Source organism: Capra hircus, chromosome 10, assembly GCF_001704415.2.
Source record: "Capra hircus breed San Clemente chromosome 10, ASM170441v1, whole genome shotgun sequence".
Classification (NCBI taxonomy): domain Eukaryota; kingdom Metazoa; phylum Chordata; class Mammalia; order Artiodactyla; family Bovidae; genus Capra; species Capra hircus.
In genome coordinates, this window is record NC_030817.1 from 48,381,246 (window position 1) to 48,617,092 (window position 235,847).

The 235,847-nt window shown below is 39.2% G+C and overlaps 1 protein-coding gene across 1 annotated transcript; it reads right to left on the reverse strand.

The window, feature by feature from the left end:
- Positions 26,315-167,700, reverse strand: PRTG (protogenin). Its single transcript, XM_018054242.1, is given in 21 exon segments — positions 26,315-26,972; positions 27,453-27,557; positions 29,642-29,804; positions 31,072-31,192; positions 32,257-32,439; positions 39,249-39,419; positions 44,455-44,487; positions 44,490-44,581; positions 45,234-45,420; positions 46,080-46,175; positions 81,321-81,509; positions 83,582-83,887; positions 87,918-88,082; positions 90,242-90,489; positions 91,281-91,440; positions 92,024-92,182; positions 92,440-92,577; positions 94,064-94,203; positions 95,440-95,584; positions 164,852-165,154; positions 167,432-167,700. Coding segments are annotated over 21 exon segments (3,603 nt in total). The 5' UTR covers positions 167,526-167,700; the 3' UTR covers positions 26,315-26,567.

Below are 235,847 nucleotides of genomic sequence, written 5' to 3' on the forward strand. Positions count from 1 at the left end.
CTCCAGAAAGAATGAAGAGATGGAGCCAAAGTAAAAACACCACCCAGTTGTGGATGTGACTATTGATGAAAGTAAGTCTGATGCTATAAAGAGCAATATTGCATAGGAACCTGGAATGTTAGGTCCATGAATCAAGGCAAATTGGAAGTGGTCAAACAGGCAATGACAAGAGTGAACATCGAATTTTAGGAATCAGTGAACTAAAATGGACTGGAATGGGTGAATTTAACTCAGATGACCCTTATATATACTACTGTGGGCAAGATTCCCTTAGAAGAAATGGAGTAGCCCTCATAGTCAACAAAAGAGTCTGAAATGCAGTACTTGGATGCAACTCAAAAACGACAGAATGATCTCTGTTCATTTCCAAGGCACACCATTCAATATCACAGTAATCCAAGTCTATAACCTGATCAGTAATGCTTAAGAAGCTGAAGATGAATGGTTCTATGAAAACCTGCAAGACCTTCTGGAACTAACACCCAAAAAAGATATCCTTTTCATTATAGGGGACTGGAATGCAAAAGTAGGAAATCAAGAAATACCTGGAGTAACGGAAAGTTTGGCCTTGGATTACAGAATGAAGCAGGGCAAAGGCTAATAAGAGTTTTGCCAAGACAATGCACTGGTCATAGCAAACACCCTCTTCCAACAACACAAGAGAAGACTCTACACATGGACATCACCAGATGGTCAATACCGAAATCATATTGATTATATTTTTGCAGCCAAAGATGGAGAAGCTCTATACAGTCAGTAAAAATAAAATGGGAGGTGACTGTGGCTCAGATCATGAACTCCTTACTGCCAAATTGAGACTGAAATTGAAGGAAGTAGGGAAAACCACTAGACCATTCAGGTATGACCTAAATAAAATCCTTAATGATTATACAGTGGAAGTGAGAAATAGATTCAAGGGATTAGATCCAATAGAGTGCCTGAAGAACTATGGATGGAGGTTTGTGACATTGTACAGGAGGCAGTGATCATGACCATCCCCAAGAAAAAGAAATGCCAAAAGGCAAAATGGTTGTCTGAGGAGGCCTTACAAATACGTATGAAAAGAACAGAAGCAAAAGGCAAAGGAGAAAAAGAAAGATATACCCATTTGAATGCAGAGTTCCAAAGAATAGCAAAGATAAGAAAGGCCTTCCTCAGTGATCAGTGCAAAGAAATAGAGGAAAACAATGGAATGGGAAAGAATAGAGATCTCTTCACAAAAATTATAGATATCAAGGGAACATTCCATGCAAAGATGGGCTCAATAAAGGACAGAAATTGTATGGGCCAAACAGAAGCAGAAGATATTAAGAAGAGGTAGCAAGAATACACAGAAGAACTGTACAAAAAAGATCTTCATGACCCAAATAATCAGGATGGTGTGATCACTCATCTGGAGCCAGACATCCTGAAATGTGAAGTAGAGTGGCCCTTAGGAAGCATCACTATGAACAAAGCTAGTGGAGGTGATGGAATTCCAGTTGAGCTATTTCAAATCCTAAAAGATGATGCTGTGAAAGTGCTGCACTCAATATGCCAGCAAATTTGGAAAATGCAGCAGTGGCCACAGGACTGGAAAAGGTCAGTTTTCATTCTAATCCCAAAGAAAGGCAATGCCAAAGAATGCTCAAACTACCGCACAATTGCACTCATCTCATATACTAACAAACTGATGCTCAAGATTCTCCAAGCCAGGCTTCAACAATACGTGAACATGAACTTCCAGATGTTCAAGCTGGATTTAGAAAAGGCAGAAGAACCAGAGATCAAATTGCCAACATCCGTTGGATCATCAAAAAAGCAAGAGAGTTCCAGAAAAACATCTACTTCTGCTTTGTTGACTATGTCAAAGCCTTTGACTGTGTGGATCACCACAATCTGTGGAAAATTCTGAAAGAGATGGGAATACCAGACCACCTAACCTGCCTCCTGAGAAATCTGTATGTAGGTCAAGAAGCAACAGTTAGAACTGAACATGGAACAACAGGCTGGTTCCAAATTGGGAAAGGAATATGTCAAGGCTGTACATTGTCACTCTCCTTATTTAACTTATACGTAGAGTACATCATCAGAGAAGGCAATGGCACCCCACTCCAGTACTCTTGCCTGGAAAATCCCATGGACGGAGGAGCCTGGTAGGCTGCAGTCTATGGGGTCGCTAAGAGTGGGACACGACTGAGCGACTTCACTTTCGCTTTTCACTTTCATGCATTGGAGAAGGAAATGGCAACCCACTCCAGTGTTCTTGCCTGGAGAATCCCAGAGACAGTGGGCCCCCATCTATGGGGTCACACAGAGTCGGACACGACTGAAGTGACTTAGCAGCAGCAGCAGCAGAGTACATCATGTGAAATACCAGGCTGGATGAAGCACAAGCTGGAAACAAGATTGCCAGGAGAAATATCAATAACCTCAGATGTGCAGATGACACTACCCTTATGGCAGAAAGCAAAGAACTAGAGAGCCTCTTGATGAAAGTGAGAGAGTGAAAAAGTTGGCTTAAAGCTCAACATTCAGAAAACTAAGATCACGGCATCCGGTCCCATCACTTCATGGCAAGTAGATGGGGAAACAGTGGAAACGGTGTCAGACTTTATTTTTGGGGGTCTCCAAAATCACTGCAGATGGTGACTGCAGCCATGAAATTAAAAGATGCTTGCTCCTTGGAAGAAACACTATGACCAACCTAGATAGCTTATTAAAAGCAGAGACATTACCAACAAAGATTCGTGTAGTCAAAGCTATAGTTTTTCCAGTAGTCATGTATGGATGTGAGAGTTGGACTATAAAGAAAGCTGACTGCCAGAGAACTGATGTTTTTGAACTGTGGTGTTGGAGAAGACTCTTGAGAGTCCCTTGGACAGAATGGAGATCCAACCAGTCTATCCTAAAGGAAATCAATCCTGAGTATTCATTGGAAGGATGATGCTGAAGCTGAAACTCCAATACTTTGGCCACCTGATGCGTAGAACTGACTGATTTGAAAAGACCCTGATGCTGGGAAAAAATGAAGGTGGAAGAAGGGGACAACAGAGGATGAGATAGTTATGTGGCATCACTGACTCAATGGACATGAGTTTGAGTAGGCTCCAGGAATTGGTAATGGACAGGGAAGCCTGGCATGCTGCAGTCCATGGGTCACAAAGAGTCAGACACAACTGAGCCACTGAACTGAACTGATAGAGAGATGCAGGTAAAGCTAGGCCTGTCCCTTTATTTAAAACAGTACCTCCTCAGTCATGCCTAAACCACAGTAGAATGCACAGCTTAGGCTAGAGCATGGATCAGTAAACTTTTTCTCTGGAAGCCCAGATAATAAATATGAGTTTTATAGGCCATGCATTCTCTGTCACAGTTACTCAATTCTGTCTTTATATAAGGAAAGCAACCATAGACAATATATAAGTAAGTGGGTATGGCCATGTTCCAGTAAGACTTCATATATAAAAACAGTGTGCTGAATTTGGCCCATAGGCTGTAATCTGCTGACCCTAGACTATAAACTGGATCATGTAAAGGACTTTGGAGATCAGAGGACAGGTATAGGCTGCAGATACAAATAAGGAAGACATTACCTAAGACTGGATAAACTCAGCCAATACCAATGAGAAATGAGAGCAAAAAAAAAAAAAAAAAAATCCAGGGAAATGCTGACATTTTAAAGGATGGACTGAAATAGAGGAGCCTGTAAAGGAAAATGAGAAGAAATGAAAAATTAAAAACAAAAACAAAAACAAAAATAGGAGTGTAAGGGCACTCAAGAAAAGGGAGAAATGATCAAGATTTTCACATGCTACAGAAAGAAATACTCATTTCTGTCATATCATCCTTGGCCTGGAATCTACTCAACCTCCTTGTTTTCTTATATTTTGAAGTATTTTTATAGTGTTGCTATTAAATTTTTACATTTCAAAATTTTACCTGTTTATAAGTAACATAGTGAATATAGTAGGGTTGTTAAACATAAAGATGCTAATTGAGAGCAGGAGGAGAAGCGGGCAACAGAGGATGAGATGGTTGAATGGCATCACCTACTTAATGACACGAGTTTCAGCAAACTCTGGGAGACAGTAAAGGACGGGAAGCCTGGTGTGCTGCAGTCCACAGGGTCAGAGAGTCAGAATGACAGCAACTGAACAACAACAACAAAAATAAGTTGGTTTAGATTAACATGTAAACTTTTTTTTCAGAAAAAAGGGAATATTTTATAAACTCTATTTTTAAACTTGTAAAATCATAGAATTTTTCACATAAAATAGAAATTAAAAAGCCCAATTCTAGATATTTGGTAAATTTGCAATATTGGTTTAAATGCTTTCAGAAGACAATTGAAATCATGGTCAGTTTTGCAGCCTCTGTATATTGGTCACCTATATCCAGGATCCCTTTGTTGACAAATACAGATGAGTTATTAACGCTCAGTGTTTAGGGAATCAAAACAGCACACTTTGGGGGACTGTTTGTTTGAATCAGGATTCAATCAAAACATAAAAATCATGTAGTAATTTGAACAATAATTGAAGAATTACTGACTATAGCAGAAGGTTGCAGTGGGGAGGGATTGGATAGTAAAGAGTAAAGAGAATGCTAAAAGATAGTAATGTTAGTTGCTCAGTCGTGTCTGACTCTTTGTGACCCCATGGACTGTGGCCCGCCAGGATCCTCTGTCCATGGGATTCTCCAGGCAAGAATACTGGAGTGCATTACCATTCCCTTCTCCAGAGGATCTTTCCGACCCGGGGATCGAACCCGGGTCTCTTTCATTGCAGGCGATTCTTTACCATCTGAGCTACAGAGAAGATCCAAAAATAGGAGAAATGCAAATATAATTTGGGAGGAGCTACAACCCTTCAAACTGAGTTAGAGCTCTCTCTCTCCAGGCTAAGATCCTGACCTGACTGGAGAATGTGCAGCCAGCAGTGTAAGGGGAGTGCCAGAGAAAGTGTTGCTCCCTGGGTGCTGCCTGGATTGCAGGATCCAGGCACTGGATAAGTTGCGAGCATGGCAGGAGCTGCACACTGGAAAAGCCATGCTTGCTGCACGGAGCTTACCAAGAGGAGAAACTGGAGCAGGAAGAAAAGCCCCTTCCTCCTGTAATGTCTCTCTAACCCCCTCTGCTGAGAAAGTATAACATCATGCTGCTTGACAAAGGGAAAACAAAGGGTTCGTCTTCCTTTTTGGAGAAAAGGCAAAGAAGGGTAAATTGGGATGGAGAGGCAATAAATTGTTTAAAAACTCTTTTGGCCATGCCACAGGGCATGTGGGATCTCAGCTCCATGACCTGGTGCCCCCTGCATTGGCAGTGTAGAGTTTTAACCATGTACCCCCAGAGAAGTCCCTAACACATTGATTACTTATTTCTTACTTTTGGCTGTGCTGGGCTTTCACTGCTATGCACTGGCGTTCTCTAGTTGTGGTCAGTGGGCGCTACTCTTCAGTGCATTATGTGAGCTTCTCACTGCTGTGTCTTCTCTTGCTGCAGAGCGTGGGCTCTTGGTGCCCGGGCTTCAGTAGTTGCAGGGTGTAGGCTCAGTACTTGTGGCTGTCAGGGTCTGTTGTTCTGCAGAGTGTGGAATCTTTCTGGACCAGGGACTGAACCCATGTCCCCTGCGTTGGCAGGCAAATTCTTATCCACTGTACCACCAGGGAAGTCCCCCATAATAAACTATTTTTGACACAACAACACTGTGTACTTGAGGCTAGCAAAGCTCCCCAGCTCATAGCAACATCACCTTTGGTTGTGGAATATGCTGTCATAAGATGATGGCTTCCAATTTTTTGCCCTCTTGTCCTAAATGTATATTTATTTTCTAGGGTATGAAATATGGGGGAAAGTTACACTGCAAAATACCCTTGAATTCATTCTTTTCAACCTCTTATATCCCATCCATCACCAGATTCTAAAAGTTTTACTTTTTACCTTCTAAATATTTCTCCAATGTGTCCATTCATCTCTTTCTCCCTACTGCCACCACCCAAGTTTAGCCATGATCATTTAGCTTTTTCCTAGACTACTAGAATAATCACTCAGTAGTTTTGTCCATATCAGCCTCAACTCCAATCTATTTCCTACTCTGTAGCTAGAGTGTTCTTTACTTTTTTAATTTTTATCTTGAAATAATTATAGCTTTAACAGGAAGTTGCAAAGAAATGTACAGGGAAGTCCTGTGCATTCTTCCCTCGGTCTCCCCCAATGTTAACATCATGTACAACTATGTTTTTGTTGTTCAGTCACTAAGTTGTGTCCGATTCTTGCGACCCTATGGATTCTCTAGGCAAGAATACTGGAGTGGGTTGCCACTTCCTTCTCCAGGGGATCTTTCCAGCCCATGGATTGAACCTGCATCTCCTGCATTGGCAGGAGGATTCTAGAAGCACCAGGGAAGCCCCATGTACAGTTATAGTACACTCAGTTCATTCGTGTCCAACTCTTTGCAACCCCATGGACTGCAGCACACCAGGCCTCCCTGTCCATCACCAACTCCTGGAGTTTACTCAAACTCATGTCCATTGAGTTGGTGATCCCATCTAACTATCTCATCCTCTATCGTCCCCTTCTCCTCCCACCTTCAACTTTTCCAAGCATCAGGGTCTTTTCAAATCAGTCAGTTCTATATATCAGGTGGCCAAAGTATTGGAGTTTCAGCTTCAGCATCAGTCCTTCCAATGAATATTCAGGACTGATTTCCTTTAGGACGGACTGGTTGGATCTCCTAGCTCTCCAAGGGACCCTCAAGAGTCTTCTCCAATACCACAGTTCAAAAGCATCAATTCTTCAGCACTCAGCTTTCTTTATAGTCCAACTCTCACATCCATACATGACTACTGGAAAAACCAAAGCTTTGACTACATGGACATTTGTTTGCAAAGTAATGTCTCTGCTTTTTAATATGCTGTCTAGGTTTGTCATCACTTTTTTTCCCCAAGAAGCAAGCATCTTTTAATTTCATGGCTGCAGTCACCATCTTCAGGGATTTTGGAGCCCAAAGTAATAAAGTCTCTTGCTGTTTCCATTGTTTCCCCATCTACTTGCCATGAAGTGATGGGACCGGATGCCGTGATCTTAGTTTTCTGAATGTTGAGCTTTAAGCCAACTTTATCACTCTCCTCTTTCACTTTCATCAAGAGGCTCTTTCGTTCTTTGCTTTCTGCCATAACTGTGGTGTCATCTGCATATCTGAGGTTACTGATATTTCTCCCGGCAATCTTGATTCCAGCTTGTGCTTCCTCCAGCCCAACGTTTCTCATGATGTACTCTGCATATAAGCTAAATAAGCAGGGTGACAAAATACAGCCTTGATGTACTCCTTTCCCAATTTGGAACCAGTCTGTTGTTCCATGTCCAGTTCTAACTGTTGCTTCTTGTACAATATAGTACAATATTGAAAAACAAAAATTTAAATTTTAAAGAAATTTATATTGGTACAATCCATAGAACTTATTCAGATTTTACCAATTATACACACATGAGTGTATGTGTGTGTGTGTATGTCTATACAATTTTATCACATGTATAACCACTACCACAACCAAAATACTTATACAATCAGCACAAGATTCCCTTGTAACGATTCTCTAGTGTTCTCTTCACAGCTACACCCATCCACTCTCCTAACCCATTAGTGGCAGCCACTAACCTATTTTGCATTTTTATAGTTATCTTATTTCATTAAGGTTACACAAATGAAATCATGCAGTATTTATCCCTTTGAGATTTTGTTCATGTAATATAATTTTCTTGAACTTAATCCAAGTTATAATGTGTGTCAATATTTTACTCCTTTTTAACTGTTTAGTAGTACTCCTATTCCATGGTATGGATGTACCACAGTTTGTTCAACTATTTACACATTGAAGTACTACATAGGTAGTTTCTTTTTTTCTTTTTTTTTTTTCTTTTTTGCTATTATGAGCACCCATGAAAAAGTTCCTGTATAAAATTAAGTCTTCATTTAATGCAGTTGCTGGGTTATATGGTAAGTTCATTTTTAGTTTGAAGTAACCACCAACCTGTTTTCCAAAATGTACAGAGCTCTTTTTAAATACAATCTCATCTTTTCATCACTTTACATAAAACTTCTCAGTGGCTTCCCACTGTTATTACAATTAAGGCTAGATTTTTTTTTTTCTGAACAGAAACTATAAGGCTTATACAATAATTTCCACTGATTTCTCCAGCTTCATCCTGTACCACTGCCCTTGCTCTTACTGTTCACTGACCTTTTAAAAGTTTCCTGCAACATTCTCCTGCCTCAGGGGCTTTAAAAATGCTGTTTTCTATTTCAGGAATGCTCTTCTCCCTACTCCTAATCTAATTAACTCAAACTCTTTTATTCTCCAGTATTTCTCTCCTCAGGGACGCCTCCCTGTAGTCTACCTCAGATTCTGTTTTTTCATGTACTTTCCTTCTTCACTTCTCTGAAACTACATATTAATTTTTGTGACTATCTGATTACATTTTGTCTTTATTGTCAGACTTCGAAATTCATGAGAAAAGGGTTGTGTTGATTTTTATTTATTATTATCTGGCACATATGTGCTAAACAAACATTTTTTGGAATGAATGAATGAATTATATACTTGCTGAGAATTCAGTGTCAAAGTCTTAACCTTCCATAATTTTATCTATTGGTTATTTAAGTTATACTAACTACTCTAAGCTTCCCTGGTGGCTCCATGGTAAAGAATCTGCCTACCAATGCAGGAGACATGGGTTTGATCCCTGGGTTGGAAAGATTCCCTGGAGAAAGAAATGGCAACTCACTCCAGTATTCTTGCCTGGGAAACTCCATGGACAGAGGAGCTTGGCGGGTTATAGTTTATGGAGTCACAAAAGAGTTCAGTTCAGTTCACTTCAGTCGCTCAGTCGTGTCCGCCTCTTTGCAACCCCATGAATCAAAGCACACCAGGCCTCCCTGTCCATCACCAATGCCCAGAGTTCACTCAGACTCATGTCCATCGAGTCAGTGATGCCATCCAGCCATCTCATCCTCTGTCGTCCCCTTCTCCTCCTGCCCCCAATCTCTCCCAGCATCAGAGTCTTTTCCCATGAGTCAACTCTTTGCATGAGGTGGCCAAAGTACTGGAGTTTCAGCTTCAGCATCATTCCTTCCAAAGAAATCCCAGGGCTGATCTCCTTTAGAACGGACTGGTTGGATCTCCTTGCAGCCCAAGGGACTCTCAAGAGTCTTCTCCAACACCACAGTTCAAAAGCATCAATTCTTCAGCGCTCAGCTTTCTTCACAGTTCAACTCTCACATCCATACATGACCGCCGGAAAAACCATAGCCTTGACTAGACGGACCTTAGTCGGCAAAGTAATGTCTCTGCTTTTGAATATGCTATCTAGGTTGGTCATAACTTTCCTTCCAAGGAGCAAGCGTCTTTTAATTTCATGGCTGCAATCACCATCTGCAGTGATTTTGGAGCCCCCCCAAATAAAGTCTGACACTGTTTCCACTGTTTCCCCATCCATTTCCCAAAAGAGTTAGACAGCATCTTCTCTGGCAGTCTAGTGGTCAAGACTCTGCTCTTCCACTGCAGAGGACACATGTTCGATTCCTGCTTATTGAATTAAGATCCCACATGCTGCACTTGGCAGCCAAAAGAAACAAAGAATAGAAGAGTCAGACAGGACTTAATGACCAAACAACAAACTACTCTAAAGCTGGGGAAAAAGATACATTAACTACTCATGTTTAAAGTGGTCAACTAAGTAATAGATTCCTTTTAGCCAAATTTCTGCTTCCCTGATGGCTCAGTTTGTAAAGAATCCCCCTGCAATGCAAGAGACCCTGGTTCAGTTCCTGGGTTGGGAAGATCCCCTGGAGAAGGGAAAGGCTACCCATTTCAGTATTCTAGCCTGGAGAATTCCATGGACTATATAGTCCATGGGGTCACAGAGAGTCAGACACAACTGAGTGACTTTCAGACATAGACAAATTTCAGTCATATATAGTTTAGACAAATACATTATGAAATGTATTATTTCAGACCAAGCATTTTCTCAGGATTCCTCCTGGATGATTGTTACTGAAAAATAACAAAGAAAACGATTGATTGGGCATATGTAATCCTTTTAACATATTCAGGAGTTTAGCAATACAAGAAAGGGACAAGTGTCTATGTAACTGTTCATCTTGATCATTGTCATATGAACTTGACATACCCTTTGTAATAACCACAGACTTGAATTTAAGATAATCAAGGAAGGTCCTCAGAATCTTTCCTGGGACAGTGTGGTTAAAGCATTCATGGTTAAATGGGGTGCCTCCAGTGGGACACCTGTGTCTGTGTCTGATCCTTTATTCTAAAGACATAGTGAGTCATGTACTTCTTATGTGACAGCTGATAAAGCAATATGGCAAAGTAATATGGGAGTTTTGCCTTGTTTTGCTCTGTTTCTTACAGCAAAATGGGAAAAGAGGCAAATTTTTTTCAGGATATAAATACTGCCAACATAGGCAGACTGCAACACTGTGGGTGCTCGAGAAATTTTTTAAGAGCATGTGGGAATGAGAAAGATATGTGCATATTTGTGAATGAAACACAGCACAGCAGGACTACCTAAGGAACATGACAAATCTGGGTGTTAAAACAACAAACTGTAAATATGGAACAATTGTCATTTAATGAAATCTCTTTTAAAAAAAGACAGAAAATGTGCCAATTTTAAGCCTTTTTAGTTTGTATGTGTGTTGGCAGGGAAAGATTGGGAAAGGGGAGGTAAGACAATGACAAGTTGGCACAGAAACATTTCTTTGAGTTCCCCCAGGTTTTTGTACATTGAGATTTTTTTATGAAGATATAATTTATGTCATAAAATTCACCATTGAATATGTACCATTTAGCATATAGTATAATTCACTTTTTAGTGTCTGTTATTATATTCATAGAGTTGTGCCAACCATCACCACTATCTAAATCTGAATATTTTCATCACCCCAAATAGAAACTCTGTGCTGATCAGCAGTCACCCCTATTGTATTCACTGGTGATTCTTAACCTGAATCAGTTATTACTATCATAGTTGCAAAATGGTCATTTCTAACGCTGCCACTCCTCTACATTTCTTAGTCGACATTCTAGTATAAGAAAGAGCTTTCTCCTTTTTTTCCCCTCTCCCTCCTATCTTTCCTTCCTGTCAGAATTAACTTATTTTATTCAAGGTATTATAATAGTAATTCATTATTCATTGTAATATTCAATTTGTTCTAGATTTGGCTAGTTGGAGCCCTTTGGGTGATTCCTGTAATCTTTTAAACATATCCTAATTTCTTGAACAATTACTTTCCTCCTGACACAAGATGTTCCAGGATTAAATACTGTCTCTGCCCCAGCCCTAGATTTAGCAATTTTCCTCAAGGAGCCCTGGTTCCTTTCAGTGGGAAATTGTATTTAAAAAACAGAGTGCTTGATGCACTCATTGCCAATAAGTGTCATTGTTATAGACCCTGGAAAAATGCAGTTTCATATGGTGCAACTACATACAGCAAATCATGAATTCATATCAATACATATGAATACCTCCAATTCCAAACCAATTTCACATGGTTCTGTCTTTACCCCTTCCCTCCTAGTATCTTTCTTCTCTTGAATTGAGAACCCTGGCTCCCAGAGTTCCCATATTTATTATAGCTTTTGTTACAAAATAAGCAAAATGTAAAAGTACAGGTTTTTAATGTTCAAATGTATATTAACCATGCATACAGATGATAAGCATATGCACTCATGTATACATGCACAGTTTGAGAGTATATGGTCATTTGTTTGAATTTTAGTCAGGCTCTTTTTTCCCCAAAATGTCAACCTCACCACTTGTTGCTCCACTATTATTTTGATGTCACTTCACCATGCTTTTGGATTGTAAAATTGCCCTGGTTTTAAAGAATTATCTATTAAAAATGTATATTACCTAGCTCTAACCACTGTATAGTGAACACCTTATAAATAAATTAGTAGATAGCTGTTATAAGACTGAACTGGAAGGAACTTGAAATGAAGAACGGTGAGAAAGACAGCAATAAGAATTGGATGAAGTCAGGGAGGGTCTAATAGAGCAAAGGCTGTTTTACTAATTATTAAAGAGGAGAATGAAAAAGTTGGCTTAAAGCTCAACATTCAGAAAACAAAGATCATGGCATCTGGTCCCATCACTTCATGGGAAATAGATGGGGAAACAGTGGAAACAGTGTCAGACTTTATTTTGGGGGGCTCCAAAATCACTGCAGATGGTGATTGCAGCCATGAAATTAAAAGACGCTTACTCCTTGGAAGGAAAGTTATGACCAACCTAGATAGCATATTCAAAAGCAGAGACATTACTTTGCCAACAAAGGTGCGTCTAGTCAAAGCTATGGTTTTTCCAGTGGTCATGTATGGATGTGAGTTGGACTGTGAAGAAAGCTGAGCACCGAAGAATTGATGCTTTTGAACTGTGGTGTTGGAGAAGACTCTTGAGAGTCCCTTGGGCTGCAAGGAGATCCAACCAGTCCATTCTGAAGATCAGCCCTGGGATTTCTTTGGAAGGAATGATGCTGAAGCTGAAACTCCAGTACTTTGGCCACCTCATGCGAAGAGTTGACTCATTGGAAAAGACCCTGATGCTGGGAGGGATTGGGGGCAGAAGGAGAAGGGGACGACAGAGGATGAGATGGCTGGATGGCATCACTAACTCGATGGATGTGAGTTTGAGTGAACTCTGGGCATTGGTGATGGACAGGGAGGCCTGGCGTGCTGCGATTCATGGGGTCGCAGAGTCGGACATGAGCGACTGAACTGAACTGAATTTTCTTTATACTGATCTGAATATATGTATAAACACATGTAAAAGAAATCAGTACTGGTTAAGTACCAAGACACCTGGATCCAGGCTGCCTGACTTCAAATCCTGTTTCTACATTTATTAGTTGTGTAATCCTGGGAGTTCCTTGATCTTTCTGTGCCTCACTGCTCTCATCTACAATAGGGACAATTATACCATCTACTCAAGGGGCTGTTTTGAGGATTAAATGAGTCACTGTACATCAAGTGCTTAGAATAGTAGCAAGTGTATATAGGATTCTGCTGGGCTTTTTACAATCAGGTCTTTAATGTTTTGTTCATTTATCAGTTTTGTTCATTTAGATTGTACAGGTGTCCAAAATTATCTTTTTCATGTGGAAATTTCTTTGAGAAAACTTCTTAGGATTTTTATTTGAATTGCCTTAAGTATATAGATTTATTTGGGGGTTTTGAAATTTTAAAAATAATGAATGTTCCTATCCATTAACTTGGGCTCTCTCCTTCTGTAAATAGTTCTTCAAATATGTGCTTTAACAGAGGCTTATAATTTTCTCTGTAAAAGGCTTACATGTTTGTTACAATATTTTTAATCCTTAATTATTGTTGATATGGTAAATTATACCTTTAAAAATTACACATTGTAGGGGTTTGTTGCGGATAAATTAGAACTTTATTGTACTTTGTATTTTGATCCTATACCCAAGAATCTTGCTTAAATCTTCTGTTTGGACCAATGGTTTGTCTATAGACTTCTCTTGGATTTCCTATGTAGACAGTCGTCATATGCTTGTAATGATAGTTTCTTCATTTACAATTCTACCTGCTGACCTAGTTCATGTGGGCTGGTATTGTTTTCAAGGTTCATCGATGCTGTAACATATATCAGAACTTAATGTCTTTTTTTGGGTGAATAATATTTCATTTTCTGGACACACTATTTTGTTTACCTATTCATCCGCTGATGGACATTAGGGTTGTCTCTAACTTTAGTTATTGTGAATAAACCTGTGGTTAACACTGGTGTACAAATATCTGTTTCAGTCTTTGTTTTCAGTCAGAAAGAGTCGGACATGACTGAGCGTCTTCACTTCACTTCACCTAGAATAGGTGGCCCACATGGTAATTCTTTTTTTTTTTCATATGGTAATTCTACATTTAGCTTTTTGAGGAATCCAAACGGTTTTCCACATTGGCTTCACCATTTTGTGTTCCTACTAGCCATGACTGAGCGACTTCACTTTCACTTTTCACTTTCATCCATTGGAGAAGAAAATGGCAACCCTCTCAAGTATTCTTGCCTGGAGAATCGCGGGGATGGGGGAGCCTCATGGGCTGCTGTCTATGGGATCACACAGTCAGACACAATTGAAGCGACTTAGCAGCAGCAGCAGCAGCAGCAGCAGCAGCAGATGTGTGAGGGCTCATTTTAGCCATTGTAGTAGATATGAAGCGGCATCTCATGGTAGTCTGATTTGCATTTCTCCTGTGACTCAGGATGTTGAACATCTTTTCATATTCTTGTTAGCCATTTGCCTACTTCTTTGGAGTAATGCTGAGTTGTTTGTATATTTTGGAAATTAAGTCCTTATTGGCCAAATCATTCGCAAATATTTTCTCCCAGTCCACAGCTTGTCTGTTTTGTTTGTTTACGGTTTCCTTTGCTGTGCAAATACTTCTAAGTTTAACTAGGTTCCATTTGTTTATTTTTGCTTTTATTTCTATTGCCTTGGGAGACTGGGGTCATTATGTTTTAAGTGGCAACAACATACAGGAAGATTTTTTCATCCAACCCTTAAAGTAGGAGTAGTTTGTTTACAACAGATATAATTGTATTTTTCCTACCATATTATTCTGTTCTTTTTCTCAGGGTTATCTTTGCTTTTTTTCCCATCTACTTCATTGTCTTCTCTTAAATTGATTGTGTCTTTATTTCCTTTTCTACCTAAATTAGTAGACTCAGAAATAACTTCTCTATTATTTTAGCACTTAATCTTAAATTTTTAAGTTATTTTTTTTAAAGAATGCTAAAATACTTTGGCTCTGCTCAGTTTTCTTCTAGCCTTATGGCTCACTCTTTCTAGTATTTTAGTTTAACCTTGTTTTCATATAAAATTCATTAGTAGTATTTTGGTTTTATATAGTCAATGTTAATTTAGGATTACCCACCTTTTTCTCTTTGCTCATCATGAATTTTTTAAAAAGTTTTATTGAGATGTAACTTGTATACCAGGGACTTCCCTGGTGGTCCAGCAGTTAAGGCTCTGTTTCCACTGCAGGGGGCACAGGTTCGATCCCTGGTCAGGGAACTAAGATCCCACATACCATGTGGTATGGGCAAAAAAAGAAAAAAGGTAGCTCATATACCATACAATATACCCATTTAAATTATACAACTCAAGTTTTTTTTAGCATATTCACAGAATTGTTCAACCATCATCACAATCAATTTCAGAACATTTTCATCTCTCCTAAAGAAACCTCATACCCATCACTGAACATTCCCCATTCACTACAAGCTTCCAGTCCTTTGCAGCCACTAGTCTACTTTCTGTCTCTATAGATACATGTTGCTCTTTTAGACTGCCTTCATTCACTTAGTATTTTAAAAAACTCATGCTTGCTATAGCACTTATCAGTACTTAATTCCTTTATATTGCTGAATAAAGTCCACTGAGTTAATATACCACATTCCATTTATCCAGTCATGAGTTGGTAGATATTTCGGTTTTTTCCACCTTGGGGCTATTATAAATACTGCTGCTGTGATTATGCCTGTATAAGTTTTTGTATGAACATGTTTTACTTCTTTTGGGTATATATCTAAGGAGTGAAATGCTGGGTCATATGGTAACACTATGTTACTTTCTGATGAACTGCTAAACTAAATAGTTCAGAGGCTATACCTTTTACATTCCCACCAGCAATCTGAAAGGGTCCTAATTTCTCCACATTCTTGTCAACACTTGTTATGATCTTATTTTACTCACCCTAGTAGATATCGGCTCATTATATTTTTGATTGGTATCTCCTGCTTATTGTTGCTTCTTCTCATATAGTGTGGAGTTCTGTAATTCCACACTGTAGTTATTTTTTGTGTGTGATGTCTTGAAGACATTATCCCATCATCTTCTTGCTTCTTTTATTGAGAAATCTTCTTAGTGAAATCTATTAATCATTTTTTCCCTCTAACGTCCTTTAAATTCTTATCTTTGTCTTTGATGTTCTTCAGTTCACCAAATTCACATCTTGATGTGGGAGAAAAAATGGCAATCCACTCCAGTATTCCTGCCTGGAAAATCCCATGGACAGAGCGTGAAAGGCTACAGTCCATGGGGCTGCAAAGAGTCGGACACAAGTTAGCGACTAAACTGCAGCAGCAGAGACTCCTTTGCCCAGAAAAATTTTTTGTATTGTTTGTTTTGTCCAGAGTTCTAAGTTAGAATTGGGGAAAACAGAACAATGACTGTTGGAGTCGTCAGACTGGAGAGACTTTGCAGATATTCAGACTATCTCCTTTTGATACAAAATCATCATGTAAACAATGCATTTCGTACATTCAACATTGTTATAGTCTGTGTGCTTTCACTATTGCAAGAGTCCTTAAAATTGAATGTGAGATAATCATTTTCTTCTTTTACTCTCATTAGAGCCTCTGATAAAATGCTGAATACAACTGAAGACTTTCTTAATATGGAAAAAAAAAGACATCTTGCAGTATTTTTTATTTTTAGACTGAGGATTATGCTTCCTGAATCCCAAGAATTTCATAAATTTTGTCATATTCTTTTTGAAAATTGCTTAGCCTTCATTCTTTCACTTTAGAATGACTGTCAGATGTATGTTGAATCTTCTATTTCTATTTATCTACTGTGCTGCATCCTGGACAATTTCCTCACATCTTCCAGTTTTAGAATATTCAATGTAGTTGATATGCTGTTAAGTGGATTTTCAAAAATTCAACAACTTTTTCATAATTTCTAGGAAATCTATTCATTTATCTTTTTAATGTACTTGTTCCCTTGTGGCTGAGCTGGTAAAGAATCCACCTACAACATGGGATACCTGGGTTCGATCCCTGGGTTGGGAAGATCCCCGGAGAAGGGAACAGCTACCCACTCCAGTGTGGCCTGGAGAATTCCATGGACTGTATAGGCCACGGGGTTGCAAAGAGTCAGAAACAACTAAGTGACTTTCACTTTTCTTATTTTTTTATATAGTTTCTCATTCTCTTATGTTTTCTTTCTTTCATGTCCTCCACAGTCAGCACAATGTCATTTCAAGAAGCTACTGTTTTATTTTTCAGTTCCCCTTTCATTACCCAAATTGGGAAATTTTTAAAAAAATAATTCAGCTACCTTACAAAGTTTGTTTGGGTTATATTTTACCTGTCATTTCTAGATTTTTTTAAGTGGAAAGGCTTTCAATATTTCTCAATCATTTTTTATAATATTCAAAAACAAAAATTTTAACTGAATTAGAAATGTGTCTATCTGGATGAGTCATAGCTTTTAGGCTATTTATTTCTAAGGTAAGCAGTCATCTACTGGAATGGGAAAATTGCTCTTTCCTTGTTGCTATTCAATAAATGCCAGATGAAAACAATTCTAAGATGCCTTGCTGTTGTTCAGTTGCTAAGTCATGTCCGACTCTTTATGACCCTATGGACTGCAGCATGCCAGGTTCCCTGTCCTTCACTATCTCCAGAAGTTTGTTCAAATTCATGTCCAGTGAGTCAGTGATACTATCCAACTATCTCATCCTCTGATGCCCCCTTATCCTCCTATCCTCAATCTTTCCCAGCATCAGGGTCTTTTCCAGTCAGCTCTTCGTATCAGGTGGCCAAAGTATTGGAGCTTCAGCATCAGTCCTTCAAATGAATATTTAGGGTTGATTTCCTTTAGGATTGACTGGCTGGATCGCCCTGCAGTCCAAGGGACTCTCAAGAGTTCTCCAAGGCCACAGTTCAAAAGCATCAATTTTTTGGCTCTCAGCTTTCTTCATAGTCCAGTTCTCACATCCACACCTGACTACTGGAAAAACCATAGCTTTGACTATATGGATCTTTGTCAACAAAGTAATGTCTTTGCTTTTTAACATTCTGTGGGTTTGTTATAGCTTTTCTTCCAAGGAACAAGCGTCTTTTAATGTCATGGCTGCAGTCACCATCTGTAGTGATTTTGAAGCCCAAGAAAATAAACAGCTGTCACTGTTTCCCTCTTTCCCCATCTACTTGCCATGAAGTGATGGGATCAGATGCCATGATCTTCAGTTTTTTAATGCTGAGTTTTACGCCAGCTTTTTCCCCTCTCTTCTTTCACCCTCATTACGAGGCTCTTTAGTTTCTCTTTGCTTTCTGCCATTAGAGTGGTATCATCTGCATATCTGAGGTTACTGATATTTCTCCCAGCTCTATTCCTACTGCTTGGAGTAGACTCTATAATCATCCCATCACAGGATATGAAAGCCATCATTTTATAAACTCAAAGTTTTCATTCTCTATCACCCAAAAGAAAAGTGAAAAGTAAAAGAAAACATCTTTTTTCTTTTATTAACTAAGAAAAATTTTTATTTAAACTGTGCAATCAATCAGTATTTTAGACAGCAGTTTCATAAACATTTTGGCATTTAAACTTTTATTCATTTTTGGCATGACCTGTAGGATAGTATATAAACTATCCTGAGGATGGGAAAAGTAGTAGGCAATATTTACTATGATGCTAGAAAAAGAAAACAAACCCACATTATTAAGCAAAATATGTTTTAAAAAAAGACATTAAAAAGGTACATTCAAAATCAAGGCAAACATTTGCTTTCTTCATGCAATGGAGTTCACAGAGCTGATCCCCTGAGTCAAGTATAAAATTAAAATAACTCAGCTCTAGAGTCCATTAGCTAGTCTGCAAATGCTGCCCTTACAAGAAAATGGTATACAGAGTGAAAGGACCCAGAACACCCATGATATGAAACAATATACAGCTGGCTCCCACACTTTCATTTAATTCACATCTTTGAAGAAAATAGAAAAAAAATCACACATACACAGACATAAAATATTGTCCAACAACAGCAACAGACAGACAAACTTAATATATGTCTTCTAGTCTACTGATAGGCTAAGGCAATGTGTGTGAATTAAGGCTTTGCAAATTTCTTTAACAGGCTCATGTTAAATCATTGGTAATCATTTTCATTTGCAAACAGAATAAAGAATGTGGTAAAAGGGAGAAAAATGTTTCAGATAAAAATTTTTAAGTATTTTTTGCTGCTATTTTTAAAGATAGTTCTTCAGAAAAACAAACTTCTGTAACATAAATTTTAAAGATAAAATCTGTAAATTAAAACTATGTCTATGTCTACTTACGAGATACAAATGAGTAAATCAAGAAAGGTGTTCAGAATCTCATGGATTATACAAAGAGTGATATTTGCTGGTTCAACAAAGTTAGGGAAAATATTTCCTTTCTCTAAAAAAAGATAATCATGTAATTCTTGTCAATAAGCCTTAAAGGTTGACCTGAATAAACTAGAATTAGATGCCAGTATGTCTTACCCTAAAATTTATTCCAAACAGTTTAAAGAAATTTGGAAATGCCCCATAATCTTGAAAAAGTAGATCTGTTAGAGAAGAATCCTAAAAATGCACTCTGTCCTTACCCATCTACCTCTCTAGGGATATTTGACTCTCTCCCTAAATCTTCAAAAGCCAAGATATCAAAAAATAAAAGATTTAAATTAGGGTAAGATGATTTCATGTTTAGTACTTTCAAAAGCACTGTAAATCCCCTTGTTCAGCATATAGATTTACCTACATTAAAGATGAGTGTTTAAATCCCTGTCTACATCTTTTATCCCCCACTTTCTTCTGGTAGTTTTTTTTTGGTGAGTATATAGAAAACCAAAGCATTTTTCATTTTAGCACAGGCAAATGTAATTGGAAAGGCTGCCAGGTAAAGAAAGAAAAAGCTATTAAGATATGTTTCACAGCTGAATAGAAATGACTTTAGAATTCTAATTATTTATACTTTTAAGTTTTCAAAGTACCACTGCTTCATTCTGCACAACAAAGTATGGAATAAAAGGAACAAAAAATGAGTTAAGGATTTTTTTCCTACCAATTTTCAAAATGGTCAAGGACTAGAATTTAGGTGTGCCAAAGACTAACGTTATGCTTGTTCTACTACATGATTCTCCTTCAACTTTTCTCCCTCCTATATTAATTAGGTTGAATTCAAATAACACCTATGCTCTTCAGATCTAGCAAAACAGGGATGACTGGTTACAGGCCTGGCTCTTTCCAGTTAATAAATTTCTAGTTAGATTTGGGGACAACAGGAAAATTACAAAAAATAAAAATTAAATTCTGAACACCTATTCTAATAAAGAAGTGCTTGAATAGTTAAGGGCTCCAAAAAACCATATCTCCCTTATTTAATGCAACTGTAGGCACAAGCATCAGCTTTCACACTCAGTTCTGACTAAGAGAAATGGAAGGTTTCAAGGAGAAAAGAAGGGTGGTTAGGAGATGACAAAGAGTGAGTTACAGCCCGTCTAAACTCCTCCTGTGAATAAATGGATGTAAGACAGACTTCTCTCTGTTGGTTGGCTATGACTATGCGGATAGGTTGTGTTGACAGAGAGGAAGGTACCATGAGCCTAGGTAATTAAATATCATGTCTTAGCTGAGATGATGTATCACAGTAGAAATACTGTAAATGACGCAGTTGGACCAACTTGGGTTTGTGTCTTGGCTAAGCACCATACTAGCTGTGATCTTTGGCAATTTAGACATTTTAAACCTACTTCCTGATCTCTAAAATGAGGATAGTATTTTACTCTGTAGAATGTACCAATATGCATAGCTGAAGCATGTTTATGGCACATCACATATGCTCAGTAAATGGCACATCCCTTTCTAAGGAACAGAATCACAAGTGGCTGAAAAATGACCAGCACTCTTAACCTTACTCATAATATCATCAAGGGCTCTACCTCCTAAAGGAGAAAGCTTTATCTTGTTCGTTGAAGAAATGCTAAAACTTAGGGGAGAATTATAAACTATCCTTTATATCTGAAAGAAGGCTTGATTGACATGATCTAGGAATCAGAACAAACTACAGCAGTGGAATCTAAAGCTTTCTAGGAAAAGGAACAATTGACATCAAAGAAGAATTACAAGAAAGATAAAATTTCCCAGGAGTTCTACATGCTGATAAGGTTAAGTGGAGGCTCTAGCTAAGGCTCATGGAAAATCAAGAAGCTATATCAAATTGAAAACCAAACAGTGGCTTGTGAAGCTGAAGAAATAAGCCTGACTTACAAGTCAGAAGGCGTGCATGTTGCAAAATGCTTTTAAAAGGAAATGAAGAACTTGAGCATAATTCTGTTCATCTACTCTGAATTCCTATGTTTCAGGTGTTTTCCTCCACTCTACCATAACAATCACTTAAGAGAAAAGGACAAAGCTCAACTATAATAAGAACAGGTTTCAAAAATTTCTGATAAAATTCCATAAAGTTAGAGCCAAATATTAGGAAACTTTGCTGTTAAACAGATGGAACTGAGATGTTAATTCACAAACTAAGTATTAAAAAGTTTAAAGTTGATTTGTCTTTGCAAGTGATTTAGAGAGAAAGCTTAATGTGTACATTTGATAGGCGATAAGCCAAGGTTTTCATATCTTTGAAATTTTGAAGATTCCCAAGGGACACATGACTTCACACTTCCAATCTCTGTAATGCAATAGACATTTTATGGGGATCAGAGTTCTACAGAAATAATGTACCTGTTGTAAGCAAAATAATGGCCACCCACAAAAGTCCACACTTAAATCCCAGGACGCTGAGTATGTTACCATACAGGGCAAAAAAGGACACTAAGGATGTGATTAAGTTAAGAATTTTCAGATGGAGAGAGTACCCTGGTTTGTCCAAATGGGCCCCATCTTATCAAGTGAGTCCTTAACATTCGAGAGCCTTTCCTGGTTAGGGTCAGAAAAAGAGATATGTTAATGGAAGTGGGTCAAGAGAGCTGCTATGTAGCTGACTTTGAAGACAGAGGGTGGGATCTACAACTTCTAAAAGCCAGAAAAGACAAGGAAATGAACTTTGTTTTATCCCATTAAGACCTGTGTCAGACTTCTGACCTACAGAACTGTAACATAATAAATCTGTGTTGCTTTAAGGCCTTCTTTGTGGTAATTTATGATAGCGGTAGCAAGAAAATAATACAGTATCTGTCTGGTAAAAATGCAAGACTGTCATGTTAATCTTAAACACCTTCAAAAGCTTACCAGGGGAAATCGCCTGAGAAGATTAAAGCCTGCAAACATACACATTGCATTAGCCTGCAATCTTACGTCCTGAGCATAAATCAGCTTCACACAATTCTATGTATGTGTCCTTCTAAACATCAATAAAATTCACAATTAGACAACTGATTGTGTATGGTGATCTCCAGAACCCTCTATTCTGTGCTCCCAGAAATTATGACCATTAAACCAAAGCAGTTTTATCAGAGACCCACGTGGCAAACTGTCAGAAACAAAATCTACAAAATACATGTTTAGTCTTACATCATGACTCTTTCAATATTCTTGAGCTATTTTTTACATTCACTATTAAAATTTTACATGCAGTGAAATATAAATGTATATGTGAATCATGACAGCCACTGCTGAGGTGGAACCACATCTGGATATTCTAGCATTAAAAAATAAAAAACCTTTCAAATCCATCTTTTTTGTGAGACTCAATTGTCTCCAAAGGTGTCTTTGTGGACCTGAACAATGACCCTGAGTCATCAACATGAGCAAGCACGATGTCCTTAACAAAGCCAAGACAAACCAATGCAAATCACTGTCATTGTTCCCAAGGTTGGCACCACTCTTGTTTGAAGCTAAGGCAAATAAAAAGCACTTCCCCGAGGATCTAATTTCCCTGATGTGCCAAAGCTAATTTTTTAAAGCCACTTAGTGGATAAAGTTGTGTCCTTACTTTTAAGCTAATCAAAATATAAAACTCTGTATTTCATGAACAAAATATTTGTTTTACCCATGGTTCCACTGAAGTTTGAAATAGCAAGCTCCCTTGCTGCAATTAAAATATGTCAATTTACGAACAACTTCAAAGAGCACATCTATCAAAGAACAGCCACTTGAAAATTGATATGATTCATTTCCTTGTTACATCCCATTGCTCCCCAGACATGAGAACATCCTTGTTATTAAGTGACTGCCTCAAGCCTTCAGTAAACCAGATAATGCTTTAAGCAGGAGGAAGGCTGCAAAGGCTGATTCAGGGTTTGCCACAATGCCCCGCAATGGAAGAGCTTGCTGATAATTCTGTTGACATCCCACACTCAGGGTGCTTAGGAAAGTATCACACCATTTGGCAAAAACATCCTGTGGTTGAATCAGCAGATTCAATGGAAAGTCCCTTTGTATGCTGTTTGTATACAGACTGAGTTCTGGAGAGACAAGTTTGGTTGACATAGAAACAAGAAACAACAGTTTAATGTACAACTAAATCTGCCTATATGAGGAGGAAACCTTAAATTTATCTTTGGTTTTTTAAAAACTTGCTGATAAAAAGCACAGGAATTAAAATACTGATAAATACCAATATAACTGTATTGCTTTTAATTATGTAAACTTAGCCCTTTGATACCCTTTGCTACTAAAGCTAGAGTCTCTATCAGCCTCTAAATAAATTTATTTCAAATCTGCTCATCTTTACTTACTTACAGGCTAATCTATATACTTAAATGGTCTTTGGTATGAAAATACTGATGAGCAGTATCTTGTAATATTTGGCATAAAAATGACATGCACGTATTAGTACTTATAGCAAATAAGTCTTTGGAAAAGAAAATAGTTACTATTTGCATATTAGCCCCTTCAGAGTGAAACACCATGAAGTAACACCACTGTGAAAGATGAATGAGAACCTTCACATTTTAGTTACAATTTCATACTTAAGACTTCAAAGAAGTTAGCTTTGGCCAAGTAAAAAGAAGTCTTTGGTGTATACTAAATATCTTATTCATGATACTAAAATATTTGTCTTTGGTGAAAAGATTTTTTTTCCTCTCCAACAAGTAGTTTCAACAATTTCAAAATACTATAATACTGTATAGCTGAAGATTTACTTGCTGAAGAGAAAAAATTACACTTGAAATTCTTTGGAACTATCTGCTGGTGAAGAACTTTTAAATGCTCTGGTAACAATAAGGTAGTTATTACTAGTCTAATTAACTATAACAATCAATATATCCCCTATTATTCTGGGTTAGTAACTACTTGTATAAGCTTCATACCTATAGATGTTTCTAGTTAATTCAATTTGGAGGGAAATCATAGTTGAATTTTCACTCTCTACTGAAACTTCTTTGGTAATAAGATTATTATGAAAAAATCTTATACAAGAACAAAATGAAAAGGTGAAAGAGTAAAAAACATACTGGTAAATAATTAGCAAATAGTTACAGCCTAAAGATCTACAATAACTATGGGCCTATTCATCAAAAACAAAACAAAATACTTTCCTTAAGGACTTCAAATTATCAATTTTAGGCTTTTAAAATGATTCAAATGAATAGCTTCCTAGACAGGATGGATGATGTTTCAACTTTATAGATTTTGTTTGCCTTTTAACGGAAGTTTTAAAAAAATAAAATGAACTCATTGTACTTCTTCCTTTTAGATACTGATAAAAGTTGGCCCCACATACTTTCTACTTACAAGCCCACAAAGATATACCCTGTCAATTTGCCCATGCTTCCATGAGGCAGCTCAAAAGTAACAAAATGTTCCCTGAGTACAGGAAAAAAAAATAACACTAGAACAACTTTAAAAGGAGGTAGTATAAACAGGAGCTATAAAGGCAGGAGCAGCATTTTTCCTTGCCTCAGATTGTTCACCTAAAGCTCTGCTTTTTTGTTTCACCATGAAGCCCATACTTAGATAACTAAATGGAGAACTGTGAATTTAGTTCAGAACTGCATTAACTGGCACTTAATGGTGGTCTGCTTCTGAGCACATCCAATTTGGCACAAAACTACAGGTTGAAAACAACCAAAAAATGTTGTTACCATCAGATACTGGAAAAGAAGATGACAGAGATGGGACTATTATCCAATAATATTTTTTTGTCTTTAGAACACCATTTAACGTGACCTCATCCCCAGTCTATAAACAAAGGTTTCAAGGGGGATAAAGATTCCTTTTAAAAAGAGGCTCAAAAGTCATTTCCAGATAATTTGAAGAAATATTTTTTAAAGGATAAGGGGATCCCCTCTCTATACCATGGGTTTAATTCTTTATCATCTCCCACTGCTGGGCACCTAATAGGTAACTGTCTTAAAATTCAGAGAAGGACTATTCTGTGTGGCTAAGTAAACAGTTTACTGATTTCAAACCAGCAAGAGGATTAACTCACTACTGGCGTTAGCATTCCTCACTCACAGCATCGACACTGAAGGGAGATTAAACCGAGTACCAAATTCTCTTAAGAATTCAAGAATTTTCAACAAACAAGTTAGTAGAGCTTAGAATACTTATCCCTAAACAAACCTGTATGAAAACAAACCCAAATGCTTTGATAAAACACTGTACATTAAAACAGGTATTGATGAAATCCAAGAAGCTCTTAAGGCAACTTTTGGTACTCTTATCCTGAGCAACTTCATGAATATTAAAAAAGTATAAGGCAAAGAAATTCATAATATATAATGGAAGGCACTGTTGCCGTGATAACCTCAAGCTCATTTTACTGTCTACTGTTGCATTTATCCTCATTATTAATATTGAATGAAACTTTTTTTTTCCTACCCCTTTTGGGCTTCCCTGGTGGCTCAGATGGTAAAGAATCCGCCTGCAATGCAGGAGACCTGGGTCACCAAGCTGGGATTTATACAAAAGAAAACTGCACACTCTAACTTATTTTCTTTAAAAATCTGTTTTCTACAAGGCGTTTTGCAACTAATTCTGGAAAGGTTGAGGCTGCTTTGCAAACTAAGACAGTGCAGACTTTGGCCAACCATCAGACAAAGGAACAGGCTGAAAAGGCACGGCTTCCAGGCAGGCCAGGGTGCGGGACACAGCAGATAAAGCGCTCGGACTCTGCCCACAACACAGAAGCCCTTGATGCAAGAGGGTTCCCTGTATGCTACTGAACAGTCCCATTCTCAGAAGAGATAGACTTTTTTGTGCTGGTCATTCAGTAAAGTCAACAGCCCACTCTTCTCTTCTCAGTGGTTTCAGTCCTCACAGCTAGAGGTGTTAAATGATCCAAACCATGAAGAGGTCATAGTTTGTTGTTATTGTTGTTTTAACTCAGAGCTTCAAATAAACATTCTTACTCACCTACCTATATGACTCCTTGGATCACACACATGACACATACAGCAACTGAAAACAAAACGCTACTAGGAAGTATCATCATTTATGCAGCTGAGATCAACTATCACAACGAATGAGGTAACAAAGTTGTCTTCTGAGTTTGCCCTCTGGCAAACTGAGGTAGGTAGTCAGCAAAGGGGCTTTCAAAAGTCTTCCCTTTGCTCCAGTGATATATTTTATAATCCAGTCAAACACCTTGACTGTCTTTTCACATTGCTGACAATGAAACATTCAAAATACGTGAGCTTAAAGATTAAAAAAAAAACATTCAAAAAAGGTGAGATACCCAATAAGATACCAAGATACCAAGAGTTTCACAAAAGGCTTTGGCTCTCTGTTCATTGTCCTTCGAACAGACTTAAAGGTGAGAATACCTGGATGTGGCTGTCTAGATTGGAAAATCCTTTTTCTCAAAGCAAAGCCTGGCAGGGGCTGGCTGAGAAACTGAAGAGGAAGTTTGCTCAGCACCCGACCGCACTGCAGTCTCTTCACACTTTCTCACCAAGGGGTCCCCACCCAAATCGCTGCCGGTGAAGGAACTGGGGGTTAGGGGTGTGGTACTTATAACTGAGGACAGGTGTATTTCATCATTGGATTCATGGGAGAACCTTCCAGAATCCCCAGTTTCGTGGCTGCCTTCACTGTTGGCTGAATGCTCAGTATCAGCTGCAACACCAAAGGGTCTTGGGAAGCTGGCTGTCTGACCTGGGGAGCTGGGGGAGTCTTCATCGCTGATTAGTATGGTAGTGCCTGGCTGGTAAAGGCAGACCGCTTGAGTAAATCTTCTTTGAGGCTAGGTAAAAATACATAAAACACCATCAGTGATAACAGAGTGCTCTGAAAAATAATAAATCTGGTTTTACGTATTTCATATATTCTGAGATAGCAAATCAATGGGGTATATGGGTGAAAAGTTTATCATCACGAAGGAACTGCCAATGGTTCTCCAAGCAGTGGGAACACATCAGAATTCCTGAGGCAAGTGAAGTGTCAGAAGGCTTCTTCAGTGGTTTTGATGCAGGCTCCTGCCTCAACCCTTTCTCCATTATCCCCCAGCCCCCCCTGAAAACCACAGCTCTGATTACAATTCCAACTGTCATGTCAATCATCAATCCCCAGGTCTTTCCATACAGTCATGCCCCAAATTAATAAAATCATATCCAGAAAGAATACCAAAGTTAAAAAAAAACACTCATTTACATTTTTCTCTTTTTAAAATTATCATCTCACACACCATGAGTATTGAAAGAGTTTTCCCATTTAGGGGAGTTACCTGCTCAGCTTTTATCTTCTTAGAATCTTGGAAAAAGAGCCATTTTTTCTTAGGGGTGTTTTTAACTATAGGACCATAGCTATTAATTATCAGGTCAGTTCCTCCCTGTAGATATTAAAAGAGGAAAATTTCAGTGTATTACAAGTACACAAAATTTTAAAATGTTAAAAGAAAAATATGATCACAGACACTATTATTTCTTCTTCTACACAGTGGCACACAACAACTATGGGGTATTTGTTAGTGATAAAAAAGATATAATAAGTTTATTCCTAAGAGGCAATGCTGAAGTATTTGGATTGAAGTGTAATAATCCCAAAATTTACTTTCAAATGACAGGCCGAACAAAAATATATAGCAAGAGATACAGAACTATGAAAAGATACTGACAATTATTTGTGCATTTATTATTTTTCAAATTTTCCACATGACTGAAAACTTTAAAAAGGATTTAGGCAGATAAACATAGACTCACAGGGCTTCCCTAGTGGTCCAGTGGCTAAGAATCTGCGTGCCAGTGCAGGGGACGCAGGTTTGATCCCTGGTCCGGGAAGATCCCACATGCTGCAGAACAACTACTGAGCCTGGGCTCTAGAGCCTGCGAGCCACAACTCCTGAAGCCTGTGAGCCTTGAGCCTATCCCCTGCAACAAGAAAAGCTACCACAATGCAAAGCCCACACACCACAACCAGAGCAGCCCCTGCTTGCTACAACTAGAGGAAGCCCACACGCAGCAATGCAGACCCAGAGCAGTCAAAAGCAATCAATGTTTTAAATGCTATAAAATTTTTAAAAAAAATGAACCTGCATACCCTCAACAAAATGACGATAGACAGGGGATCAACTCTTGGGCTAATAATCCAAGGGAAGTCAGAGACCTGGCCTCTCAATTGCCCTCTGCTTCACTCAGGTCCCCAGCTGTGCTCTGCCTCCTTCACTTTAGAGTCTCTCTCTTTCCCATGTCTTCTTCCCCTTTTCACTTCTCCTCAATCCCTTCTCATGTCTAGTTACAAGTTAATAATAACACAACAATAATGTATTTTAGTAGTTTTGTGCTTATTTAAAAGTTTTAGGTTCTGATTTTCTAGATTAGTTTGAAATAAGTTAAATGGCTTATGTATCAGAATATAAAAGCTAAATTAAGTTATAACAAAACAGAAAACAGGAATAGCAAAAATCAATTCACTATTATTTACCCATTGCATGTATCATATATAGCACCATGATAGCTAGATACATGTAAACTGCATTTGTTAAATTTAATTGTATAAAATTAAATATTGAAACTTCCCAAAATTCTGTTATATTTTTGATATTCTAGATTTGGGGGAAGGGTTGGATAAGAAGAATGTGTAACAGGATTTGGCAAACTTTTTCCATCAAAGGGCAGAACACATACGGCCTCTGCTTCATTTTTCTCTTTCTCCTTTTTTGTCATCCCCAAACTATCCTTTAAAAATGTAGAAATTATACTTAGCTCAGGATGGCCATACAAAAACAGGCCACAAGCTGGCTTGAGCTGGGTTACAGTCTGCAGATACTTTATTTATAACATGCTGGTTATGAGAACTATTTAATAATGTACAATATCTAATGCTGCAATGTGACTAAAAATAATTTTCACTTGGTGTTCATAATGCTTATCACTGTACCACTACTACCAGCAGTGGAAAGGACATGAAATGACATCCTCCAATGAATTTCTTTACTGTATCCAACTTCCTAAGGCCATGAAGGGAAGGATCTTGAAACACCTATTCAGATACTTCATATTTTTTAAAATGTAATTTACATCTGGAATATTCTGATGCTCCATTTAGTTCTAAAATCAAATAAACTAAATTCCATCCAGTATATCCAGAACAATCCAGATTATAGTAAATATGGACTGATAACCTTGGTGCCCTTATTTACAATATCTCAGCTCGATATGATCCAAACTAAATGAATTTAGGCTACTTGCTCATTTTTTATTTATCTTTTTCATCTTTTATTCTTTTATCTACCCTATCTTCTTCTCCCCAAATTTTATGCAAGGAAGAATCTGAGTGAAATGGTTTCACATTTCATTATGTGGACTATGGCCATCATACATTTAATATATAATTTTGGGGTAAGATTTTACACATAAAGAGAAGATGAGTGGTGGGAAAGATTATGCAGCACAACAGCCCATCAGCTCAGAGTACCTTGGCATCAATGAAGCTATTTGGCATGATCATTGGCATCAAGGACTCTTCATTTTCTATGGCTCCTTCCAGGTTCTTCCCTTCATTTCCACTGGCTCGGGAGGCACTGATACGAGGTAACTGCTGAGTTCCATTCTGGCCTGTCTTGGAGACAGTTGATTTCCTGAAATATTGAATGAAAAGGAAATCTTCTAAGGCAACAAGAAGAGAAAGGCAAATGTACCAAACTTGGTGAAATCTGGGACATTCACAACTTTGCAAACAATGGACTTCCTTAATGCCTGTTTATCAAATATCCTTAGAAATGACTAGATTTTAACTCCAACTCACTGATGCAAACTTTTATGATGGAAGACAGCTTCTTATTGTTTTTTGGCCCCAATGTCTGTTTATATAAAATTACTTTTTACAAATACTTAGTAAAAACCTTAATATTTATTTACAAAGTACTATTAATTATTGTTGCTTATTTATAATTTATGTAGAAATTATAATTTTTAAAATCTACATGTTCTCCTTCAGGTCTGCAGATTTTCACACTAACAGAACAATTAATGATGACAAATTTATAGCAGCACTTCTGCAAGATCTGGGCATCACTAAAATAATGTACAGAAAAATTTCATTAAAAAGTTCTTGGGAAACAAGAAAACTGAATGGTAAAATGAAACACACTTGTGCGTACTGTGTTTCTATGCATAAGTACCAAAAACATATAGAATAAACTCTGAAAAACCTCTAACAATAGAGAGTCTAGTGATGGAGATTACCTAAAAACGATGTGTATCTGACTTCAGTTTTTTAATTTAATAGAGAACTTTAAGAAAATAAATGAAGGCAAAAGTCAAAATATAAAAGTTTAGAAACAGACAAATTCCCTGAATGCTGAGAATTTAGCTGAAGTCAAAATCACAGATAAAACTGCCCGACAAAGAGTTTATAGAGAACTAATCCCCAGCTATTACATTTCTTTTAATCCATGTCTGGAGAATCCTAACCATGTGTCCTGTGGTGGTGAGGGTAGAGCTCTCAAGTGACTCAGACATTTCAGGCTACTTAAATATGAAAATAGTCCAGGCAGTAAGGAATTCTCCAATCAGGAGATACATCAGATTAAGCATGTCATTAAAAAAAAAGCCAAAAAAAAAAAAAAGCCAAAGGATATACTTTGTGTTTCTCAAAATACCAAGAAAATGAGGACACTAGGTCTTCACTTAAGAATATTTTGTTGGCACAGCAGTTTTTTTCAAATGGTGAGAGAATAATCTTCCAGAGTAAGCACATCTCTCTAGCTGCAAGAACTCAAGTAATAAAACATTCATTTTTAAGTGGGAAAATCCCAGTTCCTCTAAAAGGCACTTGATTTTGTTTCTGTGGTTACTGTAATTTAAATGTTAATCAGCTCAACAGCTCTAGCAATGGAAACACACCTGGCTTTACTTCGGTATATCAAGATGAGACCACAGATGAGGATGCAGGTCAAGGCTATGCCAACACCTACAGCAATGCCAGTCATTGATTTCTGGTCCAGATGGTAATAGCCTGAATAAACTAGAAGGGGAAGTACATGTATCAAAATCAATCAAAAAATAAATGACCCCATATATCATAATTCTTAGATATCAGCTTTTCAATACTTTGTCTTCCTCTCATAGGAAAACTTTTGACAGTATCCGTGTCTAAGCAAAAAAGATGTATTACTCTTTTATCAGGGAACTTAAAATTGGCTTATCTTCTCATATTGAAGATTCTAAATATGAGTTCTAGATATTATATCAAATATGAACATCAGTTCAAAATTTATAATGCTAAAAGGCACAAGACAAAGATGTTCATTGATGGGCCAAAGATACCTTTCATGTCATATTACCTTAAAAGGAGATGTGCATATTGAAGATAAGTTTTCCTTATGTATTTTCATACAGTGCTTCTTAAACTTTAATGTGCATAACAGTCACTAAAGGATATGTTAAAGGCAGATTCTGATTCACGAGGTCTAGGTAAAGCCCATATGCAATTCTGCATGTCTGACAAGTTCCTGGGAGATAGTCACGCTGCTGGTCCCTGGACACTTTGACTAGCAAGGTATCTGAGAAGCACATATGAGCTTTGCCCTCGACTTTCCCTGATGATATAGCAGCTACTATGGCTACCTCCTTCCTGAGCTTAAATCTGACTGCCTTGCCTTTCTCTGTCTCTCTCTCTCTTCCCCTGTGTTCCCCTTAAGACATACACAGCACTGAATGGCTACCCTCCGAAGAACTAAGTGCCCTTAATCCTGCCCAGTTCAGCTGGCATTTCCTCCATTAAAGCTGTCCCTGCCACACCCCGCATCCCCACACAGGCACACCTCCCCAGGGAGGAAGAAAAGGGAGCATCTAGTCCTGCGTCCCAGAACTAGGAGATTCCGAGCTAAGTGTGTCTCCACGTGGGAGTGCAGACAGAGCCATGCGGCTTCCCGTCATGTGAGCCTCATAAGCAACAATTCAAGGGGCTGAGCGTGGGCTCAGGGGTGCGGCCAAGGTAGGAGCAGAAATAAAGCACAGGGGAGCTAGAGAAAAGCACAGGTGTTTTCTTTTCCTTAGGAAAATCAGTGATTACAGCAGCATACAGACCTTTGGCATCAGCAGAATCTAAACGCTTGGGCCTCTGATTTGACTCAGGAGTTTCCTTTGGAAGAACTGCCAGCTCCACAGAATTTGAAAAGGGTCCTTCTCCTACCTCATTGGATGCAGATATTTTGACAATATATATATTTCCTGCCACCAGGTTTTCCAGCAGAGCCATGGTTATTGCTCCTATAAATACATCAATTACAAATTAAATAAACTTTATCTTTTATTCACTCTTTGACACATTCATGATCCTTTATTTTTAAAGTATTCTTCTGATTATAAAAGCATCACATTTATTGTGGAACACCTGTAAAATAAAAACACATATAAATAAAATAACAATCTCCCACTGTTACCATTTTGGTGTATTTGTGTGTGTGTGTATGTATGTACCATACATGTGTAAGTACATATCCACTACACATATTTTTATATCCTAGAGTTTTCATTTAACACTGTGCCCATATATAATCCTTCTCTGTAATTTTAAGAGTAGCATATATTTTTGTTTGTAATTTTAAAAGCAGCACGTTTTTTTACTAAAAAATATAAATAAACACATATATGTATAATGTTTTACTCTCTACACAGGTATGGATACAAATAGCATTGAAAACATTTTAAAATGGAATATTTCAAACATGGGTAAAGAGAAAATGACACAAAAAAACTCAGATTCCACAATTATAGTTAGATTTTTTAAATCCAATGTGAGGGACTTCCTTGGTGGTCCAGTGGTTAAGAATCTGCCTTGCAATGGAGGGGATGTGGGTTCCATCTCTGTTGGGGAACTAAGATCCCCACATGCCACAGAGCAACTGAGCCACCACAACTACTGAAGCCTGTCCGCTCTGGAGACTGAGTTTCACAGCTAGAAGAGTCCAAGCAGTGCAGTGGAAGATGCTGCGTGATGCCACAAAGATCCCGCGTGCCGCAACTGACGCTCGGCAGTGGAAGATGCTGCGTGATGCCACAAAGATCCCGCGTGCTGCAACTAATGCGCGGCACAGCCAAAAATATAAACGTCCACTTAAAAAAAATCCAATGTGAGGCTTTTTGGTTTTTTCTTTTTTGGCCACACCTGTGGCTTGCTGGATCTTAATTCCATGACTACTGATTGATCCTGGGCCACGGCAGTGAAAGCACTGAGACCTAACCACTGGACTGCCAGGGAAATGGATGAGAGCTGTCTTTTTGTTACCTTTATGAAATGTTTAAACCACTTACAGCAACTGTGATAGATGATTTTGATCTTATTTCTTAAATTAGAAACACAATTATTTCTGAAAGTATGAATAAGCTTTTCATCTTCCTCATTATTTTCTCAGATTTCTTGAATATAAACAGGTCAGAAAATGCCAAAGCTATGTAGGAACCTCAGAGGGTTGAAGCTCTAGATTAACTAGATTAACCCCAGATTAACTATCAAAATTACCAGCAGCAACATGGCTAGCATCTACTTTTCTCCAGAAGTAGTTATCATTTGAATTTATATATAATTTGGTATTGAAGCGTACCTTCTCTGATGGCATGACTGCCACAGATTCCTATCTGGGCACTCCTGTTTCTTGAGGGGTCTTTCTGCTCTTGTCCTGCCATGGCATTTAAGTATTTTCTTACAAAGGGGCTCTCACCTTAGGAACTAGCCCTAATGTTAAGAAAGCAGATATAAGAGAAATTCAGCCAGGAAGCTATTCCTGCACTGCATTGGTGGGTGGATATTCACAGGGAAACCTAGCTTCCTTATGGTGCTTTCTTCTCATTTTTTGTGACGCAGGGCACCCTTAAAATAGTTTCAAAGAGCTTACAACTGCTGGTAGTCCTCACTCACCACCAGCTCAGAGCTGGCTCCTCCAGTGCACTTGCTACAGTAGTATATTTCATTATGCAAGTGAAGTGCGGGTGATCTTAGAGCTGAGGTCATGATTCAGAGGCTGCCTCTGCAGGTCACATGGAGGGAGGCAGCTGTACAAAGTGGAAATTCGAGGAGCTAAAGGTGGTTTGTTTTCCTGTGCTCTGGTTTCAACTTGGCCTGGAGAGAGTGTGAGCTACTTGAGCACACAACTGTTGAATAAACAAACCAAGCTCTATTTAGAATCAGGAAGAGTCTTTCCACTGTTATGTATTCTTAGCCAGATGAATTAAAAAGCAACAATGTTTGGGACATGTTACAATTAGCTAGAAGGAAGAAAATTTCAATTTCTTCACAGATAGACATATAAATAAATTGCTTCCAATTTATCATATCATACATTTAATTTTAGAGAGCGCTTGGCAAAACCAATCACTACCTAAAATTAAAATTCACTTAAACATTGCAAGCGGATGAGCTGTGTGTGTATGTGTGTGTATGTATGTGTGTATGTGTGTACACATGTTCCCCTTTCTTCCACAAAAAGTCTTCATTATGAGCACAGTCAAGCCCAAGTACTTAAGTAATCTGATTGTCCCTGTATTCTTTCAGCAAGCAGTCTCAATTCTAGGTGGCATGATTATTTCAATCTCTAGCCTTTTATATGCATCTGAATCTTTAACTCGACTAGGAGCTTCACAAACCAGACAGTGTAACGGGCTCAGCGTTGGATCAATGTTGATCAAATCCTGGCATGTTACCAACTAAGTAATTTGCAACTTGGGACATGTCACTGAAGTATACTTTCCTCATGGGGGCAATAATTCCCACCTCATATAATTACTATAAGGATTAAATAAACTACCATGGACAAGCATGTGACACAAGTGTATCTGATCAATGAAAGTAAGTCTTTTTCCTCACCTCTGATATTCCCTCTTTCCTTTCTGGAGAACAGAAAATTTTTTCACATTTGCACAACTGAAGGTGGCTAGCATGATGCTTTGTACACGATAATTTTCAGTAAATACCAATTGAACTTATATTAGAATATGAGCCATTTGTTAAAGCAAAGGGTGAGATTTTGTGGATGAAGAAAAGCCTCAGAATGCAATCTCATACCTTTCTCACTTCTGTCAACACTAAGTGATTTTTTTCAATTCCAGAGTCTTAACATCATCTCCATACTGATGACTTCTAAGTTATATCCCTAGTCCATACCTCTTCTATGCACTTAACCCTCCCTGCTTACCCAACCTCTCTTACATCTAACAGGCATCTCTAATGTACTATGCTCAAAACTAAACTTGTGATTTCCTCCATCAATTTTGTTTCTCTTTGTTTTACTTACACACCACATCAACCTGTGGCAAACTGAGGAGACCATTCTTTTAAATTACGTTCTAATAGCTTCTTACAATCTTCCTTTTTATTATCACTGTGACCTTGCCTGATGATGCAGGAGACATAAAAGACGTGGGTTCAATCCCTTGGTTGGGAAGATCCCCTGGAGGCAGACATGGCAACCTACTTCAGTATTCTTGCCTGGAGAATCCCATGGAGAGAGGAGCCTGGCAGGCTACAGTCCATAGGGTTGCAAAGAGTCAGACACAACTGAAGCAACTTAGCACGCAAACCCTCACTAACTCTTACATGGACACCTGAGTATTAAATGGTCTCCCAATTTCTACGCTTACCTCTCTAGAGTCAGTTTTTCAGGTGGGCTGTTTGTTAGGATGCTGACAAAGGAATCCTTTCAAAATGTCAACGATATCAATGTCTTCCATCCCTCTTAGAAAAAGTCTACGGTCCAAAAAGTCTGCCTACAAGATCTTCTCTTGGCTACCTCCCGATCTCATTTCCCACTTCCTATGCTTCCCTTCATTCTAGCCTCCCTGGCCTCCTTGTTGTTCCTCTAAAATGTCAAGCACACTTCTATCTCAGGGTCTCTGCACTTCCCCCAGATATCCATATGGCTGTGCTCAGATGCCATTTCTTTCAAAAGAACTTACTCACCAACTCCACTGCTTTGTTCTTTCCGCTTCATAGCACTTATGACACTACCTGAACATATCTGTTTGTTGTCTGACATGCATGCTCCAATAAGAAAGGGACATTGTTCTGTTCATTGTGGTACTGCCAATGCCTAGAAGAGACCCTGACACATAGCAATCCCTCAATATTTAACAATTCAATAGGTTCTTAATATAAGTAGTCCAATTTATTCAGTAAATATTAAGTTAGATGAACTCCTTTATTGAAGGAAAGGAATTCTTCTTAATAGGAAATAGTGCATAACGTTTCTCAAACTTATTTAGTTATGGAACTTTTTTTTGGAAGCACGGTATCTTTATCATCTTGGGAAACTAATCTATGAAGAAACTGCTGTAGTAGATAGTAGAGAATTATTTCTCACAGTGCCTTGTAGATTTTAAAATAATTGAGTACTTTGTGCTAATCTACCGCATATCAGGAAGGTACAGGCTATCATTTTTGACCCACTTTAAATTACACACAAGCATACTTTCACACTGCATTTTTCTAAACCATTTTACCATGTCCCATTTTAGCCACAAATATATCGTCACCAGGAACATTTTTTAAATGTTTGACTAATGAAAAAAACTTGTTCTATTTGGTAATAAATATGTGAATTACACATAAATGTATAAAAACATAATATGTATAAGATAATTAATAGGCATATATGAAAGAGATACTGATATTCTTCCCTTTCCCCCCCTGTATTTTTCTACACTATTACCTTTTCCCAAAGTTGCCATAATTAGGTACTACAGACTACTTTACTTTCTTTTTCTGTAAATGCCATGTTATATTGTTTGCTTTTTGTTTAGAAGTGGGCAACTCAAACTCTTTGTGTTTTTCTCTTTGGAAAAAAAAACTCAATTACATTTTACTTATATTGTTTTTTTGTTCACTACAAATTACTACCATTAGCTATGAAAAAGGTTCCCTACATTTAACAAAAAAGGTTTTCACTGATAACGTTTCTTAAAATTGCAGAAGCAGCATCATGGCAAAAATGGATTCTCTCTTCTCCATGCACTATTATATACTTAGAAGAAGTAAAAACTCCAATTACAATCCATCGATGGTTACTGGGCCATCAGTGAGGCAAAAATACTGCTTTCTGAGCCTTGCCTGAAACTGACAAATGAATGCAATAAAAAGTACCAAAACGAAATACTGTTTCTTTTCAGGAAGGTACATACAAAAAGGTAAAGGAAGTATGTGCTCATGAGATTAAAATTCTTCTATTAGTACTTAAACACTCATTACATCAAGTTAGTCACTTGGACAAATGTTGGGTCAAGAGATCATTTTGGAATTAATGTATGAAAACTGAATTATGTATTTTAAGAATATGGTAGCCAGCTATAGGATGAAGAGTCCTGCACAAATTATGCCTCTATCTCTCCATACCTGTGGGCAGGCTCTACCCACACTAAGATAAGTATGGGCTTGCCTGCCAGTGGGATGTTAGCAAATGTGAATCAGGCAGAGGTCTGATTCTTTGTACGTGGAGCGTCCTACCCCCTCGCTCCCTGATTTTGGAAATCTCTTCATGTTTTTTATGCTACCTGCACTCTGTTGAAACTCTGAGATGGCTAGAACCTCATGAGTGACCTCAGGAGAGACCAACACAAGAACTGCCCAGCTGATCCCAGGCTAAACTGCTGACTCCCAGAGTGTGAGAAAATCAAATGGCTGAATTTTAGAGTGGTGTGCTATTTAGCAATAGATAATGGATAAAATACAAAACTGTATTGCTAGCAGGTACTTATTACTTTTCAGGCTGTTCAATAACTAGGAAATCACTACTTATTGGGGCACGTGCTTAGTGAAAAATATGAATATGCAACTACTAGCTACAGTTACCATTTATATGTTTTATAGTTACAAAAAGTGTTATATATTAATTAATCCACATAAGTGATCTTAAAGCATATTCTCTTAATCGGGTAAATGTTCCCCTTAAAAGGTAAAACGTATGTGGAAGTACTTGGCACTGTAAAGTGTTAGATGGCCAACAAATTTCCTTCTCAAAATCCTTCTTAAGCTTTTAATTGCTTGGAAACCTGTTCTTTTCCTAGCATGCATATCTGAATTAAGAAAATATCAAAATCAACTATGAGTGAGTGAAAGTCGCGCAGTTGTGTCCAACTCTTTGCAACTCCATGGATACTCAGTCCATGGGATTCTCCAGGCCAGGATACTGGAGTGGGTAGCTGTTCCCTTCTCCAAGGGATCTTCCCAAGTCTCCCACATTACAAGCAGATTCTTTACCAGCTGAGCTGTATTTTAATTTTTAAAAATTTAAGTATCAAAATAATGAAACGATAATATTTATGTGATGATCCATCCAAAAACTTGTGGGACTTGTCCAAATGAAAAATCTAAAAAGGACATACTATAACAGCATGAAATAAGAATACTGAGTTCTAGAATTCATTTTTTTCTCAGGCAAAATACAGTTGGTATTAAAAAATTTAAATTCAATGTTCCTAAGCCTTAATTGACTTTTCCCTGTACTTAAGTAGACACTGATATTCATATGGGTCAATTTATTTGCATATGGACCATTTTAATAGTTGTACGAAGGTCTTCTCCATTAAACAAGGTCTTCTACCATTGTTTGTTACTCTAATGCAAGACACACAACCACAGGAAATACAGTAGTTATCTGTAACAATTCCTTCTTTCTTACCTTCTCTCTCCCTCTTTAGCTACCAAGCCCTGTTAATCTTACCTCCTCAGTGTCTTTCAACCTCTCTCTCTTTTCCATCTCAACCCTCACCACCTAGTCAAGGCTTCTCTCTTTCCTGGACCACAACAGTCATTTTCTAGTCTGCTTGCATTACTCTTACCCCTACTTCTCCTCTACCAAACCTCTTCTATTAACAATACTCAGAGTGAGCTTCCTGAAGCATGAATTATGCTCATGCTTAAAGTATGTCGATGGCTTCCCAATGTCCCTGTAATAAAACCAAAATCCTTAGTCATTTGTTACTTCATAAATATAAATTCAAAATGAACTCGAGATCCCTCTTTCCCTTTGTTTCCTTATCATTAATAGTCTTACTTCTCGTGCCCTTTGGTAAATTCTGGTCATACTTACCTTCTCGATGGAGGACCTGCCACTCCCCTGCAATCCAGGCCTTCCTGGATGCGTACAATATAGTATAGCGCGTCACAACTGTCTCTGGCCCATCAGGAGGTCTCCATGAAACCAGAGCAGTGTCGTCCTCTATCAACGTCACTTTCACTCCAACTGGTGGGCCTGCTGGTGCTGTGTGCACATGCAGAAAATATTGTATTATTAGGAGAGAATGGTCACTAAGTTATTCAAATACCTGGACAGGTACAGATGAGAGTTAGAAACACTAGCAGCTGCTATAGCAACTGCTATAAATGGTCTACCAGCTTGCACAGACCGTTAGTGATATACCAAAATATGTTTCTCTTCTTTACCACAAGCCTAATCTTATTTTTATTATGTTTAAATCATTAAAAAGAATATAAAGGAGATGGTAGATTCCTAGATAAAGAACTGCTGAGTCAAAAGTTGTCAGCATTTTTAGGGCTCTTCATACTATTTTGCCACACTGACAACTAGAAAGGTTTACAGTTCCACCACTGTACCACATAACTCATCCTTTTAGGTACTGAATCTAAACTACACCTACTACTAAAATGCATATAATGTATACTTAACCTGATCTAGGAAGCCACTCAAGAAAATACTTTTGAGATTGAAATATTCAGTTATTCTCCAAACGCTGTGAATCAGTGAGTTTATAGAACAGATTTTAGACTAACACCTTATATCTAAAAAAGGTAGGGAAGTCTTGGGATTTCAGCTGATCCCATGTTCACTATGAGCTAAAGGTGTGAAGAGCTGGATTTGAACACCATGTCATATGTGGAATATTGTCAAAACCATAGCAAAACAGCCCAATGCTCACCTAAATAAATATCCATTGTTTTCTCTAAACATCATTAAAAAAAGAGCTGCAATGGTTCTTAGAAATCATCTACACATTCGCCCTCATTCTAGAGAAAAGGAAAAGCATGGAGAGATATACCGTGTTCTTCAATTGGAAGAATCAATATTGTGAAAATGATAATAGTACCAAAAGCAATCTACAGAGTCAATATAATCCAAATTAAATTACCAATGGCATTTCTCAAAGAATTAGAACAAAAATTTTTACAATTTGTATGGAAACAGAAGATTCCAAATAGCCAAAGCAATCTTGAGAAAGAATAACAGAACTGGAGGAATCAGGCTCCCTGACTTCAGACTATGCCACAAAGCTACAATAATCAAGACAGTATGGTACTGGCACAAAGACAGAAATACAGATCAGTGGAACAAGATAGAAAACCTGGAAATAAATCAATTAATTTATGACAAAGGAGGCAAGACTGCAAATTCTTAGAAAGATAGTCTCTTCAATGAATGGTGCTGGGAAAACTGGACAGCTACATGTAAAAAATGAATTAGATAATTCTTTAACACCATACACAAACATACGCTCAAAATTAATTAAAGACAGAAATGTGAGACCAGACGCTGTAAAACTCTTAGAGGAAAACATCGGCAGAACAGTCTCTGACATAAATCACAGCAGTATGTTTTTCATTCTGTCTCCCAGAATAATGGAAATAAATACAAAAATAAACAAATGGGACCTACTTAAACTCAAAAGTTTTTGCATAGCAAAGGAAACAATAAATAAACCAAAACACAGCCCACAGACTGGGAGAAAATATTTGCAAATAATGTGACTGACAAGGGATTAGTTTCCAAAGTTTATAAACATCTCATGATGCTTAACATCATCAAAACAAACAAACCAATTAATGAATAGGCAAAAGACTTAAATAAACATCTCTCCAAAGAAGACATACAGGTGGCCAAGAGGCACATGAAAAGGTGTTCAACAGTGCTAATTATTACAGAAATGCAAATCGAAACTACAATGAGATATCATCTCACACCAGTCAGAATGGCTATTATCAAAAAATCCACAGACAATAAATGCTGGAGAGGATATGGAGAGAAGGGAACATTCCTACACTGTTGTTGGGAATGTAAATTGGTACAGCCACTATGTAGAACAGTATGGAGGTTCCTTAAAAAACTAGAAACAGAGCTAGCATATGACCATGCAATCCCACTACTGGGCATATGCCCAGAGGAAAACATGATCTGAAAGGATACATGCACCCCAATGTTCACTGAAGGACTGTTCACAATAGTCACGACATGGAAGCAGCCTAAATGTGCACTGACAGAGGAATGGATAAAGAAGATGTGGTGCGTGGAATATTACTCAGCCATTAAAAAGAATGAAATATTGCCATCTGCAGCAACATGGATGGACCTCGAGATTGTCACACAGAGTGAAGTCAGTCAGACAGAGAAAGGGAAATGTAGTATGATACCCCTTACATGTGGAATCTAAAAAGAAATTATACAAATGAACTTACTTACAGAACAGAAAGAGATTCTCAGGGTTAGAGAATGAACTTGTGGTTGCTGCGGGGGAAGGATGGGAAAATTAGGGAGTTGGCTTATTTACACTGCTATAGTTAAAATGGATAACCAACAAGGACCTACTATATAGCACATGGAACTCTGTTCAATGTTATGCGGCAGCCTAGATGGGAGGGGAGTTTGGAGGGGAATGGATATATATATATGTGTGGTTGAACCCCTTTGCTCTTTACCTGGAACTATCACAACATTGTTTGCTAATCAGCTATACCCCAATACAAACTAAAAAGTTAAAATTTTTGAAAAAGAGTATGGTACTAGCACAAAAACAGAAATACAGATCAATGGTACAGGATAGACAGTCGAGAGATAAACCCATGCACCTATGGTTACCTAGTCTATGACAAAGGAGGCAAGTATGTAAAAGAAAAGAGAAAAGGCAGTCTCTTCAATAAGTGGTGCTGGGAAAACTGAACAGGTACTACATGTAAAAGAATGAAATTAGAACACTCCCTAACACCATACACAAAAATTCAAAATGGACTAAAGACCTAAATATATGGCCAGACACTATAAAACTCTTAAGAGAAATCATAGACAGGGACTTCCCTGGTGGTTCAGTGTTTAAGACTCTATGTTCCCAACACAGGGGGCCTGGGTTCAATCCCCAGTGGAGTAAACTGGATTCCGCATGCCACAACTAAGACCCCAGCACAGCCAAATAAACAAATAAAAATGATATTAAGAAAACATGGGCAGAACACTGACATAAATCACAGCAAGGTCTCTTTTGACCCACTTCTTAGAGTAACAAAAATAAATAAATGGGACCTGATTAAACTTAAAAGCTTTTCCACAACAAAGGAAATCAAAAGATGAAAAGACAACTGAGAATGAGAGAAAATACTTGCTAATGTAGGAACTGATAAGAGATTAATCTCCAAAATATATAAACAGCTTATGCAACTCAATATCAAAACAGACAACCCAATCAAAAAATGAGCAAAGACCTAAACAGACATTTCTCCAAAGAAGATATACAGATGGCCAGCAAATACATGAAAAGATGCTCCACATTACTGGTTATTAGAGAAATGCAAGTCAGAACTGCAATGAGGTATCACTTTACACCAGTCAGAAGGGCCATGATCAAAAACCTACAAGCAATAAATGCTGGAGAGGGTTTGGAGAAAAGGGAACCCTCTTACACTGTTGGTGGTAAATGTGAATGATACAGCCACTATGGAGAACAGTATGGAGGTTCCTTAAAAAAACTAAAAACAGAACTACTATATAACCCAGTAATCTCACCTTTGGGCTTATACTCAGAGAAAATCATAATTCAAAAAATACATGCACCCCAATGTTCACTGTAACACTACTTACATAGCCAGGACATGGAAGCAGTCTAAATGTCCACTGACAGAAGAATGGTACATATATACAATGTGGTTCATATAAACAATGGAATATTACTCAGAGATAGAGAGGAATGAAATTGTGCCATTTGCAGAGAGGTGGATGGACCTAAAGACTGCCATACAGTGTGAAGTAAATCAGAAAAACAAATATCATATAACATTGCTTATATGTGAAATCTAGAAAAAGAATACAGATAAACTTGTTGGCAAAGCAGAAATAAAGACAAAGATGTAGAGAACGACTGTACAGATACCAAGCAGCAAGAGCGGGTAGGATGAACCGGGAGACTGGGACTGACATACATACACCAACTATGTATAAAATAGATAACTAATAAGATTCTACTGTGTAGCACAGGGAACTCTACTCAATGCTCTGTGGCGACCTAAATGGGAAGAAAATCCAAAGAAGAGGGGATATATGTATATGTAGAGCCAGTTTATTTTGCTGTTTAATAGGAACTAACACAACATTGTAAAGCAACCATATCCCAATAAAAGTTACTTTTTTTAAAAAAAGAAATGCTGGGACTTCCTTGGTGGTCCAGTGGTTAAGAATCCACTTTGCAATGCAGGAGATGTGGGTCAGATTCCTGGTCAGGGAACTAAGATCCCACATGCAGCAGAGCAACTAAGCCCATATGCCACAACTAGACAGCCTGCGAGTTCTGCAGCCCACACCACAGCTAGAGAGCCCATGCACTGGCACGAAAGAGCCTGCATGCTGCAACTAAGACTCAATGCAGCCAAATAAATAAACACTAACTTAAAAAAAATTTTTTTTTTTTTTCAGAAAAAGGAAATGCAGGTCTAGAGACATGAAATATTTTAGCAAGTGCTATAGATAAGTTACAGAATTGGTGCTCAATCAGGTATCATGTATACTGTACTACACACAGCATCAAGCTACTACTCACATTAGGTTCTAATGTGGCCTCCTAATATCATTCAATTGAAGAAGCAAATGGCAACCCACTTCAATATTCTTGCCTGGGAAATCCCATGGACAGAGGAGCCTGGCAGGCTACAGTCCATGGGTTCGCAAGAGTTGGACATGACTTAGCAACTAAACAACATCATTAAATACATTATTTACTTACTTCCATTTTAAATTGCCTGGGTGCAGCCTTATACAGTATACTTCTTCTTAGAAAATGTAGCACCCCCCTAAAATGACCCTAAGTTTAAATTCACTTGCTTGTGCAACACATTGAGAGGAAAAATGTTTTTACTATAATAAAGGAAAAAAGTTAAGAAGCAACACAAATATAGGTGCCAACCAGGGTAGACTCTTCTTCAAAGTGAGACACACACACACACACACACACACACACACCACCCACCCACCCACCCACCCACCAAATATGTAGGTAAAACCCACAAGGAGTTGCTTTCTTTACCTTCCGGAAGTGTAGAGTGGTAGACAACGGGCTCCAGGGACTGGAAAGTTGATCCACATGCAGTCGAACAGCAAATTCATATTTGGTGTTTGGTTCTAGACCTTGAACCAACATGTGAGTTTCTGATCTATAATAAGTAGTAATAAAATTGTTAGTACGTTGTTTCTAAAAGATTGTATTTCCAATCAATATAGGTTATTATTATTATTTATTACCTCTTCATTTTCTTTAAAACAAATTAGGAATCTAATTTGACTATTAAAATGTTATATTTGATATTATAGAAATAAGCCTAAAAGCGGCCTCTCCAAGAGGAAACTAGGAAATTAAAGAGTATAAATATGTCCCAAATCAAAGGGATTTCCTCTGAAATACTGGAAGTCAAATCATCCCTTTAAAGCATTTTATGGCCTTCTAACTACAACCTAGCAAACACAATAACTAGGTTTATTTTTTGATGTAATCTGAAAATTGTCTTGTTTCTTTCCTTAAAAATGCTAAGTTTAGCTGACTGAAGGTCATTAATATTGATAGTTTCTTGTCTCATTTTGCTGTGTGAGTCTAGGGAAACAAAAAAAATCATTTTTGAAAATTCAATTTCGAAAAATGTGGTTCTCAGCATTGAATATGTAAAGATTAAATCTCCCACCACTGTATACATAAAATAGGTCCTGGGACAAATGCTTACAGCTGAAGCTCATGCTGGCCCAAGATGGTAAAGAAGGAATTGTGAGTGGGGAGGAGAGCAAAGAAAACAACCATTAATAGAAGTTACATACGTTTGAAGGTACAGAACCAAAGAAGCATTCTGCAGGCCAACGGGGTTACAGCGGATGGTGTAGTTAATCATCTGTGCAGTGGTGAATGCAGGCCTCCTCCAGTGCAGAAAGATGGAAGATGAGGTGTTAGCCTTCGCATAGAGATGGTGGGGGGGTGGTGGAGGAGGAACCATGCGATCACGAACAGCTATTGAAAAAGACAATGTTACTTTGCCACATGGTGTAATATTTAATACAGAAAGTTGTAAAATGGTAAAATCTTAACACCCCACCCTTTAGGTCTTTATTCCATCAAAGGTTCACAGTGGTCTAGAGATATATCGTTTAAACCTGAGCGACTCTTCCATGAGTTAGATAAGGAATCAAATATTATCAATACTTAAAAAGCAAAACAGAAGCACAGAGGAGTCAAGCTACCAGCCAAAAATATTCAGAAAGCCAGCACTAGACTTAAAAACTAGGCTGACATCCTCTTTAGTAGCAATAAAACCAAACAGCTTTCAGTAGCAATAAAACTGAACAGCAACTGGAAAGAAACAATTAGTCTCAAGGTTAAAGGAGATAAAAGAAAATATATGTAGGTATTCAGGGTTATTTTCCCAGTTTAATTTCTAATGATCTCTTGCATGCAAAACTAAAACAGGTTCTTATGACTAAACAAGTCTCAAATAGTTACTGAGTATGTACTTGGTTCAAAATACTATGTTGAATATCCTGGAAGATAGAAAAGTAATAAAACCATCAAGGTATCCAAGTAGTAAAGAGACTTAAATTTAAAGAAAGAAGACGAGAAAAGAAGAGTATGAGTCTTACATAGTGAAACAAGCTACTGTAGCTCTTACTTACACACGCATCCCGGTGTACTAACTGTCTGATCCGCCTGGTAGCCATCTTCTATGTTGTTGTAAGCCAGCAGTCTCACATGATACTTCCTTCTTGGGTCTATGAAGAAACCAACAGGTAATAATTAGATCCAGCTTTCTAGATGGGAACAAGGGTTCTAGATTTTCTAGATTTTGGTTTTAAAATCTTGTGAGTGAGTTAAAGCTCTAAGTAAAATGAAAATTTTCTCTCTCCTTGTCCTACACAATGACTCAGCAATTCACCTTTGCTATTGTGACTAGACAATCACAATAATACCAATTAATAAAATTTTACTTTATTTAACCTTACTTCAAACGAAAACATTACCACCACTGTTTTCTCCCTTCCTCAACTGACCAGACATAGATTGTTGATTTTAAAAGCCTTGGGCTGACTGATGGATTCCTTACAAGTGGGGTAGTTAACTTAAAAGCATGGAAATCAAACTGAGATTGTTTTCCCCGTAAGAATTACAGCTGTCATTCTTTAGTACCTTTGAAAATGTTTATATCCATGTGTTAACTTTATTTCATCCTATGCCCTTTCCTCACACTCACATTTCAGTTGAGAGCTATATTTACCAAGAAAGATGAGTTGGAGCTCCCTCTACTGGAGATTATTAACTATACAGAAACTAAAAGTCTACTCCATACAATATTAAAGCAAAAATTTTTTTCAGGTTTTTGAGGAATTAAGTGGTTACAAATTTTAAAAAATATACTTTAGGATATATTTATGAAGCTTAATGATATAAATACATTTAAATGTTAGTGTTCATGATAACACCTATAGAATAATACTTGCTTAAGGCAAAAATAAATATTCAGAAACAATGTAATTCTTTCTTCTCCCATCTTCATTGAGGTATAGTTGTTTAATATACAAATAAAACTTGTATATTATATATATTTAAAGTATATAACCTTTATGTTTGATATGGGTATACATTGTGAAATGATCACTATAATCAAGTGAATTAACAGAGACCCATTACTTCTCTATTTAACCATGTGTGTGTATGTATATATGTGGTAAAAACAATTAAGATTTATACTCTCAGTAAATTTCAAGTATACAATACATCACTGAGAACTATAATCACCATGCTGTACATCAGACCTCCAGAACTTACTCATCCTCCATAACTGAAACTCTAGCCATCTCCCCATTTCCCCAGCTGTGGTAACCACTGTTCCACTTTCTGCTTCTGCAAGTTTAAGTATTTTAGATTCCATATATAAATGAGATCATGTCGTATTTGTCTTTCTGGCTAATTTCATTTAGCATAATGTCCTCTATTTCATCCAAGTCATGAAAATGGTAAGATCTCTTTCTTTATAAAAGCTGAATAACATTCCATTGTGTGTGTGTGTTTGTGTGTGCATGTGTGTATGCCCCATTTTATTTTTCTATTTACCTGCTAACAGGCATTCAGGTTGTTTTCACAGCTTGTCTACTGTGACTAATGCTGCAAAGAACATGAGGATGTAGATAACTCTTTGAGGTACTGATTTCATTTCCTTTTGATATACACCCAGAAGAGGGACTGCTGGGTCACATGGGAAGTCTATTTCTAATGTATTTCTACATTATAATTCTCTAAATAATAATAATACCTATAAATAAATCCACAGGGATTTCACAAAGGAAAACAATCATCCTTAGTAGATATATCAAATGCGAAAAAAACCTTAGAATAATATAATAAAAATAATTCTATACTGAATTCAAACATTTAAAATCCAAAAACAAGATGTGAAGTTTACTAAATTTTCCAATGTAATTTAAGACTCTGTATAAATATTTTTGAAATGGATGCATTGTAATATTTAATATTAAATGCATTAAAAGGATATCCTAAAATATAAAGTTTTTATTTCTGTTCTGACAAAATTGCACAAGAAAAATTTATACAACTTAGAACATTTCTGTACTTTCTAGATAGAAAGGTAAGAAGACTAACAACATTTCACCATCCTATAGAAAATATCTTTTAAACAAAACACTGTAAGACACATGTTATTCCCATTTTATAAACCATCATACAAAAGTGTTAAGTAGCATGTCCAATGTCACACAAAGCTGAACCAAGAACTTGTAGATATTTTTATGACAAAAATACAGGGCATTTAAATGTACATAAATACAAGTGCCTTTGTCACAGTAAGTATGTCTTCAGATAATGCATTTTAAAACAGAAATTTTCAAATTTTATAAGATAATTATCAGAAAACATAAACACATTTGAGTTTCATCACTGAAATGATCTCTAATATTCAGCACTGAAATTCTAAGATTCAAAAGGCTTCTGTTCAGATCAGTGGCTACTTATTTTGAATCTGTTTTCTTCTTTCTTTCTTCCTATTGTTGTATTCATTAGTCAACTGAATCCAGAGCTCCGCATTACAAATTCTCCCTGCGAATGGGTACAAACGCAACTCAATCGACTCTCTGCAGAAGTTCTTCAAACATATTGCTTTATCCTCTCTATTCAATCAGAAGAGTACCTTTAGGACAGCCTCCTGAGTGTGATGTGTTATGCCAGGAATTACGAGACAGAAAAGGAAGGATGAATCAGCATTTGACGAATGCAGCTCATGTTCTCCCGGAACCAGACACAGATACAGCTAACTCTCCTAGAAGGCTGATTTTTGTGGAGGGTTATGAGTAGAGGTAGAGAGATTAAGCTTTTTCCACTGTGCAAACAGTCGACCAACACTTCATAAACACCTCTCCAGAATGGTTACTTATTTTTAGCCCTAAAATTGATTCTTCATTTTCCTCTTTTAAAAAAGTGAGCTGCTTACCCCAAGTTTTAAACCCAGAATTAACCTTTTTTGTTGTTGCTGATCAGACAGAAGCAGCTTAAATTTCCTACCAAGATGAGAGAACACAGTTGGTTCCTCAACATGCCCCACACCTGGCTGTTACCCACTCAGCACAGACACCAGCAAGCCCTACACCGGGAGAGGCAGCTCTTCTGAGGCCCCCTGGAAACCATCCACGTGGCCAGAGCAACCATCTCCACCGCTGGGCTCCTTCCCCTTCAAGTCCATGTGAGGTCAGGTAAAGGTAAACCACAGACAGGCAAATAAGTATTCAATACACTGAGTAAACGAAATTCCTTTCTATCCACATAAAAGAGATAAAACATGAACCAGGATAATTTTGGAAATTATTTTAGTAGAAAAAAAATTTTTTTAGATATACTGTGTGTGTTAGTCATTCAGTTGTGCCCAACTCTCTGCAATCCCATGGACTGTAGCTCATCAGACTCCTCTGTCCATGGAATTCTCCAGGCAAGAATACCAGAGTCAGTTGCCATTCCCTTTTCCAGGGGAAATTCCCAACCCAGGGACTGAACCCAGGTTTCCCTGCATTGCTGGCTGATTCTTTACTGTCTGAGCCACTAGGACATACTAGGTAGGAAAAACAATGTAAAGGAAAGGGAAAATTCATTCACATTTGTTCACATGTGATCTATTCTTCATGCTCTATGAAGAATCTTACTTTAAAAAATACAAAGTTCCAGGCTGGGGACCAAGCTGAGCTGTGGACCACTTGCATTTGCCATGTATTCCTCTCTCTTAGGCTGTAAAAATATGACTCCAATTTTAAAATCTAGTCACTGTATTATTTTGGTTTGTGAATTCAGAGACCCCAGGAAAAACCTGGCTCATTCTTGTTTGTCAATTTGCTAGAAATTTCATTTCATCTACTTTTGTAAATTTAAGAGGGGACCCAAGGACCAGAAGACCTCAAATAACATTACAGATAAGCACTGTTGGTGTTTAGCCATTAAGTCATGTCCGACTCTTTGCAACTCCATGGACTATAGCCCACCAGGCTCCTCTGTTCATGGATTTCCCAGGCAAGAATACTGGAGTGGGTTGCCATTTCCTTCTCCAAGGGATCTTCCCAACCCAGGGATCGAATCCACGTCTCCTGCTTGGCAGGCAAATTCTTTATCATTAAACACCAGGGAAGCCCATAAGATGACCATAAACAGGCAACAAGTTACCAGCTAAGAAAGAAAACAGAGAACAGTTGCACAATTAACAAAATTAAAGATACGGAATAAAAAAATAAAGTTTAGGACCAACATGTTAAGTACAGTTAAGTGCACACATAATGAACCTCAGCAAAGCAGCACAAGTCGTAAAACTCTGCAGTTCCGCAAAGACCCTGTGATGATACAAAAGAGACAAAGCAGAGACTCAGGATCAATGTAAAATGCCCCAGGGAGCGAGTTTCCAGGGCCTGTTAGAGGCTTCTTGAGTCAAGCACTGCCACGTATGTGGTGCTTGGTTACACAAGACGCAGCAGACTTAAACTCTGTGGTTTCAGGGCAAACCAGCAGAGTCAGGAAGAGCAGCCACAAAGAACAGCACAGGCCTCCTCAAAACCCAGTGAGGAGAGAGCTGGTCCCAGTTCCTTCAAAACTCAATACCAGGGGCATAGAAATCACTCCTCAACAGGGCTAATTTCTTAATTGATCCCAGTGGTGATAGGTAGCATATGGATTTATGTTAAACTTGTCTAAAGCTTTAGCAATATATAAAGATTGAAGGGTCAGGAAAGGAAGCCCAAATTAATTTAACACATATCTGACTAAACATTTTGATATGTAACTCTGGAGTGTCAGTTTAAGTTAATGCACTCAAGATTTCCGCCAGATTAAACTGTCTTTATTAGGGAGTCAACCTGTGGCCAAAATTGAAGCTCTCCTTCCTAAAACACGACTACGGTTCTACCTTTTATTTTGTCTCCACTGGCCAAGGACCCACCTCTCTTTCTTCCCTTTGTTTCATTCTCACTATCAGTTCTTCTACATGAGTTTCACATAAGGGACAATCAGAACCAGGAGTCTAGCTGGCCAAGAAAGAGTTCACAGGTATCAAATATACATTTATCAAGTGTCTACTAAAAGTCAGGCACTTTACAGAAGACTCAAGGATTAGAAAACTCTTAATTTCAACCTGCCAACAGGAATAGACTATGAAATGAATATGTGTACTGTTTACCAAATGTGTAACCTTGAATAAGTTTCTTAGTTTTCTAAGCTTTAATTTCATTTGGAAAATAGGGATATAATGATTTATAGAAATTTTGACAGTATTAAATGAAATCATGCCTATTAAGGGCTTTGTACAGTTCCTATAATTAGTAAACACAACATTACTGCTGTTATTATGTGAGTAAAGTTGCCTGGGATAACAGAAAAGGCACTACCAAACGCAGGGTGCACTTAAATTTGGGAATCATCTTGCTGAAGCCAAATGAATATGAAGGCTATTCATTCATACAAGCAAGGTTCAGAATCCAGAATACCAGCACATCAACAATTAGCAGACAATGAAGCTGAGCTCTAACTACCTTCTGTCCTCATTAACATTCCCAGGTTCGCAGAGCTGGCAAAAGCTCTCAACTGTGTATCAGAGTTGTACACATATTGAAGGAGCTGTGTTTTGTGTTTATGGCCACTAAGAATGCTTGCTGTTCTGGCAACCACGTCACATGGTGTACAGTCCTCTTAGTGTCAAATCCACCTTCACCTATGTCTTCCATATTAATTGAATACATTATCATCTGCTAACAAACAAACAACCTGACGAAGATAAATGCTTAGGAAAGCAACTTAATAGATTTCTTCCCTAATGGAAGAACAGTAGATTGTTTCATATAAATGAAGTATGGGAAAATCTGAGGACTAGCATTAGATACATCAAGCAGATGGATACAACAAATTGATTTATTGTTAATTATATCCAGTTTTAACAGTTAGGTGTTTATTACCTTTCAGTGACAACAACTTGGAGCAAAAGAAAAAACAAAGATCAGTACAATGAGACTCCTAGTAATGCCCAGGTCTTTTAAAGATGCACAAAGATTAAAACAGAACCTGCTTTAATTCTATGATTTAACAACCATGCATTAATAATTGTATCTTGACACAAAATCTTAAGTAACCTACCTAAAGTGTTGGTATAATATTAGCCATTTTTCACTGCAACAGGTTTTCAAAGACCAGAAAACAACAACAAAACACCCTTGCCTTCTTCCAGGGTTTTACTTAAATAACTTGCATTTCTCTTCTCTATCACTAGATGGCATCTGTGTGCCTGTAAGGAGAAGGATGACTCATCTAGCTATTAAGGTGGGAGGTATTCTGATACCCACTGAGACATGAAAGAGCAACTCAAGTGCCGGAAATGCGCAACTGCTTTGACTGTGCATGCTAAGTTGCTCAATCATGTCCGACTCTGCGACCCCATGACTGTACCCTGCCAGGCTCCTGTGTCCATGCGATTATCCCAGCAAGAATACTGGAGTGGGTTGCCATTTCCTCCTCCAGAGTGACTGCTTTAGTTTCACCATATTATAAAGACTTGATGAAATGCAAAGCTGTAGAAAGGGGAAAGGGCTGCCCTGGATCAGTTTTTGTCATACTCAGAAGTATTTCACGTGAACGTTAAAAACCTGTGAATGAGATGCTGCTTTTGTCACTTGTCCTCTACAGGACAAACAGAAGACAACTTATCTAATGGCTCAGCACTGCTAGGAAGCCAAGAGATGGCTTAGCAAAAGGGTTAAGGGCTGAGATGTCAGACCCAGACAGCCTGGATTCCAATTTACCTTGGTCATTACTGTGTAACTTGGAAAGTTTATTTTCTCTCTTTACCTTTGCTAAAGTAATCTATACAATGGATGTGATGATGATAAAACATCTTTCTCTTGAGGTGGTGGGAGGAGGACAGAAACTGATTCACTTGAAGTAGTGACAGTGTATAATAACATCAACAATAATAATAAACTACAAATAAAAATGATATACAGATAAAAATACCGATAGTAATAAACTAATTAGAAACAACAGCACTGACTATTCACTGAAGCTGAAGCTCCAACACTTTGGCCTGAAGCAAAGAGCTGACTCACTGTAAAAGACCCTGATGTTGGAAAAGACTGAGGGCAGGAGGAGAAGGGTGGAACAGAAAGATGAGATGGTTGGATGGCATCACCAACTCAATGGACATGAAGCTGAGCCAACTCCAGGAGATAGTGAAGGACAGGGAGTCCTGTCATGCTCCAGTCCATGGGGTTGCAAAGAGTCGGACACAACTTAGTGACTGAATGACAACAACGAGAAGCATCTTATGACCCCTAATCCCTCCTCCCTCTCATGTAGAAGGGCAGAATGGTATAATGGTGAAAAGACAGACCCTGGGAGCAGGTATGACTACTTGGGTTCCAATTGAGTTTCCTCTTCTATAAAATGAGGATTAAACGAGTTTATATACACAAAATGCTTTTGAAAATGTCTGGCACCGAGTAGGTGCTTTTTAGTTCTAATAAAATAACTGCAGAGGAGGGGGCTGGTTTGAGAATCGGGGGATTTGGATTTTAATCTTGGATTTAGTAGCTGTGTGGCTGCAAAGGTAGTCTCCTGGAATTCAGTTTCCTTGTCTTTAAGATTAGGAAACTGAAATATTTCAGTTGCTCTCAAATTTGTTTAGGTAATAGTGTACTAGGGGAGCTAAGACAAAGATACAAATAAGCACCATGCAAGATAGGAGTAACTGCTGCAAAGAGATTTGTTGGAAGTCTAAAGGAATTAAAAAAGAGGGGAAGCTTACTAGCAGTTTGGGGCATGGAGAGGACACCACAGAAGTGCAACTGAGCAGAATCTGACCTTTTAGTAGGCATGGGGAAAAAAGAGATGGAGGAAATAGAAATAGTATAAACAAAGGTTTGGGGACAGGAACACAAGGATCAGGGATGAGCAATGAAGAAGTACTCAGTATAGGGTGCATGAGTGAGTGTTACAAAGAAAAGTTGGGCTGGGGGTGAGATCTCAGAGGGCTTTGAGAGCCAGGCTAGGCATTGCAGATTTTATTACATAAACTTGGGAAATAGCTGACTAAATGGGACTGTTGAGAAAAAGGATGAATGAGAAGGAGTAAGAAAGTTCCCGAGTTTCCAGCCTGGGTTGACCGACAGAAATAGAAGAGGATATGCTTGGTGGAGCCAGTGACATGCCAAATCCGAGATGCCAGAGAAGCACTGGAGTGGAGCTGACCAGCAGGTGACTGGAAGTGTGGACTGGAGCCAGCAGTTAGGATGAAGGAGCACATTCAGCAGTCATTCACACAGAAGAAGGGGTGTTACAGGACAGAAAAGGCAGCAAGGACTAGAGACTGAGGGCAGGAAGGGACGTGGACCTGAAGACTCATGAGGAGAACCAGGAAAGTAAAATACCATGGAAACCAAGAGAAGGTTGGCTGACAATATCCAAAGCTGCAGAGACAGCATCAAGGGTAAGAATGACATTTGGTTATCTAGGTCCTTTAACAAAATAAATTCATCAGAAAGGGGTGAGGTTAGAGGTAGCAGGAAACATGGAGTTAAGGAGCAAGGAAGTGGTGGGACATCTGAGGCAGAGTTATGAAGGGAATGAAAATGCATTTTATTATGATGTGTAACAAAATGTTAATAGTGGTATCTGGCTCTATATGGCAAAATTTTAATTACTTTGCTTCCTGTAACCGTTCTACAATAAATATGAACTGCTGTAATAATAATATTAAAGAATTGTTGGGAAAATGTATTACCTTTTATATGCCAACAAACTACTATATGTTTATTTGCATTTATCTTAAATAATCCTTACAACAACCCTATAAAATAAGAATTATTATTTTTATTTTATAAATATACTTCTTTATAAGTAAACTGACTTCCCTCAAAAAATTAACCCAGAAGGATGTGATGGGTGGGAGGTGAAGGGGGGTGGTTCAGGATGGGGAACACATGTACAGGCATGGCAGATTCATGTCAATGTATGGCAAAACCAATACAATATTGTAAAGTAAAATAAATAAATAAAACTGGAAAAGATTAACCATTTTTTCTATATAAAATACCCTCCAATCTGTTTCAAACCTCTTTGATTCTTTAGTATGCTAAAAATAAGCTGGGCTTACTGTAAGTTCACTTAGCATATCTTCTACAACATAGAGCAGTTGGGCTTTTTAAAACTTGCTTTTATTGTCCTTCAGCTTCAATACTGTGCTTATGGAATATGTGATAAAATCAGGGGTCCATGGTTTTATAATCACAGATGTTTAAGAAATCAGACAGCAAAATGTGAGAACAAGTTTATTTATTTATTTTTCCTTTCTTATAAATTTTATTTTTTATTTTTTTTTTTTGTTGTTGCTGCTGGTTTTTTATTTATTTATTTATTTTTTTAAAATTTTAAAATCTTTAATTCTTACATGCATTCCCAAACATGAACCCCCCTCCCACCTCCCTCCCCACAACATCTCTCTGGGTCATCCCCTTGCACCTGCCCCAAGCAAGCTGCACCCTACGTCAGACATGGACTGGCGATTCAGAGAACAAGTTTAAAATTAAGAGAACACATTCTAAAGAATGTCATCCTCTCTACTGAGTGGCTTTATGACTTCAATCCTTTTTCTGGCTTGATTCCGGGTTTAGGTTATCTCTAAAGTAGGCTCTGAATGGGGGTGATATTAATATACATTCAAAGTAATCAAATACAAAATTAGAAAATAAAAAAACAAATAATCATACATTTAACCAGTAAGGAATAAAGTTTACTTTGAAGAGGAAACATTTAAAGAGTTTCAGTTCTTCTGGATTTTGATCACTATTCCACCAATGGGGCTTCCCAGACGGTGCCAGTGATAAAGAACCTGCCTGCCAATGCAGGGGACATAAGAGACACAGGTTCAAAGGTAAAAACTAGAAGGCTCGCTCTGTAGGAAGCTCTTACACCAACACTTTCCCCCAAATGCTATAAAGACCAAGTGCTCTCTGACTGGTGATAAAGACAGATGGTAAAACTAATGGACACCATTTATGGATTCTTTGCGATGATACTGACATTTCTAGAAGTTTGGCTTCCTGGACAATGCATACCAGAAGACAATTATTTACACAGTATTTAGCTGTGGACAAATAATAAGAGATAACATCAGGGTCATGAAAACCAAACCTCTGTTTCTTCTGGCTGGGGCTTGCTGGTGAGGCTCCAGAAGCCTTGACAAGAGCCAGGCCCATGTGGACAGATCAGAGGTAGATAAAATTAAGAGAAAACCTGAGATCAGGACCATGAGAAAATTCATACTCCACAGCAGTGAGTCCATCTCTGACACTTCTAACATTCAAACTTCATGAAGACAACGAGTTTTATTACCCATCCTTCAATGGAAACTTCTCAGGTGGTGGGAAAAATAATCCTCCTAGGGCCAGAGGAAGGTAAAGCAATCTCGTCTCCTCTGGACAGCCCACTGCCACTTGTTCAATTTACAGACAGCTTAATAAAACGTCTTAAGAGGACAAAAAGCGTTACCTTAAAAACCACTATGTATTACTTTAAAATACTTACTTAAACCGCTGCTAAAGAAAGCTTTGCTTATACTAACAACAGTGTCACAAGATATCCTCAAAAGATTAAAAACAATCAAATAAATTACAATATACATGCAAAGGTAATCTGAAAGTAGCAATCTGAAAATCAGCTGCTAGAAGGTCAATATATGAACACCTTATAAGTAGGAAATGCTCAGAATAAGTGAGAAAGGTGACATTTTCAGGGATGAAACTAGCGTCTGGCCAAATGTCCATTTTTAATTTAATCTTTTGTGCTACAAGGTTTTGTGTGAGCCTTTTCAGGCCCATTATTCCCCTGTGGTTCGACTGGAGAGCTCCTTGGTCTGGATAGCCAGGGTGACTGCACTGCCCCCAAGCCTGTCCTTCTAACACAATACCCCCATATAATTATTCAGAGAAGAGGCCAGCAGTACGGACCACTGTGACACCTGGGTCATGGCCTCTGACACAGAATCTGGGGCCAGACCAAGTCTGGTTCAACAGCAGAGGAGCAGAAAAAATGCCAAGGGGGATGGGTGGGAACGGAAAGCAGAGTGAAATAACTCTAAAATGCCATGTTTAAGCAAAGTAACAAAAACACAAATCACATCTGAATGATGTGATTTGCCTTCAAGTTATCTAAACGGTGAAAGACTAGTGTTTCTCTTCTCTCTAAGCCACGTTGCAAATTAGGAGAGCAAGTCTCTTCTAAGAGGGGTTTCTTTGTCTTGTATCATCAGATTTATGTTAAGCATGGAAAAAGCTAGTTCACGAAGGCTGAAATAATGCCTTACATAAATGTGCTAAAAAAAAAAAAAGAAACTAAAAAAAAAACCTAAAAAAATAAAAACTAAAAAAAAAAAAATAAACGTGCTAGTGTTCTGATAAAAGCTAAGGATTTTTAGCTAAAACAATGCAAATTTTAAACCTATATTAAAAGTTCATTCTTTTGTTAAATTGAATTTCTGTAACGGATTGTTAATCACAAATATAATTCATTTCATTTGAATTTAAATTTAAAGAAAGGTGGTTTTTTTTGGTATGATCACCATGCCAAAAATGTTATAAATCTGTCTGTGATAATACAGAATATTTATTTGAGTGTAAAATGGAATAGAATGGCAGATGGAGTGGGCAATCCCCCACTCTCCCAACTTTCCTTAAGTGTTCTGCAGAATAGCTCTCTACGGAAGCTGATGGTTGAGTGTTTGTCTAAACCTGAAATGACTCAGTTCCTTTTGTTCTGTACCTCCCCCCCTCCAAGGGCCTGAAGACAAATAACTCCTCTCACTCCCAGTAAAAACATCCCCTCTCCTACTGCGTTTAGGATAATTTGGAAGAAAGTTCTTTGTATGTGACGTGTGAGAATTAGTTTCCTACCAAAGTAAGTACATCCTATTGTTCACCTCTATTTTAAAAACCTTCCCCAAAAGACTGGGATTGTTTGGCAAAATCCAGAAGTAAAAGGCTTTCCAATTATATTGTGATACTGATATTTCTTTCTTAATTATGTGATTTCATTTTTATATATCTATTAGACTTTCAAGACTTTAAAAATCTATTTTTCATTTTTGATAAATGTATTACTTGGGGCTTTCTGGATAAGAAATATTTGGGGTTGAAGATTTCTACTTCAATATTGCCATGAATGAATCTGATTTACATTCAAACACTGAGAAAACAAATCTGAAAATGATACTGGAGACTCCATCAAACACAGTTTTTGATCTTTTATCTTCTTTTTGTATGGCATTCCTTTCTCTTTGGGAATTTCTGTGGAAGAAAATCACCTCAACTGTCTCATTTTGACTGCCACTGAACCTCTCTTACCGAACCATCAATTCATGGAATTATGCCCATGGTTGATAATTCCTATAGTCTGGGAGGAGAAAAAGAAAGGCTCCAAAAGAGCAGGGGCTTACCTGCTCTGTCAGTCTCAAAATTGATAACATCCTTATAGGAGGAGTGTTAATAAGGCTGGCCAACATATATGTTCCTGAATAATTTAAAATGAATAAATGAATGAATAAAACAGAGCAATTGCCAATGACAAGAATTTCAAACACCAGAAAAGTGTCAGAATTGGGACGGGGGCATTTTGAGAGGCTATAAAATTTTCAAAGGAAGTTTACTTAAAGTTGTTACAGAAAATGAAGTAAACTGCTTTATGTTGATATTTCTATCATGAGCAATCCTTACCCTTAAAAACATCCAAAGTACTTGACTTATGCTACTATACTTGGCTTAGCATTTGTTTAAGTAGCTGCTCTGTCTGCCAACACACAGACACTGTCTGTCTGACATACATCATTGCCTTACAAACAATATTTTTATAGACTGACAGAGAGCGCCTATTCATGACAACCACATTTCCCCTGAAGCCATGATATAAATTTCCTTCCAGGACTAACATTTCTGCCTTTCACTGTCATGGGCTCACCATGCCATTTTGACCTTTTTGTGAGGCAACATGAAAATACAATCTATCATCTCCTGAACCACGGTGACTTGGTTGGAGGTGCACAGTTTCATGGCAAAAACATCTGTGGCTTGATAACCATTCCTCCAAATCTCAGCCCTCGGCAGTTAAAAGCATGCTTACAGGATGGGAGAGAAGCAGGTAGACAGCTTGAAACCAGTCTAAAATTTCTTCTCAAGTATGAAATGCAAGCTGGTGAAATATAAGCTTCATCAGTGATAGTGATAAAACATTATTGTATTATTTATTTATACCTCCTTTAGAACTCACAAAAAGCACTGTTACAGCAATTTATTTCATCTTTGCTGAATTTATCACTTTGAAATTGATTTTGATGTTAACAGATAAGAGAATTCTGAGAGTTCTTTGATACAAGCAGGTGCAGCTCATTACCATGTGACTTGGCTATAAGTGGTCCACCCAAATTTTATATAAATTAATCTTAAGTCTTTCAGGTAGTGAAAGACACTGAAAATGTTTGAGAGTGCTTGGCAGTTATTCAATAAATCTTTAAATAGTTTTCAACACATATGATAGAGAATCAGAAACAATTTGAGCATATGGAATTAAACTAAAAATATTTTCTGGTAAATAAAATATTCAACAGAAGACCTAAGGTTTCTTACATTCAACCTGAACTATATTATTATAGGGAATTCCTTGGCGGTCCAGTGGTAGGATGCAGCGCTTTCACTGCTGTGGCTTGGGTTCAATTCCCAAGCCATGTGGTGGACACCCCCCCCCACAGACACACAAGAGATACGTTATTATAAATATCATGTTATAAATATTCCATGGATAGAAGAAACATTTAGTTGTTTAAAGAAATAATTTGTTTTTAGTTCCTCAAATAAGCTTTAACTGTAGGGGCTACTCTGCAGGATGAGAAAGAATCTGATTTTCTGAACTTTATTTCTCAGTAGGTAAAATTACATTACAATGTATACCACTTGACATAACTTTTAAATATCCTACATATCACTAGAAAACTGTTTTATATAATCAGTTATTTCATAAGTGCTTTTGTTTTAACCATGTGTATACTCATTGTATAGCCACTCTCAATTTGAAGGAACTGATCAACCACACGGCACAGGGCGTTTTTGTAAAGAACCTGCCTGCAATGCAGGAGACACGGGTTCAATCTCTGGGTCGGGAAGAGCCCCTGGAAGAGGGCATGGCAACCTACTCCAGTATTCTTGCTTAGAGAATCCCATGGACAGAGGAGGCTGGCGGGCTATAGTCCATAGGGTCACAAAGAGCCGGACACAAGCGAAGCAACTGAACACACACAGTGCTTTCTTAACCTTTTAAATTATTTTTTTAAACATTTTGATGTATTCTCCTTATTATTCTCTTATTTGTATGTGCTTATGTACAAGTATACATATACACACAGTTTTTCTTTTGTAATCAGTATACTTTACACCTAAATACTTGAACGTGATTCCCCTGAGAACAAGGACATCCTCTCCTATATAACCACAATACCATTATTACATCCAGTAGATGTAACAAAAACACGATTTTATCTGATATATAGTTTGTTTTTAAATTTCCTACTGATAATACCCTTTACATCCCTCATCCGCAATTCCTAAACCCAACTGAGGATCACTGATTCTTCATCTAGAACTGTTCCCTGTCCTTTTTCTATCTTTCGTGACAATGACATTCTTTGAAGAATCCTGTCCAGATGTTTTACAGACTATCTCACACCTGGATTTATCTATAATAATTGTTTCCTCATTGTCAGATTCAGACTAAACATTTTTGGAAAGACTATTATACAGGTCAGACTATGACTTTAACATAGGGTTTTGGTTTTATTAAGGGAAATACATCTTAAAATCCACATTTTTTGTAACTGCAAGTTTGTTAGATTTCATAGTTTCACACAGGGCTTTCATAGTTGCAAATTTCATAGGGCTTCCCTCGTGGCTCAGCTGGTAAAGAATCTGCCTGCAATGCAGGAGATCTGGGTTCAGTCCCTGGGTTGGGGAAGATACCCTGGAGAAGCGAACAGCTACCCACAGCAGTATTCTGGCCTGGAGAATTCCACAGACCGTAGAGTCCATGGGGTCGCAAAGAGTAGGACACAACTAAGCGACTTTCACACACTCACATAGTTTCAAAAGCTTTCCTAACTCCAGAACAGTGTAATTTTCTTAGTGGGCAATTTTATCTCTATTATCTATTTATCTACATTTATCCATATGAATGTTTGTACCGAACTCTAGCCTGACAAGACAATGCAAAATACCAATACGGTTTTAGGTTCTTAAAAGATTTCTAGAAATATCTGAGATTCTGCGTATAAGTAATGCAAATACAGATTCTTTCCTTAACTCTCAACGACTCACAATGGAATGCCAATTTGTAATACACACAGCTTGAGAACAGGGTAAACTAAGAATCCCAGCCATAAAGTGTGCAATTCAGTCAACATGGGAAAGAGAATTAATATGATTGAAACAATCACTGTAATTTCTCAGAGTGGATATGTCCATAGAAAAATGGGCCTTTTAAAAACAGTGTTCCAAAATAGTTTCTATTGTTTTGTAGGGTCAGAATTAAGGCCCATCTGCCATGATTTTTCTTCTGAGACAAAAGGCCATTTTTATGAAAAGAGTGGGAGTGTATTCAAGAAAGGGAAACCATACTAAAAATCATCAAATTGGTCATCCAGATGAAGTACTGTTTTTCCTCATTATGATAAAACATGTCTATTACAGAAAATTTATATAACTCAGACAAGCCAAAAGAAGAAATAAAAATAAAATATTCTTAAAACTAGCACCTAGAGATAAGCACTGTGAACACTAATGTGCCATGTTTTTCCTTCCATTTCCTATCCATATGCACCCATATTCAGTATATTTTGTACTTTATAATCTTTTTCAGTTAATATACTATGGATAACTATTCATATTATTAAACATTATCCTAAAACATTCTTTCTAGTGTCTACATTTATTCAAACTGTATGGATGTACCATAGCTTATTTTATTAAACCTCTATAGTGCTTCCCAGGTGGCTCAGCGGTATAGAATCTGCCTGCCAAGCAGGAGACACCAATTTGGTCCCTGAATTGGGAAGATTCCCTGGAGGAGGAAATGGCAACCTACTCCAGGATTCTTGCCAGGGAAATTCCAGGGACAGAGGAGCCAGGAGAGTTACAGTCTATGGGGTCGCAAAGAGTCACAACTTAGCAACTACACAACAACAAAAAACTGACTATTTCAGTTTTCTCTAGATTTTCACAGTTATAAATGACCCCCATATACTACAGTGAGCATATCTGTGGTTAAATGTTTGTGCATGTTTAGAATACCTTTTTATGGCAGGTTCTGTTAATGGAGTTGTTGGGTAAAAGAGTGTGTATATATTATTCTACCCGCATTTGGAGTTGCCTAATTATCCCTAGAAAAGCTGTGTATCAATTTATACTCCCACTATTAAAGTGGTTCTTTAATCCCAAACCCTCACTAACTCTGGCCTTATATCACCTATTTCTTTTTAATTTTGTTGAATTTTGTGTTTCTATATTGAGTTACTTCAAATCTTCCTTGGAAATTAGGAGGTACATAAATTTTCAATAATGTCAAGCTAGATATATTTACATATTCTACCAGGAAAGATGTATCAACTGTGATAAACAGGCAAAATGTGATGCCTACTGTCTGCACAGATTTCCTAAGTTATTGTTAACGTCTGGCATGCTGAGAAAGCTAAGATGCCATTTTCACCTTCAGCTGAAGCATCCACTCTAGTTTCTATAATAAGGTAAGTGTCAATAGAGTTATGCTATCTTGGCCAACTTAAGAAGCCTCTGCTTATACAGGGCAGCCTACATTCTGAGATGTTGTGCAAAATCTTTCAAGAGTTCAAACACCTCAAAATGGAAAAGTACAATATCAATAAACTCTGTCAGGATTATGATATCACAGCAGCTTATCCAAATCAAATGATAAAATCAAGTTGTTTAAATAGGAAAATATACCAGTATTTAGCCTGTTTTGATTCTTAGTCTATGACTATGGTTTATGCCATGCCTCCTTTAAATCTTTCATTATCCCATCAGGGTCTTTCACCTAGTTAACTTCTGTTACCCTTCAGATCTTAATTCATTATCAATTTCTCAGGGAAATTTAACCAGATCCTTACTAGCAAACTATATAGTGTTCCCTATAACTTACAACTCTGTATACTTTTCTACCACAGCACCTACAAAAGCTTACAATTATTAATATAATTTATATGGTGATTTGATTATAATGTCTATTTTCTCTTTTCGCTGTAAAGCCTCATAATTTGGGTAGTTACTTAGAAATAACCAATTCTCTATTTTAGAATAGTGGTCTCCACATTTTTTTCATTTTACCCATTAATAATTTTTTCTAGCAAGCATACTTATAACATATACACTCTTTATAATATATACATATGCAACTGTCCTATTACGTACATTATGAAACACAAAAATACTTTTAAAGCATTAAGATATAAAAATATTTTCCTACAGCAATGCCTGTCTTATAGCTCCCCTCTAACTCACGGTGTGTGTAACTGGTACAAAGCTTAACATTTCATTTGCACTAAGTTTTTTTAAGAACAAGCTTAAAACAAAAACAAAACAAAACCCTCAAGTATAATTACTGCTATGCAGCAAATGTTTTTTTCTATCCACTCTGAAGTTTCTTTCATGTGCTAATGTGGTATTTTAAAAACCTTCTCTCCTTTAACTTACTTAGATTTTTAAAGACCTCACACATCTAAAGACTCTTTACATTGACCAGAAACTTCCAGAGTGGTTTGAAGGTTGACAATTAATGGATAGCACTGATTTAATTTCCTACAATAAGAGTTTTCCCTTCTGTAAGGAAAACTGTTTGCAATTCACATAAAGCATTTTACCATGCTTTACAGATTTTTAAAAATAAGAAGGAAAGGCTTACTGAAGTTTTTCCTTCATTCATAAAATTACCACTGGGAATGTTCTGCACTATAAAACAGTCAAGAGCTGATCAATAACTATGAGTGTCTTCCTAATACCAAGGAAACATGGCTTTCATTTGTTACCATTCTAATGAGGTTTTATTAGCACACGTAGAAAGGAAGTAGAAAAGGTAACAGAAGATAAATTTAACAACCTTCGAAATATAAATACAAAGGGTTATAGAGATTACTAGAATATTTTAGGAGAGAGATACATAAAGATTCAATGTAAAGGAGTTAGTTAAATAATTATTAAATAGATGTGAACATCATTAGATAGTAAAAGTTTCTTCAAAGATCTTAAATTTGTGTCATTCGGACTGAAGTTAAAAATTCTTTTTCTGTGGTGAGGGACAGATTGGGAATTTGGGATTAGCAGACACAAACTATTATATACAGGATGGATAAACAACAAGGTCCTAACTGTATAGCACAGGGAACTATATTCAGTACCCTGTGATAAACCATAGTGAAAAAGAATATTTTAAAAAAGAATGTGTGTGTGTATATATACATACACACATATATATAAAACTGAATCACTTCGCCATTCAGCAGAAATTAACACAACACTGTAAATCAACTATACTTGAACAAATTAAAATTTTAAGAATACTTTTTTGGGAGACAAACCATGGAACTAATTTTGTTCTCATACACTTTTCATATTTGATATCTGAAATAAAACTTGACCATTTAACATACAGAGAAGGAAACTGACAATTCCCATTCTCATCTGTATTTCAATGGCACATTTTTTTTTAAGCTTTCTGTTGTTTTGCTTTCCCTAAAGAAGAGATATTGCCCTAAAGAAATTTCAGGTGGAAATTTACTTTGAGGAAGGCAGCAGGAAGGGATATTTGCTGAGAATGAAGGAAACAGAGAAGGACATTTTGCTTCCTGCATCCCCAACTCTTTAACTACTGTAACATCAGACCTCATACTTAAGTGACATAAGACTCAAACTGGAAACACATCACAATTGGTATTTCACTTCATAAACTGGTTAAAAAAAACACAGAGCTACTTGAAATAATGGAACTTCCTTACCCTGCTTATTTTCTCCATCTCCACAGGGGCCTTACTTTATTTAGGATTCTTTTCAGTCAGGCATGAGAAGTGAGGCTCCACAAGTACTGTAAATCTTTACCCAGTGCCAAAGGTCAAAGGGTTATCTGTGCTATGCAGTTTTAGGGTAGATGATTTTCTTTATTCTTTTCTTTCTCTCCCCATTTTTTTTAAGAAAACAAAACATAGGCATATGAAACACAGCAAGCTAATTTAGGTACTAAAAAAGTTCTTCTACTGATGAACCTCTTTCTCAAGTAAACTATTAAATATCAACTTTTCAGGCATTTTACAAAGAGAAACCAGATGCAACTGAGTGCCCCCTTCCCACCACTATTGTCTGCTAGAAAACTTACCACACAGCTGCTAAAGCAGTAAAACAACTTCAAACCTACAAAAGTGATGACTATTTAGGCAAATGCACCAAGTTTGTTCTTGGGAAAAAAACAACTTTGCTTTATCTTTAAAAAAAAAAAAGGAGTAAGGTTTTTGTTCACAAATTACACCTCATTTAATAACAAGACAGATGTTTTTCACAGAGCTTTTCATGTTTTAGAGTATTTCGAAAGGTAATGACTATTCAAGACTTAGCATATAAAAGTCCAGGAAAAACCATCAAAATTCTTTTCCCAATTATTTTTTTTGGTTTTGATATGGAAAGTTGAACCTTAATTTTTAAACAAGGAGAAGAATATTTAAGAAAATATAGGCATTTATTGCTGCCTTCCTTTTCTCTCACCAAAATGATTTTTTCTAAAGTGGGAAATAAAATTGAGTGTAACATCCCATAAGGTGCCACTGATACAATTTTGAGACAACACAATATACAGCACAAGAATAAAAGGCATTTATTCTTTCATGGGGCACTGTGATTTTAACACTCTCTACAGTCCTCTGAATTTAAGAGGCAGAAATACAAATTATAACAGTATTGCTATTGCATTCAACTGAGTTACCAAAAAATTACAAAATATGGCTTTCAAACACTGAAGAGTGCAAAATATCCTCTGTGATCTGCTACAATTCAAAATACACTTTGGAATTTGCTAGCTATATTTCTCCCATAATATAGTAGCAATGATTTGCCTGATCCCTTTTGCTTCCTTCTTAATCAGAATTCCTCTGTCTTTTGCAGCAAGTAAAAAACTGATAAATGTTTAGAATTATACCAAATTAAGAATATAAATATGATCTCATCTGAAATTTCAATGAGACTTGTTGAACGTGCCCCACTTTCCAGAAAATGACCTTTCAGGAAAGATATTTCCTGAAAATGTCTTTCATTTTACAATTATGCTGACAAATGGTTTCTTCCGCTCAAATCTTTGTAGCTCAGACAAAAAGATGTTGGGTCCCTTGGAGCAGGACAGCATCAGTGTGTAGGCTTAACTCCAAAATGTACAGCAGTGATTCACTATCTCAGATCTTCTGAAATCAAAACCATATATATTGAGCTCCTAGAGACATCTCCACCAGAATACCAAACTTTCCAACCCAATACAATCAAAATTGAACTAAATAATCTCCCACTTTTCTAAACCTGGTCTTACTCCTGAAGCTCTACTCCAGTGAAGTATCATCCATTCAGAACTCTTGAGAATCAGTCCAACTTCCTCTTCACCTAATCAGATTTATAAGCAGCTAACAGCTACTAAGCACTTACTATGTACAAGAGCACTGTGTTGAGGGTTCAGCACGTTCCAGCACAGTTAATCCTCAATATCCTGGACACTGTGCAAATTGAGGTTTATGGAGGTACAGTAACTTAACCAAGATCACACCAAGTGTGAGGACAGCTAGAATTCAAACCCTGGCCATCTGATCTCAAGACTCTCATTCTTCTATTTTAAATTTGAAAACTGACCTTTTGGTGGTGTATGGTTCTATCCAACACATGCACAGGTTTATGCAACCACCACCACAATCAGAAAACAGAATTTCGTAGTATCAAGAAATGGCCAGTGCTATCTCTTTGTAGTAAATCCTGCTCCCAACCCCTAATTTATGGCAATCACTGATCTGTTCTCCATCCCTATAGTTGTGACTTCTCAAGAATGTCACATAATTGGAATAATACAGAGCATATTTTGAGAATGGATTATTTCACTCAGCATGATGCCAGTAATATCCATCAACAAACTATTGCAAGTAGCCATATAGTTCATTGCTTTCCACTGCTGAGGAGTAACTCAATTATATGGCTATATCACAGTTTATTTACTCACCCAGTGAAGGACAACTGCTGTTTCCAGTTTGTAGAAACAGTAAATTGAACTATACATTTTGGGTATAGGTTCTTGTGTGAACATCCATTTTCATTTTTCCAAGGTAAACATGTAGGATGGGACTGCTGAGTCACATGCCACAGGCATATTTAACTTCATAAGACAGCACTGAACTGTTTTCCAGAGTGGTTGTACCATTTTGCATTCCTGCAGTAATGCCTAAGAGTTCCAGGTGTTCTGTATTCACGTCAGCATTTGTTATTGGCAGTTTTGACATTTACAAATTTTTCAGTCATTCTAGTATGTATGCAGTGGTATCCTACTACGGTTAAAAGGTTTTACTTTGCATTTCTGTAATGGCTAATGATGTTGCACATCTTTTCATAGACCCTTTAGACATCACAGCTATACGTGAAGGTCTCCCATCAGGCCCACATGTAATGAGTCAAGTTCTAAGCCCCCAAAATTTCACACCTGCCTTCTCTCCAATGAACTGTTTTAGTTTATCTTATTATTTTAGATTATTTCAACAACCATTTCATTGATTTCCTGTCTTTGGTAGCCCTCTCCTGGGCCCATGCTCACTGATTCTCTAAATCTATCCTTTACAAGTATCATTACCAGTTATCTGTCTAAACAAGGCATGTCATTTTCTCACTTCAAAATTTGATGGCTCTTCATTATTTACTATACAATACTCTTTACTATACAATATAAGATAAAGACTAAATAACTTTTTATGGCATGCAGGGTCCTTAAAACACCAGCCCTAGTTAATTCTATGGTTTTAGTCTAGTCTCCACAGCTCCCACCCATACAACCCACGATTTAGCCGTAACAAACCAATGAAGCTACCTCTTTTAATCTTTTTGTACACTTTGAGCTCCTATGATTGGAATGATTTTCCTCCATTTTTCAACTGGGCAAGTTTTCGTCATATAGTAAAATTAGTCATTTATCCTTCATGCTTACAGAATACTCTGATCACATCTCACTTTTATCAGCACATTTTCCTATGAATGCTGATAGGGCCTCCAAGCTGAAGTTAAACACTTTGGAGGCAGACATGCCATCTTACATTCAGGTCCCTTATGTCCAATCCAGGGCCTGGTGAGTATGTGCATTAGATTAATATATCCTAATTTTTTAATTTTAAAAGTAATGGGGAATAACAGAGAACATACACAGAAACTTCTGAGAAAAATGTCTATTGTATTAACCTTAACATCAGAAATTTTGCATTTCTAACTGGCACTATCTTCTAGGCAATGTCTTCATGAGGAGTTATAAGAACTCACACAAGTCAAAACTGAATGTTGTGGGGATGGTTTCAATTTTGCAACTGATTTGCTGCTAATTAATTTACACTAATTTAATGGTAACTTCGGCTCATTATCAGTAATTTCTAAATGGAGTTCAACTGATTTGCAAAGCCAAAGAGCTTCTGTGTTATAAGCCTCCTAGTAGGGCCCAAGAGACCAGCCCCAAGAAAGCATAGGAGCCTCTTTATCTGAGACCTATTAAGTTCCATAAAACACTGTACTCACTGTACTCACACAGTGCTAAAATGAATGCTTTACATACAGTATTGCAACTCTCAGGGACCATAATAAAGCTCAATAATAGCAGCTGAGTGAGTTAAAAAATATTCTCCATTTGAGTGACTACTAAATGCTCCTGGCTTCATGCTGTGGATTCAAAGGACAGTTTGTGTTATGGGTTTATGGAATCCATGGTTGCATGTCCTTTATTTCTCTGATCATTTAAAAACACAAAATTTAATTAACTTGGCACTGTAACAGTTACTGACCAAATCAAGACTAACTAGGCTTTCTCAGGGGACAGAATATGTCATTAGATTTATGACAAGATGCCTCCTGAGAGTTTCCTCAATCAAAATGAAGGATAAATTAGGATACTTTAACACAGTTATAGAACTGACTTAAAGACAGGCATGAGCCAAAGGTTCAAATACCTTACCCCTTATATGTTAAAATAGTTTTTCAGATATGGGATCAATATTACCTAATATTTTGTAAATGATTTTTGAAAAGGGTCTGCACAGTAAAAATTTCCAAATTTGCTGATCTGGTGAATATTAGATTTTTACAATTGTTGCTTCTTGTTGTTACAGTTGTTGCTTGTTGTTTAGTCACTAAGTAGTGTCTGACTCTTTTATGATCCCATGGACTATAGCTCTCCAGGCTCCTCTGTTCATGGGATTTCCCAGCCAAGAATATTGGAGTAGGTTGTCATTTCTTTCTCCAGGGGATCTTCCTGACCCAGAGATCAAACCCGAGTCTCCTGCATTAGCAGGCGGATTCTTTACCACTGAACCTTGTGTTAAGTGATTTAAAGCAACAGAATAAGCTGTTTTCTAAAGGAATTTTAATTTACTGTTTGTGTACATGAAAATTGCCATGTATAGTAGGGTCTAGAGCAAACTTGGGAGTACAGATGTTTATAACATTTCTGAACCAGAAAGTGAAAAGAAAGTTCACAAAATTTCCTCTTTAAGGGAAGAAGTAAGGTCTGGGCTGATTTGTGTCTCATTTCTCTATATTATATTCTACACACTGCAACAGAAAGGTATTTCTAAACATGCATCTAATCAGGCCACTTGCTTATTTGAAATCGTTTCATGGCTTCACATTGCCCTAAGGATAAAGCCGGAATCCCCTCCCATGGCTCACCAGATGCTCTCCTCTCCCATTTCACTCTGGTCATAGTAACACTTTAGTTTCTCCCGAATACAGTCTCCCTCACCTCCTGGCCATCCCACAGAAACTCCAGCATTCCTTGAGTACTTCCTGGGTTCTGCTATCCCCTCTTTGCAGAGGTAACTTTACCCAGAAGCTATGAAGCTGGAGTTTCAGAACCCTTTGTTTGCATGGGACTTCCTTGGTGGCTCAGATGGTAAAGCGTCTATCTACAACGTGGGAGACCTGGGTTTGATCCCTGGGTCGGGAAGATTCCCTGGAGAAGGAAATGGCAACCCACTCTAGTACTCTTGCCTAGAAAATCCCATGGATGGAGAAGCCTGGTGTCCATGGGGTTGCAAGAGGTCTATTAAAGACCCTGTATCTATAGTATATTTTTATATTGCTTTAACCTATTTTATATTACTTTATCAGAGCCCCACAACCTGTATCTGCCCCAGCACCTTTGCCTAGCTGAGATCTTCCTTTAGATCTCAACACAAATGTTCTCTTATTGAAAGCCATCCCCATTTTAGCCCTCAAGTAAGTCAGAGGTTCCTGCCAAATGCCATAGCAGCAATCTGACCTCCACTATCAAGGAGTTCATCACACCTTATTTTAATTGCTTATGTAATTATTATTCTTCCTCTTAAGTTCCCCAAATACATGATCTGTCTACACTAAATATGGTTGTGTTCTAATGTAGGGACCACCACATGGTGAACTTGGTAAATATTTGAGAATCAGAAAATGAATCTGTGAAGGAGTACTCAGTGGCAAACAAAATATAGGAATATAGGGCTTAAACTACAAGATTATACCTGAGAGCCTGTGACTCTTCTACTCCTTGGATGTTTGGGAAGAAATGTACTGACTGAATGATGATAACCATGAAGGTCACATTTTCCTTATTATATAAAGGAAATCAACCCTGAATATTCATTGGGAGGACTGATGCTGAAGCTAAAGCTCCAATACTTTGGCCACTTGATGCAAAGAGCTGACTCACTGGAAAAGACCCTGATGCTGGGAAAAACCGAGGGAAGGAGAAGAAGGGGCAACGGCAGATGAGATGGTTAGATGACATTATTGACTCAATGGACATGAGTTTGAGCAAACTCCAGGAGATAGTGAAGGACAGGGAAGCCTGGAGAGCTGCAGTTCATAAGCTGCAGCTGGAGAGCTGCTGTTGCGACCCACAAACAGTCGGACATAACTCAGCAACTGAACAACATCAACAAGCTGAGAAGTATGGGGAAATGTGACTGGAAACAAGATAAACAATAAAAAGCACAATAAACATGGACTAAACAGAGGTTCAGCAGTAACAAAATTAAAAACTATCATTGGCCTGACAATTATAGGCATCTAGAAGGCACAAAAATAAATTTATGAAAGATTTCCAACAAGAATAACAAACTAGAACTAAGTGTTATTAAGTTATAAAAAATTAACATGGCTATTTAGGAAAAATCCTACTGTACTAGGTCATCTAGACCAGTGTTTCCACTTTCATGTACATACTAGTCGCCTAGTAATTGTGTTAAAATGGAGACTCTGATTCAGTAGATCTGGGGAAGGGATGGGGGAACTTGAAATTCAACATTTAAATAAAATTTCAGATTATGCTGCTGATCCTGGGACCACATTTTGAAGAGCAAAGACTATCAAGTCTACACCTGGAATTGCCAAACCATAGCAATATGGCCTACTGCCTCTGGATAACCTGCCAGCTAAAAAATGGTTTTCACATTTTTGAGTGGTCAGAAAAAAATTTTAAACAATATTTTATGATACATCAAAAATTACATGAAACTCAAATTTCAGTCTCCAGGGACTTCCTTGGTGGTCCAGTGGCTAAGATGCCATGCTCCCAATGCAGGGGGCCCGGGTTTGATCCTTAGTTGGGGAATTAGATTCCACGTGTCCCAACTAAGAGTTCGCATGCCACAACTAAGAGTTCAAATGCAGCAACTGAAAAGTCTGTATGCTGCAGCGAAGACCAAAGATCCCAGGTGCCACAGCTAAGACCCACTATAGCCAAATAAATAGATTTTTAAATTTCAGTTTCCATAAATAGACCTTTATTGGACCATAACCAACACCCATACATTTATGAATTTTCTATGCTGCTTTGTGCTGTAGTGCCAGAGTCAGGCATTTGTGGAAGAGACCATATGGCCCACTGTATTCATCGGCATAGGCTGCCATGACAAAATGCCATGGACTGGATAACAACAGAAATTACATTCTCAAGGTTCTGGACACTGGGAAGTCCAAGATCAAGGTGTGCCAGGAGTCTATTTCTGATAAGAACTCTCTTCCTGGCTTGTAGACTACTACTTTCTCACTGTCACATGGTGGAATGAGTGCTCTGGTATTTCTTCCTCTTCTTGTAAGGGCACCAGCCCTATTAGATTAGGGCCCCACACCATATGAATTTGGGGGAACATAAAACATTCAGCTCATAACACCCACAAAGCCTAAAATATTCACTATCTGGCTTATTACAGAGAAAATCTGCCTAGTCCTGGTCTAGACCTTTGCTTCTCAAAATGGGAAATACAAAAATTTCAGGCTTCACCCAGACATAGTAAATTTTAACAAGGCTCCGGGTAAATTCATACACATATTAAAGCTCAAGAAGTAGTGGTTTCCATATCTAATGATCATGGAAAGTAACATGGGAAAAAAATTTTTTTAATCCAGATTTTCAGACTCCATCCTGGGAGAAGAACCTTTTTTTTTTAATTTATTATTATTTTTTTTAATTTATTTATTTTAATTGGAGGCTAATTACTTTACAATATTGTATTGGTTTTGCCACACATCAACATGAATCCTCCATGGGTATACACATGTTCCCCATCCTGAACCCCCCTCCCACCTCCCTCCCCATAACATCCCTCTGGGTCATCCCAGTGCACCAGCCCCAAGCATCCTGTATCCTGCATCAAACCTAGACTAGAGATTCGTTTCTTATGTGATATTACACGTTTCAATGCCATTCTCCCAAATCATCCCACCCTCTCCCTCTTCCAGAGTCTAAAAGACTGTTCTATACATCTGTGTCTCTTTCACTGTTCTGCATACAGGGTTATCATTACCATCTTTCTAAATTCCATATATATGCATTAGCATACTGTATTGGTGTTTTTCTTTCTGGCTTACTTCACTCTGTATAATAGGCTCCAGTTTTATCCACCTCATTAGAACTGATTCAATTGTATTCTTTTTAATGGCTGAGTAATACTCCATTGTGTATATGTACCACAGCTTTCTTATCCATTCATCTGCTGATGGACATCTAGGTTGCTTCCATGTCCTGGCTATTATAAACAGTGCTGTGATGAACACTGGAGTACACGTGTCTCTTTCAATTCTGGTTTCCTCAGTGTATATGCCCAGCAGTGGGAGTGCTGGGTCATAAGGCAGTTCTATTTCCAGTTTTTTAAGGAATCTCCACACTGCTCTCCATAGTGGCTGTACTAGTTTGCATTCCCACCAACACTGTAAGAGGGTTCCCTTTTCTCTACACCCTCTCCAGCATTTATTGCTTGCAGACTTTTGGATCACAGCCATTCTGACTGGCATAAGATGCCAGTGGTTTTGATTTGCATTTCTCTGATGATGAGTGATGTTGAGCATCTTTTCATGTGTTTGTTAGCCATCTGTATGTCTTCTTTGGAGAAATACAGGTCAATGGAACAAAATAGAAAGCCCAGAGATAAACCCACGCACCTATGGACACCTTATCTTTGACAAAGGAGGCAAGAATATACAATGAAGAAAAGACAATCTCTTTAACAAGTGGTACTAGGAAAACTGGTCAACCACTTGTAAAAGAATGATACTGGAACACTTTCTAACACCATACGCAAAAATAAACTCAAAATGGATTAAAGATCTAAACGTAAGACCAGAAACTATAAAACTCTTAGAGGAGAACATAGGCAAACACTCTCCAACATAAATCACAGCAGGATTCTCTATGACCCACCTCCCAGAATATTGGAAATAAAAGCAAAAATAAACAAATGGGACCTAATTAAAATTAAAAGCTTCCGCACAACAAAAGAAACTATAAGCAAGGTGAAAAGACAGCCTTCAGAATGGGAGAACATGACAGCAAATGAAGCAACTGACAAACAACTAATCTCAAAAATATACAAGCAACTCCTGCAGCTCAATTCCAGGAAAAAAATGACCCAATCAAAGAGTGGGCCAAAAACTAAACAGACATTTCTCCAAAGAAGACATACAGAGAAGAACCATTTTAAAAACAGTTACGACAGCTAACATTTGTTGAGGACTTACAATGCAATTTACAATGCAATGTTAACTCTTATGTGTATTATGTTATTTAATCTTCCTAACATTCTAAAATAACTATCATTATTATCTCTATTGAGGCAAACAACCAGGATCTGTTAATAAACTGTGGAAACTGTAAGTTAACTTGAGGCAGTAGACATGAAAGTTAGTCAGCTGACGCTTTTCCCCTGTCAGTGGCACGTGCTTCTGTAACAGTGTATTGTACATGATGTACCACTGGAAAGCCTGATTCCATTTGGGGTCACAAAAATACTCCCAGAAGAGTTAAGACTTAATAGCTGGGCAAGATTTTTTCCAAACAGAGAATATAGGTCTCTAATTTTGTCCAGAGAGTATCAAAAATATTTTAAAATGGAAGATTAAATTTCATCCAAGAAAAAGAATTTAAGAAAAGATAAACAGATGATTAACTGTAACTTTTGTTTAGTTTTTACAGTTTCATTAACCTACAAACATTCTGTCTTTAATTAGAGGTAGTTGCAAATTGTCAAACAAAAATCTTTTTTATTGTCTTATTGAAACAGTATTCTTTTAGTAATGGGATGTTTTAGACATGGAAGCTCCATTTCTTTTGAGTAACAGGTTTTTTTTAAGTATTTTTTTTTAAATTTAAGTATTAAGGTTCTAAAATGTGATCTGAATATCAATCATACGTGGCATTGTTGGACAGTACAGAGAAAGAAATTTTTAAGATTTTCACTCTCAGTAAATTAGGAAAGAATATTTCACTATTCCCTAAAGTCTCTAACTGTCAACATGCTTTGTCTTGATAACAGATTAAACACAAAATTTAAAAATGACAACTTAAGAGATACTTAACAATGAAGGAAGCTAAATGCAATAATTTTTAAATGTTCTCTTTAATTTGTACTCATAATCAATTTTATGGCCTACATAGTAGGTGGTTTCCAAAGATCATTCCTTTAAGAAGTCTACTGACTTCAGTTAAGTGAACTTATTTTGTAATTATTTGAAAAGAAAGAATAAAAGAATGTAACCAGATACTGTTCAGAGCAACTTTTTCTACTAAGAGTGAAAACTATCTGTGGTAAAGCAAAGGAGGAAATGAAGAGAGACAAAAAATGTGAGGCTATGTTCTCAAAGATCTTGCCTGTGGTAAATGATAGCAATATGTTAATGGAATGTTTACACCAACCCTATAATGGTCTGTTAACAAATAAAAGCAAAATGATCTCATAGGAAAGAGTGCTGCATTACGAAGTCAAAGCTAATCTGGACAGAACAGTTAATGATATTTATGTTGTTGGTACATTACTTCAGCAGTTAAAGACTCCTGACATCAGGAATGGTATTTGGGCTGGTAGTCAGCATCAAAGCACCATGTTACCTGAAATGAATTTATACACTAAAAGTCAGTACAGAATTATACAACTGAAATTATTCACCATTAGGAAGATTTTGTTATACAATGCCATGTCTTTTTTACTCCATCTTAAGTGATGCAGTCAGAAGCATGCAGACCAACAACATCATACAGATTTTCACCTGCAGTATACTTTCAAAGATTTTCTGAGTGTTATCTAAGCCTTCCTTGGCTGAGAGGGGTGAGGGAATACAGTCTCTGAAAAGACTTAGGCTTGCTTTAAAAATGTGACTTCCATATTTCATAAACTGAATGATTCTAATTCTCCTGAAAACAAAATCTCTGTTATAGTAAGGTTCACAATGAACTGTCTCTGATCATCATGCCACAAAATCTTGTTCTGCCTTGACCAAAGGAAGATTACAACTTCCTCTGGTTACATCAATTTGGCTCACTAGTGCTAGTTCTCTGTTTTCTTTCATGAGATATGCAGCCACACAACCAAACTCAGTTCTATCAATACTATAGGGAAAGATAACACCCAGAAATCTCACTTAATTTTATCATGCTTCTACATAAACTAGCTAATGGACTTTAAAATTACATTTACGTTGCTGTATGGTAGAAACCATCACAACACTGTACAGCAAATTTCCTCCAATTAAAAAAACTATATCATTAACCAAGGACTGTTTCTTCAGAAGCCTACTCCTAGAGTTGGGAGTTCTAACTTTCAGTTCAGTTCAGTCGCTCAGTTGTGTCCGACTCTTTGTGACCCCATGAATTGCAGCATGCCAAGCCTCGCTGTCCATCACCAACTCCCAGAGTTCACTCAAATTCACGTCCATCGAGTCGGTGATGCCATCCAGCCGTCTCATCTTCTGTCGTCCCCTTCTCCTCCTGCCCCCAATCCCTCCCAACATCAGAGTCTTTTCCAATGAGTCAACTCTTCGCATGTAGTGGCCAAAGTATTGGGAGTTTTAGCTTTAGCATCAGTCCTTCCAAAGAACACCCAGGACTGGTTGGATCTCCTTGCAGTCCAAGGGACTCTCAAGAGTCTTCTCCAACACCACAGTTCAAAAGCATCAATTCTTCGGCACTCAGCTTTCTTCACAGTCCAACTCTCACATCCATACATGACCACTGGAAAAACCATAGCCTTGACTAGACAGACCTTTGTTAGCAAAGTAATGTCTCTGCTTTTCAATATGCTATCTAGGTTGGTCATAACTTTCCTTCCAGTAAGCATCTTTTAATTTCATGGCTGTGATCACCATCTGCAGTGATTTTGGAGCCCAAAAAAATAAAGTCTGACACTGTTTCCACTGTTTCCCCATCTATTTCCCATGAAGTGATTCCCCATTGAAACATGTATAATATCATATAAGAAACAAATCGCCAGTCTAGGTTCGATGCAGGATACAGGATGCTTGGGGCTGGTGCACTGGGATGACCCAGAGGGATGGTATGAGGAGAGACGTGGGAGGGGGGTTCAGGATTGGGAACACGTGTACACCCATGGCGGATTCATGTTGATGTATGGCAAAAAAAATTCCAACAGCAAGTAGGAAAAAAAAAAAAAAGTTCTAACTTTAGATTTCTCAAAAAGAGATCTCTAAGTTTTGAAGGTGTGATTTTAAATATTTTAGATCTTTACAATTGGTGCTAAATAGCCTACTCACTAATCATGCTTGCTGTGAAATATTTAATAGCACAAATTCTTTGACAAAATAGAAGCTAAAGATGATCTAGTATCAGTGTCCTAAATGCTAAACTAAAATAGCACTATATTAGTAATCCTCCCCTTTTCACTTTCTTCTACACAGACAAAACAATTAAGGACAGTTTCTGACAATCAGCTTATGAAAACAGTCCTCTTGTGATTAGAAACTCTAACTTCAGAATTTGAAGCCAATTTCTGAAATAAACAGACAATAAAAGAGGAACAAATTATTCCAATCAGCCTATTATCAGGGAGCACAACTGTGCTATTAACTTTGCTTCAGTTTACTGTATGATGAATGAAACAAACACTTTAAAATCCTATTTAAAACTGAACTAAATACTGAAAGTGCCAAGGGGGTAAAAAACCTAAGTGAAAATAATCACTACAAAGATACAATATCTTGAAAAAACCACAAACCACAATTTAGAACAAATCACATAAACCTTAAATCACAAGCCCAGTGCTTTTTATCCAACTCCCACAAAGTAAACCACTTCCAATAAAATCAAACTGTGTATCTTAAAACCATTAAACCAGAACAAACTAGCAACATTAAAATACTTCCACTGCTCTGACAATATTTATATTACACTAACAAATACACAAGAATCTTTTTAGTCACTTTAAAAAACAAAACATTCTACATTTCAGGGAATGGAGCTTTGAGGGTTTAGAGTAAAATGTTCTCAAATAATTTTCAGTATTCAGTACAATTAAATTTAGTTAATCAGATTTGGGAGAAAATTTGGGAAAAAATCAGACAAGTAAGTCAACTGAATCTTGGTTTAATCCTTCTTGTTTTAAGCAGTGGTCACATTCATTACATTTCTTTAATCTATTGCTATAATGCCTTCCATAAAAAAGAATTTTAAATGACTGTTACAGGAACTGAAATACATGAACTCCTTCACCTATTTCTTTTTTTTTCAGAAACAAAGAACTATATATATTACTAAGGAGAATATGTCCCAGTAACATACTTTAATGAAAACTTAATTATCAGAAATTGAACAAAAAGGGCATCAGAAAGGGGATTAGTATGAAAATGAAATTTTGAGACCTCAGTTTGCTATTCAAACTGACATTGAATCAGCAAACAAAAGCATTTAAATTTCATTTCCAAGCCCACTTAGTAAATCTAGTTTCAGTTAGAGTATCTTTAATGTGCAGAAGCTCAGTAAAAGCAAGTTATTTGCCATGTAAGACACAGATAGTGTTCCCTTAACCTACTGCCCTTTAGACATATCACTCTCTGTTAAACAGGCAGCTACTGCCAGATGCTCTCGCTAAAAATGATCACAGATGGTCAGCTGTCCAGTTAACAGAAGATACTGCCCACCCCCAACAGCCAAAAGTAAGAAGGAAAGAAGTGAGAGCTGTTAACAGTTGGTTGCTTAGTGGGGTAAACCCATTCGCTTGCTATAAGCTGGGCTAGGCCCCACGGTGACTTTTAAGAAAAGGAAAATGGGATCCCAGGACTCTAAAAATTAGAAGGCATCTTAAAGGTGATTTAGTTAACAGCTGTACGATGTGTCAGTCTGTACAACTGCATCCCTGCCAGTCAACCATTCCAGCTCTGTCCCTGAAACTCCAGGGGTATGGAACACGCCTCTAACAAGTAAGCCCTAAAGCCATGACACAGTCCTCCGCCACCCTGCACTGCAATTACTCTAGCCACTCAGTCTAACTCCAGTCGGGAAACATGGGGCTATTTTAATAGATGGGGTATATAGACCATAATAGAATCATTTCCTATTTTTATACACTATAAAATGATTTTAAACTGAGTTACCCCAAATGGCATATTCAAAGGATCATACCATAAAAACACTCAGGCAGTAAACATATGCAATTTATTTTTAAAACACAGGAAGAAATAAAGGTTTATAGAATAAAAGCTATTATGTAGAGATTATAAAAGATTTTAATAAAAATCAATGGATCTTCTATATATATATAAATGTATGCTATCTGCAGAAAAAAATTTAATTTTAAAGAACTGTTTTTAATTGGCAAAGTTTTAATAAAATGTTTCCCTAAACTTTTCACAAGCAGAGCATTACTTTTTTTTTCCAATAAATTACTCATCTGTTTAGAATAAGCTACTAATATGTTCAAGAAGATTGCTCTAAGAATCTCCTGTTTTGTATCTTCAGTGTATTTATATTTCTAAACTATCAGTGAAGAAATTGGAGATATTAAGCTTGATGTATGATTTTTCATCAACAATTGTCTCAAAGCCTGTTTCTTACTTGATACTGACTAAAATTTTCCAGATGAAATGACATGCCTCTGGAAAGGGAAGGCACCCTGAGAAAGCATGGCTAGAGATAAATGCTGCTAAGTGCTTGACAGTAGGTTGGGCTAATGTCATCTGAGCATCAATGGCTTAAGGAAGGTCACCCTGGAACATACGTAACTTCTCATCCTTTATAAAGCTGCATGACGGGGATCAACTGTGAAACTTACTTAACCTAATACAGATTCAATTAAAATCCAAAACAACAAGATTACAAGCAAAATGCCATCTGGAAAACTACTGCCAAGAACTGGAGGGTGGGGTTCTGTGTCCTTGGGTCTGAAAAGAGATTTGCACCACTGCTTCTTACTCACAGGGACTCTGGTCTAATGCTGCGAGGCCAGGGAAATGAAGCCTTCCTGGATGGGACCACTGTGCCTCTTTCCTGCCTGCACACCAAAGGGTGGTCTGTGACGGGGAAAGCCAGAGTGCTTGTAAATGTCTAGTATGTGCAGAAGGGGCTGTAACAATCCAGTAGGAATTCAGCTGATGATCATAAACTTGCTGCTTTGTGCTTAAGGGTAAAAATCTACTCATGAGCAACAAACAGCTAAGTGTGCAGTCTATACCTTGAGTATCTGTTTATACTCATGCATTTATTGTAGTTGTAAGTGTCTTTATTACACATTCTACTAAACATGTTTACATAACAAAACCCTTTCACTGTGCAAAGATAGGATGAATAGCGAATAAAACAGGGTCTTTCAGAACTCTGATGAACTCAAACAAAATTAAGTGCTTTTTTCTTGAGTGTTTCTGTGTTAGAACTACATACAATAAATATTTACAGTTACATGGTTCATATGTAACAGCGTTATTTTGTACGTAATTTACATATTTTTTACACATGCAAAATAATATACCTATACAGAACTCTCAGGCAATTTCTTCTTTTTTTAATTTGGTTATTTATTTGTTACTACAATTTTTAATCTTACAGTCCATTTACAATTATTACAGAATATTGGCTATATTCCCCATGTGGTACCATAATCCTAGAGCCTGTCTTACACCCAATAATTTTTATACCCCTCTCTCCCCCACCTCATAGTGCCTCTCCCCTCCGCACTGGTAACCATTAATTTGCTCTTTATGTCTCTCAGGCAATTTCTAAATTACTCTGATCATCTGGTATAACAATATTGTTATTTTCACATTTCTATTCTACATCTACCATACAGTCACAAGAATAGATCGGTATCTCACTCCGCCAGAAGTGAACTTCAGAAAGAAAGTCAGATGTCCAATGGTGGGAAGAAGATAGAAAGATACATTGGCTCAGATGGTAAAGAATTTGCCTGCAATGCGGAAGACCCAGGTTTGATCCCTGGGTTGAGAGGATCCCCTGGAGGAGGAAATGGCAACCCACTCCAGTATTCTTGCCTGGAGAACCCCATGGACAGAGGAGCCTGATGGGCTGCAGTCCATGGGGTTGCAAAAAGTCAGACGTGACTGAGTGACTGTGCACTTGTGACACCGTGCCCAGCCACTCAGTGGCGAGTCGAGGACCACTGAATGACTCATGCAGCAGAATACATGCAGTGAGGTAGTAAAATCACTTCTTTTCCTTTTATCACTAAGGCAGTGATTCTGCCTTATATCCAATAACTTTTTCTCCCAAATGGTCAGAGAGGAAGGAAAAAAGGAAAAGCACTGTACAGGTTCACTCACCTAAACCACTGAGAGTGTAGAGAAGGCCACTGGTATCTAAGAAAATGGGTCCGTGCTCCTGCTGCCCCTCCTCTTTGTAGTACAGCTTGTAGCCTTGAATGGTTGCTGTATCCTCAGCAACTTGCTGCCACTTCACAGAAATGGTGGTACAGTTCAGAGGTTCCAAATGTAACTCTGGAGATTTAGGGGCTAGAAAAATTCACCAAATGTGTATGTGTAAGAAAATTCCCAATTCACATGAAAACACAGGAGAGTGGAGAGCTCTCCGTTCTAAATCAACAACTGCATAAAAGTTCAATTCCAATAATTACACTTGCCTTTCATATTAAAAATTATACAATGATATTAAATTTTGAGACAGAATTAAAAGTATAAGAAGAAGTGAAGAGGAAGTGAAGTCGCTCAGTCGTGTCCGACTCTTTGCGACCCCATGGACTGTAGCCTATCAGGCTCCTCCGTCCATGGGATTTTCCAGGCAAGAGTGCTGGAGTGGATTGCCATTTCCTTCTCCAAAAGTATAAGATACTATGAAAAAAAACTAAGGTATTGGGTTGGTCAAAAAGTTTGGGTTTTTCCATAACAGTGTATGAAAACCCAAATGAACTTTTTGGCCAATCCAATATATAAATAAGAACAAAATTATATTTGTGGATTTTAAGTTTTTTCAAAGAAGCAATATGTATATCATTATTTTATAAAATTTATTTTTTATTTGAAGGATAATTACTTTACAGAATTTTGTTGTTTTTGCCAAATATCAAAATGAATCAGTCATATGTATTTCCTAATTTTGACCATCTAATTATGATTAATCAATTAACAAAAAGCCCAGTCACATTACACTCCACATTAGTAAAAGAGGAGGAGGGTCTGAGACTTCCTAGTATTATGATCTTTCTATTAAATTGATGATTTGTTTAAAAATATATGGTAGTGATACTGATTCAGTTCAGTTCAGTCACTCAGTCATGTCTGACTTTTTGAGAACCCATGAACCACAGCATGCCAGGCCTCCCTGTCCATCACCAACTCCCGGAGTCCACCCAAACCCATGTCCATTGAGTTGGTGATACCATCCAGCCATCTCATCCTCTGTCATCCCCTTCTCCTCCTGCCCTCAACCCCTCCCAGCATTAGAGTCTTTCCAATGAGTCAACTCTTCACATGAGGCGGCCAAAGTACTGGAGTTTCAGCTTTAGCATCAGTCTTTCCAATGAACACCCAAGACTGATCTCCTTTAGAATGGACTGGTTGGATCTCCTTGCAGTCCAAGGGACTCTCAAGAGTCTTCTCCAACACCACAGTTCAAAAGCATCAATTCTTCGACGCTCAGCTTTCTTCACAGTCCAACTCTCACATCCATACATGACCACTGGAAAAACCATAGCCTTGACTAGATGGACCTTTGTTGACAAAGTGATGTCTCTGCTTTTTAATATGCTGTCTAGGTTGATCACAACTTTCCTTCCAAGGAGTATCTTTTAATTTCATGGCTGCAATCACCACCTGCAGTGATTTTGGAGCCCAGAAAAACTGAGCATTCTATTTCTTTGCATTGAGTGTGGTGGCTGTGCCAGCACAGGAGTTAATTAGGTCTCTATTAATAAATAATTTGGTAATTCAATTTGATTTAGACCCACATATCTTTTTTAAATTTATTTATTTTTTAATTGAAGGTAATTGCTTTACAGAATTTTGCTGCTTTCTGTCAAATCTCAACATGAATCAGACATAGGTATACATATATTCCCCCTCTCTTACCTCCCTCCCATCTCACTCCCCATCCCACCCCTCTAGGCTGATACAGAGCTCCTGTTTCGAGTTACCTGAGACATATAGCAAACTGCTGGTGGCTATCTATTTTACATATGGTAATGTAAGTTTCCATGTTACTCTCTCCATACATCTCACCTCTCCTCCCCTTTCCGCACATCCATAAGTCTGTTTTCTATGTTTGTTTCTCTACTGCCGCCCTGCAAATAAATTCTTCGGTACCATCTTTCTGGATTCCATATATATGTGTTTATACGATATTTATCTATCTCTTCCTGACTTACTTCACTCTGTATAATATGGACCCATGTATCTTTGAAGGATGTGCAAATTAAACATAGTAACAAAAAGTTTAAATTGTTTTCAATTAAACCCATGGTCTATGGAATACTTTAATTTTTAAGACAAAATTTAAAAATATAAGCCTAAGTTAGATAAGACAAAAAAGAAAGATACTGTGTTATTCTTCCTTAATAGTCCACATTTACCTTTCACACTTGTAGCTTTGGGTGTCCTGTGTGAGGTCCACACTGAAGACTCTCCCAGCCCCACTCTGGTGGCAGCAGTAATCCTCACCAGGTAGACACTATCAGGTTTCAGGCCTTCCAAAAGGTGCTCATGACTGGTCCCTGGGAGCTCCAGAACTTGGATGGAGTTGTCAGTGCTTAGGCGGAAGGAGAGGCGGTAGAGGACCACCTGGCCCCGCCGGTACTTGGCTGGGATGGGCAGCCAGGAGACGAGGATATCAGTGGGACTTCGACTTGTCAAACTAATTTCAGGAGGTCTCAGGGGAACTAGTCATAAAAGAAGGCAGATTTCTTATCAATATTTAGAATCAAAACACTAGTATTTACTGAAGTATCTTAGCAGCAGCATATCACATATATAATAACGGAGAGGTACTTTCAACCCTGGCTGAGGCTTCCAGTCAAGCAGAGTACAAACCAGAAAAAGGAAGGAAAAAATGCTGAAGGGAGGATCCAGTGTAGAGAACCAAAGAAAGCAAGATTTTCACCAATGTTGCTGTGATTGTTTTGATATTGTCTGGGATGAATATGAGCTTACTTAATACTCATTAAAAACATGAGAATATTTCTCAATAGCTTCACCAAGATGCCTTAAAACATAGAAAAGAGAATTACACAAGAATGGAGAAGCTAAGGACAGCAGGGTTAAAACCTGACAAATAATTTGAAGTGTTTAACAGTTGTATCTTAAAAATTAGTATGACTTTTTTTTATCCCCAACTATAATATATCTCCATGCTGCTTAACATGAACACAATGATTTTCCTGTACATAATCTGAATATAACTCGCACTCCAGGAAAATGGGTCAAGAATACTGGAAAGCAGTCTAATATTAAAAGTTAAGAAGAGTTCTGGACTTAGCCTCTGTGTAACTGAGTCCTTGTTATATCAGTTTCTACCGTGTATGATCTTGGCCAAATTAATTTCTCTGTGTCCAGTTTTCTTCATATACAAAATGGGGATGAAAACAATATTTTCTTCTACAGGCTTTCCTACCTCAAGTGATGGAAACTATCTGTCCAACTGAAAAAGATGAAAACGCCGGTGTCATCCTGGACTCCTCCACACACTCCCCACATTCAATCCTGTGGCTCGAGGACTCACACGGCCACCCCTTGGTCCCTGCACCATCACCCTCAGCCTGTATTGTCACAATAGCCTCCTAACAGATCTCCCTGCCTCTGTGCTCATCTCTACCATTTAGTCTCAACACATTTGCTATTAAATTCCAGGTCAGATCTTATCATTATTCTCCTCAAAAGAGCTCCCATTTCACTCACAGGAAAAGCTAAAGTCCTCATTGAAGCTTCATACAAAACCCCATCCATTGATACTTGTATGGTTGGCTCCTCATTCTATGCCTCATCTCCTACTACTTTCTGCTTGTTCCCTCCATTGTAGCCATGCTTGTGCTTCAGGCCCTTAGCAATTTCTGTTTCCTCTCCCAGAATGCACGTCTTCCAGTCATTTGCTTAGCCAGTCCCCTCATTTTCATTTCCTTTGTGTGTGTGTTAGTCGCTCAGTCATTTCCGACTTTTTGCGACCCCGTGAACTGTAGCCCATCAGGCTCCTCTGTTCTTGGACTTCTCCAGGCAAGGATACTGGAGTGGGTAGCCATTCCCTTCTTCAGGGGACCAAACCCAGCTCTCCTGCATTGCAGGTAGATTCTTTACCATTTGAGCCACCAGGGAAGCCCCTTCATTTCCTTTAGGTCTTCAAATGTAACCCATGACAAGAGGTATCTCTGTCTGAAGCCTTACTCCCCTTCCCTGCTTTCTTCCTTCTTCTCAACTCTTATCACTATCTCATCTAGTGCGTATCACTGGGTGCTCATCTTATTTATTGTTCCTCTCCCTCTTCTCCCACAGTAGAAAGTAAGCTCTACACGTTATGGGCCAATTTTTCATCTCTTTCATTCACTACTAAACACTGGATAATACATAGCAGGTACTCAATAAATATTTGTTGAATTAATGACATAATAGGTAGAAAAGGGAAAACTAAGCATTTCTGAGTCCTTCACATGAACACATGAATTCTCACAAAAACCCAGTGAAGAGAGTGTGTGTCATTATTATTTCTACTTTATAGCTAAGGAAACTGAGGTAGAGAGGTGAAATCACTTACCCAAGGTCACACAGCTTGGAAGTAAGGAGGTAGACCTAGAACCTGCATTCTCACGCCTACACTACTACTCTTATGTAACAATGATTCTTCTATCATAGGGCTAGGTCGGGATTAAACGAGCCACTGGAAGAAAGGTTTTTAGAACAGGCAGTGGTAAACATTTCACAAATATTAGCTGTGTCTGCTGTGTACCCTAGGAGACCCACACAGAGTAGAATGGCAACCCACTCCAGTATCTTGCCTGAAGCCTGACAAGCGCAGGCTGAGGAAATGGGGGCAGGATACTGATGTGGAAACTGAAAAAGCAGTGTCAGAAGTCTGTATGTTATCTAGAAAACAAAATGAAATTTAATTAAACAAAAAAGTTGCAAAATAAGGAAAGTTTAGAGGAGAAAACTTTGAGATCATAACTAACCCGGAACTGGCAAGTTTAACCAGTGGCTTGCTATTCTTTAGACACATTTTCTTCTATGGGGCAATACCTCATAAACCCAAAGCAACAACAACAGCAAACACCAGCCTGTGCTTCACTTTAGTTATTCATGTCAGAGGTTGTTAAACATAATGAGATAACTAGAGAGGTCATGGTTCACCCTAAAACGGAATAAACTCAAATGTGGAATTCAGCATCCAGATCAGTGATAATTTTTTCTTTTAGTAAAAGTCTGAATTTATAAATAAACAGTTACACAAGTGGCATTATAGAAATGTAAGAGATGTAGGACTAAATGGATGAAGAAAAAGATTTGAGAATCATTTATATTAAAATGCTTTGAAAACTACAGGAGGACCATTTCTTGAGGATGGATGAGAAAACATTTGTAAAGGGGGAACAGTATAATTAAGTATATTTTAAATAATCCCCCTTTCACACTGTAGAGTACAAAAATGGGTTGTAGAGAGGACCTGGAGAGCGAGATGAAGAGTCAGAGGAGGAGAATCAGTTCTATTAGGACTATTTTAACACACAGAATTTCCCACCATTATAAGAATATATGGGCTTCCCCTGTGGTTCAGATGGTAAAGAATCACCCTGTAATTCAGGAGACCTGGGTTCGATCCCTGAGTCGGGAAGATCCTCTGGAGAAGGAAATGGCAACCCACTCCAGTATTCTTGCCTGGAGAATTTCAGGGACAGAGGAGCCTGGCGGGCTACATACAGTCCATAGGGTCACAAAGAGTTGGACACGACTGAATGATTAACATTTTCACTTTCATAAGAGTACATGGAGGCCCGCTCTCAAACTCACAGCAATTCAACTTCCAACTGGAGATAACAAACTGAACAAGTAATACTTTCCTCCTTAAGCAGAATAAACACAAATTTTTCTAAAAATAAGCTATCTGATTTTATAAGAATTTTTTAATTGATAGTACTAAATTTTATAAACTTTCAGTTTCAGAAATTCAATTCCTCTGGCCTCCAGTCTTTACAGACACTCAATGTAATTGTCATTACATTTATTCCTTCCTAGAGAATCTCACATTTTGTTTCACTCAGTGAAGAAAATAAAAAACTCTGCAATGCATTTACAATTTAAACAGGAACTTGAAGAAATATGACAATTTTGTTATTAAAATTTCCATTATGTGTCTGAATTTGTTCAAATAAATATTTATAGCTCATGAAATTTAAAATTATTACTAAATCAGATGACCAATTAAAAATATGAATTATAAACAAAACTGCTCTTTATCCTTATCATATCCTATTACTGTCAAAAATTGACAGTAAGATCTAAAACGGTAAATTAGCCTGCTAGTTATCACATCTGTTTTTGTTTTTTTTTTTTTAACCAAAACCAGGATGCTGCTGCTGCTGCTAAGTCACTTCAGTCGTGTCCGACTCTGTGCGACCCCAGAGACGGCAGCCCACCAGGCTCCCCCGTGCCTGGGATTCTCCAGGCAAGAACACTGGAGTGGGTTGCCATTTCCTTCTCCAGTGTATGAAAGTGAAAAGTGAAAGTGAAGTCACTCAGTCGTGTCCGACTCTTAGCGACCCCATGGACTGCAGCCTACCACGGGATTTTCCAGGCAAGAGTACTGGAGTGGGGTGCCACTGCCTTCTCCAAAACCAGGATATTTTCTCTTAAAACACATATTGCTTTAAAGTTATAATAAACATATTAATGTTCATGTTTAGATATCTTAGAATCACATTTTCTTACCATCCTCTAAAGTGTTCTGTATCACATGGTCGGACATCTGACTGGCCCCCATTGGCATATATGCCACAATGTAGAAAGTATAATTGCTGGCAGGTTCCAAGTCATCAATAATATAATGCGTGGTGTCGTTTCCAATGACTACTTGATACTCTTCATTATTTAAACCTAGATTAAATAATTGGTGTTTAAAAATTATGAGTATTCAAAATTAAATTAACAAGATCATTACCATTTAACAAGACTATGAAACACTGATCCTTGGATCTCTCTGTTATTTTTGTGACTCTTTGAAAAATGTGAATAGGAAGGTTTTTATTTTCTAAAAGTAACCATGTTTTGCTACAAGTTTTTAGCTTGAATTTTTCCTGAAGAAATCAAACTGAAAACAATTAATCGTCTCTAAAGTTCATTTAACGTCTAGTCAAAACCCATAGCAGAGACAATGTACAGCAGTAACACAACAGAGTTTAATACTACAGAACACTGTAGTTCATAACAGTGTAAATCTTACTTGCTTAAACTCACGGTTTCTTTTTTCTTTTAAACATAAATGGAGAGACAGTAGGGAACGTAATGGCTCGACTCTTTATAAAAATAAACCAAACCAAAAGTTGTCCTGCAAAAGGTCTCATTTTGCCCCTTGAGATTCTATTAAATTTGACTGACACAAGTTGTTCTTTTATTTATACTAAAAGCAAAAGAACTGGGAGGCGCACAATGTGCTTCAAAACATTTTGTTCCACTATGAGGTACACCCCCCCACGCCCAAAGAGGAAAAATACTCTCAGCAATTCTTAATAAAATATGCATGGCAAGATACAGAAGAGGATTTGTCTTTGTGGGATTTAATTCCTACAGAGCAAACCTGTAAAGTGGAACAAGAGCGCTGGCAGCTACTGTGCTTTGTGAACAATTCACAGTAAATGCACGTCAACTTAATCAAAACTCTCTAAGGATGGAGCCCCTTCTCTCCACACTGGATTTATAAACAAAACAGAAGGCAAATTCCACTATTAAGTTTTCCCACATTTCTGAATTAACTTGATAGCATTTTAATTAGACAAGATTACAGGCATTTCACAACAGACTAGCTAATGGTTCGTTAATTAGGAACTGCATAGTACGATTTCTGACCTACCAAACAAGGTCCTTGAGTTCAAATTAAAAAGCCTTGTGCTGCCTATGAATAGACCACTGAGCTGCATGTGGAGGCTCTAATGAAACAGCCATAATAGCGAACAAGAGTGGTCTCCACCAAAGCCAGCATTCCTTTTACCTTCTTAAATCACTAAAAAGGGTATTAACATACTCCAACATGCTTAGTTATCAGATTTTCATTCTTCTTGCTACCATGACCTCTTATTTAAATTCAAAATACTACTTCAAAATACAAAAAACAAACAACAACAAACCACCTGTTTCTACAGACAATTTTATTAGAGCACTATTCTTTGAAATTTGTTTGGAATGTCTATTGCATAAAAAGCAGACTGTTTGTGTAAACAACTAAAATCTGTAAACCTCTCCTATGGTTTCCATGAGAAATCAATAGTGAAATCTCTAGGATTTATAACTAGTTTTTCCATTTCCTCTACATTTTTTGCTAAAAGGAAATATAAGGATAAAAAATATCCCAGATATGGAACTGAATAAAAATTTTAAGACAGATTTGATTTCTACTTTTATATAATAAATGAGATATCAGTGAAGAGTGTCCTGCTCAATTTTTAAAGAGTTCTATGAGATTTCAGAAAACATTCAAAATATACAAAATCATATTATGGGGAACTTGAAAATGTTTACTTTCCCCCTTGAAAATAACATGCTATAGTGACTAGAGTTCACCTTATTAAGTAGTTACACCATTGTTCCTATGTGATTGCGTACTTAAATTGGTATACTAAGTCTTAAGGAATTGATACCTTGGCTGAAATGAAATTCGTAAAGTACACCACTCTAACTTTTGAGCAGGCAAAGATGGTACTTATTTCTAAACAGAAAAATCTTAAACTATACTTAAACACATAAAGAATCCACTCCAATATTCTTGCCTGGAGAATCCCATGAACAGAGGAGCCTGGCAGGCTATACAGTCCAGAGGGTTGCAAAGAGTCAAACAGGACTAAAGGGACTGAGCAGGCATGCATACACATAAAGTATACAACAATACAAAATTTGGCAAAAAACTGATACACAGATCATATAGTAATTATTTTTATTAAAAGAGGTAAATGCCACAGAACTTCAAAAAACATCATTTATATTGAAAACAAAGCCGTGACAGTAAGTACCACTTAAAAATAAACACTTCTCAAATTGCTTACCTTCTGCTTTCATGTAGTGTACAGAATAAGCGATGACTTTGTCTGAATTGTAAAGTGGCCTCTCCCAAGCTAAAAGGATGGCTGAACTCGACATGGTTTCAGCATGTACATTATAAGGAGCACTGGGTCTGTCTTCTGACATTACTACAGTCAGTCTGGCTCTAGATAAAATTGATCCTTGGCTGTTCTCAGCCATGCACTGATAAATAGCATCATCTTCAGGAATAATCTGGTTAATTACTAATTTACTGAAGGAAGAAAAAAATTATTTCAGTGAAACGTCTAAGGATGACATAAAGTTATGCTAAGTGCACTCAAAAATTTAAATAACAAGTTACTAAGAACAACCTGTGTAACCAGCCCTACTAAGGAAAAACCTATATGAATTGTTCAAAATTACTCTTATTTTTTGAGTCTATATAAATAAGTATGTGTGATATCCAAATCCTTTTGGCTTGAGGTGACAGCTTGATCTCTTTTTTTAAATTTGGCTTTTATTAAGGAAGTATATTAAGTATATTAACATTAATCATTAATAGCATCTAATTTCTATAATGTTGCAATGTTACATAAAATTCAGGTCAATAAAAATGTTCAGAAGTTTTGTTCAACATATGAGAATGGTACAAGAAGATTCCTATTTACACTAATAAAAATGAATTCTTAGAATCATTAAGTTTGAACTGTGGAGGAATGCTTAGAGACTTAATTATTTCCTTCTCAATTCTTCACTTTATGAAGCAAGGAACTGAGACTCCAAAGGGTTTACATGCTGCTAAAAACTTAGCTGGTGGCTTACCAGGACCAGAAGCCAGGTCTGGAGAACCATTCCAACTTTTATTATAATCCACCATGATCCACATATAAAATACAAAAGGATTCTGGCATGCTGATATTATAGCTTTAAGTTAGTTTCTTATTGTTACTTCAGTTTAAAATACCAATTTAGGTGTTTGATGTTATAATTATAACCATTTCACATTAGAATTACTAAATCATTATGTTTTATCTAAAATAGTAGCAAAGTGACTTAGCCCACCTGTTGTACATTTTAATTCTACCATTTGAATGTATCTTCCTCCCATTTTTCAACCATGACATTTTGGGTGAGGGTATTCCTTCTGCCTGACATACAAATCGAGCAGTACCAGCTCGAGGCCTCGTTAAACTTTCTGGCCATTCGACAAATGAAGGAGGAGCTATTAAAAAAAAAAAAGAAAATATTTTTGTGGTACAAACACTAATCAGACAGTCAAGGAAGAGAACAGCAAATGATACAAGTCCCATCCCTGAAAATATCTGACATTCTAAGCTTCCTGCTTGCACTCTACATCTATTAAAATCTCTCTCTCTGGATGCCTTTCCTCTGCATTGCTCAGTTAGATGTCCACTTCCCACAGGCTTTCCCCATTGACACCAAACATACAAACACACTAAAAATATGTGTGCCATGATCCTAATGTGCACAGACAATAGATTAAAATTGTAGACTGGTCAATGTGTATATGAATTTGTAGGTGGCTGAGGAGATAAAAGGGAAGCTTAACTAAGAAGGACCATGATGTTATAAAAGCAAACATGATGAACACTTCAGAGTGATTCAAGTCATATTTTAACACAAGGCTTTGATTTCCTCCTAAAATTCATTACTGGATTATAATATTTCAATCAACTTTCACACAAATGCTACAGAATTAAAGAAAAGTCGAAGTAAGCTATAAGGTAAAACAGCAAATGTTAAAATGTAAGATTCTCCTAATTGCAGAAAGAAAGGAAACATACCCAATACAGTTAAAGTTGCCATAGCAACTGTAAAGTTGCGTGTGCCTGGGGTAGTGGCCCGGCAAACATACACTCCAGCATGTTGCAGTCTGATGTCAGATATCATGAGGTTACCATTTCCAAGTACCCGAGTATTAAAGACATCAATGGACTTGTGATCTATTTCAAAGAGAATACTTGAGTTAAAACAATGTAATATATGATCTAAAATTTGACAGAAGATCACTATCCAAACAATCATTATCAAAAAAGGTCTAAAATTTTCTATACTAAAACCTTTCATCTACACCCTGTAACGCCAGAAAGTTAAAAGCCATGTAACTGCCAAACATGTGTATTGTATATAAACATGTTATCAATTTCACTAGTATGAACAAAGTTGAAGGAAAAGACTCTTTCTTCCTCAGAAGACTTACCAAGACGGCTCCAAGAAATGATTGGTTTGGGATTTCCCGTGGCCACACATTCTAAAACAACAGTCTGATGAAGGGATGTTGTTACGTTTTGTGGACCTGCTACAATGGTTGGTGTGTGGAAGGACTTAGACTCCTTACCTTTAAGAAGGAAAAGGCAGGAGATGCGAAAATATTATAAGTAAGATATAATAAATGAACTAAAATATCTATTCTGAAGTCACCTTTTTCCTTTTCTAAAACAACTAAATTAAGATATAACTCACCCATCTGAAGTACAATTCAACTGCGTTTAGTACTTTTGGAGTTGTACAATTATTACCATAACCAATTATAAAGCATTTTCATTACCCCAAAAACAAATTCCATTCTATCAGCAGTCACTCTCAAAGCTCTCCACAGGCTGACAATCACTGATCTACTTTCCGTCTCTGGGTTTGCCTATTCCAGATATTTAATAAAAAAGGAATCACATCTTATATGGTCTTTCGGAACTGGCTTCTTTTCATTTAAACATTAAGGTTCATTTAAGCTGTACCATGTACCACTACTTCATTTCTTTTTATTGAATGATAATAATAGATTAAATAATTAATCAAATGGATAAGATACATCTTATTTATTCATTCATTGGTTGATGGACACTTAGGTTGTTTCCATATTAACCACTTTTAATTGAGGTTCAAACACTGATTTAATACTTTCACTAATCTTGTTAGGAATTAATGTGACAGTGGGGAGAAAGAAGAAGTGAGAGAGTGCTTTTGTCTTTATGCTTCATACCAAGAAGCTAATAGATACCACCTAAAATTAAAATATGGCATTAAAATTTTAATTTAAGTTTTGATGTTTTTTAAAAAAATTTTAATCTTAAAGGATCTTTTAGGAAGTAATATCTCTTGTGAAGAGTAAACATTCATGTGAAGTTCAACAGTGTCTTTAGGACAGGTTTTTTTCCCACAACATTCAAGTAAATTTAATTATTTAAAATAAAAAACTAGCATCTGTGTATAATTCCATTTTAATGAAACACATTTCTTCATATTCATCTCTCTAGCTAGTTTCCCTTCTAACTATATTCATGTACGGCAAAATACATGAAATTATACACACTTAGTGTTACAATGATTACCTCTGGATATGGACTAGGGACATTTTAAAACATATCTTTGTACTTTTCACATTGTTTAATGTAAAAAAGTATTTTACTTTCATAGACATTACTCTTTATAATAGAGCATGCAACATTTCTACAAATGATAATTTTTCCTATAACAACAGACAGAAAAACCCAAACTGGAAACAAATATATTTTTATTGACAATGGAAAATTCTGGTAGAACTAGATGATTATTATTCTTTTTTGAGCCTTTCTGCATTTTATATTCTAAAAACAAAAGTATTTATAAAACAAAAATTCAGTCTTTCTTAAAGATGTTGATATTAACATATAAAACAAGTTAGAGGAAGAAGGTTGCTTAAATATATAAAAATTATCATTTTCCAACTAGATTACAATAAATTTAAATGAAATTAAAGTACTACTTTAGAGCATTCTATTATAACCAGAGAAGGAAAATTAATACCTGGGCCAATTAAAACTTGAAAATAAACTTCTATGTGGTACCTGGAATCACTGTGAGAGAGGCCTCCATACTTTTACGTCTGTGGGCTATAGTAGCAGCAACACAACGGTAATTTCCAGCATCCCTTTGGTCAACATCATATATCTGCAGTACTCCTGTTGGCAGGGCAGTTATCCTGTCACTAGAAGAAACATGATTAAACTCTTTGTAGTAGATTTTATATTCTATTTTAACATTTATCCTATGGTAAAAATTAATATACTCAATCTTTTAAAAATGCCAGATGCAATACTTTTAAGACTAAAATATCAGCTTGATTCCGTTGTTTTCATTTGGGCTATAACTCTGTAAAACGCAAGTAATTATGTTGTATTTGACTTGTGAAATCTATTGGTGTAATTTTACACAGAATCTCACTTGACATGATAACTTACATTTAGAGCTTAGTATGATTAGTACTTTTAGTACTTAGTACATTTAGAACTTACAATCTAGAGCTTAGTATGATTTTTTTTTCCAAATTCCCGACTTTTTGCCTGTTAGTATCTAGTTATTTGTCAAGATTTATCTAAATGCAAAGTTTTTTTAAAGCTCTTCCTTGAATAAGTTTGTCCCTCTTAGTGCTCTTTACCATTTCAGCAAGCAATTTGAGCCTGCTAAGAAATATTGCTATTCATTAGGACAGGAACCAAACTTTTGAAGTTGCTGCCAAGTTCCTGACCCCTAAACTCTAACCACCTCAGAGCACTAGGTATACGCATGCATGCATGCACGTGACTTTGTGTGTGTGTGGGGGTGTGTGTGTGGGGGGGGGTGGTGTGTAGTGTAGAGGGGGCTGCTAAGCAAGTGGGCAACCATTACTGTATATATGGGAAACCCTTAAACCTTTAAAATAGCATTGCTATTCTCAGTCGTCAAAGTGTAATTTAGTTTCCTAAATTCTTGGGCTGCAATCCAGATGCCCAGGGGGTCCCATGGTTGGAAAAGATGTTTGAGGAAAAGAACAAAGCACTAAGAGAATCTGAATTCTGATCTGAACCAAGATGCCAGGAACTATGTCCCATATACCAGAGACTGATAATCTAATTCTTTGCCTAAGTTTGAGATGTCTTAAAGCATCTGCCTACAATGCAGGAGACCTGGGTTCGATCCCTGGGTTGGGAAGATCCCCTGGAGAAGGAAATGGCAACCCACTCCAGAACTCTTGCCTGGAGAATCCCAAGGACGGAGGAGCCTGGTAGGCTACAGTCCATGGGGTTGCAAAGAGTCAGACACGACTGAGAGACTTCACTTTAAGAAATTAGTTATGGCTATCATAAACAAAAATGAGTTTCACCATGATCTTTCTCTATATACGGTTTTATGATGAAATCTTTGGTCCTTCTGTATCATCTTCAAAGACAAAAGCTGCATTTACCTGTCCATAGTTACAGATAGAGTTGTCCGATTTAATTCCCATGTTATGGCCGCAGGAGGGTTTGATGAAATCTTGCATGCAAATCTAGCAACTCCACCTTCTTGGACCTCAATAGAAATTGGCTGAACTTCAAATGCAGAAATAGCTATAAGATAAAGTTTTTCACATTCAGAATAAGTATATGCACTATTATATAATGCTTGGAAATAAAATTATGCTAGATATTACTTATCAAACTTGAACTTCTGCTCAGACATAAGGCCATCTGAACATAACAAGCACACAGAGAAATAAAAAGATAACTTGAGAAAAACCACGGGGCAGTTACCCTGCTAAAGGAGTTTAGTCTTTCCCAAAATGAAATTCTCAAGAATCTTAGATTTCAGAAAAAAACGAATGTAACTGAAACAAAAAACAGCAATTATTAATGGTAGATAATGATATGTTAAGCTGTGCAGTGCAAATCTCAAATACTAGTGTATTTCAGAGGACAGGGAAATCAGCAAAGACAGACTAGTCAGGTAAAAACCTTTCACAAGGATTTTTTAAAATTAATTATTATTATTGTTATTATTATTTTGGCTGTATTGGGTCTTGGTTGCTTTTGTGCAGGCTTTTCTCTAGTTGTGGCGAGTGGGGACTACTCTTTGCTGCGGTGTGTAGGCTTCTCATTGCGATGGCTTCTCTAGTTGCAGAGCACAGGCTCTAGGGTGCGTGGGCTTCAGTACTTAATTGCAGCAAATGGGCTCAGTAGTTGCAGCTTTGGGCTCTAGAGCACAGGCTCAACAGCTGCAATGCATGGGCTTAGCTGATCTGTGGCATGTGGGATATTCCCTGACCAGGGATCAAACTTGTGTCTCCAACATGGCAGAAGGATTATTATCCACTGTTCCATCAAAGAAGTCCCATCAAGGGCTGGTTTTAAACTGAGTTTTGAAGAACCCACTGGGTTTCGATGGAAGGAGAAAAACAAGACATTACAGATGAAAGGAGTAACATGAAGGCAAGAACAGAAGTAAGAAATGTACAGCCTGTGTTCACAGGATTGTGAGGCAACAGCCAGGATTAACTATTGTAGAATAAATCAGATGAAAGGTTCATGGCAGAGTGGAAGGAGAGTAGAGATAAAACAGATTTGTACCATGGTACAAAATAAGGCATCACTGAAAAGCTTCAAGCAAAGGAGTATCATGGTAACAGTAGTGTGTGGGAAAATTAATCAGGTACTATTAGGATGGATTGAAGAAAAAGAGCCTTAAGTCAAAAGACCAACAGGCTGTTTAAATAAAAATGACAGAACCGGGTGGCGGCAGTGAGAACAGAGATATTCTGCAGATACTGTAATGAAAACAGACTTGGTTTTTATTGGACACAAATATGTCATTCCATGTTTGGAATAAAATGAGGTTGGTATTGATGGAGGAGAATGAGAGTGGAAAAAGTGAAGACAAATGATGTGTCTGAAAAATAAACACACACAGATTCAAGAGACTATTTTCAGACTTAAGTCTTGAAATGCTGATATTTTCTAGAGATAATTCTTCTTTACTCTTGTAGACAAGCCTCCAAGTTTTACATTTTGATGGAGCCCAGACTCCAGGTAATAGTGTAGCTTGCCTTTCCTCTGCTAAGTCTTCCAGGATATAAAGAAAGGGCCACAATAATAGTCTCACTCTCCATCCTCAAACCCCAGTTCAAAAAATAAATATGCATATATACAATTTTCAACAAAATGAGAAATTATGAAAAAATATAGAAGTAATAAGGGCTGGATGACTTATGCCTCATTGCACTGGGAAGTGTAAGAGGTTACAGAAGACTAACAAATTCTGCCTTGGACGTGACTTCATTAATCTGTAAATGGATCATGGGCCTTTAGAGGTACAGAACAAAGTCAGTAAGCAATAATGAAAATACTCTTAGGAATATCTCCTTCCAAAAAGGATGGAGTGGGAGTAAATTAATATTTTGTGTATGTAACAAAAAATTCTTACTACTTCAAAACAGCAGTTTCAAACTGCTGTTGTCAGTAGACTCAGAAGGTTAAAAGCATTTTTATGATAATCATCCTTTGCCTTTTTTACCTTCATTTCTCTTGAGTATACAGTGCTTCCAGAAGCTACATGATGGGTGATATAAAGCAACAAACCTAATTCACTGTGAGAATCCAACTGTCTTCTACTAAGCTAATTTAAAAGATTTGGACAAATGTAAAACAGTGTCACTCATCTTACTAAAATTTTTTGGAAAACAATTATTTTTCATTAAATGTGCTATCTTAATATGTAATTCATCAGTGTTTTCAAAATTAATATTTTTTAAATTTCTCAGTTTTAATTTCTAATAATAAAGTATTATTAAATATAACCTACCTAAACAAAAGCTCTTTGGAGTCCTCAAGATTTAAGCATATAAAGAGTGAGACTAAAATGTTTAAGGATCACTATTCAAGAACATTAGACTCTCTCTGTGATTCAGGTCCTTATCACCAACTGCCTGGAAGTCTTGAAGGAGTGTCTTTAGGTGAGATCTGTCTTGATATCAGAGTTACCTTCGAGAGTGATGGTCATAAAAAACAAATCTGATTTGTGTTACTGATGAATTATTTAGTCCCTATAAAACTCTATCACTTTGCATTCAACCACTTGAAATTATGTCTCACAGACACTGAACTATTTATGATTCTCTGAATATACTGTATTTCACATTTCTGAACAATATATAAGCTTTCCTTCTCTTTCAAATATTACAGATCCCTTTGTCTACATGATGAAATCCTATTATCATTTAAAGCCTAGTCCTCTTGTCTGACCCTTTGGGAAGCTGTTCCTGACTTTTTTCTTCTATAAAACTCCTATAGAATAAAGACCTTTATTGCTACTTTTATCCCACAGTATTATTGTCACATATTCACAAGACTGTCTCCCATTCCACATTCTGAGCTCAATAAGGACAAGTAGTGGGTCATAACTTTGCAGGATCCCTTAAGTCAATGAATGGTACAGACTTGGCACTAAAACAATACCTGTTGGATTAAACTGAACATTTTAAAATGTTCTCTAATTCTACCCCAAGACAGATGGGTCATGGTGGAGAGTTCTGACAAAATGTGGTCCACTGGAGAAGGGAAGGCAAATCACTTCAATATTGTTGCCTTGAGAACCCTACGAACAGCATAAAAAGGACAAAAGATATGACACTGAAAGATGAACTCCCCCACTGAGCAAGTGCCCAAGAGGCTACTGGAGAAGAGTGGAGAAATAACTTCAGAAAGAACGAAGAGATGGAGCCAAAGCAAAAACAACGCCCAGTTGCGGATGGGATGGGTGATGGAAGTAAAGTCCGATGCCGTAAAGAACAGTATTGCGTAGGAACCTGGAATGTTTGGTCCATGAATCAAGGTAAATTGGAAGTGGTCAAACAAGAGGTGGCAAGAGTGAACATCGACATTCTAGGAAATCAGTGAACTAAAATGGACTGGAATGGGTGAATGTAACTCAGATGACCATTATATGTACTACTGTGGGCAAGAATCCCTTAGAAAAAATGGAGTAGCCATCATAGTCAACAAAGAGTCTGAAATGCAATACTCGGGTGCAATCTCAAAAATGACATAATGGTCTCGGTTTATTTCCAAGGCAAACCATTCAATATCACAGTAATCCAAGTCTATACCAAAACACTAAGGCCGAAGAAGCTGAAGTTAAATGGTTCTATGATGACCTAGAAAATCTTCTAGAACTGACACCAAAAAAAATGTCCCTTCCATCATAGGGGACTGGAATGCAAAAGTAGGAAGTCAAGAGATACCTGGAGTAACAGGTAAGTTTGGCCTTAAGAGTACAAAATAAAGTAGGCCAAAGGCTAACAGTTTTACCAAGAGAACACACTGGTCATAGCAAACACTCTCTTCCAACAACACAAGAGATGACTCTACACATGGCCAATAGTGATATCAGATTGATTATACTCTTTGCAGCTGAAGATGGAGAAGCTCTATACCATCAGCAAAAACAAGACTGGGAGCTGACTATGGCTCAGATCATGAACTCCTTATTGCAAAATTTTGATTAAATTGAAGAAAGTAGGAAAAATCACCAGACCATCCAAGCATGACCTAATCAAATCCCTTATGATTATACAGCGGAAGTGACAAACAGATTCAAGGGATTAGATCTGATGGAGAGAGTGCTGAAGAACTATAGACAGAGGTTTGTAACATTGTACAGCAGGCAGTGATCAAGATTATCCCCAAGAAAAACAAAGGCAAAATGGTTGTGTGAGGAAGCCTTACAAGTAGCTGAGAGAGAGGCTAAAGGCAAAGGAGAAAAGGAAAAATATACCCATCTGAAGGCAGAGTTCCAAAAATCAGCAAGAAGAGATAAAGCCTTCATCAGTGATCACTGCAAAAAAAAAAAACAGAATGGGAAAGACTAAAGATCTCTTCAAGAAACTATAGATGCCAAGGGAACATTCCATGCAAAGATGTGCACAATAAACGACAGAAACAGTATGGACCTAACAGAAGCAGAAGATATTAACAAAAGGTGGGAAGAATACACGGTAGAATTATACAAAAAAGATCTTAAGACCCAGATAACCACAATGGTATGAATACTCATCTAGAGCCACATATCCTAGAATGTGAAGACAAGTAGGCCTTACGAAGCATCACTACAAACAAAGCTAGTGAACGTGATGGAATTCCAGTTGAGATATTTCAAATCCTAAAAGATGATGCTATGAAAGTGCTGCATTCAATATGCCAGCAAATCTGGAAAACTCAGCAGTGGCCACAGGCCTGGAAAAGGGCAGTTTTCATTCCAATACCAGAGAATAGTAATGCCAAAGAATGCTCAAACTAAAGCACAATTGCACTCATCTCACATGCTAGCAAAGTAATGCTCAAAATTATCCAAGCCAGGCTTCAACAGTACATTAACCAAGAACTTCCAGATGTTCAAGCTGGATTAAGAAAAGGCAGAAGAACCAGAGATCAAATTGCCAACATCCGCTGGATCACCAAAAAAGCAAAACAGTTCCAGGAAAAACATCTACTTCTGCTTTATTGACTATGCCAAAGCCTTTGACTGTGTGGATCACAACAAAGGTTGGAAAGTTCTTTAAGAGATGGGAATACCAGACGATCTTACTTGACTCCTGAGAAATTTGTATGCAGGTCAAGAAGCACCAGTTAGAACCAGACATGGAACAAGATTGGTTTCAAATAGGAAAAGGAGTACCTCAAGGCTGCATACTGTCACCCTGCTTATTTAACTTATATGCAGAGTACATCATGAGAAACACTGGGCTGGATGAAGCATAAGCTGGAATCAAGATTGCTGGGAGAAATATCAATAACCCCAGATATGCAGATGACACCACCCTTATGGCAGAAAGTAAAGAGCCTTTGATAAAAGTAAAAGAGGAGAGTGAAAAAGTTGGCTTAAAGCTCAACATTCAAAAAACTTAGATCATGGCATCTGGTCCCATCATTTCACGGCAAATGATGGGTAAACAATGGAAATAGTAGGTGACTTTATTTTCTTTGGATCCAGAATCACTGCAGATGGTGACTGCAGCCATGAAATTAAAAGACGCTTGATCCTTGGAAGAAAAGCTATGACCAACCTAGACAGCATATTAAATAGCAAAGATATTACTTTACCAACAAAGGTCCATCTAGTCAAACCTATGGTTTTCTCAGTAGTCATGTATGGATGTGAGAGTTGGACTATAAAGAAAGCTGACTGCCAAACAATTGACACTTTTGAACTGTGGTGTCGGAGAAGACTCTTAAGAGTCCCTTGGACTGCAAGGAGATCCAACCAGTCTATCCTAAAGGAAATCAGTACTGAATAGTCATTGGAAGGACTGATGCTAAAGCTGAAACTCCAGTACTTTGGCAACCTCATGCAAAGAGCTGACTCACTGGAAAAGACTCCGATGCTGGGAGGGATTGGGGGCAGGAGGAGAAGGAGACAACAGAGGATGAGATGGCTGGATGGCATCACCGACTCGATGGACATGAGTTTGAGTGAACTCCAGGAGTTGGTGATGGACAGGGAGGCCTGGCGTGCTGTGATTCATGGGGTCACAAAGAGTTGTACACGACTGAGTGACTGAACTGAACTCAACTGAACTCTGCTTATTATTTTGTGTGCTCTAATTCTAAACAATCGCTGATACTTTAGTGGTATCATTTTTTGGGGACAAAAATTTATACTTCCTCTATTAAAGGATGTTTATAAAAATTAAATAAGTCAATATAGTAGGGCTATCTATAAAACTTTTTATCAGTGTTGTGATTACTAAGAATAAAAATAGTCACTCTGTTGCTCTGAGTAATTTCCCTCCAGCCACTTAGGCAACTGAGTGTTTTTTATCTGAATCCCATCTAACGAATCAAACAATATGGGCCTCCAAACCACCTTTTCTTTTTGAACAATTCCCTTTCTTTCCCAGATATATGTCTATGAAATCCCTAAGCTTTTTTTACTATAAAAACCAAAGTAACTTTGACTTTAGGTCAAATGGGCTAGAATTTTGGAGTTTCAGAAGTGTGAGAACTAAAAGTTAAATGGATGTATCCTGTAACACAGCAAGGGTATTTGTTTATTTTTGGCAGTGTATGTGGGGGGGGGGACAGGTTTACTGAGCTATAATTCAAACTGCATGTGATTTATACCCATTTAAACTGTAAAATTCAATTTAAATTCACCTATTTAAAGTATACAATTCAATGGGTTTTAGTGTATTCACAAAGTCCATGACCATCCCCCAAATCAATTTTAGAATATTTTCCTCACTTCAAAATTTTATATCCTTCAGTTATAAATCCCTAATCTTCCCATCCCCTAGCCCTAGGCAATCTTTAAGGTAGTTTTTTTTCCCCTCCTACCCCCAGCTTTATTGAGATACAACTGATGAACAGCATTGCATAAGTTTAAGGTATACAACATTGTGTAAGCTGGAGGTCTGATACACTGGAAATGACTACCATAATAAGGTTAGTTAATACATCCATCAAGTAACAGCATTTCTTGATCTCACTTTGGTTTGCAACAAGTTATGAAACAAGTACTGAAAAAAGGCTTTATTTTTTAATCCTCAAAAACATCTTTATACTTAACATGTCTAACTTCTTGGTCTCTTTTGAACCAACTTGCTGGCAAAATAGATTTTGCCTAGAGAAAACCAAGCCAGATATTCCCTGGGACTTTCATCAGTACCTCTCAGATTGAACAGAAAGAGGCAAATGTGACTCAATCATAAAAAAAAGTTCCCCCTTTCTCTCTGCAACTCCTCCATCTGGGCACCATACAATCAGAGATATGGTTTTCCCAGTAGTCATGTACAGATCCAAGAGTTGGACCATGAAGAAGGCTGAGTGCCAAAGAATTGATGCTTTTGAACTCAAAAGCAAACCAGTCCATCTAAAGGTAATCAACCCTGAATATTCATTGGAAGGACCTGCTGAAGCTGAATGAAGCTCCAATACTTGGCCACCTATTCGAAGAGCTGACTCATTAGAAAAGACCTTGATGCCAGGAAAGATTGAAGGCAGGAGGAGAAGGGGATGACAGAGGATGACATGGTTGGATGGCATCACCGACTCAACAGACATGAGCTTGAGCAAGCCCCAGGAGATGGTGAACAGGGAAGCCTGGCATGCTGCAGTCCATGGGGTCTCAAAGAGTAGGACACCACTGAGCGACTGAACATCATCATCACCTGCATGACAATCCCATCCTCTGCCCTCTCCTCTGGGAATCTGATATATTTGTGGTTTTTATTTTTCTCTCCTGTATATTTAAACTCTTCTCCCAACTTTTCCCTTCAGCTTGTAAAAGTGATTAAGTCCCTTCCAAACTGAAAACACAAAGAGAACAAAACTCCAGGCCTCTCTTACACCATGAATCCCTCAAGCAGCTACCCACTCTCTCTCTTCCCCATGGCATCAAATTCTCTAAAAATTAATCAGTTCTAGCTGTCTCCCCTTCTCCTTCTCTGATTCGAGGCCTCACATATTCAATCTGCCTTCTTCCCCTATATTTTCTTGAAACAGCATCTATGACACTATGCACTCCTATTTCTCTGACTCTTCCTCCTGCCCTTCTCCCTTCTAAGAGTCTCTGTTCTCTTCTCTCTCCATATTCTTCTCACCTCTCGATCAAAGTGCAAGTTCAGTTCAGTTCAGTCGCTCAGCAGTGTCTGACTCTTTGCTACCCCATAAATCACAGCACACCAGGCCTCCCTGTCCATCACCATCTCCCGGAGTTCACTCAGACTCACGTCCATTGAGTCCGTGATGCCATCCAGCCATCTCATCCTCTGTCGTCCCCTTCTCCTCCTGCCCTCAATCCCTCCTACCATCAGAGTCTTTTCCAACGAGTCAAATCTTCGCATGAGGTGTCCAAAGTACTGGAGCTTCAGCTTTAGCATCATTCCTTCCAAAGAAATCCCAGGGCTGATCTCCTTCAGAATGGACTGGTTGGATCTCCTTGCAGTCCAAGGGACTCTCAAGAGTCTTCTCCAACACCACAGTTCAGAAGCAGCAATTCTTCGGTGCTCAGCCTTCTTCACAGTCCAACTCTCACATCCATACATGACCACTGGAAAAACCATAGCCTTGACTAGACGGACACTGGTCGGCAAAGTAATGTCTCTGCTTTTGAATATGCTATCTAGGTTGGTCATAACTTTTCTTCCAAGGAGTAAGCGTCTTTTAATTTCATGGCTGCAATCACCATCTGCAGTGATTTTGGAGCCCCCAAAAATAAAGTCTGACACTGTTTCCAGTGTTTCCCCATCTATTTCCCATGAAGTGATGGGACCAGATGCCATGATCTTCGTTTTCTGAATGTTGAGCTTTAAGCCAACTTTTTCACTCTCCTCTTTTACTTTCATCAAGAGGCTTTTTAGCTCCTTTTCACTTTCTGCCATAAGGGTGGTATCTGCATATCTGAGGTTATTGATATTTCTCCTGGCAATCTTGATTCCAGCTTGTGTTTCTTCCAGTCCAGCGTTTCTCATGATGTACTCTGCATAGAAGTTAAATAAGCAGAGTGACAATATACAGCCTTGACGTACTCCTTTTCCTATTTGGAACCAGTCTGTTGTTCCATGTCCAGTTCTTACTCTTGCTTCCCGACCTGCATACAGATTTCTCAAGAGGCAGGTCAGTGGTCTGGTATTCCCATCTCTTTTAGAATTTTCCAGAGTTTATTGTGATCCACACAGTCAAAGGCTTTGGCATAGTCAATAAAGCAGAAATAGATGTTTTTCTGGAACTCTCTTGCTTTTTCCATGATCCAGCGGATGTTGGCAATTTGATCTCTGGTTCCTCTGCCTTTTCTAAAACCAGCTTGAACATCTGGGAGTTCATGGTTCACGTATTGCTAAAGCCTGGCTTGGAGAATTTTGAGCATTACTTTACTAGCGTGTGAGAGGAGTGCAATCGTGCAGTAGTTTGAGCATTCTTTGGCATTGCCTTTCTTTGGAATTGGAATGAAAACTGACCTTTTCCAGTCCTGTGGCCACTGCTGAGTTTTCCAAATTTGCTGGCATATTGAATGCAGCACTTTCACAGCATCATCTTTCAGGATTTGAAACAGCTCAACTGGAATTCCATCACTTCCACTAGGTTTGTTCGTAGTGATGCTTTCTAAGGCCTACTTGACTTCACATTCCAAGACGTCTGGCTCTAGATTAGTGATCACATCACCATGATTATCTGGGTCATGAAGATCTTTTTTGGACAGTTCTTCTGTGTATTCTTGCCACCTCTTCTTAATACCTTCTGCTTCTGGTAGGTCCAGACCATTTCTGTCCTTTATCGAGCCCATCTTTGCATGAAATGTTCCCTTGGTATCTCTAATTTTCTTGAAGAGATCTCTAGTCTTTCCCATTCTGTTGTTTTCCTCTATTTCTTTGCATTGATCGCTGAAGAAGGCTTTCTTATCTCTTCTTGCTATTCTTTGGAACTCTGCATTCAGATGCTTATATCTTTGCTTTTCTCCTTTGCTTTTCGCCTCTCATCTTTTCACAGCTATTTGTAAGGCCTCCCCAGACAGCCATTTTGCTTTTTTTGCATTTCTTTTCCGTGAGGATGGTCTTGATCCCTGTCTCCTGTACCATGTCACGAACCTCAGTCCATAGTTCATCAGGCACTGTATCTATCATATCTAGACCCTTAAATCTATTTCTCACTTCCACTGTATAATCATAAGGCATTTGATTTAGGTCATACCTGAATGGTCTAGCGGTTTTCCCTACTTTCTTCAATTTAAGTCTGAATTTGGCAATAAGGAGTTCATGATCTGAGCCACAGTCAGCTCCCGGTCTTGTTTTTGTTGCAGAGGAGAGTGAAAAAGTTGGCTTAAAGCTCAACATTCAGAAAACGAAGATCATGGCATCTGGTCCCATCACTTCATGGGAAATAGATGGGGAAACAGTAGAAACAGTATCAGACTTTATTTTTGGGGGCTCCAAAATCACTGCAGATGGTGACTGCAGCCATGAAATTAAAAGACGCTTACTCCTTGGAAGAAAAGTTATGACCAACCTAGATAGCATATTCAAAAGCAGAGACATTACTTTGCCAACAAAGGTTTGTCTAGTCAAGGCTATGGTTTTTCCAGTGGTCATGTATGGATGTGAGAGTTGGACTATGAAGAAAGCAGAGCGTTGAAGAATTGATGCTTTTGAACTGTGGTGTTAGAGAAGACTCGAGAGTCCCTTGGACTGCAAGGAGATCCAACCAGTCCATCCTAAAGGATATTGGTCCGAGGTGTTCATTGGAAAGACTGATGCTAAAGCTGAAATTCCAATACTTTGGCCACCTCATGCAAAGAGTTGACTCACTGGAAAAGACCCCGGGAGGGATTGGGGCAGGAGGAGAAGGGGACGACAGAGGATGAGATGGCTGGATGGCATCACTGACTTGATGGACCTGAGTTTGAGTCAACTCCAGGAGTTGGTGATGGACAGGGAGGTCTGGCATCCTGAAATTCATGGGGTCGCAAAGACTCAGTCATGACTGAGTGACTGAGTTCCATCTTTTCTAAATTCATTCATTTATTCATTAATCAACAGTTGTTTATTCTGTGCCTAACATGTTCAACATGTTAAGGATCCAATGATGAACAAAACTAAGGCTCTCCCCTCAGGGATCTTTGTCTAGCAATGGAGAAAGATTTAACTAAAATTACTACGCAGTTCACTTCAGTTCAGTCTCTCATTCACATCTGACTCTTTGTAACCCCATGGACTGCAGCATGCCAGGCTTCCCTGTCCATCACCAACTCCTGGAGCTTGCTCAAACTCCTGTCCATCAAGTCGGTGATGGCATCCAACCATCTCATTCTCTGTCATCCCCTTCTCCTGGCTTCAATTCTTTCTCAGTATGAGGGTCTTTTCTAATTAGTCAGTTCTTTGCATCAGATGGCCAATGTATTGGAGTTTCAACTTCCAATGAATATTCAGGACTGATTTCCTTTAGGATGGACTGGTTAGATCCCCTTTCAGTCCAAGGGACTCTCAAGAGTCTTCTCCAACACCACAGTTCAAAAGCATCAATTCTTCTGCACTTAGCCTTCTTTATGGTCCAACTCTCACATCCATATATGACTACTGGAACAACCATAGCTTTGACTAGATGGACTTTTGTCTATATACTATTCAAGTACATAGCAATTTCATACTGTGATAAATATTATGAAGGAAAATTATGGAATATTATGAAAGCATAGGACAGAATATATCTTGCTATGAATACACTGGTTTTGCTTCCAGAATGATAACTTAAAGCCAAACAAAGGATGCTAGTTATTATACAATAAAATAAATTTTAAAGCCCTAATAAAGGTAAAGATATTCTAAGATTTAATTTTTTCTTTTTTCCTACTAAGCCAGAGTATGTAGTTTTTACATAAAGGTATATATAGAGAAATAGAAATAATTTTCTCATTTTTAATGTGAATAGACAAATTATTTAAAGAGGATAAAATCCCCTACTTCAATGATGAAATACTAAGGGCTAGATTACAAGAGGATCTCTATAAATTATGTACTTTGTACTTTTATTTTTTCTTACAAAATTATATAATTTTTAAAAAGTAATTATATTTAAAAATAAACTTTGTATTTGTGACTCCAACAGTAAAGAAACTGCCTGCACTGCGAGAGAGCTGAGTTCAACCCCTGGGTCAGGAAGATCCCCTGGATGAGGGAATAGCAACCCACTCCAGTATTCTTGCCTGGAGAACTCCATGGACAGAGGAGCCGGGTGGGCTACAGTCCATGGAGTCACAAAGAGTCAGACATGACTAAGTTTTATGGTGAATGGATTGAAAGAGGAATTTGCATAAATTTTCTACCACTGCTCCACTGACTGATAAAATCGTTCATCCTGGAACTTCCATTGAAGCCCCGTGGTTAAAACTCTGAGCTTCTCCTGCAGGGGGGTAAACTTTCAATTCCTGGTCAGGAAACCTAAGATTCTGCATGACATGCAGTGCAGCCAAAGAAAAGATCCCTCATTCTTAATTTTTATCTGCCTTTTTAGTACTTTAAGCTGATCATTCTTTGGGTAGCTATCATCTATACGGATGTTTGATTCCCTCCCTAGTCAGTGCCTTCCTTCAATGTGAAAAACAATAAGAAAAAGAACATCTGAATAAAAATTACTTTTCAATAAAAAGATAAATTACATGAAAATTTGAATCAAAACTTAGAAACTTCAGAAAAGCATGCACAAATATCATACATCATGATAGTCAAACTTTCTCAGCAAATATTTTTTTATTTTAACTTAACTGTGGTATTAAACTGAGTAAATGAATAGATCCTTTAAAATGAATGTTAGAATCCCACCCTCCCAACACACACGTTTGAAAAACTGTTTAGGCATCATCAAAACATCGTGCACTTATTTATATGGCAAAATATCTTGTGTTATGCAAATCTCGCTTTCTCCTTAAAGTAGACTTCATTTCTGCCAGTTGGGTATGATTTTACAAGTCTACAGCCTCCTTGTGAAACCTGACCTCTTTCTTCTCTCCATAGTCAGTGCTAACATAAACCAAGAGCCCCACAAGAAGTCATTAAAGCAGTGCTGTTAAGAGGCCAGAGCTCTATAAAACAGGCAAGAAACAAGGTCTCAAGAAACATGCACCATCCTCAAAAACAACCTTGCAAACACAATAAATGTAAGTGCCTATTTTATTTGTGATTTCCTCTTCTTCACCTGTCTACTTAAGCATTTGCTTCTATGATTTATAGTCAGAGAAAAAGGATCAGAAATGCTAAGAGGAAAAAACATGCTAAGAGGAAAATGTTCTTCAAAGTTTTATTTGAAGAACAGAAAGCAACGTATTCATGTTTCCACCATGGAAATGTATGACTATAATATTAAACTAACATGCTATTCATGCTTCTTGAGTTGCAATGAATGAAATAACTTAATACATGTTACAAAGAATGGAAGTTGCAATGAATGAAATACTTAACACATTTTGATTTTAAAACCAACTAAAAATTGTGAATTATTGTTGTCATTCAGTCATGTCCAACTCTTTGAGACCCCATGGACTGGAGCCACCAGGCTCTTCTATCAGATTTCCCAGGCAAGAATATTGGAGTAGGTTGCCATTTTCTTCTCTAGGGGCTCTTCCTGACCCAGGGATCGAATCCTTGTCTTCCGCACTGCAAGCGAATTCTTTATTGCTGAACCACCAGGGAAGCCCAAAAGTTATGAATACACAATCTGAAATGACAACCCATAAGTTCAGGAACTATTCCCTAATGTAAGAAAATATAATTTTCTTGTGTAAATTACATTTAAAATATTCTTTCACTAAAAAGGAAATACTTCAGTTGGTGAGAACCTGAACACAGGATTTAGACTGGTGGTTCTGACACTGCACAGCAGCCAGAGGATCTGGAGTCTCAACTGGTCAAGGAATGTACCAGTTGCCAGTGCCCCACCTCTCCTTGGGGAGTCCTAAGTACCAAGGTATGGTGGCCAGCAGTTATGTTCCAATACTTCTTGCTGTTTCCATGGTTCTAAGTTACCAAACAGTAACTTTGGAGAATTCCTTTTTTTTATTGAAGGATAATTGCTTTACAGAATTTTGTTGTTTTCTATCAAACCTCAACATGAATCAGCCATAGGTATACACATATCCCCTCCCTTTTGAACCTCCCTCTCATTTCCCTCCCCATCACACCCCTCTAGATTGATACAGAGCTCCTTTTTTGAGTTACCTGACCCATAGAGCAAATTCCCATTGGCTATCTATTTTACATATGGTAGTGTAAATTTCCACGTTACTCTTTTCATACATCTTACCCTCTCCTCCCCTTTCCCCATGTCCATAAGTCTATTCTCTAAGTCTGTTTCTCCACGGCTGCCCTATAAATAAATTCTTCAGTACCATTTTTCTATATTCCATAATATGTGTTAGAATACGATATTAATCTTTCTCTTTCTCACACACTTCACTCTGTATAATAGGTTCTAGGTTCATCCACCTCATCAGAACTGACATAAATGTGCTCCTTTTTATGGCTGAGTAATATTCCATTACTTTGGCTACAAAGGTCCGTCTAATCAAGGCTATGGTTTTTCCAGTGGTCATGTATGGATGTGAGAGTTGGACTATAAAGAAAGCTGAGTGCCGAAGAATTGATGCTTTTGAACTGTGCTGTTGGAGAAGACTCTTGAGAGTCCCTTGGACTCCAAGGAGATCCAACCAGTCCATCCTAAAAGAGATCAGTCCTGGGTGTTCATTGGAAGGACTGATGTTGAAGCTGAAGCTCCAATACTTTGGCCACCTGATGCAAAGAGCTGACTCATTTGAAAAGACCCTGATGTTAGGAGGAATTGAGGGCAGGATGAGAAGGGGACGACAAAGGATGAGATGGTTAGATGGCATCACCAACTCAATGGACATGGGTTTGGGTGAACTCCTGGAGTTGGTGATGGACAGGGAGGCCTGGCGTGCTGCGGTTCATGGGGTCGCAAAGAGTCAGACATGACTGAGTGACTGAACTGAACTGAACTGAATATTCCATTGTGTATATGTATCACAACTTCTTTATACATTCATCTGTCAATGGACATCTAGGCTGCTTCCTTGTTCTAGCTATTGTAAATGTTGCAATGAACAATGGGATACATGTGTTTCTTTCAACACTGGTTTCCTCAGGGTATATGCCTAGAAGTGGGATTGCTGGGTCATATGGTGGTTTTTTTCTTAGTTTTTTAAGGAATCTCCATACCACCTTCCATAGTGGCTTTATCAGTTTATATTCCCACCAACAGTGCAAGAGCATTCCCTCTTCTTCATACTCTCTCCAGCATTTACTGTTTGTAGACTTTTTGATGAGGGCCATTCTGACCGGTGTGGGGGAATATCTCATTGTAGTTTTGATTTGCATTTCTCTAATAATAAGTGATGTTGAGCATCTTTTTATGTGTTTGTTAGCCATCTGTACGTCTTTAGAGAAATGTCTGTTTAGGTCCTTTTCCCACTTTTTGATTGGGTTGTTTGTTTTTCTAGCATTGAGTTGTATGAGCTGCTTATATATTTTGGAAATTAATCCTTTGTCAGTTGTTTCATCTGCTATTATTTTCTCCCATACTGAGGGTTGTCTTCTCATATTGCTTACAGTTTCCTTTGCTGTGCAAAAGCTTTTAAGTTTAAAGAGGTCCCACTCCTTTACTTTTGTTTTTATTTCCATTACTCTAGGAGGTGGATCATAGAGGATCTTGATTTATGTCATCGAGTGTTCTGCCTATGTTTTCCTCTAAGAGTTTTATAGTTTCTGGTCGTACATTTAGGTCTTTAATCCATTTTGAGTTTATCTTTGTGTATGGTGTTAGGAAGTGTTCCAATTTCATTCTTTTAAATGCAGTTGTCCTGTTTTCCCAGCACCATTTACCGAAGAGGCTGTCTTTGCCCCATTGTATATTCTTGCTTCCTTTGTCAGAAATAAGGTATCCATAGGTGCAAGGGTTATTTCTTTCTATCTTGTTATCCATAGGTGCATGGGTTATTTCTTTCTATCTTGTTCCATTGGTCTGTATTTCTGTTTTTGTGCCAGTACCACACTGTCTTGATGACTGTAGCTTTGTAGTATAATCTGAAGTCAGGAAGGTTGATTCCTCCAGCTCCATTCTTCTTTCTCAAGACTGCTTTGGCTATTCAGGGTCTTTTGTGTTTCCATATGAATTGTGAAATTTTTTGTTCTGGTTCTGTGAAAAATGCCATTGGTAATTTGATAGAGGTCACACTGAATCTGTAGATTGCACTTGGTAGTATAGTCATTTTCACAATATTGATTCTTCCTACCCAGGAACATGGAATATCTCTCCATCTGTTTGTGTCATCTTTGATTTCTTTCATCAGTGTCATAATTTTCTGTGTACAGTTCTTTTGTCTCCTAAGGTTATTCCTAGATATTTAATTCTTTTTGTTGCAATGGTGAATGGGACTGACTCCTTAATTTCTCTTTCTGATTTTTCATTGTTAGTGTATAGAAATGTAAGTGATTTCTGTGTATTGATTTTGTATCCTGAAACCTTGCTAAACTCACTGATTAGCTCTAGTAATTTTCTGATACTATCTTTAGGGTTTTCTATGTACAGTATCATGTCATCTGCAAACAGTGAGAGCTTTACCTCTTCTTTTCCGGTCTGGATTCCTTCCATTTCTTTTTCTTCTCTGATTGCTGTAGCTAGGACTTCCAGAACTATGTTGAATAGTAGTGGTGAAAGTGGACACCCTTGTCTTCTTCCTGATTATAGGGGGACTGCTTTCAGTTTTTCACTATTGAGAATAATGTTTGCTGTAGGCTTATCACATATGGCCTTTATTATACTGAGGTAGGTTCCTTCTATGCCCATTTTTTAAAGAGTTTTAATCATAAATGGGTGCTGAATTTTGTCAAAGGCTTTTTCTGCATCTATTTAGATTATCATACGGTTTTTATCTTGCAATTTGTTAATGTGATGTACCACACTGATTGGTTTGTGTATATTGAAGAATCTTTGCATTCCTGGAATAAATCCAACTTGATCATGGTGTGTGAGCTTTTTGATGTGTTGCTGAATTCTGTTTGCTAAAATTTTGTTGAGGACTTTTGCATCTGTGTTTATCAATGATATTGGCCTGTAGTTTTCTTTTTTGTGTTGTCTTTGTCTGGCTTTGGTATCAGGGTGATGATGGCCTTACAGAATGAGTTTGTAAGTGTTCCTTCCTCTACAATTTTTTGAAAGAGTTTTAGAAGAATAGGCATTAGCTCTTCACTAAATGTTTGATAGAATTCTGTGAAGCCATCTGGTCCTGGGCTTTTGTTTTTTTGGGAGATTTTTTATCACAGCTTCAGTTTCAGTGCTTGTAATTGGGTTGTTCATAATTTCTATTTCTTCCTGGTAAAGTCTTGGAAGATTGAACTTTTCTAAGAACCTGTCCATTTCATCCAGGTTATCTATTTTATTGCCATATAGTTGTTCATAATAATCCTTTGTATTTCTTGTCTATTGTAACCTCTCCTTTTTCATTTCTAATTTTGTTTATTTGATTCTTTTTTTTTGATGAGTCTGGCTAAAGGTTTGTCAATTTTGTTTATCTTCTCAAAGAACGAGCTTTTAGTTTCATTAATTTTACTATTGTTTCTTTCATTTCTTTTTCATTTATTTCTGCTCAGATCTTTATGTTTCTTTCCTTCTACTAATTTTGATGTTTTTTTGTTGTTCCTTTTCCAATTGTTTTAGATGTAAATTCAGGTTGTCTATTCGATGTTTTTCTTGTTTTTTTGAGATGGGATTGTATTGCTATACACTTCCCACTTAGGATTGCTTTTGCTGCATCCCATAGGTTTTGAATTGTCGTATTTTCATTGTCATTTGTTTCTAGAAATTTTCTGATTTCCCTTTTGATCTCTCCAGTAACCTGTTGGTTGTTTAGAAACGTGTTGTTTAATGTCCATGTGTTTGTGTTTCTTACAGTTTTTTTCTTGTAATTGATATCTAGTCTCATAGTGTTGTGGTCAGAGAAGATGCTTAACATGATTTCAATTTTCTTAAATTTACTGAGGCTTGATTTGTGACCCAAGATGTGGTCTATCCTGGAGAATGTTCCATGTGCACTTGAGAAGAAGGTGTATTCTTATGCATTTGGATAGAATGTCCTGATGATCCCAATGAGATCCACCTCATCTAATGTATCATTTAAGACTTTGTTTCCTTATTAATTTTCTGTTTTAATCTGTTCATTGGTGTGAGTGGGGTGTTAAAGTCTCCTACTATTATTGTGCTACTGTCAATTTCTCCTTTTATTCTGTTGGTGTTTGTCTTAGGTATTGAGGTGCTCCTATGTTGGGTGCATAAATATTTACAATTGTTATGTCTTCCTCTTGGATTGATCCCTTGATCATTATGTAGTGTCCTTCCTTATCTCTTGTAAACTTCTTTACTTTAAGGTCTGTTTTGTCTGATATGAGGACTGCTACTCCAGCTTTCTTTTCTTTCCATTTGTGTGGAATATATTTTTCCATCTCTCACTTTAGTCTACATGTGTCTTGAGGTCTGAAGTGGGTTTCTTGTAGACAGCATATATATGGGTCTTGCTTTTGTATCCATTCAGCCAGTCTATGTCTTTTGGTTGAGCATTAAATCCACTTACATTTAAAGTAATTATTGATACATATTTTCCTATTGCCATTTTCTTAATTGTTTGGCGTTGATTTTGTAGATCTTTTTTCTTCTTTTGTATTTCTGGACTATATAAGTCTGTTCAACATTTGTTGTAAAGCTGGTTTGGTGGTACTGAATTCTCTTAACTGTTGCTTGTCTGAAAAGCTTTTTATTTCTCCATCAATTCTGAACGAAATCCTTGCCAGGTACAGTAATCTTCTTTGTAAATTCTTCCCTTTCAGTACTTTAAATATATCCTCCCATTCCTTTCTGGCCTGCAGAGTTTCTGCTGAAAGATCAGCTGTTAACCGTATGGGGCTTCCCTTGTATGTTACTTGTTGCTTCTCCCTTGCTGCCTTTAATATTCTTTTCGTGTTTAGTCGTTGTTAGTTTGATTAGTATGTGTCTTTCCATGTTTCTCCTCAGGTTTATCCTGTATGGGATTCTTTGTGCCTCTTGGATTTGACTATTTTCTTTTCCATGTTGGGGAAATCTCAACTCTAATCTCTTCAAAAATTTTCTCATACCCTTTCTCTTCTTCTTCTGGGACCCCTATAATTTGAACATTGGTACATCTGATATGATCCCAGAGGTCTCTGAGACTATCCTCAGTTCTTTTCATTCTTTTTACTTTATTCTGCTCTTCAGAAGTTATTTCCACCATTTGATCCTCTAGCTCACTGATTTGTTCTTCTGCTTCAGATATTCTGTTGAGATTCCTTCTAGAGTATTTTTAATTTCAGTAATTCTGCTGTTTGTCTCTGTATGTTTATCCTTTAATTCTTCTAGGTCTTTGTTAATTGATTCTTGCATTGTCTCCACTTTGCTTCCAAGGTTTTTGATCATCCTTACTATCATAATTCTGAATTCTTTTTCAGGTAGTTTGCCTATTTTTTCTTCATTTATTTGGACTTCTGTGTTTCTAGTTTGTTCCTTCATTTGTGTAGTATTTCTCTCAGTTCAGTTCAGTCGCTCAGTCGTGTCCGACTCTTTGCGACCCCATGAATTGCAGCACGCCAGGCCTCTCTGTTCATCACCATCTCCCAGAGTTCACTCAGACTCACGTCCATCGAGTCCGTGATGCCATCCAGCCATCTCATCCTCTGTCGTCCCCTTCTCCTCCTGCCCCCAATCCCTCCCACCATCAGAGTCTTTTCCAATGAGTCAAATCTTCGCATGAGGTGGCCAAAGTACTGGAGCTTCAGCTTTAGCATCATTCCTTCCAAAGAACACCCAGGGCTGATCTCCTTCAGAATGGACTGGTTGGATCTCCTTGCAGTCCAAGGGACTCTCAAGAGTCTTCTCCAACACCACAGTTCAAAAGCAGCAATTCTTCGGTGCTCAGCCTTCTTCACAGTCCAACTCTCACATCCATACATGACCACAGGAAAAACCACAGTCTTGACTAGACGGACCTTAGTCGACAGAGTAATGTCTCTGCTTTTGAATATGCTATCTAGGTTGGTCATAACTTTTCTTCCAAGGAGTAAGCGTCTTTTAATTTCATGGCTGCAGTCACCATCTGCAGTGATTCTGGAGCCCCAAAAAATAAAGTCTGACACTGTTTCCCTATCTATTTCCCATGAAGTGATGGGACCAGATGCCATGATCTTCGTTTTCTGAATGTTGAGCTTCAGGCCAACTTTTTCGCTCTCCTCTTTCACTTTCATCAAGAGGCTTTTTAGCTCCTTTTCACTTTCTGCCATAAGGGTGGTGTCATCTGCGTATCTGAGGTTATTGATATTTCTCCCAGCAATCTTGATTCCAGCTTGTGCTTCTTCCAGCCCAGCGTTACTCATGATGTACTCTGCATATAAGTCAAATAAGCAGGGTGACAATATACAGCCTTGACATACTCCTTTTGATATTTGGAACCAGTCTGTTGTTCCATGTCCAGTTCTAACTGTTGCTTCCTGACCTGCATACAGATTTCTCAAGAGGCAGGTCAGGTGGTCTGGTATTCCCATCTCTTCAAGAATTTTCCACAGTTTATTGTGACCCATACAGTCAAATGCTTTAGGAATCAGCGAACTAAAATGGACTGGAATGGGTGAATTTAACTCAGATGACCATTTTATCTACTACTGCGGGCAGGAATCCCTCAGAAGAAATGGGAGTAGCCATCATGGTCAACAAAAGAGTCCAAAATGTAGTACTTGGATGCAATCTCAAAAATGACAGAAACATCTCTGTTCGTCTCCAAGGCAAACCATTCAATATCACAGTTATCCAAGTATTTCTCTACCTTTTCATTATTATTTTTTTTTAACTTATTGTGTTTGAGGTCTCCTTTTCCCAGGCTTCAACGTTGAATTCTTTCTTCCTTTTGGTTTCTGCCCTCCTAAGATTGGTTCAGTGCTTTGTGTAAGCTTCTTACAGGGTGAGATTTGTGCTGAGTTTTTGTTTTTCCTCTGATGGACAAGGCTGAGTGTGGTGGTAATCCTGTCTGCTGACGACTGGGTTTGTGTTTTTGTTTTGTTTGCTGTTTAGATGAGGTGTCCTGCACAGGGTGCTACTGGTGTTTGGGTGGTGCTGGGTCTTGTATTCCAGTGGTTTCCTTTGTATGAGTTCTCACTATTTGATACCCCTGAGGGTTAGTTCTCTAGTAGTCTAGTGTCTTGGAGTCAGTGCTCCCACTCCAAAGGCTCAGGGCTTGATCTCTTCAGTATGTAAGACCAGCAATTACTACAGTAAATATCTCAACTCCATGGACAATTTCCTAGTGTGGTGAAAAGATGGAAGCAATTCAATAGTTCAGCAGTCCATCCAGTACAGTGACAATCATTCAGATCAACCAGGGCCCCATTGCTACCGCAAGGGCAAGAAAGTTCGGGGGAGACCCACATGCCTCTGACTCTGTGCAGGAAATGGCTGTGGCTGTATCCAGAGTGGGATGGAGGGACAGCTCTTACCTGCAAAACCCCAGACAGTTCCCAAGACCTCAAGGAACCCCAGCTCTTGGCAGCGCTCTCTTTATACCTGCACGGGTCGGCCCAACTCTGAAGAATTTTATAACTAGATCATCAAGGAAACAGGGAGATTCCTATCTCAGACTCTCAAATGTCCACAATTCCAGAGTCAGTTACAGAATTTTATGTATATAAAGTTTAGCTTAAAGTTTATTTCTATGATGCTGGTCATTCAAATCATGCATTTGCCTACTCCAGGATTTACTAATCAAAACACAGTTGTAACTTCTACTTCAACAGGTTCAATTCACTTCAAGTCTTCAAACCTTGAAGACTGACCTGCAACTGAATAGGAAGTAAGCAAGAGACCCTGATCCAGCATTTCATCAAACCAGGGTAACTCATGCTTTAGCTACTGAGGTAAAAAAATCAACCAAGGTACAAGTTTCAAAGAGAAGCTGAAAATTTATAATAGCCTTAGGACTAGACAAGTAGCTATTTAAACTTTTTAAAAAGTTATTTTACAGAAAAATATTCATCTGCTTAATAAAAACAATGTTAACACAATCACAACATCTTGGGCATTGACTTCTTTTTGAAAATCTACACTGAGTATGCAACAGCTATTTTGTAAGGGGCTTATTACCCAACTTCTAGTGAATTTAGTATCCTGCTTGAATATGTGGCAACTCTAAAATCCAGTTGCTAAGCTGTATACCTTTGCTTTTCAAAGGAAATACCTGGATCAAAATGTGTCCACAGACGTATAAACAAAATGAAAGCTAGAAACTTTGTAATGAAGTTAGGAACCAGGACCTTTCAGAAATAGATCCTATATGCAAATTTCCCACAAACTACATTATTTTTCAGTCTATTCTTACTATATCCACATAGAAAGACACCTTTAAGAACATCTGAGAATTTGCTTCTTTGATATTTTATCAACCCTATCCTGCCAAATACCAGACTTGGCAGTCCCTAAACTCAATTTCTTTGGCTGGAAAGAGTGACACAAAGCTTTTCATGTTGCTACTCAGGTATTCAACAATTCTCTTCTTAACTCATACTAATAACTGGTTTCAGGAATTCTCTACCTTTCCTATTTATTCAAACGTCCAGCCACCTTTAACCAAAACTATAAATGACTTGAAGTTTAGAGACATCTTACTTGTCTGTAGATTGCTAGAATGGTGGCCTGTGTACAACAGGCACTCAGTAATGGTTAAAGAAACCATTAAATAAACTCAGTGAACCATTCATCACCATTCACTCCTTATTTACAACAAAAAACTCTGCCTCTTATGTCCTTGAGAAGATTATCATAATTTTGGCTACATCACTCCCTACTGCATAACCCTGAGCAGGGATTGAGCCTGGCCCTACAGCAGTGAAAGCACCCGAGTCCTAACCACTGGACCACCAAGAAATTCCCTACTTATTCTTCATAAGCATATTTTGTTATATAAAACAGGATTTTTAAAAAGAGTATTTATGAATTCATAAGATAATGAATCTAAAGTGCTTAGCACAGTGCTTGTAACATTAAAAAGCATCTTGATCTACACCTTACATAAAAATGGGTCATAGAACTAAATGTAAAACACAAAACAGTAAAACTTTTAGAAGAAAACACAGACAAATCTTTCTGATCTGTGTTAGGCAAAGAGTTCTTAGATATGACATAAAAACACAATCCATAAAGGAAAAAATTGATAAATTAGACTTCCATCAAAACAAAAAAGATTCTGCTCTTGAAAAAATAAACTTAAGGAAAAGGCAAGCCATCAACTGGAAGAAAACTTGCAAATCACATATCTGACGGTGGATTTGTATCCATAATACATAAAAAATCTCAGAATTTAATAGTTAGAAAACCAACAAAAAATTTGGCAAAAGATTTGAACATATACTTTACCAAACAAGATTCAAGGATGGAAACTAAACACATATAAAGATGATCAACTTCATTAGTTACAATCATCAGTTCAGTTCAGTCGCTCAGTCATGTCCGACTCTTTGCGACCCCATGAATTGCAGCATACCAGGCCTCCCTGTCCATCACCAACTCCCGGAGTTCACCCAAACTCATGTCCATCGAGTCGGTGATGCCATCCAGCCATCTCATCCTCTATCGTCCCCTTTTCCTCCTGCCCCCAATCCCTCCCAGCATCAGGGTCTCTTCCAATGAGTCAACTTGTCGCATGAGGTGGCCAAAGTAATGAAGTTTCAGCTTTAGCATCATTCCTTCCAAAGAACACCCAGGACCGATCTCCTTTAGGATGGACTGGTTGGATCTCCTTGCAGTCCAAGGGACTCTCAAGAGTTTTCTCTAATGCCACAGTTCAAAAGCATCAATTCTCCGGCGCTCAGCTTTCTTCACAGTCCAACTCTCATATCCATACATGACCACAGGAAAAACCATAACCTTGACTAGACGGACCTTTGTTGGCAAAGTAATGTCTCTGCTTTTGAATATACTATCTAGGTTGGTCATAACTTTCCTTCCAAGGAGTAAGTGTCTTTTGATTTCATGGCTGAAATCACCATTTGCAGTGATTTTGGAGCCCCCCAAAATAAAGTCTGACACTGTTTCCACTGTTTCCCCATCTATTTCCCATGAAGTTATGGGACCAGATGCCATGATCTTTGTTTTCTGAATGTTGAGCTTTAAGCCAACTTTTTCACTCTCCTCTTGCACTTTCACCAAGAGGCTTTTTAGCTCCTCTTCACTTTCTGTCATAAGGGTGGTGTCATCTGCATATCTGAGGTTATTGATATTTCTCCCAGCAATCTTGATTCCAGCTTGTGCTTCTTCCAGCCCAGCGTTTCTCATGATGTACTCTGCATATAAGTCAAATAAGCAGAGTGACAATATACAGCCTTGACATACTCCTTTTGGAACCAGTGTGAGCTATCACTACACACCTATCAGTGTGGCTCAAATTTTACTGACAATACCAAGTGCTGAGGAGGTGGGGTACGTGGAACTTCATAATTTGCTGGTGGGAATGCAAACTGGTACAGTCACTTTAGAAAATAACAGTTTCTTATAAAGTTAAATACATACTGACTGCACTGTCACCTTAAATGAACACCAGAAATAGATGTGGAAATTGGATGCTATAAGAGAAATGGTCTGGCTTGGTAGGAACTTAAGGAAGAGATTAGGAAGAAGGAAAAAATCACACACCTCAGCAAATAAACCAAGTCCACATGCTCGGTCTCAACAGAAATGAAAACTTCTGTTTAGGCAAAAACTTGTACAATTTATCAAAGCTGTATTTATAATTGCCCAAATGTCAACAACTAAAATGTCCTTCAGCTTTAACTGGTAAATGGATAAATGACAGTAAATTTATACTATGGAACAGTACTCAGCAATAGAAAGGAAAGAAATGCTGAAACACTCAATATAGACAAATTTCAGCATACCATGCTACGTGGAAGAAGCAAGACCTAAAAGGCTATGTAATGTATAATCTCATTTATATGATGTATTGGAGAATGCAAAATATAGTAGCTACTAGGAGTCAGGAGGAGGGAAGGCAGCATGAGAGAAGGTTTGGGTGATTATTCTGTATCCTGATTATAGTGAAGGTTACATAACTCTGCATATGTTAAAACTCATAGAACTGTGGACCCAAATCACTAAGTTTCACTGTATGTAAATTTAAAAATAAGTTTCAAAAGGCTTTTGTTAATTTCCAAATCACTCTTAACAAAGAACTATAAATCAAGTTGACAGCACACATAAATAATTTATCTGTGGTCTGCTGACTCCTGCAAACCATCTTCATTTCTTCTGTGAGGATACATCTGATCTTCCCAAATATAACTACACAACTCTTACATACTCCCAGGAGTTTGGAGTATACTGTTTGTCTCACTGGTTGTTTTTTTTTTTTAATTGGAGGATAGTTGCTTTACAATATTGTATTGGTTTCTGCCATATAGCAACATGAATCAGCCATAGGTATACATATGGCCCCTCCCTCCTGAACCTACCTTCTACCCCATCCCACTGTTCTCTAAGCTCTACTTTCTGCTTCTACCCAAAGGAGAAAACCTGTCTTTTCATCTTTATATTCCTGGCATTAATACCACAGATATAAAAGGCCCTTGATGATAGCTAATAAACACATGAATAAAATACGTCCTAGGGTGCATATACATTCAGTTCAGTCACTGCCTCTGGAGTACACACAGTATAGTATGCACACAATAATAATCTGCAGGAGTATAAGGCGATGAATCTAAGTTTACATCTTCTTTAGAATACTACACATGAGACATACAGATGTAACTATAAATGAATATATGTTCGTGAGGAACAGGAGGAGTAGGGAACCTATAGTCCTATCCCTTCACGTAGTGAAGCAGTGCAAAATCAGTAACACCTCAGCAGAGAGGCTAGAAGAGTGGGGAGTCACTGAGGCAACACACACAGAGGCAAACATCTGAACAACCAGTCTTTCCTGAGTAGCCCAGCTCAGTTCCCTTCCTCTTGATGCCAGGAGCACACTGCAGGGCTGCAACTTCTGAACAGACCTTTTACACAGGCTGCTGACCCAGCATATCCTGCAGACACTGGTCAGCTCTAGGACCCCTGGCATTCTGAACCCAACTTAAGGGGTTTCATAATATTCACCTGTCTCAGGTTCCATCAGGCCAGCCTTGAAATTATTTAGAATTTGGTCCTAAAACCAAACAGTTTGATCCAAGGTATCTCATATGAGAAACAGATTTTCTAGATTGGCTACTGGGTTTTTAGAATTCTTGTATAAAACAGATAACTAATGAGACCATACAACGTTATAGCATAGGGAATTCTACTTAATTCACTGTGGTGACCTGAATGGGAAAGAAGTCCAAAAGGGAGGGGATGGCTGATTCATTTTGCTGCACAGTAGAAACACAACACTGTAAAACAACTATACCCTAATAAAAATTAATTTTAAAAAGACTGCTATATATCTGAGACCTGCACATCACATTCAGGATTAAACTGCCCCACTGCATGCTAAAATAAAGGTGCACTGTTTTACACATGCATCTGTACCACATTTGCACTTACACTCTCCTAACGTAGAGGTGAAAAGAGTGATCTGAAGGGAGATTTTCAATGCCCAAGTTACTAATGCTTTCAACATCCTCACCTATAGATAACATACAGTTAGTTCTCTTCAGCTGCACCTTGACTTATGTTCTGCTGCATTGATGCTGTTCCCTTCTACAGAAATCAGCAGCAAGTAGAGAATAGCAGGTAATTAGAGTGCTTTCTGAGGGCCAAATCATAAAGGGCACCAGAAGCAGATATGGAAATGTGATGCTATACGAGAAACGGTCTGTCTTGGCAGGAATTTAAGGAAGAGATTAGGAAGAAGGAAAAATCACACACCTCAGCAAATAAACAGGAGCAAACATGCTCAGCTGTTCAGTCATGTCTGACTCTTTGCTACCCCATGGAATGAGGGTCCCCACCAGGCTCCTGTGTCCATGGGATTTCCCAGGCAAGATACTGGAGTGGGTTGCCATTCCCTTCTCCAGGGATCGAACTCACATCTCCTGTGTCACGTGCACTAGCAGGCAGATTCTTTACCACTGTGCCACCCAGGAAGACCTTTACTGCCAACAGGAAAAATCCAAGGAAAGAAAAACAGCTTTCTATAATTGTTAAAACATCATAAAATTAATACCAACATTCCTGTCTTCCATTCTAAACCTGATAAAATGAAAATAAACCACTGTTCACTTTGCCTTTCATCTTTCCCAACTGTTACTTAATCTTGAGTTAAAAATTGTGTTTTAAATAATCAGTCTCCATATGGTACTCTCATAATCTAGACAGAATCCTGTTAGTTTGGGAGTAAAATCTGATCTCACTTTGAAAGACATCCCCAACTGGGATTTTCCTCTTCTCAAATTATCTCTCCTTGCAGCAACAGTGTGTGGTCACAGAAGTGTATGAGACATGCTAATGCATTTATCAAGTGATTATTCTTGGCCCCTCTGCTGGCAAAAACAAGCAGGAAATGGCACAGAAAAAACATGCATAGTAAGCCACATTAACCAGCTTCAAAGCTGTTCAACTTGTGTGGTTCCTATGAATTCAGGGGGAAGAGAAAAGTGCTGTTGCTTTGTCTTCTCCAAGACCACTTCCCCTTCAGCGTTTGCCAAGTGATTGCCTTATATTGCCTAATCCAAGAGATGCCTTTCTTACGCCTTGTTGTCATTCCATAAAGAATTAGTTCTGCTTAATAGCTCAACTGTGCAGGAAGAACATTCCATGCAATTTTACACTGCAGCAGTCAGAGAAACAGAAGGATCAAGAAAGCATTAAGAGAGTGAGGTTCTGTAACAAAATTCTTGTCATTTAGCAACTTCATCCATATACAAATTTAGAATGAGAAAAATCACGAAATCCACTAAAATTAAAGCAGAAATATTCCTACTAGGATTACCTTTGCTTTTCCAAATAAATATTTAAAGGACATTCAAAACAATTCAAGAACTGCAGTATATTATTTGTTGATAAACTTTACTATATTATTTTCTACTATTGTTTTATATGTTGCTTTCTCAGATTATAAAAAACTTGGTTTTCCTTTCTTTTTCCCATAATAACCTGACACTCAGTGGATATTTAATAAATGTCTATTAATACAACTCATTAAAGTTTGCATAATCATAATTTATTAATTAAATGGTCTATGTATGAAACAATTCATAAACTGGACATCAATCACTATGAAATGTCTGGGTATTTTATTCATCTTCTAATAACTGTTAAAGACAAGGCTATATAGCTGATAACAGGAAAAATATAGATATACACACACATCAAGTGACCTTGTTAAAGTGAATTCATATAGTGGACTCTGAGTTCTAAGCTACCTGTCTATAATACAACAGAGTTTTTTAACCATACCAAAAGAAGAGCTCCCTTCTTTTCTTTTGGCTTGACCACTCAGTACTAAAAAGGAGAGAATTAAACTACTACACATTTTATATATATCAACTTATTTAATATTCATGAAACCTTAACAGATAAATACTACTACTTCTACTTATAGGCCAAAATTCTAAGAAGTTAAGCCACTTGCTCAGTTCAGTTCAGTTCAGTCGCTCAGTCATGTCCAACTCTTTGCGACCCCATGAACCACAGCACGCCAGGCCTCCCTGTCCATCACCAACTCCTGGAGTTCATTGAGTTGGTGATACCATCCAACCATCTCATCCTTTGTCATCCCATTCTCCTCCTGCCCTCAATCTTTCCCACCATCAGGGTCTTTTTAAATGAATCAGCTCTTCGCATTGAGTGGCCAAAATATTGGAGTTTCAGCTTCAACATCAGTCCTTCCAATGAACACCCAGGGCTGATCTCCTTTAGGACGGACTGGGTGGATCTCCTTGCAGTCCAAGGGACTTTCAAGAGTCTTCTCCAACATCACAATTCAAAAGCATCAATTCTTCTGCGCTCAGCTTTCTTTACAGACCAACTCTTACATCCATACATGACTACTAGAAAAACCATAGCCATGACTAGACAGACCTTTGTTGACAAAGTAATGTCTTTACTTTTTAATATGCGTCTAGGTTGGTCATAACTTTCCTTCCAAGAAGTAAGTGTCTTTTAATTTCATGGCTGCAATCACCATCTGCAGTGATTTTGGAGCCCAGAAAAATAAAGTCTGACACTGTTTCCATGGTTTCCCCATCTATTTCCCATGAAGTAATGGGACCAGATGCCATGATCTTAGTTTTCGGGATGTTGAGCTTTAAACCAACTTTTTCACTCTCCACTTTCACTTTCATCAAGAGGTTCTTTAGTTCTTCTTCACTTTCTGCCATAAGGGTGGTGTCATCTGCATATCTGAGGTTATTGATATTTCTCCCAGCACTTGCTCAGGGTCATAGAATTAGTAAACAGCAGAGACATGAGTCAAAATGGTGCTTTTTATTTTTTTAATTATACCAACCTGCAGCCCTAAAGACATAAGGAGTCCACCCAAGAAGTCCATCATGGCACTTCAGAGAAGGAACACAAACCTGGCCTTGTGAATCTATTCTGACAGGAAACAGACATTCATGTCCAGAGGACAAGAAGTTTCCCTTTCCCCAATTTTCTCTCCTTTAAACCTTCCTAGAAGTAACAGCAAAAACATACTTCCCCAACCTTCCAGTTGATTGAATCACTCTCAAAATCATCAGTGAGAACTTTTAGGATCTTCTGTCAGCAGTTCTTTCTCCCTCTTCTTATTTTTTAGCAACGTCAATTTAATTGTGCAATTCATTATCTTAATTCCACATTATTCTCCAATACAGACTTGTCTATTACAAGTGAATCACTTGCCATTCTTTAAAGAACACTCAGAATCAGGCTCTGTGACAACCTACAAGGGTGGTATGGGTGGGAGGTGGGAGGAAGACTCAGGGAGCAGACATATGTAAACCTATGGTTGATCCACTGTGATGTATGGCAGAAACCAACACAATATTGTAAAGCAATTATTCTTCGTTTAAAAATAAATAATTTTTTTTAAATGAAAGAAGGAGAAAAAAAAAAAAGAACACTCAGAACCTAAGAACATTAAACTGATAAAGTCCTCCATAAAAGTACAACCCACAGGATGCTTTCACATCCCCAGCCATCAAATCAAGCTTGAGAATCAAGGAAGGCTTCTCAGAAGAGGTGACATGTATAGTTGTGTGTGTGTGTGTGTGTGTGTTAGTCACTCAGTCGTGCCCAACTCTTTGTGACCCCATGGACTGCAGTCCACCAGGTTCCTCTGTCCATGAGATTTTCCAGGCAAGGATACTAGAGTGGGTTGCCATTTCCTTCTCCAGGAGATCTTCCCAACCCAGGGATCGAAGCCGGGTCTCCTGCACTGCAGGCAGAGTCTTTACCGACTGAGCAGCAGAGATTATCAAGAGTAGCCCTGGCAAAGGGCAGAGAATGGGCAGAGGCACAGAGCAGCAAGAGAGTGTAATGCATTCACAGAACTGAAATTCCACACAACAGGAATGTAAGGCATGTAGGAGAGTCAGAGGGCGAGGTAGGGTGGAGACAGAGTAGTAGAGGGTGCAGCTGCCAAGTGGGCAGGGACGGGATAATGAAAAGCCTTGCCTATTAGTGCTCTAATGCTTTGCTACTCTAAGTGTGGTCCCTGGAAAAGCCTTAGAACTTATTTGAAACACAGAATATCAAGCCGAACCTCAGACTTATCAAATGCCAATCAGAATTTTTTAAAGATACTCAGGTGACTTATATGTGCTTTAAAATTTTGAGAAGCAAGGCTCTAAGCATTTGGGTTGCATCTTGAGAAGCTACTGAAATGTCTTTTTTTTTTTCAACATTGTCAACCACTTTCTTCATATATTGGTCTGTTTTTTCAGTTGCTAAATCATGTCTGACTCTTTTGAGACCCCACAGACTGTAGCCCACCAGGCTCCTCTGTCCACAGAATTTTCCAAGCAAGAATACTGCAGTGAGTTGCCATTTCCTTCTTCAGGGGATCTTCCCAACCCAGGTATCAAACCTGTGTCTCCTGAGTCTCCTGTATTGGCAGGCAGATTCTTTATCACTGAGCCATCACAGACGCCCACCACTGAAACATTTTAAGTAAAAGACATATATGATCATATTTGAAAGCAATATGGGGAATTTACTATTAGTAACCAAAAGTACAAATGTGTTTTTTTTTTATGGTGTAATTGCTTTGGATTCTGATGTTTGAGAATGATTGTTTCATAAAAATGCTTCCCACATTTCTACTCTCTTTTTCTATGTTTGTCAGGACCTGGGGAGTAAGGGAGATATGTGAGAGGTTGGCAAAAGAGTCCAAACTCTCAACTATACAACAAGGTCTGAAGGTCTAATTGAGAACATGGAAGCTGCAGTTAATAACACTAAATCGTATAACTGAAATTTGCTTAGGGGGGTAGAACTTAATGTTTTCACACTGCACAAACATGTGAGGTGATGGATTTGCTAAATAGCTAGATGAAGGGAATTCTTTCATAATGTATATCAAGTCACTGTGACATACACTTTAGATATCTAGATATCTTACAATTTATGTCAATTATACCCCCGAGCTGACATTTTTTATGAAGCGCTTTCTTACCTATACAAAGGCTCCCAGTGATAAGACATTTAATATTATCTCAAACACCAAGAATGCACTTTCTGTAAGATAAAAGCACTATATCCATATATTAACTATATACAACCAATGATTTAAATCAAATTTATGCAACCATGCTTCCTAAACAATTTCTTTAACTCAAAATCTTATCTGGCCTGTTAACAGCTTTTGAATTACCTGGGTAGGGCAGCTTGAGGCTGGATCTGCTCTTCACAAACCAGTTTTTAAATGAAGAAGGCATACACTCTTATAGAATTGTTTTTTCTAAATTATATGCAACCTTAAGTTAAGAAGGATAAGAGCACAGAATTCTGAACCACAGTCAAAAAGAAATCTCCTATAATGTGTTCAAAGAGCCATATCAAAACAATCCATAGTTTATAGAAATGGGGTCAAAGAAACTTACAGCTCATATCTCATCTGCTGTCAAGTGTCACATTCATTAAAGCAAAGGAAAGTTAACTGATAAAAAAAAATCTGCTTTTAAATGCCTGTTATTGGCAGTTGAGAGAGCTAGACAACCTGATTTTTTTTTTTGATGGCTTACAGTGAATGTCATAGAAAAGATTTTGTACTTAAAGAAACATGACCCTGCTGAAGAAGAAAATAAAACAGATTTTCTTAATAACAGTAGCAAAAATGTACTGAAAGTTACATTTGACTATGTAATGCATCTTTCATAGTGACACAAAAATTAAGATGCTACCCACATTCAGTCCTCACAGTCCTCTGGTGTGGACAGATGCCCCAACAGAATCGTGACTCTGATATAAACATATAACTACATTCAGATGTTGTCGTTCAGTTGCTAAGTTGTGTCCAACTCTTTGAGACCCCAGAGACTGAAGCATGCCAGGCTCCTCTCTCCTTCACTATTTCCTGGAGTTTGTTCAAACTCATGTCCATTAAGTCAGTGATGCTATCTAACCATCTCATCTTCTGCTGCTCCCTTCTCCTTTTGCCTTCAATCTTTCCTAGCATCAAGGTCTTTTTCAATGAGTCAGCTCTTTGCATCAGGTGGCCAAAGTACTGGAGCTTCAGCATCGGTATACTAATGAAATACCGATCAGGGTTGATTTCCTTTAGGATTGACTGATTTGATCTCCTTGCAGTCCAAGGGAGTCTCAAGGGTCTTCTCAAGAACCACAGTTCAAAAGCATCAATTCTTCAGTGCCTCCTTTATGGTCCGATTCTCACATCCATACATGACTACTGGAAAAACTACATTTAGAGCCAGTCATAAAGCTGGATTCCCCAACTTGGTGTGGAGTGCTATTCATAGCCTAATGCAAACTTTCCATATGGCTTAATAGAAACTCTGGGTTTCTTTCAAAAAAATGACCATCAGTGACATCAGGTAATTTGAATGATTTGGGGGCAAATACCAGTGCTCAGAAGTCACTAAAGCAGCAGTTTTCAACTCCTTTTCCATGACAGGCAAGCCCTTTATAAGTTTCCTTTCCCACAAACACAAATTTGTTGATAGGAGTCTGTGTGTATATCTATGGAAAGGTGGAGTACGATGGCAAAGAAAACTGAGGCAAAAGAATTAGTGAGAAAGAAAGGAAAGGAAGGAGGAAAATGGAAAAAATACAGGAGAAAATACTCCATGACAAGTAAAAAGGCAAGAAGGAACAGATCAGAAATGAATGGTGCAAATAAAGGGAAACAAAAAAAAATTTCGTAAGGGATAATGATGGCTCTACCAATCCCTGCTAAGCAATTATGACAATAGCTTCTAGAACATTTTAATTTGGTGATAGAGTACTGGAGTTAACTACACTAGTAAATACATTTAGCCAGAATTATTTTCAAAGTGACCACTGCTAGGGCTATGAAATTGATTTTTTTTTAAAATTTCTAGTTATCTTAGAAAAAGAGTAGTTAACAAAACTGTAGAACTTTTTTGTGCTCTAAGAGACCTCAAAGATGATTTAATTAAATTTCTTTATGGCTGTAGTTATGGATGTAAGGACACAATAATGATTCAACAGTGTTAAGGAGGCCGGTAACAAAAATAAAATGTTTGCTAAGCGAGAAAAAAAGCTGAAGAACAATTAGTGCTCATACTATGGGATTACAACCATTGGCAGTTTCTTTAAAAAAATGAACAAATACATAAAATACAACCCAGCCATTTCATCTGCAGGTATCTAACCAGGAGAAATGAACTTATCCACAGAAAGACTTGTACATGAATGTACAAGGATATCTACCACAGGTATGTTTAAATACTTTAAGTTTGTCCTTAAAACATTCTTCTATTTTTAACAGATGCAAAGATCTTCTCTATCTATAAGCTAAAACGTTACACCTCTTTCAATGCATTCATTCAATTCCTGATCAATTTAAACACAGAGATAATCTAAGCTAATAAGAATTGTCAATCAAAAATACAGTAAGCCCTCAAATTTTATCTATGACACAATGGGAGAAGAAAAAGTGAAACTTATACCTGCCCTCAGTAGACTTGCCTCCTCCCCTCTAAAAGCAGATATACTTTTATCAAATATGCACAAATAAAAAACAATACAAAAAGAGTGAGGTTAAGGGAAAAAAAAAGTAATTTTAGAGCCACTAATTGAATAGCTGAGTGACTTTGTAAATTATTTAATGTTTCTATGTCTTACTTTTTTAAGATTTCTTTTTAATGTGGATCATTTTTAAAGTCTTTACTGACCTTGTTACAATAGTGCTTCTGCTTCATGTTGTGGGGTTTTTGGCTGAGGGGCATGTGGAATCTCAGCTCCCCAACCAGGGATCGATCCCACAACCCCTGCACTGCAAAGTGAAGTCTTAACCACTGAATCACCTGGGAAGTCCCCATGTCTTAGTTTCTTAATCTATAAAAGGGTAAGAAATTTATTTCATCGGGTCATGGTGAGGATTAAATGAAATATTCTAATAAAGGATTTAATTCTGTCCTCTCCCTCCCACTGCTCCATAATACTGATTTGTTACAACTTCTGTCTTCCAGCTCTTCCTCATCCCTCAGGACCATTAGCTTACAAATATATTCTTGTCTTTCCTATCCTATGGGGATGGTCTCTTGGGCTTCTGTCTCAAGCCCTTTGCCTTTTTCTCACTTCTTCCTTCTACCACTACATCTCCTACTTACTTCTCAACCCCACCATGACCATCAGTGATGAACCAAATGGTTTCTCCTCAATGCTCAGCTTAGCCAAACTCTGCAGTATCTACAAAAGTGGAATACACTTAGTTTCAGACTTTCTCCTTTTGACTCCCACATCATTATTTTCTTTCCTGCTTCCTAACCTACTTTGATGACTCTTCTTTTACTCACTCCTTAAACATTAAGGCTGACTGTCTGCAGCCCTCTTCCTGTTATTTTTGTATACTACACTTTCCTTAGCAACCCCATCAACTTACAGCACCTAATGTGTTAATGACTGTCAAATCTATGTATTTCTAGACTTCAACTTTTCTCTTAGAAAATCTTCAGTTCTACCAACAATACGGCTAAATGTCTAAACAAGAAGTCCCAAAGACACCTAAAGCTTGGTACGATGGACTAAATTCACTCTCTTTCTCATTCATTCATGTTCTTTCCTCTTCTTTCCCCTTTCTACCTCTACCACCTCGTAACTCTTTCTTTCTGCCTACCAATCCCTTCTTTCTTTCCACCTACCAACCCCTTCTTTTTTTTCCAATGTGACTTAATGATGTCACCATCTAAAATCAAAGCCATAAATCTTCAAGTTATCTTCAAGGGTAGAGATCAACAAATCTTCCTTTCCACATTTTCTCTTATATCTTTTCCATCTGTAGTATACTGATGCTTCACTCTTCCAAATCCATGTTCTTTCCATTGTAAAGAAAGCTCCATTCTCACCTCTAGAATCTGGGCTGCCCCTGAGAATTGCTTTTGGCCAGCAGAATGGAATGGAAATAACAGCCTGCTAATTCCATGCCAGCACCCCACTTTTGGAACTTGCCACAATAACGTGAATAAATTCAGGACAACCTGGTGGGTGATGAAAACCATGTGGTCCAATCTCTCCCATCATTCCAACCAACAGGCAGCCGCATCGGCTGACATAATCCTAGACCAATCAGCACCTCTCCTCCCAGCAGACCTGCCTGCTGACTGTAAACACATGTGCAAGCCCAGGTAAGATCAGCCAAACGTGGCTCAAGTCAGCAGAGCCGCCCACCTGATCCATAGACTTGTAAGCGATAGTATTTACAGTTTTAAGCCACCATGTTTAGGAATATTTGTTATGTGTGATAGCTAACTGATAAACTGTCTTTTTTGTTCTCATGGTTATGTATGCAACCATCTCTGAATTGGCTATTGGAAATGTGCCATAATCGGTTTCCTTGCTTTGTCTCTTTTACCCTGTAATCATTTATGTATATTTACAGGTGTGCATATATTATAAAAATAATTTTAGTATTTGTATGTATGTCTATAAAGTGAGTGAAGTCATTCAGTCGTGTCCGACTCTTTGCGACCCCATGGACTGCAGCCTACCAGGCTTCTCTGTCCATGGGATTTCCATGTGAGAGTACTGGAGTGGGTTGCCATTTCCTTCTCCAGATTTTCCCAACCCAGGTATTGAACCTGTGTCTCCCATATTATAGGCAGATGCTTTACTGTCTAAGCCACCAGGGAAGTCCTGTGTATATATGTGTATCTATGTCCTGTGTATCTATGTATATGTGTATATATGTATGTGTATGTCTGTGTATCTAGACACAAAAACATTTACTAATGAATGCAGATATAAGTTGTAAGTAAAAAATAGATGACAGCTCTCAGATAAATGTTACACAGAGGGAACTTCACAGAAGAGATAGATAACTAATGAAATGTTTAAGACAACAGTAAATGATTCTGGGTGTAAGACTTGAATTGGGTCAAATTAAAATGGAGCAATGAAGGCATTCTCAGGCCTTGGAATAACCTCCTCGATCACACAGCTCATCATAGCCTTTTAAAGCAAGTGAATAACCTCACATGGAACCTTTTCCCCTATATTAATAAGTCTTTGACATAAGAATGTGAACACTAGAGGGTTAATGAATCAATCACTGGCAACCCACACCATGGTCAAGATGGTAAAATGAAATGTGCGGTCAGAGTTCACTGACCACTGGTCAAAGACAGACAAAGAGTCCTGTCTTAAATAATAGCTTTAGTCTTCAGAGATAGGGGGTTGTCTTCTGTACCTGCAAAGATTTTCCAGAATGTAGCTTTGTGTCTGTATGTTTTAACCAAATCCACAAATCTCAGGTGGATTTGCTTTCTTTGGATACTATAATAGATAACTGAAAAACAGCTGATCCAACCCATAATTGCTGATCACTTTGATCATTAAGACAACCAAAATAATGGTTTATGGTCTGGTCATTATAATTGTGCTCTCAAACTGAATTAAATATATGGCAGTACAATTGATAACTCAAAGGCCATACTGAAACAACTTAAGACAATTTGGTGCCAAGCAGTTATGGCTTTAATTTTGGAACATACACCAGGGTAGATGTTATTTTGGATTATTAATATCCTTTTATATCATAAATTTATACACAAATTCAAGTTACTTTCAAGACTTAGAAGAAAGATAGTAAAAAGACAATAAAGATAAAACTTTAAATAAGCTGTCAAATAACTTAAGCAAACAAAGTATTTACAGCAATATAAGATAATCTAATTTCAGAAAGGCATTAATAGGATACTATCTCTGACAAAACAGGAAAATGTTTAAAACCACTCATCTAAAGAATGTTTATTCAAAAAAAAAAAAAGAATGTTTATTCAAAATATTTCATACAGATATAAGAGGGAGTAATGTAAGTGCTTATAACAAGCACTGATGTACACTCCACCAAGTTTTATCAAATATTAACTTTATCAGATTTGTTCCAAAAGTTTCTTAAACAAAATAGAATATTACTGATTTGGTTGAAGTTCTTTGTATACCTTTCTCTGACCTGATCATTTTCCTTCCCTCTCTAGAAGTAACTACTAACCTGAATTTAGCTTCTATTAGTCCCATGAGTATTTTTACTAAATATCTATGTATTTATAAACAAAAAGTATACATGGTTCTACATACTTTCAATCTATACACAAAGTTGTCATGTTCTATGCTGTAATTAATTTCTATGCTCAACTTTTTCCGGTCATTTATCCATACTGAGATGTATAATAACTAATCAATCATTTTAATGGATTATTTCACTATACAGAGTATGCCACGATTTATTAACCATTGTATTATCGATGGACATGTAAGCTGTTTCCAACTTTTTATTATTACAAAGGATGCTTCAAGAAGCATTCTTATATAAGTTGTCATATATATGGGCAAGAGTTCTCCTATGACATTTACCTGGAAATGAAATTAGTGATTCAAAGGGCATAAACATTTTCAAATTTTCTAGATATTCCCAAATTACTCTCTAAAATAGTTCTACCAATTTAGATTACCATCGGCGTTCTTTGCCATCAGTTGGAAATACCACTTTTTTAAATTAATCTATTAGATGTAAAACAGTATCATTTAAAAACTTTTTTTCATTTCTCTGATTTCGAGTGAAGCACAGTTTTATACATTTATCAGCTATCTGTGAACTGTCTCCTGTTCATATTTTTTTCCACCATGACATGTCTTTTTCTATTGATTTTCAGGAGTTATTTATATATTTTGGTTATGAATCCTTTGTCATTTAGATTCACTACACATTTCTTATTTTCGGTGTGGCTTGTCATTTTATTCCTGGTTTATATTAATTGTCAAAATTCATAAGTTTAAAATTTTTCTTTATAGTTTAGGGGTTTTGTCAATTATTTTTAAATCCTTCTATATCCAGAACTAAGGCCAAGTCTACAACTTCAGACCACACAATGCTCTACATTTCTCTTCTGTTTTGGTCTCTGTATATCTTTCTTGTTTTTGAGCCAGGATGTCTTTCAGTTTTCTGTTCTTATATTTAAACTACCATTTCTATGTATATGAAGCAGAGATAATATGCCAAAGCATGCGCTCACTGCTCCATGACCACTAAAAGTGACACTTCTTTTATTTTTAACTAGAGAAGAAAGCTTTAAGTAAGGTTAAGTTTCTAAATAAAGGCTATTTCCCCTGCTTATGAACCATATCAGCTTTGAAATATTGTTTCAGGTATCATGATCTAGTCCAGATTGTGACTATTTAAATCTCCTAACCACTTAAAAAATAAACCTACATAAAATAGCTTTAAGAAATGATATACATTTTTTCCCTACCTAAAACATGTTTTTATGAATCAAAATTAAGCAGACATTTCTTAAAGGAATACATAACTATCTTTTGATGTTGCTAAAAGTTTAAATTTGGAAATAATCTTTAAAAATCTCTGTGCTTAGGGAATTTCCTGGTGGTCCAGGTTAGTAACTGGTGCTTTCACTGCAGTGACCTGATTTCAATCCTTGCTGGTGAAACTAACATCCTGCAAGGCATAGAACACACAGCCAAAAAACAAACAAAAACTACTCTGTGTTTAGCAAATTCAAATGGCAACTTCACAATGGAGACAACTGAGGAAAGTCCATTTAGAGAGTTCCTTAACCTTTTAGGAGTAGAACTTTATAATAACAGATAAACATTATAATGATAATACTGAATATAACTAACTTTTAATCTAACATTTCTATTTATTCAAATGGTAAAATATTTTTCAAATTATCTAACACCAAAACACTTGATGACATCAGCTATCTTTATATATTTATGTGTCTATTGTTTAACTGAAGCTACAATGACAGATTATGAGCTAAAACAAAACACTTTCATCCTAAAACCTCAATGCCAAAGCTTTCACATTTGTTTCCGGTCTAGTGAATCAGTTTCTACTACATCCGTGGCAAAACCGTAGGAAAATAAATCTGAAGTTTCAGGCTAATCAGGATATTTTCCATTTGCCTTCAGGAATAAGAACACTTTCTTTAGATAATCCCAAATATATTTTTAACCTGACTGATTTACTGATCCTATGCACAAATCTATTAGACTATTAGGAATTTTACCTCTTACCCATAAAAGCAAGATCATGAAGTTGGGAGCTGACCTCGGGCCTTGAGAGTATTCAAAGCATTTATAAAAGTGACCTAAGGGCAACTCCAAGCCCTGAAGGATGCTTTTAGTGTTTACAAAAGCAGCAGGAAGTTCCTAATCCCTTTTTCTTTAAAAAGGGGGATAAATGTCTTTGATTTGGAATCACAGCATCCTGGGTCCTTTGGAATTATCCAAAAAATTCTTTTGAGTATTGGGAATTCAAGCTGGAAATCTGCAGGGAAAAAACCATTTTTAACATCAAAAAGTGCTCATCTTTAAGTCAAAAAGGCAGTGAAAGAAACTCAAAAAGCTATGTAACTACTGTTGGCTTGGTCTATCAATTAACACACCAAGAGAGAAGAAAACTCAGGGAGAAGTTTTTGATATAACATTTAGATAAACATTTCTATCTAAACTAGCACAAGTTGATGAAGAGGCAGGCATAGGTAAATTATTCAGCAAGTGCACAGATATTAAAATGCTCAACATTTGTTCACATTAACTTGTTTTTCAGATACATCCAAAAGCTATTTACTATCATACAGTCAGAATACAGCACTCTGCTTAAAAGTAAAAATTATTTGCCACCAATGTATAAGTCAATTTGAATTATTTAGCTGATTCTCCAAATAAATTTTTATATCAATCACAACAGCCCTATTTGTTGTTAACAAAGACTGATCTTTTATTCAGAATAAATAATCAATGGGCTGAAGAATGGCAGGTCCTTTGCCAAATACATATGCTCTGCCTACTCTCTAATCCTTATGACAAACTAGTAGTCAGTTAACCCTTAGTTGCATGGGAGGCAAGGATTCATTGGAGAAGTTTGGGAATTTAACAGCATTTCAATAGGGTGTATTTTTATCTTCAGAATATGAAAATCATCTTAAAGTCAAGGGATGAGAAGATCTACTCTTGAAGAAAACAGTATAATTAAGTTTTAAATTTCTTTCTAAATGACCAGACCACTAGGAGGAAGAAAATAGTTTCTTTCACCTCTCTTTTTTTTTTTTTTGTATCTATATAGATGAAAAATACAATGAAGAACTCTTAGGATTATGATTGCCAAGTTTATCACAGCAGTAAGTAATTTTATAGATATATATATAAGAAAAATATAGATTACATAAAACATACTATGTGTAATAGAGTATCTATGTATACACAGACACCACACGGGCACACACAGGTATATCTCATTTTATTGTGATTTCCTTTATTGTGTTCTGCAGATGTTATTTACAAGTAGAAAGTTTGTAGCCATTCTATATCAAGCAAGTCTCTTGGTGCCATTTTTCTAACATTTGCTCACTTTGTTTCTCTGTTGTCACATTTTGGTAATTCCCACAACATTTCAAACTTTTCATTATTCTGATATTTGTTCTTGTGATCTGTTATCAGGGTTCTTTGACTTTACTATCGCAAAAAGATTATGACTTGCTGAAGGTGCAACTGACGGTTAGCATTTTTTAGTAATAAAGTGTTTAATGAAGATACAGACATTTTTTAGACATTATATTATTGCACACTTAACAGACTATGGTACGGTGTAAGCTGAACTTTGCACCAGGAAACCAGAAAATTAATGCGATTCAATTCATTGTGATAGTCACTACACTGCAGTGGTCTGGAAACAAACTTGTAATACTCCCATGGTATGCCTGTATATCTTTATAAACTTGCTAATCCCTAAAACTCAAGCTGCCATTATGAAGCTGAAAGAGCTTTTTTATTCTCCAATAGGATCCATGTCTAGTAACATCCTCATGTGCACAGTGATGTGCCAGTTATGTAAAAACTGTGGTTTTAGCTACATGATACCAAAACAACTTGATGCAAAGTGGAAAAAACAGTCATTGATGCAAGAGCTTTGGTTACATGACACAATTAAGTGATGGAAACATCCAAATGCCTCTTTTTTTGAGTATGCTGTGCAGCTTGTGGAATTTTAGTTCCCCAACCACGTATTGGACCTGGACCCCCAGCAGTGAAAGCACTTAATCCTAATCACCAGGCTGCCAGGGAATTCCCAAACCCCTAACTCTATACTGGTCCATTCTGATGTCATGGAGACCTGGTTTCTATAGGGAAGTAGAAAATGTATAAATTTAACACAGACTCAATAGTCTAACATTTCATACTGAACGCTCTGCTAAAAATCAAAGTATTTCCCATAAGCCATGTGGCTCAGCTGGTAAAGAATCCACCTGTAATATAGGATACCCAGGTTCAATCCCTGGGTTGGGAAGATCCCCTGGAGAAGGAAATGGCAACTCACTCCACTATACCTGCTTGGGAAATCCCACAAGCAGAGGAGTCTGGCGAGCTACAGTCCATGGGGTCACACAGAGTCGGACGTGAATTAGCAACCAAACCACCACCACTCATAAAATAGAGGACACAATGAGGCATGTTACAACAAACCATTTCCTACTGCAAACTATCAAAATCTGGGTAACGCACAATATTATCCTGTAGTGGAATTCTACTAGTAGTCAATGATTTTAAGAAGCCTCACAGCAGGGTAAAGGCTCTCTCCTGCTGATTTATGAGATGTCTCTTTCAAGCATGCCTCTCAAGTAATTCTATGCAAGAGAGAAAAAAGCAAAAGGCCACAGTGAAGGTTTCTGGGAGTTGCCATCTGAAAGCTTTTATTCTCCCAAAGAAAGAAAATTACGACCTTTGACATAGAGCTGTGGTGCCAAAGAAACTGCTCATAAATGTATGTCAGTAATGAAGCAGAAATCAATAATTCCATTTAATCTAGTGAATATTATGCAGTGGGACAATATGCTTGAAGAGCCAAATGTCCTTCTCTTATTAATACCTATGCTGCTGTTTCATTAGGACGAAAGTTTTGTTTGCCTGTTTTGCAGTTTTAAAAATCACTGTAATTCTCACTGTATATGGAAAGTGTCCAGCATTTTAAAGTTAACATGAAATCTCTTCTTTAAAAAAAAAAAAATGCTCTGTAAAAATTTCAAGTTTTTAATGCAATATTTTCAGTTGGCCTTCTCAAATATGGCTATGTCATGTTTATAATAATAGGTCTAAGACTCAAATTACTTTATATAAAGTATACATACACATGTAACTGGTTTTTATAAATACATACACTTTCAAACCAGTATCTCAGTTGGGTTCCTTACTAAAGCAGAATAACTCAATTACTTAGAAAAGCCATAGTACAAGGTACACAGCAGTATAGGAGTTGTGGGATTAATTGCTTTCCTTAACTGGTTTTCTAAAATATTTTAAAGATTTACAAGTTATTGAGAAATGGCTACATCTGTTATACCACATGAACGTTATCTGTAAAGCTGATATTAGACGATAAAGAACAGGGAAGTTTGTTTATAAATCAAGCTTTTCCTTTCCAAGTCCAAGGCTTGGCATGCTAAAATTTTAGAAGTGAATATTTTGAGGGAACATCAATTTAATGGACGGCACAAAGAACTTTAATAAACAAATGATGAATGGCTATTAATAGTTTCATATACTCACTAACGGAGAAGGCAATGGCACCCCACTCCAGTACTCTTGCCTGGAAAATCCCATGGGTGGAGGAGCCTGGTAGGCTGCGGTCCATGGGGTCGCTAAGAGTCAGACACGACTGAGCAACTTCACTTTCACTTTTCACTGTCACCCGTTGGAGAAGGAAATGGCAACCCACTCCAGCGTCTTGCCTGGGGAATCCCAGGGATGGGGGAGCCTGGTGGGCTGCCGTCTATGGGGTCGCACAGAGTCAGACACAACTGAAGTGACTTAGCATACTCACTAATCATTGCTTTTATTTTTTATTCATTTTAAAAATGTTGGCTGTGTTGGGTCTTCGTTGCAGTGCACAGGCTTTCTCTAGTTGCTGTGAGTGGTCACTTCTAATTAGAGAGCAACTAGTGGCACAGTAGGCACAGCACAGGGGCTTCTCTAGTTGTGGTGCATGGGCTTGGTTGCTCTGCTGCAGTGGGATCTTAGTTCCCCGATCAGGGATCAAACCCATGCTCCCTGCACTGGAAGTCCTGCTGGACCATCAGGGGAGTCCCTGATCATTATTTTTAAAGAGCATGTCCCCCAAAACAGAACTATATAAGTGTAACAGTTATTTCAGGTAAAATACAATAGCAATTTTACCATTTACACTACTTAAGCAAAAGGTAAAGGAGGAAAGGAAAGATATACCCACGTGAATGCAGAGTTCCAAAGAACAGCAAGGACAGATAAGAAAACCTTCTTACATGATCAATGCACAGAAATAGAGGAAAATAATAGAATGGGAACAACTATCTCTTCAAGAAAATGTGCATTTTACACAAAGATGGGCACAATAAAGGACAGAAATGGTATGGACCTAACAGAAGTAAAAGATACTAAGAAGAGGTGGCAAGAATATACAGAAGAACTGTACAAAAAAGGTCTTCATGACCTGGATAATTACAATGGTGTGATCACTCACCTACAGCCAGACATCCTGGAGTGTGAAGTGGGCCTTAGGAAGCATTACTACGAACAATGCCAGTGGAGGTAATGGAATTTCAGCTGATCTATTTCAAATCCTAAAAGATGAGGCTGTTTAAGTGCCACACTCAATATGTCAGCAAATTTGGAAAACTCAGCAGTGGTCACAAGACTGGAAAAGATCAGTTTTCATTCCAACTCCAGAGAAGGGCAGGGCCAAAGAATGCTCAAACTACCACATAACTGCACTCATTTCACATGCTAGCAAGGTAACGTTCAAAATCCTTCAAGCTAGACTCACTAGTACTTGAACCGAGAACTTCCAGATGTACAAGCTGGGTTTAGAAAAGGCAGAGGAAGAAGAGATCAAATGGCCAACACCCACTGGATCAGAGAAAAAGCAAGGGAATTCCAGAGAAACATCTACTTCTGCTTCATTGACTATGCTAAAACCTCTGACTGTGTGGATCACAACAAACTGTGGCAAATTCTTCAAGAGATGGGAATACCAGATCACCTTACCTGCTTCCTGGGAAACCTGTAATCAGGTCAAGAAGCAACAGTGGAACAACAGACTTACTGGTTGTAAATTGAGAAAGGAATACGTCAAGGCTATATATTGTCACCCTGCTTATTTAACTTTTACACAGAGTACATCATGTAAAATGCCAGGCTGGATGAAATGCAAACTGGAATCAAGATTGCTGGGAGAAATATCAATAACCTCAGACACAAGGATGACACCACTAATGGCAGAAAACAAGGCAGAAATAAAGAGCCTCCTGATGAAGGTGAAAGAGGAGAGTGAAAAAGCTGGCTGAAAAATCAACATTCAGAAAACTAAGATCATGGCATCTGGTCCCATCACTTCATGGCAAGCAGATGAGGAAAAAATGGAAACAGTGACAGCCCTTATCTTCTCAGGCTCCAAAGTCACTGCAGACGGTGACTGCAGCCATGAAATTAAAAGACACTTGCTTCTTGGAGGAAAAGCTATGATGAACCTAGACAGCATATTAAAAAGCAGAGACATCATTTTGCTGACAAAGGTCTGTAGAGTCAAAGCTATGGTTTTTCCAGTAGTCCTGTACGGATGTGAAAGTTGGACCATAAAGAAGGCTGAGCACCAAAGAATTAATGCTTTCAAACTGTGGTGCTGGAGAAGACTCTTGAGAGTTCCACAGACAGCAAGGAGACGGAACCAGTCAATCCTAAAGGAAATCAATTTGGCACCTGATGCAAAGAGCCAACTCACTGGAAGAGATCCTGATGGTTGGAAAGATTGAGGGTAGGAGGAGAAGGGGGTGACAGAGGATGAGATGGTTGGATGGCATCATCAACTCAATGGACATGAGTTTGAGCAAACTCTGGGAGATAGAGAAGGACAGGGAACTTTGGCGTGCTGCAGTTCATGGGGTCACAAAGAGACAGGACTGGGTGACTAAACAACAAATACTATTTAAATAACGCAACTTTCTGGTACCAACCATGACATTGATACAAGTTTCAGTAAAATAAAAAATGGTATTACTTTACTAAATCATAACATGAGTATTATTTATAATTTGAAAATCATGTTGGACAATATTAAAACAATGAGAAATTATCCCAACTTAAGGTTTAGGGAAAATTCTGTGTTCCTAAAAACTCTGCTCATTTTCACTCTCCCAAAATGGCTCAAAGACTTTAATGACCTAGTAATAGTCTGCAGCAAAGGGTATTTTTCAAGTCTTGTCTTATTGAAACTCTTTATTGCATCTAATCTCGTTTCATAAACTCTTTGAAACTTCACCCTTGGCTTCTGTGCTTGTACATCCTCCTGGTTTTCCACCTACATTCCTGACAACTGCTTCTGTCTCTGGCGGTTGCCCATGCTTCTTGCACTGCACACCCATCCTGCTCAAAAGTACCCACAACTTGGGCTCCACCTAAGTTCTGGTGATGCTCAACTCAGCATCTTTAGGCCATGTCTCTCCTGACTCCGATCACTCTCTTGGACCACACAGGTATCTCACAGACACCAAAAATGAACGTATTCCAAGCCAAACTCATACTCTTGCTCCATGTGTTAGCTCCTCCTCCTGTGATCTATCTCAGTTGGTGACACGACCATTCACCAAGTCACCCAAAATAGAAATATCAACATCACTCTGAACTTTTTCCTCTCTTCTCCCTTATTCCCCACATCTAACAAGCACCGCTGACTTTTAATCCTAACAATAACCTAAACTCTGTCTTCCCTTTATCCCTTTACTGGTGCTCTAGTCCAGGCCCTTAGGAGCTCTCACTGTGCTACTGTCACAGCCTCCGTCCCTGTTCACCTGACGCTGTTCTCACAGACTCCAGGGTAATCAGTGTAACACACAAACTGGCCAGTCCAGTCCCCTGCATTCACAGGTTAAGTTCCTTAAAATGGCATGTGGTATATAAGAGGTCTTTTTTTTTTTTTTTTTGAGTGGATCCTGTCCACATCTCCAATTCTATTTCTGAGCATCATTTCCTTGAAATCTGTCCTCTAGCAACACCAAACAGCTTATTATTGCACACATAATATGCTATTACTTACTGTTGCACCTTATTGGACTAATCCTCTTCCTCATCTAACTAAACTCTAGTTTTCCTTTAAAATTTAAGCTTGGGCATCACTTCCACAAGTTATTTCTCCCTAAGTACCTTCCACCCTTCCACCTCACACTTGGAGATGCACACGTAAGTATTCAGAGGCAAAATTTTATGATGCCTGCAACTTATATTTTTACAGAGAGTGAGGATGAAGCAACTGTGGCAAAATTTTAATAAACAGCTAAGAATCTAAGTGAAAGGTATTCAGGTATTCATTATACTACCCTGCCACTTTTCTACAGGTTTAAACTTTTTCAATATAAACTTAGAAAAAATATTACATATGCAATTCTATCAAAAATACACTCTACTACTGCACAATCATAGTATTCTAAAAATTATTTATTTATTAACTCCTTTCCCCCACTAACCTATCACTGAGGTCAGGGGTTGTTCTTGTAATTAAATTGTGGCATTCTTAGGCCCTAACAACAGAGCAGGCTTTCAGTGAATATTTGTTGAAGCAAAGAATGACAATGTCAAGTCAGAAATAAGTCTAAACACAGAATTCTCGAGAAGCCAGTAAGTGATTTAGTGTCTACAATATGCCAAGCATTTTCTTGAATGTTCTGGCAGTGGAAAGGAATATAAGTCAAGGTCACTGAAAGATCCCATTACCTAGGACTGGACTGAAATAATAAGGAAAGACAAATACAATTGGAAGAGGTGTTGAGAAATAAAACGAAGATAGCTAGGATTATACAGAGATGTGAAGTTAAAAGAAGTTAGAAACTAAGTCCTCAAAGATCAGGTGTATAGTTTCTGAGGTAAGAAAAGATTCTTCAAGGCTCCATATCCTTTTCATTTCCTGCAGAACAGTAGGCTGAGTAAATATAGATGTTCTCTCCTCTTAAAAACACACTGAAATGTTGTACAAAACATATTCAAAACAACATCACCACCACTAACAAAATTTTAAGGGCAAGGACAGAATAGTAAACTTTGGCCTGATGCAATGACAGTCGGCTATAGGCATTACAGGCTTCTAGGAAGAAGTGGTTTTGTTCCATCACAGCATTACTAAGAACTGAGGCTGAAATCTCTAAAACAGTGGAAGAGTCAGTAGAAATACTCAACCACCAGTAAGTTCAGCAACAAGGAGACTTTATCCTAGATGAGAAGAAATTATTTCCATGACAAGCATAAATGCCTGGACTTTACCACACACTTGTGTAGATTACAAAATTATATAAATAATGTAGAGCAGCCAAAAAGTAATCCCCAATTGGTCCATGACCAGTGAAACTGCAGAGCACCAAACAAAAGCAAACACTTCCATAATATCAGACATATTAAGCCCTAGTGAAGATGAGCTCATAATAAAAGATTACAAGTCACGTAAGGAAACAATCTGCCCTGAGGAAAATCACCAGACAGAAAACAAGGAATTTGGCACCTCAAGCAGTCTGATTAACAGTAAAGTTGAAGAATACTGCAAGATAAGGATTTTAAATGTTTAAAGACATGAAAGAAAAGGTAAAAATAAAACACATAAAGAAAAAAACATAATGATTTGCAAAACCAAAGATGGGTAAACAGAACCTAAAGGACACATGGGATACCACTAAGCCAATCAGCATATTCATTGTGGGAGTTCTAGAAGTAAAAGAGAGAGAGAATGGGGCACAAAGACTATCTGAGGACATAATAGCTGAAAAATTTACAAATTTGATGAAAGCCCAAGAAGTTCTATGAACTCCAAGAGAATGAATTAAGAAAGATAGGCACATAAATATAATCAAAATGTTGCAAGACAAAGGTAAACAGAAAATCTTGAAAGCAACAAGAGAGAAGAGACTGGTCATATACTTATTATTCCTCAATAAAATTAATGGTTAATTTCTCACCAGAGACCACAGAGGCCAGAAGACAGTGGAATGACATAAAGTGACAGAAAACACTGTAAAACAACAATTGCATATCCAATAAAACTATCCTTCAGAAACGAGACAGAAATTAAAACATTTATAGATCAACGAAAGCTAAGGAAGCTCACTACCATGAGACCGGCCCTGTAAGAAATACTAAAAGAAATACTTCATGTTGAAATGAAAGGATACTGCTGCTGCTGCTGCTGCTAAGTTGCTTCAGTTGTGTCCAATTCTTTGCGACCCCACAGACAGCAGCCCACCAGGCTACCCCGTCCCTGGGATTCTCCTGGCAAGAACACTGGAGTGGGTTGCCATTTCCTTCTCCAATGCATGAAAGTGAAAAGTGAAAATGAAGTCGCTCAGTCATGTCTGACTCTTTGAGACCCCACGGACTGCAACCTACCAGGCTCCTCCACACATGGGATCCTCCAGGCAAAGAGTACTGGAGTGGGTTGCCATTGCCATCTCCAGAAAGGATACTACTAGTCAGTAACTCAAAGCCATATGAAGAAATAAAGATCTCCAGTAAATGTAACTAAATAGGAAAACATTAAAGTCAAAATTAATGTATTTTTGGTTTGTACCTCCACTTTTTATTTCCTACATAATTTAAAGAAAAACCATAGAAGAATTATAAATCTATTTTACTGGGACATACCATAGAAAGATGCAATTTATCACAGTTTAATATAAAAGGCTAGACTCAGGGGACAAGGGTTTGATTCCTGGTCTGGGGAAATTCCATATGCCACAGGACAGCTAAGCCCATGGGCTGCATCTATTGCAGCCCGTTTGCCTAGAGCCTGTGCTCCACAACAAGAGAAGCCACCGCAAGGGAAGCCCACACAGTGCAATAAAGAGTAGCCCCCATTTGCTGCAACTAGAGAAAGGCCATGTGCAGCAATGAAGACCCAGCATAACCAAAAATAATAATAATAAATAAATAAATTTTTTTTTAAGGCTAGACTGAGCTGCATAGGAGCAGAGTTATACATGCTACTGAAGTTAGGTTGGCATCAATTCAAACTAGATAGTTATAAGTTTACAATGTTAAATATAATCCCTATGGTAACCACAAAGAAATATCTAAAAAATACACACAAAAGGAAATGAGAAGGGAGTCAAATGGTTCATCACAAAAAAATACAGTAGTGGAGAAAATGAGAGATAAAAAGAAACACACAGGACATATAAAAACAATATAAAAATGGCAGAAATCCTTTTTTATCAGGAATTACATTAAATATAAGTGGGTTAAACTCTTCATCAAAAGGCAGAAGTTGGTGAAATGGATTAAAAAATGATTTATTAATTATATGCTATCTTCAAGAGAGTCATTTTATATCCAAGAAACAAACAGGTTGAAAGTGAAAGAATGGAAAAAGGTATTCCATGTTAAAGGTATTCTAGGGAGAGCTGAGGGGCTAGACTAGTATCAGACAAAATAGACTCAAGTCAAAAACTGTCATAAGAGACAAGAAAGGATATTAAATACAACTAAATAGGTCAATTCATCAAGAAAATAGGACAATTATAAACACATGTACACCAAACAACAGAGTCCCAAAATACATGAAGCAAACACTGACAAAATTGAAGGGAAAAATAGGTAGTTCTATGATAAGAGACTTCAGTACAAGACATACAATAATGAACAGAACATCTAGACAGATGACCAACAGGGAAATAGTGGATTTAAAGAACACTGTAAACCAATTAGATCTAATAAGACATATAAAGACACTCTAACCAAAAGAGCTGCTGCTGCTGCTAAGTCACTTCAGTCGTGTCCGACTCTGTATGACCCCAATGACGGCAGTCCACCAGGCTCCTCCGTCCCTGGGGTTCTCCAGGCAAAAAATGCTGGAGTGGGTTGCCATTTTCTTCTCCAATGCATGTACACATGCTAAGTCACTTCAGTCATGTCCAACTCTGTGCAACCCTATGGACAGCAGCCCTCCAGGCTTCTCTGTCCACAGGATTCTCTAGGCAAGAATACTGGAGTGGGTTGCCATTTCCTTCTCAAACGACCAAAAGATTTTCCTCGAATATACAAGGAACATTCTCCAGGACAGACCATATGCTGGGCCATGAAACAAATCTGAATAGATTTTAAGTATTAAGCTTATACAATATATTTTCTCCAATCACAATGGGATGAAACTAGAAGTAAAAGCACAGAAGGAAAACTAGAAGACACATATATGTAGAAATTAAACAATACACTCTTAACCAATGGGTCAAGGAAAAATCACCAAAATAAAAATTTGAAAATATTTTGAGACAAATAAAAATAAAACATACCAAAACTCATGGGGGTTTTTATGAAAATAGTACTCAGAGGAAGATTATATATATATATATCAGTAAATGTGTACATTTAATAAAAAAGAAAAATCTCAAAATAATAATCTAAACTATACCTTGAGGAAATAGGAAAAAAAGTAAATAGTAAATCTAAACTAGCATAAAGAGGAAACAAATATTGAAGGAGAAATATAAGAAATAGAGGGTAGCAAAATATAAACATTTTAATGTAAATATATAAGCACTTTATATATATATATATTTACATTAGACTCTGAATAGCAGGTTAAGAAAATACTCTTCCATAATGCACGTGAGATAAGTTTCAAAAGAGGTTAACAAAACCAAGATTTGCAAGAGCAGAAGGACACATTCACTAAGGTCTCATTTTCCTAGCTGAACATTATTTCTACAACTCCTACCTAAGAAATCAAAACCTAAGGTCATTGGGAACCTAGCCTCTTTCAGAAAATACACTCAAGAAACTACACTAAGACCTGCTGCTGCTAAGTTGCTTCAGTCGTGTCCAACTCTGTGTGACCCCATAGACGGCAGCCCACTAGGCTCCCCCATCCCTGGGATTCTCCAGGCAAGAACACCGGAGCGGGTTGCCATTTCCTTCTTCAATGCATGAAAGTGAAAAGTGAAAGTGAAGTCGCTCAGTCGTGTCCGACTCTTCATGACCCCATGGACTGCAGTCTACCAGGCTCCTCCATCCATGGGATTTTCCAGGCAAGAGTACTGGAGTGGGGTGCCATTGCCTTCTCCGCTAAGACCTTCTGCTGCTGCTGCTGCTGCTAAGTCGCTTCAGTCATGTCTGACTCTGTGCAACCCCACAGACGGCAGCCCACCAGGCTCCCCCGTCCCTGGGATCCTCCAGGCAAGAGTACTGGAGTGATTTGCCATTTCCTTCTCTGCTAAGATCTTCTACCACCATCAAATTCAGACACAAAATGCAAACACCTGATTTACATGATAGGTGATATTCTCCACTTGGTAAGGGTTATAAGACTTCTGACAAGTTCTGCAAAATTGCTTGAAGTAAATCTTGTAAGAACCCTGTAGATACCATACGTAAGCACTTTCCCATAATATGCTGCAGTCCTTGCAGTAGTAATAGCCATATTTCTGTTTTGATAACTGGAAGGAGAACTTATTCAACACAGAAGTTCTAGCCAGAGCAATTAGATAATAAAAAGATATAAAAGGCATACAATGGAGAAAAATAAGTAAAACTATATCATTCACAGATGACATGATTATATATAATTTCAAAGAATCTGTAAGAAAACTACTAAAGCTAATAAATGAATTTAGAAGAGTTTCAGGGTACAAGATGACACATATAAAGCCATCATGTGTATATACACTCATAATAAACTATTTCATTTACAAGAGCATCTAAAAGAATAAAATAGTGAGAAATAAATTTCACCAAAATATGAAATATGTGTACACTGAAAACTGTAAAATATTGCAGGAAAAAAATAAAGACTAAAATAAATGGAAAGATACACTGCTTATGAACTGGAAGACTTAATATTAAGATATCAATACTACCCAAAGCCATCTATAGATTTAATGCAATCCATATCAAAATTCCACATTCTTTTCTTTAGAAATGGAAAAGCCAATCCTAAAATTCATATGGAATTGTAAAGAGCCATGAGTAGACAGAACAGTCTTAGGAAAAGAACAACAAAGTTGAATGACTCACATTTCCTGATTTAAAAACTTTGCAAAGCTACAATAATCAAAATAGCATGGTTCTATAAAGGCAGGGATATAGGCCAATAAAATAGAATTGAGAGTTTAGAAACAAACCCTATATATCTATGGCAAATTGATTTCAACAAGTATGCCAAGTTCATTCAAGAGGGAATCAATAGTATCTTCAACAAGTGGTGCCAGAACAACTGGATTTCTAAATGCAAAAGTGTGAAGCTGGACTCCTACCACTGGATTCAGTAATGGATTCTTAGAAATAACATCAAAAGCACAAGCAACAAAAGAAAAAAAATCAACTGGACCTCATCAAAATTATAAACTTTTGAGCATCAAAGGATATTAACAAGAAAGTGAAATGACAAAAACACGGAACTGGAGAAAATATCTGTGAATCAGAGAATTTATAAGGGTTAATGTCCAAGATACATAAAGAACTCCTATAACCCAACAACAGAAAGATCAATAACCCAATTTTTTTAAATGAGCAAAGAATTTGAAAAGATACTTCTTCAAAGAAAATATACAAATAGCCAATAAGCACATAAAAGATGTTTGGTGTCTCCTCAAAAGGTTAAACATAGAATTTTCAGATGACCTAGCAATTTCACTGCTAGGTACGTGACGAAAAGAATTGAAAAGAGGGATGCAAAAAACAATTACTTATGTGCTAATGTCTACTGCAGAATTATTCAAGATTGCCTAAAGATATAAATAATCAGTGACCATCAGCAGATGGCTAAATAAATAAAATGTGGTATGTCACACAACAGAATCTTAAACAGTCCCCCGAAAGGAATGAAGTACTGATGCATGCTAATACATGGAGGAACCTTGAAAATATATGCTTAGTGAAAGAAGCAAGACACAAAAGTCCACATACTGTATGATCCTGTTTTTATAACATATCCAGAAGAGGCAAATCTGCAGATACAGAGACAGGATTAGTTGTTTCAGTGATAGGGGAGGGGAGAATTGGAAGGTGTGGATTTTCTTTCTGGATATAATCTAGAATTTGATAGTGGTGATAGATGCGCAAACACCTACTGACTTGTACACTTTAACAGGGTGAACTTTGTGGTATGTTAATCCTATCCCAATAAAAATCTTATTATAAAACCATTTCCATGCTAGATATAGATTATCACTATGTCTCTCTTCCTATAAGATAATAATGACACATGCTCGATCATTTATTTAAAATCCAACCTTTTGGGGAATTCCCTGGTGGCCCAGTAGTTACCACTGCACTTTCACTGCTGAGGGTCCAAGTCCAATCCCACGCAGTTTAAGGAACTAAGATCCCACAAGCTATATGGCACTGGGGCCAATAAATGAAAGTAGTTTTCATTTAAGAAAAAAAACAAAAAACCCTCAACCTTTTGATTGCAAAAGTGTTTCAGTCCACTGGAGGTTATTCAAAGACACACTGAAAATCACTGCTTCAATCAAACTTCCATTTGGACAGATGTATCAACAAACACTGAGCGTCTATAAGGACAAGAGCTCAATATCCCTACATAGAAGTTATCCACAAGAATGAAGTTATGTGAAGTGCCACAGGACTGATAAAAATATAAGCACATTTTATAAATGAAATAAAATAGTGATTTTATTTCAAATTAACCTATTCACTGCACCAACAAAAACAACACCTCATATAAGTACAGTAAAAGGTAAGCTGCACAATGATAAAATATTTTTAATATAAATATTAAGAAATTATCTTTAACTTCAGGCTCAGTTCCACTATCATTCACTTTTCTATATTCTGCACTTGATGAGATATATGTGAATACAGTAAGATACACTTCCACACAATACACAGGAGAAAGTATTTAAGTACTGTGTATTTATGACTAGAATTAGCAAGCCTGAGCTCTGGTCTGAGATCTAGTAGCTGTGTCCTTGGACAAAGCAGTTACCTCCTTCCAGCTTAATATTTATTATTTGCAAAATGGAAATGTCTAAGACTACAACTTATGATCCTTACTCATGTTAGAGAAAGGCAGAATGATACTGCAAGTCAAATTAGGAAGCAAGGACTCACTACTGACTGTAGGATATGTTTCATGGGATCTTAAGGTTCTCTCTTTAAAATGTTCACAGCTAGTATCTAAACAAGTCTTTGAAAGTTTGGAGATCAGTGGAAAATAATAATGCATTCTCTATATCTGTTATTTTATTTTCTAAAAATGTCATCCCCTTTTGAAAGTTGTCTAACAGGAAAAAAATCTTTGATTAGTCACTTTCTTTCTGTTCTGATAAAGAATGGTAGAGCAGAAACCATAAACTCCTAGCATAGAACACAGGCAGAACACTCTGACATAAATTGTAGCAATGTTTTTTTAGATCTGTCTGCTAAAGCAAAGGAAATAAAAGCAAAAATAAACAAATGGGACCTGATTAAACTTAAAAGCTTCTGAGCAGCAAAGGAAACCACTGACAAAATGAAAAGACAACCTACTGAATGGGAGAAAATATTTGCAAATGATATGACCAATAAAGGTTAATATCCAAAATATATAAATAGCTCATACAACTTAACAGAAAAAATACAAACAACCTGATTTTTAAAATGGCTAAGTACTTGAATAGACATTTTTCCAAAGAAGACGTACAGATGGCCAACAGGCACATGAAAAGATGCTCAATATTGTTAATCATCAGAGAAATACAAAGTAAAACCACAATGAGCTATCACCACCCACCTGTCAAAATGGCTATCACCAAAAACAACAAAAATAACAATGTTGGAGATGATGTGGAGAAAAGGGAACCTGTGCACACTGTTGGGGTAAATGTAAATTGGAAAACAGTAAGGTGGTTTCTCAAACAACTAAAAACAGAACTACCATATGACCCAACAATTCCATCCCTGGTATATATACATATATATATATTTTTTTTAAACCCTCACAAAAACAAAGATATACAAATTCAAATAAGATACACATACCCTAATGTTGATAGCAGCATTATTTACAAGATATGGCGGCAACCTAAGTGTCTGCCAACAGATGAATGGTCCAACTGGATATGTGGTATGCACACGCACACGCAATGAAATTCTACTCATCCATTAAAAAGAATGAAATTTTGCCATTTGCAACAACAAAGATAGACTTGGAGAATATTTTGCTAAGTGAAATAAGTCAGAGAAAGACAAATATCGTATGATGTCACTTATACGTGGAATCTAAAAACTACGATAAACTAGTGACTATAATAAAAGGAAATGATCTTACAGAGAATTAGTGATTACCAGTGGGTGGGTGGGGAGAGGGAAGCAGGGAGTGGTAAAATAGGAGTAAGAGATTAAGAGGTACAAACCACTAAGCGTAAAATAAATAATCTGCAAGATATATTGTAAACACAAGAAATAAAGCCAATATTTTAAAACTATAAATGGAGTATAACCTTTAAAATTTGTGAATCACTATGTTGTACACATACAACGTATATAATATTGTACATTAACTATTCATCAATTAGAAAAAAAAATGGCAGAGTCGATTCAAGTATGATAAGAAACTGATACCCTTTCTACTGACCAACTGTGAATCCACTTATATTTTCTCATTATTCCACCTGCTAAGCAGTAAAATTCTCTCCCTAAATATTAGAACTTCCGAGTTGACATTTGACAGATTCAAATTTCACAAAGTTTCTTCTGTCTGTATATTTTCTTTCAAGTATTATTAGTTCTAAAAATGTGGTAAATCATCCAGGTAAAGATACTAACAGGCTTTGAAGAAACATTACTCCATCATTAGGATAACTTTAATAATCCTTTTGGTGAAACTTGTGGTAACCTTACTGCTTTTCTGAAGCTGCCTCAATTAAAACTATATTAAACTTATTACTAAGTCAGAGCATGAAAATACAGCTTTCTTAAACATATAAAAATGAATTCTTTTTAAGAAAATAGTGAACACTTTTAGCTGGTAAAATTATTCAAGAAAATTAGTGATCTCCCTTTTAAAAAGTACTACCAAAATGCAATACAACATCAAAGCATTTTTTCTTGTTATCTGTCCAGTTTGAGGTCAGTACTTTAATCAAAATTACTTTAAGTCCAATCATAGGGATTCAAGCTAATTCAGTTTGAAATCTGGGGGAAAAATTAAACCTTATCATTCTTAACAGGAATTGGTGGTCACAGCAGGAAACCAGTATAATCTATTTCTATTAAAACACTAATAACACTAGCAAAACTCTCTTAAGATGAAATCAGTACTACTTTTTTCAAACACTGAGTCAATAAAGATTAGAATACACTATTAATTACTGGCAGAGCCAGACACATATTTGTAAAGTTATACCTCTCTTACACTATGTCAGCCTTCAAAGCAGCACAACTATTCTGAACTGTCCAATCTCAGGCAAGGTAATCTATTTTTCTAGACTCCTAAAAATAATACTAGTTCAAATGATCAGTACTGGTTTAAGGCTTCCCCTTTCCAAAAGCAGATTTCCCAAGGTCTATGGCAAGAGTATGAATTCCTAAAAGTACCAAATTAAATAACTGACAAGCTATTTTAATTTTTTCTCCATGACTTAAATTGTTCTCTTGCAATGTCACTGGACTCACCCTTACAAAAACATAATCTCTTGGCCATTTACTTAGAACTATAATAACAGAATTACAAAACTAAGGGCACTGTGTTGTTCAATATCCATCCCTCCTCCTTTTCCCCCCCCAGATACCTATTTTTACAGATAAGACAAGTATCTGTCCAGGATCTGATAATGATCCGAATGATAAAGTGATTTGTCTAAAATTGTGTAAGTCACCAACAATGGAGAAGGCATTAATGTTTGGCTCTTCTGCCTTTCTATCATTCCTCCTGCCTTCCCACCTCACCCCTCTCAGCAACTGAGTAAAAAACACAGCAGCACTCAGAGTATTTACCAGCTATTGGAAACTGTCAATTCCATCACCTCTTTATGAATGACTACAAGGACAGGAAAATAAGAACTCAACAAAATTAAAATTCTGCTTTGACCCAAATACTATTTTCCTCAAATATAATGAAAATGTGCATTCTATTTTGAACTAATTAGTGATTTGTTCCACCCCAAGTACATTTTTGGCATAGAACACACGATACCAAAAACATTTAACCACCCTTGCTCAGCACTAGAGCAACTTTAAAATATTCTGGTTCCTTCTTCATCTATCTCAGTGTTCCCCCTTGAGTCACCAGTGGCTACTGGCCTCTACAGGTGATTAACTCCATGTAGCAATAATCACAACTTTTACTAGCATAAACAACCAAAACTGAGGCATACACAAAGAGTAATATCCTGCAGAAGATAAAAACTACAAAATCCCTGTCCACTGCTACTAAGTAATGTAAAACAAATATTTCATAATGGATAACCAACAAGTACCTACTGTACAGAAGATGGATTCTGCTCAATCTTACATGGCAGGCTGGATGAAAGGGAAGTCAGGGTGGGGGGGATGGATACATGTATATATATATGGTGGAGTCCTTTCACTGTTCACCTGAAACTATCACATTGTTAATTGGCTAACCCCAATACAAAATAAAAAGTTTTAAAAAAATAACATAAAACAAATATTTCAATAACAATCACTCAAAAATTTCCATGTGACTTTCTGTGTACTAGTTAAATACTGTATTGTCTAATTCTTTCCCTTTTAATAACCCTTTGATACCCTCAGAAGATGCTACCATCCTTACATCATTATCTATAAAAGTTAAATTACTTCTGGCCAAAATAAGTCTATGGTACCAGTGAATGAGCTGAAAAGACTTCTCTTAACAATTTACCCAATGAACCACCTACTACACGGCAAATGTTATTCTATGGTTGTTAATCTCATACAGTTTTACTTATCATCATGTTCAGTTCAGTTCAGTCACTCAGTTGTGTGTGACTCTTTGTGACCCCATGGACTGCAGCACACCAGACCTCCCTGTCCATCACCAACTTCTGGAGCCTACTAAAACCCATCTCCATCATGTCACTGATGCCATTCAACCATCTCATCCTCTGTTGTCCCCTTCTCCTCCCGCCTTCAATCCTTCCCAGCATCAGGGTCTTATCAAATGAGTCAGCTCTTCACATCAGGGGACTGAGTATTGTAGTTTCAGCTTCAGCATCAGTCCTTCCAATGAATATTCAGGACTGATTTCCCGCAGGATAGACTGGCTGGATCTCCTTGCAGTCCAAGGGACTCTCAAGAGTCTTCTCCAACACCACAGTTCAAAAGCATCAATTCTTTGGCACTCAGCTTTCTTTATAGTCCAACTCTCACATCCATACATGACTACTGGAAAAACCATTGCTTTGACTAGATGGACCTTTGCTGATAAAGTAATGTCTCTGCTATTTAATATGCTGTCTGGGTTGGTCACAGATTTTCTTCCAATGAGCAAGCGTCTTTTTATTTCATGGCTGCAGTCACCATCTGCAGTGATTTTAGAGCCCAGGAAAATAAAGTCTCTCACTGTTTCCACTGTTTGCCCATCTATTTGCCATGACGTGATGGGACCGGATGCCATGATCTTCGTTTTCTGAATGTTGAGTTTTAAGCCAACTTTTTCACTCTCCTCTTTCAAGAGGCTCTTTAGTTCTTCTTTGCTTTCTGCCATAACGGTGGTGCCATCTGTGTATCTGAGGTTATTGATATTTCTCCCAACAATCCTGATTCCACCTTGGGCTTCATCCAGCCTGGCATTTTGCATGATGTACTCTGCATAGAAATAAGCAGGGTGACTATATACAGCCTTGACATACTCCTTTCCCAATCTGGAACCAGTCTGTTGTTCCATGTTCAGTTCTAACTATTGTTTCTTGACTTGCATACAGATTTCTAAAAAGGCAGGTCAGATGGTCTGGTATTCCCATCTCTTTAGGAATTTTCCAGTTTGTTGTGACCCACGTGTTAAAGGTTTTGGCACAGACAATAAAGCAGATGTTTTTCTGGAACTCTCTTGCTTTTTTGATGATCCAGCAGATGTTGGTAATTTGATCTGGTTCCTCTGCCATTTCTAAATCCAACTTGAACATCTGGAAGTTCATGGTTTAGGTACTGTTGAAGCCTGGCTTGGAGAATTTTGCTAGCATGTGAGATGAGTGCAATTGTGCAGTAGCTTGAACATTCTTTGGCACTGCCTTTCTTTGGGATTGGAATGAAAACTGACTTTTTCCAGTCCTCTGGCCACTGCTGAGTTGTCCAGATTTGCTGACATATTGAATGCAGCACTTTCACAGCATCATCTTTTAGGATTTGAAGTAGCTCACCTGGGATTCCATCACCTCCACTACCTTTGTTCATAATGATGATTCCTAAGGCCCACTTGACTTTACATTCCAGGATGTCTGGGTCTAGGTGAGTGATCATACCATTGTGCTTATCTAGGTCAAGAAGATCTGTTCTGTACAGTTCTGTGCATTCTTGCCACCTCTTCTTAGTATCTTCTGCTGCTGTTAGGTCCATACCATTTCTGTCCTTTAATGAGCCCAACTTTGCATGAAATGTTCCCTTGGTATCTCTAATTTTCTTGAAGAGATCTCTAGTCTTTCCCATTCTATTGTTTTCCTCTATTTCTCTGTATTGATCACTGAGAAAGGTTTACTTATCTCTCTTCGCTATTCTTTCAAACTCTGCATTCAGACGGGTATATCTTTCCTTTTCTCCTTTGCCTTTAGCTTCTCTTTTTTTCTCAGCCATTTGTAAGGCTTCCTCAGACAACCATTTTGCCTTTTTGCATTTCTTTTTCTTGGGAGTGGTCTTGATCCCTGCCTCCTGTACAATGTCATGGACCTCTGTCCATAGTTCTTCAGGCACTCTATCAGATCTAGTCCCTTGAATCTATTTCTCACTTTTACTGTATAATTATAAAGGATTTGATTTAGGTCATACCTGAATGGTCTAGTAGTTTTCCCTACTTTCTTCAGTTTAAATCTGAATTTGGCAATAAGGAGTTCATGATCTGAGCCATAGTAGGCTCCTGCTCTTGTTTTTGCTGACTGTATGGAGCTTTTCCATCTTTGGCTGCTAAGAATATAATCAATCTGATTTCAGTATTGACCATTTGGTCATCTTCTCTTGGGTTGTTGGAAGAGGGTGCTTGCTATGACCAGTGCGTTCTCCTGGCAAAACTCTGTTAGCCTTTGACCTGTTTCGTTTTGTATTCCAAGGCCAAATTACTCCATGTATCTCTTGACTTCCTACTTTTGCATTCCAATCCCCTATAATGAAGAGGACATCTTTTTGGGATGTTAGTTCTAGAAGGTCTTGTAGGTCTTCATTTGAAAGTGAAAGTGGCTCAGTTGTGTCCAACTCTGCGACCCCATGGACTGTCCATGGAATTCTCTAGGCCAGAATACTGGAGTGGGTAGCCTTTCCCTTCTCCAGGGGATCTTCCTGACCCAGGAATAGAACTGGGGTCTCCTGCACTGCAGGTGGATTCTTTACCAACTGAGCTATAGAACTGTTCACCTTCAGCTTCTTCAGTATTACTGGTAGGGGCACAGACTTGGATTACTGTGATACTGAATGGTTTGCCTTGGAAACAAATGAGATCATTCTGTCGTTTTTGAGATTGCATCCAAGTACAGAATTTTGGACTCTTGTTGACTATGATGGCTACTCCATTTCTTCTAAGGGATTCTTGACCACAGTAGTAGATATAATGGTCATCTGAGTTAAATTCATCCATTCCAGTCCATTTTAGTTCACTGATATCTAAAATGTCGACATTCACTCTTGCCTTCTCCTGTCTGACCACTTCCAATTTGCCTTGATTCGTGGACCTATACAATATTGCTCTTTACAGCATTGGACTTTACTTCCACCACCCGTTACAGCCACAACTGGGTGTTATTTTTGCTTTGGCTCTGTTTCTTCATTCTTTCTGGAGTTATTTTTCCACTCTTCTCCAGTAGCATATTGGGCACCTATCGACCTAGGGAGTTCATCTTTCAGTGTCCTATCTTTTTGCCTTTTCATACTATTCCTGGGTTCTCAAGGCAAGAATACTGAAGTGGTTTGCCATTCCCTTCTCCAATGGACCACATTATATTAGAACTCTCCACCATGACCCATCCGTCTTGGGTGGCCTTACAAGGCATGGCTCATAGTTTCATTCAATTAGACAAGGCTGTGGTCCATGTGATCAGATTGGTTAGTTTTCTGTGATTGTGGTTTTCAGTCTGTCTGTCCTCTGATGGAGAAGGATAAGAGGCTTGTGGAAGCTTTCTAATGGGAGAGACTGATGGAGGGGGAAACTGGGTCTTGTTCTGATAGGCAGGGCCATGCTCAGTAAATCTTTAATCCAGTTTTCTGTTGATGGGTGGAGCTGTGTTCCCTCCCTGTTATTTACCTGGGAACCAAACTATGGTGGAGGTAATGAAGATAATGGCAACCTCCTTCAAAAGGCCCCATGCTACACTCAGTGACCCCAACCCTGCAGCAGGCCACCGCCGACCCACGCCTCTGCCAGAGACTCCTAGACACTCATGGGCAAGTCTGGGTCAGTCTCTGTGGGGTCACTGCTCCTTTCTCCTGGGTCCTGGTGCACACAAGGTTCCATTTGTGCCCTCTAAGAGCCTATTTCCCCAGTCCTGTGTAAATTCGGGCAGTTCTGTGGTGGGGTTAATGGTGACCTCCTCCAAGAGGGCTTAAGCCATACCCAAGTCTGCTGCACCCAGAGCCCCTGCCTCTGCAGCAGTCCACTGCTAACCCATACCGCCACAAGTGAAGTTGCTCAGTCATGCCTGACTCTTTATGACTCCATGAACAGTAGCCTGCACCAAGCTCCACCGTCCATGGGATTTTCCAGGCAAGAGTACTGGAGTGGGTTGCCCTTTCCTTTTCCAGGGAATCTTCCCGACCCAGGGATCGAACCCAGGTCTCCCGCACTGTAGGCAGATGCTTTACCATCTGAGCCACCAGGGAAGTCCCATCGTGCCACAGGAGACACTCAAACACAGTTCTGCCTCAGTCTCTGTGTTGTCTCTGGGTCTTGGCGCACACAAGGTTTGTTCGAGCCCTCTGAGTGTCTCTGGCAGGTATGGGGTTTGATTCTAAATGTGATTTTGCCCTTCCTACCATCTTGCTAGGGCTTCTCCTTTGCCCTTAGACGTGGGGTGTCTCCTCGAAGTTGCTCAGTGCTGCGCAGCTGCCACTCCAGTGCCTATGGTCTTGCTGGGGATTCTCTGCCTTGGACGTAGGGGTATCTCCTCGTCCAAACTATGGTGGAGGTAATGAAGATAATGGCGACCTCCTTCCAAAGGTCCCTTGCACTCACTACTGCACTCACAAAAGATGTTCTCTAACATTCTCTAACATTCACCACACATGGAGATTTCTCATTTCTTCAACTACAGTGTCCATCACATTAAGAAAAAAAAATTTCCAAGAAAATATCTAAAATACTGAAATCAAAATGAATGAACCTACAGGAGGGTAAACTCTTAATAGCAGTTTTCAACATACTCTTGAGTGTGAAAAGGGATGAAAAGGAGTCTTCAATCAATAAATTTAACACTAACACCAAGAAAATTTGAATATCAAGTTAAGACAGAAACAGTTAAAAAAACTAATAACCAAGTATTACTTGGACTGAAGTTTGCCACTACTTTCAGAAACATCAGTGGCTCTCCACCAGGGGTGATTTTGCCTCCCAAAACACATTCTTTCATCAACACAGCTAGAAAACGGTGCCATTGGCATCTGGTGTCTAGAAGCTACACATCCTATGTTATACAAGTCAGCATCTACAATTAAGAATTACCTAGCCCCAAATTTCAACTGAACCAAGGCTGAGAAACCCTGAGAAATGTAATCGATTAACTCTCTCTATATATATATTTGGTATATTGGTGGAGTTGAAAGACTACCAAAAAAAGGGGGGGGGGCATTTGGGGGGATTATCCCAAAGGAATATGATTTACTTAGAGAAAGTTATCTATATAAAGCAACATCATTTTTTTTTTAATGTCACGTTGTTCCAAACAGGGATTTACTATAGTTTCATAAAGCAAAAATTTTAAAGAAAATTTTATTTCCATCAGTCCTAAAAATTAAGTCCAGCAAGGATACAAGTTTGAAACCAGGACCCTGAACAATGATTGCACTCCCCAACAGTTACTTGATTAATCTAGTCACTACACATACTAAAGCTATAAAATACACACACACATACACACAGAAAAGCAAACACTCTAGAAACTAAAAAAAAAAATTTTAATTCATACCTTCTGTTCAGTCTATAAGAATTTGGCTTTTAAAGCTCATCAAAAGCAGTTTCTGAGAACCAGAGGTTTTAAAAAAGGAAAAAACAAGAAATTTAAAAGTCAGGAAAGTATTTGTCAGATTAATGTCAGAGACCTTTGTGAGGACGACGCCTTTATCCTCTGTAATACGTATCCCCAAAGCAGTTCACTTGGCTTCAGAATTACAGCCACTGAAGGTAATTTGGTACAGTTTTACCTTTTTGTACATCACTACTGTCCATTGTTGACTGTGAACTTCCTCTGTGCCAATTATCATGTTAGAGCAACTGTCAATTCTGCTTCAATGCTTACAACCATATCTTTTTCCTCTCTTACGTACTAAGATATTTAGAAAATGATGAGTTTTTAAAGTGTTTTAATAAAGAGTCTGAACACCATAAACTGTCAGAAGTACTAAGATAGCCCTGACTTATATTTGTGGTATAATTTTTAGAATTTTTCTTAAAACATCAATAATCAAATGATTGTAAAATGCAAGCATAATCCTCAGCAAAATGCTTGACTTAACATTATTGATTATTTTCACATTAATAGTAATTGCCAGTTTAAAAGCTGAAAGTAAATCACCTTAACTGAGCACCTTTGCCAATCAGAGAGAAAAAATCATGTCTCAAAATTGTAGTCAAGAATATAAAAGTTTTCAAAAAAAGTAACCTCAAATGCATTCATTTATTAATTGAAATACTCATTCAACCTAACACGGCTGCTTAAGAGATTTGTTTTCTGCTATTCTTTTAAACTGCTCTGGACTTCATCAATAAGCCCAGCTGTTAAATTCAGGGGAAATGACAACAAATGCCCAGACAAACAAGTGCTCAGAGTGAGGGCCTTTCTTTAGAACAATCAGAGCTAGTTGACACAGCAGGGCCATACCAAATGTCCGTCAAAATTCCATTAAGAAGCTTGACAGAAATAAACAAACACATTTATACATCTTAAACCAAATTATAATTCTATCCCTCAGTGGACTCTGCTTCATTGAAAAATAAGAACTCCAACAACTTTGAAAAATAGTGAGATAGTATTACAGGTTTCTGAAAATGAGAAATGATCCTCAATAATCAAGGGCAAAGTGGGAAAAACTGGTTTCATTATCCAGATATTACAGGTACCTGATAAACCTTTTAGGCAGACAGATTTTAAGAACCAAGTGTTATTGTAAATAAGCCTGTAGAACTACATGTGCTTTTACTTCCCTGCCTGAACTTAGACGATTTTAGGATGGTCAGTTTTTAATTTAAACATGTACTTTTCAACCATACCACCCTCTCTTCTATTTAAAGATGATTTTTCTTGGATCCCAGAAAGCACCATCTGAACCTTATCTACAATGCTGGCAGATTAGTCTCTCTAAATATCTCAGTTTGTCTTATTTTTTCAAAATCAAACAACTTTTGCTTTTGTGCTAGCACTCTAGAGTTCGGACAAGTAACTGTTAACAGCTTGATTTGAAGTGAACATGCACACAGGTAAGAGATGTTATCCTTTTCACAGCATCTACAAATCTCACTAAGTGTCAATGAAGCAAATTCTTGCCCATCTGGGGTCGAGGATGATGAATAAAATTCAGAATTTAGGCTAATAGGCTCATAGTTCTTATCTTTCTCTTTTCAATATACCACCCACCTTCTTTTCTTTCTAAAAAGACTTTTAATGTTTTACCTTCATACTTCAAAGATCAGCTTTGAGTTATAATTTATATATTACTCTTTAAAATAGAAACCATACTCATAGAACAGTTTTTCATTAATCTCACCAAAAAATGTCATTTCATCTGAACTTAAACTGAAATGACAAACATGTTATTCATTGAAAACAACCTACAGTCTTTTAAAGGAAAACAACTACTGCTATTAGTTTTATGGATGCTAAAACTAATCTCAAAATTTGGAGGGGGCGGGGTGTGAAATCCATCATAAAGTTGTAATAATTCCTATGGTCTTCCAGCTACAAATGCTCACTTAAAATTTATTTCACACCCAAGTGAACAGTCGTGAAAAACCCAGCAAATATAAGTCAGCTTTATGTCAGCTTTTTCCCTCCATCCTAAGACTTCAATTTCCACCTTTTATGGAAAGGAAATAAACACCCAGCTTCCTGTTCAATCACTAGCTTACCGCCAGTCTTTTACACATCACAGAACACAATCCACCTCCTCCTTTACTTCTCTCAAATGTCTCTTATCTTAATTTAAACTTGTTGAAATATGAGACCGTTTTACCACACTAATGCTTTTCTATGAAATTTATCTTACTTACTTCAACATTTAGAATGTAAGAAATGTCAAGATGTCATAGATTATTTCTTACTCCTAAAATATTTAAATTAAATTATTTATATAGTGAAGACTTAGCACCTATGAAAGTGAAAATTTGATCTGCCAAAAGTTAAAAATACTGAAATTTATAGGTAAAGGTTGAATCTCCTGTTCTTACTACAGTATACAACTGGAAAAAGAGCCCTCCACATCACTCCCTTTTCTATTCTAATTACATGAAAATGTAAAATGGCTAAAATAGCTATCAATAAAAAGGATTAACTTTAAAAAAAACCTAAATATTACTTTAACCCTATACTTTCCTTTAAAAATGGGGTGCCTTAGAAAAGCTAAGTTAGACAAATTCTTTCGTGCTTGGATGAACAGGAAAGCAAAGCCTCCAGGCCTTAGGGGAGGAACCTTGTCCACACAGCAGGCTCTGATGTGCCTGGGAGATAAGGCTCCACAGTGACACTTAAGGAAAGGCCTGTTCACATTTGAATTTCTGCATTCCTCAAGAACAATTCATGGCAATAACTAACTTTGCAGAAGAGCTACATGAAAGCTTCGACCAATGAATGAGGGTCATCTGCTCTTTATCACAAGGGTAAACCTCATCCTGGCCAGTTTCTAACCTTTTAACCCTGTGAATTCCTAATTTACACATGAATAATGGAATTCTTGCCTAGAGTGCAACTTTCAGCTTCTAGTTCCTAAGTTTAGAAACCAACTCCTGTGTTAAAAATCTAAAACTCGCACTGATTAAAGTTTTAGATTTCCAGGTGCTATATTTATTACACTTCAGAACTAAATGATATGCTTGGCAACAAAACCCTTGACCAGAAAATAAAAAGAACATACTTGCACCCCGCTGCTATCAATAACTAGGAGAGCGCCAGCCTTCAAAAAAAAAAAAAAAAAAAAAAACAAAACCCAGAATGTCCACTTAATGCCTATTCTCTTCCTGTTTAATATGTATTACATCTTCACCCTGAACACAGGATAAAGTCATCCAAGCCTCCAATGTCATTGGACATGGCTTCTCTGATATCAGGACTTTGTAAATTTTAAATCTCTAAGAAATTTCATATTTTAAGGAAAAATCTAAACCCACTAGGCATATCTTACTTTAACTCTATAATAACTGAATGCACTTTCTGAGCAGAGTACCTCCTCCAAGTTAATAAGATGTGTGCATATGAAAAGTGTGGTTCCTATAACTAACATACTATAGTTGATATTTTAATAGCAAAGCAATGTTCTACATAGTTTAACTAAAAAGGTTTTTTTGATACTTAAAATATCAAAACTACTTCACACCAAATCCTTCAAAATATTTACATCTAATAAAATATTTGTCATTAATAATTTTTATAAAGATACAAAACCTAAGGCTACTCAAAAGCCAATACAAACCTTTGTTTCACTGTTACTAACATTGTTAGTTACTACTGTCAATACTATTGAGACTATTTATGAAACCTGAAAGCTCTGCGTGTTTTCAAAGCATTTCTAAGCATCCTAGAATTGTCAGGCTGCTAAGGAGGTCCTGATATCAAGTGGTCATGACAAATCTTTCAGAGCCATCAGTCCCCCTCCACCTTTCCATCCTGCCCCTTCTCCTCTCTGGCAAAGTAATACAAGTTACAGTTTTTGGACATGAAAACACAAGATTCCACAAACCCAAAAAGGTGAAAAAAATTACAACTTTATGGAACAATTAGACAAAAATTAAATGAATAAAACATAGGCATAAAAAGCACACTATCCTGAAAACAATATGGCAGTGAAAAACCATTACTCGGCAACAACAACAGCAACAAATGATGATTGACCAATCATCACAGCAAAAAAAAAAAAAAAAAAAAAAAGGCAAGTTTATCAGACATTCTCTCAGGCTAATTAGAATTGGAAATTTCTCTACTTTCCTGACATATTTCAATACAAAAAGATCTTCGCTTACAATTTATTTTCTACTATTAATTATTATTGCGCAAATAAGTTACTACAATGAAGGTAGCATAAATACGGACTGCTACAATAAAGTCACCTAGGAAACCCCCACCAATAGCTTCCTAAATTTCAACTTGTGGAGACCTTGAAGAAAGTATTTCCTGAAGATTATAACTTTATCTCAAGAGCTCCCTCCTCCTAGTGTTCATCTTGTAAATGATCAATTTGTAGGTGTAGAGCAAAATCTATCTTTTGTGGATTAACAAAAACATGTGGATACGATGCCTGTAAAACTGTTTTTAAGATACAGTTGTGTATTAAGATTTAAATTTTGTCTATTGTAATCTTGGGTGCTGGGTGTGGGATCACCTAAAGAGATGGAAAGCTTCAATGAAAACAAAGAGTTCTCTAACTATCTTAGGCCCACGTTTATACTCAACGGTTATCAGGGTAACCACCAAGCAGTGGGTCACTCAGACAAATGGTTGATCTGATGGGGTTGTTAATACAAAGGAAATCATTAGACAGCAAACTTTATGACAACTGAGAAAAAGTGGGCAGATCTGGTTTAAGTCCATTAGGCATAATATGGAAATGGCCTTAATCTCTTTCTCTCTCAGCAGGAAAAGCCTACGAATACTTCAAAGGCTTGAGAGTTACTGACCAGTGCCCTCTCTTTCAATTAAAAGGCAACATGGGTGATCTTAAAGCAGTCAGAGAACTGAAAGCTTGGGTTATATGGAAGATTTAGGGTTTAAGGACCATTTGAAAAGCAGAAAACACTGTTTATGATTTTCAAAATTTAATTATTAATTAAAAAAATGAGATTTTAGAACAACCGTTGTTGTGTTGACTAAATTTTCACCAACTTTTTTCAGAGTTTGAAGTGTTTATTCATATAAAGTCACCTCTACAAGTTCTGGTGTTCTAAACGTAAATGTGACTTTTGTTCTCATTCATTCAAATTTATACATGCATATATATTTTCCCCTCAGATTTTTTTGCAGGCCTTAGCATCAAGTACTATCTCCAGGTTAGCGCATACTAATGAAAATCAAAAAATCATCAAAATGTAGCAGTGAAAAACATCAAACAATCAAGAACTTAAGCACTTACTTGATAAAGTAAGATGAGCTTTTTGACTAAGAATGGCTCCATGTCTGTTCATGGCCAAGCACTGATAAAATCCTTCATCATACTGCTCTCCTCGCTTGCCTTCCACCTCACTGATGTATAAAGAGCCGTTGGACAGAACCTGGATCCGCTTATTTTCAGACACTTTGGCTCCATTTTTCAACCAAGTGACCTTAATAGGAACTTCTCCATGAGCCTGGCAATCTAAAACGACTGGATCCTTTCTTGTAACAGTTATATCCTGTGGTTCTTTTATAAAAACCAGTTCGCTAAAGCACCATACTCCTACAAGGAAAAGGGGGGAAAGGCATATCCAGAATTACAGGTGTAAAATCATTTCTTAGCACACAATTGTAAAACACATATTCAGAGTGTAATGGGTCACAGTTTAACAAACCAGATTAGTTAACTGACAAACACCTTAATAAACCAATCTAAGTTTGCTGAAAGGGAGCAAACCTTTTCAGCAAATCAGATAAATCTTTTTACAACATCTTACACTAAAAGCCTAGGGAAGATTTCAATAACTTTTCATCCCTTTTAAGAATTTTGTTCTCAAGTCCTGTGCTAGAGTTTCAAAATCATCAGGAAAGCTCTTGAGCAAAAGCTGTTTGCTACTTTTACAAGCTCGTCAAAAAGATCTTGAACAGAGTAAGTCGTAAAAGTCTAATTTTACAAGAAATCATTAGCAAAACTCCAACTCTGTGAACAAGCAAGTTTATTTCCTTGTCCCTTGAAGAGTTTTTGAAACCCTTGGCACCTAGTCCTCTGGCAAGTGCGTTTTATCTTTTGTGACAAGTTACAAGTTTGCACTTTTATACCTGCCCTTTAACAGCAAAGATTCTGTCTCTTCTTGAAAGAGACCCATTTACCTAATTTCTGCAGAGTATGGTATGGTATTTAAAGGACAAACAGTTGACTCTGAAATGCTGGTAACTCTTGCTGCTTGTACTCAGTGGGTGATCGGATTAGGAACCTTCTATTTTTCTTTCTTTTTTTTTTTTTTAGAACTACCAACTGTTGGGGGGGGGGTGGCGAGTGTGACTAATTGGTCCTTACTGTCTAATAGGGAGAGGAGATTGCTTAATCAACCAATACACATTTTTATCAGAGCAGAGGAAAGGCTTTATTCTAAGTATACACATCACCGCCAGAATAAAGCATCCGATGACCAAATAACATCCTGTCACCTCCTTCATTTAGCGCAAAGGTCAACTAAAGTCTTGCATACTGACTGCGGCCGAGTAGAGTATTAGCGCCCTGGAGCAGGGGCGGGGCGGGGCGGGGCGGGGGGGGGGTGGAGTGTATTTCATATTCCTTCTGATTGTCTTCATTTCACAGTACCAATCCACGGACTGATCTGTTTCCCATCAAGGCAGGTCCTCCAAACCTCACACACCAGTCACGCTCCCACGCCCGGGCTGCTGACTTCTCCTAATGGATGCCCAGGGCGACAAGAGCGACCCTAACAGCCCCGCGCAGCGAGGACCACTCCGGAAGGCGCCCGTTGTGTTTCCGAGTCACATCTGACTTTGATCCTTTTCTCATGCTAAAAGAAAACTAACTCCTCCTGGAGAAGAGGGGTGTGGTTAGAACACCAAAGTCTGGGGTTTGTAACCTGTAAATAAATAAAAGAACCCATTCTTCTGAACACCTCTTCTCCCCGCCCACCCCCCTCCACTTTACACTTCTTAACCGTTTGGGGATAAAGCAACCCGGACGCGCAAAAAAAAAAAAAAAAAAAAAAAAAAGCCAAAAATTGGTTCATCCAAGTTTGCGCAAGGCTAACTAACCTGGAGTTCGGAGGGATCTTTACATTCGTGCACCCCTCAGATCCTGCCCCCAAATACCTAGCTGTGAGAAGTAAATCCTACTTTGATACCTTCCTTCTCAGCTTCAGGACACTTCTTCCTCCCCTCCGGGGCACAAATGGGCCACCAAACTTCCACTCCTCTTCTCTTATCCAATGCCACCCTTCCCGTTTCCTCCTCATTCGATCCGGTTCCGGGAAAGTGGGAGCACTTAGGGGTCTGACCTGGACGCTGAGTTCACCTATTTTCTCCCCCGCCCTAAAATGTGAGGCAGCCCCCACTACAAACCCGGGAGCCGCGCGGAAAAGCGGCGCCCCCCTGCGCGGCGAGGCTGCCACTAAGGAAACAATATAAATAAAGCCACGTGCTGCTGCTGCGGCCCAGGCAGACAGGCGGGCGGGCGGGCGCGCGGTGCCCGGGCTGGGAGCGGGGGCGAAGACACGGCCGGAGCGCGGACAATGGCACGAAGAGACAGGGGGGACAGTGGACAGCGGGCGTCGGCCCCCAGCGCGCGGCCGGGGGAGCGCAGCGAGGAGGGGCGGGCGCTGCGAGAGGCGGCCACTGTCGCCGGCGCCCCAGCAGAGCTCGCGCGCACCTCGCGTTCCAGCGGCTCCCGACTGGCTGCAGGGAGGGGGCAGAGGCCGGGGGTCAGTGCTCCCGCAGAGGACCCCGCCGCCTCCCAACGCACGCACCCTTTTGCCTCCTTCCCCAGCCCGCTCACTCCCACCGCCGCCGAAGAAAGCGCGCCCACCTGGAATGCGGCCGAGGAGCGGCAGGAGCAGGAGCGCGCCGAGCAGCATCCCTGGCGGCCGCGGCCGGGCGAGGGGTCGCAGGGAAGGCGCCATTCAGCGGGGCTGCGCGGGCATGCTCCCCCGGCGTCCCTCAGCCGCTGTCCGCCTGCCAGCCCCCAACTCCGAGCCCTCTTCGCGCGGCGGCTGGACACACGCAGCGTGGGTTTCCCGCTCGGGTACCGGCGTGGCGTGGTGCGGCCGGTGTCTGCTCTCTGCGGGAGCGGCGAGGCCGGCGCAAGGACACCCGCTCGCAGGAGGCGGGGGGCGGGGGGGGCCGAGCGTCCGGCCCGGGGGCGGAGTGAGGCGACGGCTGGAGGGGGCGGGGGCGGTGGAGTGGACAGCGCCGCTGCTGCTGGCCTGGGGACTACTTTCTACATCTGGCCCCTGGTCTGAGGACCGCGAGGTCGGTGCGGCCGCGGAGGGAGACGCTCGCTAGGAGGGGGCCCCGTGGCGGCCGGGTCGTGGCCCCGGAGGGAGGGGACGGGCCCCGCCGGACAATGCACCTGGGGGTCAAGCCCCGGCTGAGGGTCTCAGGCCCGCTTCCCCGCCCCCTCTGGCGTTCCCCTCCACCGTCGAGGGCACAGCCATAAAGGCCAAGCCTCCCGGCCGGGGCCAGGCCCAACCCAGGGCCCCTCTTTCCGCCGCAGACCACCCCCCTTCACTCCTGGGCTTGTTTAGGATTCGGGGAAGGAGGAGGCGGGGTGGCGGAGGGATGGTGTTGAGAGACGTGGAAAGGCCGGAGACTTCTCCCCTGATGGCCCCTGCCCATCCCCCTCCATCCCTCACACGCCGAGGCCCTGCGGAGGGAAAACTATTTCCCACTTCAGAGATTTGTCAGCTCCACTGGAGGCATCTCCGGGAGATCAGCCCCCACATTTGGGGACGGTTCCTGTTCCCCCTGTCCCCATCAGAAGCAGCGCTGGCTTAAAAACATCTCTGAAAAGTGCCCTAAAGTGAACAATTGCCCTTTGGGGAGATATTTGATTATCTCTCAACTTAGTCAAGTTCTTTAATTCGTCAGAACTGTGCACACAAAAGGCCCTGTCCTGAGAGTTGAGGCCAGATGAGATTTCTAGATTCTCCGAGCTGGGTCTGTGGGACTAGGCGTGGATACACTACCTGGCTACAAGTTAAACTGACTTGGAAAGACACAAATATTGTGAATTTGTTCACATATCTTAAAAGTAATTAAGGATAACAAGAGACGTCAAAAGGTACATTAAAAATGTAATCAGATTGCTAACCATGTGTGGATCACGGAGAATATTTACATGTGGATTAGGGTTTCCTAATCCCAAACGAAATACACGGCTATGATTAGGGCACAGGCTAAAAGCTAACCTTAATGAAAGCTGCTGACAGAAATCTAGCTTTTGTCAGTAGGACAGCAACACATTCACTGCTAAAGCATATTCCAAAAGTCCTCCTTACGGGGGAAAAAGGCGGGGAACGGATCGACAGTTTTAGAACATCTGCTGGGAGTAACCTTCCCCGGAAGCTTACTGTATAATAGGGATCAGTCTACTTAACAATTTCAACTTAACTGCATGTAAAACAGTAATACCCTGGGCTCTATTGCCTCCCAAAATTTACTTAAAATTTAGATGAATTTCAAGTATTTCTAAGCATCAGAATAAAGGTCCATGGAAAGGGAAAATGTTTAGAGGTAATAAAACGTTTGCGAGGATGTTCTAAACATCTGATAAATAACAAACAAAATGATACTCTTAACTGTGTGCCAACTAGATTTTTTTATTGTATGACATCTTTCTTCTCGACTCCCTCTTCTCCCAGTTCCCTTTCAATCGATCCTAAGTGCTCATATTTCCTGGATAGGAATTGCTAACAAGATGCTTTTATGGTCTCCTTTTGGAATAAATCGGAAGAATAAAGATTGGAGGGGGGAGAGATAAGCTAAAAAGCAAAGGAACTTTTTTTTTTAAACTGCTACTTCCCCCTTTCGTTAACATTCCAATTAATCATAGAAGCCTTTGATCCTAAGATGACTTTGGACCTTGACTTGTTCTAGGGAGGATCACAGCACTGCATTTAATATGGAATAATATGTGATACACATATAGATATATAATGTGATGAGATTAAATAACCGAAATTAAACTTTTCTGATATGTTTATGGTCCCATGTTCGGCAGCAATAAACTTATCCTGATGATGTAATTATACAATATCATATAAAATTTACAGTATGCCCAAAGTCATTTATTAGTAAGTATAACTGGAAACCAAAATTCATGCCTTCTGATTTGTTTGTTGCCCTTTCTACCGTATAATCCTTTATGTCTTAAATTTAAACTGTTTTTGTTTCCCTCCTCCATTCCTTCCTTCCATCTCTCCTCTCCCTCTTCCTCCCTTCCTCCCTTCCCTTCTATTCTGTGGACTTCAGAATTTATAGCACGTGTCTTTAAATAACACAGTACATGTCTTCTTGGACAGTTATACTTTCTTTCCTGTAAAATATTTGCCTTATATCATGATGTAGTCTGCATAAGCTACCAAAAGACTTGCTACCCAGTTCTCGAATGCCCCACAGATTCCACCACAGTGCCATGCACATAGTAGGTAACAATGCAGTGGCAAAGGGTGTAGTTCTGAGCGTCTGACAGACTAGAGTTCAAATTTCAGTTTAATGTAGACAAGTTATTTATGCTCTCAAACTTCATCCATTTAATGGGAATATGTATATATATAATACCAATGGAGTGCTGTGATAGAATGCATGGATAGAAGTTCAGAGCTCTATAAACAATTGCTATTATTATTTTGTGAGTAAATATTCCCAGTAGTGCCAAATCTATGCCCTCTTAGAGTGGGCTTAATTTTGCAATACTCAGGTTTTTTAACAGTAAAATCTGATTCATTTGTTTGGTGATTACACTGATGGTGACACTACTGACTTATTGGAAAGGTTCCAAGCTGGTCCTGAGAAAGATAAGAAATGTCCCAAATACCCCTTTGACGGAAAAATCTCAAACAAATACAATTACCTAAGCCCTATTCTGCTTTCATACTCTAAAACAAGGACAGTTATTTTCAGGCCAAATAGGGTAGAGTCTATATAGTTTAAAAAGAATTGAAATCTGATGATGGTAGGTTTAAAAAAAATCAGGTTTTTCTAAATAAAATCAAGACTCCTAGCTTTTCAAGGGGAAAATGACATAACTTCTCCCAACAAGTTATGGAGTTGTACAAAAAGATCTTCCAGGCCTCTGGCCTCTAAGTGCTATCTGTTTCTGTGGAATCATAGGCCCATTTGTATATGGTTATAAAGCATAACAAATGAGAAAACACAGTGAAAGTCTGGAGTTGTTCAATTTTTTCCCCCCTGGAATTGAGCTCCTACTATGTTGGTTAGCTGGCCAGGGCCTGGATGAGTATCACATGCTATGACGCTATGATCTTCCTGTGATTTAAGAACTGACTCACTGATGAGCTTAATAGTTTGCCATCAGAAACATTCTGAAATGATTATTTTAAAAGTGGTGGTAACTCTTCATGGGATTGAAAAATGGTATGGCTGCTATGGAAAATAGTGTGGAGGTTCCTCAAAAAATTGAAATAGAACTACAATATGATCCAGCGATCCCACATTGGGCATACATAATTGAAAATAGAATCCTGAAGAGATACTTGCACATCTATGTTCATTGCGACACTGTTCATGATAGCCAAGATGTGGAAGCAACCTAAAAGTTAATCAGTGGGTGAATGGATAAAGAAAAAAATATATCACAACACATATTATGAAATATTATTCAGCCCTAAAAGAAGAATGAAGTCCTATCATGTTCCAGAATATAGATAAACCTGGAGGGAGTTACACTAAGCAAAGTAAGTCAACTGCAAAAAGACAAGTATTGCCTGATTCCACTAATATGAGGTATTTAAGGTAATAGAAACAGAAAATAGAACAGTGGTTGCCAGGGCCTGCAGGGAGGAGAAACTGGAGAGTTGAGGTTCCATGATTATAGTGTTTGTTACACAATGTGAAAAAATTCTAGAAATCTGTTGTACAATGATGTACATATAGTTGATACTATATTTCACACCTAAAATTGTCAAAAGTAAATTTACATTGTGTTTTTTCTAACCACAATTTTAAAAAAGCAGGTTGTAAATGTACAGTAAAAGCAGTGATAATAACAACAAAGCAGAAGGCCATGTTTGCTAAGAATATATCAGAGTAGGTCAAGGAAAATGGAAAAGCAAAACATCTTCATTTCAACAAGACATTTGACCACCCACATCTCATGATATGAACAAAGTTGATTGGATATTAAGGGGATTATGCAAAATAACATTCAACTGAAGCATCTACTCCCACTCAAGAGCTCCACATTGTCAAGTTTCTCTCTGAAGCCTTTTAAAATCTGTTCTGCATTCAGTGTCCTGCCCATGTTCCTGCTCTCAGTACCTCACATCCCATTAGAATGGGCTATCAAGAGACTTCCTCTCAAATATTCCAATCTTTCCATGCTCCAACCCATTTCTATAATGACTACTAGATTAATTTGTCTGTAATCAAGTTTTTCTTCTGATCAAAAACCTTTCACTTCCCTCTCATGGCCTGTAAAATGCCAAATGTTCATTAAACAACAAACTCCTTATTCCTAATGGCTCCTAATCTGGCCCAAATCTACCATTACAAACTTGCTGCTGCTGCTGCTGCTGCTGCTAAGTGACTTCAGTCGTGTCCGACTCTGTGTGACCCCATAGATGGCAGCCCACCAGGCCCCCCCGTCCCTGGGATTCTCCAGGCAAGAACACTGGAGTGGGTTGCCATTTCCTTCTCCAATGCATGTGAAAAGTGAAAGTGAAGTCGCTCAGTTGTGTCTGACTCTTAGCAACCCCATGGACTACAGCCTACCAGGCTCCTCCGTCCATGGGATTTTCCAGGCAGGAGTACTAGAGTGGGGTACCATTGCCTTCTCCCATTACAAACTTACTGTCCATTTTTTCCTAAATATAGTTGACACTCAGGCCCAAGTGAACCATCTGATGATTGCCCAATAGCACTTGAACCGTCCTGACTCTAAGCCTTTGTAGGATATCTCCCTGAACCTACATTACTTTCTTTACCCTTCACTCCCACACTGTAATTGAGACTTTTCCAAATATTATTTATATTTCTAGGGGCAGCACAGATGTTATTTTGTCTGAAACCTTATAGTATTTTTGTGACATATAACTTACTATATCACTAGCATTTTGTACACACAAATTATATCTTATTCATCTTGTGTTCCCCATAGTGAGAAGGACACTACCATGAAGAGGAAATGAACAGGTATTTCCTGACTGAAGAAATAATGAATTAGTATACTGAAATACTGATTAAATATATGGAAAGCAATTAGGAGAAAGTGCTCTAGGAGAATATTGCAAAGTCGTATATTTGGAGTTGACTTTTATTTTTTTGACTGTGCGTGTGGCATCTCAGTTCCCTGACCAGGACCCATAAACTCAGGACCCAGGACTCAGTTCCCTGAACCCATGCTCCCTGCCATGGAAGCATGGAGTCTTAAGCACTGGACCACCAGGGAAGTCCCCGGGGTTGACCTTGTCTAGTCTATATTAAATACCATTGGCTTGGATAAAAAGTACAGTGGACACATTTATCTTAATTTGCATGTAACAAGTGCACAACTAATATGATAGAATGAGAATGTTTTTCCAGTCCTGGTAGTTGTCTTGGAAGGTGGAAACTCAGAAGAGGTGTCCTGGGGGACTCTTCAAGTGAGAATTTGTTACTATTTAGTACATAATTTCCAAGGGAACAGAAGAGAGTCAGGAAGGAGGAACCAGAAGTAACTCATCAACCACCACCTGGAATGAACTGGTCATTCCAGGGCCAGAAAGGGGAGATGATCAAGGGTTTGTAGAGGAGCACAGGACATTTAGAACTGAGGACAAGAGCACTGAGCATCCCCTTGGATACAAATTAGCCATGTGAAGAGTCTTGAGAAACTGCGGAGAGCTGGCTACATTCACTCACTCAATAAAGTACTGAGCATCCAATGTGTTATAGGACTGATGTTGCAGATACAGAAAATGATGCAGATACTGAATATTGTGATAAAGTCTGCAATGTTCATGATAATCTGAAAATGGAATTTAAGGAGCTATTGCAGGCCTACAGAGGGATGAAATGGGAAGGAGGGAGCATGCTACCAAGAAGTCAGAAGGTCTCAGATTTTACCCTGCTTGCAAGCTGACAAATTAGCCTGCCACTGTTTCATGGATTCTGGTAGAAGACACAAAACTCCTGTGTCAGAGATGCTGGGCAGTTTATTAAGCATAGTGATAGCAGTAGCTAGAATACCAGCAATTTGGCATCAGCCTCAATTTTTCCCCTAAGCCTAAAATTCCACAGAGCAGAACAAAGAGAACCAGGTGTCACCTCCACATACAGTGGGTTGTATTACAGAAGAGGAGCCCTGGCCTTTAGGAACCCAAATCTTTTATAATGGTAGGCATGCCTGCCCTTTGCTTCAGAAGGAGGCACCATTTCTGTCTTCCGTGGCTACTTGCTACACAAACATTGTTGAAGAGATAGTCCAGAACAAAGTGCAGCTGGTTCCTCTCTTGCAAGATGAGCAGAAATGCAAGAGAACCATGAAGGATTGTCTCCTAACGTGCGCTTGACTGTGGAGCTGACATCTTCAGTGAATCTGGAAGATGAGTGGAAGTTTTCTAGTTGGACTGGACTGGGGTGAGCCTTCCAGAGAATGGTATGAATATGAGACTGAAGTGCCAAACAAAAGAGCAAGGTATATTCAGCATGCTGACCTTTAGCTGTAGGTCAGCAATCTGAAAGGCAGAGCACCTTGGAGAGTGGAGGGAAAAGAGGCAGGACCACATCTAAAGAGGCCTTTAGCATGCCATGCTAAGGAGCCTGACCTTTGTCCCGGGGGCGATGATTTCCCAAAAAGCTGTCCTTTGGATGGGTTACCTGTGGAGCATTCTTTTCTATGATCCCCATGCCAGGTGCTACAGCAATTTATCTCACCCAATCTTTACAGGATTAGGCTAGGTATTGCTGTCCTCATTTTATAGATGAACAGAGGCTCAGAGAGGCTAAGCAGCTTAGTCGACTTTCCATAGCAGATATGTGACAAAAGCATGCTTCTCCTCCTCTAAGTCTACTTGACTCAGAGCCCCCTTGTTCTTAGCTCTCTGAGTGTTTTGTGCAAAGTAGAAGGGAAAGAGGAATAATAGCTAGAAGTGGACAGTTAGAACTACAGACAGATCTAACATGATACTTTTTTAAAAAGTACTATTTAGTCATTCAGTATTTACATTTATTTTATTTTGGCTGCAGTGAGTCTTCACTGAAGCACTGGTGCTTCTCTTGTTGCAGTGCACAGGCTCCAAAGTGTGCCAGCTTCTCAAGTTGTGGCATGGGCTTAGTTGTTCCATATGGGATATTAGCTCCCCAACAGGGATTGAACCCATGTCCCCTGCTTTGGAAGGTGAATTCTTAACCACTGGACCACCAGGGTACTTTTACTAGCCAAGAGTTGTGTCTATATTACTGAAGCTCTGAAATAACACAATTTACTGGTTCTTGCTGGCACATTCTGCCTTCTTCTTTCACAGTCTACTTGAGACCACCTTTTTCTGCTTTACCTGGATCAGTAAACACATACACAGTTGGTACCGTTGGGCTACGTGACAGGTGAGAAACATCTTTGTTTTTCGAATAGCATGTAATTTAACTGTGATAAACATAATCTTGTACTTTTTGGTTAATTTAATTGCACTTGATGGACAGGCATCAAGGGTGTCATGAGGAAACCTGATTTATCTGTAGATTGTGAGAAAATGACCTGAAGATATTGATCACAATTGAGGCAACATTGTATGTGGTTGCAGCGCCAGTGCAAATCTGTGTTGTGTTCATGGATGCACACTGACCAGAATAAGGAAGGATTAGTCTCATTATATGTCACTTTGGTCCTACTAGGTTTAGCGTATTATAGTCATCTTTGAATTCCACATTTTAAGAGTCAAGGCCTAGAATACAAGCAGAGAATAGCCAAAGAGGAGAAATGTTTGGAGGCAAAAATAATATCAGCCATGGAAATAGCTAATCTATTCCACAGAGGTTAAAGAACTTGGTTTGGGGAGGTTAAAAAAACGTACTCAAGGTCTTACAACCAGTTAAATGGCAATGCAAAATTCAAAGTTGGGCTCGTCTCATCCATGCTTTATTGCTTTATGTGTATTTTTTTTTAATTTATCTGGCTGTGTTGGGTCTTAGTTGCAGCATGTGGGCTCTTCGTTGTGGTGCACAGGCTCCAGAGTGTATGGGCTAAATAGTTGCAGTGTGCACTTAGTTGCCCCACAGCATGTGGGATCTTAGTTCCTTGACCAGGGATCGAACCCTTATTTCCAGCGTTGGAAGGCAGATTCTTAACCACTGGACCATCAGGGAAATTCCCTGTATTTGTTTTTTTAACCACACCAAGAGTGGCTTTATTATTGGATTCATATATGTCTTTGATTATGTTCAAGACAAATGTCTACTATTTACAGTGGACAAGATTTAATTTATTTCAGGGATTTTACTTCAATACATCTGAGAAATAATAAGCAAAATACACACATGCATGAACAATGGCATTGGGAGGCCTCAGTATAACTTCCAGCACCTGAAAGTTAATCTCTTCCCTTCTTTCTAGCAATGAGCTTTTCTTCATGTAAGAGTTCTGTGTCCAGCTCTTCTTGATACAACTCCAGGGGAAGAAAGAAAAACAATTAGAAAATGGGAACTTTGAGGATGCTGAAGGGAAGTGTAGTGAAGAACTATAAAGTGAGATCAGCAAAAAGAGGTGAAGTAAGTGTTTTGAACAAAGAAGTAAAAGTTGGGGAATAAATTCACAACATAACTGTAGGATTTAGAAATTCTCCATCTTCCAGCCAGTCCTGTCACAGGTCTCCTAAACCACTAAAGAGGTGAGTGTTCTTACTCATGCTCTGTTTGGTGGATGAGAAAAAGAGAAAAGTGGTGGCGAGAGGGAATGCTGTGGACTGATATTGGCCCCAACACCTTCATGCTTCATTAGAGACACGCCAGGGGTCTAAACGGACTTCAGCACTCCATTTCTAGACACACCCATGCTAAGCTTTTATTTAGTACATTCATAAATCTTTTATGACTGTCCTCAAATAGTGCACCATCCCTCAACACCTTTACATAGCACCTAGCAAAGTGCTTTGCACACAGTGGACCAATGGGTCCCCAAGTTTTCCAAGGGAGAAATAAACTGCTTTTCACTTTGTCTTCTGATGAGTGGAGTGGTGCTGATAGTCTCTGGTCAGTGGTTGGTATGTGCATGGTGGCACTGAAGTAGAAGTAGGGAAAGGAATGTCATTCACAATTGAAAGCCTCTGATTGTGTCCCCCCACTCCCCACCCTCAACTCAGCTGGCCAGTGTTTCAAACCTCAAGCTTTGAGCCTCAGCCTCTCTCTACTCTCTGTTATGGAAATGTTGATGACCCACATAAAGAAAGAGAGTAGCAACTTCTAGCCCATAATTTACTGAGTTACATTTTATAAACCAATAATTTTCTTAATCAGCCCTTCAAAGACCTCTATAAATTGGAAAGGATTTAATGTCGCATTGAAAATGCATTTTGTATCAGTGGAAAATTTTATGCCTGTCACTATACAGTGGTTTGCTGTTACTCCTCCTATCTACCATAAATAAGAGCACTAGTTGTATTTAGTCATTTCTGTTTACTGTCTGCTGGGTAGCTGTATCCAAATGGTTCACCAGCTCTATCTAGGAGCTCATAAACCTGTAGATCCTTGACATAAAGCACACATTCCTTCAGCTAACAAACGTGCAGATACATCCCCTAGTTTGCAGATTGTGTGGCTATCATTGGTAAGGGATAGATGATATATGAAGGTGATTAGGAGAGAATAATTTAATTATGCTGATAGACATAGAATCTTTAAAGTAGGTATTAAGATTTTAAAAGATTTTTGAATCCTTGCAAGGTGTTTTTTAGACCTTTTGTCTACAAGAGTTAGAGAAGAAAAGGTAAATAAATGCAAGGACATAGATAACTGTCCAAACAGATTATAATTTGTTTGCTTCAGCTAGCATTTTTCAGAAAATGTACATTCTGCAAGTTCAAATTTATCACTAAAATAACTAAGACTGATGTCAAGTTAGTAGCTGCCTTCTATTTATTTTTTTTAAATAGTCTACCAATAAAGATCCATTTTGTAATAGAGAGCAACTTTCTTTTGTAGCATGTTTAGTGATAACTGAACAAAGAGTGAGTAATCTGATATGTTTTTATTTTCCAGAATGAAAATCTGTGACTATATATTTTGGGAGTGGTAGATATAACTTATAACATGTGCTGACAAAAACTGATCCTCCTTAATTATGAATGTTTTAGGAATTAGGAGAAACTGTCACTTTCAAGCTTGATGCTTGAAGTTTCCCTTAGGTTTGATGTCAGCTAAGCAATCATACTCCCATCATATCAGTCCAATCCCATTAATCACCAAATGGCAGCAGCTAAGGTGAATGGTACCCTGGATACTTGCTTTCAGTTCAAAGCTCTTATACCAGTAAAAGAGTGTTAATTTCTTCCAAGATTTCACAGTGGCTCCTTCACAACTTTTGAGGATGCAAGAAAGCCGAGTGGCTCCTTCACAACTTTTGAGGATGCAAGAAAGCCGAAAAGTCCCTTAGAGGTTGTTCTGCTTTATCACCTTAAATGGGGGGAAGGAGAGGGAAGCTGCCCTCTCTTTTTCCATCTCTACTTAAAAAATCGGACTTAGCTCAGGGCAGTCCTGATTAAAACCTCACTGTGTGTTTTCTAAGACTGCCCCATTTGCTAATAGCGTGGAGGGAAACAGAGGAAGAACAAGGACAAAAGAAAGGCTTCCCTGGCCACCCCATCTAAAAGAATACTCCATTCTCCCCCACTGTCATTCTCTGTTCCCTTACCCATCACAGCATTATTGTATATATTTATTTGTACTTTATTTATTTACTCATTCTTCCACTAGGGGATTTTACCTGACTCAGAGCAAGCTGAAGATTTTCTGGCATAAAGTGGACACAATATCTATTCAATGAATGAATTAGTGCATTTGGTAGATATAATCATTTCATCTGTTGATGGCTTAATAGTAATGTCAGGAGAATGTTAAAGGTCTGAAATAGACTTTTTCCTCTGATTTAAAATCCTTCCATGTCAACATAAAAATGCTCTTTTTGAGGGATTTCTCTGAGGCAACTAGCTTAATCAGTATTTGGTTTAATTGGGCAAACACATATTCAGGCACTCTGTTAAGGGCTGAGAAAATCATGATGAAATGACACAGTCCCAACCTTCATAAAACTCACATCATAACTCTGGAGACAGACATATAAACAAATGCTGATAAGGCACATGATACATGCTGTATATCAGCAGTGTGTAACAGTGCTAGGAGGACTGGACTGGGGAGGAATGTGTTTAAGTGGTGGAGAGGATAATCCAAGACAGGACATAATTCAAAAGTTATTAAAGCAGCCATGAAATTAAAAGACAGTTACTCCTTGGAAGGAAAGTTATGACCAACCTAGATAGCATATTTAAAAGCAGAGACATTACTTTGCCAACAAAGGTCCGCCTAGTCAAGGCTATGGTTTTTCCTGTGGTCATATATGGATGTGAGAGTTGAACTGTGAAGAAAGCTGAGCACCAAAGAACTGATGCTTTTGACCTGTGGTGTTGAGGAAGACTCTTGAGAGTCCCTTGGACTGCAAGGAGATCCAACCAGTCCATTCTGAAGATCAGTCCTGGGTGTTCTTTGGAAGGAATGATGCTAAAGCTGAAGCTCCAGTACTTTGGCCACCTCATGCGAAGAGTTGACTCATTGGAGAAGACTCTGATGCTGGGAGGGATTAGGGGCAGGAGGAGAAGGGGATGACCGAGGATGAGATGGCTGGATGGCATCACTGACTCGATGGATATGAGTTTGAGTGAACTCCAGGAGTTGGTGATGGACAGGGAGGCCTGGCGTGCTGCGATTCATGGGGTTGCAAAGAGTCGGACATGACTGAGTGACTGAACTGAACTGAAAGTAACACATGGACATAACGAGTCATGATGAGAATGAGCAGTTCCGTGCACCTGCCACCACATCAGAGCCACCATCTCCCTCCTCCATCTGGGCTCAGAAATCTATCAGACACTGCATAGTTCTTGTTCTTATCTAGTTCTCCAGAGTTGGAGTCATGTTTCCTGGGTCCCATATCTTCTTTCTTATTCCTTTATTTTGCTAATGTATATTCTGTAGTAGCAGCAGCAGCAGCATTCTGTAGTAGATCTCCAAGAAAGGGTGCTTGGGAGGTATTAAGTCCTTGAATATCTGAAAATGCTTTTGCTTCACTCTCATGCTTGAATGGCAGTGTGGCAAGACACAGAATTCTCAATTTTAAATCACCATTCTGCAAAATTTTAAAGGCATTCACTGTCTTCTGGCATTAGTTCGTATTGAAGAGTCCTTTAAAGTAACTGATTCCTGATTCTTTGACTGTGGCTTGATTTTTCTTTCCAGATGTGCTCTGAAGTTGCTCTGAAATTTCATGTAACTTGGTGTGGATTTTTTTAAATTGAAGTATAGTTGATTTACAATATTGTATTGAAGTGAAGTGAATTCGCTCAGTCACGTCTGACTTTGCGACCCTGTGGACTGTAGCCCACCAGGCTCCTCCGTCCATGGGATTCTCCAGGCAAGAATACTGGAGTGGGTTGCCATTTCCTTCTCCAGGACAGTATTGTATTAGTTTCAGATATACAACAAAGTGATTCAGTTATATTTATACATGTATGTATATATAACTATATATATATATCACCTCACCAGGGCTTCACAGGTGGCTCAGTGGTAAAGAATCTGCCTGCCAATTCAGAAGACACGAGTTCCATCCCTAGGTCAGGAAGATCCCCTGGAGAAGGAAATGGCAACACGCTCCAGTATTCTTACCTGGGAAATCCCATGGACAGAGGAGGATGGCAAGCTACAGTCCATGGGGTCACAGACTAGTCAGACATGACTTAGTAAACTAAGCAACTATCAATTCAGTTCAGTCACTCAGTCGTGTCCGACTCTTTGCGACCCCATGAATCGCAGCACACCAGGCCTCCCTGTCCATCACCAACTCCCAGAGATCACCCAGACTCACATCCATTGAGTCCGTGATGCCATCCAGCCATCTCATCCTCGGTGGTCCCCTTCTCCTTCTGCCCCCAATCCCTCCCAGCATCAGAGTCTTTTCCAACGAGTCAACTCTTCGCATGAGGTGGCCAAAGTACTGGAGTTTCAGCTTTAGCATCATTCCTTCCAAAGAAATCCCAGGGCTGATCTCCTTCAGAATGGACTGGTTGGATCTCCTTGCAGTCCAAGGGACTCTCAAGAGTCTTCCCCAACACCGCAGTTCAAAAGCATCAATTCTTCAGTGCTCAGCCTTCTTCACAGTCCAACTCTCACATCCATACATGACCACAGGAAAAACCATAGCCTTGACTAGACGGACCTTAGTCGGCAAAGTAATGTCTCTGCTTTTGAATATGCTATCTAGGCTGGTCATAGCTTTTCCTTCAAGGAGTAAGCGTCTTTTAATTTCATGGCTGCAATCACCATCTGCAGTGATTTTGGAGCCCCAAAATATAAAGTCTGACACTGTTTCCACTGCTTCCCCATCTATCTACCATGAAGTGATGGGACCGGATGCCATGATCTTCATTTTCTGAATGTTGAGCTTTAAGCCAACATTTTCACTCTCCTCTTTCACTTTCATCAAGAGGCTTTTGAGTTCCTCTTCATTTTCTGTCATAAGGGTGGTGTCATCTGCATATCTGAGGTTATTGATATTTCTCCTGGCAATCTTGATTCCAGCTTGTGCTTCTTCCAGCCCAGTGTTTCTCATGATGTACTCTGCATAGAAGTTAAATAAGCAGGGTGGCAATATACAGCCTTGACATACTCCTTTTCCTATTTGGAACCAGTCTGTTGTTCCATGTCCAGTTCTAACTGTTGCTTCCTGACCTGCATACAGATTTCTCAAGAGGCAGGTCAGGTGGTCTGGTATTCCCATCTCTTTCAGAATTTTCCACAGTTTATTGTGATCCACACAGTCAAAGGCTTTGATATAGTCAATAAAGCAGAAATAGATGTTTTTCTGGAACTCTCTTGCTTTTTCCATGATCCAGCGGATGTTGGCAATTTGATCTCTGGTTCCTCTGCCTTTTCTAAAACCAGCTTGAACATCAGGAAGTTCACGGTTCACATATTGCTGAAGCCTGGCTTGGAGAGTTTTGAGCATTACTTTACTAGCATGTAAGATGAGTGCAATTGTGCGATAGTTTGAGCATTCTTTGGCATTGCCTTTCTTTGGGATTGGAATGAAAACAGACCTTTTCCAGTCCTGTGGCCACTGCTGAGTTTTCCAAATTTGCTGGCATATTGAGTGCAGCACTTTCACAGCATCATCTTTCAGGATTTGAAATAGCTCAGCTGGAATGCCATCACCTCCACTAGCTTTGTTGGTAGTGATGCTTTCTAAGGCCCACTTGACTTCACATTCCAGGATGTTTGGCTCTAGATTAGTGATCACACCATGGTGATTATCCAGGTTGTGAAGATCTTTTTTTCCCTTTTTTCTTTTTGTACAGTTCTTCTGTGTATTCTTGCCACCTCTTCTTAATATCTTCTGCTTCTGTTAGGTCCATACCATTTCTGTCCTTTATCAAGCCCATCTTTGCATGAAATGTTCCCTTGATATCTCTAATTTTCTTGAAGAGATCTCTAGTCTTTCCCATTCTGTTGTTTTCCTCTATTTCTTTGCATTGATCGCTGAAGAAGGCTTTCTTATCTCTTCTTGCTATTCTTTGGAATTCTGCATTCAGATGCTTATATCTTTCCTTTTCTCCTTTGCTTTTTGCTTCTCTTCTTTTCACAGCTATTTGTAAGGCTTCCCCAGACAGCCATTTTGCTTTTTTTGCATCTCTTTTCCATGAGGATGGTCTTGATCCCTATCTCTTGTAGAATGTCACGAACCTCATTCCATAGTTCATCAGGCACTCTGTCTATCAGATCTAGGCCCTTAAATCTATTTCTCATTTCCACTGTACAATTATAAGGCATTTGATTTAGGTCATACCTGAATGGTCTAGTGGTTTTCCCTACTTTCTTCAATTTCAGTCTGAATTTGGTAATAAGGAGTTCATGATCTGAGCCACAGTCAGCTCCCACTCTTGTTTTTGTTGACTGTATAGAGCTTCTCCATCTTTGGCTGCAAAGACTATAATCAATCTGATTTTGGTGTTGACCATTTGGTGATGTCCATGTGTAGAGTCTTCTCTTGTGTTGTTGGAAGAGGGTATTTGCTATGACCAGTGCATTTTCTTGGCAAAACTCCTGCTTCATTCCGCATTCCAAGGCCAAATTTGCCTGTTACTCCAGGTGTTTCTTGACTTCCTACTTTTGTATTCCAGTCTCCTATAATGAAAAGGACATCTTTTTTGGGTGTTAGTTCTAAAAGGGTCTTGTAGGCCTTCATAAAACCATTCAACTTCAGCTTCTTCAGTGTTACTGGTTGGGGCATAGACTTGGATAACTGTGATATTGAATGGTTTGCCTTGGAGACGAACAGAGATCATTCTGTTGTTTTTGAGATTGCATCCAAGTACTACATTTCAGACTCTTTTGTTGACCATGATGGCTACTCCATTTCTTCTGAGGGATTCCTGCCCGCAGTAGTAGATACAATGGTCATCTGAGTTAAATTCACCCATTCCAGTCCATTTTAGTTCGCTGATTCCTAGAATGTCGACGTTCACTCTTGCCATCTCTTGTTTGACCACTTCCAATTTGCCTTGATTCATGGACCTCACATTCCAGGTTCCTATGCAATATTGCTCTTTACAGCATCGGACCTTGCTTCTATCACCAGTCACATCCACAGCTGGGTATTGTTTTTGCTTTGGCTCCATCCCTTCATTCTTTCTAGAGTTATTTCTCCACTGATCTCCAGTAGCATATTGGGCACCTACTGACCTGGGGAGTTCCTCTTTCAGGATCCTATCATTTTGCCTTTTCATACTGTTCATGGGGTTCTCAAGGCAAGAATACTGAAGTGGTTTGCCATTCCCTTCTCCAGTGGACCACATTCTGTCAGACCTCTCCATCATGACCTGCCTGTCTTGGGTTGACCCATGGGCATGGCTTAGTTTCATTGAGTTAGACAAGGCTGTGGTCCTAGTGTGATTAGATTGACTAGTTTTCTGTGAGTATGGTTTCAGTGTGTCTGCCCTCTGATGCCCTCTTGCAACACCTACCGTCTTACTTGGGTTTCTCTTATCCTGGGCGTGGGGTATCTCTTCACGGCTGCTCCAGGAAAGCGCAGCTGCTGTTCCTTACCTTGGATGAGGGGTATCTCCTCTCCACTGCCCTTTCTGACCTTCAATGTGGGATGGCTCCTCTAGGCCCTCCTGTGCACGTGCAGCCACCACTCCTTGGATGTGGGGTAGCTCCTCTCGGCCACCGTCCCTGGCAACTATAAATAGATGTAAACAGCATAAAGATAAATATAGATGTAAATAGCAACTATATACATCTATGAACACTTTTTTCAGATTCTCTTCCATTATAGATTATTACAAGATATTGAATATAGTTAGTTCCCTGTGCTATACAATAAATCCCTGTTTATTTTGTATGTAGTAGTGTATATCTGTTAATCCCATAGTAATTTATCCCTCCCTCACTCCTTTCCCCTTTGATAACCATGTTTGTTTTCTATGTCTGTAAGTCTGTTTCTATTTTATAAATAAGTTTATTTGTATTATTTTTCAGATTCCATAAATAAGTGATATATTTGTCTTTATCTGATTTCACTTAATATGGTTATCTCTAGACCCATTCATGTTACTGCAAATGGCAACATTTCATTCTTTTTTATGGCTGAGTAACAGTCCATTGTTTATACATACCACATCTTCTTTACCCATTCATCTGTCAATGGACATTTAGGTTGCTTTCATGTCTTAGCTATTGTAAATAGTACTGCTATGAACATTGGGGTGCAAGCATCATTTTGAGTTACAGTTTTTGTCTTTTTCAGATCTATACCCAGAAGTGGAATTGCTAGATCATAATTCTATTTTTAGTTTTTTAAAGAAATGCCATAACATTTTCCATAGTGGCTACACCAGTTTACCTTTGGTGTGGGTTATTTTTCATTTGTTATTCCAAAAACTTGTGGGATCTTTCTGAGCTACAAATTTCTCAAGAGAAAAAGTAATTTACTGGCTTTTATCAGCTTGTAAGATGCTCTGATCTTGACTTCAAAACTTTATTTAGAAAGAAATTTATATTATGAATAGTTACTTTCAGTTGTTTGCCTGAAACACCTGATTTGGAACTAACTATATAAGTGAAGTTTTCTTTCCTAATTTTCATTTTTATTTTTATAATCATTGTTGTTATCAAGAATTAATTCTCTAATCTTGAATCTGACCACTTGATTTCAAATTGTTTTCCTTCATGATATTGAGCAAATTATTTAATCCCCTGAACTATAGTTTCCCTACTTGTGGTAAATATATAATTAGTACCTATATCACAAGGCTGTTATAAATGTTAAATGAGATGGTACATATAAAATAGTTTGACAGAGTGCCTGGCATACAGCAAATAAGTGCTCAAAAAATATAAACCATATTATATTTGCATACATAATGTACATCTGAGCTCCATGTTCAGTTAAGCATGTCACACTTTTGTTCATTTGAGATTTTTGTTCTAGATGAATATGAGAATTCTTGTCTTACAAGGGTCAAAACAATATCTGGTGCAAGCTCTCCTGCGAACTATTGGAATCAATGTACAAGAATCCAATTCCATGACCAAGAAGCTTCAAATCCACCTGCTGTAACAACAAGGGTTACTTATTGATTTGTAGAGTATATGTAGATGAATCTCTTCTAGATATCCACATTGTGTATGACAGTCATCTTAGGTTATAGGAATTTGACTCTAAAGTAATTTATTAATACTTTCAGCAACTGTTAGCAGATAGAAAGGTGCTTCATATAAGGAAGGTGATGAGCAATTTATGGTATGAACAGATCAAGGTTCACTTCTCCATGCTCTTCTGGTAGGCCTATGTTTTATGTGTGATAAAGAACAATAACTGCTGTAAAACTCCACAGTTTAACATAATAAAAGTTTATTTCGTGCTATTCTGTGTCCAGTGTAAATCCTGGTTAGTGGATGAAGATCCGCATGGTCATGCAGGGACCCAGGATCTGCCATCAGATAGGGCTTCACAGTCCTCTGCTGAGGATTCTACATCTGGCCAACAGACTGAGAGACAGAGTAGAGGACCTTGCAGAAGGTATTTATGGGTCAGTTTTGGAAATAGGGTACATCATTGTAGCCCATCTTTTCAGTGGCCAGAACTGAACCCCTGACCCAAACTTTCTACATGGGGGTGGGGATACGTAGTCTAGATAGGTTCCCATGAGTAAAAGAAATAGGTTTTAATGAACACATGTCTCTGCCAGAGGCTAGTTCAGAAAGAAAGCCAACAGATACCCTGGGAAGCTATCACAGAGTAAGAAGTCAACAACAGGGCTTCCCTGGTGGTCCAGTGGTTAAGAATCTGTCTGCTGATGCAGGGGACTTGGGTTTGATCCCTGGTCTGGGAAGATTCCACACGCCTCGGAGCAACTAAGCCCATGTGCCACAGCTATTGAGCCTGTGCTCCAGAACCCCGGAGCCACAGCTGCTGAGCCCAGCGTGCCTGGAGCCTGTGCTCTACAACAACAGAAACCACTGCAGTGAGAAGCCCGAGCAGCACAACTAGAGGAAAGCCTGTGCAGCTACGAATATCCAGCACAGCCAAAAATAAATGAATAAAATTATTTTAAAAACCACAAAAAACCACATTCTCCAACATCCAAAGCCCCCTCAGTGTCTCACCCCATTGGTAAGGGACAGCACCCAAACCTTCTAAGCTTCTTAGAAGCCCAATTTTTTAAAACTGAAAGGTTCTCTGAAGCATTGTCTTGAATTTTTATGAGATTTTTAACAAAGAACTGTACAGCTAACTTCATCTTTGCATATACCATGTTTTCCTGCAAATGCCTTTGATTTTATTTTCCTCCAGAAATCCCTTTTCTTCATTTTAGTACACATCACAGTACATGTGTCATCTGGAAAGGCCGGGCATCCTCAAACCTAATAAGTCCTGGGATCTTTCTGTTGAACAGTCCTTTCTTTGCTCTCTCTCACTCCTCTCACATTTTACCCAAAGTAGCAAAGGGAAACCAGTGGCACCTGCAATACTGGGCCTGGAAATCTCTTTAGCTGGAATCTCTTAGTTCTTTTAGATACATTTATTACTTTCCTGTTACTACAAGCAACAGCATTGCTAAAGTTTCTGCCATTGCATAATGAGTATCACCTTTCCTTCAGTTTCTAATAAAAATTTTCTAACTTTCCTCTAAGACCTTAGTGTCAGCTTTCTCAAAGGCCACCAGGCTTCAGTGGACAGTCTCTTCAGAGCCCTTGAGGTTTTTACTAATGCTCTCCTGAAAGTCCTTCCAGTTTCTTCCCATTGTCTGGTTCCAAATTTCACATTCTAAGTTTTTTATTTTGGCAACAGCCCACTTTGAGGCATCAACATCTGTACTGGTTATCTATTGATGCATAACAAATTATCAACCCCCCCTTTAGTGTCTGAAAATAACATCAAACGGTTTTTTTTATCCTTATATTCAAGTTAATGTATTATTTTTGTGTGGTTGTTGTAACAAATTCCCATAAACACAGTGGCTTAAAACAACAGGTTTATTATCTTCCCACTCTAGAGGTCAGAAGTCTGACATAGGTTTCCCTGGGCTAACATCAGGGTGTCGGATGGGCTGTCTTCCTTTCTGGAAGCTCTAGTGAGAATCTTCCTTTCTTGCACTTTACAGCTTCTAGAGACCACAGCATTCCTTTTTTCATGCCTGTTTCTCCATCTTCAAAGCCAGCAATAGTGGCTGAGTTCTCACATTGCTCTGACCTCTTCTCCTTTCTTCCTCTTCCACATTTAATGAGACTTGTGATGACACAGGGTCCACATGGATAACCCAGGATAAACTCTGCATTTCAAGATCAGATGATTAAAAATCTTAATTCCAACTGCTACCTTTTCCTCCGGTGCCATGTAATATTCCATATTCATAGGTTCTGGGGATTACGACATGGGAATCTTAAAAGAAGAGGTCGTTATTCTGCCTACAACAATGGATTAGAAATTCAGGAGCATCTTAACTCTGGGTCACTCACAAGGTTGTGGTCAAGATATCAGCTGGGCTTGGAGGATGCTCTTCCCAGGTGACTCATCAAGTTGATGCCGGCTCTTGGTGAAAATTCCTACCCATGAAGGCTCTCTACTGCTGCCTGGGAGTCCTCCAGTCATGACTAGTAATATCCCACAGAATGATCGATCCAAGAGAGCAAGGTAGAAGCAGCCATGTCTTTTATGATCTAGCCTCAGAGTCACACACCAACACTTCTATCATATTTACAGTCATAGAGATCAATTGATATGATGTGGGAGAGACCACACAGAGCCGGAATTACCTGTATAGAGGGTGAGAACCCTGTACTAGGAGGCCATATAGGAGGCAAGCTTACCACACTAACCTTTGCCCTGCCCTCACCATACTCACCATACGAGTCAGGTTCCCTGTCCCTCATTTTGAGCTCACTGAGGTCAGGAGTTTTACTTTATTTAGTTCTAAATCCCTAACATCCAGCACACTGTGGTTGGATGAAATTTAGTTAAGGAAAAAAGGTCTAAAAACCAGAACTTGGAAGCCAACTCCACTCTAGCAAGGAAGTCTTATTGAATTTGGAATGTACTTTAAATGAATTGGAAAATCAGCCAGAGAGAATCCTGTGATGTAAAATCCATTGAGTAATAAGATATATTTTCACAATAAATGTATGGGATTCCCTGGTGGCTCAGTTGGTAAGGCGTCCGTCCACAATGCAGGAGACCCAGGTTCGATCTCTGGGTCGGGAAGATCCCCTGGAGAAGGAAATGGCAACCCAATCCAGTATTCTTGCCTGGAAAATCCCATGGACAGAGAAGCCTGGCAGGCTTCAGTCCATGGGGTCGCAAAGAGTTGGACATGACTTAGTGACTATAAGTTGCTTATACACATAATAAATATAAGGAATTTGAAGGCTGGGGACTAAGTATAATTTAAGAGAGGAATTTCTTTTTTTTGGTCACACTGTGCAGCATGTGGGATCTTAGTTCTCCAACCAGGGATTGAACCCACACCTCCTGCATTGGAAATGTGGAGGCTTAACCACTGGGCCGTCAGAGAGGTCCCTTAGGTATAACTTTTTATTGTTCTCCTGCCTCGAAAAAATTGAAACTTGATTAAAACTGAAGCTGTGAATAGCTGTAATCATTTAAATTGTCTATTTGCACATGGAAACTCCTCACTCTAAACAGGTTGTTGTTGATCTTTCAACATTTGACAACGTCATGAGAATAGTTGATGACTGTTTATTTAGGCCCCTGTTCTTTTTCTCTAAGCGTCTCTGTGAACCAGAGAGACTACTGACAATTCATCCAAAGACAAGACTTATTTGGACCCCTAAAATGCAAGTTTCCTGCCAGCCTGTGCTCTCTTGTCTTGAACAGCAACATGAAAGTTTACAGGGACATACACTATGGTTGTTCTCTGAGTGTTGCTGTGAAATGTATTCACTTTACCAAAGTGTGTATTGGTATGTTGACTCTAGAGAATTTTGAGTTAGTGACAGTTACTACAGCATCCTGTGTTAGTGAAAAAGGTTTCAAATTAGGCAACTTGAATTTCCTAATAGAAACCAAAGAGACTTTGGGATAATATGTGAATTGAAAGGAAAGTATCTGCAAGGTGACCTCTGTAAAGACATATTTGTTAGTTGTGAGTGACAGAGGTTACAGAGCCAGCCAGGACCATTTCTAAAGTGTTAAGCTGACCTTAGGTAACAAGGTCACGAGGTTGGTTGGGGTCAGGATTGGTCGAGGAGAACTCTTGGCCTTTTGTGAAGAGCTTTTAAAAGGCCTTAACTTTTGGTTCCTCCCTGCTTGGCCATTTTCTAAAAGCCAGCACTATTTGGAAACTGACTTACTGGCTGACCTTCCCAGGCTAAGGGCACATGGACCACCAGATGCTGGCATTCAAATCTCTTTCTATTTGGCGGGGTAGCCAAGACCATGGAGGGGACATGGGGAGTCTCCCATCTCTCATTCTATAAGAATCATTTAATATTTTGGCATTATTTCCCTTTGGAAAGCCCTTTGGCTTCTCTGAGATTATGAGTTTAAATCAGTGTTTTTGATGATCTTGAGCAAGTCATTCAACCATTTAGGGACTCATTTTTTTCTCATCAACAAGATGAGACAGTGAGAATGCATGACACAGTCTTGCTTTTTGTTATTCTTACTTTTATTTTGTTAGTCTGGGTAGTTAAAACGCCAGGGTTGTTTTTGTCCCTGATAAAGAATTAAGGACAGGCCCCATTTTGTTTTTCATAGTCTCTCTTTAGGAATGAAGATGTTGGATTACTCTTGTTCTTGCAAACTATTCTTTATATATAATTGTTTATATTCTAGAAGGTGGAATGAGACATTTTGAGCATCCTTTCCAAGGGCTAACCCTCTGCCTTCATCCCCAAACTACTTAAGGACATCAAGCTTCTAAGACTGTGCACATGAGATATGCTCAGGATATGGCTGGATTTGGTTTCTCTGGCATCTAAGTTGTCCATTGCTTATGCTGTACTTCAGACAAGGGCTTCTTAAAAGAACTTTGCCTTTCCCCCTTGTGAACATTTTAAAGCACATTTGGACAGACATCTTTTGAAGAGGAATTCAGTGATTTGCTCATGTGTAACTTAACTGACACAGGGACATTTCCTCCTTGTTAACCCCTCTCCATCAATCTGAAAAGGAAATCAGCAAGACCTCACCATGAGTCCTCTCTACCTCTGCACTTCGTTTTTTGCTTTCTTTTGAAAATCTGCTGGAATATGAGTCTGACTTTTGAGTATTTTCCAGGCTTCCTGTCACAGGGATACCAGCTCCCTGAAACCACAGTTGCCCCCAGCATCAGGGTACCCCCAGAGGAGCCTACTCCAATGGCTAGAAGTCCAGAGCCTCTCCCTTACTCCACACCCCCCACACCATGGTGTCTGCCTGTTGAGGACTCGGGCATGCCTAGGGCACTTCTGGCTGCCAGATGCTCATCTAGTTTCTTCCGCCTCTACTTTAGGACAAAATGACCAAGGGAAGAAGAGGAAATGATTGTGTTAATGATCACGGCCTCACAAAAGTCTAGTGTATATGCTGGAAGGACAGAATATGGGAAGGCCCAGAACCCCTGATGGGAGGAATCTGGATTTGTCTCTGATTCAATTCAACAAATATTTATGAGTAAAAATCAGTAAAATATGAACAATGGGGATCCATAAGACAAACAAGAAATAAGATGTGGGTCCACAGTCTAGTGGAAGAGGAAGAAAAATATACACATATAGGACCAAACTTGTGCCTCTTGCCTTGGCAGGTGGGCTTTGTACCACTTGCACCACCATGGAAGCCCTACAATTTAAATACAACCATGTAAAGACAGATACAATGCCCACAGGGACAGAGAGGAAGAAAGAAGTTATTCTTTTTTAACTTAAAAAATATGTAGGTATTTATTGCAGATCTCCTGAGGAGGTGGCAAAGAGAAAGTTACACTGTGTCATACACAGCAAAACTTTTAACTTTTTATTTTATATTGGAGTATAGCCAATTAACAATGTTGTGATAGCTTCAGGTGTATAGCAGAGTGACTCAGCCATACATATATATGTGTCCATTCTCCCCCCAAAAAGGGAATTATTTTGATGGGAAGACTTCCTGAAGCCTGCCTGTAGGAGGCGGCATGTTGGCCTGTTTTTGAAGAATAGGAATGATTTAATAAATGGGTTTTGTTAGGAGGACAGAGGTCAGGGAGGATATTCCAGGAAGAGGGAAAAGAAAACAGCTTGAATGAAATCCTAGCAGAGGAAACAAATGGTGAGACACACACAGGTAGGAATGAGTGAGTAGGTTTTTGAAAAATTAAATATTAGTATGAAATTGCATTGAGGAAGAGAAATATGAAATTATAGTAGCTGGATGAAGAACAGGAAGAAAATTAAAAGACAAGATCATTTCAGAGAATTAGTCTAAAATTATTTTTGTTGAGGAAACAATATGGACATGAGGAAAAACACCTTGGATGATACAGAACAAGTTGGAAAAATCCTAGTTATTTAGACACTATTAAGATTAGTATAGAGCTTAGAAAGGGAAAGATAATATTCCCATATGGGATAATTTTTATGTTTAGGATTACTGTAAGGTAAAGAAGATAATTTAGGTTAAGAGTTTAGTATTATGACAAATCCCTAAATGACAGTTGATACTGTTTGAAATTTATGTTTATTGCTATTATTATAGTTATATGAAACTCAAGTTCAAAAAACCAAGACTTGAAAGTGCTTGGCCCCAAGAAGAGAGGGAAGGAAAGTATCAAAAAACAACTCTGAGGATTTAAAGGGGGAACTTCCCTGGTGGTCCAGTGGTTAAGAGTCCACCTTCCAATGCAGGGGACACAGTTCCATTCCTGGGAGGGGAACTAGGCTCCCACAGGCCTCCAAGCAGCTAAGCCCAGGCACCACAACTACTGAGCCTGCGTGCTCTAGAGCCATGCTCCGGAACAAGAGAAGTCTGTGTGCTGCAACAAGGAACCACCTCAGGGCCCTCCCTCCCGCCCTCCAAAAGATGGCTTACGGATTTAGAGAATAGAAGTGCCAGTGCATCAGAAGTGAGGACAGGATCTGGGACATTCAGTGCTCCATGGTTTCCTCCAGCCTTGTGCTCTAAACATAAATGCGGCCAGCTTCTTCACAGTAGAAACCACTGCTGCTTCCCTATCAGTTTCCTACCCGACTCCAGTCCCCCAGCCAATGCCAGCCCCTTCCTCAAGGCTCTGCCCTCCTGCCAGCCAGAAAGCAGGAGTACTTCCTCTGTGTGGTCACAATGTGTTGCTTGTCCTTTGAGTCTGAGCACATTTGGGTGTCTGTCCCCTCCACTGGACTCCTTCAAGTGCCCTGCAGTTAGTGGATGCCCAAGAAGCATTTATTGAAATAAAAGGACACATGGTGAGTTTAAAATTTACCATAGTTAAATTTTTTTAGGTGGGTGTTCGGGATAGTCCCCAAACCCTAGATGTGGAGGGAAAAAAGTAAATTTACTTTTCTATAAGTCCTATTCCCTCAGGGTGACAGAAACTTAGGGGCACTCTCCCACTTTCCCTGAGCACAGCATGTAGGACCTGGAGGGCTCACAGCCATCTTGTGCTCAGTCTCCCATCTACACAGCTCACAGCTGAGTTGTCTCTCCTTCCTTGACTCTTCTCTGCCTCTGAGGCACAAGAGAGCTCATCCCACCACCCTGGTGCCTTGGGGGCCAGCTGTTCAGATACTCACAGAGACATACCTGCTCTGTGCTGGGCTGTCTCTGGGGTCATCCAAAGGACAGAGGACGACTGTCCTCTGATCTCAGCCTCCCCAAACCCATCTGGGGTTTTCCTGTTTCCCAACACCACATCCCAGCCAAGTTAGAAGAGGCGCAAGTATCCTTTCTCAGGGAACTGCCTGCCAGCGATTTTTATCACTGTCTTCCAACGCAGCCTGGACACTCCCTCTCCTTCCAAAGCAGAAGATTGTCCTCTTGGCTCAAGAGTGGGGAAACTTGCTCTGATACATGCATCAGAATTTTTGATGTTATTGTTGTTGTTTTCTGTGCTCTGAGGGTCCCTCCAAGACCTGAATGTTTTTTCTCCCTAAGCAACTTAAGAAAGTTTGTTTTCAAAGGAATAAATGAAAATTTCTCATGATTAAGATGAGCAACTCCAATGCTTCTTTTCCTGTGACTTCTAAGTTTTTTGATGCCTATGTATATAACTGCTTTATTATTTCTATACCTAGCAAATCTACATCTTGGTATTTACCCCAGAGAAATACTCATGCTTGTCTTAAAGAGCTGAATCCAAGGATTTACAAAATACAAAACACTGGTGACAAGCTGAATTTCTGTCAATATGAGGACTAGTTAAATAGTTTATGAATAGCTACAATGGAATAACATGCAGCTGTTAAAAGATTTGTTGGAACTTTGTGTGCTGACATGGAAAAATATTCATAACATAGTTTTAAGCAAAATTTTGCTTCGTTTGATATTATAAAAATGAAACTTTACGTATGAAGATGTATCAATATCACAGCAAAAGACTAATGGTAATTACCTTTTTGGTTCTAGGAGATTAAGTATAGATTTAATTTTCTGATGTGGACTTCTCTATTTTTCCATATTTTTCTATAATAAACACATATTACTTTGAAATAAGAAAAAACTTTAAGTTGGTAAGAAAAAACTTTAAGTTGGTACAGGTAAATACAAATAACAGAGAGTAAATAAAGGATCTCTAAATATTATTTTAATATTTTAATAATATTAATAAAAATTATAATTTCAATTCAAAATCAAACAGGAGTACCTGTCACATCTTGTGAAAAATATATAACACTTGGAGAAGCCTATGTATATGATTTGAGAAACTGAAATTATCATTAATTAAATAACAGGCCACAAATGGCTTGAACTTTGAAGTGTCAAAAGTTTTTCCTCTACTAATTGAGGCATCGAATGTCCTCTGGTCTCAGTTCAGTTCAGTTGTGTCCGACCCTTTCTGACCCCATGGACTGCAGCACACCAGGCTTTCCTGTCTGTCACCAACTCCCAGATCTTGCTCAAACTCATGTCCATTGAGTCAGTGATGCCATCCAGCCATCTCATCCTCTATCGTCCCCTTCTCCTCTTGCCTTCAATCTTTTCCAGCATTAGGGTCTTTTCCAATGAGTCAGCCCTTCGTGTCAGGTGGCCAAAGTATTGGAGCTTCAGCATCACTCCTGCCAATGAATATTCAGGATTGATTTCCTTTAGGATTGACTGGCTGGATCTCCTTGCAGTCCAAAGGACTCTCAAGAGTCTTCTTCACCACCACAGTTCAAAAACATCAATTCTTCAGCGCTCAGCTTTCTTTATGGTATAACTCTCACATCCATACATGACTACTGGAAAAACCATAGCTTTGACTAGACAGACCTTTGTCGGCAAAGTAACATCTCTGCTTTTTAATACACTGTCTAGGTTTGTCATAGCCTTCCTTCGAAGGAGCAAGCGTCTTTTTATTTCATGGCTGCAGTCATTCTGGTGCCCAAGAAAATAAAGTCTGTCACTCTTTCCACTGTTTCCCATCTATTTGCCATGGAATAGATATCTAGTCATCCTCTGGTCTGGCTGCCTGATTAAGGGAAGAGTGGGGGATGGTAATGGGAAATAGTGCGGTATAGGAATCTTAAATATTTCAACTACAAAGGTATCTGGCCATATGGTCGAGAAAAAAGGACATGCAGATTGGGGAATCAAAAACAGCGTGGTGATAACGGAAGCTGAGAATGAATCCATTTTCTCCATGTGTGTCTAAGGGGAAAAAAGAAATCAATCAAGTTATTTTTTGAATTAAGCACCGTGCTAATTACCCCTAAGGGACAGACAGGAAGCTTGCAATTTACTTATAAGAACCTTTCCGCATTGTGGTCTCTCTTCTTACCAATGCCTCCCTTGCTTTTCAGCTCTTAGTCTCTGCCAGGATATTCCCTGAGGCTGGAACGCCTGTGAGGCTGTCTCCCTCCTCATCCCCAGCCTGCCAACTGATCCTTTAAGAAGATCAAATGTCTTCTTTTGAAAGCTTTCCTGCAGCCAGCCAGCAGCACTGTTCTCCCAGAGCTCTCTCCTGGTCGGCATTGTCCCAGCAATCAGTGACCTGTGAAATAGTTGAGGGCAGGGTCTAACTCTACCCTTAGCACCTAGCATATTGTTTAGCACATGGTGGAAACTCACTAAGGATGCATGGACTGAATGGGGAAATTACTCATACATTCAAAGCCATGATACAACAACGATGTCTGAGCAGTTAATAATAGTAATAGCCGACATTTGTTCTCTGCTTCAGATACTATTCTCAGGGCTCTATCTTCACAGTCTTATTTAATCTAAGCTACAGCTCTGTGAAAAAAGCATGATTTGTATTTCTGTCTACAGATGAAAACGCTGAGAACCACAGAGGTCAAGTTATCTGCTTGGGTTTTTTTGTTAACATGGCAAAAATTAATGTGTTTTTTTTTTTAACATGGAAAAATGTGCTCACTTTACTTTTTGATTTTTTTTCATTGGAGTATAGCCAATTAATAATATTGTGATAGTTTCAGGTGCATAGCAAAGGAACTCAGCCATACATATACATGTATCCATTCTCCCCCAGGTGGCGTAATGGTAAAGAATCCACCTGGCAATGCAGGAGACACAAAAAATGAGGGTTTGATTCTGGGGTTGGGAAGATCCCCTTGAGTAGGAAATGGCAACCTTCTCCAGTATTCTTAGCTAGAAAATTCCATGGACAGAGGAACCTGGCGGGCTACAGTCCATGGGGTCACAAAGAGTCAGACATAAAACTGAGTGACATGGCACACATTCTCCCCCAAACTCCCCTTCCATTCAGGCTGCCATTCAACATTAGGCAGAGTTCCCTGTGTTATACAATAGGTAAAGGCAGGCTTCTTAATTCCTCTGGATTCCAGTCTCCTCAGATGTGAATGAGGGCACTTGATGCTGTGATCTATAAGATCACCTTCAGTTTGGAAAATCTGTGACTTAATAGTCAGGGATGTGATTAAAATGCAAGGCATGTAAATGGTGGAATAGTGACAGATGGCTTAACCCTTGTTTCCCTTTTTTAAGGCTGTATGACTTGATGCTGACTTGTACCAGCGAGATTCTGCTAAGGATCCACACTCTGAGATAGTCTGAGGCCCCATATCTTCCTGGATACAGGCCAGGCCAGCCCTGGTGGCTCAGAGGAGAGGTGGAGCTCTCTGAGATTACAAAGCGCAGCAGATCACCAGGGCTAGAAAGGGTGTGGGGTGAAGAAAGGGATGGGTAGAGGCAGACCCATCGCTGCCTCCTTTTGTCCCCTTGGTGTGCACACGTCCAGTTAGTGAGTCTCACCTGCCACACAGCTTGTGTCTGTCTCTCCTTCCCACAGTTTCCATCTAGTTTGGGTTTCAAGAATTTCTCTGATGTACTTCAGTGACCTCCCTCAGCATCTCTCCTCTTTCTAGTTCACCTTACAGCAAGATGTCAAATTTATTACGTTCATCACAGTCTGGTCCCACAACTCCAGGCCTGCACGCCGCTTTCAGTCCCTTCCCATTCTTTTTTTTTTTTAATTGGCAGATAATTGCTTTACAATATTGTATTGGTTTCTACCATATATCAACATGAATCATCCATAGGTATACCTATGTCCCCTCCCTCTTAAACCTCCCTCCCACTCCTCTAGGCTGTCACAGAGCACTGAGTTGAGCTCCCTGCATCCTACAGCAAATTCCCACTGGCTATTTAACACATGGTAACGTATATGCTTTCATGCTACTCTCTCAATTCATCCCACCCTCTCCTCTCCCCCTTTTGTAACAAGTCTGTTCTCTATGTCTGCATGCCCATTCTTTATCCTTCATGTTCTGGTTCTAAACTCTGCATTTTCATTTCCATCCACTTGCAAGAAAACCACCATACCACTGTCTGTGTCTGTTGAAACTAGACCCAGTCCAGCGTCATTTGCTTTTCGAAAGCTTTCCCAAATATTCACAAACTTAAATCCCCATAGCACTTCCCCGGTGCCTCTGCTTTAGCAGATCACAACCAAACTTGTACTTAACATTAATTTTGTAAATTTGCTTTTGATTGGTTGTGAGTTCCAGGAGAGGAGGAATCCCATGTTTTCACATTTCTCATCAGGGCTGGTACCAATCTTTTACCCAGTGGGCACTTGTTAGCTTTGACTACGTGAAAGAATGTAGAAATGTCTAGGCCATGTTCATCAGAGTTGAACAACAGGAGCCAACACTGTCTATGTTAAATTAAGGACAAGAACGTACAGGGTCTTTCGGAAAGCCAGATGTCAGTGCCAAGTAAAAGGACACTGGCAGTGGTTGCTGCAGAGTTTTCTGCTTTTGGGCGTCTACTCTGATTACTAGTGTTTCTCTGTATCCTACTGTGTATCTCTGCAATTTGGGGGGCAGGAGTTTGCCCTGTGACCTCAGTTCTCTGATGGATTTAAGAAGACATTCATTTTCCATTTGTTCAGGATTTTTCTTTTTTGTGTGGATGGAAGAGACAATTCCTTACACATGAGACAGGAGACTAGGAGTGTCTGTAGGGTCTATTTTGGAATAAGAAAGAGTCAGATAATAGGTTCATCCATGTCATATTTTAGATTCCACACACAAACGATATGACATAGTATTTGTCTTTCTCTTTCTGACTTCACTTGGCACGATAATCTCTAGTTGCATTCATATTGCTGCAAATGGCATTATTTTGTTCTTTTCTATGGCTGAGTATTATCCCACTGAATATATGTACCACACAAAGCAAGGCATCTATGAAACAAAAACAGACTCACAGACATAGAACACACTTGTGGTTGCCAAGGGAGAGACAGTTGGGGAAGGGATGGAGAGACAATAGAATGGATAAACAACAAGGTCCTACTATATAACACAGGGAACTATATTCAATACCCTGTGATAAACCATAATGCGAAAGAATAGAAAAAAAAAGAATGTGTGTGTGTGTGTGTATATATATATATATATATATATATGTGCAACTGAATCACTTTTATGTATAGCAGAAATTAACACAACATTGTAAATCAACTGTACTTAGATTTTTAAAAATTAAAAAAGGAAAAATCAGATGAAAGAAAGGAAAGGACCTGGGACATCTCTGGGTGCTTGTGCAGTAGACATTGATCTTTTAGGTGTCCTTCCACTGACATGACTTAGCCTCAACCAGGCCCAGGATCCGTCATCTCTCCCTTCCATACTTCATGTCCCAAGGAGGAATTAGCACACCTATGGCCAAGGTCACTGGGTCACATAGTAAGGACGTGGCCTCTGGGGCCCAGGCCTGTGGGGTAGGGCTGCCTCTCAAAGGAGAGTCTGTGAACTGTGCAGAATCACAAGCAGCATCTGCCTCACAATCAGAAGTCCGTTTGGAAAGTCTGGCAGAAAGAGGAAGGATAAATTCATCTCTGCTGCCAAGTCACTTCAGTAGTGTCCGACTCTGTGTGACCCTATAGATGGCAGCCCACCAGGCTCCCCCGTCCCTAGGACTCTCCAGGCAAGAACACTGGAGTGGGTTGCCATTTCCTTTTCCAATGCATGAAAGTGAAAAGTGAAAGTGAAGTCACTCAGTCGTGTCCAACTCTTCACAACCCCATGGAGTGCAGCCCACCAGGCTCCTCCATCCATGGGATTTTCCAGGCAAGAGTACTGGAGTGGGGTGCCATCGCCTTCTCCGAAATTCATCTCTAGGAAAGGCAAATATTGGGTAAGAAAAGAGTTATCATTGACCAACCCCTGTAAGTTGGAGAATGAAAACATATCTTTATTTTAAAAATAAAAATGTTGCTCTCATTCTTAGTAGACTGTTGTATCTTGTAGACAGTAAAGGTAGAGGCTGGAGGGGGAAAAAGCACATACAGCAAAGAAGCCGATCTTAAACCCACTGCTGATTTGAATCATAATTGAAGAGTCAGTTGCAATGGAAAGAGAACATTTCTGTAAATTCCAGGAACTGTTCTCTTTTCATGTTAGTGGAAACTTAAAGACCCTGGTGCTGGGAAAGACTGAAGGCAGGAGGAGAGGGGACGACAGAGAATGAGATGGTTGGATGGCATCACCGACTCGATAGACATGAGTTTGAGCAAGCTCCAGGAGTTGGTGATGGACAGTGAAGCCTGGCCTGCTGCAGTCCATGGGGTCACAAAGAGTCGGACACAACTGAGCACCTGAACTGAACTGAGGATGTGATTGAAGGTAAGTTGGTCAGTAGGATGAATGAATGAGAAGAGAGGGTCAAGTAAGAAGGCGTGTGGGATGGGGTGGAGGGGCGCATCCTTGGGGACTGGGGCATGGTTCTAGCTATCATGGCAGCTTCTGAAAGCAGACCCACTGCCAGCAGGATTTTGTGGAGTAAAGAAGGGGTCAGGACTAGAGTTGGGGTAGGTGGTTATTATGTGTTCAAGCAGAGGAAGGACATAGCCCTCTCTTTGGGATCACAGTGAAGATAACAGTTTGGCTACAAAGGCAGACAACGTGGACCCCAGAAGAGTGGGGCAGGGATGACCCCATACCTACAGCCTAACACTTAGCCTATGGTCTCTTCTCTGATGAGCATTGTTCCTGTATTTGTTTCCCAGGATTGGGAAGGTGTCACAAACTATGAGGTTTAAACAAAAGAAATTCATTGCCTCCCAGTCTGGAAGCTGGAACTCTGAAACTAGGGAGTTGGCAGGGTCGGTTCCTCCTAAGGGCTCTAGGGAAGAAGCTGCCCCACACCTCTCTCCTAGCTTCTGCTGGTTTGCTGAGTCCTTGGTGTTCCTAGCTTGTAGGTTCATCACTCCAATTTCTGCCTTTAGCTTCATATGGTGTTTTCCCTGTGACTTCATGCAGCCCTCTTCCTATAAGGACACTTAATGCAGGAAACATGGGCTCAATCCCTGGGGAAGATCCACCAGAGGAGGAAATGACAACCCACTCCAGTATTCTTGCCTGGGAAATCCCATGGACAAAGAAGCCTGGCATGTTACAGTCCATATGGTCACGATTTAGTGACTAAACAATGACAACAATAATAATGGACTGGGGTCCTTCCTACTATAGTATGACACCATCCTAATTTTTTTAAAAATCATTTTTGATCATGCCATGTGGCATGTGGAACTTCTCTGACCAGGGATCAAACTTGTGCCCCACACATTATAAGCACAGAGTCTTAACTACTGGACCACCTGGAAAGTCCTGACACCATCCTAATTAATTACATCTGGAACCACACTATTTCCATATGAGATCATACCCTGAGTTACTAGATTACATTCTGAGTCACATATTTGTTTTCAGTTCAGTTCAGTCTCTCAGTTGTGTCTGACTCTTTGTGACCCCATGAACCACAGCACACCAGGCCTCCCTGTCCATCACCAACTCCTGGAGTCCACCCAAACCCATGTCCATCGAGTCAGTGATGCCATCCAACCATCTCATCCTCTGTCGTCCCCTTCTCCTCCTGCCCTCAATCTTCCCAAGCATCAGGGTCTTTTCAAATGAGTCAGCTCTTTGCATCAGGTGGCCAAAGTACTGGAGTTTCAGCTTCAACATCAGTCCTTCTGATGAACACCCAGGACTGATCTCCTTTAGGATGGACCAGTTGGACCTCTTTGCAGTCCAAGGGACTCTCAAGAGTCTTCTCCAACACCATAGTTCAAAAGTGTGAATTCTTCGGCACTCAGCTTTCTTTATAGTCCAACTCTCACATCCGTACATTACCACTGAAAAAAACCATAGCCTTAACTAGACAGACCTTTGTTGGCAAAGTAACGTCTCTGCTTTTTAATATGCTCTCTAGGTTAGGGGGACACTATTCAACCATTTACAGTTTCCTTCTTATAAATCAGCAGATTGGGGTTCAGAGGAGCCAAATGCATTGCCATGGTCATCAAGCTTATGAGAGTCAGAGTCAGAATTTGAACCAAAGACTGCAATGCTCTCACCTTTTCTGTGAACTGAGGGTTGGTGAAGAGAACGTGGAGAGTTTTAGTTGAGAGAAAGTTAGCAGCAGTCAGTGCGGGCACTGAACTTATGAAGCAGTAGTAGGGTTATTGCCAAGTGGTCAAGGGCTTAGTCGAGCTGGCAACATAAAATTCTCATGAAAGATTTGCAGCATTAAATGTCAGTTGATGTATTTTAATAGCTCACAATATTTATGCACCTTGGGATGGGAATGGCAGTTTGGGGAGTTGAAAAGTCCTGCTCCAATTTGGGGGGAAAAGCCAGTGAGTGCTATTTTTAGAGCAAAAGGTGAGAAAAGAAAGATTATGACAATAACAATACCTAGTATCTCCACAGTGCTTTACAGTTTGTACAGGATGTTCCTGGGCAGTGCCTAGGGCCATCCTTAACATACTGATGAGGAAAAGTGAGGCACAGAAAAACACTTATGTGACCTTCCCAAGATTTCCCAGAATCCCCTTAGATATCTTCTTCACAGACAACAGCTGAAGCAGTGACAACTACAAGACATCAGTAAAAGAGCACAGGATAGAGAAAAGAGAGAAGAGGGAGAAGCCTAGTCCACCACGACCATGTTTTGACCACATGGAAGAGACAAGGTGTGAGTGGATTCGCACAGGACAGAACCACAGAATTGAGGGAGAAAAAAATGATGATAAACAGCATCAGATGCTGGGGGAAGGTTGAGAGAATGAAGATGAAAAAAATGTCACAGGATTTGGAAATGAGCAGTCAGTTCACTGGTGACCCCCTTAAGGTTTCAGGAGAGCAGCGGGAGGAAGCCAGAGTGCAGGGGGTGGGGTTGAGGAAACGGGATGATGAGTGGCTCCATTTTTCATTCAGAAAGTTTGGCAGGGCAAGGGAAGAGAGAACAGGCTCATAGCTGGAGGGCACAGCAGGGCCCAGCAAAGGTTTTTCCAAGGGGGATGCAGGGGGACCTGTGCATGTCTGGAATACATCTGATTTCAAGGCTGGCCTCTATTTCCAGATGTGCCACACTCCGTGATGACTACAATAATGTCTCCATCTGTCAGCCGAGCCATGGTCCTTCTGCTCCCACAAAGGCTTCCATGTTTACTGACATATGTTATTCATTTGGTTGCACTGTCGTGGACAGTGTGTTGCCTAACTCTTCTCAGAGGAGTCCCTGCACTGGATTCATATCTACATTACCGTTCAGCACCACTTATTGCAGAGTGACCAAGACCTGGGGGTTTGAAGTGGGACAGAGCTGGGTGTGAACACTGGCTCCACCAGCCAGGCAGTCTTGGGTCAGTTCGTGTCCCTTAACCTCAGTTTCCCCATCTGGAAATCAGGAGTCGGCTCTATCACAAAGTGTGGTCAGTAGCAATAAATGAGCTAATTTGTGGACAGCGCTGAACACATTGCCTGGAACATACTCAACACAGTGCCTGGAATATAAACACTCAGTCCATGGCAGCTGTCAGGAGTCTTGGGTGAAGCAATAAAAAAGTAACACTACTACTGAATGGTCTGGGGGCATTTGCTTTCACTTTTTGCACCTCCACACCGTCCAGCAATCATACACAGTCTCCTTTCACCAGGCTCTTCTTTAGCTCAGAGATTGGGGTTGCTGAGTTGGCTCCACTCCACACCAGCACAGACCCCTCCCCCCTCATTCCTCCACTATCAGGTCGGCCTGTGTGTGTGTGGGAAAAGAGATCCGAGTCCTTTTCAAACTGATCTGAGATGAAGGGGGGAGGGGAAGGAAAGAGGAGAGAAAGGACGCCAAATGAAACTCTTTGATCTAAAAAAAAAATCCCCCTGCAACACACACACACACACACGCACACACACGCGCGCGCGCGCGCATTTGGTTTCTCTCTGACTAGCCTGTGTCCACAAGCCTTCCTTTCTGAGGCCTTGGAGACAAAGATAAGAACATTCCTGAGAGTTTCTACTTTTTTACATAATAAAATTTGTAAAATCAGAGCGAACCCTCACGACTCCTCCTTAGCCTCTAAAATCATGAGTGGATTAGGTACTTGGAAAAATGACAGAATTGTAAGAAATGCTGTACCTTTCAGAAAAGCTCTCTGTTTAGGGGACTATATGGGGTGAGTGGTGGAGAGATGAAGCGAGGGCAGAGCCGCTGAAAAGCTGCAGGCCAGACTGCCCCAGAAACCTAGACAAATATAAACAAATATCCATGCCCACTGTGATTTTCTTTCAAGTTTTTTCAGCTCTTCACAAATACCACTTCTCCTTTGATCAAAGTTTCTTCTGAAGACCTAGGGGGAAAGATGGAACAGGCTTCCTGCTGCTCTCACCACATTTTATCTCATGGAGACCTACTGATGATGAGGAGAGGGCCACTTGGCCGGGGAGCCCACACGTCTCTGCTCCTGGAATGTGCTCCCTACAGTACTCTCCGCTGTCAGGGGAAGAGTGATTGCCTCTCCAGAGTGTGAAGATAAACAGATTTCTCTGTCTGTGAAGCTTGTTCCCAGCACCACCTACCCACCCCTGCTCTGGAGCGACCCTTGAGGCCATCCCCCTGCTTTAAAAACACCCCAAATATGACTGCTCTGCACCCAGTCACATGTTCTTGCCATCTCAGGATCCCCTGGGGCAGGTAGCACAACTTGGGCTTTTAGGAGGCGGCAATGCCAAGACAAACTGGTTCAAAAATAGGTGAGCAGGGACCTATGGTGGTGCAGTGCTTGAGACTTTGCCTTCCAATGCAGAGGGTTTGAGTTCAATCCCTGGTCAGGGAACTAAGATCCCACATGCCTGGCAGCCAAATACCAAAGCATAAAACAGAAGCAGTACTGTAACAAATTTAATAAAGACTTTAAAAATGGTCACATAAAAAAAAGTCTTTAAAACAAAATCACTGCCCCCCTCCAAATAGGTGAGCAAACAGAAAAATGGGGAAGAGAAGGGTATTAACACACAGTGGTTCTCTGATGCTACACCTGCCACCTGAGAATAGCTGCTTGAATTTTTTTCTGCGGCCTCCTATCCATCTTGCCAGTATGTCTGCAGCAACTCCTGTTTCTGTTATCTTTAAGCTGGCTGTGGACCCAGGTCTTCATGGCAGCCACCTCCCCCTCCACCAGAGGAGATTCTCTGCAGCCCCAGTGCATCTTATTTGTTTGCTGTCTGATTCAGTAGTACAGGGTGGGAGTGGAGCATGGTTACTTCTGGAAGGGATACAAGCAGTCATGCAACTAAATACTTAAAATAGTTCAGTAAAAAGCCTGACAGGTGAGTATTTCCATCAGTGAATAATTGTGGGAGGTGGGAGGGTAGGGAGCAGTTTGGTCACCAGAAGCCATGGAAAGGCCCACTCTCAAAATTCTTCTTCCTTTTCAGGGCAAAAGCAATAGACTTTGTTGTCAGGACACTGACAGTTACCTACTGGCATGATTTGCAAGCCTGGATTTAGCTTTTCAAAGAGAAGGCCCCACATAAATCGAAGAAGTAAACACTGTCCCCTAATGGACTCACACATGCAAATCTCACGTCTGGTGGTAGGAATGAAACAGAAAAACACAGTCCCCGGGCCAGGTAGGAATGTTAAACCGATAACCTTTCAGAATTGACAATTGGGTCAATAATCCCCCAGCAGCAGGTAACAAAAGGCTGCTTGATGAGTTGCAGACAGAGCTCCCTGCCAGAGGCCCCTAGTGGTCAGAAGTCCATTCTCTGGTGTCTTCCTGCTTTTGTCCCAGAGAAATCTTTCCAGGCTCTGAGTTCCCTTCTGGCGCCAGCTCTTGGGGCATGGGAGGGAGGGAGGGAGGGAGGAAAGGCTTCTCTCTCCCATGGCAGCAAGGGGAGAAATTGGGTCTGACTCTGTCCCTGGAGCTGCATCCCTGGGCTGTGGGTGAAGGGCTGTCCCGAGGAAAACAGAGAAGATTTAGTACCCTCAGCTCGGTCCAATGTCAGACAGGATCATGGGCTTTGGGGGCCTGGGACCCGTTCTCCTTGGACGCCTAAGAAAGGAGCAGCTGTCTGTCTGATCTCAGCATAAGGGGAGAGCACCCACCCCCCAGCCAAAGTTGCAGGCATGAAAGCTCAGTGCTGGCACCCATGGGTGTGTCTCCTTTCTTTCCCACCACTTCTTCCACACACCCCCACCCTACCCCAGCATCCATCCTTAAATTCTCAGCTTGAATTCACCTTTCTGAGGTATCTATGTGATGTTGCTCCACTCCCGCCTCCCCTTTTCTGCTTTAATCTCAATCCCTTCCCGGACTTGGTCCAATTTGTGATGTTTGCATACTTGTCTCCTGTATACCTGAGGGCCCCTAGGGTTAGGAGGATGTCTATCTGGCTGGCCAGGTTGCTATATATTCAGTGTGAGTGAATGGAGAAATGAACAGATTACACTCAGGACATCTCTCCCAAGTGTCCCTTCAATTGTTCCAAAATGCTTTTCTCCTTTTCAACTAACATTCACAAAGGGTCTTTTAGTGGAGGACACAGGGAATAAATGCTAACAAGTAACAATGCTCATGTGCATGCTCAGTCATGTCTGACTTTCTGTGACCCCAAGGACTGTAGCCGCCAGGCCCCTCTGCCCATGGGATTCCCAGGCAAGAATAATGGAGTGGGCAGCCACTTCCTTCTCCAGAGGATCTTCCCAACCCAGGGACTGAACCTGAGTCTCTGCATCTCCTGCATTGGCAGGTGGATTCTTTTTAACTGCACCACCTGGGAAGCTCGCCATGGGCTAGCCTTTCTGCTGAGCACTTTTTATTTATTCGTCTAGACCTCACAACTTTGGAAGTGAGCATAATAACTATAAGTCCCATTCAATGGATAAAGAAATTGAGTGTTTGTGGCTTGCCTGAAATCACACAGCTAGTAAATGGCAGTGGCAGGGCTAGGATCCTGAGAGGCCATCTGCAGAGCCCACATCCAGGTTATTCTGTCAGTCATTCTATAGCAACCAACAGGGGCTGCTCCATAAAGGGAGTGTTCAAAAGCTTGAGGGCCTCCAGTGGATGTACTACTAGACTGAGAAAGAAATGTTAGCCTTCCCATTAGCTTGGAAAGGCTGGTTCCCACTTCTGTTTAGTAAGCTATCATACTCAGAATGGCAAATAGCTTGAGTAGCTCCCTTTAGAAATCCGCCCCCCCCCAGACTTTAATAGAAAGGCAAAGTTTATGACAATTCAAATTAAGATGTAAAAGGCAAGTGGCTTAATTTTCTTTCCTAACTTCTAGAAAGGAGCTTGTTAACACAAAAGAGCCCCTGAATAACTTCAGCAGGTTTGGGGATGAGGGACAGCAGCCTGGGGCTACCCAGACAGGCATCTGCAGACTCTGGCTACAGTTACAGGAGAATTGGAGGGTGTGGGTGGGCGGTGGAGGGCTGCTGTCCCAACCACGTTGCAATCTGTCACAAAGGGAAGCCAGTCCACAGATGTCCCCTTCCCAAAGGGGCTCCCTTCCAGGGTCTGACCTTTTATATTTTCTGTAAAACATTCCCTTTTCTTATTCTGTAGGATCCCCACCAACAATCCTGTGATTGAATAAATATTTAAAAAAAAAGACAGGAGCACCTTTTCCTTTCAGAAAATTGTGCTAACAAATGGATGGCTGGCGGAAGGATCAGGTAATAGCCTTGAAGCGAGGGTGGGAGTGGGCCCTGCAGGCTGGCAGCAGAGAGAAGTCTAGATGGGTAGGTAGGCTATTTTATGGAGGATCTTAACAGTCAGGGAAGTTTAAATGCTCTGTTGAGTCTTTGAAAAACTTTGGAAGTTTTGAACTAAGGAATGTCTATTCATTTTTTTTTTCATTCAATTGAGCAAAACTGTAGTCGAGTATCTCCATGATGAATAAGCCAATTCCTGCCGTATGTGATCTGCAACCCAGCTGGACAGGTGTGCTAGCAGAGGAGTGTCTATGAGCTGCACAAGCATAGGATGGAAGGCTTGCTCTGGGGGAGGGGCTGGGCTGGGTCCTCCAAGAAGGCTTCCTGGAGAAAGAGACATATGAACTAGGTCTTAAGAGATGAAGAGGTGTCCACATGTAGAGACTGAGCTGTTAGTGTAGAAGTAGCTGATGGTGGAGGGTTGGGAAAGGGCAATCAAAGCAAAAGGAAAAGCATTAAAGTCCAGATGTGTGAAATAGCCAAATAACAATAAGGAAAGCCAGTCTGTTGAGGCAATGATATGAGGTATTTTGAGGAGAGAGAGTAGAAAGAGAGATGATGGTGAGAAACAGAAAGAGGTTAGAAAGGCTATTGAGAGCCTGCCAGGGAAGTGCTTTGCATCTGCATTACTGCTCTGACCTAGAGAATTCCATGGACTATACAGTCCATAGGGTCCCAAAGAGTCAGACACGACTGAGTGCCTTTAACTTCCACTTAACACTTTCAGGGTTTGAAGCTAATCCCAGAATTTCTCCCATGGCTTTCAATGGATAACAATGCCCCTTGGGCTGGGAGAACATCTAACAGGTTGAAGGATTCCGATGGTCTAATATGCCTAAGGAATCCTTGGGTTAGAAAAAGTTAGGGTTGTTTTTTTAATCACTTCCTGAAATTTCAGAGTCTAATATATTCTGAGAGCATTTTTTTTTTTAGCATGAAGCAGTGTGTATTGTATAGGTTAAAGCATTTGTAAGATATGACGAATGTTTATTGAATAGTTTATTAGCCAAAGTGCTCCAGAGAAATAGAACCAGTAGGTTTTGTGTGCGTATATATGAATAGATAGATAATAGATGGGGACTGACTGAAAAAACTTGGGCTGCCAAGTATGAAACGTGCAGAGCTGGTCACCAGGCTAGAAATTCCCACAGCCTTGAGGTTGAAGCCTTGAGTCTGGAGGCACTCTGGAGGCAGAATGCTTTTCTCATCAGGGGCACTCAGTCTTTTTTCTTAAGACCTTAAACTGATGGGTCAGGTCCACCTGTATTATGAAGGGTAATTTGCTTTACTCAAAGTCTACTGATTTAAACAATAATATCATCTTCAAAAGAGAAAACTTCACAGCTGTGTCTAGTTTAGTAAGCTGTCATAGTCAGAACACATAACATAGTCATAGTACATTGTACATTGTACAGGAGACGGTGATCAAAACCATCCCCAAGAAGAAGAAATGCAAAAAGGCAAAATGGTTGTCTGTCTGAGGAGACCTTACAAATAACTGAGAAGAGAAGTGAAAGACAAAGGAGAAAAGGAAAGATATACCCATCTGAATGCAGAGTTCCAAAGAATAGCAAGGAGAGATAAGAAAGCCTTCCTCAGTGATCAATGCAAAGAAACAGAGGAAAACAATACAATGGGAAAGACTAGAGATCTCTTCAAGAAAATCAGAGATACCAAGGGAACATTTCATGCAAAGATGGACACAATAAAGGACAGAAATGGGGTGGATCTAACAGAAGCAGAAGATACTAAGAAGAAGTGGCAAGAATACACAGAAGCAGCATACAAAAAAATCTTCATGACCCAGATAACCATGATGGTGTGATCATTCACCTAGAGCCAGACATCCTGGAGTGTGAAGTCAAGTGGTCGTAGGAAGCGTCACTATGAACAAAGCCAGTGGAGGTGATGGAATTTCAGTTGAGCTATTTCATATACTAAAAGCTGATGCTTTGAAAGTGCTGCAGTCAATATGCCAGCAAATTTGGAAAACTCAGTCCTGTGGCCACAAGACTGGAAAAAGTCAGTTAACATTCCAATCCCAAAGAAAGGCAATGTCAAAGAATGTTCAAACTACCACACAACTGTGGTCATCTCACTCACTAGCAAAGTAATGCTCAAAATTCTCAAGCAAGGCTTCAACAATATGTGAACTAAGAATTTCCAGATGTTCAAGCTGGATTTGGAAAAGGTAGAGGAACTAGAGGTCAAACTGCCAACATGTGTTGGAGCATAGAAAAAGCAAGCACGTTCCAGAAAAACATCTACTTCTGCTTCATTGACTACACTAGAGCCTTTGACTATGTGGATCACAACAAACCATGGAAAATTCTTAAAGAGATGGGAATACTAGACCACCTTACTTGCCTCCTGAGAAATCTGTACTCAGGTCAAGAAGCAACAGAGCTGAAAAGGGAACTACGGACTGGTTCCAAATTGGGAAATGAGTACATCAAGGCTGTATATTGTCACCCTGCTTATTTAACTTCTATGCAGAGTACATCATGTGAAATGCCTGGCTGGCTGAAACACAAGGTGAAATCAAGATTGCCAGGAGAAATACCAATAACCTCAGATATGCAGATGACACCACCCTTAAGGCAGAAAGTGAAGAGGAGCTAAAGAGCCTCTTGATGAAAGGGAAAGAGAAGAGTGAAAAAGCTGTCTTAAAACCCAGCATTCATAAAATGAAGATCATGGTATTTGGTCCCATCACTTCATGGGAAATAGATGGGGAAACAATGGAAACAGTGAGAGACTTTATTTTCTTTGGCTCCAAAATCACTTTGGATGGTGACTGCAGCCATGAAATTAAAAGACGCTTGCTCCTTGCAAGAAAAGCTATGACCAACCTAGATAGCATATTAAATAGAGACGTTACTTTACTAACAAAGATCCATATAGTCAAATCTATGGTTTTCCCAGTAGTCATGTATGGATGTGAGAGTTGGACCATAAAGAAAGCTGAGCACTGAAGAATTGATGCTTTTGAACTGTGGTGTTGGAGAAGACTCTTGAGAGTCCCTTGGACTGCAAGGTGATCCAGCCAGTCTATCCTAAAGGAGATCAGTCCTGGATATTCATTGGCAGGACTGATGCTGAAGCTCCAATACTTTGGCCACCTGATAGGAAGAACTGACTCATTGGAAAAGACCCTGATGCTGGGAAAGATTGAAGACAGGAGAAGGGGACAACAGAGGATGAGATAGTTGGATGACATCACCAACCTGATGGATGTGAGTTTGAGCAAGCTCCAGGAGTTGGTGATGGATAGGGAAGCCTGGCATGCTGTAGTCCATGGGGTCATAAAGAGTCAGACATGACTGAGCGACCAAACTGAACTGATAGATGTATACATAAAACTGAGGATGCCCTACATGGATGTAATTGAACACAACATATGGCTGGTAAAATGATGGAATGTAGAATAAAGAACCTTTAACTTAAAAATGGTGAGATTAAAGGTCAAGTTACCTAGTAACTGGAGAACTTTGCCTCAAGCAAGTATGGAGTAGACCCCAAACAAATCAGATAATAAGTGAGTACAGTCATCCAGTTTGTGTTTCTGATTAGCCAGCACCATTGCAGGAGCAGGGGAGTAGAGACTCTGGAGAAGAGCAAGGGGGCCAGCAGCAAAGTCTGCCCTCAGTGGGCACTGAGCTTCTCATGTCAGCCAACAACAGCCCAGAAAGGTCACCCTTGCATCCTCTTGAGCCCAGCTGTAGCTCCAACTTAATGACAATTAGTATTTATTCTGTTTACATTTTGGAAATATTTCTGGGGGAAGACAGTACCATGACATTTAGACATTTAAAAAAATACTAGAGACTGGACTGAACTCCTCTTACTGCAGCAAGCTACCAGATCAGAGAGACCATGTGTTCCTGGGCCACCAGCCAGGCAGATGCAGATCTTGCTGACCCAAAGCTCTTGTTCTTGACCATCCTACTGCAGTGGAACCACCTGAGCTTTAAAGGGCGCAGTACCCAAGACCCATAGCTTGTAGAGTGGGATTAATACTGCTGCTGCTAAGTCACTTCAGTCATGTCTGACTCTATGCGACCCCATAGACGGCAGCCCACCAGGCTCCCCCATCCCTGCCCCGTTCCTAGGATTCTCTAAGCAAGAACACTGGAGCGGGTTGCCAGGACATATCTATCTCAGTTCAGTTCAGTCGCTCAGTCGTGTCTGACTCTTTGCAACCCCTTGAACCACAGCATGCCAGGCCTCCCTGTCCATCACCAAATCCCAGAGTCCACCCAAACCCATATCCATTGAGTCAATGATGCCATCCAACCATTTCATCTTCGGTCGTCCCCTTCTCCTCCTGCCCTCAATCTTTCCAAGCATCAGGGTCTTTTCAAATGAGTCAGCTCTTCACATTAGGTGGCCAAAGTATTGGAGTCTCAGCTTCAACATCAGTCCTTCCAATGAATACTCAGGACTGATCTCCTTTAGGATAGACTGGCTGGATCTCCTTGCAGTCCAAGGGACTCTCAAGAGTCTTCTCCAACACCACATATCTAAGACTGTGGAAAACTGAAAGGAGTCATCCAAAGAGTTCTGCATAATCCCAATGTCTTCTAGAAACTGCCCCTCATCACTGCAACTTCAGATATTCTCCTCCCAGCCCCCACTAGTTCTATAACACATAGCTAGCATGTAGTTGCTACTTATTATTTCAATATGTTCTTTACCTGTTGTTCTCATATTTTTTCTTGCACTTTTTAATTGCTATTTAACATTTCTCATGTATAGCTTGTTGTTCTTAGACTGTCAGCTAGGTCTCTGCTCTCAGTGTTATTCTCTATCTTATTCTTCCCATTGTTTCCAACATAGGGCTAAGACAAAACAGGGCTTTACTCAGTTTAACATGAGTGAAAGGCTTATTATAAAACCCTCCATGGGCAGGATCTCTGTAGTCATTCAAGGTCACCTCCTCTTCTTTCCACTATTAGTTCTTTTTTATTTTTTTAAGAAAAAATTTTTTAATTAGGCAAAGTCATTCTTTTTTTTTTTTTGTCCATGCCATACAGAATGCAGGATCTTAGTTCCCCAACCAGGACTCAAACTTGTGCCCCCTGCACTGAAAGTGTGGAATTCTAACCACTGGACCACCAGGGGAAGTCCCTAGTTCTTTCAAATGGCCTATGTGCATTACCTGATTGTATAGGCTGAGTAGGATAGGAAGATGAGGAAAAAGCCCAGTTCCTGCCATCAGACAGTATAAATGTAGCAGGTGACACAGATATGATTATAATGAACCATAACTCAAAACTGAAAGAGTTCCATTAGAGAAACACAGATAAAGCTTAGTTCAGCATGTCAGAGGAGAGGAGGAGATTGTTTCCAGCTGTTGAGATCAGGGAAGATGGCTTCCGGGATGTTCACTGTCTTATGCCACTCACCCTCATCAAAGAGACATGACCTCAGAAGACTTCAAAGGATACTGCTAACCAAGTAGATAAGTTAGAAACTGGAGAGCCTAGCCTTGTCTGTGTCCTCTGGAGTACTTTTGGATTTGCTTCACCATACTCCAAAGTAGATTAAAGACTTGCAGTCATTAGGGAGAGCTCAGAGACAAGAGGATGAAGAGACAAGCCCTGATTTGGGGAATGAAGTTAGAGGCAATTTTGGAAAGAGAAGTTTAGGAAGAGTGGTGAGACAAGCAGCCACATTGCAAGGATACAAATTGGGAATGAAGAAATGGAGGCGGTCAGTCATTCATTCAGCAAATATTTGAGTGCCAGCTACATGTCAGGCACTTCGGTAGACACAGGGATTCAGACATATGCAGCAGTCATGTCTCTACTTTTTGGAACCAGCAGTCCATAAGTCCTCTTTTAAGAAGACTGGAAAAAAAGCTGTATGTCAATTATACCTCTATAATAAAAAAAAAGAGGAAGGTTGGAAGAACAACCAGGAGAACTAGGAGGGTAGCACCACAAAGCAGTGGAGAGAAAATCTGTTTGGTTTGTTGTTGTTTTGGTGTTAAGATGAAGATCTGCCTATGGTCTCAGACTGAGGGGAGATAGAGATGGAGTTTGGAAATGCCAGGAAAGGGGAATAGACAGGAAAGTGAAAGCCCAGAGGTGCTATGTATAATATGCAGAACTCAGGCCAGCACTGAACCAAGAGCATCTTGTAAATGATACCACTGGATCCTTACCATAACCCTAAAAGACAGCTATTATTGGAGATGAGGAAACTGAGGTGCAAGGTCACATATCAAATAGGAAAACATGGAAATGTGAAGCCAGCTCTTAACTGCGAAAGCCAGACTCGCAAGAACTTCACTGCTTCAAGGGAATGTGGCCAAGACAACATTCAGCTGGGCCTAAAACTCATTTCAGCTGGTCTACACATCTATGTTTTACATTCCTCTGGGCCAATGTTTTCTTGAACCTTTTGCAAAGCTTAGAGCCTGAGGAAGGGGGATCATCTTCCTCAACCTCAGGGTACTCTGAGTTCATCTGCAATAATGTTCTGGTACAGATCCAACCCTGGCACCAAAAGTGACTGCTCCCTCCTTACCTCAGACCCCACAATGAATCATCCTTGGGTGCTACTGATGCTTCCTTTGACAACTTCTCTGAGCCCATTTCCCCAGCCCATTCCTCCAAGTTCTGGCAGTTGCTCTCTCCCCAGCCACCCCAGTTCTGGCTCTAACTCAAAACAGTGCTTAGTATAAAATATGTGCTATAGAAATGATTGCAAATAACATTTTGCATTTCTACAGCAATAAACTTACATGGAGTATCAAAATAGCACCAGGGTTGGTCAGACAAACCTAGATTTCAACTCCCCTTTTGGAGCCTACATGCAAGGTGACTCAGAACAAATTACTCCTTCTCTCTGAACCTGTTTTCTTACCTAAGAAAAGAGATGACAAAACCTTCTTTATACACTGAAGTCAGGACTAAATGAGAGAATTCATATCATGTGTTAAATGTCTTCTTTTACAGTGTGTTTCCAGGAAATGCTGGTTTCTTCTCACTTCAAATGAATTTTAATAGAGCACCACCCCTCAGGACAGCCTGTAGAACTGGCCCCCTACTCATTATTTGATGCTCTGAGAAAGTCCCCAAAAAGGAAATAGGACCTAAAGCATCTTCCAGTTTGTCAGAAATCTGACTGGATATGCTTCTCAAAATAGAAAAATCTCTGCTTTTTATATGCTGTCAATATAAGGCAGTTGTACACTAGAAGTGTGACTTTTAAGCAAGAGAAAGGAAATGCATTTTGCAAGGATGCAGCATGGTACTGATGATATTTTTTAAAGTTGCTGCAAAATCCTCTAACAGAGTTCATTTGTTGGTGGCACCATGAGAGGCTGATCTTAGAGCAGGACTCATTCATTAGACAGGAGAAAGCCAAAACCTCAACAGGAAGGTTCTCCTCCCGTAAGCAACAACAGATGAAACCATGCTAGTGTTCTCAACCACACACCACCTGCTCGACTCTGCAGATGGTATGGGGGAAAGAGCAGGAGGGACTGTTCCAGGATGTAGCAACCCCTTCTGTCCCAGCCCAGTGAAAAAAACAAGCCTCCACTGAAGTTCACATGATACAGGACACTGCAGAACCATCATTCTCACATCCCCAGTCCCATTCCACCTCTCCAACCTCAACAGACTTTCAGTCTTTCAAGACACGGGTTCTTTAATGTAAATTTCAAACACACACACAAAGCACTTGGTAGTAATGAAGAAAAATGATTGCTTCACAAGATTTACACCCCCCCACCATGAGACTTGACAGTGTGTGATGTGATTTCTCTAGCAACCTAATGTAATCAGTTTAGCTCTAACAGAAGAGGATTAATCTCCAAAATACACAAACACCTTATGTAGCTCCAAAAAAAAAAAAAAAAACAACCCAATCAAAAAAATGGGCAGAAGACCTAAACAGACATTTCTCCAAAGAGGACATACAGACAGCCAAAAAGCTCATGAAGAGGTGCTCAACATCACTAATTATTAGAGAAATGCAAGTCAAAAATACAATGAGGTATCACCTCACACTAGTCAGAGAACCCTTTGACACTGTTTTTGGGAATGTCAATTGGTGCAGCCACTGTGAAGAGCAGTACAGAGGTTCCTTAAAAAATTAAGAATAGAACTACCATATGATCCAGCAATCCCACTCCTGGATATATATCCAGAGAAAACCATAATTCAAAAATATATATGCATCCCAATGTTCACTGCAACACTATTTACAATAGCCAGGGCATGGAAGCAATCGAAATATTAATCAACAGGTGAATGGATAAAGATGTGGCACATATACACAATGGAATACTGTTGTGGCTGTCGTTTAGTCACTAAGCCATGTCAACTCTTTGTGACCCCATGGAATATGTAGCCTGTTAGGCTCCCCTGTCCATGGGATTTCCCAGACAAGAATCCTGAAATGGGTTGCCATTTCCTTCTCCAGGGGACCTTTCCAACCCAGGGTTTGAACCAGTGTCTCCTGTATTAGCAGGCAGATTCTTTACCACTGAGCTATGAGGGAAGCCCAGAATGGAATATTACTCAGCCATAAAAAGAATGAAATAATGCCATTTTCAGTAACATGAATGTATACCATATAAGTGAAGTGAGAGAAAGACAAATATAATATCACTTATATATGGAATATAAAAAATGATACAAGTGAACTTATATACAAAACAGACACAGACTCATTCTTTGAAAACAAACTTACGGTTTCCAAAGGTGGCAAGTATGGGTGGGGAGAGATAAGTCAGGAGTTTGGGATTAACATATAAACACTGCTACTGCTGCTGCTGCTGCTGCTGCTGCTGCTAAGTCACTTCAGTCGTGTCCAACTCTGTGCAACCCCATGGACTGCAGCCTACCAGGCTCCTCCATCCATGGGATTTTCCAGGCAAGAGTACTGGAGTAGGGTGCCATTGCCTTCTCCAATACACAGTACTATATATAAAATAATAATCAACAAGGACCTCCTGTATAGTACAGGGAACTCTACTCAATATTCTGTAATAATCTATATGGCAAAAGAATCTGGGAAAGAAAGAACATATGTATAAGTGACACTTGAACCTAACACAACATTATAAATCAACTGTACCCCAATATAAAATAAAACCTAAATTTAAAATATGTTAAAAGAGAGAGAACAGAGACACCTGTTCTGTTTGCACCATTTCCTTTGCCATAAATGAGGAATCATCATATCTTTTTTAAATGATAAAAGAATCTTGTATGGGGTCTGAAAGTAATTTTTTTCCTTTTCAAAATGAATGCATCCTAAATGTTCAGTTGAGGCTTGTACCCCAGAGAAGAAAGTGTTGACAACCTAACATTCAAAAGGTCAAAACCAGTCCACATAATTTGATTTAGCCCGTTAATTTTCTAGCCTGCCAACCAAATACATGTTTAACGCTCACACATGTACAAGAGACAGAAAGAGCTCAAAGCAAAGACCAAATAATATATTTATATATCTTCTACTTTCTAAAGCTTAAAGTTATGCACTTCTTAAGAGGGAAAAGGCAGGATAATCTAATTAAACATTAACTGTTTCACATAATTAATCTTTCTTTTCACTCCACCTCCCATTCCGTCTCTTTTCTTCCTTCCTCTTTCTTAAGAAAAGTCACAGAGTGGAAGAGAGTTGGGGAATTTCTCTCTTCAATTCACTTAACAAACCCAGGACAAAATTAAGACTTTAGCCCTGGGTGACTCTCTGTAACCCTATGAACTGTAGCCTATCAGGCTCCCCTGACCAGGACCCTGGGATTCTCCAGGCAAGAATACTGGAGTGGGTTGCTACTTCCTTCTCCAGGGGATCTTCCCCACTTAGGGATCCAATCTGGCCTCTTACATCTCCTGTATTGGCAAGCAGGTTCTTTACCACTAGCCTCACCTGGGAAGCCCAGTCTTTGGCCCTATTTGCCTTTAGCTCAAGTCCTCCTCAGTCGTCACAACACTGACCCTGCTCACAGAAACCCAAGAAGACCCCCTTAACCACTTTTTCTGGAGCTCTCCAGCCTAGCCACTGCCAGAGCTGTGAGGCTTCAAAATCCTATCTGTGATCTTCTAGGTGACAATGAGGCAACTGCCAGCATCAGTGGCCATTTGTGCTCCTGAATAGCATGCAAATGGCTTATTATAGGTGTAATTCCACAGTACATGCTCCCTGGAGTCTGTAGTTGTGCTTCTGAGCACAGGGAAAGACCACAGTGGGGAAGCTGGCCTTGCCACATTCTCTCTTTACCCCTTTCGTAAATACTGAGGACAGTCCACAGGAAGATGATTTTGATCTCCTGGAAGCAAGCTGAAAAGTGGAAAATCCAATCACACCATCAGCACCGTGATTAAAAGTCTATGTAGAGGCAGCTATAAAATAGGCGAGTTTTCAGGCTCCTTGCAATGCTGAGGGGCGATTACCAAATGGTCAGACACGTCTCTGCTGGAAACATGAGCTCGTGGTGCCACCTCCTGGCAGAGATGCCCTCCCGGCCGAAGAAGGGAAAGCGCGGCGGCCATTTTGTTTGAGGACCAGCCGGTTCAGCCCTGGGGGGAATCCGGGTCTTTTTCCAGCCCAACCTGGCTGCGATGAAAAGGACAGGATACCCATGTCTGCAAAAGTGACCGGACAAAATCAGTGACAGAGCTGAGGAACGACATGAACCACCCCTGTTGAATCCTTACCAAGGACTGAGCACTATGCAAAGCCCAGAACTTCCTCACAGCAAATCTGGGAGGAAGATACTCTTCTCTCCCATGCTCCAGGTAAGAAGAGCGAGGGCAAGAAAGCCTCGAGAGATGGCAGATGAGTGACTGAGCTCCCCACTACCTTTCGGATACTTCCCAGCTGTCTTGCAGACACATGGGCATCTCGTGTGACACAGAGTAAACCCAGGCTCCAGCGTATCTGGAAAAAAAAGCTGCTACTGCACTACGCATCTGGCCCTGTTCACCCGCCCTGAGAGTCTGGATGGAAACAGCCGGTTCCCTGGAGAGGGAGGGGGTCCTGGGAGCCCTGGCATCTGGAGGAACCAAGTGGTTCCGGAGAAGACAGTACGTAACACTCATCAGACACCCTGTTCTCTCCCTTAGCTTTTTCGTAAATGTCAGACCAGCTTCTTATTTGGAAAATATGGTTCCTCTGTGGAACACAGTAGAAACTCAACACATCCTTGCTAAATAGATTGTTCCAAAAGGAAATTTGGAGACCATCTGCCCATTCAGTGCTGTTAACTCTTCTCTCCCTCCTAAGCTCTCCTTCCTTACCCCCATCCAACATGCAGCATGTAACACCACCCCCCACCCCCCTCCAATTCCATGAATGTCTCTAAGAAACTGTTTTCAGAGGCAGATAATTTTCGGTAAGTGCTTATCATTAAAACTATGCCTGGCACTTCACTGGTGGTCCAGTGGTTAAGAATCCCTTCCAATGAAGGGAACTTAGGTTCCATCCCTGGTGCAGCAACTAAGCCCCCATGCTGCAACTACCGAGCTTGAGTACCACAACTACAGAGAAGCCCATGTGCCACAGTGAGGGTCCCACATGCCACACCTAAGACCCAACGCAGTCAAATAAAAAATATTTGAAAATTATTCCCATTGTCCAATCCTGTTGGTCATCTAACAGTTGCACTACTGGTCTTAATTCTGACCTCTTGGGCAATACAGGGCCTGTTCTCTCAAGCTTCCACGGTTCCCCCTCTTCAAGTTAAAAATCCTTCGTTACTTTCATCATTTAACAAGGCCACCCTTCTCTGGTCACATTGAGACCTAGAACTCCACCCAGCCTCTGGGCAGATCGGCTGCTGAAGTGCAAGGCTCAATTTTCTTGTTTAGGACCCGGAACAACCAGGTCATGCACTCCCACCTCTGGACTCATGTTGAGAAAAACCAACTTGTAAAGCCAATTCTCTACTCTGCAACTGAACACTTTTCCAAATGGATATAAGTACTTGCTTTGTATCCAGCCCTGTGCTGGTTACTGTACTAATGGTATCTCCAGTCATTGGGAAAATTCACTAACCATCTCTGCCTCAGTGTTCTCATCTGTAAAATGAGGGATCTGGACTGGATTATCTCTGTGATCCTACCCTATCTGATGTCAGCTCCGTTGGCCTCACGACCAGTAGTCCTCAGTGTTTACACTGGACTCTTAAAACAGTGCTGGCATTTTTATTCAGTAATTTGCAGTCACAACTGTATTTAATTTGCATTTTAATATTTTCCTTTCTGGAAATATTTTTCATAATTGCTCTTTGGGGTCAGGGTAGAGAGAGAGAAAAAGGGGAAAAAAAGTTTTGCAGAATCTGTTCCTGCTGAGTTGAAGAATTCTTAACATTCTAATTCCCTCTCCTTCTCTTTTTTGTCATCTATACCTCAGGCCAGTACAGGAACAAGCACCCTCAACACCAGCCTTCATCACTTGGTGCAGAGAGCACTGGGAGGTGTGTAATATGGGCTCTGGTCCACTGGCCACCAAGCCCGAGGGAGACAGACTACACAGAGCATTTGACATCTAATAAGCCTAATACAGAACTGATTACTAAGTATTGCTAGAACTTCTGTAGGTCTCTGTGTATTCAGCTGTATGGGGCAGGGGTGGTGATAATGACACCTGTCTAGCCTGCCCTGTGTGGACGCTCTGAGGAGTTAATCACAATTTTGAACACTGAAGAGGCTGCTTGTGTCAGGGTCATTTTTAAGATTATGACAGCTACTCTTTCCACATGATGATAATTTTTATGATCAGGATAGACAGCATTATTTGCTATTCAGAGCTATTAGATGTGGCACATTGTATTTACCTGAATATTCCCATGAGCTCTGAACATACACTTATTTGTACAAAGACTACTTTTATCAGTCTTTTATCAGGCTTCCCTGGCAGCTCAGGGGTAAAGAATCCGTCTGCGATGCAGGAGACACAGAAGACTCAGGTTCGATCCTTGGATTGGGTAAATCCTCTGGAGAAGGAAATGGCAACCCACCCCAGTATTATTTACAGGAAAATCCCACAGACAGAGGAGCCTTTTAGGCTACAGTCCATCAGGTTGCAAAGAGTTGGACACAACTGAGCGATTGAGCACACAGGCACATACCACATTTATCAGACTGAAGAACAGACAGAGTTTTGAGCTTCTAATCACTCTAGCACAAGAAGTATTTACTCTGTTCCTTGGGGATCTAATCCTATTCCTACAAGAGAAAAACACATCTTTAAAATAAGTGGCAGTTGCCTGGCTCTTGCAATTAGACACATCACTAGTTTCTTTATAATTTTTTTAGAAATATGGATCATTTTTTAAAGTTTTTATTGAATTTGTTACAATATTACTTCTGTTTTATATTTTGGTTTTTTTGGCCATGATGCATGTGGGATCTTAACTCCTCAACCAGGGATCAAACCTACACCCCCTGCACCGGAAGGCCAAGTCTTAACCACTGGACCACCAGGGAAGTCCCGGAGACATCACTATGTCTGACTTTTACTTCAAAATCTCTGAAAACCAAGGGAAGATTTCAGGCTAAGACTCTTAAGTCTAGCCCAGCTTGTTGCTGCTGCATTGTCGAGTTCCTCGTGGTGGCTGCCACCACATGGGGATAATCATCACAGGACAGAAGAGCCAAAAATATTTTAATTGCCTTGTAACCTCTCCTTAGCTGTGAAACAAGGTGGCCTTTATAGCTACCCCCTGGGGAGACTAAACACGGGGGCCAGGACTGTTTTGAATGGAAAGCTATAAAGTCCGAGCATTTAGAAGGAGTGTTACTCTGTAATCACCGTGGCTATTTATAGAGCTGGCCTCCAGGCTTACCGCTACACAGAGAAGCTTCTCTACGACTGCCCTTACCATCTGACCTTGCTGAGGTTGAAGGTAATGTCCTAGACGGACCTGCAGTAGGAAGCAGCCTGGGCCCTGTGATGTTGCAGTCACTCACCAAGGTTGCCCAGGAAGGGGACCAGGACTTGAACCCAGGTTGGAGACACGGCTCCTCAAGCCGTGTGAGGAGGGAGGTGAGTCCTACCATCTCTCCCCTCTCTATATACACAGCTCTTGGAAGCTGCAATCTGTTCCCTAGGGGAAAAAAAGTTTAAAAAGTTTAAGTGAGAAGTTCTCATCTAAAGAAGTTGAGCACCTCTAGATATAGCATTCAGGGACTGCCCAGTCGACAGCTAGTTTCCTGCTCACTCACTTGCTGGTTGACAAGCCTCTCCCATTCACACAATTTCTTAAGTCTCTTTCTTAAACAAGAACAGAAATCCAAGGATTGCCAGACAGTTGCCTCAAATTACAACATGAACAAAAGAGCCAAACAAATAGAGAAACTGGTTCCAGAGGAAACAAAAGTAATTCAGGGAACAGAAGAGAACTTGGGGGGAAAAATCTGTAAATAATATCCTCAGAAAAATGTGAGAAGAAACCATGCCTTTAAAGCAAGGATAGGATGCTATTTTAAAAGGAATAAAACAAGAAAGAGATCTTGGAAATTAAAATATGATTGTGGAAATAGATATTCAATAGAGATTATAGAAATAAAAAGAACTCTCCCAGAAAGTAAGATGAAGTAAACAACATGAAGACATAAAAATAAGACAAAAGGACATTAAGATGCAAAAAACCCCAGAAAGACACTAAAAATGAGGGGAAAAGACAACCAATTAAGGTCCAAATTGTCTTCTGAGTCTCTGAAAGAACAAACTGAGAACACGGAAGGGGGCAAATTATGAAAGGAAGAATATAAAAAAAAAGTTTAGGCCTGAAGGATGTTACAATGTAAATGTACACTGTAATTAAAATGGTCCACTGAGGGATGGTACAATAAGCTTAAAAAATAGATTCAAATCTAGATATAACATTAAAGTGCACCATACTGAGAATGAAGAAGATGCTGAATGCTTCAGGGGCAAATAAAATAGAACATCAACAAAAGCACAAAAATCAGAATGAAATATTAACAACAAATACAAGAAGACAGTGGAACAAAGATCTTAAAATCCTGAGGGAAAAAAAATGATCAACTTTTATATACTCAACAAAACTATCATTTGAATACAAGGGTAAAACCAAAGTACTTTCAGACATGCAAGGACCCAAGAAATTTATTTCACACAATCTCTTTCTAAGGAATTTACTAAGACAGGCTCTCAAAAAAGGAGGTAGTAAACTGAGGTAAATATAAGACCTAGGAGGTACTGGAGCCAGTCTAGGAGAGGAGTCAAGGGATCCCAGAGATTTCTAGAGCAAGCATTTCCAACCTGAGCAGGAAGCCAGAAATCCCTGAAAAGAGGTGTCCAGGGAAAATGAAGACTTAATACTTAAGCTAGGAAGAGCTTGGAAATAATTGGGAATATGATAAAGACATCTAATGGACAGAAAAGAAAGCTACTGAGAAATTCCAGGAAAAACAGAAAGCTGCACAAAAAGAAGTTCAATTATGATGCATACACTGTGTGACTCAGCAGTGAACAGTATCTACCTGGTCATAATAATATAATTGTTGCTTACTGGTTTTCAGTTACTAGACTTAACAGGCAGTTCAAAGAAGACTAAATTATGGTTAACTGTTAGGAAATGACAAAATACATAACTAAAAGTTAGATGAACTGAGTTAGGAGAAAGGAAAAGAGGAGGCCAAGCTGGAGAGAAAAGCAGGGATGTTGATGGGAAGCCAAGATGGAAGAGATAAAGATATTATTGTATTTAAAGTTTTAAGTATGGCTGCCCTAGTCTGTCTGGCTCCTTTAACAAAATACCGTAGACTGAGTGGCTTATGTACAGCAGAAATTTACGGCTCACGGTTCTGGAGGATACATGTCTCAGATTAGGGTGCCATCCTAGTCTGGTGAGAGCCCTCTTCCAGGTTTGGACTTTTCCTTGTATCCTCATGTAGTATAAAGGGCAAGGGAGCTCTGTGGGACAGTTTTTAATAAGAGCAAATTCTATTCATGAGGTCTCCACTCTCATGACCTAATCACCTCCCAAAGAACCCACCTATGAACACCATCATCTTTGGTTAGGATTTCAACATGTGAATTTGGGGGGGGGGCACAGACATTCGGGCCATAGTGATGGGTCAACAGAGAAACTGAAAATTGGAATATAACTATTCCTAGGATTTTATAGTGCTAGGAGCTATATCACTTATTAAATGAGCTATATCATTTATTAAAAAATGAGCTATATCATTTATTACAGCAGGAAGCAGGTAAAGTGTAAAATTGGTAAATCAAGGAATATAAGCAGAAATGTTATTTATACATATCATGGGAAATAACTAAAACTTTGGGGGTAAGATTGAGGATAAACATTTCAAACTGCATCATTTTCCTTAAATATTTTGAAATAATTTTAAACTTAGTTGTAAAAAACAGTACAAACATTTTGCATATACTTTTAATCTGGCCATTTTATATCACCATGGCACATGATCAAAACCAGCAAGTTAACACTGATATGATGCTATTAACTAAAATAGAGACCTTATCTGAATTTCATCAGTTTTTCCACTTTTGTCCTTTTTCTGTCCTAGGAACCCATCCAGGATCCCATAATTCATTTATTAGTCATGCACCCTTGGTTTCTGCTGTGACAGTTCTGAGTCAGGTTATTTTGTAGTGTTTTACAGGGGGTTGTGTGATGTTTTCTCATTATATTAGGTTGAAGCTATGCATTTAAAGATCCTGAGTGATACTGTGCCCTTCTCACTACCTTGAATCAGAGGTACCTGATATCAAAATGACTTATCAATTGCTGATGTTAACCCCGATCACCCGGTTAAGGTGGTATATGCAGGGCTTCTCCAAAAGTTACTATTTTCATCTTGGTAACTACTCTCTCTTAAAAGGAAATACTTTTAAGAATATGCAAACATCCATTTCTCTTTAAACTCCAGAATCGATTAGTGTGAGCCTTGCCTGCAACAATTATTACTATGATGTTTAACTAACCAAGTTTTTATTTTCTAAGTCCTCTCACATTAATTCTTTGGAATTCTTTTGTGAGGAAGAGTTGTCCCCTGCTACCACTGCTTTACTTACTCAATTATTTTTATCAGTACAGACTCGTGGATATTTTTTCTATAGATTGTAATAAAATACTATCAGTTTCTTGCTCAATTTGTTCCACTCTTACTGTTGAGAGATCCATGAGGTCAGCTCCTTGGTTCTTCTGAGGTTTTGAGAAGTTATTTTCTGTAACTGCAAGATGGTCCAGGCTCATTTTTTAATTTTCCCTGCCCCAACCTTGGATTTTAGTAGAGAAGGATGGCTCTATCTATACTTATATATATTACAAACCATGATTCATTAGAATTCCTCTAAATTTAACCCAATCACTCCTTTAGAGCCTCTTCTAGCCTTGAGAAATGTGGCTTTCAATATTTACAATATATTTACTTATTTGTTCAATCCTGAATATATACCTACAGTAGTTTCAGAATTGCTAACTCATACCACTGTGAAAAAAACTTAAAAACCAGAGTACAAAGTTTGTATGTAGTTTGTCTTTAACCTTATGGTATCCAACCACAATATTGTTCTACAAAGTTATTTAAGTTATTCCTTTTCTCCCTTACTCTCCTCAGTGGAGTTGTGTTCTTTTTACCTCAGTCAGGTTCAGTTTTTACTGTCTGAATGCCACATTGTGTTCCCCCACATCTTGATTGATTTTTAAATGTTTATTTTGGGGTGCTATGTGAAACATTACAACTGTTCTGAGTTAGAGCTCCAAAGAACGATCCATTCAGGAACTTCCCTGAATGTGGCTAAGACTCTACACTCCAAATGCAGGAGCCCAGGTTTGATCCCTGGTCATGGAACTAGATCCCACATGCCACAACTAAGAGTTCACATGCTGCCAACTACAACTAAAGATCCCCATGCTACAGTAAAGACCTGACAGAGCCAAACAAATTATATATATATATATATATATATATATATATATATATATATATATGGTAAAAAGGTCTATTCAGAAGTATGCTCTCTCCTTATTCCCATGACCCCAATCCGGTTCGTCCCTTCTTTCAAACTCTTTTCCCACCTACAGCCTCTGGGGAACTGTAATTCCTAATGCTGCCATGCAAAGTGCCATGAACTGACTGGTTTAATACAATAAAAAGTTATCTTTTCAGTTCGGGAGGCTCTGAGTCCAAAATGGAGATTGTGGCAGGGGCAAACTCCCTCTGAACACCTTTTGTTGTTTCTAGCCTCTGATGGTCTGCTGGTGATCTCTGGTGCTCCTTAGCGCATAGACACACTACCCTTGTCAGTGCTCCAGATGCTGATCATCTCCACAGGCTGCTTCCCCTTTGTTTCTCTCTTCACATGGTCATCATCTTAGAAGGACACCAGTCACACTGGATTAGGGGCCCACCTTGCTCCAGCATGACCCCATCTTAACTAATTACATCTGGGAGGACCTTGTTTCCAAATTATCACATTCTGAGGTCCTAGGAGTTAGGACTTTGACATCTTTTCAGGAGTGGGAGTCCAGGGAATCACAACTGAACTTGTAATAGTAATCTATCTCTTCAATTTTTGGTTTCTCCTCAGATTTTGTATGAAAGAACAAATATTTATGTATTTTCCCTATATCCCTTCTTTCTCACATGCAGGATAACATACTAAAAATGCTCTTGAGCATGTTATTTTTTTCACTTAACAGTATATCCTGGAAATCATGTCAGTTTCATAGAGATCTTCCTCATTCTTTTCTAGAGTGCTTAGTATTTTCATTTTCTAGATGAATCATAGCTGATTCAATTAATCTTTCAAATGAGCATTTAGAGTTGTAATTACCAGCAGTGTTGCAATGAGTAACCTTGTGCATATACATTCTCATATTGTTAGAAGTGTATCTGCAGGATGTATTCCTAAAAGTGGTGTTGCTGGGTCAAACTCCTTGTGTAGTTTTGTTAGATTATTGCCTAATTCTCTTTGCAGTTTGTATTTCCACCAATAATGTGTGAGAATGCCTGTTTCCCACAGCCCACAGAACAGATCATCATACTTTTTGATATTTTGCCAATATGATGAAACTTGTATCTCTGTGTTGCTTAATTTGCATTTCTGAGTGAGTCTGAACATTTTTTCATATATTTGAAAAATATCTTCATTTTTTCTATTGGATTGTTGGATCATTTGTCCCTTGTAAAAGCACCCTTTCTGAGATAAATTCATATACAATAGAATTTACCCTCTAAGTGTACAATTCAATGGTTTTAGTATATTAAGGGACTTTTGTAACCATTAACATAGTCTAAGTTTGGAATGTTTTCATCACCCCCAAAAGAAACTTTGCATCCACTCTTATTCTTCCCCATCCCCAGCCCTAGGCATCCACTAACCAACTTCAGTCTCTATGGATTTGCCTATAGCAGACATTTCATATAAATGGAGTTATACAATAACGGTCTTTTGTGACTTGCTTCTTTCACTTAGCATAATGTTTTCAAGGTTTATCGGTTATAGAAGATATCAATAATTCATTTTTGGTGAATGATACTCCATTGTATGAGTACACAGCATTTTGTTTGTTCATCCATTACATGGACATTTGGGCTTTTTTGGATTTTGTAGTATCATTTATTAAAATGTCCATCTTCACCCCATGATTTGAAATGCCATCTTTAACGTCTAACTTTCCATATGTTTTTGGATCTATTTCTGGGCATTCTATTTTACTGGTCAATGTGTCTTTTCACGTGGTACTACTACACTTTTAATTACACAGGATTTAGAGTATACTTTAATATCCGGTAGAGTAAGTCATCTCTAGTAGTTGGTATTTTTCATGTGTTTCCTGGTTATTGATGCCTTTGTTTTTTCATGTGAACTTCATTATCAACTTGCCTAAAAAAGCTTGTCAGTATGCATTAGCTTGTTAAATTAACCTAGGAGAAAATGACATCTTTATAATGTTGTATCATCCTATGCAAAAACAGGGAGGTGTCTGTTTAAGAATACTCCTGTGTCTGTCAGGAGTGTCAAATTCTATTTTAAAAATCACTTTTTAATTACTGTAGGGGCTACATTGAGTTTTTAGCAATTTGATAACATGCAAAATAAAGATATGTCATATTCTCTGCAGAAAAAAGACCAATATCTTAAATGCTAATATGACGTTATAAAAGCCAGTAGCCTGATCGACTAATGTCCTTGGTGAAATTTTATCAATGTCAGCTGTAGAAGAAAGCTCTGGGCAGCCAGGAAATGCCAGAAATACAAGGTTATTTTCTTTCTTGGATCTTCCTCTCAGAGCTCTGCAGGGAGCAAGATCTTTCCCACCTAAACCATAAAATTTCTTGGGAAAGATAAACATCGTCTATCTCTTGAAGAGAGGGAGAGGGAGGCATGACCAATGGAGTCAATGATCTGAGGCAAAAATTTGCTGAACAGAGTGGAGGAGAGAAAGGAAGTGTGTAGGGATATGCAGGCAGGACAGCAAAGCCCTCATAATAGATCAGGTACTGTATATACTACAGCAAATTTATACATATCCATCTACCCTTTGTATCCTGCACAAACATACCCACAGAGGACAGAGAATGACAGAAGAATTGATCAAGACACAGAACAAAGGTCTGAGATGGACAGAACAGAGACCCTGACTCTGCCACCGGGGCCACAGGATGATTAGCAAAGCCCCTGTGAGTGAAGTGTCATGTTTTAAGTCTGAAGCACCTTGACACATTAATTTCTAATTAGCAGTAATGTTTTACTATTTAGAAAATTTTGTCTATCACTGACATGTTATTTGGAGAATACTGTTCACTACAAGTTCCACTTTAAGAACCTTACCTGAACAAATGCAAAGTTCCTCCTGCCCTAATCCCTGGCTCAGGGTTGATGCCTCCATCCTATCTGGAGGGAGGAGGGTGCTGGCTGGATGACTGACAACCTAGTGGAGGGGATACCTCCACAGCTCACCCGACTCAGGCCTAGTGAGATTCAGGTGAGCTCATGAGTCCTGGATACAAGGGTCTGAAGTTGTGTGAAGCTGGGGTCAGGAGACCACCCAACGTGGCCGACCTCACTTCGAGATCCGGATCTGCTCCTAATTTACTCTGGGAGGAAAGCAAACCCTTGCCCTGTCATGTTTTATCTTTCTGGTCTGTCAAGTGAGCAGAATGACACGTGCCCTGCCTACTTTACTAGCGTTGAATCAAAGCAGACAATGAACATGGAAATACTTTAAGGAGAAAAGTGCTGTCTGAATGGAAGGGCCTCCCTAGACTGCTCCAGTGAACTGTTCCAGAACTTTTCAGTGTCCTAATTAAGAAGTGAGGAAACAATTAGATAATTTTCAGACGTGTTTGTCATGGATGAAAAGATATCCACTCAGTGGCTGAGTCACTATTTTAACCACGTCGGTATATACCTTAAATCATTTTTAAAGGGCTGAGGAATCTGTGTCCCACTGCTAAAAAGACTTCCAAGCCCCATAACCCGACAGACAGTTCTGGGAATGAGGCTATCCCGGCACCGCTGGCAGGGGACATGGAGGAGATGCAGACAGAGGTTAAGTCAAATGGGAAAAGTTATTGTCACTCTGGAAAAGATTCTCTAGACACTCAGAGAAGCAGTGTCTGTTATATTTAACTAGGAACCAATATAATTAAAGAAAACCCAACATTTATGTCTGTCCCTTTTGGAGTGAGCATATTTGTTCTCTGAGTTCATGCCCATGAATAGTAAGCATCTTTTGAGTAACTCAATACTTGGAAGCATTCTGCAGCAAAGCGATTTGTGAAATGTTTCTCTAACGCAGGAGTTCTGAGCTTGATCTCATGCAGATGAAATGACTTAAGTAGCGACCCTATTACAGCTGACAACACGGGCACCCACCCCGGGGGCTTCACACCCCTACACGCGCCCCGCCCCGTTTCTCCTGGACTCGATGGATTTCAGGTTAACAGCCCAAGGGAACAGGCGAGACTGTGAATACCGGTCTTTTCCAACCCCAGCCTCCCATTTCAGAGCTTTTCCACTCAGGGGAGGTGTGCCATTTCCCAACCTCCATCATTACTGAACAGGCCTCACCTTAGTCCCCTATACTTCACTACGAACTCATCTGGGTGAGGAAATATTTGTCCTTTGTATTGTAATTCAATTCTTTTAAGTACAGAAGTGAAAGGTCTTATTTGCTGTTAAAATAATTTCAGGCATCAGCAAACAGGTGTGTGTCGGGGGGCGGGGAGGTGTTGGAGGGCTCATCCAATTGCCTTGACTCTCACCCTGAGGAAGGCCAGTCCCAAGGGAACTAAATTTACTCACTTGGGGTGCTGCGGGCTCACTAGAGTCACGAGGTAAAAAGGGAGAAGACGGGCTTTCTTCCTCCAGGACTGCTATCTTATCTGCTCTCTGTCCAGATCACCTGGTGACCACAGCGCCTGCTCTCGGGCCCCTCGCCCTCTGCCAGGCCCTCCCTCCTCTCCGGCGTCTTCCCTCGGTTGGAGAGCGCATGCTCTGTACTCCTCCCTCCTCTGGCCCACCTGGCTCAAGTCGTTAGGAGGGAAGGGGTCTCGCCCACCCTCGCGAGATTTCAGGTGGCTCCCATCAGCGATGTTGCCCACAGGTGCCAGGGCTCCAGGGAAGAGGACCATAAAGGCCTCAGAGGGAAGCGAGCAAAGAGTAATGTGGCCTGACTGAGGGACAACTGGGAGCCCAGGTCACCAGTATGCATTAGGGTCTTGCCTGCCAGGAAGAGGAGGATCAACACCAAGTAGAAAAAACTGTTGGCAATAATTACAGGTCTTGAAATACCTAACAAAGAGTGAAGAAAAACCCAAAATTTTGGTTTTGGCTAGATACACACTACCGATTGGGGCTTCTCCTGTGGCTCAGCTGGTAAAGAATCTGCCTTCAATGCGGGAGACCTGGGTTCGATCCCTGGGTTGGGAAGATCCTGGGAGAAGAGAAAGACTACCCACTCCAGCATGCTGGCCTAGAAAATTCCATGGACTGTGTAGTCCCTGGGGTCGCAAAGAGTCGGACAGGACAGAGCAAATTTCACTTTCACACTACGGATTGTATTGTTTATAATCTTCTTCCAATCACCACTTATTCCATTAAACACAAAGTGTAATGAAAATTAACTTATCAGAAGTGATGTTTGACAAAGAAACTTACTCAGGGAAAAATTATAATCAGAGAATTAAACATCTGTGTGGTTAATTTTGCTTGGATGACACCAGTGGCCAGTGTTTTTTCTTGGTATAACCTAAAATATAATAAACATGTTTTAAATACAACATATATAGTATTAGCTGTAGACTTTTCCTCTGCTTTGTTAACTTATGTTAGCCCAATAAAATCTGACAATGGAATTTTTTTTAAGTAATGTTTGAGTTCCCTGAGTCATACAGCAAATTTCCACCGGCTATCTATTTTACATATATCAGCATATATACTTTGATGCTACTCTTGCCATTCATCGCCCCCTCTTCTTCCTCTCCCCAGCACTTGTCCACAGATCTGTTCTCCTAGAGGGGTGGGGTGGGAGGGAGGTTCAAGAAGGAGGTGACATAGTACACCTATGGCTAATTCATGTTGACGGATGACAAAAATCAAACCAATATTGTAAAGCAATCAATTAAAAATGAATGTAATTTTTTTAAAAGTGATGTTTGATCATTTGTACCAGCTTTCTTAGTTTGCTGCACATGTAATATGATCCCCTCACAGGCTCCCAACTATTTGCTGATAACCTCCAAATCTTTACCCACCTTTAGATCCACAAGTGCCTATCAGCAGGCTTCCCTCTGATGTTACCACATGGAAAGTCAAATGTGGTAGACCAGTGGGGGCACCAGCACCCCTTCAAGAGTAAGAGTAGGTGTCAGCATACTGACAGGATCCTCCCTGCCCAACAACAGCACCACCTCACTCCATACACCTGAACCCTTGGCTACTATCTCTCATCTGCATCTGTGAACTGCTTTCCACATTAGCACCGAACCCCAGGCTTGCTACCCTTAAAAAGGCAGAGCTAGCTTTCTAAAGTTCATACTAGAGCATACATCATTTACATGTAACTTCTGAATAGCTTCCTCAGTGTTGAATCAACTTCTTTAGCATCAAACAAAAGTCCCTTCACAATCAAACCCCTACTTTTTCTCCAGCCCAGTATCGTCTCTGTTGTTTCATCCGCTAGGAGTAACTAATTATCTCTGGCGAGTCTCTTTACTTCACTCTTTCTTTTTCACAGGCCACACGCACTGCTGAAAATGAGAGGGCTGGTTCCAGTTCAAAGCCTTTCACCGACCTGAGCGCTCAGCCAGAAGTTCTGCATCTGCAGCCTATTAGCTCTCCTGATAGCATTTTGTTATTCTCCTTGCAGCAGGAAAAACAAACAGCTGTCCCTCCCACAGTCTCTGCCTTCCTCCCAAGGTCGAAGAGGCTCTCCCCCAGGTGACCCCCTGCGACCCCATGGAGTTCCTTCCTCTGCAGTGGCCTTGTCCTCCCAGTTGTCTAGTCTAGTCACCACCCTCCCGTTTCTGGGATTTTCTGATAAATTACCTCATTCCCCATCCCCCTCTCTCTGTTCTGTCGCGCTCTTCCCAGGTCCTAGACCCAGTGCTTCACAATGGATGCCGGTTGCTGGTGATTTCCACGTTTGCTTTCTCCCACAGCATGTAGGACGTTCATTGTGGGCCACTTTCAGCATCACTGTCAGGGGGCAACTTAAGCTTTAGGGAGGAGGTTGCAGGTGTGATTTGGGGCTTTGGCTTCTCTCCCTATATTTTGCACTGGCTCTCTCCCAAGCCATCCCTAGCAGACAGAATCGATGTGGAGACTGTGTTCACAGTGCGGATACAGCTCCCCTTTCAACCAGACGGCTATCCTTAAGCTCCTGAATGTAAAATTTAGAACTGGCACAGACTGGCGATCTGGAATGCTGCTTAGTTTCTGGCATTGGGCTCTCTTAGAGGAATTTCTTCCAAGACTGGAGTTGCTTGTAGAAAGTAAGCTAATTTAGCACCTCCCTGGGTGAGCCACTCTTAGCTGCTTCTTTATTCCTTTTTGTGATGTTGAAGCATGACCCAGGCCCATTGATTCCAGTGGTGTCCAATACATAGCACCAGCCCCTTGCGGCTATGTGAAATATGGTTGTTGTTAATTGAGATGTGCTGGAAGCATAAAATATACACTGTATATTGAAGACTTAGTATCAGATGATAAAAAACATTGTTAATTACATGTTGAAATGTTAATATTTTAGATATACTTCATTAAAATATCTTGCTACTGTCAAATTCACTTACCTCTTTTCACTTTTTAAAATGTGCTACCAGAAAGTTTAAAATTATATGTCACCTGCATTATATTTATTTCTTAAAAATTTTTTTAATTGAAGTATAATTGCTTTACCATGTTAAGTTTCTGCTGTATAATAATGTGAACTGTATGATATTTCTATTGGACAATGCTGGACTAGACCATGGCTCAGTCTTAAATGTCTTAATATACCTTCCAAAGGCTTGCAGTGTATGCTGTGTGTTCCCTTTTATTCCATCCCTGGCAATGCTTAAATGAGTAATTAGATGTCTTGCTGATATACCCCAAATTTCTATCCACATTGTCCCCAGATGGCAATGGGGAAAGTATGGAAACTGACTCACAGGGCAACCACAGATATTCAGAGCTCTAGTAGTGACTGAGTTAACAGAGCTTTCCTTTTTCCCTTCTCACACTTATTTTGAAGAATAAAACACTGAATTTCTTATAGCTTAAAATCACACAACATCAACACTTATTCATAAGCATTACAGCATTACAAAACAGAGAAATACTGAAAAAGTAAACGTACTTGGCTACTCAGTTTTCATCACTGAGATTCTGGTCATCCCACTGGAGCTATTTCATTGTCTTCAAGTCTAGAAGTTTATGCTACACTTTGGCCTAATGCCCAGTGATGTAGAATTAACCACATCATTCATTGATGTGAATTCTGTTTTTAAGTCTAGCATTCAGGAAAATCCTGTTTGTTTAAACAGATTATCCTTAGCTCACTGTGCTCATTACCTCTTACTAACTGGAGAGAATATACTTGAGTTTCTGATTTATAAAATATATATATTAAAGAAAAAGACAACTCTCAGGCAGGTATGGGGTGTGCCTTGATAGTCATTATTCTTCATAAGAGAACTTAAATCAGAATCTGAACAATGAATTCAGATCAGCCTACAGCTGATCCTCAACAGCCTACAGTTATGGCTTTAACAACTGGTTAGCTTCCCAAGGAGAACACTCTGCTCCAGAGTTTTGTGCCTGCTCTTGGCCTTTCAGTCCCCAGGACATCTGAAGGTTCTCCCACCCCTCTCCTCTCTGGAGACTGAGAGCCAGCAAATGATCAACAGCTCTGGGCAGCAAACAGCTTTCTCTGCTGTTGGCTAGGGCTTCTCTGGTGGCTCAGATGTTAAAGAATCCACCTGCAATGTGGGAGACTTGTGTTTGATGCCTGCATTGGGAAGATTCCCTGGAGAAGGAAATGGCAACCCACTCCAGTATTCTGGCCTGGAGAATTTCATGGACAGAGGAGCCTGGCAGGCTACAGTCCATGGGGCTGCAAAGAGTTGGACAGGACTGAGCAACTTTCACTTTCACTTGATTTGCACCCACTTGGCGCTAGTGGTTAAGAACCCACCTGCAGGAGACTTAAAGAGATGCAGGTTCTATCCCTGAATCAGGAATAAACCCTGGAGGAGGGCATGGCAACCCACTCCAGTATTCTTGTCTGGAGAAGTCCATGGAGAGGAGCCTGGTGGGCTACAGTCCATGGGGTTGCAAAAGTTGGACACGACTGAAGCGACTTAGCATGCACACACACACTATCCTGAACATAACTCACTAGAAGGAACACCAGTCCTTCAAACAAACAAAAAGATCAGTGATGGTCTGTAGGAAGCTTCTAAGGATGAATATGTATGTGCTCAGCCTGTTTGTTTTTATGTATTATTTGTGTAAAAAGTACTATAAACCTATTACAATACAGTATATATAGCTCATTGTGTTAGCTGGGTACTTAGGCTAACTTGACTTATGAACAAATTGTGAACTTACGAATGTGCTTTCAGAACAGAACTCGTTTGCATGTAGGGAACTTACTGTAGTCATGTTTATCAAGTATTTAGGTGTTGGGAAGTGAACATATTAAAAATGTGTACAAAGTCCCTGTTCTCAAACTACCTAAGTGTGTAGGAGAGAATTATGTAAACAAAGCAGAGCAAAAGAATGCAATTCATGCTGCTGCTGCTAAGTCGCTTCAGTCGTGTCTGACTCTGTGCAACCCCATAGATGGCAGCCTACCAGGCTCCTCCATCCTTGGGATTCTCCAGGCAAGAATGCTGGAGTGGGTTGCCATTTCCTTCTCCAATGCATGAAAGTGAAAAGTGAAAATGAAGTCGCTCAGTCATGTCTGACTCTTCGAGACCCCATGCACTGCAGCCTACCAGGCTCCTCCATCCATGGGAGTTTCCAGGCAAGAGTACTGGAGTGAGCTGCCATTGCCTTCTCCGGCAATTCATGCTACTATGTACCAAATGCCAAGGTCACAGAACCCTTGCACTGGTCCAAAAGGAGGAGTGATTTTGCAAGTGGACATTAACAGTTGCAGAGAAACTTTCAGTGATTAGGGACTAGAGGGTGTCCTGGTTTGTGGGGAGAGGAGGGTGCCTGAGTGGGGTAGATGGAAGGTGGAACTCATGCATTAAGCTGGGGACAGACTGCATTTTCTGCCAATGGGTTTGGGCTCCTTGCTTCTGCCTCTGGGGAGCTTTCGAAGAATTTTTGGCAGAGTAACTTGATCAGATTTGTCTACTAGAAAGGAAGCACAGGTGTGGGAGGGATGGACTGCACAGGATGGTTAGCAGATGAAGAGACTGGGAGAACCCAAACAAGCGGCTGATTTAGTGGTAAGTTTTAACGCTTAGGAAAAATACACAGGGATCTACTGAAGCCCACTATTCAGAATGAGGTCCTGATATTCTAACATTTAGTTTGTGTGTGTTAGTTGCTCAGTTGTGTCCGACTCTTTGTGATCCCATTGACTGTAGCCCATCAGGCTCTGTCCATGGGATTCCCCAGGCACGAATACTGGAGTGGGTTGTCATTTCATTCTCCAGGGAATCCTCCGGACCCAGGGATCAAACCCGGGTCTCCTGAACTGCAGGCAGATTCTTTACCACTACACCACCTGGGAAGCCCACAACACAGTTCAATATCCTTTATAAAAGGAATGTGTCTGCCATGTTGGACAGCAAAGCAAGGACTTCCTGTACAGGGAGACATGGTGAGGGCTAGCTACTGCCTGAGCTGGTAAGCACTGGAAGGGTGGGAGCAGGGAGGAAAGGGGTCTGCACCCCATAGATTAAAACTACAGTCTTGATTTTAACAGAAACAGGGCTAGAACAATACATTCCCAGCACTGATAGGGGTTGGGGTGTTGGATTCCCTTCTAACTGGGAAACTTCCAGGTATCTAGAGGAAGGATGAAAAGACACTTAGTTCTGAATTAAAACCTGGAACTCCTTTTATCATAGAAACAATGTTATCAATACATTATATGGCAGGCCTCTTGAATGAATTGTTCTTCAGTTGCTCAGTCAGGTCTCTTTGCAACCCCATGTACTATAGCACACTTGGGCTTCCCTGTCCTTCACTATCTCCCAGAATTTGATCAAACTCATGTCCAATGAATCACTGAAGCCATCCAACCATCTCATCCTCTGTCGCCGCCTTCTTCTCCTGCCCTCAATTTTTCCTAGCATCACAGTCTTTTCCAATGAGTTGACTCTTCGCATCAGGTGGCCAAAGTGTTGGACCTTCAGCATCAGTCCTTCCAATGAATATTCAA